Raw genomic sequence first — 212,701 nt, 5'->3', positions numbered from 1 at the left:
AAGGAAGGAAGGAAGGAAGGAAGGAAGGAAGGAAGGAAGGAAGGAAGAAAGGAAGGAAGGAAGGAAGGAAGGAAGGAAGGAAGGAAGGAAGGAAGGAAGGAAGAAGGGGAGAGAGGAAGGGAGAGAGGAAGGGAGGGAGGAAAGAAAGAAGAAAGAAGGTGAGAAGGAAGGAGGAAGAGAGAGGAGGGAAGAAAAAAAAGAAATAAAGAAAAAGAATCTATTCAGTACTTAAAAAGAAATACACAGAACATGAAAACAAGACAATGTAAAAGAGGATGAATAAAAGAGCATGTAAAAATAGTGGGAAGAATGCTAGCTCTCAGAATGATCCAAGGTTGGTGAAAGACAATAAAAGGTATATTTAGGTTTGGTATGGTTTAGTTATATGGGACATGGGGGCCATAGAAGGTATGGGATGATCATAATGGACAGAGAGAAAAAGCTGCTAATTTTTATTTTGCTTGGGTGTTCTCTACCACAAAGAATGACCCTTGCAATGAAATTGATAAGGCAAAAGGAGTTTCCATGTAGTTGGAAACCCAAGATGTGAAAAAGCAGACAGTAAATGAGTACCTAAATGTCACTGATTAACTCAACATCTGGTTCAAATTAACTCTATCCTCAGGTACTGAAAGAAGTGCCATATGTGATTTCTGAGTCATTGTCAAAATATATTTGAAAGACTGTGGAAAACAGGAGAGGTATGTAAAATTGGAGGAGAGCAAATATACCAATTTTCCAAAGAGGGAATATAATGGTCTGCAAATGATAGACCAGTGACCTTGTCTTCAATTGCTTAGTGAATTCTGCTACAGATCATTAAAGCGATGGTTGGTGAACAACTAGAAAGCAAAGGAGCAATCACAAAGCATCAGTTTGGCTTCCCCAAGAACAGGGAGTGTAAACTATTTTTATTTCCTCTTGTGGCAAGGTCCCAGAGTGATTAAGCAGGGGAATGTTATAGCTATAGTCTACCAAAATGTTAATAAAACATTTGGCAATGTTGCTCAGCCAATTCATGTGGAAGAGATGAGTGATGTGGCCTAGGTTATATTACAATTTAGTGTATTTAGAACTGATTGAAAGGTCAGACCTAAAGAGTAGTCATAGATGTTTTAGGAAGGGGAAATTTGATTTACCACCACCACCACCATCCCTCATCTCAGTTGATGCAGGTAATTACTACGGATAGAGTGGTATTAATATGTTAACATGATTACTCTCTGAGTCAGAAGGGGCAATGTCTGCTTGACTGGGCTGAAAATTAGCTATTTCCCCTAAAGGCTTTAAATATATAAGCCTAGGAGACAGCCAGAGTTTAAAGTTGATAGTAGTTGAGGAGACAGCAGTAGGAGAAGAACCTAGCTCTTTGCCTTCTGGGGGATTTTCTCTTCTCTCCTACCAGCTGTGGTATCAGGCAATAGTGCTATTTGCCCTGAAGGAAGCACCCCTCTCCAACAGCTGGAGAATCAGCTTAAAAAGTTCACGGAGTTATAGGATCATAGACTTAGAGCTAGAAGAAACCTTAGAGGCCATTGAGTCTGATCTCCTCATTCTACAGATGAGGAACCGGTGGTTCAGAGAGATTAAGGGACTTCCTCAGACTTGTATAACTAGTAAGTGTCCAAGGACTGATTTGAACCCATGTCTTTCAGACTCTAAGTTCAACATTCTTATCTACTACTCCATATAGCCTATGTTCAAGTCACAGTTGATGGAATGGAGGCATATGCTCCAGAAAGACATAGATACAGAGGAATGATCACTGAAGACCAGGAACTGCTTCTTGGAGGGAGACCCCTGGCAGCAGAGAAGAGAGCCAGCTACAGACTCAAGAAAGAGTAAGCTTTGGAAGCCCACAGTTGAATCAAAGAGAGAACTGCATAAGAGAAAGGAAAAAAAGACTTAAAGGCACCAGCAGTACTAGAGTTGTGAATTGCATTGGCCAAATGTGTTTCCTACATTTTTGCCTCAGTATAATTTAATTTTTTTTTTGAGGGGGCAAGGCAAGGCAATTGGGGTTAAGGGACCTGTCAAAGGTCACACAGCTAGTAAATGTGTCAAGTGTCTGAGGTCGCATTTGAACTCAGGTTTCCTGACTCTAGGGTGGTGCTCTATTCACTGCACCACCTGGTTGCCCCAGTATCATTTAACTTTATGAGCTTGAACCCACTTTTTTCATGGATTCTGTACAATTTTAGGAAAGTGCACCACAATTCTATGAGAGGAGACATTTTAGAGCTACTTCTTTTGCTATTCCATTTTAGTAAATGCTTTTGGTAAGAGATAACTATATTAATGGAAAGCACACTGTTAATGGCAACTTGTGATCTATTTGTTTACGAGTAGCCACTCACAGAGTACCCTTAGAATCCTGCAAATAACAGTCACCATCTGGGGACCCAGTGCTTGAGTCTGTGTATATGTTGGGGGAGGGATCACTCTAGGGGGTAAACTACAAATGATTAAATGTGACTTGAAGGGTTATCCCCAGTGGAGGGTCCCAGGGATCTGAATTTGGCCCTATACTGTATACCATTTTTACCAATGACTTGGATAAAGGCATAAATGGCACACTTATTAAACATGCAGATGTCACAAAGCCAAGAAGAATAGCTAACACATTGCATGACAGCATCGAGCCAAATTCTGGGAGCTTGGAGCATTGGCTAAATCTATTAATATGACATTCAAAAGGATAACTATAAACATCTTAAAACTTAGATTAAAAATCAACTTCACAAGTTTAAGGCAATGTAGGCATTGCTAAATGCCAGTCAGTCTAAGAAAAAAAAAATAAAAGATTGAGGGACTTGAGTGGATTGCAAACTCAGTATTGCAATCTCAGTATGAGCCAACTGTGTGATATGGCAGCCCAAAAAGCAAATATGATCTCTCCCTTCATGGAAATTCAGAGCACCCAGAGTGAGGGGGATAGTGGTCAAGTTGTATTCTACCTTGGTCAGACCACATTGGGAATATTATGTTCATTTCTTGGCATTATGTGTCAGGAAAAAACACTGGTAAACGACAATGACAGGAATTATTCCTCAAAATCATGACATGTAAGGATTGTTGGATGGAACAATTCAGTCAAAAGATGGGAAAATTACGTTGGGGGGGAGGGGGAAGGGGTGTGGAGGGCAGGAGGATGGACAATACATCTTTTAAGTATGTGAAAGGTTGATTTGGGCAAGAGGAAACAAATTATCTGCTTGAGCCTTGAGAAAAGAAGTAGGAACAAGCAATAGGTGGAAGTTGCAAAGGCAAATTTATGAAGTCAGGAAATCCTTTGTAACAATGAGAACTGTCAAAAATGGAGAGACCAGGCAGCAGGGTCTATGTCTCCAGAGGTCTTTAAACAAAGACTGGATGGATCCTTGTCAATTACAGGGGTGGGGTGGGGAGGGGGGATGGAAGGGTGGGGGAGGCTACTTAGATCCCTTTCAGCACTGAATAGCTACAAGTCTGTGACAGTTATTGAAAACTTCATTCCCCATTAAGATGGAGCAGGGAGAGCTGTTGTTTATGAACCCCTCTACCTTCTATTCTAGGAAGGAGCACGGTTTGCACTTTAAGCTTAAGTAACAATTACTTGGCTGTGGCATAAAGCCAAGCATATTGTACTCTATGCAGGCCACTACAAACTTCTCCCTACTCTGCAAATTTTCTGGAGGCAAGATGTCTCAGTCCTTGAGTGAATTCACTGGGCAATCCAATTGAATCTTAGGTTCAGAATGGTCCTAAGCAAAAGAGTTAGCATTACAAGCCCCATTCTCCAGCCAGTGAGTTCAAGAGTAGAGCTGCATAAACTAGGAAAGGAAGGCAGTCACATCCTCTCACACACCCTCTTGACACAACTTAGTGGAAAGTAACCCTGACCCTAGAGCATTCTCTCCTTCATTAGCTGCCCCTACTATGTGTCTCACTCCGGCACTTTTCCACCTCTTTTAAATGACTGACTGATGCCAAACAGATCTGGTGATGTCCATGAAGGCAGAGTGTTCTTTCCAAGGGACAGAGGAAACTGGGAAACACAATGAACAGTTTTGGACTTGGAGTCAAATTCTTCCCCAAACATTTAGAAATTTTGACTCTGGGCAAGTCACTTAACCCCTCTCAGCCTCAGTTTCCTCATATATGAAATGGGGGCAATAATAGCATCTACCTCACAAGGGTTATTGTGAAGAAGAAATGAATTAACATATTATTAACACTTTATAAACATTAAAATGCTATATAAATGCTAGTTATTATTATTATATTATCTCCAGGATCCATTCCAACTCTGGATACTTTAGTCTTAAGTTTCTCTGCCAAGTAATTAATGATTTACAAGCACAGACTTAAACACACTAGGGAGCTTCAAGATTTAATTAAAGAAATCATTTTCTAAAGCCAGACTCTTTTTTTATATAAAGATAATATAGATCCTAATTTACCTGTCTCCTAAGTTAAGATTTCCATATCTCAGATTTCTTACATTTATGCACATCTGTACTGCTGAAGAAAGAGGTAATGCTACAGGGCTCAAGGAAAAGTCATGCATTAAACAGTTCCCTGGAGCCCTGAGAGCTGCAGGTAAAACGTCTGCCCCTGGCTCTGTGTGGGAAAGATTTCAATAAAAGGGCAAATAAAGCTCTTTCTAGTAGTACCCATTTCTGGCTCCTCACCCAGCCCATGTTCACAAGAAAGGATTCCCCATAAGGACCTGCACACAGCACTGTGGAAGGGGCTGTTACCCATGAAAGGGCACAAGAGATCCAGGGAATAAACCTCTAAAGAGATTCAGTGACATGAGCCCCATGAGTGTTCTTAATCTTAAAAAGCAAACAATTGTGTCCTGCTCAACTGCAGGTGTTTGTCCAGATGCATGGAGATTGGAGGAGGGACAAAGAGGGAAACTCTAAGGAGAATGTAGCACTACCACATGCCCAGGGGCAAGAAGGTCAGTGGAGCCAGATGGCTGCCATGTATGTATCATGTTTTCATCACATCATTTGGAAATAGAACCTTGTTTTTGTCTTTGTTTTCCAATTTAGTATCATAGAGCTAGAAAGAAGCTCAGAGACCACCCAGTCCAATCTGCTTATTTTATGGATGAGGTAACTAAAGATCAGGAAGGGTAAGGGACTTGTTCAAAGTCACATACATAAGGTCAGAGGCAAAATATCACCCAAGTTCTCCAAATGCACAGTTTTCCCTATCACATGCTGCCCCCAGCTCTTAATTTGATAACAAACATAAGATTTTTGCTACATAGTCTTCAAGATGGTTATATCTAAAAAGAATTCAAAAGGAATATTTATTTATATTTAAAAGGAATAGCAACTTGTACATAACAGACTTGGAATTTCATATGCAATCATCTTTTTATTATACTTTGTTATAGATATGATTGTTTTTATTACAAAAATCAAAAATATTTTTAAATGACCATATCTTATCTCTGTATTAAAAAATTAGATTGAACCAGTGATGGAGTATATGTAAACTATTGTTCATTTAGAGCAGAGTCTAAATCTGGGGTCCATAAACATACATATACATATGTTTTTATGTATATGTATACACATATATATGTATTTGTGTTGCATATATTTGTGTATGTGTCTGCATTGTATATATGCATTATGCATATATGTATGTGCATTTGCATGTGTGTATATTTACGATATACATATGTATTGATAACTATTTCCGTTTAATAGCTTTCCTTTGTAATTCTGCTTATTTTATTCTTTTAAAACAGTATTGTAAGAAAGAGTCCATAGGCTTCACCAGATTGTCAAAAGAGCCCATGACACAGAAGAAGTTAAGATCTTCTGATAAGTATACTGATCTCTGTCTCCCTTCCTTCTCCAGGCCATACCTGGATGAGGTGAGGGATCTCCTGGCAAGGTTGTTGCAGTTTGGTTTCCATGGTGCTGACCTAAAACCTTCCCACTTTGGGGAATGGGTAAGAGAATTTATCCAGGACATTCCTGCACAAGTGCAAAAGGAGAATAGGACAGGGAAGAAGGAGAGAGAAAGCTTTAGTGGCAACAAACAGAGCTCAGTGACTAGAAATACCTCTGAACTAAAAGGGTCAGAAGAAGGTGCTATGTTTGGGGTGGATGTCAGAAGAAAGCTCCAGTCACAACCAGGCCCAGGAGAGCTAACCAGGAGGTCCCAGTCTAGGCAGTGGTAAAGAGGAAAAGTGTGCCAACCTAGCACATTCACATAACTAAAGGTGATAAGTTAATGGGTTTGGATTATTTCATTTGTACTTCACCCAACAAATTCCATGACCCATGGGAATGGTTAGAAGGGAAGGTTAGAAGCATGGATAAAAGATCTTACCTTTGATATTTCAAGTTGTGGGTTTTGGCCCTGTCCTTGAAGTATTTCTGGGGCCTTGAAGGGGGTGGCCTCTATAAAAGAAACATTGTCCTGGAAGGAAAGGCTTCCTGTAGTATGCAACAGAGTTGACCAAGGGCAAACTACATAATTAGAGGAACCTGAAACCCAAGCGTAAGAACATAGTATACTCAGTCTTCAGAACAGAACATTCTAGTCTTAAACCATATAACCAGGTGGCAATTCACAGCAAAGCAGATCAAATGCAGGCAGAACCCCTTTAAAGGCTATCTTCAATAGATATGATGGTCCCCAAAACTGACAGGTATCTGATCATCAAGTTCTCCCTAGGATTATCTGGATTAAACCTAAAAAACTTATATCTAATGGTATGAACTAGACAGGAGGTAGTTTATAAGGTTTTTGCATCTTTAGGATACTGGCTACAGTCACAGAAAATGGGCATATCTGCAATCCAGCACTATGGAACTATTTCCCCCTATTTGCCTAAAGTCTTGACAAGGCATAGAGACTCAGAAACAACTGGTTGAAAAATATATGACTGGAAAATATTGCCATGTATGTGAGGAGTCTGGATTTATGACTTCCTAAGTGTGATGGCCTCCCAATAAAGAAACTCCCTCCATAGATACAGATTAGCAACTGATTTATAACTTTTGCAGAAATGTATTGGCACATTTTATTTTTATATAATCTTCATTCTCCCCCTCCCAGAAAGGCATTCTTTTTTTTAGGTTATATATGTATCATGTTAAAAATATTTCCACATCAGTCATGTTATGAAAGAAGATTCAGAACAAAAGGAGAAAACTGCAAGAAAGAAAAAATTAGAAACTAAAAAAATATGAAAATATTATGCTTTGATCTGCATTCAGACTCCATAGTTTTTTCTCTGGATGTGGATAGCATTTTCCATCATGAGTCATTTGGAATTGTCTTGGATCATTGTATTGCTGAGAAGAGCAAAGCTTATCACAGTTAATCATCACACAATGTGGCTGGAACTATGTACAATATTCTGGTTCTGCTCACTTCACTCATCATCAGTTCATCTAAATCTTTCCAGGTTTTTCTGAAATCCACATGCTCATCATTTCTTATAGCACAATAGTATTCCATTACATTCATATACCACAACTTGTTCAGCCATTCCCCAATTGATGGGCATCCTCTCAATTTCCAATCCTATTCCAGCACAAAAAGAGCTGTTATAAATATATATTTTGTATATGTAGGTCCTTTTCCCTCTTTTATGAAAGCAATCCTTTTTAAAATACATATATATGTATATATTAAAAGAGTTCAACAAAACTAAGACGTTACTCAAGTTTGATGTTATATCTAATGTTCTACATTCATAATCTAATTCCTAGTTATGGAGGGAAGAGGGCAGGGTGTGAATTTTTCTTATATCTCTTCTTTGGGGGCCAAGATTGATCATTACAATTTCCCAACATCCTGTTTTAACTTTTGTTGCATAACTTGTAAAGAGTTGTCTAGGTCAATGACAGGCTTAAATGACTTGCCCAATGACTTGGTCACAGAGCTAGTATGTATCAGAGGTAGGATTTGAGGTCTTCTAACCATTAAGTAATGCTGGCTCTCACTGCATAAGAATATCTCACCTTCATAGCATTTTTATATTTACAAAGAGCTTTTTCATGCCCATAATTTCATTTGATCTTCACAACATCCCTGAGGAAAGTAGTGAAAATATTATTATCCCCATTTTAGAGATGTGTAAACTCAGGTTCAGAGAGATTGACTGACTTTCCCAAAGTCACATGGCTAGTAGATGGCAGAGCCAGGGCTTTTGACTCCAAGTTCAATGGACTTTCCACTCAAATACATTTTTTAATGCTTTAAATTGCTATTGATTTCATAATACAAAATCTAATCATCTTACCCTTGTTAAGGTCTTTAAGAATCTGTTCAGTGGCCAGAAACAAGAGAGACCACATTTCTTCCTCAGATAAAGCTTCTCCTTTTACCTGTAAGGTGCTGGCGAGAGTCACAGATGACTGGCTCATGTCTGTGAAGGGAAGAAAGAGAAAATTCTCATTTCCCTTACCACATGTACCTCAGATTCAAACCCACCATAATGTAGACCAGGATGAATTGGCATTTTGCTGGTGGTGAAAAGAATTCTAGGCTCCAGGAAAAGGCCATAAGAAATTTCACATTCTTTCAAAGTGAAGAGGTGGATAAAAGTGCCACCAGAACTATAATGTCTCAGCATCGGCAGAAATGTCATTGCACTCTCCAGGTACGATGGCCATATCTGTTATCTTCCCATCACTCAGATACATTACCTTCACTATGGTGCCAGAATGGTCTTAATTAAATTGTAGGAGTATTAGGGAAGATATTGAGGAAGCTATATTAGGAGGGTATTAGGGTAGGCTTCATAAGGAAGAGAACATTTTACGTGAGCCTTAAAGGATGGGTAGGAACTAGATATTTAGGGCATGAATGAAAGGCATTCTAGGGACTGGGAACATTGTGAGGGAGACCCAAAGGTTGGAAAACATAGATAATGTTCAGGAAAAGTAAGTATCTAGATTTAACTAGAGCATAGAGTGACTGAAACAAACCAGTGGAAAATATACTGGAAGCCATAAAAGGGCTTATATTCCACTGTTGGGTTAAAATTTATGTACATATAAATATAATGTAACATAATTTGAGGAAGGAAAAGGCATCAGCAACATCAAGGGAAGCATCATGTGACAGTCCGAAGTTTCCTGTGGTACATCTCCAGCAAGCCAGTCCTCTCCCAAAGAGGTCCATACTTCCAAATTATTCCCTCTTTCTCCTCCCACTTTATCAAAACTATAATTTCCAAAAATCTTAAGTAGATTTGAAGCATTCTGATTGCCCTATTCAGTTAATTCACCATGAGACATGAATGACTCTTAAGACTGACTATTTTTTGAATTAAACTTTATGTTTATTTTTAGTTTACATCATTCATTTCCACAAGATTTTGAGTTACAAATTTCTCCCTGTCTTCCCCCTACCCACCACCCCAAAACAGCGATCCCACTGTATACCCGTTCCCCCAATCTGCTCTCTCCTATATCCTCTCCCATCCCCCCTCTGACTTTCCAGTAGGGCAAGATGGATCTCTATACCCCATTGCCTGTATATCTTATTTCCCAGTTGCATGTAAAAAAAATTAATAATAATAACATTTTTAAAACATTTAATTTTAAAACTTTGAATTCCAAATTCTTTCCCTTCCTCCTTCATCACCCACCCTTACTGGAAAGATAGGCAATTCAGTATAGGTTGTACATGTATAGCTATGCAAAACATTTCCATAGTGGATATATTGTGAAAGACTGACCATACTTCCCTCCATCCTATGCCGACCCAACTTGTTCTATTCTCTACTCTGACCCTGTCCCTTTTCAAAAGTGTGTGCTATCAACTTCCCTCCCCCTCAACCTGCCCTCCACTCCATCATCTCTCCTCTCATCACCTTCCCCCCTACTCTCCTGTAGGGTGAGATACCCTATTTAGTGTGTATGTCATTCCCTCCTTAAGCCAAAATCAATGAGAGTAAGGTGGACCCATTCTCTTTTGCCTCCCTGTTCTTCCCCTCCATTGCAACAGTTTGCCCTTGCCTCTTCTATATGAGATAACTTACTCCACTGTCTCTCCCTATCTCCTCTAATTATATTCCTCTCTCACCTCTCAATTTCACCTTTTAAGTATTATCCCTTCCTATTAAATTGGTCCTGAGCCTTCTTTCTATGTATACCTGTACACATACATACACACATTCACATATGCATTCATATGCCCATATACCCTCATATATAGACATATATGTCGATATATACATATATATACACATTTATAATGTCTTCAACTATTCTCATACTGAGAAAAGTTTCATAAGTTACAATTATCATTTTTCCATGTAGGAATATAAATAGTTCAACTCTGATATGTTTCTTATGATTTCTTTTCCCTTTTTACCTTCTCATGCTTCCCTTGCTTCTTGTATCCGAATGTCAAATTTTCTATTCAACTCTAATTTTTTTATCAAGAATGCTTGAAAGTCCTCTATTTCATTGAATTACCATATTTTCCCCTGGAACATGATACTCAGTTTTGCTGGGTAGGTGATTCTTGCTTCCATTTGCTCCAATCTAATTCTGAAGGAATGATTCTCTTCAGTGAGCTTTTGAGATTCTTTTTCCATCTGGCAAATTTGGCTTTTTAAGGCATCTTCTCCTCATTACCTTTTTGAACCTCTTTTTCCATTTGAGTTAGTCTATTTTTTAAGGTGTTATTTTCTTCAGTCAGGTTGTTGACTCTCTTTTTATGATTTTCTTGAATCATTCTCATTTCTCTTCCCAATTTTTCCTCACTTTCTCTTAATTGGTTTTCAAAATCCTTCTTAAGGTCCTCTAAGGCCTGTAAGCCATTCATATTTTTCTCTGAAGCTTTTGTTACAAAAGTTCTGACTTCGTTGTCTTCCTCCTGTTCCATGCTTTGATCCTTTTTGTCCCCAAAATAAGAATCTAAAGTTGGATTGTTGTGCTTGCTTTGCTTCCTTTGCTTGCTCATGTTGCCACTAAATTACTTGACTTTTGAGCTTTTTGCCACAGTAGAACTCTGCTTCCAGAGAGGAGAGCTTTGTCCCAAATCACTGGGGTTTTTGCAGCTTCAGAGCTATTAGTGGGGTACCCTCTTTGAAGCCTCCGCTGGCTCTGGCACCTGGTCACACAGCCCAGGACCTCCACCCTAGACAGCAAACCAGATCCAAGAAGGTTAAAGTAAGAGCAATTACCCCTCAGAATGGTCACTTGGTGCCCCTACAATCTGAAGGCCAAGAGCTCTGAAGCAGCCATGGGAGGCAGCCACCACACCTCAGCTGCTTCTCCCTCCAGGAGCAGAGGCCAGACTGCACTCCCAGACCCTCTGTTCCCAAAGTCCACATTGACCTCTCACTTTGTCTTTGGCATTTATGGGTTGATAATTCCGGAAACCACCATGGCTGCTGATGATCCACTCTCCCAAAGTCCCTCCAGCCATGGCTGGTCAGGGGCCACCCTGAGGCTAAAACCGTGTGCTCATGCGGGGCTGGGCTCTGCTTCCAGTGAGCTATAATGGACCCTTCCTGTCTGCCTGCCAGGCTGCCTTCAGCATGAGATTTGTTTCTTTCTACCATTTTGTGGGTTCTGTAGACCTAAAATTTGTTTAGAGTCATTTTTATTGGTATTTGAGGTAGTTATGGGGGGAGCACACAGAGTTTTCCTGCTTCTACACTGCCATCTTGGCTCCATCCCAAGACCGACTATTCTTAAGGATCCATGTGTACAAAAATATTTATAGCAGCTCTTTTTGTAGTGGCTAAGACCTGGAAATTGAGGAGATGCCCATCAACTGGGGAATGGCTGAACAAGTTGTGGCATATGAATGTAATGGAATACTATTGTTCTGTAAGAAATGTTCAGCAGGCAAACTTTAGAAAAAAACTGTCAAAACATTTATGAACTGATGCTGAGTGAGGGGAGCAGAACCAGGAGAACATTGTACACAGTTACAGCCACATTGAGTAATGACTAACTTTGATATACTTGGCTCTTCTCAGCAATGCAAGGTTCTAAGATAACTCCAAAAGGCTCATGGTGGAAAATGCTATCCACATCCAGAGAAAGAATAAGGATGTCAATGCAGATTGAAGCATACTATTTATTCTCTTTTTTGTTTTGTTTCCTCTTTCTCATGGTTCATTCCATTGGTTATAACTCTTCTTAACAACATGACTAATGTGAATTATGTTTAATATGAATGTATATGTAGAGCCTATATCAGAATGTACACTGTCTTGGGGAGAGGGATGGGAAAGAAGGGGGAGAAATTTTAAAACTCAAAAGCTTGTGGAACTGAATGTTGTAAACTAAAAAATATATAAACCGATTTTAATTTTTAAAAAGATTGCCTATTCTTTCTTCTTATTATTTTTTCAGAAGGAAAATTGTTAACCTCAAAGGCTCTCTTTTGTGTATCTCTGTCCTCAACTCCTCTCCATAATGACCTGCTCCCCTATCCCACCAATGCCCTTCAAACCTCTCCCTTAAATTCTAGGTTCCTTAAGGTAAACCAATGGAACATCCTTCTAATTCAGGAAATTCTTCCTATCTGGAAGAAAGGAAGGGTGGGATAAGGTTTTTTATCTCAACTTAATAAGTTAGGAGTATTTTCTTTTCCAAAGAAGAAAGGGATTTTGGCGTCATTTTTTTAACCATTGGTAAGTGATTTCAATTTAGTATCATGCATTAGGACAGAAAGTGATCTTAGAGGTTACCAATCCAATCCCCTCGTTTTATAAATGAAGAAACTGGGTCTGAGTGGCTTGCCCAAGGACACACTGCTAAGTAATTTTCCACACCCTCTCATTCTAAGCCCAATTCTATTTCCATTATTCAATTTACCTAGCTAGTGTTTCAGTTCATCTGTAGCTGCTTCAAATATGGTTGCATTCAAAGTCGGTAACAGCTTTAAAAAAATACCATCTAGAAATCTGCCAGTAAAACTAGCAAAACATAATAATTAGTCTCTGTGGTTTGGGAAAATAAAGTATTACAATAGCAAGCATTAAGAATAATGAAACTGATGAGCTAAGGAGTTCTGTAGTCTTTTTATTCTTGTCCTCAAAGAATTTCCTGAAATAAATTTGGCATTTTATCTCCCTCCCCTCAAAATAAAAATAAAAACCAAAACTGCCTCATACTAATCTCCAAGCAGAAGAAATATTCAGTTGTTAAGTCATAGGACAGAATGCCAGACTTCCCTAGAGTCTATGCTAATCCAGTTCTGTCAGTGAGCTCTCTTCCACAGCCAGGAGCTTAAACCCGAGACATGGCTGAGTGTCCTGGAGTCCCTCTGAAATCCTTGAATTCTAATCCCAGGTCTGTCACCAGCAGCTGGACTGCCTTGATCCAAGTCTGTGGCCTCCTAATCCTGCACTGACCTCTTCCCTCCAGTCTAGAGGATGAAATCTGGCACTTATCAGAACCCCATGCACCATAAATCCAGAGAACCTGCATCTCAGTTTCCTTAATAAAATCTTCCTCCCTGGAGTGATATTATCTAGTTGTCAAATAATCCCAGTATCAGGTTTAAATATCCCCCAGGGCAAAGACCATGTTTCTTCTACAATTCCAACAATTCTTCCCCAGCCTGCTCAAAAATATTTACATAAATATTTATTGATGCTTACCAGTCTATAGCATTTGGAGAGTTCTCATCTCCAAGCAACTTAAAGGACTCCAAGGTTTTATTGTATTTTGCTTTTTTCCCCTGGTAATGCTTGGATATCCCTCAAAGTTATGATATGGAAACCAACGCATTAAGAGATGAATTTGCTTCGGGATCATGCTGAGAGTTATAGACATAGCCAAAATTAGAAGCCAACTCCATACCATTCCCAATTGATTGTTGATTTCTTTTCCTTTATTCCTAATATATTAGCGCAGTTGATTTTTTGCTATTAAGTATGTCCTGAGTGGGTCTAGGACAAGTCATTAATTACTCTAAACCTCAGTGTTTTCATCTGTAAAATGAGGTTTGATTAGATGGCCTCCTGCCTCCCATCTGGGGCAATTAGGTGGTACAATGGACTTGGAGCACTCATCTTCATGAGTTCAAATCCAGCTTCAGACACTTGCTAGCTGTGTGACCCTGGGCAAGTCACCTAACTCTGTTTGCCTCAGTTTCCTTATCTGTAAAATGAACTAGAGAAGGAATGGGAAACCACTCCAATATCTCTGCCAAGAAAACCTTCCAAAATGGGGTAAAGAGTCACACAAGATAGAAAGACTAAACAACAATGAGCTCCACCTATTTCTAGGTCTAGGAGCCTACAATCTCATTTAAATTAGAGCAATCATTCATAGACTCTTTAGAGTGAGAGGGACTTAAGGAGTCATCTGGTTCAATCTCCTCCCACAAGCCCCACCAATCAACAAAGAAGGAAGTCCTTCTAGAGTATCTAATAAGAGTGACTTTGCTCTGTGACTTTGGGCAAGTCACGACACCTCTCTGGGCCTCACTCTCTTCATGTAGGAAGAGGCACCCAAGACTTGCTTTGCAGTTCCTTTCCAGTTTTAGTAACAGATGATTCTAAGAAAGTGAAAAAGTCTTGACCAAGATAATTGAGGAGGTTTTTAGACATCCCTATTACTAGTCCCATTGTGTGAGTAGGAGGGGGAGATAGAGATAAGATTTCATTGAAATTTAAAGCTAGAAGGAACTTCTAGAAATCATCTCTTCCAACAGAGACCCTAGATGTAAAATAATTTGTCCAAAGTCATGTAATAGGTTAATGGAAGAACTGAGATTTTAACTAAAATACAAAGCCTGTTAGTATCCTATTAAGTTAATGGCTTACATGGTTACTCAACTAAAAGGTAATTAAATTATAATGATGATTGATTAGCAGGAGATCTTTGAGCAGATCATTCAGAGTTTTTGTTTTGTTTGGTTTTTTAATCTCATTTCCTCATAATCTATACTAGATATTGGACCAAAAAATGAAGTAAAATATTAGTGAACTGGTTCTTCTTGGGAAAACATTAACAGAATCTTTTATCAGTGAGTTCTGTGGTAATGGTAGAAGTAAAAGCAGCATGATGTAGGGAACGGGGCTGGACCAAGAGGTAGAAAGAGCTGAGTTCCAATCTTACCTCTGCCACTTACTAGCTGTATAAACCATAGCCTCTCTGAGCCTCACTTTTTTCATCTATAAATGGTAGATAGTACATGTAAGTACATGTTTCAGAAAGTTTTTGTGTCTCAAATTAAATATGTAAAGGAAGCATTATATAAATATAAACTATTACTATACTTATCCCAACAACAAGAAGATATTTGGGCAGGTTTGGCAAAGATACAGCTTGCTAGACTTGGATTCAGAAGATCTATCAGGGGTGGGGAGAACCTGCAACTTGGAGGCCACATGTAGTCCTCTAAGTCCTCAGGTGATCAAAGGGCAGCACTTGAGGTCCCAGAGGGCCACATGTGACCTGGAGGCCACAAGTTCCTCACCTCTGATCTAAATCCAACTATGCCTCTGACACTTATGATCTGTGTGTCTCTGGATAAGTCATTTCAACTTTTATGCCCTTAGCTCCCCAGGACTTAGCTGCTAAGACTACTTCCAGATTGGTAGAGGGAGTTTTCATATTGACTAAATTAAAGGTTGGTCCTCTCTTAGTGCAAGGAGTTTTATTCCTGGGAGTTTCTTCTGCTAATAAAATTCACACAGTGAAAATCAACATTTGCATTGATTATTGGGACAACAACATATAAATCTCATCCCAGTGACGATAAAAACCAAGTCCTCAATCTGTTCACACAGCTAATCCCCGAACCTGTAAGGCACTTATTAGATTGCTAATTGGAAGCTAGAGTCTCTTAAAAGAAACCATCTTAATGAAAGCTGGATATCCCCATCCCATAGATACCATGGCTATCTGGTAATGAAACCCTGATAAGGAGACCCAGATAACAGTGGATAGAGCACAAGACCTGGAATCAGGAGGACCCAACTTTCTGGTTCAAATATGGCCTCAAACACTTGCCAGCTGTGTGACCCTGGGCAACTCACTTAACCCTGTTTGCCTCAGTTTCTCATTTGTAAAATGAGCTGGAGGAGGAAATGGCAAACCACTCCAGTGTCTTTGCCAAGAAAATTCCAAATGCGGCCAACAAAGAATCAGACATGACTGAAAAATGACTCAACAACAACAGAAGCACAGAAATCTGCCTTCTAGTACCAGCTCTAGCACGACTCAGGCCAGATGACCTCAAAAGTCCTGCCCAACTCTAAATGTTTATTTCCACCTTGGCATTTTTTTTGTACATTAACTTCAAAACTCTAAAAGCCAGCTAAGAATGCTGGTTTGGAAAGTTAGAAAGAACCTACTACAGCTTCTTCCTCTTCTGTAATGGTAAGGGAATTTGAAGATCTTCCCTGCCCCTTAATGTTCCTCAAGTGGAACCCAACAGGAGGGGCTTGATTGGAGGGACTCCTACTTTTCAGGAAGGCCCACACCTTTTGTTACTTTGTAATTGGCAGTGGGTCACAAAGGTTGTGATGTCCTCTTACCCTGGGGAAGGCTATATATATACCTCTGCAGCAAGGTTTTACTTTGGGGCTTACTTTGAAAAGAGTTGTGTGATTTGGCCAGATGAGACTCTGGGTAACCATTGAGTCCCCCGGCTTTGAAAACCCAGATGTTGGTGCTTTTCTCTCTCTGGTAACTAACTATGTATGTATGTAATGTTCAGACAGCTAAAAGTCCTGTCTGTTGGTCTGTTGAACTGTGTTATTTTTTCTGTCTATATCTTTTGTCTGCTTGTAATTTCTGTCTGTATTTTCTGAAGTTCAAGGTGCTGAATTTTTCCCCTGAACTAAGTGAATTGTGTGTGCGTGTATTTAATTAAAGACTGTTGACCCCTTTAAAGTTGCTTTCCTTTAGTAGAGCAGATCAAAGAACCTGTGCTAGCAGCCATCTGGGTATGCTAGGGTGCTTGCTGGTACATCTTCCCAAACTGACTCTGCTTATGTGGGAAACTGTATAATGTCTGAATTAAAGGACTGCTAAAGAGAGTAACTGAAGTTGTTCTAAGTGTCTTTCCACCAGCCTAAAGTTTTAATTTTTACCATCTTTATCAGCAACAATACTTTGCATCATTTGCATGCACCCTCACCACTGTAATATCAGACAGCTGCATGAGCTGGCACTAGGAAGCAGGGCAGGAAAGAGGAGGCCGCCCTAAATAGAATTGGGATGGTGCTGATTTTTAGTGTCTAGAAATGAAAATAAAAAGCGCTGGTATTTTTTTCCAACTTTAGTACTAAGTGGCTGTTACCCTAAGAAAGGCATAGATAGTACTTCACTCCCTCCCTACCTCAGTTTTGTCGATTTAAAAAATGGGTGCAACATTGAGTATCATAAGCTCCTACCTTCCTGCTAGGGATAAGTTCAAAAGATCAGGGATTTACAGTCAGAGGGGACTTTGAAGGTTATTTAGTCCATGCCCTTCGTTTTACAGAAACTCAGACCAGGAGAACATGAAAGACTTGTACCAGGTCACCCAGCTAGTGTCTGTGTTGGGCTTTGAACTCTCATCTTCCATCACTCTATTCACTGTGCCATGCTGTCTCTCAAATGCCTGTAGAGTTCTTCATTCCAAAGGTGCTGTGAACAGCTTATTTTCAACCTCCGGCAAATGCTAAAATATCTCACTGTTCCCGAAATAGATGCTGAGTGAGAAATCACAAAAGGGGGTAGGCCTCCAAAAGAAGCAAAATTTCTTCAGCCTGACTAGAACTCTCAGTATCCCCAGAGAAAAACCACTTTTTAAATCTTTTTCTTCTTATTTCCTCTCTCTGTCTTTCCATGCCTATGTCTGTCTCTGTCTGTGGGTATGTGTCTCTCTCCTGTCTGTGTCCTCTTTCTTTCCCATCTATAGTCTCTCTCTTTTTTCTTTCTCTGTCTTCTCTGTACTTTTTTTTTCTCTTTTCTCTCTCCTTTATCTATTCTCCTTTCTTCTCTCTCTTCTTGTCTCTTCTCTTTTCTCTGTTATCTATTTTCCTTATTTCTATCTTCTGTCCTCTCTTCTTTCCTCTTCTCTTTTCTCTCTCCTTTATCAATTTTCCTTCTTTCTTTCTCTTCCTTTCCTTTTTCTTTTCTCTCTCCTTTGTCTATTCTTTCTTCTTGCTCTCTCTTCTTCCCTCTCTCTCTCCCTGATTTTCTCTCCACTGAAAACACCAAAAGAGAAGGGAATAAGCATTTTTAAGTGGCTACTATGTGGCAAGTACTATGCCAAGCCCTCTACAAATATTATTTCATTTGATCCTCAAAATAATCATGTGAGGTAATTTTCCCCATTTCAGAGATGCAGAAACTGAGACAGACAGAAATTGTGACTTCCCCAGGTCACACATAGCTAGTAAGTGTCCAAGGCCAAATTTGAACTCAGGTCTTCCTGACTCCAGACCCAACACTCTATCCTAACTGCCTCAAAAAGAAATCAACCCTCAAACCCCAGGAAAAGTGGACAGAGTATTATACTAATATTCAGGAAGATCTGTGTTCAAATCCTGCCCCAGAGACTTATAACAGTGTAACTGGACAAGTCACTTAAATGTTATTGACATTAGTTCCTTATCTTTGAAATAAAAAAAAAAATTGGTTAAGTGTTTCAAAGGTCCCTTCCAGATCAAAATCCATAATCCTATGAACTCCTTGTGATCCTACTTATGAGCATTGAATTTGGAATCAAATGATCTGGGTTCAAATCTCAGCTCTGTTATTTACTACCTAGGTGATCTTGATTATAGCTAATAAGTGTCTGAGATCAGATTTGAACTCAGATTACTCTGACTTCAGTCTCAGTGTTCTATCCACTGGGTCACCTACCTGCCTGATAAAATAAATCTCTGAGCTCCATTATAATCATATATAAAATGAAGGACTTGAAGTTTATAATCTATAAGGTCTTTCCACACCTAAATATCAATCCTGTTAAAGAAACATATATACTTATATACATGTATATATACACATATATTCATACATATATCCATACACATAGATACATGCATACACATACATATACATGTACATAATGCATATATACACACACACAGAGGAAAGGGTAGTTATTAGATTAAGGGAATGTAGCATATGTAATGTATCTGTATTTCAACAAAACATTGGATAAAGTCTTTTGTAAGAACCCTAGAGACAAGATGAAGAGATGAGAATTAGATTAAAAATGGAGTTAGGTGGCTTCATGACTGGTTGAATTACCAAAACCCAAAGACTATTGGTCTACGGATAGATATCCCTTTTAGTACCTGACATTCATATAGCCCTTTACTGTTTACACAGTCTTTTTGTCAGCTTTTAAAACATGAATGGAGGGGGCGGCCAGGTAGCACAGAGAGTAAGAGCACCAGCCCCAGTGTCAGGATGACCTGGGGGATGGAATCCCGGCTCAGACACTTAGCATCCACCCAGAAACACCTGGCTGTGTAACCTTGAGCAAGTTACTTAACCCCAATTGCTTAAAAAAAATGAATGGATTCTATTTCCATTAGCATCAATGGGTAACTTTGTTTTTCACCACAAGATCTAAATGGAAAAAAAAAAAAGAGGGAGAAAAAGTGGCTGGGGGAAGGGGAGGATAGGAGCCCAGACGAGGGAGGTCATTTTTATACCATGTCTTTTCCCTGATAATTACAAGCTGTAAAAACCTTTAAAGAGCTGTGAGCTTGATTCACAGACAGGAAAGCAGGGAGGAAGCTAGCTACATCACTGTATTCTATTCTACAACAAGTCAGAAAAGGAGAAAAACCCTGGACAGAATTCAGGAATGTCTTTGAATGGGAAAGAAGTGGGTCAATCCTTGGGATATGCAGAACAACCAAATAGTTGCTTTCCATGGCCTAGACAAAGAAATGACAATAGTCTGGGCCACCCCAACCAGCAGGACATTTACCAGAAACAGAAATGGTCACCAAAGGCAGGAATAACCTCAGAGAATGGAAGTCAGGAGTCAAAAGATTTGGTTTTAAGTTCTGCCTCCAACATTGACCTTAAGTAAGTTACTTCCACTCTCTGAGACATGATTCCTGGTCTCTAGTTAATCATTAACATCATCATCATCATCATCATTATCATCATAGTATTTTTATAATGCTTCAAGGATTGCAAAGCACCTTACAAAAAATTCATTTTATCCTCCTGACATACCTGGCAAGAAGATGTTATTATTATCCACATTTTACAGATGAGGAAACTGAGGCAGGCAGCAATTAAGTTTCTTGCCTGGGGTAACATGGCTCAAAAGTGTCTAAGGCAGCATTTGAACTCAAGTCTTCTTGACTTCAGATCAACAGGATAACAATGCTACAATGCTTACAGGAATGTTGTGAGAGAAGCACTTTGCAAAATTTAAAGTGCTATGCAAATGAGTTTTTAATGATGGTTATTATTCTCATATAAATGGGGGAAAGCATTATTAAGTGATTAATATGTGCCATGCACTGTACTAAGGGCTGAGAATACAAATACCAAAGTAGAAAAAGTCCTGTCTTCAAGGAGGTTACATTCTAATGGGAGAGACCCCACACAAAGAGAAGCAATGGCTAGGGAGGCTCACTCTGTTCTGGAAAGGTGATAGTCAGGGATGGTGAATGGGGAGGAGGGAATAAAGAGAAGAATGGTGGCCCAAGCGTTCCTAAAAATAGTGATCTCAGAGAGGCATCACCGATCCAGACAGAAGGGCACTAGGAAGGAAGGTTATCCAGGGCAGCAAGGTAGCAATAATTTCTGGTGTAAATGAAGCAAGTCATATGATGAAAAATGCTATCCACCTCCAGAAAAAGAACTGTTGGAGACTGAATGCAGATTGAAGCATATTTTTTTAACTTTCTTTATTTTTCTTGATTCACAGACAGGAAAGTAGGGAGGAAGCAAGCTACATCACTGTATTCTACTCTGCAACAAATCTTTGGGGGGGGACTATTTTTTTTCACAACATGACTAATATGAAAATATGTTTTACATGACTGCACATGTATAATCTATATCAAATTACTTGCCTTCTCAAGGAGGGGAGAGGGAAGAGGGAGGGATAGAATTAGGTACTCAAAAGTTTTTTTTAAAACAAGTGTTAAAAATTGTTTTACATGTAATTGGAAAAATAAAACAAAATTTTTCAGAAAAAAAATAAAAATAAAAAATAAATGGAGCAAATTACTCATCAGAGTTTCCATTAACCACAAAAATGAAAAAAAGCAACTAGTAATGGAAAATGTATCAGAACACTCAGCCATATTTCTTTTCTGAGTTCATAAATAAAGGAAATGCTTGATTCCTTTGTTCTAGGTTAGTATAGAAGTTAGATGCAGATGCATGCCATAGGAATCAATATTCAATAATCCACCATCAGGCAATCACCAAACAATTACTATTAGCTAGGTATTTTGCTATTGTTGGGGATACAAAGATTAAAAAAAAATTAGTTTCTGACCTCAAGCAGTTTACATTCTATTAGAGGAAACAGCAGGTACAGCTATAAATAAATATAAGACATACACAAAGGAAATACAATGTGTTTTGTAGAGGAGAAAACATGGGCAAGGGGAGAATCCTTTAAAGCCCTATGCAGGATATTGTACTTTACCTGTGCTTTGAAGGAAGATCAGGATTCTAAGTGGCACCTAAAGGGAGAGAAAGTGTACCAGGCTTAGGTGATGCTTGTACAAAGACATTGAGCTGGGAAATGGAATGTTGGGTACAAAGAATAGAAAGCAGTCCAGTTTTACTGAACTGCAGAGGGCATAAAGGTGAGGAATATGTCTGGACATGCAGGGTGGAAACAGATTATGAAGGGATTTAAATGTCAAACAGTAGAGCTTGCATTTATTCTGAAATTTGTAGAGAAGCACTGAAGTCTTGGAGGATAAAAATGGCATGCTTGGCTCTGTGCCAAGGGAACTTTGGCAACTGTGGAAAAAATGGATTAAATAGGAGAGATATTTGAAGCAGGAAAACCAGTTAGGAGGCTATTGTAATAGTCCAGGAAAGAGAGAATGAAGGTCTGAAACAGGGTTGGGGCCCTGTGAGTCCAGAAAGATGGACAGATGTGAAAAATATTGTAGAGATACAAATAAGATGACTACTGATTGAATGTGGGGAAAAGAGCAAAGAGGGTCAGAGCAATTGAGAGTACTTCCAAAAAACTTCTGGGATCTCATGGCCAAGAAGATGGAGAACTAGACATTTTCTCTGATCTTTGAAACCTTTCAAACCTCTCCAAGATAGTAATTATGTACTAGAGACAAAGCAATTTCATCTGTACAGAGAGGTTAAAACACCAAAAATCCTAACATTGTAATATTCTGATGAACTAATGACAGATAAAGCTAGTTCGTAACCACTAAAATGCTCACTCAGAATCCTTTGCCCATTGACCATTATCCTTTGGCAGGGCTATTTAAGCCAAATATGTGGATTTGCAACAGAACTCAAATTTACCACCACCCCTCCTTTCAGTGCCACAGAAAACCAAAAGGTAGAAGTTCTCTAAAGCTGTAAAGGCAGCAAGGCAGAACTCTGTGTCACATAGAGCTCAACCAGATAATTAAAGAACAGAAGAAACTAGAGAACACACATGTGTGTGTGGTTTTGTGACACTTCACTAAGCCTAAATAAAAGAACCCAGAATCAAGATGGGACCAGTTCTGTCCCCCATCCCCACCCTGACTCCTGCCACTGCACCTCAGGAAGATACTGAAGTCAGTGAATTGTTAATTGCTCAATAGTGAAAGAGGCAGAAATGACTTTGAGATCCAGAGCCTAATGAAACAACACTGAAAAGGTAAGGAGTCAGAAAATGAACAATAATGAAGCAAAAAAAGGTAGGAGAGGGAGTGTGAAATTACTAAAAAAATCATAGGAGGAAGAAAACTCAATTAATGGCCTTGAGTGTAAGCAGATAAACCAACAGGGAAAATAGTAATAACAGGGTAATATAATCTCAAAATCAGGTAAAAGGGTCCAGACATCTAAAACTAATTATTGCAAGACAAAGGAAAATGAATTAACACCTGATGAGACAGAGGATCTTGTTTATTCCCAAGAGAATAGGGAATCATAGTAGGATATTCCTGAATGGTTAAAAAGAGAAGTAGGAATTGTGAAACATAATTTTATTCTGTATAGCACCAAAAAAAAAATAGCAGAAGAGAAAAACTTGAACCCAAGGTGGCAAGTTTTACCAAAAGAAAAAAAAAGAGAACAAAAATAGAGAGCAGAAATGTATATGCACAGAAATAAAAGACAATTTGGAAGAAGAGAAACAAAAAGTAATAATGTTAAAAGACTAAAAGATTCATATAAACTAATGCAATAAAATCCATACAAGCAAATTGTACTTATCTGAAAGATAGGATGCATAAAAATAACTTAAGGATGATAGGTCTCCCAAAAGAACATGACAAGTCAAAAAACCTGGAATGTCCATCTGTTCCTGCAGCTCTTTTACTCTCAAACACTTTTCTACCACACCAGCTCCCTCCCTCCATTGGTGAGTTCCGGCCAAGATCTTCCTTTTGTGGAAGAGCCCAAGCAGCCCACCCATCATTCCCCTCCAGACTCTGTTTCTTACTTGTAGGACTTCAACACTATGCACTCATTGGTGCTTATCCCACTCACTACCTGATTTTCATGCCCCTTTTCTATGTGGGTTAAATGTAAGCTTTTATTTCTTCCTTTTGTTTGTATTTTTAGCACAGTGCTAGGCACATAGTAAGCACTTAGTAAATGCTTGCTGCATTTGCCTTGCTTTGTTACCTAGTGAGGAATGAAGCTTAGGAAATTACCATTTGTCAGGAAATTTGGGGTAGTAACTAACCAATGAGAGAGTGATTTTGGTCACCAAGACTGAATTCATTCCATTTAAGCCCAGAATTTAGGGTGCTAGTTTATTGGTTACATACACAGAGGGAAGGGGAAGAGAATAAGTATTTATATAGTACATACTATGTGCCAGTACATACTATGAGCTAAGTCCTTTTTATGATTAAATATCATTTCATCTGATTCTCACAAAAACTTTGCAAAGTAGGTATTATTATCATCCCCATCTTACAGTTGAGGAAACTGATGTTAAGTCACTTGCCCAGGGTCATATGGCTAGTAAGTATCTGAGGCTGGATTTGAATTCAGTTCTTCCTGATTCCAGGTTCAATACTCCAACCACTGTACCACCAGCTGCCTCATACAGAAGGAAACTACAATGATTTGATTAGGATTTAGTAAACCATAAGATAGAGGAAGTCAGTTAGGAAAATATTTAAATCTTTGATAAGAGTTTGGTATCCAAAATACATAGGGAACTGACATAAATACTTAAGATCAAGACTCAATCCACAAGGTACAAAGTTGTCAAAGGATATGAACAAATAGTTCTCAAAAGAAATGTTACAACCTGTAAAGAGCCATATTAAAAAGTGTTATAGGGCGGCCAGGTAGCACAGTGAGTAAGAGCACCGGCCCCAGAGTCGGGATGACCTGGGATCGAATCCGGGCTCAGACACTTAGCACCCACCCAGAAACTCCTGGCCATGCAACCTTGAGCAAGTTACTTAACCCCAATTGCTTATTTAAAAAAGAGTGTTACAAATCATTAACTAGAAAAATGCAAATAAAAACAATTCTAAGATTTAACTTGCCCAACAAACTGACAAAAATTATAAAATATAGGAGTAATCAATGTTGGAGGATAGGTGAAGCTATAAATTGATTTAACCATTTTGGAAATCTGTTAGAAATTATGCAAATTATGTGATTAAATTATCCATACCGTTTGACTCAGAGATTCCTCTGCTAGGTAAATATGAAAAAAAAAAAAAAGGAAGCCCTCATATACACCAAAATACTTATAATAGTATTTTTATACTTTAAAAAAAGAAGTAGCAATGAAGTAGATGACCATCAGTTTGGAAATGGATAAACAAACTATACATGAGTATATTGGAATATTATTGTGCCATAAGAAGCAATTAATGATATTACAGAGAAATAGAGTGAGATTCATATAAACTAATGCAAAAACAAGTAGAATCAAGAAAATTATATACATAATGAATACAAAATATAAATTAAAAGACAATAAAATAAAATGGAACATTTTTCAAATCTAATAATCAAGGTTGACCCCATTGAAAAAAAAAGAAAATGTACTTCCCTCTCTTCTTTTCCCAGGTGGGAGACTATGGTTATGGAACGTTGCACATATGGCCTATGGTCAGAGATGGCTAATGTGTTTATTCATTTGGCTGAAGTGATTTTCTTTTTCTCCTTTTTTTACTATTTGTTATAAGAAAAGAATCTCTGGAAATTAAGGTGATGTAAACACAAAAGAGTTAATAAAATATTTTAAAGAAAAAGACTTTAGGGAATAGAATTTTATATGACTGTATACAGCATAGATTTCTTTCTTTCAAAACTATGTTCATATCCTTAGATCATTTACTAACTTGGAAATGGCTCTTTTCCTTATTAATTTAATCAGTTCTTCATATATCTTGAATATTAAATCTTTATTAGAGAAAGTTGCTGCAAAAATTTCCCAGTTATTTCCCTCTTAATTTCAGTTTTATTACACTTACTTGTGAAGATCTTTTTTAAATTGCATGTTATCAAAAATCCATTTTATTTTCTGTGGTGCTCTCTATTCTCTGTTCCTGAATATTTCTCCTATTTGTATTATATAAAGTCATATGAAAAAGTGCTCCAAAGGACTACTAATTAGCGAAGTGAAAATTAGAGCTATTCTGATATTTTACCTCATACCCATTAGAATAACCAAAAAGATTTTAAAAAGGTAAATTATAAATGTTGGAGGGGTTGTGGGAAAGTAAGTACATCAAAGCACTGTTGGTGGACTTACGAAAAGATAAACACATTCTGGGAAGAAATTTGAGATTATACCCAATTTCTAAGCCCTTTAACCCAGTGATATCACTGCTGGACATACCTAAAAGAATTTTTTTGAGAGAGAGACAGAGAGACAGACTGAGACAGAGACAGACAGAGAATCCTTTGCATAAAAAATATTTATAGCAGCTCTTTTTGTGGTGCTAAAAAAAACTGGAAACTAAGGGGATGTGTATCTGTCATGGTAGATGAATGTATTGTACTATAAGAAACGAGGAGATCAATTAAAAAAAAGAAATTGAAAGACTAACATGAACTGTGTGCAGGGTGAAATAAGAAACAGAAAAGTAATTTATGCTATTATATATTATAAAAATGAATAATTTTGGAGATTTTTACAAATTGATGAAGATAGAAATGAGCTAAACCAGGAGAACAATTTATACAATGGTAAAAACATTGTAAAAACATATAATTTTGAAAGCTGTAAGAACTAGAATGGATACAAAGACCATTCACAATTCCAGAGGACTGCCAGTAAAACATGCAAACCATAAGACAGAAGTGGTGGATTTAGGGTGAGGGATTATATATATGCATGCACATATGCATACATGTATATATCTGCACATATATGTGAGCATACATGCGCACATATAGCCATTAAGGGAATTTGTTTTGCTTAACTACATGTTTGTTACAGGACATTAGTTGGGGGAGGGTGGGTTTTCCCTATTGGAACAGGGAAGAGAGGGGAAAAAATAGATTTCTCCAATTTGTTTAAAATCAAGGGAGGGGGTGCTACAGATGTGAAATTTTGCATTAACTTTCAGATGAAGTCACTATTAGTTTTATTTAACTGTTTTTACTTTGTTACAACACACCTCTCAAAAAGTGGGAGTCATCTGTAAATGTTTGTAATATAAAAACAAAAAACATTGATAGAACTTTTTTTTTTTGCCTTTTAGAGGGGGCAAGGCAGGGCAATTGGGGTTAAGCGACTTGCCCAAGGTCACACAACTATTAAGTGTTAAGTGTCTGAGGCCAGATTTGACCTCAAGTCCTCCTGACTCCAACACCTGTGCTCTATTCACTATGCCACCTAGCCACCCCCAATAGAACTTTTTTAAAAAGTGGGGAGGAGGGAATAGCCATTGATTTTGCCTAGGCAGACGGGTCAAGAGATGTGTTAGAGAGGTTCATGGGACACCAGGAATATGACTACAAAAAAAGCAACTCTACCCCCAAAATAGGAGACAATACTTAGAGTCTTGGAAGGAGGAAATGAGTATGTCTGATGCCAACATTAAGAAGCAGCTGGCTAATACATGTATGAAGTAGGTAGGAAAGGTTATGAACCCATCAATAAACACACACATGTAAAGTATCTGCACTAGAGATCCCAAGACAAAGAACCATTCATATTGGAACTGATCACGTATCACAAGTGAATTCCATTAAAACATACCTATGCCTTGAGTCCCTTCTCCAAACCATAAGCAAAGTTCTGCATCAATAAGACTAATAACTACTCCTGGCTTTCATTATGCATGGGGGGCACAATGGCTATCTAATCAAGCCAGCGAACTCCTAAGGGGGCACAGAAAACATTAATGGAAGAATAGGAAGATCCCAAATTACCTTTGAGAGGTACAATGGCCTTTTCTATACTTCAATAGAAAACTTTGTCTCTGCCATGCTCCATATTGCTTTTCTCCATGCTTTGCCGCTACAGAAGGATGAGGGTTGGGAGGCAACAAGGGAAACTTTATTGCCAGTCACCCTATGCAGCTGATTCCCATACCCACTCTGCAAGCAATCTCCAGTCCAGAGTGAAAAGTCACGCAGGTGCTTCCATGGCAATGGAACACATACCGTGTCTCTTCCCATAAGCAATTCTGGCTTCTGGCTGTTTCACAAACTATGTCCTATTGTGTGCTGTGTTCTTTTGCTTTTTGTCACAACCCAGTAAATTCCACCACAGGCAATCTTTTATCTTTTACTTGCACACACCCCTATCTCTCTTCTTCCTTCCTCATTCTTTTCATGTCTTATATAATTACCTGAGATACTAAATTCTCTCTCTCTCTCTCTCTCTCTCTCTCTCTCTCTCTCTTCTCTCTTTCTCTCTCTCCTTTTTCTCCCTTCTCCCTCTCTCTTTTTTTTTCTCTCTCTTTTTCCTTCTCTTTTTCTCTCTCTCTCTCTCTCTCTCTCTCCTCTCTCTCTCTCTCTCTCTCTCCCCCTCTTCTCTCTGTCTCTGTGTCTCTCTTTTCCCTCCCCTTTTTCTACCTATCCTGCTTCCAGAGTACTCTTAATATATAGAGTATGTTTTAACCTAGGAAAGACCTTAGCTTAAAAAACCCAAACTCTCTCACTGCATCTGGGACCATCTCCAGTCATCCTGATATATGTCTTGCCACTGGATCCAGCTAGCTCTGAAGGACAGAGTGAGGCTGGTGATTTTGCACAGCCCTGCTTCACTTAAATCCAATTCACTTGCAAGTGAAGATATCACCTTCCTATGTCATTGGTCCTCTTTGAGAACTAAAGACAAACAACAATGTTTCACTACAGAATAGCAAGATGTCAGCACTATCTTAGTGACATTATCTAGTCCCAACACCCTTGTTTTTCAGATAAGAAACTGAGACCTAGACAGATGAAGTCTTTTGCTCAGTTACACAATTACACAAGTGGCTTGAATTAGGGTCTCTGGTTTCAGGTCCTGTGCTTTTTTACTCTATGCATGACACTTTCTCCAAGAAAAGTTCTATGCTATTTTAGAAATAATAATTTATGAAAAATATATACCCTGTAGCCTTTAAACAAAAAGACATCTGTGAAAATGTTAAAGCTGTTGGTTAGCTTTTTTTTTTGTAATTGCTTGCCAGAGGTAATTCACTAAAAAAAAGAAAAAAAAAAGAAAATCTTAGAACCAGGCAACTGCAGCTATATATGTGTGTATAAGTATATGTAGGTGTATATGTATGTATGTACACATATATATGTATGGGGTGGAGGGAAACTTCAGCAAATTGCATTCAAATCCTCTATTTTCCTTTTATGCTCAGATCTTATTTGAAGGAATTCAAACTTCAGCTTCTGACATCCTCACTTTTCAATGTTCTTTGCCAAGTGTTTTGGTGACAGCTTCTTGCTTTCTAAGCAAGTCCATGTCACAGTAATATACTGTATCACAAAATTAAAGTCTTTATGCAATATGACCTAGTATAGAGTATAAGCCTAGAAGTCAAAAGACCTGGTTTCAAGTCCTGTCTATAACACAAGCTAGCTGTGACCATGAATTAACAAAGGCAGTTCTCTATGACTGTAAATAGAATGTAAACTCCCTGAAAGTTTCACATTTGTCTTGGCATCCCCAAAGCCTAGCACAATGCTTTTCCCATAATAGGTTTTTAAAGACTTGTTCATTTATTGATTGATTGATAAATCAGAAAAATGACTAATCTGTATCTTAAATAATAGTAGCCGTATTTATAGAGTGCTTTAAAGTTTGCAAAACACTTCACATATTTTATCTCCTTTGCTATTCCTAACAACCCATTGAGACAGGTGCCATTATTATCCCTATTTTACAGATGAGGAAACTGAATCTGAGAAAAGTTAAGTGACTTGCCCAGGGTCATTCAGCTAGTGTGTGTTTGTGGTGGGGTTCAAACTCAAAGCTTTCTGACTCCAAATCCAATGCTCTCTACAACAAACCAGACTCTCAGTAAAGGGAATTTCCACACCAAGATTTCCCCAAAAGTATGAAATTCCAGATCTAGAAAAAAAATTCTACGCAACTTTGATCATTTGACAATTTGATAGTTTCATGAGCAAGGTTATTATGTCCATGGACACAGATTGCAACAACATCTCCTCTTAAGTTCAATATAAAGTGGAGAGTTAAAGGACTTGTTTTCAGTTCCTGGCTACTCACTGTATACATGATGTTGAGCAAGTCATTTCTGCTTTGGGCCTTGTAATGGGAATGTAAATTTTGAAGATCTTCCCTGCCCCTAGGCTAAAGTGCACCTGGAGCCTGGGTTGGGAGGCTTGTTTTTCAGTAGATACTTCTTGATTGGCCAGTGAGTCAATAAGGTTGTTACATTCTCTGAGCCAGGAGAAGGGTATATAAACCCTGATTTGAGGCTTTGTTTTGGGGCTCACTTTGAGAAGTGTTCTGTGATTTGACGAAACTATGGGCTAGCCGTTGTCCAGAGCCCCCCAGCTTTGAAACCCAGATGTTGTTTGGTATGGATGTAATGGTTGCACAGTTTGGAAAGCTGTGTACTTGATCTGTTTCTGTCTTGATAATACTGTCTGTATATTCTGAAGTTCGGGGTGCTAACCTTTTTCCCCTGAACGAGGTAAACGATACATATCTGACTGATTAAAGTAAACTTGTTAACCCATTTTGAGTTGCTTTCCTTTATCAAAGCAGATCCAAGAACCTGTGGTGGCAGCAAACCCTGAGGATCCTTGGGGTGCTTGCTGCTACAGGCCTCAGTTTCCTCAACTGTAAAACGAAGTGCTTGGATACAAATCATAAATCTTTAGTTGTTTTCATTCATCTCCTTCCATAGGCTCCCTAGAAGATCCATATAACACCCTTAGCAAATTGGTTGGGGGTAGAAAAGATCAACTCCAGTTTTTCTCCACTATTGGATATACAAAACACCCAGCTAATTAGCTGAATCCATCCCATTTCATCTGGTTGAATTGACACCATACAGAAAACACCCTTCAGAATTATAATTTCCAGGCTTCTTAATTATTTTTTTTGATCTGCACTCATGATTCCAGTGTTATTGGAAATGTCCGTCACAGATGCAAATCCTTCAGACCTTTCAAACTTATAGTCTTAGAGAATTTGGGGGGTTTGGGGGAAGGAGGGAGACAGAAAGTTTAAGGAACTTGTCCAGAGTCACATAGCCAGCATATGGGAGGGGCAGGACTTGTAGCCTGAGTGTCAGGATCACAGATTTAGAGCTAAACAGGATTTAGCCCAACCCTCCCTCCAATTTTCAAATGAGACCACCATGACCCACAGATGTTAAATGACTTGCCCAGGATAATACAAGTGCCTAGAGTCAAAGACAGAACTCAAACCCAGGTCTCCTGACTTCATTTCCAGTACTCTTTCCCCTACACCACACTTTCCCTCAATCCCAGAAACTACTTCATGTTAATTCTTTTCTCTATATGGGAGACTACCCCTAAATCATAATATTTTTCTAAATAGCCATTTCAGAAGCCCCCTAGAAAACAAAGAAAGATGCTATTCCCTAGGGTGGGGAGTCAGGGAGAAAGCACAACATTCCTGCACCTTGGACCCACTGAAAAGCAAAGGAGTGAAAGGAGTTACCTCTGTTCATTTGCCAAACGCTGCCTCCAAATGTCCCAGGAATCTGTCCTAGGTCTTCATCATCGTCCCAGGCTTCCCAACAGTGAGCAAAGATTTGTTTCCTTTTGGATAGTTTTATTTTTTCCTTTTTCTCTGATGCTGTTGTTGCTGTTACTGTTGCTTTTGTTTATGACTTGTTACTAAGCGCTCTCAGGGGGCTGGCAAATGGCTAGAAGAGTCCACAATTACTTCCTCCACTCTTACTATGTTTGATGTTCCTGCTCTGCTTTCTAGAATTAACTTTTTAGCAGTCTGCTTCCAAGGCATCTAGGGTACAACCCACGGGTAAGAACTCAATTGGATTACTAGACACTGAAGACATCAGATTGAAAGCAAAGTCACAGGCTTTTGCACTGAGGTCACTTTCAAGCCTGAGCCCAATCAAGAGAGGCTGCCCAGCAAGGGACCAATGGACCATCCCAGGAGTAGTCTTAGTTTTCATTAACAAGAAAATCTCTCACACCTTTTAACAGAAATAAAGGTTTTGAACCTATGGCTTGATAAAGAAAGGTAGAAGTGTGAAACTGAAACATATTTCTTAAAATTTTGGACTAAAATAGGAAAGAAAAATAGGAAGTGCTTTGAGCTGAGCTGCTAAGGAAAAGGCAGCTGGTAGAGAATGGGGAGAGAGAAGGCTATTTCTGGGATCTTTGGGTCAAAGAGACTAGCATAGAATAAATTTGGATGTTGCCCTGAATCAATGAAGACCAAGAATAGACCCTATGAAACTATTAAGTCAACAACAGTTTCAAACCACACCAGTCTCTCTTTTTCCTATATCAATGTCTCTTTTGGGGGAAGTTTCTTCTTGGTTTGGCAGTATAATTGGAAACTGGCCAAAAAAAGACCACAAATCTGGGAGCATGGAAAAACAGACCCATGTGGATATTTGGTGACCCACTTCTGGAAGTTGACAAAGCAGTTTAATAAAACATCTACGTGGGCTCCACGTGCATCAAAAGACTACAATTCTCTCCTTAATTTTTTTTATGATTGTGGATTTTTGCTTTCAAATCAGTTATTTCCCACTGAATCCTCCACTATAACCAAAGAGAAAGATTAAAGGTAAAACCAGCACACAGTGACCATATCTGTTAGCAAAAACATTCCACATCCATTTATTCTCCTTTCTTATCCTTCACCCTTAATCACATACATACACCACTGTCACACTAATGAAAAAAGGGAGGCGTTTTACATGATCAGTTTTCTAGGATAGAGATGGTTCATTATAATTCATCACAGTCCAAATACCTTCGAGTGTTATCATTTACATTATTTGTTTAATTTGCTCCTGCTTTCTACACTTTGCCACACTTCATTCAAGTCTTCCCTTTTTCTCTAGATTTCTCCCATTGGTTGTGTCTTGCAGCACAATAACATATGCCACAATTTCTTCAGTCATACAATTGATGGGCGCTCATTTTATTTTCAGTTTTGTTTCATTGCTACCATAAAGACTGTTACCATAAGTATTTTGTAGTATATAAGTCTTTTGTTCCTGGAATCAATGGTTATGAACAAGTTAGTAATTTTCTAATATAATTCCAAATTGTATCACAATTGTTGGACTAATTAATAGTTCTACAAACAGTGCTCCACTCTTTCCATAATCCCTCCAGTGTTGATTATTTCTGTTTTTGAATCATCTTTGCCAATTTTCTGGGTATGAGGTGAAACCTCAGCATTTATTTCATTTAACTTATCTTTTTATTAGTTATTTGGAATCTTGTCATAAGGTTATCAATCATTTCTTTTTCCCTTTCCTCTAAATAAATGGCATGTACATCCTAAAATAGTCACAAATTTTAAAAGAATGAAATCTGGATTAATGAAGATTTCTATATTTAAATATACATAGTGGTAGCATGTTATAGTGTATAGAGGCTGATGTTGGAACATGGAAGATTTGGGTTCCTCTCCCACCTCTCAACTGGTTATGTGATCCTAGGTCAGTCAACTGCTCAGCACCCTGGGAAATTCTTTTAGAATACAAATTATAGAGCAGTTCCTAACCTATATAAGTGTAGTGAGTTTTTTCCCCTCATAGAAATATCCCTACATCAATTGAATAAGAAGTCTAGACCAAAAAATAAAACAAAAGTACTTAGAATGCTTCCTCACCTTAAAATTGCACTATATTTTAAATGGAGTGTGAACATAGCTACTATCTAGAACTATGCAGTTCACAGCTTATCCATCCTCTGACTTTTTTTTCCATGGCCTCCTGTAAATGTGCCACATTGGGGTCACCTTCCATATAAGGTCTTTTCCTGCCTTGTGGGTACCAATAAAGCACAGAGGCTATCCTTCAATCTGCATTTGCTCTTGCTACATCATTCCCCATCATTTTCTCCATCTGCCCATTTCTCTGATGGCATCCTTTATGCTGTTTTTCCTGTGGAAACATAGTATACTATCAATCAACCAATCAACAAACACTTATCAAACATCTCATGTGCCAGGAACCGTGCTAGGTGTTGGTGATGCTAAGTCAGAAAGAAATAGTCAATTCTATTCCTTTGAGAAGTTGACATTTCAGTCACTATGGATTTAGAACTGGAGGGGTCTGTCTAGCCCACTTTTCTCATTTTACATTCGAGGTAACTGAGACACCCAGAGGTTAAGTGGCTCACCCAAAGTCACATAGACAACTGCAAATTCAGGATTTGAACCCAAGCCTTCTGACTTTTAAATCCAGAGTTCTATAAATGTTTGGCTTTTTTTCTTTTTTTCTGTACCACGTGACATGCTGCTTCATCTGTACTGTGTTTCAGCATCCTTGTGCCCACTATTGACTTCTTCATTGCCCTTTGTGTGAATCTTGGAATTAGAGTTATTTTATTTTTCTTTTTTGGAGGCAATTGGGGTAGTGACTTGCCCAGGGTCACACAGCTAAAAAGTGTCTGAGGCCACATTTGAACTCAGGTCCTCTTGACTCCAGGACTGGTACTGAGTCATCTAGCTGCCCCTATTTTATAACTCTTAGAGAACATCACAAAAGCTAAACAATATACTACAGTCACACTGCTAAAAAATGTTAAAGGCATGATTAGAATCCAGATCCTCATAACCCCAAAGCCAGCACTCGATCTACTATGGCATACTGCTAATATAAATCATCATTATCATCACCACCATCATCACCACCACCATCATCATCACCATCATCATTGTCACCACCACCATCATCATCACGATCATCATTGTCACCATCACCATCATCATCATCATCGTCACTAGTCATCTCAGTTTACCATGACCATTGGATGCCATTTAGACCACAAGCCCATAACAGAAATACCCTTTTCACCCAGTAACAACATATCCTAATTGCAAACAATATATCTCGGAGAAAAGGAGAAACCTCCTGAGTGTTAGCTTTGCAAATTCTAACTTTTAAAGTAAGGGGAAATTATATGATGAAGCCCTCCTTCAGACCACATCTCTCTGCCTCTTCCAATACTTCTTTGCTCCTGAGACTAGCAACTTTTGGTTTTGCTATTCCCAAATAGAAGAAAATTTCATAGGAGTCATTTGCAGTGAAATGTTGAGAGTTAAGGGGTTAATTCAGTCAGGAGAACTGTTTAGATCTGAGATAATCTCAGAGTCCTGGTTGCACCAGAGCAGCAAAGATGTAGTTAATAATTATTGCCGCTAACTGCGGGACTATGAGATGGATGAATAGTGCTGGGTCCCACTATCATCCATCATTACCCAACATATCCAGTTATGCATGAGACATAGAAGAACCAAGGGGAAGAATGAAAGAGCACAGCCAGGAAAAACGATGCAAACCAATGAAATAAAGAATTGGGAGGGCCAATCCGAGACAACCTAGCAAATGAGAACTTGAAAGCAGAGTCCAGGATGCTGGGAAGCCTGGGTCAAAACTGCCATGAGGCTGGAACCCAGGAGGAATATCTTCAGAGTCATAGTTAAGAGGAGTTTTCTCTTGATTGGGTTCACGGTATTTGGTGACCCATTTTGACTGGGTATAACCAGGTGGCTGATTTTCACTCTTCCTCCAGAAATTCACAGTCGTCACATTACTAAATGCCTGGGTCTGGGAGGGAAAATCTCTAATCATAACGTTTCATACAAAATCTCAACAATTCCTCTTTAGAGCTCTCAACTTGATGAATGAATCTTCTTTAATCCATAAATTATTCATGCTGATTTTGGCCTAAACTTACTCTATATCCATTGTATTCTTTGAAATCAGTAATTAGATGTGACCATGGTATTTTTAACTACTACCTTGCCTCATCCTGTGTTCTTAGCAAAACTGATTTCTACTTGACCCTCTACTTTGATGCATCATACCTAATGGCATCCTGTGCTACTCTAATCACTCTGCTACGTCTGGCATGTTAGGAAGGAAATCTTCTTCATGTCCATATTTTCTCGTAGTAAGAGAAGACAACAGAGCTGAGCCCTAGGGGGAGGAAAGCAGGAGGCATAGCTGCTGAGCCAGGAGAGTCCTATAGCATTCCCATCAAAGCAGGAGCTGTGATTAGCCAGCATTTTCAAGCAGACAAGAATAATGCTACCATCGCTAATATTTGTTAAACCAATCCCCATAATTCTACCAATACAGAGCAATGGAGTGCAAGGAGAAAAAAAAAAGGGAAGTAGGCACATAAGACTATCTGTTGCAGATACCTTTTTTTGAGAGGTAGCATGATGCATTGCAGTGGTGTCCAGCTCAGATAGTATTGGGAGCCACTAAATAATACTTCAGGATCCCTGTGGGCTGTATACATGTAGCAGCAAGCACCCCAGAGTCCCCAGGGTGTCTGCCAACACAGGCTCTTAGATTTGCTTTGATAAAGGAAAGCAACTCAAAATGGGTTAACAAGCTTACTTTAATCAGTCAAACATATATCGTTTACCTAGTTCAGGAGAAAAAGGTCAGCACCCTGAACTTCAGAGTATACAGACAGAATTATCAAGACAGAGAAACAGATCAAGTATACAGATTTCCAAACTGTCCAACCATTACATCCATACCAAATCAACATCTGGGTTTTTCAAAGCTGGGGGACTCTCAACAATGGCTTCCCAGAGTTTCATCTGATCAAATCACAGAACACTTCTCAAAGTGAGCCCCAAAACAAAGCTACACATCAGGGCTTATATAGCCTTCTCCTGGCTCAGAGAATGTAACAACCTTATTGACCCACTGGCCAATCAAAAAGTATCTACTGAAAAACAAGCCTCCCACCTCAGGCTCCAGGTGCACTTTAGCCTAGGGGCAGGGAAAATTTTAAAAATTTACATTCCCATTACAATACAGACTTAGAAAACCACAGATTAATATTATTCATGTCTTAGTGTATTTTTTGTTTATTCCATTAAATATTTCCCAATTGCATTTCAATCTGATTTGAGCATCATTCTCAGGTGTTGTGGGTCACATGTAGCTGCCAAAGGTATGTTTGACACCTCTGATGTAGTGTATAGAGTGCTGATCTTGGAATCTGGAAGACCTAGGTTCAAATCCTGCCTCAGTCACTAACTGTGTGATTCTAGACAAGTCACTTACTTTTCTTCACTTCAGCTTCCTCATCTGTAAAAAAGAAGGGAAGGGGCTGTGCTATATGGCCTCTAATATCCCTTCTAGCTCTAAATATATTATTCTGTGCAAAATCACTGAGTCCCAGAAATCTTCCCTGTCATGTCTACATCAGGTTGGTGGTGGTGGTGGTGGCAGCTGTGGCTGTTACTGTCATTTTATGGGGAAAGGTTAGTTGTCTGTTGTTTCTTTTTTTTTTTTTTAATTTGTGTCTTTGGTTAGTTTTTTTGTTTTTTTTTGTTTTTGTTTTTGTTTTTCTCTGCTTTATATATCTCACATTCTGGGAAGGTAGAAATGAAAACATGTGCCACATGTTTTCCTAGAGCAGTAATTCTTAACTTTTTTTCTGCATGTTTGGCAATCAGGTGAAGCCTGTATACCTCTATTCAGAATAATATTTTTCAGTGCATGCATAAAATAAAATACACAAAATTATGAAAGAAACCAATTCTATTAAAATGTTATTACTGAAATATTTTTAAAAAACACAAATTCACAGGCCTCCCTGCCACCACACAAGGCCCATGGGCTGCATCCTAAAATATAAAAGTCACAGCCACACAATGGTAGTAGGGGGATTTATGTCCCATTAAACGCCATGATAAAAACCGGCAGACTGATAGACTCATGACCCATTCTTTCAATACAGGAGAAGTGGCCCCTCTTTGAGCTTTCTAGGAAGGTGATGTCTACCACTCACAAATCTCACTTTCACTGTTGGAAATTTTGTCAACAAATTTTGGAGTTAGAGATCTTAGAGGACTTTTGATCCCTTTGATTTTACATTTGAGAAATTTGAGCTCCAAAGAAGTTAAGGGATTTGCTTCACTAAGCAGTGACAGATCAAGAATTTGAACTCGAGTCTCTTAACTTCACACACAGGGCCTTCTCTACTATACACCATTAACGATCATTTGTGTCAGCAAGTTGTTGTTGATGTTCAGTCATTTTTCGGTCATTTCCAATTCTTCATGACCCCATTTGGAATTTTCTGGACAAAGGTACTGGAGTGGTTTCCCAGCTCCTTCTCCAGCTCATTTTATAGATGAGGAAACTGAGCCATATAGGGTTAAGTGACTTGCCCAGGGTCACACAGCTAGTAACTATCTGAGGCCAGATTTGAACTCAGGAAGATGAGTCTTCCTGACTACAGGTCCAGCACTTTATCCACTCTGCCATCTGGCTGTCCTGTATTAACAAGTATCTTCTCTCAAAATCAAAGTACACACCTAGAAGGGGTAATACATCAAGTATGAAATCAATCATTCACTCTTGAGTTTGAATTTCTTTAGTTAGAAACACTTTTCAACAGCTAGCAGGGATTACCCGACAATGAGACTAAAAATTGTAGTTGAGGCATAAATAAGCAGAGGATAGCACAGTTTTGGAGTTAGGGAAACTGTTTATGGTGGGAAAGCCTGGATGGTATTCCATAGTGATGAATATAATATTGAAATATAATACAATAGACATTTTTAAATTACCTAACATGTGCCAGACAATGAATTAAGTGCTGGGGATACAAATAACAAAAAAGACACTATTTGCCCTCAAGGAGCTTACAATCTGAGTGGGCCAAAAGGAAGCTGAAAATGGGGAGACAAGGGGCACGATGATGATGGAGTTAAAACCAAACAGAGCATCTGGTGAGAAATGTTGTCTGGGACTCTGACCCCATTATATAGGTAGACTTTGGGAGGTGTTTGGTTTTTTTGCACTATCCTCTAACCCTCCAGTCAGAGGGGCAGAGCAGCCAAGGATAGTGATAAGGTAAGAGCACCAGGGTTGAAATGATGATGAGTTTCTTGGTGATGAACTTATCCTGGCATGGGCAGAGGGGAAGGGTAGTGTGGGTAGGAAGATGAAGGCGAAAGATGATGGAATTGAGACCAAGCAAAGCAGGTAGTGGGAAAGCCAAAAAGGTACTGAGTATTTAGGAGTCAAGTATAAGGGAATGCTAAGGGGCAAGAGGGGACAAAGAAAATGGAGAAGGGGTGACAAAAACAAACTTTATCATTTCACAGTTTTACAAAGGGTTAGACCTGCTTATGGGAGTTCTCTCCATCTCCAGGAAAATTGGCACCAGATTATGGGGCCAGAGTATGATTCTTGGGATGGCTACTAACATAGGACTTACTCATTCCTGGTCTCGGGGCTTCATATACACACCATTTGCCTTAGGATCCCCAATCATTGTGGCATTGTTTGTGTTACTTTCCTCCCTTGCTAGAATGGCGCTCTCTCTCTCTCTCTCTCTCTCTCTCTCCCTCTCTCTTTCTCTCTTCCTTTCTCTCCTCTCTTCCTCCCTCTCTCTCTGTCTCTCTTTCTCTTTTTCTTTCCTCTCTCTCTTTGTCTCTCTCTCTTTCCTCTCTCTCTCTATCTCTGTCTCTCTCTCTCTCCTCTCTCTTTCTGTCTCTCTCTGTCTCTCTCTATCTCTCTCTCTGTCTCTCTCTCTCTGTCTCTGCCTCTCTCTCTCTCTCTCTCTCTTCCCTCCTCCCTTCGGCCCCCAATGCCCCCGCGCCCCCTCTCTCTCTCCCTCTCTCTCTCTCTCTCTCCACTCTCTCTCTCTCTCTCTCTCTCTCTCTCTGTCTCTCTGTCTCTCTCATTCTCTCTTGGATCTTTTTCCTCCTTTGTTTCTTGCCTAACACATTGCTTCTATTCCACTTCATTCTCCCTGATGACTTAGAGAGTAGAAAAATATTCCTTCCTTTATTATCTTTTCTAGGAAAGAGACCAAACTACATTTTGTTCATACATAGTTATTACATGATACTGACAGAAATATTAACATTGCCCACTCCTAGAACATCACTGAAATTTTCCTTTTGAATGCTATTTTTGAGGGAAGCAAGGGCCTCAATCTTTTGTTATTATCACTAATAGTTCTTATAGTGAACTTCCACGGTAAACTTCTTGTTTGCCGCACTTATTAACTGTGTTCACTTATTCACAGGAGTTCGGTCTTTGGGGACCCCCTCAGCAAAGCTTAATTAATTTATGGAAGATTAACTGTCCACCAGGAAAAGCTGACTCAGCTGCTTTTGACTGACACTTCAAAATTGAGCTGATTCCTGCCCAGCCTTAATCTAAACAAGCTTCCTTGAGCTAGCTCCTGTATGGAGGTCTCGAGCCAGAATCCCATTGCCAGATAGGATTTATCTAGTTACCCATCTCTTTTCTCCTTGTCTTCTGTTCCTACTAGTGCTTTAGATAGCTCCTAGTGTTTGCCTGGCCTCAACACTATGAAGGATTTCCAGATCTTTGCTGAGGTGAGCCAGAGCCTCTAGGTGCATAAAAGGGAGGTTATATAACATATATCCTCCTATAGAGGAGAATAAGAAATAGGGATCTTGAAGAGAGGGGTCAGGAATGATGTTAGCACTCTTATTCAAGAAGGCATCAGCACAATGGTAAGAGATAGCTCCTGGTTGGGTCAGTACCAAAGCTTGGGGAAAATAGGAGAATCATTGGAAATGGCAGACAGCATTACATTGGGAAATGTAAAAGAAGGTCTGCTACTAATTGCTGGTACATTTAATTGGGCTAGACAACTTTGGTGCCTTCGAATGCTTTAGATATCTGATAGAGCAAAAGTAAGGCCCAGCAGAGTCTTTGGAGCTTAAAAATGGTGGCCCTGAATCATCTGGGTACATTGGAGAGAATGTTCCCTGATGTGGCTATGTCTCCCCTGATATGCTAGGGAATCAACTGAAAGAGGATAGGTGCCTTTGTATCCCTTCCCTTAGTGTCTAATACACAGTGATAGTATTTGGCACTATTTCCAGGCAACAAAGGGTCATGGTTCTTATAAGAGTTAAGTCTTTGATGAGGCCCTTTTGACATAGCCCTAACTTCCCTGCTGAGATGGTGTTTGTTTGGAGACTCTGCCCAATTACCCTAAGTGTGTGTTTGAAAACCCAATCTACAAAGATAGATGGAAACGAAGGTATGGGTATGAAAAATATAACAATGGCCCTTGAAGCAATGTGTCAGATGCTAGAATCTTGCTCCTTTCTTCCTCTTCCCAAGTAGATGGTGTTTACCTGAAGGCATAAAAGCCTAAAGGAAGAGGAAAACACAATTTGCCACCCACCCTCCCCACCCTCTCCACTAGCATGCCAACCACATCATTTAAGTCAACTTTATATAGTGAGATCCTCCATTTTATATTATTATTCATAGTTATACACAAGTTTCATTAAATAATCTATGTAAACACTCATATTTTATTTAAATAAAAGATTTTTATAATTCTTATAACAGAAACAAATCATAGATAATAAAATAATGTAACACATTCTTAGTGACTAAAATACTTTAGAATTTTTGTGTTTATAGTTTATAAAATGATAATCATAATATTATTATTAAACATGGTGATATGGGTATCATTGCTGATGAGTCTTTTTCTTTTTTTTTTTTTTTGCCTTTTTGGAGGGCAATTGGGGTATGACAAGTCTTTTTCACCCATAAACTGAAATAAATATTATAGCAGCTACAGTAGAAAACCCAATTAAGATGTTACAAATGGAAGTGAAATGTATGCCACTTTGTTTGGTGAACTAGAGAAATTTGTATTCTCCCATAACCAAAACTAATAAGACATTTGGGTTTAAATGTTTGTTTCAGTATACTACCATAAAACAAGTCTATTAACTATTCTTATCCAGATGGTGTAAGAAAAGGATATATCATATGGGTTCTTTATCCATTCTTATTAAGAAATAGATCTTCAGGATAAAATGAGAATTATTTCTATAGATCAGTCAAGTGATTAATGATCTGTTCTTTACTTTCTTCTGTTTTATTTGTAGGACAGATTTTTTAAATTAAGAAATATATCAAAATATTATTTTGTATATCTATTATACATAGCTCTAACTTTTTATAAGTATAGTCATTTTATCTTTCTGAATCAGAATAGAAATTTGAGAACTTACATCAATCTTTTTTTTTTTACTATTTTGTCTTTAAAAAAATCCACCAAATATGCAGATTTTAGTGGAAATGTTTTGGCAATAAAAAGTACTTCATCTTTTTTAGTCCATCCCCCACTTAAAGTCAGTGATAAGATGCCATACACTGATATATTCATCAGGTGAGGAGGAGTCAAATTTTCTCTAGATATGAACATGGTCTGGATACCTCCCTGAATGAAAAAAGATTTTTCTGATTGATTGAAGGATTGACTTCAGTATGATTAATAATGCCTCTGGGGTCTATGTAAAATGAGAGAATTAGTTGGAACTGGGGATTCAAGCAAATTGTGAACCAGGAGAAAGAATTTTAGCTAAATGTCTTAGAATGTTCTAGCTATGTGACCCTGGGCAAGTCATTTAACCTCTCTTAGACTCAGTTTACTCATCTATAAAATGAGAATGATAATAACATCCATCTTCTAGGGTTGTTAATGAGATAATATTTGTAAAGTGCTTTGAAAACCTTAGAGTGTTATATAAATGCTAGAAATGTGATATCCATCACAGGGCCAAAATTGTAGCCATCCATTAACTAATGAACGGGGAGAGGAATGTGTATAGGCCTCCTCCTCCCATTTTGGACAAAGGAAGATCTTAAAACCTTCAGAAGATTTTGGACTTTTTATCTTTCCAATATCCTGGCTAGCCTCCTAGAAGCCTCCTCAGAAGAGCTGATAGATTAGGATCCAAGAAACCTTGAATAAGGGGTAGAAAACAGATTCAAAACTCTACAAAGAATCCAGCAGAAAAAAAACTAAACCGTACCTGATTTTAACTTCTTGAAGACTCCAGCAAAATTACTTTCAGGAACAATGTGTTACCCCTTTAGCAGATGTGCTTTCTGAGCTAAAGACCACTTTGCCTTAGATTCTGTATTTACTTGTGGGAGAATGTATCACAGACTTTTAGGGAAATATTTTTTACTAACTATTCTCATTAACATTACCTTTAGTTAAGTCCTCTTTCTAAATACTAATTGATGCCAACTAGTAATCATGATGGGAAGCACACCAGTGGGGACTTTTAAACTAGAGCATTAGGAAAGACATATTCAAACCCTCAGAAATGAGCATAGAACCCTAAGAGGAATGTAATAGCCATGGTGCAAACTCTCATCAGTGGGATCAGAAGTTAGGATATTTGCTCTAGGGCATGATCACAGACATCTTCAGGCTTGTTAGGTGTACCGTAGTGGATAGTGCTTTCACATAGGATTACACTAGATGGCTGCTGAGTGCCTATCTTAACTCTCTGATTCAGTGTTTCTGCTCCTGGGAAGGGTGTGATAATATGCTTAGGCCTCCATTCACCAACTCTCTGATTCTTCACACTAAAATTCTCTACACTGGCCACAGCTTCCCTATATGTATTATTTCTTACCATTAGAACATGTTTAAATCTGGTCTCAGATATTTACTAGCTGTGTGACCCTGGAAAAGTCATTTAACCCTATTTGCCTCAGTCTCCTCATCAGTAAAAAATGAGCTGGAGAAGGAATGCAAACCACTCCAGTATCTTTGCCAAAAAACAAAACAAAACAAAAAAATAAATAGGGTCAAGACTGGAGTGAAATGACTGGACAATAATGATTACAATGTAAGCCCCCTGAGGGTAGGGATTATCTCACTTTTGTATTTGTAGTCACAATGCCTAGACCAATACCTGGCACATAATGCTTAATAAAACTTTTTTTTCACTCACTCATTGAAAGTGTTCAATTTATTTTAATTCACTATGAAGGAATCCTAGCATATAACAGATAGGTCAGCTATAGGTAATTTCACATGATTCAGTTCAACTTGGTTTAGACTGGGCTTTGATTGTCTTTCACTTTTGCCTCTTAGTCCTTTCTTATCTCTATTACCTATCCAAGACTTGATTAATTTTCCTCTTTCCTTTCCATTGGTATCTAAAGGAACAAAGGCTCTTTCTCTCTTGGCCTCATATTTACCTATCACACTATTCTCTTTACTACCCCACCGCTCAAACTCTAATTCAGGTACTTCCTTTAATAGAAAACACTAATTTCACTCAACTAGCCTGTTCCTTTGCTAGACAATCAGCCCCACGGTCAGTTTCCCCTCAGCTGCTCTTGCTGACCATCATCTTTTATTCTTTCCAAGCTGTTTTTCAAAGTTCCAAATTTCTTTACAAGCCATATTAGCCCAACACTCCACCCTCTCTGTACCACAATATCAGCCCAAGTGAGTGGCAGGAAGCTCGTCATTGTCTAGATCCCACAGTCTCTTGAGGAAAACACTAGTGAAACATATTAATAAATCTACAACCAAATTATATTTGGATGTTTTGGACCCCATCTGAACTATAGTTTCTTCTAAATCACATACCACTTTGGGAAAGAAGCTTTATGTCATAAGGTAGTCTGTTAAAGTTTCTATGAATGAATGGATGAAAAGTTAAATCAACAAAATGGACGGAGGATTTGCAGAAGGAGTAATCATTTTTCACAGTGACATATGAGAGTTTAAACTTCAAGAAACATGCTTAGGGGGCGGCCAGTTGGCTCAGCGAGTAAGAGTACTGGCTCCAGTGTTGGGATGACCTGGATCAAATCCCGGCTCAGATACTCAGCACCACACCGTGTAAACTTGAGCAAGTTACTTAACCCCGATTGCTTTAAAAAAAAAAAAGAAAAGAAAAAAGAAACATGCTTAGGGGATCACAGGACTTCCCAGGCAGGGTAAGGGAGTTAGCCTGGACAAGCTTCCACTGTCCACTATTTCCCTGGGGGCCCTTAGAAAAATCCATCTAAGATAGCCCTTAAATGGCAAACCCCTTCCCACTGAAAGAACTCAGAAACAGTGTGCAAAGGAAGGTGTTTATTATGCTTCCTGAAAGGAAGCAGGTGTGGTGCTCACTAGGAACACACCCACACTGATACGGAAGCAGAGGTAAGGTTATACAGTTCTGTCCTTCCTGGTAGATTTAGGATTAGTCAAATTCCTCAGATTCCTCACTTTATTTCCCTATGTTCTGTCATTATATGCAAATTACATAAGTGTAGTAGTGAGGATATTTGACCAGGTGTGATCTCTAAGGTCTGAGGGGCTTGCCACACCCCCACCTTTCTAGTTCCCTCTGGCCCTTGTCATAGTTCCAGGAAGGTCATTGTCTTAGAAAAATGAGACAAGCAAACTTCCCCACAGCTACTGATTATCTTCCAATAACTTTGTGGGAACAAAACAAGATACCATAATATCCCTCTTACAAAACCATAAAAGCATTTCACAGGACCTAAAAGATGGAATCCCTTTTAGATCAGTGGCACTGTGCTCCACCATTTTTATTTCTTTTTTAAAACTGTCTTACTAAAAACTTAACATTGAACATCAATATAAACCATTACACTTGTTCAGTAACTATTTGCGTTTAAATAAATTCATTTCAATGCAGAGAGTATTGTAATTTTAACCACTCCCTCTAAATTGACATCAACATTTTCCCCTTCATTTAATTCAATTCGAATCAATTCAGCAGATATTGAATATCATTTTCATTCACTCTTTCTCTTTTGATCATAGTGCATACTCATTCTGAGTCCTTCCAAATTCTTCCTTAGGCCTCATACTTGAAGCAGTCAAGTCATACAAGGAAAGACTGAATCTGGAACTAGGAAGATGTGAGTTTAGATGCAGCCTGAGAAACTTACTAGCTGTGTGACCCTAGGCAAATCACTTGACCTCTTTCTGTCTCAGTTTCCTCATTGTAAAATTGTAAATAATAATAACAACTACCTCCCAGAGTTGTTGTGAGGATCAAAAGAGATATTTGTAAAGTGTTCAGCACAGTGCCTGATACAAGGTAGACATTAAATAAATCATGGTTCCCTTCTTTCCTTCCTTGCCAGTCTGAAACGAATTATAATGTGCCACAATTTAATCATTCCCATATAGTGGCACATTTAGTATTTCTTTATTCTAGCCATTATTAAAGCTGTAAGATTATACACACATATTATATCATATTACATAGTATATATGTGTATGCATGAGGGGTAGGTTGCACAAGGGCTACATACAGGTGAACATGGCGTCACACAGAATGAAATTTAATCATTGCTTTTCTCAAAGAATGGTTAAGTGCCTGCCCCAGCAACGCGTGTACTAAGAAAAGTGTGCCTGACACTTTTTACCACACAGATCGAATTTCATCTTATTCTTCCTCATTCTGGTGCTGGCATCTTCTCTTTAAGCTCTTCTTCTGCCACACAAAGATATTTAAAATGTGTGGCATAATCTTCCCCCTCTACATCACAGAGTCATTTTGAAGCTTAACAGGATCACAAAGTATTCTGTGTCTTGAAGGAAAGGAGTTACACAGCTACCTACTCCATCCCTAGAAGGCTTTAGAGAAAAGAGTAATGTTAGAAATAAACAGCTCTTCTGCAAATGGGTGGGGAGGATGAGCACATTTAACAGGATATATCCTAGGTGACATTATAAAGACTTGTGGAAAAGAAAAGCAGTGATTCATAATGCTCAATCTGCCCTGGCCAAAAGGTTGATTATTAGCTTAAATCTAATTGCTTTGTTTTGTTTTTGCTTATACAGGGGCACTGTAGTGCAGCAGCAGCTAGAAGCCTGGGTCTCTGGTTAGGAAGGCCAGGCTAAAATCTCACCTCTGACAATAACTCTCAATCATCACTACAGAAAAATCACTTAACCTCTGTCAGCCTCAATCTCCTGGTCTGCAAAAGCAATGTAGCAATATAAATTTCATTTCCATTTTACAATTAAGAAAACCAAGGCTGGGGCAGCTAGGCAGAGTAGTGAAGAATAGAGCACTGGCCCTGGAGTCAGGAAGACCCGAGTTCAAATTCGACCTCAGACACTTAACACTTACTAGTTGTGTGACCTTGGGCAAGTCACTTAACCCCAATTGCTTTGCCTTTTCCCCTCCAAAAAAAGACAAACCCCCCCCCCAAAACCAAGGCTCAGATGGGTACAGGGACTTCCCCCTAGCTAGTAAACTTAGCTAGTAAACTTCAGATCCAGGACTCAAAATCAGGTCTCCCATTTTAAGGTACAATGCTTTACCAAAAGCATGAATCTTACTCACTCTGGATTTGGAGTAAGGAGACCTGAATTCCAATTTTGGCTCTACTATTCTTTTAGACAAGTCACTTAATCTTTCCAGGCCCCTTTTGCCTCTGATGGTGCAGTGGATAGAGTGACAGACATGAAGTCAGGAAGACCTGAGTTCAAATCCTGCCTCAAACACTTACTAGCTATGCGATCCTGAACAAGCCACTCAACCCTGTTTGCCTCAGTTCCCTCACCTGTAAAATGAGGTGGAGCAGGAAATGGCAAACCATCCCAGTATCTTTGCCAAGAAAACCCAAAATGGGGTCATGAAGAGTCAGACACAACTGAAAAGACTGAACAACAACAAACATGACCAAAATCAATGCAACCAATGGAAGGGAGAGCATCAAGAGAGAAGGACTCTTTATACTAAGTCTCTGATAAAGGCCCAATGTCTGAGGCATGCAGGAAATGGACACAAATATATAAGACAAAGGCTCACAGAATCCAAGAGCTGGAAAGAACCTCGATGGCCATTCCATCCACACCACACAGGAAAAGAATCTCTACTTTAACGTACCTGACATGGCCATACACCCTCTGCCTGAAGACCTTCAAGGAGGATAAACATGCCACCTCTCCAGGCAACACATTCTACCTTTGAATAGCTCTAGTTGTTAAGAAACTTTTCCCAACATCAAGTCCAACTTGATCTTTTTACAGCCTCCAGTCATTGTTTCTGGTTCTGCCCTTTAGAACCAAAGAGTCTAATCCCTACACCATATGATAACCCTGCAAAAACTTGAAGAGAGTTGTCATGTCCCCAGGCCCACTGGGGCTTATCTTCTCCCGGCTAAACATACTCATTTCCTTCAGCCATCTGCTATAGTCTCAAGGCCCTTCACCATCTTGATTATCTTCCTCTTGACATTTTCCAGCTTTCCAATATCCTTTTTAAATCATGGGGCCAAGGACTGAACACAACAGGGCAAATGAGATCTAATGAAGGCAGAGTACAGTGAGGCTATTACCTCTCTATTCCTGGAAGCTATGTTTCTCTAAACATGGCTTGCAAGATCAAATTAGCTTTATTGGCTACAGCAGCTCAAAGCTGACTCATATTGAGCTTGCTATCCACTAAAACTCCCCAAGTCTTTTTCAGAACAACTGCTATCTAACCAGCCTTCTTCTATCTTACAGTGAAGCTGATTTTTTTTTTACCCACGTATAAGACATTTATTCTGCTGAATTTCATCTCATTGGATTCCTCTCAATGTTCTAGGCTGCCAAGATCTCTCTAGATCCTATCACTTGCTATGAGCTAACCTCCCAATTTTGCAAATTTGATAAGCATGCCATCTGTGCCTTTATTAAGATCATTGATAAAAATGTTAAACAGCTCAGGGCCAAGCAGAGACTCCTGGGCTACTGCCACCTTAAAGCTGAACCACCAACAACCACTCTTTGAGTCTAGTCATCCTATAGTGCTGAATACAGCTAATTCTAATCTCATCTATTCTATATCTCTCCTTTTTCACAAAAAATAGTATGGGACACTTTACTGAAAGTGTTGCTAAAATCCAGGTGAATTATGTCCACGTATTTCCCTCATGTATTAATTTAGTTTTTGTTGTTTTGTTCAGTCATGTCCAATTCTTCATGACTCCATTTGGAGTTTTCTTGGCAAAGATACTGGAATGGTTTGTCATTTCCTTCTCCAGCTGTAATGGGAATGCAAATTTGGAAGATCTTCCCTGCCCCTAGGCTAAAATGCACCTGAAGCCTGGGGAGGGAGGCTTGTTTTTCAGTAGATACTTCTTGATTGGCCAGTGAGTCAATAAGGTTGTTACATTCTCTGAGACAGGAGAAGGCTATATAAGCCCTGATGTGTAGCTTTGTTTTGGGACTCACTTTGAGAAGTGTTCTGTGATTTGATCTGAATTCTGGGAAGCCGTTGTTGAGAGTCCCCTGGCTTTGAAAAACCCAGATATGGAAACCCAGATGTTGACTGGGTATGGATGTAATGGTTGGACAGTTTGGAAAGCTGTCTACTTGATCTGTTAATGTCTTGATAATTCTGTCTGTATATTTTGAAGTTTGGGGTGCTGATCTTTTTCCCCTGAACAAGGTAAACGATATATGTCTGACTGATTAAAGTAAGCTTGTTAACCCATTTTGAGTTGCTTTCCTTTAACAAAGCAGATCCAAGAACCTGTGGTAGCAGCAAACCCTGAGGATGTGCTTGGGGTGCTTGCCGCTACACCAGCTCATTTAACAGGTGAGGAAACTGAGGTAAACAGGGTTAAGTGACTTACCCAGGGTCATACAGCTAGTAAGTGCCTGAGTCTGGATTTGATCTTGGGAAGATAAGTCTTCCTGGTTCCCAGAGCAGTGCTCTTTATCCACTGCCCCATACTAGTTTAGTGATTCTGGCCAAAAAACAAAAAGGCAAAGACTTTAGTCTGGCATGACATGTACTTGATGAAACCATTTTGATGTTCTGTAATCATCACCTTCCTTTATAAATATTTGCCAACCCTCTCTTTAATGATCCATTCTACAATTGTCCAGGGAATCAGATTCAAGCTCACTGGCCTATAGTTTGCAGACCCTCTTCTCTTTACTGTTTTTGAAAATAAGGATAACATTCACCCTTATCCAATCCTCTGGTACCTTCTCCTGTTTTTCATTAGCTTTCAAATATTTCAAATATCATCCTTCAAAGCATCACCAATCACATCTGCCAGTTCTTTGATTACTGGAGGATAAAATTAATCTTGGTCAGGTGACTTGAATTCATCAAGGGACTAAGTACCCTCTGACTCCTTCCTTATCTTGGGTTTCAACTTCCTATTTGTCATTTTCATTTAGTCCTATTCAATACAAAGGTCATTTCTGGAAGCAAAAAAAAGAAAAGCCAGGTCTACCCTACTCTCTGCTGTCAGTTATCACTATAAGATCCTCTCCCAAACAAAGATCCTAGCCCCTCTTTGATTCTCCTTTTACTCCCCATAGAACTTTTTTAAAAACCCATTTTACCACCATTACTTCCCCTTTCCTAATGCAATTGAGTTTGAATTTTAGCATTCCGGAAACCTTTTTTTTTTTTTTGGCAGAGAGTGGGGAGGGAACTGGGAAGGGGGTATGGATCATATGGATCATGCCACACTCTTAAATCATCTTGCTTCCATATTTTATATATTTCTTTTAAAAATAAGTTAGTTAGTGGGATTCCTGTGATCCAACTGTGATTCCTTTAGATAAATCTCATTTTTCCTTCTCACTGGAATTTTTTTCCCTTTGTGTCTTCAGAATTTCATCCATGAGCATAGCTTATCCCTCTTATGCTAACTTCTGTAGCATTCTATTCTGTGAGGTCCTACTTGTCTTTCATCTAAACCTTTTGACATCCACTTTCTCCAAATCCAGGGTGAATGTTAGACTTTACCAGGATTTCCATTTCTCCATCACAAACTCTAAAAGTAAGTGTTTAGTTCATCCCAGGCTTCCCATCACTTACACCACAGCAAACAGTACCTCCCTGTGAGAATCAGATGAATAGCTCTTAATTATTAATAACTACAGAAAAGATTGCTCCAAATCACTAATGATAAGAGGACCGCAAATCAAAACGATTCTGAGACTTCACCTCATACCTAGCAATCAACTGGGCAAAGGTGACAAAATATAAGAATCATCAATGTTAAGGGAGCTGTGACATGACAGGTTCATTAATGCATTATTGGTACATTAATACATATGTGAAGAGGCAGCTAGGTGGCACAGTGAATAGAATACCAGCCCTGGAGTCAGGAGAACCTGAGTTCAAATGCGGCCTCAGACAAAAACTAGCCATGTAACCTTGGGCAAGCCACTTAACCCCAATTACCCTCCCCTCCCAAAAAAAAAGCAAAAAAAAAATACATATGTTGATTGATCCATAGGAGAAAGAAATTTGGGATTATGCTTAAAAAAATGAACTAACATGTCTATCCCCTTTGACTCTTTGATCTCATTGCTAGGCATATACCCTAATGAGGTCAAAGAAAAAAAAGGTCCAATATACACCAAAATACTGATGGTAGCACTTTTTGCTGTACTGAAAATCTTGATGCTAAATGGATGCCCACTGACGAGGGGACGACTAAACAAATTGGAGTTTATAAATATAATGGATAATTATGTGCCTAAAATTAAAAAAAAAACAAATACAAAGAATTCATGGAAGTATAAGAAGACTTATATGAACTGATACAAAATGAAATAAGCACATTCAATGCCTGTGACAATGAAAATGGAAAGAACAATAAAAAAAGGATATTATGTATTTATAATAGCTTAACTTGATCTGAGAAGAAGTGAGAAAATGTACCTCCCTCCCTTCTTTGCAAAAGTGAGAGACTATAAATGTGAAATATTGCATATAGAGTCAGAGATGATTATTGTTTTAGTTAGTTTTGCTGAACTGCTTTTTTCTCTTTCTGTTTTAGTGTTACAAGGGATGGCTTACTTATGAGGGATGGGGGAGTGATCCATTTGGAAATGAAGGGAATGTAAAACTTTTTTTTAATAAGAAGTTTTAAATATATATATATAGTGAATATGTGCATGCTATAGCAGAAAGAGTGCTGGATTTGAAATCAGAGGGTTTGAATCCTAGTTCTGTTCCTTATGAACTATCCAATCTTAGGCAAATCATGCCTTGGAACTGTTTGCTCAGCTACAAAATAAGCAAATCGGACTACATAACCTCTAAGTTCCTTCTGGTCTTAAAGCTCTGATCCTATAATTTCTAAGGCTGCTTCTATCTTTAGCATCTTGTGATTCTATTTCAATGGAGCAGATACAGACTAAGCCTCAACACAGCTTCCTCCTGTTCCTTCTAATTTTTTTTAGGATTATCAGAGCAGTTTAAAGTGATTGTTCCTTTACTTCCACTTCTCTTCATCCTTAGCTGGAGGTCACAGCTCTTACATAAATGAAAGCGATACCTGTTGGGCATCAAGCATCAAATTAAATGTAATAAACATTCTAGCTAGGAACTGGCTAATTAGTCTGGTGACATTTTCTCGAGGATGAAACATCACCACCAACAAACCTGAGGGCACTAACTTCCCAGCCCTATTTCCCTGCTCTGAGCTCACAGGCTTTATCTCAGTGGCTCCAGTCAGGTAAAATCCATTGTCATTTAAATTTCTCCCTGTCCCTTTATTTTTGGAGCAGTTATCTCCACGTGGGGCTTTTGTAGCCCTTCTGAGCCCCTCAGCATTGTGGAGTGAATGTTGTCTGTGGTTTGATTGACAGGACATGACCAGATTGTAGCTCACCACCTGCCTCTCAGTGCTTCACTCGATAATGGCTGTTGAAAGAATTGACAAATCCAGTCCATTCTGAGCTCCTGGGTGAGGTGGGCAGGGAAGGAACAAAAGAAAGCAAATGTGCGCTGGAGCCAGATGAATAGCTCTAACCTGATCAGAAGGAGTTTCTCATTTGAATGTGTGAATAGCTTATTGTCATGCTACATGAGGAGAGGGAGAGCATGGCTTAAGTTGCCTTGTCTACGTTGTCCTGGATCTTTATCATCCATGCACAATGTGCCCCGTTGGTGTGCACGAAATGGAAACATCAGAAAATATGCTAAATGGTACAAGTATAATTGATCACATTCTTGCTTCAGGCTTCTGGTCCTGCTTAATTAAAACTTTTGTTAGGCACATATATTTAAATCAATAGCAATGCCATTTTGATCCTTTTTGAGAATGAAGGACAACAAGCAACCAATATTTAAATATAAATTAGGAATGATTTAAGCAGAGAGAAAGACAAGCTTGGGTTATAAGATCATAGATCATAGTTGGAAGGGACCTAGGAGGGTAGCTAGTTCAATACCCCCATCTTACAGAAAAGGAAACCGAGACGCAGGAAAGTTGCTCAAGGTACACAGGAAGTAATCATCAGAGGTGAGATTTGAACCCAATTCCTCTGACACCAGAACTAGTACTTCTTTCCACTATACCACAGTTCAATATTTAAAGAAGGTTAACAACAATAAAACCAGACCACTTGGTCCAATACATGTTCATAATATGATATAGGGGACGGAGTGCCAAAGTTGGAATCAGGAAAGACATGTTTTCAAGTCCTGCCTCTCCTATGAGCCCTGTGGCAAGGGTATGTCACTTAATCTCTCTGAGACTTAGATACCTCAACTTTACAGCAGGGATAATAATAGGTGAAGAATTGTAGCTCAAATGAGACCTTGCACCTAGATCTGGAGATCTTTGCTCTCCTGAGCCATATTGCAGAAAGACAAGAGGCCAAAATATTACAGAGGCAATTTTTGTAGTAATGAAGAAGTGTAAAGAGAGTAGATGCCCATGGATTGGGGAATGGTTACACCAATCAGGACACATACATTTAGTAGAATATTACTGTGCCATAAGAAATGACTAATAGGAGGAATTCAGAGGGAGCATGGGAAAATTTATAACTGATGGAGGATGAAGTAAATGGAACTAGAAAAGCAAAATGTACAATGACTATGACAACATAAATTGTAAGAACAAACAAAAATTTTGAATATAATATATAATTATAATGACCAAGCCTATATCAGAAGAAGAAATAGAAGCACCTCTCATCCTTCTTTGCAGAGGTGGAGAATTATGGAAGTATAATATTATATGTACTCTTAGATTTGGTTAGTTTGGTTGAATTGATCTTTTTCCCCTCCAGGGTTGGTTAAGTGAAGAGGAAAGGAATATTTGGAAATGTGGAGGTGTTTTAAAAAATAAAAAATGTCAATAAAATTAATTTTAAATAAAGCTATTATAATTATTAATAAATGAAACAGTGATTTATGGCTTCTTGGGAAAGAAAACCTTTCATTAGAATTTGTCCTTCAATAAAACAGAAGAGCCTTCTTTACTTGTCAAGGAACCAAGGACTCAGATCTTTCAGTTATAAAAGCAAATAATACATAACATACTTTAGTTCTCTGTACAGCCCAGCCATTTCCATTGGTTAGCCTATTAATGTTTCCACTTCTTTGAAGGTCATCAAATCAGTGCTTTGTAAGACTTTTTTTTTCTTAAAGACCGCTACCTCATTGGTCTCTGCTTATTTTTTCAAGGTCATAGAGTCACTTGGCCATGGCAGGTTTTCAAAGACACTCTGTGGTGTAAAAGAAAGCACCAATGGGGGCAGATAGTGTTCCATCCTGCTGATGGGAAAGGATGGTGGAATCCAAGAATGATGAAACAAGACAAAGAAAAGAGAGCACATCGCCCCTCCGAAATGGAAGATGAAGGGAGACTGCTCTGCAGAGTCAGGGATGTTTTCTTTGTCATTTGTAACAGCTCTCTGAGAAGCACAGCTTTGCAATAACAATGATTTAGCACATCACCCAGCTCACAGTGCAAGCTTGCAAACATGGCATGTGGTCTGCAATAGCGACATCTGGTGGTTGTGGGTTAAAAGAACAGATGAAGTAGAATAAGGGTTATCCTGACCACCGTGACCCCCTTTTCCAAATGCACCATTAGATTTGCAGTATGTATTAGATCCAATTGTTCCTAAAATGACACATTCCTGGCTCTCTCGAGGAACATGGTTACTGTGAGCAACTTTGGGCAGGGTACAGTATAATTCATGTGAGTATTTATCTGAAATGGAGAGAAAAAAAGATGTAAGCTGTTGGGGGGAGAAAAATAAAAAGTTATTGATAATTGGAAAAAGTATCTTAATATATTTTCTTCTGTGATTCATTATTTTCTCTTTTAATTTTGATACTCCATCCTCAAATAGCTTGTCACTTTCAAATTCATTTATTTGGTTCTTCCTTCTATCCCTAAAGATAATAATTCCAAAGAAAAGAATCTGGTTTTATGATTTCATACTCTTGTTTCATAAGGATGTTGCCAATTCTTTGACTTAAATGTCGCAACTCTTCTCCCTATTTTTTTCATTCTACAAATAACTTCTTCCTAATAAAGTCATTCACTCTAACACATTTTTCAGATTTTTTTGATAATCTGTTTATCAAGCATTAACAATGAATAAGGACACACAAAAACATGCCCCAGATCTTAATGACTACATCTTTCTTTTGGAGATGATGATGTGATTTTATTCTTATTTTTTAACAAAATCATACATATATGTACACAAAATATTAAATAAAATTCCCCTTGAGACAATAGAAATAATAGAATTATATGCATATACAATTTTACATTTATTGTATATATACTATATCTATTATATGATATATACAGTTATATATATATATACAACAATACAATTCAGCAAACATTTATTTATTATTTACTATGTACCAGATACTAGAGGTTTAAAAAGAAAAAGAAGCCATCTTTCACCTCAGAGAGCTTAAATATTACTGGGGAAAAACATGTATATAGATAAATAAATATCACATGACTTCAAGAGAGATGGCATTTTTTTACATTTATATTTTGTTTTATGTTTAGTAAGAGTTCCAATCACTATACTCCTTGTGACTGCCTTTTCTAACCCCTTTATGAAACATGTAGGGGACACGTAATTTGTGTTCTCTGGCAGTATGCTCTATTGGGAGGTAAACATAGCAATGGACTGGCAGAATATTCTAATGTAAGTTCCTTGGAAGCAGGGATTGTACCATTTATTGTATTTGTACCTTCACTGCTTAGCACACCAAGTACTTGGCACACAGTAAACAATTAATAAGTACTTCTCAGTTGATTGATTGAGTCATACTTGGATTCTAGGGCTATTTCTGATACTATCTAATTATGGGACATTGCACAAGTCATTGAATCTTTCTCAGCCTCAGTTTCCTCATCCATCAAAGGAAGGTTTGGACTAGATTATGGATTCTTAACCTGTGGATTCAAAATAAATTTTTGGGGGTCTATGAATTTGGATGGGGAAAAATATACCTCTAATACAATTGGTTTCCTTTTAAATCCTATGTATTTATTGTATGCATTTCCAAAATATTTTTTAGATGGACCATAGGCTTCATTATACTTTCAAAGAAGTCTGTGACACTCACAAAACAAAGGTTAAGAACTCCTGGGTTAAATGATCTCACTTTCAGCTTTCTGATTTAAACTCATATTACAATATAGTTAGTACTAATTGATTCTATATCTGGCACTGTACTGATGCTATAAGAAATATAATCCTTGCCCCCAAGGAACTTACAATATAGTTGAGAAGATGACTCTAATATAAAAGGAAACAATTAGGGATTGGGGTTTACAATTAACTCCTATATTGTGTGATAGAAATTACAAGAAGTACTGAAGCTAAGAGAAGGCTGAGCTCAATAAGGACAAGAATAATCAGGGAAGGCTTCTGAGAGGAGGAGAACCTTGAAGAATGGGAAAGATTTGTACAGACAGAGAAGCATGTAGAGGGCAGAGGAGTTTCTCTGACAATGGCATAGAAGAGGTGAAACTGTGCTGCTTTGTAGCTGATAGAATGTGTAGTAACTTCTCTTTGTGCACAGAGAAGGGCATGGTAATATCAACAAAGAGAAGATCAGATTAGTACAGTGGAAACTAGTCGTTCTGGGGTCAGAGGACTTGGATTCAAATCTTGCTTCTGATTCTTATTACCTATGTGACCTTGTGCACACCATTTGACTTCCCTGTAGCTCAGTTTCCCCCTTTGTCAAATGAGGGGCTTTAACTAGATGGTCTCTAAAGTCTCTTCAAGCTCTAGTTCTATGGGAACAAACACCCTTTCGAAAGACTCTAGGTTTCCAGATAAATTCTTTCTTTTTCATTTGAGGGTTATCATCTTTTCTTTCTCTGGAAAATAATCACCTACTGAGGCATATGTTCAATTGCAGTGGTGAGAGCATTGGCTATCTTGACCTTCTTCTTTTGTTTAAGTAATTGTAGACCTAATTAACCTGAAAGAATGCCCCTAGCACAACTCTATCAATCTGAACACAGTTAAAGGTAGTTGGCCTGACTATAGGCACATGAAGCATATAAAGTTTGTCTTGGGTGCCCTTCTTCCTCTGTCTATGACTCCCTCCTGGCCTACTCTCTAACTTCCTCTCCACTGTCTCCCACCCAATCAAAAAAGGTTCTAATATCACTTATTCTACATGATTCCTTCTTATGGAAAATATCTAGAAGGAACATAGTATAGTAGATCAGATTTTAGACTTAATGTTTGGAAGACCTGGGTTGGAATCCTACCTCTAATTTCTCCTAGTTATATGACCATGGAAACATTTGATAACCTTGAGCCTACTACCTAATTTATAAAGTATGTTTAATAGTTAGCAGCAGTACTTGTGGGGTTGTTGTGACCCTTAAATCAGATAATGTATGCAAAGCATTTTGCCAACTTTCGAGCCCTATATAAATCTCAGTTATTTGTGTTTTAAACCTCAGGTCTATGTGGAATAAAAGGATTTGTCTCTTACTAAAGGAATTTGTGACATCAAGGAGCAGATGGAGTAATCTGGGAATTTTCCATTGCCCCAACATGGCATTCTGTCTACTTATAAGGATAGCCCTGAAGGTAAACTTAACCTGCTTTTAGTTATTTCAACATATCTAGATGAGGTGGGTGGAGAGCAGAAAGGGAAAGGAATCAGTAGGGACTAAACTATCTATATTCTTTCTCCTTCAGAAGTCACCTTTCCCACTTCCCATTCTTTGATGGAAGTTATGTTGGGGCTGGGCTGGCTGCAGCTATGGAAAGACTGTTTTCAGAACTGCTAATATTTGAGGACCCTATGATTTGGGCATCATTAGCTTCTACCATATGCATCCACTGGGATCATGAGCCCATCTAGTTCAAGCAGAGTGTAGCAAATCCTGCTGTTTCTGTTTTCTAGATCCTTTCCCAACCTCCTGCCCATCCTTCCTGCCTCCTCTTCCTACCACCCAACTCTCTCTTGAGAGAGACAAGTGAATATCTGGTATCCAAAACCTATTTCCATTGACCTCTCTTTTCTCCATGAATAAAAATAATGGCTGATGTTTAATTTGAAGTTTGCTTAACTGAGTTTGTTAACTCAGTTGATACTTTCCATAACCCAGTCAGATAGTCAGATTGATATTACAGCTTCTATACTACTCTCTCTCTCTCATTCGCGCGCGCACGTGCACACACACACACACAGATATGAAGAACATGAGATTGCAGAAATGCTAAGTTTCCAATGTCTAATAGCTAGTGAATATCTCAGGCAGAATTTGAAGCCAGGACCTCCAACTCCAGAACTAGTGTGCTTTCTATTGTATCATATTACCTCTCCACTTCCATAAACATGGGCGGGGGGGGGGGGGGGGGGGGGGGGGGGGGGAGAGGTCTATAATATACAGACCACCTTTTAGGCATGCAGGGAGAGAAAAAACTAAATACAGTAAGACTCCTATCCACATGGGGTTTATAGCCTTGTAAATGAACCTAACATGTATGTGAATAACTATAAAACAAAATAGAACCGATTAGATTTATGTCAGTAACAACTAATAAATAGCTGAGGAGATGAGACTAGACACTTTCCTTAGATCACTGTAAGTAGGGAACAAGTTAAACAGTGTCACAAGGGGCCTGAACACTGAACAATCCAATTAGCATACAGAAGCTTCCTTTGTTAGTAGTAGCTACAAATACCCTAGGAAGTGACAACCAGCAGCCTAGGGCAGCTGCGCAGCATATTTAAAAACCCAGGTCATAAGTTCACTATTACTGATGACTGTCAACCCCTCTGCATTGTTTCTGTACATACCAAAGTAATTATAGTGTCATTGGCATGCATTTCATGGAGGATGGGTTGAGATGGGGCTAAAGCATCAGCTTATTTTCACAAGTGAGACCAGAAGCTGGTTGATGAGGGAAAAGACTAGGGAGGTCTGGAGGGACTAGAGGTCACAATAAGTAGTACTAAAGGTCAGATTCAGGGGAAATAAGAGAATAGGAGGAGTAGAAGGATAAAGGATTTTGGTTAAAGAGAAGAATTCCAGAATTCAAAACCTTGGAGGCAGAGGCAGCTCAACTAATGGTTAGGTCCAAATCATGGTAGCTAAAGTGAATTAAAGAATTAAGTCATTGGAACTAAGGCAGTGGAGGAATTGTAAAGTCAGATGGATGGGAGGATTATCAGTAGAGATGATGAAATCTTAAGGATAATAACAGGTAATGGAGTAGAAGAACACTGTGTAAGCCAAGTATGGAATATATTGAGGAAGTTGGCAGAGTCATAGCATCATAGGGTCCAGCACTGGAAGGGACCTTTGAGAATAGAGACTGTTTATCTTATTTTACAGGTGAGGAAATAGAATCCCAGAGAGAGTGAAGTGGCTTACCCTAGATTATATAAGTAAAATGTTAGAATCAAAATTTGAACCCAGGTTCTCTGACGCTGAATCTATTAATTGCTCTTACTTCTGAAGAGGGAGCTGCCCTATACATCAATCCACCATTCCCATGATTCCTTATATCAGAACTCCCTTCCCTCTTCACCACTACTCTATATGTGTTCTCTCCCATGGGAATTTAAACTCCTTGAGGACAGGGAGTGTTCCACCTTTATATTTGTATTCCTTATACTTAGCATAGAGCCTGGTACATATTAAACCTTTTGAAAGTGGTTTGAATAGCTGGGTACATGGAGTCACAGAAAGCAAAAACTCTCTCTCTCTCTCTCTCTGTCTGTGTGTCTCTCTCTCTGTCTCTCCCTCCCTCCCTCCCTCTCTCTCTCTGTCTCTCTCTCTCTCTTTCTGTCTCTCTGTCTCTCTCTGTCTCTCTCTTCCCCCTTTCTCTTCTCTCCCCTTTCTTCTGCACTATGTTATCTACTTGGATCACTTGGGTGGGGGGCAGAGTATGAATGGTTAAGAGTTGTATACCAGAACCACAAGTACCAAAACAATCTACCTTTTATCTAACATCTTTGCTTCTATTTCTCTGTGGTTTCTCAGCTTTGTCCTCCTTGAAACTAACCTTCATTTTTCATAATTCCTTTCCCTGTCTCGGTAAAAGTTAAAACTACACACAACCTCTCCCCTCAAAATGCACATTCACAATCAAAACACTTTGTAGGTTTTGTGTTAAAAAAAAAAAAGGAAAAATAAAAGGATGTCACTTGTCAGTGACAATGCTTATGGATGGAGGGAGATATAAGTGGTCATGTATATTTTTTAAGAAAGAATTGATTTTGACAAATGTACATAACAATGGTCTGGGCATAGGTGTGAGGAGCAGCCTATATATATACATATATATATACATATATGTATATATATATATAAAATTTATATCACTGTGTCTAACTTGGTAGCTATACATGTGTGATAAGACAGAACTGTCCATTTCCTTACTGACTCTTGGAGATAGCTTTGTACAAATCAGCAAGTTTATCCTAAAGTATAGCCAAGATAGCAATGTCTTGTAACCTCACCAGAAAAGGGAATCACAATAAGGTGGAGAATTAAAATATTCCTATATTCAAAACATCTTTATTTTTCTTCATGGGAAAGGAAAGGGAGAATCCCTGTTTTTAACAGAAAGTAATAGCAATAGGACAAACAGTGGAAAAGGAATTAGAAAATCCAGTGGATTTTAGGACAAGCTAAAATGATCTGGGTGCCTTTAGACAGATCATTTAACTACTTTGAGGAGACAGAGTGGTTCAATGTACACATAGAGTGTTGCAAATAGTACTAGGAAGAGTTTGTTCAACTCTTGCTAATAAGCAAACAATAAGTTATATGACTCTTGGTAAGTCACATAAATTTTCTGTGCCTCAGTATCCTTATCTATAAAGTGGAAATAGAGATAACTGTATTAGCTGCTTCTTAGCATTGTTGTAAGGCTTGAGTGAGATAGTGTATTAAAGCACTTTGCACATTGTAAGAACTCTACAAATGCCAATTATTATTTTAATGAGAAATTTGGACTAGTCAATCCTTTCTAACTCTAACTTGTATATTTAGATAAAAGTTTATTTAAAAGTGACCTAAATTGTTGCATAGCTCCTAGAGTGTTATACTTGGAATTGGGAAGAGTTGTATTCAAATCCTGATTCTGACACATACTAGCAGTGTGAATGATGGACAATTCATTTAATCTCTCTGACCTTCAAGTAATGTTCTAGGACTCGTCTACAAAGTCATACTAGCTAAGATGTGTTACTTAGTACATATCTTTCTGTCTATATGTTAATTCCTCCCAGTAGAGTGGACATTCCTTCATGGCAGGGACTGTTTTGCTTTTGTTCTTGTATTCCCAACACTTGGCAAATAGGAAGTGCTTGATCATAGAAGTATAGATTTACAGCTAGAAGGGACCTTATCTATTTTATAGATGAAGAAACAGAGAGATTAAATGACTTGTCCAGGGTTACATAGCCAGCTAGTGTTAGAAGAGAGATTTGAATTTGGTTCTTCTGTACGTGGCTGTTAACGTGAGCAGACATTTATATACCACTTAACAAAGCACTAAGGGGTGTTTTATAGACAGATGAGTAGATTTGTTGTTTTTGTTCAGTCATCTTCAGCTCTTTGGGGTTTTCTTGGCAAAGATACTGACTGGAGTGCTTTGCCATTTCCTCCTCTAGTTGATTTTACAGATGAGGAAATTGAGGCAAACAGGGTTGAGGGACTTGTTCAGATTCACATAGCTAATAGGGGTCTGAAGTCAAAATTGAACTCTGGTCTTCCTGACTACAGGCCCAGGGATCTATCCACTTTACCACCTAGCTGCACCAGTGAATGGATTACTGACATAAAGATTATACTTTACAAAATACCTTTTATACATCATTTCATTTGTGATTAAGTTAGGCAATACAAATATTCTTATTCCCATTTTGCAGGTGAGGTACTGGAACTTCAGTTGACTTGCTCAAGGTTGCCCAGGAATCCTAAAGCTGGTGTTCTTTCCATTGCATTCCACACAACAACAACAACAAACATGAGTAATGGGGGGGAGGGAGGTGACTGCTAGGTGAGTCTGGTCTTTAGTCGGAGGTTTTCTGGTGGGCACTGCTGAAGGATACAGGATACAGTACACACAGGCTCTTTCTCAACTTTGCAATTTTGCCCCAGGCTGGCTTCTTTGGCACGGAGAAGCAGCATGGTATTTTGAGTGGAAAGCATAGTTTTAGTTCTCCCACTTAGCAGTTTCCTCTCCTATAGACGTTCACTACCTAGCTGACCTAGAGGTCGTGAAGAAAAGGTGTATTTTGTTTTTTTCCTTAAAAACAAAATAGACTCGGATGCTAGAAGGATCCATAGCTTTGTCATCACGCAGGAACTCCCTCCTCTCTGCTCTCAGCCTGGGCGTGCTAGCAGTGAAGATAAAAACTTGGCAGGGACCTCGGAGTACGGATACACACCCCTGCATTTACGGACTAGGAAGCCGGGGCCAGGGAGGTCAAGTGACTTTCCCCAAATTCACTGCCGGAAGTGTTCGGAGAGAAATCCTAGAAATTTGCCGGAGGCACCTTGAGGCTTAGTGACGTGCCCAGGGTCAGAAACGGAATTTCTGACAGCAAATTCTTCATTACATTTCCCCTTCATTTTTTTTTAATTAAGAGCTACATAAATGCGAGTTGTCAATCTGAGCCACTCACTGGGGTAATTTACAAAAACGCAGTTCCCGCCCCCGACGGGCCCAGCTCTAGCCCCGCCCCTCATTCATACTTCCACTTTTGCTCCGCCCCCTCTTCAGACCCGCCTTTTCTTCCTCGGCCTCTCTGCTCCGGCCACCCAGGTCAACCCTCCCCGCACCTCGCGCTGCCTTCTGCTGGCCCCGCCACTTCGTGGGCGGGAGGGGGAGCGGGGGCAGGAGGCGGGGCCCTGCGGGATGACGTGGCGGCGTGCGCGGTGACGGCTGGCGCTCTTGTTCCTCAGCCGAGCGGCGGAGGCAGGAGGACGCGGCCCGGAGCCCGGACGAGCTCGGTGGACCGGCCAGCCAGTGGCTCGGGCTGGGGCTTGGACGCCTGTCCCGTCCTCCCCTGCTCCCCGGCCGCCCCCGCGGCGACTCCGGGGGCCTTCCTCCCTTCCGCGCGCGCTTCGCTTCCTTGGGTGAGTGCGGGGCCGGGGCGCGGAGCCGGGCCCGGAGCCCGGGGGCGGCTCCTCCGGCCGTAACCGCTGTGTTTATGTTTTTGTGCCGCCGCCGCCGCGATGACCCCCTCCGGAGGGGGAGGGGAAGGAGGAGGGGGCGGTGAGGGGGAGGGGCCGGCGTCCCGGCTCGGGGGCAGGGGGCCCGCCTGGGGACTGGGGAGGGGATGCCGGGGGATCTGGAGAACAATAGCGGGGTGAAGGGGGCCAGGAGGGGGAGGGGGCGGGGAGGAGGACCCAGAGCGGGAGGGGACGGGGCTGGGGGCGCGGGGATGGGGCAGATGACGTGCTGTTGCTGCCCCACCTCCCCGCACCCCCTTCCCCCTCCCTTCCCCCCGCCCCGCTGCCTCCAGCCCCGGGACCGCGGGAGCCCGAGAGCTAGATGGGCACCTACCCACCTACCGTCCACTCCCCCCCTCCTCCCGCGGCGGGCGGCCCCCGGAGCGGGGTCCGTTCCTGGTGTCTTTTCCCCACTTCCATATTGTCTTTTTTAAACGGCACGGGGTGGGGGAGAAGTTCTCAAAGACTTTGGGGGAGGGGGGAAGATCTGTAGTCCTTGAAGGCCGGGACAGGGACGGGAGGCGTGCAGCGAGCACCTGGGAGACACCGGGTAGATAAAAGAGAAGGGAGGGTTATCATTTCCCTTCCTCGACCATTTGTAGTGGCTGAGTTGATGCTCCAAGACAACCTGGGGTTTTGAGCGTGTGTGTTGTGTTTTTGTTTGCTTTTTGCTTTCTGTGGGGCTTTGTTTATGCCAGTAATGTAACGTACAGATGCATCAGTTATATACAGATATATCAGTGCAAAAAAAAAAAAAATGCAGGTACCGGTGACGATTCCTCAACCGGTGAATAGCAAATGTACATATCATTTGAACCGCTGTAGCTTGTGGTGTTAACGAGATTTTTAAAATCTTAAGGCAGGGACTGCCTTTTTTCCTTTCTTTATATCCCGAACGCTTATGCTTAGTCCCTGGTACATGATAGGCACTTGATAATTTTTCTTGACTGACTTGACTGTCCGAGCATTGTGTTGCAGCTTGGAATCTGTAGTTTGGGTAAATTAGTAAAAGCATATTTTCATTTGTTTTTTTTTCTTGTGTTCTATTATATATTTTCTGTGAATTCAATAACATTCATCACCATCGTATTAAACTGTGCCCAGTAAGCACAATTTACAGTTAGGGATGGGGACTGGACTATTGATTTTATTCCCATTGGGAACTCCCAGGTAAGGAAATTCCCTCTGATAATGCAGGTTGGTACCTTCTCAGCAGTTGACCATCTCAGATGCCCAGGCTGCTTAGAGGTTATGACTTACCCAGGGCTACAAGGGCAGTATTTGTCAGAGGAGGGACTTGAACCTATGTCTTGATGGTTCCAAGGCCAGTTTGGTCAACTGTGCCACATTAGCTACAGTCAAAACAAAACCAAAAAACCTTCTCAGTAAGTGCGATTAACTTATTTAATTCCGAGCTCAGACTAGTATTTTTTGGTCATGTGTCTCCTTGTCAGGTTCAGTAGCCATTCCACGCTAAGAGCTAGGGATAGAAGGTAAAATGAAGTGGTTTAATGTGGTGCGTGAATGATGCCTTCGCTATACATCATAGTCCTAATTTATCATTAAATAAAGCTATATGATTATGTTTAAAATCCTCATGCGTGAAATGAAGGGATTGGCTGCCTAAGACTCCTTTTGTCATTAATATTCTATGATTGCATGAGATACTTTTACTATTTTTTTTTAAGTTTGGAGGATTAAATGTTCCAGTGTAATAGAAACTAAAGAATTAAATATGAAATAAAATTGCCATTCAAAAAAATTTTTGCACTACATTTTGTATGTATGTTTTGGTAAGCCACATACAGTTGTCATCAGTTTGAAATGACTATAGTGGTCATACCCTCATGTGTACTTCCTATCACCGGAGTAGGTAGATGTTGAATAATTTTGTTGAAGTGTTGTTGCTTCAGTAAATTGACCTTCTTAAAATGAACCTTATAATACTGAAATCAAAAATGTTCAAATACAGCAAATAGTTGTCTGAATACTTGTATTGTAAAAGGTACAATTTTAAATTATTGAATCAGAAGTCCTCATGGCACCAACATATTTCCAATTTGCTTTGTGATAAAAAAATTAGAGGAAACATATGTTCCTTAAATTGCAAGTACTGAAATTTTATATTTTTATCTCTCTGCATCACAGTCATTTCTCATTTTATAACCCCTCTTCCTCCTCCTTAAACCCTTTCTTGTAACAAAGAAAAATAAACAAAAGTGATGGATAAAATCTGTGTATACAAAACTTGGGACTCACAGTTCCGTACTCTGCAATATACTTTTCCTTCTGAGAAGAGAATGAAGTTTTATTCTCTTCTCAGAACCAGGATTTTTCATTATAACAATTTAGTTCAGCTTCCTTTTAGTGTTTTTTTTCTTGATGTTGTGAAATTGTTCGCTTGGTCCTGTTTTTCCCACACCTGTATATAAATCTTCCTGTGTTTCTCTAAATTCTTCATTTCAATGTTTCTTACTGTACAATAATATTTTATTAATAGATTACAGTATATTTAGAAATTCCCTAGTTGATGGGCACCTACTTTTTTTTTTTTAACAGTTCTTTACTACCACAGTGCTACTATTACTTGTTATGTGTAATGCTTTCTATCATTGACCTCTTTGGAATATATGCCTCATTGCAACTTCCCTGGGTCAGAAGCCATGAACAGCTTGGTGGTTTTTCTTACATAATTCCAAATCATTTTATAGCATGTTTGAGTCAATTCAGAGCTCCAGCAGCAAGGTGTTCACTCAGCAGCATTTATTAAATCTCTCTTATGTGCCAAGCCCTGTGGATACAAAGACAAAAATAGAAAAATTCCTTCTCTCAAGGAACTTATATTCTATTGGGGGAAAGAACATGGACTAAAAAATTGAATGCACGACAGAGAAAGCAATTTCTGGAGTGAGGGCATTAGCAAAGGACAGGATTAGGAGAACTCATTCACAATATTCCACTTGAACTGACTTTCCAAGGTAGGTAGTTTCTCTGAGCTAGAGAAGAAGAGGGAGCTCATTCTGGGCAAGAGGATCAGCCTTTGCAAGGCACAGAGGTGTTGGGTAGCATATTGGGTGTGAGAAACAGCAAGTTTGGAGGAGTCATGTTTAGTAGGGCTTAGTAGGAATACTGGAATCTGGTTGTGAAGGGCTTTGAAAGCCAAATGGAAGAATTGGTATTTCATCCTAGAGGCAAGAGCTTACTGAGCAGTAGAGTGACATAGATGTGTGCCTTACGAATATTACTTTGGCAACTATATGGAAGCTAGTGAATGGGAGAGACTAGATTCAGGGAGACCAACTAGGCTATTGTAGTAGTCCAGGGTAAGAGGTGATGAGGCCCTGGACTAGAGTAGTGACTGTGAGTGGAGAGCAGATAGATTATGAGGGATATTGTGGAGGTAGAATCAGTGAGGCTTGGCAGCTGATTGGGGTTGAGGGAAAAAGAAGAGTGGAGGATGCCTGAGTTTGGGAACTTGGGTGATTAGAAGGATAGTGCAACTCTTAACAGAAGTATGGAAATTGTAGAGGATGGATATGTGGAAATATCCATTAGCAGTTGATAGTGTGGGACTGGCGTTCAGAAAAAAACTATGTATATGTATGTGTATACATACACACGCACACATGTCCAGAAGACTCTTAGATACACTTCACTTATGGGGGGTGGGGGGGCAGGAAGGGTATCTATCCAGGTGTCTTCTGCATAGAGGGGATAATTGAGCCCAGGAGAGCTGACCAGACTACCAGGAAAGAAGAGCGCCCCTTAGGAGGATGGGATATAGATGATGATCTAGCAAAAGACATAGAGAAGAAGCAATTGAACAGTTAATAGGATAGGATAGAACAGGGACATGAAAAGCCAGGGAGGAGGTCTACAGTGATCTATAGTACTAAACACTACAGAGAGAATAGAAGCCAAGAAAGGCATCTAGATCATTATTAGCCTTGGAAAGAACATTTTTAGGTGAGCAAGGTCAGAAGCCAGATTAAGAAGTGAGAGTAGAGGCGACGAAATAGTTTTTTCTGAGTATTTGCCTATGATAAGGGATAGTAGACTTCCAATAGCTTGAGGGAATGGTACAATCAATTGAAGGCTATTTTAAATAAGGAGTAGGTCTGGGGATGTTTGTAAGGAGTCAGTGGATGAGGGATTTAAAAATTCAGGAAAGGGGATGATGTGGGAAGAAAAGGGAGGAGATTATTAGTATACCTGTCTTTCTATAGGACCCTCTGACATTTTAGTTGGTTGGATAGGAGGTGAAATCTCAGTTATAATACTTGACATTTCTTGTTATTTGTGTCTTCAAAGTGATTTTCCCCTATGAATTTGACTCCCTAATTCTTAGGATCTTGTACTACATGAGGCAGTGTGATATAGTGGAAAGATCCTTGGAATAGGCATCAGGAGACAAATTGTAGTCCCTTTTTTCCTCTTCCTCCTTTTAGGATGTTGAGATAATCACTCTTTCAGAACCTGTTTCCTCATCAGTAAACCAAGGGGTTGGACTAGATTTGATCTCTCAAACCCTTGGCCCCACCCCCCACCCCCCAAGGAATATTCTGCAGCCCTCTGTTCAAACTTGAAAAAAGAAATAGCTTTAGAAAGCAGCAGGAATTATACAGAACAGCCTTAAAGTGTTTTGGTGTATCTGAGAATGTGTGTGCTGCTATGAAATTTTAATAAGATTTCAGTTGACATCATTTGACGTAGAAGGTTCTCTCCCTCTCCCATTTCCTTTTGCCCTCTCCTCTCCCATTCTTTTTTACCCATGTACGTTTGTCTCCCAGAAGTCTTTGCTTATTTGTACCAGAGTCTTCTCTGCCACACATGCCATATGGACCCAGACTTACTCTTTTGCCATCTGCACCTTCCGTTTCATTTCTTGTCTCGTCCATAAATATGCTGTGTATTTCTGAGTCTTACCCCTCATCATTATCTCTATTCTGTGAAGCATTTGAAATAAATCATTGCATTAGAATCAGCAGAGTGTATGAAGTGCTTTCTTGTTTTGAACTACTTTTCTAGGACAGTGGTTTCACCCAGTCTTCATACGCATTGATACATGCGTACATATATACATACATACATATACACCCATTTCCCTAAATATTTTTTTAAGTGTGCTGTCTTGTGGTTATCTTGATAGATAAAAAGTGCTAATGAATAAAAATTAGGACATGATAAGCAAAGGATGGAATATACATATTGAAACATCAAGTTCCCACTGCATTATTCAATTTTTACATCTGACGGTGGATCCTTCTGGGGTGGCAGGAAGGAGAGAAAGATAGGTCTCCCTGTTAAACCCAGGTTGGAAGTGCAGTGGCCACCCAGCCCTGATCTCAATACTGATCAGTAGGCAAGCTTTAAACTACTCTGTTTTTCTACCCTGGGCTGGTTTTCCCCTTCTTAGAGAACCTAGTGGCCTTCTACTTTCAGGGGCTCACCTTATTGGTACTGGACTTAAGTACAGACACCCAGTTGACTTTAAACTTACTGCAGCTCAGAACTGCCAAACTCAAGTGATCTACCATCCTCACAGCAGAGACTTCAGGCAGGTACCATGGCCTGACAGTGAATTTGAGGTATGATTCTAATGAGTTTTAATGATAAAGCTCATTTGTCATTAATAATCACAGGGTTCTTTGTACTTGGAATTTTTTTTTTTAGGTTAGAATTTGGATCAGTAGATGTTTATTACTATCTTCTCTATGTAAAGCATTGTACATGTTTATGTAGTGCTTTTAAATTTATTATTTTCTTCACAATAGGTCTGTGAAGGAGGTAGTATATAGATAGTTCTCCTTTTATAGATGAGAAAATTGATTCAGAGAGATTGTGATTTGTCTATGTTCACATAGCTAGTTAAATCTCCTGGCCAACACTTGAAACTCTTAACAAACCGAAGTATGTCTTCTGATTCCAAGTTGAATACATTTTCCTCTACAATTGTAAGACTTGAACCTGTGATTTCAGTTAGTGGGAATTCCCTAGTGAAGAAAACCTCTAGGATTCCAACATTTTGGCCCACAACAAATTACAGTGTACCTGGGAAATCTATAACAAATAAATGAAAATAAAATAGAACATAGAAAAAAATATATATGGTTTGTTGAGTCGATATGCAGACTCTAGAGACCTTTATGTAGGTTTAATGTCTCTCTTTGAGCTTGACACAACCCAAGAGCACCAAAAGGCAAGGGACTCATTCAGAAACATGAGATCAGACTTCTCAGAGGCAGCACTGGAACCCAGCTCTTCTTGGTTTAGAGTATAACTGTCTTCTCTACAATGCTCTCTTTCTTCCATTCTACCATATGATTATATATTTTATTGATAAGAGGGGCTGGGGAGAGAATTAAAAGAACATTCTGGCAAAGTAGGAAGCTTATTTTTAGATGTTGCTTTTTGAGATGCCCTTTGGCCTCTACATCCAGGGGTAAAAGACTATATGAAAAAAAGTTAAGAATGAATTATGCTAAAATTAATTAGATTGGAATCTTTAGTACTCCATCTAATGCTGTTGTATGGATGACCTGAGGATTCTAAATAGTTAAAAAAATAAATTAATCAGAAATTAACCAGTCACAGAATATTCAAATTGTAAATAAGAGTTGAATTTGGACTGTCAGATTTGACTTTAATTATATTATTTTGTTAGTGGGCTAAAGTTTACATGCTTGAATCATACAATACAGGTAATTTGAGATGCTTTAGTCATAATGTGACCATTGAGATGCTAGCTCCATAGTCTCTTTTCTACTGTGAAGCTATTGCTATGGGTTACTTTTATAAAGGAAATACTATAAAAAGGAAAAAAATCATGATGACAGTAGATGCTTGGATAATAGAGTTTTTGTTTTTTTACAGTGAGCTATATATATCGTTTTTTGTCTGAGTAATTTAGCTCTTTCAAAAAAAGGCAAATTCCTAAAAAGAAAAAAGCAAACTTAATATCCTCTGATGAAGAGGCTGAGCTATGATTTTTAAATTTTGTCATTCTAGTAACTGAGAATGAGTATTAAAGATTATTCTATTATTAAAAGAAAGGATAGCACAAAGGAAAGAGCCCTGGTATTAGAAGCCGGGAGAAGTGGGACTTAGTTTCCACAGTTCTGCCATACAGTTATGTGATCTTGAGTAAAGTACCTGGGGTTTTTGTTTCTTTGTCTGTAAAAAGAGGCATTTGGATTAGATAATTTTAAAGGTATCTTTAAACTTTGGTTTTAATTGTTGCCTTGTTTCTTCAAATCGCAGAACTAAGAAAGGAATCCTTTAACATTTCAACTGGAGTTAGCTCATAAAGTTTGATTCTCAGAAGAAACAGAAATATGTCCCCTTTCCTCTTTCAGTTCACGTTCTTTTTTTACCCGTCTCCCAATTCTGCCTCTATCATGAAATCATCTGGTTGATTTTTGAGAAATTTGACATGGTTTTATGTAATGGTGTGCTTTATTAAAACCCACAATTTTAAAATGAATTTTATTTAAAATGAAACAAGGCACACAAGTTTCTTTGAAAATGTTGGCTCCGTGAAATGTCATTCTAGTACAGAGGAAAAAGAAAAAAACACTTGTGAATGTATTTTAATAAGTAATACATTTCTTTATTTTATGAATATTATTTTTATTTTGAGGCATAATTGTAACCATTATACATATGGTAGATTTCTTTGAATTCCACCAATTGCGGAAGATAAGGCATACTTCATAACTGAGGTTCTAGTCTGGGTTTGGGGTATACAAGATGAAGATAGTCACTGCCATCAAGGCATAGAGTGACACAGGAGATAGAGAGGAACGAATATTAGATATTATGGAAGTAGAATGGATGAGACTTGGTAACTAATTGGATATAGGGATGGGATGAGGGCAATGCAAGAGTCAGGAGTGATTCTGAGATCGTGGATTTGGCTGGTTAGATGGTAGCGCTTTCTACCAGATATGAAAGATTACAGTACGCTTTGGGGCTGGGGAGAGGTAATGAGTTCCTTTTTGGATTTAGTTTGCAATGATGATTTCAGTAATAACAGCAGCTAACATTTATAGAGCACTTTATAAAGTTTGCATAACTCCTTATGCATACTGTCTCATTTGAGCCTCACAAATAACTGAGCTATGGACTGTTATTACCCCCAATTTTACAATGAAGAAACTGAGGCCGAGAGAAGTCAGTGACTTGCCTAGGATCACACAGCTAATAAATGTCTGAGGCAAGATCCAAATTAAAGTCTTAATGGCTCCAAACCCAGCATTACATCCACTGCTACTGCAGTATCTGAGAGGAGATGTCCAGAAGGCAGTTGACTGTTGAGGTGTAGGGTTTAGGCTGCTTATGAAAATTTGGCAGCTTTTTAGGTAAAGGTACTAGTTAAACCATTGGGAACAGATAAGATCACTAGGAGAGAGTGTAGAGAGAAAATAAAAGGCCCTAGAAAGAACCTTGGCTAACATCTAGGTTAAGGGTTTGAAATGTGTATGTGCATATAGTAATGGAGGCTGAAAAGGGAGTATTGAGGAAGGAGAAGAACTAGGTAAGAGCTGGTATCTTAGAAGCCAAGGGATTGGAAGAGTATATACAAGAGAAAGGTTTAGACTAAAGTATCAAAAGGTTCAAAAACATTCAGAATTGATGGGACCTGAAACAAGGCCTTGGATTTAGCAGATAAGAGGTCATTGGTAATCCTGGAGAAAGGAGTCCATATTGCAAGGGTTTGAGAAGTAAGTAGACAGGGGGCAGCTAGGTGGAGCAGTAGATAGAGCACTGGCCCTGGAGTCAAGAGAGCCTGAGTTCAAATGTGACCTTAGATACCTACTAGCTGGGTGACCCTTGGCAGTCACTTAACCCCAATTGCCTCCAAAAAAAGAAGTAGATAATAAAGAAGTGGAGTGAAGAAACTTATTTTCCTGAATTCAAATCTGGCCTCAAACACTTACTAGCTGTGTGACCCTAGGCAAGTCACTTAACAGTGTTTGCCTCAGTTTCTTTATCTATAAAATGAAATGAATAAGGAAATGGCAAACCACTCTACTATCTTTGCCAAGAAGACCCCAAGTGGCTCAGGAAGAATTGGATGAGACTGAAAAAAAACACAAACCCTCAACAACATTGTGTGTCGAGCACAGTTCTGAGAATGAAGGGAAATACAAAGTTTATATATGATTCTTGCCCTCAAGGACTGTATAGTCTGATTGGCAAATGAGACACTATTGATACAATATCATGTAAGTGCATCGGAGAGATAACAAAAGGGTTGGGAAGTTTTTATAAATCTTGAAAGCAACTATTAAGGAAGGATTCAGCCAAAGGGAGGATATTGTTAATGTAAAGTACAGCCTGAGCAAAGGCACTACTATGTGCCAGACATTCTGCTTAGATGCTGGAGATACAAACGTAAAGAATGATATAATCCCTAATAACAAGGAGCTTATGTTTTAATGGGAAGAACGAGTGCATGTAAAAACATACAACATATATACAAAGTTAATACATAGAAATTTATACAAAGTATTTACATACAGGAGGGCAGGGTACTAGTGATTGGGGAGGTGATAAGAAAGACTGGTAAGATGATGATCTGAGCTACATCTGAAAGGAGGTCTGTTTCCAACAAGTTGAGTTTAAAATGTCTGGTGGGATGTCTAGGATTGAATGAAGCATGGGAGAGAGACTTGGGCATGAATGAAGGCGGTCAGAATAGGATAGTACATAGAACATCATCTCATCCGAATTGATCAAAACGATTTAGAAGACAAAATACATACGATTATCTTTCTTTTCAAACTTAGTATTTTTTATAAAGCTAATATTTTTAAAAATGTAATGCCTTTGAGGCAGGATAGTATGGTAGAATGAGGACTTTGAGGAGATACATTCTAGGTGTAACTATAAATGAACTTCCTCATTTTTCCATTTATCAGCTTCCTGATTCCAAAGATATGACAAAGCAATCATACCATTTATAGTTAGCATATCCCTAACACAAATTATAGACATTTTCAGGCTGACTTAATATTAGATGCCACTATAATATTATATGCAACTAATATAATACTATATATACAGCTGCATATAGTACATACAATGTCTTATTATATGTACTATATGCAGCTGTATAGTAATATTATATGTAGACTCAATATTACAGGCAGCTATGTGGTGGAGTGTATAGAGTGCTGAACTTGGAATCAGGAAGACCTGAGTTAGAATCCTGTCACACACTAGCCATGTGACCCTGGACAAGTCACCTAATTTCTCTTAGCTTCAACTTCCTTATTTATAAAATGAGCATAATAATAGTACCTACAAAGTTTCAGTGATCAAATGAGTTTATATATATATATATATATGTGCGTATGTATATATATATATAATGATTTGTAACCATCAAGTGTTATATAAATGTTTCTTCCTCACCATCATTATCACATGAAAAAGTACAAATGCTGGATAATATATTATTCCTGTTTTCTGGGGCCCCTTGCTATGTCCCAGTTAGGCTTTTTAGAAGCAAATTGTCATACCATCCTGCGACAGAGGAGTTAAATTCTTCATTTTGAATTTTGCAGAATTACAAAATTTGGTCAGAAAGACTCTAGTCCACATTTTGCTACTTAAATTGTTTTTGCTTAATTCTGATTAGAACAGTCATCAACAAACATTTATTTGTTACCACCCTCCCATGTTCCAGGCACGTTTATAGGCTCCAAAGATATAAAGACAAAAACTTTCTATTCTCAGCTTTAAAGGATCTTGCATGTATCTGGGAAACAATATGTATCCATATAAACTTACACAAAATATAAGGTGATTTTTTGATGGAGGTACTAGCAACTGCGAGGATCAGGAAAGGCTTCATATAGCAGGTGACCTTTGAAGGATACTAAGGATCTGAAGAGACCAAAATGAGAAGGGAGGGAATTTGAGATATGGGAGAAAACTATAGGAGGTAAAATGTTATGGGTGAAGAAAAGTATAAAGGCTATTGAAAGAGTAGGTTACGACGGTATTTGGGAAAATGAGAAAGTGAGAGGCCAGGGTGTTTGAGGGAGCATAATCAGCAAATGTTTATTAAGTAGCTACTGTGTGCCAATCACTTTGCTAAGCACTGGGGTTACAGAAAGAGGTAAAAGACAATCTCTGCTCTCAAGAAGTTACAGTCAAATAAGAGATACAGCATGCAAACAGGCTATCTCCAGGGTAAATAGGAAATAGTGAAAAAAGAAAGCACTAGAATTGAGAGGAGTTAGGGAAGGCTATTGTGTAAGGTGGGGTTTTAGTTGGAGGGAAGTCTAGAAGTCAGTAGTTGGAGCAGAGGATGGAGAGTTTTCCAGGTATGGTGGGGTAGGGAGTAGCCAGAGAAAATGTCTGGAGGCAAGAGATGGAATGTCTTGTTTTTGGAACAACCAGGAAGCTGGTGTCACTTGATTGAAAGTTTGGGCGAAAGATGTAAGAGGACTAGAAAGATAGGTGGGGTTTAAGTTAAAGGCTTTAAATGCCAAACCGAATTTTTCATTTGCTTCTGGAGAAAAGAGGAAGTTACTGGAATTTATTGAGTAGGTGGGTGACATGATTGAACCTGTGTTTTAGGAAAACCAATTTAGTGACTGAATAAAGAATGTGTTGGAGTAGGGAGAGAATTGAGGTAGATAGACCTACCTACAGGCAGTTGCATTGATTGAGGTGATGAGGGCCTGCCCTAGAGTAGTGGCAGTGGTAGAGGAGATTTTCAAGGCATATCTAAGAGATGTTGCAAAGGTGAAATCATCAGGCCTTGACAACAGCTTAGATATGGTGGGGTGAGAGATAGTGAGGAATCCAGGATAACTCCTGGGTTGTGAATCTGAGAGACTGGAACAATGGTGTTTCCCTTTTCAGTAAAAGGGAAGCTGGTGAGGGAAGGGGGCAGCATTCAGAGGAAAAGATAATGAGGTGGGGGTTTTTTTTGTTTGTTTGTTTTTATTTATTTATTTTTTAAGCAATCGGGGTTAAGTAACTTGCTCAAGGTTACCGGCCAGTTATTTCTGTGTGTGGTGCTAAGTATCTGAGTCCAGATTTGATCCAGGTCATCCCGACACTGGAACTGGTGCTCTTACTCGCTGAGCCACCTGGCCGCCCCTAAGCAATTGGGGTTAAGTAACTTGCTCAAGGTTACACGGCCAGGTGTTTCTGGGTGGGTGCTAAGTGTCTGAGCCGGTGCTCTTACTTGCTGTGGTACCTGGCCGCCCTTGTTTGTTTGTTTTTATGTAGTTTAGAATGTCTACTGGACATGCAGTTTGAGGTGTCTCAAAGGCATTTGGAGATGTGAGAATGGAATGCAGAGAGATTGGGGTAGGAAAGGTAGATTTGAGAATCATCAACATAAAGATGGTAATTAAATCCATGGAAGCTGCTGATATCACCAAGTGGAGTAATATAGATGGAAAAGAGAAGAAGACCTCAAGAAGATCCCAGAGGAACACCTAAAGTTAGATGGCATAATCTGGAAGAAAATCCAGCACAGGAAACAAAGAAGAAGCTGTCAGATAGGTAAAAGGAAAACCAGGAGAGAGTGGTATCCCGAAAACTTAGAGAAAAGAGAATGCCAAGGAGGAGAAAGTGATCAGCAGTGTCAAAGGCCAAGGTCAAGGAGAATGAGGATTGTGAAAGACCATTGGATTTAGAGACTAAGAGATCATTAGCAACTTTAGAGAGAACAGTTTTGGTAGAATGATATGGTTGGAAGCAGGATTGTAAGGGGTTAAGAAGAGAGTAAAGGGAGAAAAAGTGAAGACACCTATTTTAGATGGCCTTTTTGAAGGGTTTAGCTACAAAAGGCAGAAGAGATATAGGACAATAGCAGGCATGGAAGGGGTGAAGAGAGGGTTGGTTTTTTTTTATTGTTTGTTTGTTTAGCAGAGAGATGAGCATGCTTGTAGGCAATAGGAAATGAGCCAGTAGAGAGGGGGAGATTTCTTTTTGCCATCACTTCATCACTCAATAATCAGGCTAATATAACTTCAAGGAGAAAGGGGGTAAACCCCACAAGTTTAGATGTTTCTTAAGCCTTAACCCTTGTCAGTATCAGCAGCATGAAGAAAGGAAATGGAAGACAGACCATCACTCCTCTCTCCCCACTATTGGTTTCTACGTATGTCTTTGACAGTGATTAGGGGAAAGGGAGGGTAAAATCCTAGTCGGGATTCCTCCATGAGACTTCTTTTTCTGCTCTAACACCATCTTTATTGTTATTTTCTTTCTGTATTCTGCTTTCCCCACTCCTTTTCTTCCTCCTTCACACCCCATCCCCCCAAAAAGGAAAAAAAAAAACCCTTGTCTCATTAGCATCTGCCTGGGGAAAGCTATGGAGGGCATAAGAAGAAGGTTAAGTCCTATCACTCCCTTCTGTCATGTCCTCAGCCAGCTGGAATTCTTGCTACAGGACTGGAAGCCATTACCAAAGGCTTGGAAATGGGAAACTCCCATATTTCTGCTGCCAGGGCTATAACAAAGAGAACTGCTATTGGTGTTTCAAGGTTCAACTGAATACGTTTCCCCTTAGAGACCATTGCTTTAATTTATGATTGGATTCTATGGTAGTAATTCATCTACACTGTGAATTAAAAAGGGTTTGGTGCGTTATGCAGAATATTATATAATTATACAATACATAATATTATTTCTCTGTATTTAGAGTTCCAAAAGAGTTAACTTTGAGAACTCTTCCTTTTCACACAAATCCAAATAATAATAGTGATGGTGATAATAGCATTTATATAGCATTTTAAGGTTTGCAAAGTGCTTTACAAATATCTCATTTTATCATAACAATGCTGAGAGTTAGGTGCTGTTATTATCTCCATTTTACAGTTGAAGAAATTGAGGCAGGCAAGGATTTTTTTTTTTTAAACTCTTGACCAGAGTAACATGGCTGGTTTAGGATTGAGTCTGAATTTGGACTCAGACCTTCTGATTCCAGGTCCAGGGCTCCAGCCACTGTATTACCTATTTCTTCTACAAATACAAGTAACAGATACATTATCAGAAATATGATTGAGAAATTGTTTTGTCATGAGGTAGCCAGGGGCTGGGGGGTGGGAGGGGAGGAAGAGAAAGGAAATATGTATTTATGTAGACTATGTACTGGGCATTGTGACACCTTTTTTTTTTTTTTTTAACAAATATTTCATTTGATCCTCACAACAACCCTTAGAGGTAGTTGCTATTATCATCCCCACTTTGCTGTTGAGGAAACTGAGGAAAAGAGATTAAGTGGCTTTCCCAGGGTCACACAGCCGAACTTAGGTCTTCCAGATTCTAGGACCTGCTTTCTATCTACTGAGCCACCAGTTGCCTCTGGGGATCAGAAATTGCTACTTACTGAACAAGTATTACTTCTTCTTAAAATACATAAAACTTTGTTCTTCCACTTTATCAGGATTTTATAAAGAAGGAAAAATAGCTATATGGGACCAGTAGTTACTGTCTTAGGCACCTTTTTTTTTTTCTGGAAGAAGGGTGGTTAAAAGTACAATTTGTGATTGTTGCAATTTCTTTGGAACCTTTCTCCTTGAGACATTCTAAACATCAATTCCTGAGTGCTTCTAAACTTTTAATAAATATCTTCATTTTTTGTTTTGAAAGTAAATTAATATTTTATTGACAGAATAAGTGAGCATAGGTATTTTAGATATATTTTAGATGAACAGAATCAGAGATGTAAATTAATCAAAGTCAAGCTGTTCAAAATCCAAGCAAAAAGACAAGCCTAAGATGTTATGAGGACAGTGTTGGAATAAGCAGTGATGAAGTCTCAAAGATTCCTAGATTCTGACTGAAAGCCTTCTAACAAGGCACCAAAGCAAAAAGTAATTATACTGAAATGCAAGGACAGTCTGGAATAAGCATTTGAATTTTAATTTTACAGTGGAGTGGTTTCTTAATTAAGCTGTTCTAGCATATAGTAAGAGGGTTGGGTTCCAGATTTAGTAGCTCTGACTGATAACACTTGGAGAAGCTTACACCATGCCAGTCCAGAGTGCCAGAAATGAAAACAGAATGTCTTTGTTTAGGTGAGAAGTTAAAAAATACTAAAAGTTGGGGGTGTTAAAGGTGTAACAATCCCTTGGTTCACCTAGAGATTGTAGTAGACTCTTAATTACATAATTGAGAAATGGTCAGTTTAAGGTAAAATTAAAGAAAAATTCATGACTTTTTGACATTATGCCATTAAAAAGAGACTTGACTAGAAAATGGCAAATTGTTTTGCTCTCATTTATGTATTAACCAGAAACTTGCTTTCAACCAAGTGCTATTAAGTTACATTTTAGAATCATAGGGTTTAAAGCTAGAAAAAACCTTATGTCATGTAGTCTAAATCCTTCATTCAGCAGAGGAGGAAATGGAGGTCTAGGCAGGATCATACAGGTAGTAAGGGGCAGATAGGAATACAAATCCATATCCAAAATCCACTGCTCTTTTGATTAAATCGTACATTTCAAATCTCTGAGCAGTAACATCAGACACTACAATTTGTGTGAGCAGCATATAAAAGTGAGATAAAATTGTCCATATATGTGTTGAGTTTAGAGGATGAATGGTAAGAGAAGGGCAGAGTTATGATAGATGATGCAAGTTCATCTTCTCTCCCTTCAAAGATTATGTGAAGAATTTGGGAAAAGTATTAGTTTCAAAAGAAATAGTTAATTGCCTCTAAGTTGTAATGAACATTTTCATTTTCTTAATTCAGGAAACTTACTTATTCAACACATTTTTATCTTCTTAAAGATATAAGCAAAGACATAGAGCCTGGAATATGTAGGTTGTAGGACAGGTGATAGATTAGTCTTGGCAGTACTAGAGGTTTCCTATAGGGCAATTGAGGGAGTAGTGAAAGAAGAGGTTGGAAAAATAAATTGGAGTCAGATTATCTATATGTTAAGTATAGATATTTGAAGGAGTTTGGACTTTAGCCTGAAGCCATCATGAAATGATGAGAGTTGATTGGGTTTTGAGTAATGAGATGAAAGTAGTATTTAAGGAAGATTAACTTGGAATGCAAAATGAATTGGAAAAGGGAGAGATATGTAGTCACAGATCAGTAAAGAGACAATTATAATAAATCAGAGGGCCTCCATAAGGGTGGTGATAGTCTTGTCTTTTATATTTTAAGTCTAAAGTCTTTAGTGCAGCATTCAGAGCCCATTTATCCAAAACTTACTTTCCCCAGCATTATTGCCAACTATTTGTCTTCCACATACCCAGTATTCCAACCAAACTAGCACTGTTGTGAAAACATTTTCTTTTCCACCTGGGTGCTCAAGCCTCCTTTGATCTTTGGAATATATTCTCCTCCTCCCCTTCTCCCCCAGTTCTCTGTCTGTTGGAATTTTACATATCCTTCAAGGTTTACTCAAGTGCTATTTTCCATTAAGCTTTATGGATTTTTCTTTCCACTTCAAAATTTTCTTCCTTTTTTAAAAAATAGAATTTTGAACCCATCATTCTTTTGCTTAATTTCATGGATCTGAAAATGGAAGGTACCTTAGAGATCTTCTAGTGCAACTCTCATTTTTCAGATGAAGAAACTGAGGCCTAGAGAGGTTAACTGGTTTTTATAGGTGTGATTATATAGTTATATGTGTACATGCTTTTTCTTCTCTAATAAATTATAAGCTTAATGTCAAGATCTTTGTCATATTTAACTTTTGTACTCTCTCCCTAGCAGCTAGCACAGAGACTTATTTAATGACTGAATATTGAGAAGGTACAGTCAGAGATTTCTTTTTAGTTTTTGAGCCATAATGAATAACAGAATTATTAAGATACTTAAAAATGAAGGAGGTAGGAAGAGAGAAGCTCAAGAGGGAGATTAGGATTCGAGAAAAAGATTTGTTTTTTTTTTCTTTTAAATATTCTCTTTTTCAAATAAAAAGTATCTTCTCTCTCCTCATTAGAAAAGAAAAATTAAAATTCCTTGTAAGAAATATGCATGATCAAGTAAAACAGATTCCTATACTGGCCATATAACATTGTGTGCTACATTCTGTATCTCAGGTCAGTCACTTGTGCCAGCTTGGGGGATGGGGAGAGCATTCTTTATCAGTCTTTTGGGATTGTAGCTCATCATTGTAGCATTATCATTGCACTGATCAGAATTCTTCAGTCTTTCAGAGTATCTTTTCTTACAGTGTTGTTACTATTTTATAAATGTTCTCCTGGTTCTCTACTCTTCACTTTGCATGAGTTTGTAGAAGTTTTGCCAGGTTTCTGTCAAGTAATTTCTTTAATTTATGGCATAATCTGATGTTCCTTTACATTCACATAACATTCATTTATTGATGGACACACTGTGACACTACAAACTCCAACCTACTACAAATGAGAGCTGCTGTAAAGAAAAGCTTAGTAACTTTTGGGGCAGAGTTCCAAATTTCTTAGATGGAGAATTAGGGTCAATTTATTTTTCTTCCAAAGAGCAGAGATGAGTGAATTTTTCTGCTTCTCTCTTCTCTGTCTCTGTCTCTGTCTGTCTGTCTGTCTGTCTGTCTCTCTCTCTCTCTCTCTGTCTGTCTCTGTCTCTGTCTCAAGTTCCAGGGATACTTGTCCATTCTTACTTTTCCAGACTTCTTACATTTCTCTCCTTGTACTCTTTTATTCAGTCATCCTGGCCTCCTTGCTATTCCTTGCCTAGGACACTCCCTCTCGAGTATAAGCTTTCTTATTTGCTCTTTCCTGCCCACTCCCCCAAAAAAGTCTCTCCCTCGTCATCTCTGCTTCCTAGCTTTCCTTCAAGGTTCCTTCAGGGTTCAGCTAAATTCTTACCTTCCACATGAAGCTTTTCCCAGTCCTCTTTAACCCTAGTGCCTGCTCTCTGAAATCACTACTTCCTTTATCTCGTATGTGTCTTATTTGTATGTAGTTTGCGTCCCTAGTGCTTAGCACAGTACCTGGCACATATTAGGCACTTAATGCTAGTTGACTGACTGACTGTGCTGGGGGCAGTAGAGAGATCTCAGGGACATTTTAAGTTGCTAACACCTAAGTTAAAGAGAAGAATAGGATATCAGTTAGTGGAGATGAGAAGGAATTGTATTGGGAGGGGGTACCATACCTACTCAGATACACGGAGGAAAGAAACAGTTTAGCAGTCTAGCTTGCCTGGAATGTAAAATTCAGTTCATGTAAGGGAGTATCGTGAAATAAATGTGGAAAGATGTGTTGGAACCAGGTTGTGGAGATTCATAAATTTGTATATTTAACCCTCCTCACTTCTAGCCCTCCTCAGATGACCTAGTATTTACTTGTAGAGTTTATCTGCTCATTCCTCCCACCATATGCTTCTTGTGGGAAAGGGCAGTTATTTTTTGTCAGTTTCCAGTGTCTAGCAGTACTTGTCACAGAGTAGCATAAATGTTTACTGAATTGAATCTCTGATAACCCTTTAAATTTTAAATCCTGTTATCAATTAGTTGAAAATGTTATGGGTAGAAAGGAAAAAAGTGAGCTTGGTGTTTAAGGAAGTTATATATACGTTTTTCAGAGTAATTTGTTCTTCCTCAAAGATCTCATGGAATAGTTTCTTAGTGTAGGGACATGGTAGTATGAGAAGTTAGTTTATAGCGTTAGAGTACAATAAAAGAAATCTTACGGGTAAGTCTCATTGTTTGCACTGTTTATTGTAATCTGTGTCCCAAAGTATGTAAATATTGAAATTGGAGTAATTTTCTTTCCTATATTTTGGGAATGCCTTAATAAACTCTATGCTGCAAAAATCCACACTACTAATACGCTAGTCATAAACACATTTTAAAATACTACATCTACGGGTGGCTAGGTGATGCAGTGAATAGAGCACCAGCCCTGGAGTCAGGAGGGCCTGGGTTCACATCCGGCCTCAGACACTTAACACAAAAACTAGCCGTGTGACCTTGGGCAAGTCACTAAACCCCAATTGCCCTCCAATAAAAAAAGCAAAAAAAAAATACTCCATCTACTTCTTCCTCCTCTTTTCATGGGTCATATTAATCATTTTGTCAAGAGACTTGGATCTTGTTAGAAATCTTTATCTTGTAATATTTTATTTCTCCTGTAGTGTTTTGTAGAGCAAATCTGTTTTCCAGGGTCCAGCCCTATTAAGTATGAAGAGGTCATCAATCTGGTGATGATTTTTGTTTTGGGCCACCATGACCATGGCAATCTGTGAAACAAAGGAAAGTACAAAATGGACTCCAGTCTTGTAGCGCTTTCCTTTTACACTCATAGTGAGAGAGTGGCAAAAAAAAAAAAGTTAGGAAGGTAGGTGATGTAGTGGATAGTGTCAGGAAGACTTGAGTTCAAATTCAGCCTCAGATGCTAGCCTCGTGGCCTCGGGCAAGTCACTTAACCTTGATTTTCCTGTTTCCTCAATTTAAAATGGAGATAGATACCTCACAGGGTTGTTGTAAGGATCAAATGAGATGATATTTGTAAAAAAAAGCACTTAGTACAATGCCTGGCACATAGGAGGTACTATATAAATACTTATGCCCTTCTTTTTTCCTCTCTTCTCTTCCATTCCCAGCAGGTATTAAGAATCACTTAGAGGGGCGGCCAGGTAGCACAGCGAGTAAGAGCACAGGCTCCAGTGTCAAGATGACCTGGAGATAGAATCCCGGGCTCAAACACTTAACACCTGGCCATGTAACCTTGAGCAAGTTACTTAACCCCAATTGCTTAGGGGCGGCCAGGTGGCTCAGCGAGTAAGAGCACAGGCTCCAGTGTTGGGATGACCTGGAGATCGAATCTCGGGCTCAGACACTCAGCACCACACCCAGAAATAACTGGCCATGTAACCTTGAGCAAGTTACTTAACCCCGATTGCTTTAAAAAAAAAAAAGAATCACTTAGAGAATCTAGACATTATTGATATTCTTTATTTGAAATCCTAGTCCAGTGACCAAGTAGACATACTACTGGGAGAGTTGAATCATATCAGCCTTGATAGTCTTGTTATAAATGAAAATGGAAAAAAAAGAAGGAAGGTGCAGCTAAATAAAAGGATGATTCAAGTAATCCTTGAGGAAGAGGAATAAATCATACTTGTATTTGATTTATAAAATGGAATCAAATGAAACCATCTTTGAAAGGTGTTTTTAAAAACTTTAAATATTATATAAGTGCAGCCCTTACTTTGACTTCATATTCATCCAACATAGTGCTTTGCATAATGTTGTCTTCAGTAATTGTTGAATGAAAATCTTCAAGACTTTTGCCTTGAGATTGAAGCAAATACAAACACAGTTATTTACTTCTCCAGTTCTCAGGACTTAGATCTGAGCTTAGTTAGAGTCCTGCATGGAAATAGTGTCAAAAGAAAATCTTGAGAACTCAAATATCAGCATCAGTTCCTTAGCACATCTCACTGAGATTCCTACAGTAACCTCTAACGTGTTTCTCTATCTCTAGTGTCACCACCTCCAGTTCATCCTTCATTCAGGTTTTGGCTGTCTGAACAGAGGGAAGGGGATAGATACAAGAGGTCATAGGAAGATATAGGGAAAAGGATTTGGAGGCATATTGAGGTGACCAAGGGTGAAGAATTGAGGATGACACAGAGGGTGTGAATATGGATGATTGAAAAGATAGTGCTGTCCCTTGACAGTAATAGGGAAATGAAGAAGGGGAGATTGGGGTGGGGGTGGGGGGCGGAATTTAAAGGGAAAGATAATGAGTTTGTTTTGGACATGTTGGTTTAAGATGCCTATAGGACATCCAATTCAAGATGTCCTAGAGACAGTTGGTATTGCAGGACTAGAATTCAGGAGAGAGATTAGAGCTAAATATAAAGATTTGGGAATCATCCAAATAGAGATGATAATTGAACCTGTGAGAGCTGATGAGATTATCAAGCAAAATAGTATAGGAGAAGAGAGGAGAAACCCAGACCAGAATCTGGGCACTCACAGTTGGTAGGCATGACCTGAAAGAAGATCTAGCCAAAAAGATGGAGAAACAATTATTAAGGCAGTTAGGGAGAGAGCCATGAGAGATCAGTGTCATGAAAACTTAGTAAGGACTTTCCAAGAAGAGAAAGTGATTAACCTTGTTAAATGTTACAAGTATTTTCACTAATTATCCCACATGCCTGGAATTCTCTCCCTCTTTATCTCCACCTTTTGTATTTCTTCAAATTCCAGCTAACCTAAGAGGAGCCTTTCCCTCCTTGCTTATCTCCAGTTAATCCTGTAGATATCTTGTTTGTACATAGTTTTTTTCAAATTGTCTTCCCTGTTAGACTTTGACTTCCTCAAGATCTAGAACTGTCTTTTTCATTTCTTTATGTCCCCAGGGCTTAGCATAGTGTTTGACGCATAGTAGACACTTAATAAATGTTTGTTGACTGCCTGACTACAGTAGTATTTATAAACTCAAGTATTCAAGTTAATCTATGATCTCATGAAAGTGGGTGTTAGGGCCAGCAATGTACTTTGAAATCCATTGGTGCCTTTTTTTTTCACTTTAATCAATATTTTACCATAAATTGATATGCCCATGGTTTCAAAACTAGTGCCAGAATTAGAATTGAATCACAGGCCTGACAACATAGTTCACTGCTCTTTCCATTACACTGACCCAAGTGAATGTGTTAGACAGTATTTTTAAATTGACTTTAAACATTTCTACACTGTTTTAAATTCACACCTTTTAAGAGTCTTGAATTTGCTTTAAGGACGTAGAGTCTTTTTTTTTTAATCTTTGTATATTCAATATTGGTTTCATAACAGTGGGATGTTTTTAATTATTAGTTATTAATCTTATCTTCATCCTGTGATTTCTGGAACAGATTATTATAGTACCTCAGTGAAATAAGTTGATTTTGCAGTAGGTCTCCAAAGTAGCCAAGTTCATAATTTCTAGTACAGGTTCTTAAAATTGAGTACAATTAGTTCTGGACTCCACTTGTCCTGAGAGAACTTACTTGCTGGAATTATCTTTATAGTTGGAGCCAGACCAGTGACTTGGCTGACTAACAGTCTCCATGAAGATTGATTATTACTTATTTGTTGCAATGCTGAGACTATCTTGAGTGAGAATATTTATATTTTTTTGGTAATATTTTATGAATACTTAGAGAACTCAGAGGATAAAGAATTTGTGCTCTCTAGAGAAACTGAGGCCTCCGGCATGTTGAGTGACACTACAAACTACAACCTACTAAAAACAAGAGCTGCTCTAAAGAAAAGCTTAGTAACTTTTGGGGCAAAGTTCTGAATTTCTTAGATTGAGAATTAGGGTGAATTTATTTTTCTTCCAAAGAGCAGAGATGAGTGAATTTTTCTTCTTAACATACGCACACACTCTCAGTAAGTTCCAGGGATTCCTTATTACCTTTAGGATCAAATATAAAATCCTCAGAGGCAAGAAAAAAATAGCATTACTAGTAAGTATTTACGGGGTGCTTTGCATATATTATCTCATCCTGTGATGTAGGTTCTATTATCATCCCCATTTTATAGAAGAGGAATACTTCTAGGGAACTGAGACAGGGGGCTTTGTGACTTCCCCAGGGTTACATGGCTTGTAAGGGCCGGCCGGAGTCAGTAGTTCTCAGCTTGTACAATACTACTTTTAAATTGCCAGAGGATCTTTTTGATGTGCATGATGCCAATTCGGTTTTGATTCATAATCCATAATTGGGTATTAACAGTTAATGTCTAAATACCCAGTGGCAGAAGAATTTAAAGCTTAGTAACTTGAGTAGCCACTAAGTAATCACAGTTTTTGAGTGACATCAGAATGCATCCTGTACTTCACTATGTCACGTGCACATGGGTGAGAAACAGTGCAGATCCCCAGTGCGCTCAGAAAACCGCTTGAGTCTACTCTTTGGAAATAGGTTTGTTGTTTTGTTTTGTTTTTCAAGAGAAAAGGAAAACAAATAAGCACTATTATTGTTCGTGACAGCACAATTTACAATAAAAAGAATAAATATTTTAGTGTGAATATGACTTGTTCCATCATAGGTAAGAGATGAAATTATGTCATTGAAATATGGACATTTACAGTTAGGAAATCATTTTCATTTCTGTTTGCATTTTTCCAAAGCCCTCTAGCTTTTTAAAGGATATAGTTCCTCCTGCTGGCACTTCACTAGAAATAGAGATTTGGTTTAGTTTGTTCTTAAATAGTGAAACTTGAGAAGACAATTCCAGTTTTCTGTCTTAGAAAATTGTCATTAGAAAATAAATACCATATGTTAATAAGCATTTTCTTTGACTGAAATAAAGTGGTTTCATTTAAAGTCTTAGCAAATATAGAACAAATGCACATGAGTGAACTGTTTTTTGTTTTTGTAATTCAAGATACTATAAACTTTGAATTGAGATTCTGTGCTTTGAATTTTCTTTCTCAGGCTTCAGTGAGCTTATATTTGTTAGGTTAAATGTCTGATAACCTTAAGCATCCAGAACAAAGCTAAACCTAGAAGGGGGGAAACAAACAACTTTTAAAAAAAAAGCTAAATAAGTGATGTACTGTGACTGTCCACAAAGGAAATAGTGCTTTCTCACAGCCAGCAGAAGCCTATAAAAATCAAGTTGCTCTGCACATACGAAGAGACTCAAGAGAAATGACAAGGAAAAGAATTGAAAATTAAAGGGAAGGAAAAAGGAAGAGTGGCAAATGACCAAACCGAGATAACAAGAGCAGAAGTGGGAATTTGAAGTCATAGCAGCAGAATCTCTAGCCCTTATTGATGAAAACAGAAAACTCTGCTGGTGGGTATTTAGGGTATAATTATAGCGGGGGCGCTTTGACCCGCAGCATTCCTCTTGGGGCATTGATGAACCGTAATTAAAGACTTGGCTATCCTCAAGGTTGAGGCTGGCTATTTGGTCAGATGGAACTAAAGCCTATCAGGCAAAGAAAGGCTTAGGCTAGATGTATTGTTCCAACAAGGAGAGCTCCCAGTGACCTTATTACTGTAATATTCACTAAACCTGTCTTAGGAAGCTAGGTAGATAGCACAGTGGATAAAGAGTGGGGCTTGGAGCCAGGAAGATCTGAGTTCAAATGTGACCTCAGACACTTACTAGCCATGTGCTTAAGCCATTTAACCCCGTTTTCCTCAGTTTCTTTGTCTATAAAATGAGCTGGAGGAGAAAATGCCAAACCACTCCAGTATCTTTGCCAGGAAAACCCCAGTGGGGTCTTGAAGAGTTGGATCCTACTAATCTGCTAAACAACAAACCTCTCTTAACACAGGAAGTTCCTGTGGTGCTTTTCTGAGGAAATGGCCCTATAGGTCTTACATTAAGGCAGCCTTAAGTAAGACTCCAATCAAAAGACTTCTATATCAGACCATAGTACCATATTTTCCATTTGAATTTGGGGCGTTTTAGTCTTCTATGTACTCATCTCAAACCTAAGGGGAGGAATTTCATTCCCTGTTCTGTGATCTATTCTTCAGAGGAGGGGTGAAGCACCAGAGATCTTACTATATGTACCTTTTGATTTGGCACTTTGACTGTCTACATAGTTTGACCTTTGACTTATAAAGAATACCCTCTATAATATTTTTGAGAAGTGAAGACCTCCCCATAAGGGGGAACCCACCACCTGCCGAGGGTGACCATTCTACTTTTGGATAACTCCAGTGATTAGGACTTTTTTCCTTATATGAGGCCCAAATTTAACTCTTTGTAACTTTAATCCACTGCTCCTAGGTCTGGCCTTTAGGACCAAATAGATCAATTTTTCCATATGAAAATTCTCAGATACTCAGAGGCAGCTAATATGTCCCCCTTGAATCTTTTCTTTTCCTAGCTAAGCATCCTTAGTTTCTTCAGTCCTAGTTAGGTCATGGACTTGAAGCCCTTTCACCATCCTAGTGGCCCTCCTTTGGATGTTCTCCAGTTTATCAGTGTCCTTGCTAAAATATGGGATCTAGAATGTGTAATAAGATAATTCTGTTGTGGTCTAGTCAGGGCAGAGTAGAGCCAGACTTTTCACTTCTTTATTCTTAGAATTTATACTTCTCTTAATGAAGCCCACCATCATATTAGCTTTTTTGGCTGCCATGTCACACAATTGACTCATCTCCAATTTGTTTTCTACAGCCCTCAGTTGTTTTAAACAAGTATCTATCTAAATAGGTATCCCTGGTCTTGTGTTTCTGAAGTCAATTTTTTGAAAAAAAAGTGTAAGACTTGACACATATCCTCTTTAATTTCACCTTACTAGATAAAAGTCTCAATGTTTTACCTTGTTTAGATATATGTGGCTCCTGTCTTTGCTTCCCAGTTGAATTATCTGCAGATTTGATCAGGATACTATCTCTGTTGATAAGAATGTTAAATAGCAGAATACTCCTCTGGAGACCTCCTTCCAAATTGATACTGAACTATTAATGACTATTCTTTGGTTCTGATTATTCAGCCATTTCCAAATCAGTCTTGTGCTATCATCTAGTCCCTATTTCTCTATTTCCCCCACAAGAATAGTACGAGATCCTTTATCAGAACATGTGAAAAATCCTAAGTAAATGATGTCTATAGTGTTCTTATGATCTACCATTTTAGTATGATTGGCAAAAAAAGAAAAAAGGAAATAAAGTTAGTCTGTGTAGCAGCAAGCACCCTGGAGTCCCTAGGGTGGCTACTCACACAGGTTCTTGGATCTGCTTTGATAAAGGAAGGCAACTCAAAATGGGTGAACAAGCTTACTTTAATCAGTCAGACCATATATCGTTTACCTTGTTCAGGGAAAAAGGTCAGCACCCCGAACTTCAAAGCATACAGGCAGAATTATCAAGACAGAAACAGATCAAGTAGACAGCTCTCCAAACTGTCCAGCCATTACATCCATACCCAGTCAACATCTGGGTTTCCACATCTGGGTTTTTCAAAGCCGGGGGACTCTCAACAACGGCTTCCCAGAATTCAGATCAAATCACAGAACACTTTTCAAAGTGAGTCCCAAAACAAAGAAAGCTACACATCAGGGCTTATATAGCCTTCTCCTGGCTCAGAGAATGTAACAACCTTTTGGACCCACTGGCCAATCAAAAAGTATCTACTGAAAAACAAGCCTCGAACCCTAGGCTTCAGGTGCACTTTAGCCTAGGGGCAGGGAAGATCTTCCAAATTTGCATTCCCATTACAGTCTGCCATGACTTTTTCTTGATAAGTCATACTAGCTCTTTGTGATAACTACTTTTCTAGATTTCAATAACCATATCTTTAATAAACTACTCTAGAATTTTGCCAACAAAAAAGTCACTAACCTATAGTTGTTAGATTCTATTCTTACTTGCCTTTTTTTATTTTTGAAAATTGGGACAGCTTTTTTCCTTTGGTCCTAATAACTGTCCTGTTTTTTTTCTGTGTTCTTTCAGTTACCATGGACAGTGGTGCAGCAGTCATATCCGCCAATTCTTTCCTTCAGTGTGGTTCATTTGGTCTAGGTGACTTGAGCTCCCAAGTGCAGCTATTTGCATTCTTACTATCTATCTTATCTTGGGTAACCAGCTCCCTGTTGACCATATTTCAACTGCTTTTTCCAGTCCAAAAATAATTCTTTATGGCAGAGAATATAGAAGCAAAGTATGAATTGAGCATTTCAATTTTCTATCTGTCATCCACTATCATCATCCTTTCCAGGTTGAGCAGCTATCTTTCCCATCCCTTTTGGATCTTTTTCCCAATATAGCTAACCCCCCTCTCTTTTTGTTGGCTCTAGCTTTCCTGCCAGCTTCAATTCAACCAACTTTAATATTCCTGACACTGTTCTTATTGTGTTATGCCACTGTTTTCTATTTATCTTCTGGTACCTTTCTTTCTTTCCTTCCTTTTTTTTTTTTTTTTACCAATCTCTTTGAAGTCTATATTGATTGCTATATCACATTGGTCTCTTTAGAAAATTTTCCTTTTCATTCTCATCTGAATTTTTTGTTTGTGCCTTCAGAATGTCATTTTTGAGGTCTTCCCACTCTTTCTAAGCTGACTTCCTCCTGAAGAATATTAGCCTTGGGCTCATTCCTAGCCTTTCACTGAAACTTTCTCCCAAAATATAGTTATGTTTCAGATAATGCTATAACTCTAAGACCCAAGTGGTAAGTTCTTTCCCAAGATTTCCCTTCATTTCTACCCCAGCAACCTTTTCCTTCCTATTGAGAATTAGATGCAGAATAGGATTTTCCTATCATTGTTTTTACATTTTTTGAAGGATGAAATTATAATTTTAGCAGATCAGGAAATTATTAGCTTCTCTGCTTTTTGCAAATATACAGATAATTACAATCTCCCATTATTACTGTTATCATGCCTATCTTCCAGGTTTCCAATTTTGTTTTCTAAACTCCTCATCTATTTCCTCTCTGTCTAAGTGGTTTGTAGTATATGCGGATGGAAAAAAATTCCTTCTTTTTCTGCCTTTGATCATTGCCTAAATGCTTCTTTGTTACTGTTCCTGAGTTGGAACTGAACCAAACAAGATTAAGTGACTTACCCAGGGTCACACAGCTAGTAAGTTTTCTGAGACCAGATTTGAACTTGGGAAGATGAGTTTGACTTCAGGCCCAGAACTCTATCCACTGTACCACCTAGCTGCCCTAAATTACAGTTCATTGTCTAGATGTATAGTGTCACTAGGACTTCTTACCCCTCAAGAAAAAATAAACATGCATACATGCACGTATCTTCTTCACATTCTCTCGATTTTAAAAATTAATTCCTTTATAGAGCTGTTTCTGTTCACAAATCTCATTCCTCCAAATCTCATTATACTTACAAAGTCTAATTGTGTTAAGCCACTTGTTTATCTTGCTTTGTGCCTATCCTTTGTGCATTTTTTCTACTTAGGTATACATGTTGTACTGCTATAACTCTTTTTATTGAGAGGTAATAGAAGGGATTAGTGTTCAGGTATGAGTTGTTTTGGATGACTTCTGAGATCCCCTCCAACATCAAGATTCTGACACAGTGGGGAATGATAGATGGATGAATGTATAGATGAATAAGTGGTTGTATGGATAAATGATGAATGGGACAGCAACCCTGCTCACAAGTAACTTAGTGTGGGCAAGTGGAGGGAATTCCATTAGGAAAGCTATAGAGATAGGATATTCAGGAGTGGGTTTAGAAATGAAGAGTAATACAGGTTAGTTCTTATAGGCCTGTGGAGAACCTAAATCATTTTTGTCAGGGAGTCACTGAAAGATTTTGAAGCACATGGTGTCATGACCAGAGCTGTGTTTTCAGAAGATGATTCTGGCAGTGGTTTTTAGAATGGAGTGAAAAGAAAGACTGGACCTGGGAGAAGTAGAATCATAAAGCTATTAATATAGGTGGAAAGTAATTAGGTACTGAACTAGCAGAGTAGTATTGGGAATGAAAGAACAGGAAATGAATGACAGGAGGTAGAATGGACAGGATAGCTGATTAGATGTTGGGGGTATTGCATGAGGGAGATGGTCAGTCCTTCCTTTACTAAGGTTTTGAGCCTGTGTGATTGGAGGGATGGTCATATCATTGGCTGGGATGAGAAATTCAGGAGGAAGAACCAATTTTTAGGGGAAGATAATAAGTTTTATGGTTAAGGTATTCAGTTTTAGACAGGTTGAGTTTGAGATGTCAGTGATTCTTCTAGGCAGAAATGTCAAATAAGCATCTGGAAATATAGGGCTAGAGTTTATATATAGTCACTTTTAAATAAGAAATTACAAAATGTTTAGAAAGGATATTTTTTTAAAAGTTAAATACTTTGTTATGTGTATGCCTAGAAGATTCCTTTTTTTTATGACATTGGATAACCAAGATGTAATTCTCCAGTATTTCTATTGTGACTTTTTGCAAATCTAAAATAAAATATCAGTGGACATGAAGTTTTAGCCTTTATTTTCCATTATATATTTATATTTTTGGTCACTGTGCATTTTTAAAATTGTCTATTTTCATGACTATAAAGTATCCTTTTTCGTATAATTTTTTTGTTCAAGTACAATTTAGAAATGTGTACTTACTCTTATCCACATAAAAGTTAATGCTGTTGGTACAAAATGCTACAAAATCATCTCTGTAAAGAGGTAGTTTATGAGGAGTTGAACTTTTATGATCCCCAAATGCTTATAAATGTAGAATAACAGCCACAGTGTAACAGACTCATGGCTTGTGAATGCCATTTTAATGCATCTTAAATTTATCTGATAGGTCATATTGAAACCATAGAATAAATTTGTTGTGTTACAGTTTAAAAATCAAGACAAATTTGCTGACACAGTGTCTAGAGTTGATAGAGGAAATACTTATGATGTTCCTTGTTACTTCCAAGACCAATAATAGGAAAGTAAAAATGACTTGTTTTTAACACCTTATATCTCATAAAATCTTTTTACATATTTTGTCAGTCCAATTAGCAATGAAATAGGTCAATACCTAATATATTGGAGCAGTTGTACATGAAAGTGCATAGGAATAGTTCAAAATACCTAGAAATGTAGATGCTTTTTTGATTAAGACCATAGCTTTTTTTTTTTTCCACATAGGGTAGGTGTTACCAACATATAATTACCACATACATCTCCCTTGCAGATTCCAAAATTCAAGTGACTTAGTGAAAGAAGATAATGGCTGCTCACAGAATACCATCTTTCACTAAATGACTCACAAGAGTGAATTGTTAGAATAAGAGTATGAACTCAGTTTAAGCTTTTCATGTAAGATACACAATAAAACTAATATTCAAAACACTAAGCTTAGGAGTGGGTAGAGTAGGAGGGAGAGGAAGAGTTGTTATACAAATAGTACTATACTTTTTGTAGTAAAGAATTGCAGACAAAGTAGATGCCCATTGAATAGGGAATGGCTAAACTGTCTGTGATATGTGATTATAATGAAATGCTATAAGAAATGAGGACTACAGAGAAGCATGGGAAGAAATCTTAGGTAAAATCCTACTTTGTGCAAGAAACCTTTTCAGGTCTTCCTTAATGCCAGTGCCTTCCTTCTGAGATTATTGCATCCAGGACCAGCTGCAGGCATCCTGGTCTGTATATTGCCACTGCACCCAGATGGCTCTGGAGGAGAAAGTGAGGCTGGTGACTGCAGGGCCCTGCCTCACTTAAATCCAATTCACTTTTGCATGTCTTGGCATTACCTCCCTGATGTCATGGTCCACTTTGAGAATGAAGGACAAACAACCACCACCTCCAGTTTAACCTAAATAGAGTTTCTTTGTACTTGATTGTTAATATGTTATCCTCCTCTCTTAGAAAGAGTGTGAGCTTCTCGAGGGCAGGAACTGGCTTTTGTTTTTGTTTTTTCTTTCTTTGTATCGCCAGTGCCTGACATACAGTGAATGCTTAGCCAGAGCTCATTGACTGTAGAACTGATTTGTAAGAAGTAAAGAAAACAGAACCAGCCTGTGGGACACCTAATACAACCTAGGGTTTTCAGTGTGCTGGTTTATATTTTTAATGAACCTCTTCCTTCTTTTTTATTCTCTAAAAGGGGTGATTCTCTGGGAGTGTAAGGGAAATGTCAGTAATATAATAACAAAAAAGTCAATAAATATTAAAAATAAAACATATGAATAATAGTATCTTAATAACTTTTAAAAGTTTGAGTATAACATTAAAAGAAACACCTATTTATATTTTCTTTTTGATTTTCCATTTTTGTTGGTTCTTTATCCTAATCTAGGTTTTCCCCAAAATTGAACAAAACTTTTAACTAAACAAGAATCTCGAGTGAAAACTTAGTTGAAGTATCTTCATGGTTCTGATATCTTTGGCCAGTTTTTATTTAAGCCATTTCCAGGTGACTTTCATTTGCTTGCAGTTTTCTTACTGTGTTTAATCTCTCTAGTAAGAAATGTGACTACTTTGAAACTAATCAGAAAGAAGGCATTAAGTTGCCTACCTTGGCTTAACAGGTGATTTCCTAAGGATTAAACATTTTTGGGCTTTTTCTTCTACAGGTTGAGGGGAAAGAAAAGCCTTTAAATATAGGTGAAGAGTAGGTAGCATGAAATTTTTTTTTAAATCTTTTTTTTCTTCTTTATTAATTTGTTTGTTTACTTTTAGTTTACAAGCTTCAGTTCCACAGTCCCCTGAGTTTCAAATTTTCTCTCCCTCCCCCATGGCAGCATGCAATCAAGTATAGGATCTGCAGATACTTTCACATTAGATATTTGTCAGGTTGTAAAGAAGGAATGTAACTGATGGGGTGAAGAATGGGAAAGAGGAAACAAAACCAAATAAGAAAAAGAGAGAGAGCAGGTAGTTTGCTTCAGTCTGTATTCAAACTCTGTTCTCTAGTTCTTTCTCTGAATGTAGACATCTTTTTCCATCATGACTCTTTTGGAGTTGTCTTACAACCTTGCATTGCTGAGAAGAGTCCAGTCGATCAAAGATGGTCGTTACACATACGTTGTGTGAGTAATTGTGTACAGATTTCTCCTGGTTCTGCTGTTCTCACTCAGCATCAGTTTGTATAAGTCTCTCCAGGTAAATATGAAGTCTGTCTGCTCCTCATTTCTTATAGCACAGTAGTATTCCATTACATGCATATACCACAACTTAGCCATTCCCCAATTGTTGGGCATCCCCTTAATTTCCAATTCTTTGCCACCACAAAAAAAGCTGCTATAAATATTTGTGTACATATTCCTCCCACTTCTGTGATCTCTGGGATTCAACCCTAGAAGTGGTATTACTGGGTCAAAAGGTATGCAGTTATTTATAGCCCTTTGGGCATAGTTCCAGATGGTAGCATGAAATATTGTGACTATTTTACTCAAAAAGGAGCATTTCCTTTCTTCTCATCAATAAGCCTACCTGTTGTAATGTGAAATAAATTTTAGGCTGAAATTTTTTTTTCTAGTTACCCTCATGGATTTTGAGACATTTCTTTCTTTTAAGAAGGGCTATATTGCCTTATCAGGTCCAAACTCAGACCTTTAAGAGCATTGATTTTTAAAAATTCACAGAAAAAGAACAATTCAGTTCACCAAATATTTATTAAGTACCTACTGTGTGCAGCCTACTCTGCTAGGTGCTGGTGACAAAAAGAAAAGAAAAAAATGGTCCTTGCACTGGGGGTGAAGCAGAGGCCATTATAGTTGTGCACAGATAATTTTAAGTGGCTTACGATTTGAAGGGTGAGACAGAATTAACAACTGGGAGGTGGGGGAGTGGGGTGCAGGCAGGACTTCATAAAGGAGAACACCTGAGATTTACAGAAACGATTTTAAGGGTTATGGGGCAGCCTGTGTAAAAGCACAAAAATAGGTGATGGAATAGTTAGTACAATTTGACTTCAGTTTAGCATGCATGATGGGGATTAATACAGAATACATCTGGAAAGGGAGGTTGGAACCAGTTTGTGGAAGGTTTTAAATGCTAGTCGCTAGAGGTAATATTTTATCTTAGAGGCAATATTGCTTTTGGAAAATTATTTTGACTCCGGTCTGGAACTTGGATTGGAGAAGGTCTAGGCCAGAAGCAGTGAGACTAATTAAGAAACTATTATAATCATTCAGACAAGAGGTGGTGAGACCCAAATTAAGTCACTGGCCATATAAGTGAAGAGAGGATAAAATATAGATTAAGAGCTGACTGTCAAAGCTAGCCCCTTAAATGTGAGCATAAAATTGATATAGGACATGTCCAGAAATTCATAAGAAAAAAATAGCTGGGAAGAGATTTTTGGGAATAATATGGCTACAAAAAAATTTCTAAAACTACAAATGTAAATGATATAATAGAAAAAATGTTCAAGTTAGAATCAGAGTTATTGTTGCTTAGTTGTGTCTGATGCTTTACGACCCCAATTGTAGTTCTCTTGGCAAAGTCACTGAAATGATTGCTGGGTCATTTCAATCATGTTCAGAGCCTTTGTGACCCCCTTTGGAGGAAAAATATTAGAGGGATTTGCCATTTCCTTCTCTAGCTCATTTTAAAAAAATGAGGAAACTGAGGCAAACAGAGTTGAGTAAGTTGCCCAAGGACACACAGCTAGGAAGTTTCTGAGGCCACATTTGAACTCAGATATTCCCGACTACAGGCCTAACGCACTCTCCACTGTGCCACCTAGAATGAGAGTACCTGTGTTCAAGTTCTGGCTCCTCTTCTTAACCATAACTGCAGGCAAGCCACTTAACCTCTTGGAAACTCAGTTATCTTGTCTGTAAAATGGGCTAATCAAACCTGTAGGAGGAGGTACTTCAGCTGATTCTTGAAGGAAGTTAGGAATTCTGCAAGGCAGAAGTGAGGAGGTAGTACATTTGCAGGGCTGGTGATAGTTGCTGTGGAGGTATAGAAATAGAAAATGAAATTCTTTGTGAGGGAACAGGAAATAGGTAAGTATGATGAATATAGTGTGTGTAAAGGAGAGTAGCAGGCCATAAATCTGGAAAGGCTGGCTTACTTCATTTTAAGTAACGTTTTAACAATATGTTTTGTTTTATACCCCTTATATTTCCCACTCTGTCTCCTAAAGTGCCATCCCTTATTAGTGAAGAGCAAAAAAAAAAGTTTTTTTTAAAGTTACACATAACCTTCCAACATATCTTAAAAAGTCTGAGACTATATGCACAGTTCCATACCTGTGGTCTCCCATTTCTGCAAAAAAGGTGGGTAGGTACCTTTTCATATCTCTTCTTTGGGGTCAAACTTAGTCATTATATGTTCAGATCCTCTAGTTTTGATTGTTTTGTTGTTGTTTGGTTGACTACTGTTTGTAGTCATTGTGTGTGTTGTTTTCCTGGTTCTGCTTGCTTGCTTTTGCATAAGTTCACGTAAATAGATTGACTTATTTTAAAAGGAATGCATCTGAGGTTTTAGGCAGCTTCCAGCCTGGCCTCCTTAGAATCCTGGTTCTGTTTGAAGTATTACATTCAATTATGAGCGCCAGTTTTATGGATGGAATGGTTCTGAGGCCTTTGGGAAGAATCCCTGCCTTCTAGATGTTCCCAGACGTTGCTTGAGATCCCTAATTCCTTTAGCATAAATCATACCTTTCACTCTCTTAATCAGAAAGATTATTTCTGACAGCTATTTTAAAATAATAATAAAGGCAGTTAGAGACACCTGTGGCAGAGTAGATAGAGGACCTCATAACCAGGAAACCCAGGTTCAGGTCCTGCCAATATGCCCTAAACTTTATGACCTCGGGCAAGTCACCTAACCTCTTTGCACTGGGAGCAGCTCTTTGAAACTATAAATAGCAGCACGTGTGCAGATTTGCTGTGGTAGAGAGAGTATCTTCATCTGGGATTTCTTTATACCAAGGGAATCCTAGATCCAGTTCCCTATTTCTAATAAAATGAGATCATTTAAAGAGGTGTGAAAAATTAATAGACAAAATTAGCACTTCTTTTGTTCTATAGTAAAACATTGGAAAAAAATCTCAGAGATCAAGGTTATGTTGACTAGATGAAACATAAAATAATTTACATTAAATAACTTAAAGTGAATGTAGCCACAGAGTTAATGCAAACTAAAGAATTGGAGAAGCCTCACTGAGTCTTTTTTGTTGAATGAAAACATATTTTAAAATATTAAAACTTTGAGTAACTTGTAACAAGTTTATTACTCAAGAGCTATGAAACAAAGAAAGTGTACCTTTTTATGAGTTCATGGGTCTGGAGAGAGATCTCAGGCATTCAAATATAAATTTTAAGTATATAGATATATCACAAATACTTTAGTAAGATGTCATGGAACTGTAGATAATTTAGGATTTGGAGAGGAAATATTTTCTAACACTCATTCATAGGTCAGAATCTCATGTTTTGTTTTTCTGTTTTTAAGGTTCTTTCTCTAGACTTACAGGCTCAGATTTTGATCTAGAAAGAACCTTATTATGGGCTGTCTATTCAAGTACTTCATTTTGCAAATGAGGAGACTGAGGCTCAGAGAGGTTAAGAACTTCTTCATTGTCATATTGGTGGTAAACAGGCAGAGGCAAGTTTAAAACCTATTTCTTCTTGACTCCTAAACTATGAAACACAATTGATGTGTTGCCGTTCTAATGTTTTATAGTGTGAGATCTGGATTTTCCCTGTATTCAGAATAAGTTGAGATTTCAGGAAGGAAACACTTAAGACTCTATTTTACACATCGTGTACCCATTTGGGGAATATTTCCCTCTGTGATTGAGAAAACTTGTTGGTTGTTAGAAGGGGCATTAATCTGAATATATTTCTTAAGATTATTTTGTTGTTGTTTAGAGTTACATAGTAAGGATCATCTCTTCCATCCCCTCACCTCTTCCTCCAGGTATTAGGGTTTATAATCAAGGTTATCTGGTTTTGGGACCCAATTCTTTATAAACTTAAGATTTCTAAGATGGTTTCATAATTCATTTTGTTTCAAGAGAATATTATCTTCCTAATAGTTTATTTTACTTTCTTGAAACAATTATCCATTGTTGTCGCTTTTATCTGTGGTCTGTGAAGTTTTTTGCGTATATTTATTGGATGGATGGATGGATAACTGAAGCTAAAAGTCAGGTGGTTACTTATAAGGAAGAGTAGGTTATCTTATTAGCAATGTGACTGTCTTATAATTAGGTTCCAAGAGCACACTTAAATATATGTTAAAGTATTTTGTAACCTTGTCCAGCAGAACAGCACTGTCTCCCAAAAGATACAGGTTCAGATTTTGCCTCACTTGTGTGAGCTTGGGCAAGTCAATTGCTGTCTGTTGCTGCAGTGTCCTCATTTCTAAAGTGAGGGAGTTCAGTTAGATGACCTCTGCAGCTCTGTATCTGTGATCCTTTGAACTTATATTCTTATCACCCTTTCCCATTGATTATGTCTGAAAAGAGGGGGCGAGAGGAGTATAGTGAGCTGAGAACTAACTTTGGTACCAAAAAGCCTGGAGTTTACATCCCACCTTTGACACACACTCTAGCTAAGTGACCCTGTACCAGACACATTTCTCAGTGCAGGGCTGCTGTCAAGGCTGTAAGAGGTAATGCAGACTCAACCTTCCTGAGTTCAAATCCAGCCTCAGACATTTATTAGCTGTGTGACCCTGGGCAAGTCGCTTTACCCTGTTTGCCTCAGTTTCACTATCTGTAAAAATAAGCTGGAGAAAGAATGGGAAACCACTCCAGTGTATTTGCCAGGAAAATCCCAAATGGGATCACAGTCTTACAGAACTGAAACAATTGAACAGCAAATATGAGATCACAGGATCAGTTCCTATCCCTTTTACATTGATAAGAGCTTCTGTTGTGGATTATATACTCTGTATTGTATCTGTCTCTTTGCAGTCATTCTTTTTTTTTTTCAGTTTAACATTTTAAGTTTTAAATACATGAAACTTCATCCTAGGTCTATCAGTATTGTTAAAAATGGCTGTTAAATCTACCTTTTATTTTTTGCATGCAAGAACAATAATAGCCTATATACACGAAAGGTCTAAGGAGACCTGAGTGGTCACCCTTGTTGTAGAGATGAATAGTGTGAAGCTCACAGAGGTTAGGGGACTTGCTCAAGATTGCATAGGTGGAAAGTGCTAGAAAGATTCAGACAGAGATAGTTTTATTCCAAATGAATTGTCTTTTCCAGTGTTCCAGTCTTTGTTGCCATCTCTTAAAATTGTAATTAATATCAATGACTGATTTTTAAAAATTGCTTTAGGGAATATTGGGTTTGTACAGAGTGAATTATTAAAATCGCATGCTATGTCTGATACTTAACTCGATAATTGTGTGAGGTCCTGTTGTTTTATTAAGAAACTTTGAGAACTCAACACTACTTAATTAAAATAGAGTTACTGTGATTGTACCAGAGCCATGACATAATGATGAAGAGCTCAAGTAATAAACTAGAATTGAGTGTGACGGAATTTTCAGAAAACAATTTAGAATTTATGATGCCAGATCTGCTAACTTGTATGTCCTAAATTATGCTGGAATGAAGAAATGATTAGGAGTTTTGTATACTTTTGCATTTAGAAACTTGTTTGATTAGCATAGTTTATATTCTGGTTTGCAAATCTATAGCTACCTACATAAAAAATGAAATTATAATATGTCTGTAGAGAGAGAACTTTAGAGCAAAGGTTCTTGACCGGGGACCAGTGAGCTGGCTAGGTGGATAACAATATCAATAACATTGGTTTCCTTTATAATGATATATATTTTGTGCTTTTAAAAACATTATTCTAAGAGGAGACCCATCCACTTCATCAGACTGTCAAAGTGGCCCATGAAACAAAAGAAGATTAAGAACCTCTGCTTTAGATCAATGGCAGAACCACAAATGGAGCTATGGAAATGAACTTTGGGGTTTTACAGAGTGCTTGGAGCAAACAGGTTGATGAGAAATGGGGAGTCCTGTGAATCTCAAACCTGATAGTGTGCTTGGATGCGTACGTCCTGTGTGCATCTGTGTCTGTGTCTGTGGCTATGTTTCTGTGTAAATTTGTTTGAGGCTTCAAATGCATGCCAATAAAGAAGTATTTCTGAAAGAGCATTCTATGCTTTCACATATTATTGGAATCAGAAGAATTCTTTTTTCTCTCTTTTTTATTTTTTAGTTTTATATCATTCATTTCCACAAGATTTTGAGTTACAAATTTTCTCCCCAATTTTCCCTACCTACCACCCCAAATCAGCATTCCCACTGAATGTCCCCTCCCCAAATCTGCTGTCTCCCATATCTTCCCCCATTCCCCCTTCAACTTTCAAGTAGGGCACAGTGGATCTCTATGCCCCAGTGCCTGTATATCTCATTTCTCAGTTACATGTAAAATATTAATAATACTATGTGTGTATATATATATATTTTTTTTTTTTTTAAACATTTGATTTTAAAACTTTGGATTCCAGATTCTTTCTCTTCCTTCCTTGTCACCCACCTTCACTGGGAAGATAAGCAATTCAATATAGGTTGTGCATGAGTAGCTACACAAAACATTTCCATAGTGGATCTATTGTGGAAGACTGACTATATTTCCCTCTATGCTATCTCACCCCCCACTTGTTCTCTTCTCTACTTTGATCCTTCCCCTTTTCAAAAGTAGGTGCTTCCAACTTCCCCCCCCCCCCCCAGCCTGTCCTCCTTTCCATTATCCCCTCTCTCTTCCCCTTCCCCTCTACTCTCCTGTAGGGTGAGATACCCTATTTAGTGTGTATGTCATTCCTTCCCTAAGCCAAATTCAATAAGAATAAGGTTGACTCATTCCCTTTTGCCTTCCTGTTCTTCCCCTCCATTGTAACCATTTTCCCTTGCCTCTTCTATATGAGATAGTTTACCCCATTCTGTCTCTCCCCATCTCCTCTCATTATATTCCTCTCTCACCTCTTAATTTCACCTTTTAAGTATCATCTCTTCCTATTAAATTGGTCCTGTGCCCTCTGTCTATGTATACCTGTAGACATATATATACATATGTATTCATACGCCCATATACCCTCCTATATAGACATATTTATGTATACGTATACATACATATATATACATACACACATATATACGTTTCTATTCCCTTCAACTATTCTCATACTGAGAAAAGTTTCTTAAGTTACAATTATTGTCTTTCCATGTAGGAATATAAGTAGTTCAACTTTGATAAGTTCCTTATGATTTCTTTTCCCTGTTTACCTTCTCAAGTTTCTCTTGCTTCTTGTATCTGAATGTCAAATTTTCTGTTCAACTATTTTTTTCATGAACAATGCTTGAAAGTCCTCTATTACACTGAATGACCATATTTTGCCCTGGAACATGATACTCGGTTTTGCTGGGTAGGTGATTCTTGCTTATAATCCCAGCTCCTTTGACCTCCGGAATATCACATTCCAAGCCCTTCGATCCCTCAGTGTAGAAGCTGCCAGGTCCTGAGTTAATCTTGTTTGTGTTTCTACAATATTGAAATTGCTTCTCCCTGGATGCTTGTAATATTTTCTCCTTGATCTGGAAACTCCAGAATCTGGCTATAGTATTCCTAGGAGTTTTCTTTTTGGGATCTTTTTCAGGAGGTGATTGGTGGACTCTTTCAACCTCTATTCTGCCCTCTGGTTCTAAAACATCAGGGCAATTTTCCTTGAGAATTTCTTGAAGGATGATTTCTACGTTCTTTTTTTCATCATGGCTTTCAGGTAGTCCAATAATTTTTAAATTATCTCTCCTAGATCTATTTCCCAGGTCAGTGGTTTTTCCAGGGAGATAGTTCACAATGCCTTCTATTTTTTCATTTGTTTGGATCTATTTAATAGTATCTTGATTTCTCATAAAGTCCCTAGCTTCCATTTGCTCCAATCTAATTTTGAAGGAATGATTCTCTTCAGGGAGCTTTTGAGATTCTTTTTCCATCTGGCAAATTTGGCTTTTTAAGGCATTCTTCCCCTCCTTGCCTTTTTGAGCCTCTTTTGCCATCTGAGTTAGTTTGTTTTTTAAGGAATTATTTTCTTCAGTCAGGTTATTGTCTCTCATTTCATAATTTTCTTGCATCATTCTCATTTCTCTTCCCAATTTTTCCTCTACTTCTTTGATTTTCAAAATCCTTTTTAAGCTCTTCTATGGCCTGTAACCAGCTCATATTTTCCTTTGAAGCTTTTGGTGTAGGAGTTCTGATTTCTCTGTCTTCCTCCTGTTCTATGCTTTGATCCTTTTTGTCCCCAAAATAGGAGTGTAAAGTTGGGTTGCTTTTTTTTTTGCTTTGCTTCCTTTGCCTGCTCATGTTGCCACTCAGTTACTTGACTTTTGGGCTTTATGCCACAGTAGAACTCTGCTACCAGAAACAGGAGCTTTATCCCAAACGCTGGGATTTTCTCAGTTGGGTGCCCTCTCTGAAGCTTCCACACGCTCTGGCAAGCTGGTCACGCATCCCAGGACCTTCACCCTAGACAGCAATCCAAATCCAGGCAGGTTAAAGCAAGAGTGATTACCCCTCAGAGTGATCTGGTTGCTTGGTCCCCCTACACTCTGCAGGCCAGGAGCTGAAGCTGTCACGTGGCAGCAACTGCACAGGCAGGGGCGCCTCAGCCGCTTCTTGCTCTGGGGGCAAAGGCCAGATCAAAGTCCACACTGCACTGACCTCTCACTTTGTCCTTGGCATCTATGGGTTGATAATTCTGGAAACCGCCACAGCTGCTGGTGATCTGAAGTCTTGCCAGCCAGCAGCTCCTCAGGCCGCCCTGGGGTAAGACCTCAGGCTGGAGCGGGGCTGGGGTCAGCTCCAGAGTGCTGTCCTCAGCAGGAGGTTAGATTCTCTGTGTAATTTTGTGGGTTCTGTAGCTCCAAAGTTTGTCTAGAGTCATTTTTACATGAATTGGGGGAGGTGGGAGCCAGAGTTGCGAGGAAATCCTGTTTCTACTCCGACATCCAGAAGAATTCTTAAAAGACCTAGAAAGATTGGCATAGTTAATCCCAAGAAATACTTAAAAGACCTAACCAGAGTAAAAACAAACAACAGCAACAACAAAAACTTCCACACCTGAGAATTGATGTTTCAGTCAATAAACATTTATCAAGCACCTAATTTGTGTCGGGAAATATGCTGCGTTTATATACTTTACTCATGGAAAAGTCCTAAAAACTTTATGTTCTTAATCAACTTCGTTAGAATTTCATGTAAAGGATCTGGTTTCCAAGTCTTCATAACATTAGAGATGCTGTTAAATCCAGGTCTGTTCATAAAAGAAGTGACCCCTGACAGGGAGGAACATAAGGATCATAGAAATAGAGTTGGGTAGAATCTTGGAAATCATCTGGGCCAGGGGTTCTTAACCTTTTTTGTATTATGGACTTTTCATCAGTCTGATGCCTGTGGACCAATCCCCAGAATGTTTTAAAATAATTGAAGAAAGTGCTAGATTTCATTTAGAGATTTGTGAAATTGAAGATGTAATTTTTTACCCTCTTCCAAATTCATGAACCCCTGGTGGTCCATGGATTCCAGGTTAAGAATTTTTTACCTTGTCCAGTCCACTCCATTTTCTAGATGAGACAAAAGCTAAAAGTGACTTGCCTAAGGTCACATGGGCAATGAATGGGGACCCAGGATATGAGACCAACTACTCTGATTCCACATGCAGTTATACAAAGCAGACACCTGGACACAGAGCATAGGAAACTGTGCCATTTTTAGTAGGGTCAAATAGATCAATACAGTTCATTAGTTTCTGAGGCACAGTAGTATTGTAATTAATATTCATTATAATGACACTTGAGAAGTGAAGAAATGACTGAATTATTTTCAGTATATTAAAACAAACATTTAAAAATATTTCATTTAAAATGGTTAAAATAAATAATTGAGCTTAAAGGGAAAACTGCCTATCCAGAACTACTTATTCCCTGGAAGTTATGATAACCAAAATTTTATACGGTGTTTATAAAAAGAGATTAAGTAGCTAAGATTTATTTTGTGTTGCTGCTGTCACCTGTCAGGGATAGTCAGTCAGGAACAGAAAAAAAAAAAAAAAGGTTGGAGACAAAGTTCAGTGGATGAAGAAAGGAGGTTAGGAAAAGGAGGATATAGCATCCAGGACTAGAGAGGTGAGAGTCCCTTTATATTCTACCTGGTCAAAACAGATATGGAATCCCTGTGTTCATTTTCAGGAGCTACCTTCTAGGAGGGAGGCTAAAAAGAAAGTGTCCAGAGGAAGGCAGTTAGGATTAGGAAAGGCCATGCCATATGAAGACAACACTTAAGTATTATTCCAATATATCAATTTGTGATCATTTGCTTTGTGAATTTGTGGTAGATTTTGAATCCCAGGCTTTTTTTTTTTCTACCACACAACAGATTCCTAGATCATTTTTATCTTAATTTAGCCACTATGTATAGTTAGGGTATGCAATTACTTATGCACAAAACAAAAAAACCTATTAGGCTGTATCTTAAGCACACTTGTTGCCATTAGTGCAGATAATTGAAATTCTTCATCTTTGAAGATGGTGGCCAGTAATTATTGTGGTTTCAGTGCCTTGTTCACTTATTATGTATTCATTATTTGTTTGCTAGGGAGTAGAATTACAGTCTCAAGCAGGACTGGGGAACCTGCATCCTTGAGGCCACATGTGACCCTGAGGCTGCAGATTCATTCCATACTGCATGCATGCATATGCATATGTGTATATGTATATATACATGTGTGTATACATACACACATATGACCATCTCTGTTTCTATGACTTCTATTGTTTTAGAACATGCACTTTTTGTAACTGCTCGTTTTACTTCTTATTCCCAGTGTCTTTGCCCAAGTAGAGTTTTATGGTTTTAAATTACTAAATTGTTGTATCTGTTGTTTCAGAATAGTCCATGGTATTTCATAACGTCCTTGTCAGTAGTATTTATTCACCCACCTGTTTGCACTTCACTCCTTTTGTGTTACCAGAAAGCTATTAGGGAGTAGTCTATTGCTATCATTTATTTACATGCAAACAGCAAAGTGGAATTATAGAATTTTAAATATTGCTTCACTACTGGAACTTAATATTAGTGATGCCCTTGTCACTTAAATATGTCATATGATGCTCATAAGAATACAGGCAGCCACAGATGACATCTGCTTTGGATCTCTATTTGTCAGGCTAAAAATGTCCTTGACTGTCTCAAGTGCCACTAGAAGGGCTAAAAATTTCCTATAGATATAGCTGAATCTAGAATGATAAGGAAAAAGTAAGAGTTAGGAAAACAGTGGAGGAGGATAAAGAAAAGAAAAAAGATGGTGGTATCACATAGAGAGCTGAAAGGTCAAATGATATGAGATGCTAGTGTATGTGTTCTTAGTCTCAGATAACTTATTTCAGTAGATATTATTGCCATTGCTTTGTAAACTTTCATTTGGCTTTGGAGTTGATGCAATACTGACATCATATAGTATCTGCAAATATCCCAAAGGAAATAGTGGCTGTATGTTTTTCCTTCCTTCTTGATCTCCTGGCAAATAGCCAAACGAATTAAGACTCCTGGAGGCAGCTAATCTGGGAGTTTCAATATGCTCATAATCCTCTTTTCAGATTATAGGAGAAAAACCATACTAAAAAGTAACCAATGAATCACTTACACCTTAGTGCTAAGGTTGACTATAATTCAGTGTCTAAAACCAGGATCTGAGTTTCTGCTTTGCTGAGAGAAGCTAGTAGTCAGTTCACAATACAACTTTACTCCCCACATAACAGCATATTCCCTTGGTTCAGTAAAGATAGTATTAGGAGTCCTAAAATTCAAAATAAGGAAAGACTAAATAGTAGGTATATTCATGATAGTTTAAAAGGGGTAGACTTAAAAAAAAAAAAAAGCTATATCGGGGAAAAGGAAGATTAAATAAAGGATAGGAATACACCTGAGTGGACTGGAGATTGATAACCGACAGAAGGCAGACCTACTCACAATTTTTTTCCATGTTTTCTCTATCAAAGAGAAAATCTTTAGATTATACATAAGAGAATAAAATTACTAATAAGGTGTTAAAGCCCAAGATGAGTAAAGAAATAAGAACACCTGTTAACTCATAATTGAAATGTTAGAAGGGACTTCAGAGACCATATACACACACCTATGCAAAAATCTTCTCTACAATATAACCCAGCCTTTACTAGAAAATTTTCAGTGAGGGAGAACTCTTAGCATCCCAATAATCCATTTTACTTTGGTATTGCTCTGATTGTTTGGAAACTTTTTATTATACCAAGTCTAAATTTTCCTTTTTATAACTTCCTTTCATTGCTTCTAGTTCTGACCTCTAGGGTAAAGCAAAACAAATCTAATTCTTCCATGCAGTAATCCCTTCAGTTACTTCAGATATTTAAAGACAATTAATATTCCCCAGACCCAACCCATTCTTCTCTTCCTTAAAATAAATATCTCAAAAAATAGAGCAGAGATGGCCCATTAAGAGTCAGCAACCCAGCTGAACTCTTTCCCTTTAAAAAACTTTAAAACAATGTTTCAAATCAAATTGTGAAAGGGCAGAGTCAACAAAAAAGTCAGGGTGAGGGTTTTGTTTTTCCCCAATTAAATACATTTAGATATACAGGAGAGGTCTGACACCAGGGTGGAGGCGTTTCCAGAGCTCACATGTGGCAGCAGCAACAGGAACAACAACAGAAGCTTCAGGTACTCTCAACATAGAGATAGTAAAAAGTATAGGTAAGAAAAAGATTATGGGACCCTTTGTTGGCATTGGGTACAGCTGGTGCTGATTTGATCAACTCTATTGCCCATACACAATTCTAGGTCATAGTTCCAGGGTAGAGGAGTGCTGGTCAGTCACAAGGGAGCAGAAAGGGGCCCTGGGCTCAGTTCCAAAGCAAAGAGGAGCAGTAGTGCTTGTGGCTGCAGGGGACCAGAGGCCCCTCCTGAGTAAAGACAGTAGTGTAGACAAGGAGAGCAGTGACCATACCTCTCCCAGGATCACACCACCTTGGAAGCACCAAAAACTTGTAGAACTAGCTCAAAAAACAGAAGCACAAAAAAACCTGAAGGCTGTAGGTGGGCAGAGCCCAACTTTAACATGCAGTTCAAAGCTGGAAAAATGAGGAAACAAAAAAAAAAGAACTTTGACCATAAAAAGCCACTATTGTGATATGGAAGACCAAGACACAAATTTAGAACAAAATAATGTGTAAACGGCTACAAGCAAAGTCTCAAATAAATATGGCAGTTGAGTACAAGCCCAGCAAGAATTCCTGAAAGCGTTAAAGAATGATAGAGGAAAAATTGGAAAAAGAAATGAGAGTGATGCAAGAAAATTATGAAAAGAATTAACAACTTGGCAAAAGAAACACAAAAAAAAAACCACTGAAAAAAATAACACCTTAAGCAGAACTGACTTAATGGTGAAAGAGGCACAAAAATTTAGTAAAGAAATGTTGTTCCCCAATTAATAAATGGTAAAAGGATAGGCAGTTTTCAGCTGAAATTAAAGCTTTCTATAGTCATATGAAAAAATGTTCTAAATCACTATTGATTAGAGAAATGCAAATCAGAATTACTCTGAGGTACCTACTTCATAACCTATCAGATCGGCTAACATGACAAAACAGGGAAATGATAAAAGTTGAAGAGGATGTGGGAAAATTGGAATACAAATGCATAATTGGTGGAGCTGTGAACTGATCCAACCATTCTGGAGAGCATTTTGGAACTGTGCCCAAAGGGCTATAAAAATGAAAAGGACCCACATGTACAAAAATATAGCAGCTCTTTTTGTGGTAGCAAAGAATTGGAAATTGAGGGGATGTCCATCAATTAGGGAATGACTAAACAAGTTTGTGGTATATGAATGTAATGGAATACTATTGTGGTATAAGAAATGATGATCAGGCAGATTTCAGAAAAACCTGGAAAGACACAAACTGATGCTGAGTGAAATGAGTAGAACCAGAAAAACATTGTACATACTAACAGCTACATTGTGCAATGACTGATTTTGATAGACTTAGCTCTTCTCAGCAGTGCAAGGATCTAAGACAACTCTAGATGACTCACAATGGGAAATAGTATCCACATGCAGAGAAAGAACTTTGTGGTCTGAATGCAGATGGGAGCATACTATTTGCTCTCTTTCTTTTGTTGTTTTTTTGTTTCTTCTTTCTTGTGGTTTCTCCCATTAATTCTAATTCTTCTTTATATCATGACTAATGTGAAAATATGTTTAATATGAATGTATAAATAGAGCCAGTATCATGCTGTATGCCTTCCTGGGGAGGGGGAGAAAATTTTAGAACTCAAAATCTTATGGAAGTGAATGTTGAAAACTAAAAATAAATAATTTTTTTAAAAGAAATGTTGTTTAGTCTTATCTCACTCCTCATGACCCCATGTGGGGTTTTCTTGGCAAAGATACTGGATTGGTTTGTCATTTCTTACTCCAGCTCATTTTATAGACAATGAAACTGAGCTAAATGGGGTTAATTGGCATTCCCAGGGTTACACAGCTAGTAAGTGTCTGAGGCCAGATTTGAACTCAAGAAGATGAGTCTTCCTGACTACATCCCAGGCACTATCCACTGCATTACCTAGCTGCCCTGTCACTGAATAAAAGAACTTCTTAAAAAAGAAAATTAGACTAAATGGAAAAGGAATTACAAAAATTCACTGAGGAAAAGAACTTAAAAAGTAGAATTGGCCAGATAGAAAGAGGAATACAAAAGCTCACTGAAGAAAATAAATCAGAATTGAGCAAGTAGCATTAAAAATTTTTACAGCGGAGAGAGGAGTCAAGATGGCGGAGTAGAAGCAGGTCCTCCGCGCGGCTTCTGGCTTCCACCTTCCCCAGGGGACTCTAAACAAACTTTGGAGCTACAGAACCCACAAAATGACACAGAGAAGCTAACCTCCCCTGAGGCTGGCAGGAATTATCTAGCCCAGTGCTCTGGGAGCTGAGCCCAGCTCCAATCCGAGGTTTTAGCCCCGGGGGGCCTGACCAGCCACCAGCCTGGAGGGACTCCAGATCAGCAGCTGTGGCCATTTCCAGATTTATCAACACATAGGTGCAAAGGACAAAGTGAGAGGTCAGTGCAGTGTGGCCTTTGGGACCCAGTAGTTGGGAGTATGTCGCCTTTTGCTCCTGGGGCGAGAAGCCGCTAAGGGCTGTAGTGCAGCCACCACCACAGGGCAGCTTCAGCTCCTGGCCTGCAGAGTGTAGGGGGACCAAGCAACCAGTCTGAGGGGTCATCACTTTTTTTTTCAAATGCTTTATTTAACTTCTGATTTACATCATTCATTTCCGCCAGATTTTGAGTTACAAATTTTCTCCCTGTTTTTCCCCTACCCACCGCCCGAAAATAGCAGTACCACAGGATATATCCCCTCCTCCAATCTGCTCTCTCCCATATTTTCTCCCATACCCCTTTCAACTTTTCCAGAAGGGCATGGTGGATCTCTATGCCCCAGTGCCTGTATATCTTATTTCCCAATTACATGTAAAATAGTCTTAATAATAGTATATATATATATATATATATATATATTTAAACATTTGATTTTAAAACTTTGAATTCCAGATTCATTTCCTTCCTCCCTTGTTACCCACCCTTACTGGGAAGATAAGCAGTTCAGTATAGGTTGTACATGTGTAGCTAATGTAAAACAATAACATAGTAGATATATTGTAACAAAATGACTATATTTCCCTCCCTCCTATTCCACCTCCCACTTGTTCTATTCTCTACTTTGATCCCGTCCCTTTTCAAAAGTGGGTGCTTCCAACTTCCCTCCCCTCCAACCTGCCCTCCCTTCCATCATCCCCTCTCTCATCCCTTTCCCCCCTACTCTCCTGTAGGGCGAGATACCCTATTTAGTGTGTATTTCATTCCCTTCCCAAGCCAAATTCAATGAGAATAAGGTTGACCCATTCCCTTTTGCCTTCCTATTCTTATCCCATTCTGTCTCTACCCATCTCCTCTCATTATATTCCTCTCACATCTTAATTTCACCTTTTAAGTATCATCCCTTCCTATTAAATTGGTTCTGTGCCCTCTATCTATGTATACCTGTAAACATATATACACACATTCACACATAAGTATTCATATGCCCATATACTCTCATATATAGACATATATATTCCTATTCCCTTCAAGGGGATGAGAGGGGCATAATGGAAGGGAGGGTAGGCTGGGGGGGAGGGAAGTTGGAAGCACCCACTTTTGAAAAGGGACAGGATCAAAGTAGAGAATAGAACTAGTGGGAGGTGGGATAGGAGAGAGGGAAATATAGTCAGTTTTTTCAATACGTCAACTATGTTAATGTTTTGCATAAGCTATTCATGTACAACCTATAGTGAACTGCTCACCTTTCCAGTAAGGGCGTGTGACAAGGGAAGAAGGGCATGAAACTGGAATTAAAAGTTTTAAAATCAAATGTTTAAGTATATGTATATACTATTTTACATGTAATTGGGAAAGAAAATATACAGGCACTGGGACATAGAGAGCCACCATGCCCTGCTGGAAAAGTCAAAGGGGGTATGAGAGAAGATATCCTGTGGGACTGCTATTTTGTGGCGGTGGGTAGGGGAAAAACGGGGAGAAAATGTGTAACTCAAAATCTGGTGGAAATGAATGATGTAAATCAGAAGTTAATAAAGTATTTAAAAAATTTTGCAGGGAATTTTTCAGATAAACCCTCATTTTCTCAAATATATATAGAGTTATAAGACTGAATCAAGTTTGTATAGTCATTCCCTAATTAATAAATGTTAAATGTTATGAAGACGTAGTTTTCAGAAGAAGAAATCAAAGCTATCTATAGTCATATAAAAATGCTCTAAATTGCTATTGATTAGAGAAATGCAAATTAAAATACGTCTGAGGCACCACCTCACACCTATCGGAAATGAAAAATGTTGGAGGGGATGAGGAAAAATAGGTACAATAGTGAATTATTAGTGGAGTAATAAACTAGTCCAGCTGTTCTGGAGAACAATTTGGACCCATGCCCTAAGGGCACATTCTTTGACCTAGCAGTACCACTACCAGGACTGTATCCTAAAGAAATCAAAGAAAAAGGAAAGGACCTCTATATACAAAAATATTTAAAGCAGCTCTTTTTGTGGTGGTAAAGAATTAGAAATTAAGGGAAGGCTTATCAGTTGAAGAATGGCTGAACAAGTTATGACTTTTGATTGTGATGGAATACTGTTGTGCTGTGAGAAATGCCTAGGGGTTGGTTTCAGAAAAACATGGCAAGACGTATAGGAACTGATGCACAGAGAAATGGGAGATCATTGTGTGTAGTAACTGACGGGGGGGGGGGGGGGTCAAGGAGTTCACGGAGTCCAGGAACCCCAGAGTTATTACCAGAGTCCTTGGGAAGCATTCTGGAATGAATTCACGGACTCAAGCATTCTGTAAGTCAAAGTGTCTAATATTGTTGGGCTATACAGCGGGCAAGAGTTCTTAGGGAACCTGCAATCTTAGAGGGGGTATATTATGGTTTACATAGGATAAATATAGTAAAACCTGTGCCAAATATACTAACTAGGTGAGTCAGGCAGGATTAGTTAAGGAGTGGTCATTTCTTAAAGGAACATGCACTTTTAATATCTACTACGCAGGTATTTTACCCAGAGTTTACTGGGAAATAGCCGGGGGGGGGGGGGGGGGAGGGGTACATGGAGGTGTGGTTTTAGGCTTGAAACATCACCAAGTCAGCTTGCGGTCAGGGGTGACCAAGCTGCCACCCATCAATGTCATGTTTGACAAGATGGATATTGGGAGTATATGTATATCCCAAGCTAAGGAGGGATTCAGGATGTATATAATGAGCTAGGGAGTAAACGTATGACCTAGTCTAGAATATATACAGTAGGTATAACCCAGTACACAGCTGCTTCAGCCAGTACACTGTTGGGTCAAACTACTAAATTCTATAGGTGCAGCTGGCCACTGTAACAGGAAGAGAGAGAAGTATTTTGTTAGGGCATACTGCCCTTAAGCTAGAGAGAAACTACCTGAGACAGTCTTTGAGGCTAGGGAAAAGTGTGATTTTGACCTGGATGTGATTTTACGAACTGTGGTTCAAGCACAGGCACCCAAGCACCCCATCAGTAACAGTAGTATTTAAATGATGATTAACTGTGAATGACTTGGCTACTCTGATCAGTACAATGATCCAAGACAATTCTAAATCATCTATGATGAAAAAAAATGCTGTCTACCTCCAGAGAGAGAACTGGGTGAACTCTGAATATGGATTGAAGTTTAATTTTCTTAGTAGCATGGTTTCATCATTATCAGGTCATTCCAGATTCACCTCATCTCCTTTTTTGAAAAAAGTTAGTAGACTCTTCAGTTATGACTGTGGTCAGCAAAAATTGTGATCATATAATGATATAAACATTTTTTGAGAATGTATCCCTAATATGCATATATTTACTTATTTATAAATATACAAACATTATTATGCTAACAGTTATGTGTATTCTAAAATTTATACAAATATATACATTTTTAAACGAGATAAAGTTGAAATTATATTTGATCCTAGAGTTAGTAGAGACCACTGGAGTTTGCAGAGACTTTATGGAAAAATTACTTAGATACTGTATGGAGGATGGATTGGAGAGACTAGAAACTTGAGGCAGGGGAACCAGTTAGGAGGCTTAGTGAGATGATGAGAGCTTGAACTAATGTGGTGGGTATGTGAGTAGAAAGAAGGGAGAAATGCTGTGGGGGTGGAAATGAGATATGGAAGGTGATTCTTCATTTCCTTACCTGCTGTACACAATTGGACTGGACTCAATCATGCCCACAACTCTATTTGTTGTGGTAAATAATTGAAAATTAAAAGCTAAACATCATTTGAGGAATGACTGATTCCATGTTTACATAGAATTTCTTTAAATTATTCCTAAAGTGTGGCATTTTCTTATCAGTTGAGATTGAGTATGTTTAAAAGACATGAGGACAACTTCCAAGTTCTCTTGATGAGGTAGATTACAGTAAATATTGGGGATCTTGATTTAATTTCTTACTGTTAAGTTGTATAGTAGATTACATTTACTTTAGATTATCAAATCGAGAAGTTTAGCCAATTCAGTCAATCCTTGCCTGATTTCACCTCTCCTCACCCCGTCTTCCTTAGTAGGATTTTAATGGGTAGTAGTAGTCCAGGGTACTTGAGGATGGGAGTAGAAGAATACCTTATGTAGTCAATTATGTATTTAAGTTGATTTTTATGCTTTTTCCCTCTTCCATATTTTCTTTTCCTGTTTGTTGACAATCACCTATTCTCTTTCAGTAGCTATTTTGTGGTCATTTCTGGTTTTTCTAATTTACTTTATATAATCCATAGCTAGAACCCTGCTTGAAAACTCGAAGCTTATTCAGAATGGGTCTAATCTTGTGAACTGCCTCCCAAATCAACAACTCCTTGGTGTATGCACCAACTCAGACCATATTCTAGGAAAATCTCATAATATAACTTGTGTTTCCCTCCCCAACTCCTTTATAAGCACCATAGTAATTTAATAATGCTTTTTTTAAAATTACAGGACAGCCTTTTTTTTATATCCTACAGAAACTAATCAAAGAAACAAAGGACTCACAATAGCCCTTAAAAAGCAGTATCATTTTTTTTCTCTCTTTAGTAAGTTCTGTTTTTCATAAGGACCCTAAAGTTGAAGGGTTGTTGCCACTCTTGTTTGAACCCACCCCCCTAAAAGGAAACACATTTTGGATACCTAGAGATACAACACCCCAACATTCTGGTGATTCTTTCATTCTCCCCACAGAGACCTACGTGGACATTCAGCCTTATTGTACTACTTTGATTTTTTGGACTCCTAAAATGAAAATGTACTTTCAAGCATTCAGACTCTTCTCCAGAGAGCACAGCTCTGATGGGAAGACCAAATGCCAAACATACGTTTGCCTAAAAGACATTATGGAGAATTTACACAAGGCAGGCACTTGCATAATGGTCAGAAGAAGTGATACAAGCATACTCTCTAGGTCTCTCAGAAGAACTTTGGCATCTATTGTGATCATCCAGCATGGTGTGCCCACATCAAAGAAGGCACTGTGCTCTATGAGCAAAAAAGAATTGTGCTAGCGGAAAAGAAACATGAGATGCGCAAATTTAAAGACATCTCCCTACCAAATGGTCATACTATTTATGCCCAACCTATGATAGAGCCTTCTAAACTTGTAATGGTATGATCAGCCACAGCCAGCCACTCTGTACCTTGACCCCAAAATAGTGGTATCATTTTGGTCTTTGATCACAAAGAACAGCGACAACTTGAATACTCCCTATTGAACCCACACTGAATAAAAGCTCATGATCACAGTAGAGGGCAAGGTCCAAGCTCTTTGTTCCTCTATATTATGATTTTAATCCTTTGTCACACTTCCCAGAATTGGGAGCCATATGTGATCTTTTCTCTCCAAGAGACTCACTGCTTAATAAATTTCACTTTTTGAATAGTCTAGATCCCTAATTCTTGAACTTGGGAGGCAGAACTCAAGATTGTATGGTGCTGCCCAAAGATCTCCTCTCCCTATGATGGAAAGGTTATGCCATTCCCCATAATATTGAGCAGGCAGATTTCTTCATCAGGAACAGGAAAAGGGAAAGGAGAGGAGGGATTTCCTAGGTGGGACTCAGATAGCATTTCAATGAATGGTGTCAGGGCCCCCCTTTTGCCTCTAGGATAATAAACAAGTTTCTCTATTTATGATTTTAAAAGCTCTTCACAGTTTGGTTCTATCCTGTCTTTAAAGACTTAATACATGTGGCTCTCTTTATAAATGGTCCAGAAAAACTATGCAAATTTTGCCATGCAAATAGTCTTTAAGAAGCATAATCCAGGATAAAGAGCAAGTTGGGTCTGTTTGCCTTGATTCATATACTAGTACCTTTCTTCCTTAAAACTCAAAATACAGATTCCTTGACCAGTTGAAATGGAAGATAATTACTTAAAGTTCTTTGTAAAATAACCTTTCATATTCTTGAAGGATCAAAGATGCCCCCTTAACTTTATGTTTTTTAGGCAAAACAATGTCAGTTTCATTAACCTTTCCACAAAAGTCTGTTTTCCAACCACTTAGTTTTGTATGAAAGTTGGGACTCAGAATTATTGAGAATCCTGCAGTGCTGATGACAGTGCTAGTTATATTACTACAGTCTTTCTAGAAATCAATCTGGTTGTATGCACAGGGCCATATAGTAGCTAGTTATACCTTTTGACTCAGTTATCCCATTATTGGAAATATATCCCAAAGAAATAATTTTTTTTTAAAAAGGCAAAGGTTTTTATAGTAAGAAAATGAAAACAGCCAAATGTGGACTATCTAGAAGACTCAGAATCTTTGAGTTGGAAAGGACTTTAAGGTGTGAGCCTAGATGACTCTAGCACTTTTCCCCACTACTGTCCTTGCCTTCTGGCCACCAAATGTATATATCTGTAATTCCTTCCTCTGTGTTGTGCCTTTCACTCTACAAACCTAGGAGCAGCTTGACGGTTTAAAGAGGAGTAACAAATATAACATGAAAAAGTTACAATGAAGCATTCTGAATTTGTCTGGATGCTGAAAATATATACATAATAAGCCTGTATTTTTATAAAAAAAAACCTCAATCCTTGAGGTTATATGGACTGCTACTATTTCGAGGTATCCTTAGTCCTTTCTAGCATCCGCTTTAGTCTTCCATATTCTGTCAACCCCAGGAATATGGACACTTCCACTCTTACCTCCAGTGAGGCCCGCCAGCCATTGTAAGGGGGATAACATTTTCCAAGTATCTGCCTGATTCTAAAGATACAGTTTTAACATTCCCCACTAGGTGGCCCAAATATACCACTTACACAAAAACTTAAAATACATTTAGTAACTTGTACTATCATTGTTTGCTTTCTTGATAGCAAACAGTACATATTTTAGAGATTCCAAATGTGATTTGGATTTGGTTTAAGGGAAGCAATAGAATGCTGCTAGACTTAGTCACCATCAGCCATCTGGGAAACTACCAGATTCAGAGTGACAGAATTGCAAGCTATCCTTTGGTCTTGACTGTTGCCTTGGTTTTTCCTCTTGGAGTTTCAGAGAGGTTCAGAAGCTGAAACTGAAACTCCTGCTCTGCTTCTGGGATCTGACCCCCAGTGGTGCTGCTTGCTTCTGAACTTGTTCCCCTCTGGGTAGATCCACCCAAGTTCCACAACTGTTCCTCTCCCTGGACTGCTAGCCCCAGGCTCAAGCCCTTTCCCGATTTGCCCTGAATATATGGTTTGTTCCTGGAGAATAGACAACAAAGCTGCCAGTTGGTACTTATTCCTGCTGTGGTGTACCCGTATGGGTCTGGGACCTCTTCCTTTCTTGGTGCATAGCTTCTCTGAGCTAGAATGTTCTGCATGACTTTTGCTTCTGACCCAAACCCATACTGACCCCATCCCCAGTTATCAACAGACCTTTTTATTTCATTGCTATCCTGGGCTGCAAAAATGACTCATTGTGACTTTTCTTGAATTTCACCATCAGGATTAATTCTGGTGCATTTTCTTTTTTCCCTCCAATTTTATTTTGTTTTCAGTTACGAATTCTCTTCCTTCTCCTTCCCATTCATTGTGGGGTAAGAAAAACAAAGTCCATTAGTAACCTATCCCCCCAAAAAATAATAAAGGAAAAGAAGGGTATTCAGCCTACATTTGGTGTCTATCATTTCTCCATCTGAGGTGGAGAACATGCTTCAAATCATTAGCGCTTTGAAATTGTGGTTGATTTTTGTGTTGTTCAGAGCTGCTAAGTCTTTCAGCGTTGATTGCTCTTATAGTATTGTTGTTATTGTACAAATTTTCCTCCTGATTTTGCTCACTTTATTCTTCTTAAGCTCATACAAATCTGCCCAAGTTTTAAAAAATACTAATACTAGCTAACATATAGCACTTACTATATGCTGAGTGCTTTGCAATTATTATCTCATTTGATCCTTACAGCAACCCTGGGAAGTAATTGTAATTATTTCCCCCATTTATCGGATGAGAAAACTGAGGCCATCAGGAGCTAAGGGACTTGCCCAGAGTCACACAGTAAATATCTGAGGCTGGATTTCAATGCATGCCCTCCTAACCATAGGTCTGGCACTGTATCCATTGTGTTACCTAGCTTTTAAACCATCCCTTTCGTCATTTATTATAGCTCAGTAATATTCTACCACATTCATATACCATAGCTTGCTCAGCCATACTCCAATTGATGTACATCACCTCAGTTAAAATTCTCTTTGCCACCAGCAAAAGAGGGGCTATAAATATTTTTGTACATATGAGTTCTTTTCTTCTTTCTTTGATCTCTTTGGGGTATAGGTATAGTATCACTGGATCAAAAAGGTATGTACATGGGTGCACATTGCTTTCCAGAATGGTCCAACCAGTTCACAGATCCACCAGCAGTGCAGTAAAGAACCTGTTTTCTCACAGTCTCTCCGTCATCAGTCATTTTCCTTTTTGTCAACTTGGTTGCAGTGAGGTGTACTTCAGAGTTGTTTCATTTGCATTTCTGTCATTAGTTATGTGGAATGTGCCTTTTCATTTGACTATAGATACTTTGGATTTCTTCCTCTGAAAACTGCCTGTTCATGTCCTTTGACAAAGGCTCTTATTCTTATAAATACAACTCCGTTCTTTATATATCTTAGAAATGAAACCTTTATCAGAGATAGTTGCTGCAACGATTTTTTTCCCCAATTTCCTGCTTCTCTTCTAATTGTAGACATTAGTTTTGTTTGTAGAAAATTTATATTTTATATAATTAAAATTGTCCACATTACTTCCTGTGAATCTCTATCTCTTGTTCATTCATGAACTCTTTTCTTCGGTTATCCATAGATCTGACAGGTAATTTCTTCCTTGTTCCTCTAATTTGCTTATGATGTCATCCTTAGGTCTAAATCATGTACCATTTGGAGTTTAATCTTCCAATATGGTATGAGATGTTAGACTACAACAGGTTTCTGCCAGACTTTCCCAGTTTTCCCAACAGTTTTTGTGGTACAGTGAGGTTTTTTGGGGTTTTTTTTTTTTGGAGGTGGGGAAGGCACCAGGGTAGTTAGGGTTAAGTGACTTGCCCAAGGTCACACGGCTTATTAAGTGTTAGGTGTCTGAGGCAGAATTTGAAGTCAGGTCCTCCTGACTCCAGGGCCAGTGCTCTATTCACTGCGCCACCTAGCTGCCCCTGTACAGTAAGTTCTTGAACCCAGTAGCTTAGATCTTTTAGTTTATCAAACACTAGGTTGCTATGCTCCTTTGTTACTGTATGTTGTGTAACTTAATCCATTCCACTGATGAGCTTCTCTTTCTCACCCAGTACCAAATTGTTTTTGACAGTTACAGCTTTATAAAGTATAATTTGGGGTCAGGTAATGCTAGATACCTGATCAGGTACTTCCTTCTTTATTTTTTTCCCCCAAAAATTCCATCGATATTCTTCATCTTTTGTTATTCCTAATGAATTTTAATAGTTCTATAAAGTAGGCCTTGGGTAGTTTCATATGGCACTGAATAAGTACATTAACTTGAATAGTATTGTCATTTTTATTATATTGGCTCAGCCTAACCATGAACAACTGATATGTCTCCAATTATTTAGTCTGCTTTTATTTGTGTAAAAGATGTTTTGTAATTGCGTTAATAAAGTTCTTATTTGTATCTTGGCAGGTAGACTCCCAAGTATTTTATACTATCTATAGTGATGTTAAACTGAATTTCTCGATCTCTTCTTGCTGGATTTAGTAGGTAATATACAGAAATGCTGATGATTTATGAAGGTTTACTTTATGTTCTACAACTTTGCTGAAGTTGTTAATCATTCCAGTAAGATTTTTTAGTTGATTTTTCTATGTAAACCATCATATCATCTTCAGAAAGTGATAGTTTTGTTTTCTGTTTGCCTGCCTTTATTTCTTTAATTCCTTTTCTTGTCCTATTACTATTACTAGTATTTCTAGTACAATATTGAATAGAAATGGTGATAATGGGCATCCTTGCTTCACTGTTGATCTTATTGGAAAGACTTCTAGCTTGATCTTAGAGATAATGTTGGCTCTTGATTTTTGATTGATTCTTTTTTAAGGAAAACTCCATTTATTCCGAAGCTTTCTAGTTTTTTAAACAGGAATGACTGTTATATTTTGTAAAAATCTATTTCTGTACCTGTTGAAGTAATCATATGATTTTTGTTGGTTTTTTCTTTTATGTATATATATAAAATTAATTTTTCTTATTTGCAAATTTTCTTTTCCAATATCAAACCAGCCCTGCCTTTCTGGTAAAAATCCAGCCTCTATGATCTTTGTGATTCATTACTATGATCTTCTTGCCAGTATTTTATTTATAATTTTTTTTGCTTCAGTATTCATTAACACATGCTTTCTCATTCGTTGCTTCTCTTGTTTTCTAGATTGAGAAACTGAATAAGCAATCTTGTAATGAGTCTAAAGTAATAGTCTCTAAAAGCCTAAGACTCTCCGTTGAGTAAATTATTAATTTTAGTAATACACTTTGTGACATCAATTTTACCTGCTAAGCAGTCTTTTTTGCTTTTTACTTCATCTTTGTCATGTCCCAAGTAGTTTAAAATTGATCAGTTGATTGCTTAGTCTCAGCTCAGTGGAATGAGAGATCCCTCCCAAGATATGCTGATCACTAGAAATCTTATCATCATCCTGTTTTAACTCAGCCTTGGGCATGCTCAGAACCTTCCCAACACCCTCAGCCTCTCCTTTTACTGGAGAACTGGATGGATGGTGGAATGCTAAACTCTCCCGCAAAGAATTTCTTTATGGTGGGCAGAACCTGTATTTTGTTACTCTACTTTCCATCAGCAATTCTTCTTGATCTCAACTCCATTGAACAAGATGCTCCTAAGATTAGTTCCCTTCCCTTTCAGCTTTCTTTTGTGTGTTGTCTTCCCCCATTAAATTGTAAACTTCTTGAGAGATAGGACTGTCTTTCTTTTTTTCTAATTGGTATGCTCAGTGTTTAGCACAGTGCTGGCACATAGCAGGAGCTTAATAAATGTTTATTGTAATGTATAAGAGCGAAAAAATACCTTCTAAATGGATCAATCTGGACCAATGAGTAAGTGAATGAAAAAGCATTTATTAAGTACTTATTGTGTGTGAAGCACTGTGCAAAGCTCTAGGCAATATTATTACAAAATTAATAGTACTTATCCTGGCCCTCTGGAGTTTATATTCTTTATATTCTAAAAGGAGAAAAAAATATATGATGATGGGCAGTGGTGTTTTGGTCTGGGAAGTCACAAGGATGGCAAGTGAAGAGTCAGAGGGCATTTGCAAAAAATGATAATATTGATTTGACTTCTCCTAGAGGAAGAGTTGGAAAGAAGGGAAAAATGGAAATGGCTTGGTAGGAAGATGGGTATAGTGAATGAAATGTATGGAGTATGAAATGAAACTAAATGTGGCAAACTCTTACTAATTAGCAGCGCACATATTTGTCATGAGCTTATGAAAAAAGTTGAGCTGAAGACCTTTAAGTTTGTCCAAATTATGTCATTTTACTTCCCTGTTAATATCTTGTTCAATTGAAACACTTAAATACTCAACAAAATGGCTGGGATGCATTAAATTGTATCTGTCACCAGCAACAGACTTCCAATGTGTCATTTGTGATAATGAATCAAGAGACAAAACTGAAATAATTTTTAAACAAAATTTATTTAGTTGACAACTTTTGTTTCCTGCTCAATGATTCCTAGAGAATTTTATCTGAATTTCTCTTCCGCTTCTATCATTCCCAGTGTCTGATTATAACAGTCTATACATAATGTTTCCCCATTCCAGTAAAATGTAAACTTTTGAGGAGCAGGGATTGTTTTGATTAATTTTATCTTTATATCAAGTCAAATTACACTTATTCAACAAGCACTTACTAATCTTCTACTATGTGCCAGTACTGTGCTAAAGTGGAGAGCAATAGATGGATAAAATAAATGAATAAATAAAATAATCCCAGCTCTTAGAGTTCAATATCTAATGGAGTCGATAACATGCAAATAATTATGTATAAACAAGATATATGAGATAGTCAATAGTCAGTATTTATTAAGTCTCTGCTATGTACCCGGTATTATGCCAAGCACTGAGGACATGAATAAGAAAAACAAAGATAGTCCCAGCCCTCTGGGAGTTTACTGTCTAATGAGAAAAGACAATATACAAGGAAACTGAAAGGGGTATGGTGTCAGAGGGTAGCCAACATTGGGCCTAATACTCCAAGTTGAGACCAGGCAGAGCAGTTTATGGAAAATTAGAGAAAATGTCAGAGCAAAGGCACTAGCATTAAGGATAATTGAAAAAAGCTTCTTGTGAAAGGTTAAACTTTACTGAGACCTGAAGCTGGGGAAGGCAGGAGGTAGAGATAAGTAGGAAGAACATTCCAGACATAGAGGACAGGCATTGAAAATTCACAGATTCCAGAGATGTATTGTCCTTTATGTGAAACAGCAAGGTGGCCAGTGTCATTGGATCATGGAATACTACGTAGAGGGGAGAAAGGTATAAGAAAACTGTAAAGGGGGCCGCCAGAAGGCACAGTGAATAGAGCACAGGGCCTTGGAGTCAGGAGGACCGGAATTCAAATCTGGCCTCTGACACTTAACATTTACTAGCCATGTGGCCTCGGGCAGGTCACTTAACCCCAATTGGAGCCTTCTCCCCTCCAAAAATCAAAAAAGAAAAAGAAAACTGGAAAGAAAGGGGCCAGATTAGGAAGGACTTAAAAGTCAAACAGTGGATTTTATACTTAATTCTGGAAGTGATAAAGACTGACTGAGGAGAAGCAAAATAGCCCACATTGGAAATGGAGCAGGTTAGATTTCTCATTCCAGCCTGAGTGATAGAGACACCTCATCTTAAAAATAAACAAACAAACAAACGAACCAAAAGACTGATAATTGTAAAATTAGAGCAAGGAGAGGTTTTGTAGGTTAAGGATCTCATCAACATATTTAGCATAGTAGACAACTAATAAAACAAATGCTTATGGAATTTACCTGAAATCTTTTGTGCCCATTATATGATATGTAGCAATTTATTCATTAGAAATAACTGTGATAATTATTGAAAGAGTTGTGGAAAGACAGGCTTACTAATACATTGTTAGTGGAACTGTATATTGACCTTTCTGGGGAAAAAATGGAATTATGCTGAAAAAGTGAATAAAATCATCCTTTAAGCACTTCTTATGTGCCAGGCATTTTGCTGAACACTGGAGAGATGAAGATAAAGCAAAAATAGCCCTCGTCCTGAAGGAGCTTACATTCTGATGGGGGAAACAACATCTATAAAATAAATCAAAACACATGATATACACATATATAGTAGTGGAGGGAAGATCATTAGTAACTGAGAGTACCAGGAAAGGCCTTTTGTTAGAAGCAGTGCATAATCCCCTTTCAGAGAAGGGGATTCTCATTCAGGTCCAGGTCATACAGGTAGAGACCATCATAGCCAATAAGTTGTCATCCAACCTTTCTTTGAAGGTCTCTAATCAGAGGGAATTCAGGACCTCCTAAGGGGGCCCATTCTACTTTTATATCAAGCTAATTAATTTTCCTCAGATTCTGGTTAGGATAAGGTACCTTTTAATTATTATAGTTCTTCATAAATTCCAAGTTATTTGTTTTGACCAATTTTTGTTTTAATTTGTTGGATTGAAAATAAGTTTTTAATGAGTTTTCAGTGATTACAAAATGAATACCAAAGGAGTTAAAGTGCTAATATGTTAATATTATTGTAGTTTCTTAATTACCTTACCTTGCTTACATGCAGTAGATGATATTTATTCTCTGAGTTAAATTGTGGCACACTAGGTCTATTCTAATATTGAATTAAAAAGATGTTTTCTCTCATAACTTAGCAGAATTTCAGTGGTTAGGAAAAAAAAATGGAAATTTGAGGCAGAGTGGTATTTCTTAAGTTTATTTAGTTTTTCTGTTGAGATCTGAAGTGACCATAAATCTGACTACTGAGGGAATGGTTTCAAAAATATCCTTATAAGTTAGAAATGAAACGTCAATGTATAATATTTAAACCCTTGTAATTCTTTGGTTTCTGGAATTAGAAATTGATTTAGGGTGGTTTTTTTCAGATGATTTTGCTAAAAGTGAGACTTTTATAGGCAGTTTTTAGTGGCTGACTTAAAACATTATTTTTCAAAACATGTTAATGTTTTATAACCACTTAGTCTTAATTTCATTTTTATTTACAGGAATTGAAAATAACTGAATGATTTGAAGGTGTGGGATCAATGACTATTTGAGATACCAAGCTCATAAAGGAAAACTACATGTGAAACGGTAATATGGGTACTTAGGCAATAGCAAAATAAAGGGAGAATTGATCATTTAAGTAGAAAACTTAAGTTTGAATAAGTTTTGTTGCAAACTTTTCATAACTAAAGACAAAACACAAATTGTTGTCATAAAATATGTTGTGTAATGAAATTCTCATAAATGAGACCAAGAGAGAAGAGATTCTTTTGTAAATTCATCAGAAGGTTACCTTTTTAATGTTGTTACTTGGTGATTATTATCATTATATCATCAAACATTAGTTGACTGATACGCATATATCCCTATCTCTTTTGCCCATTTTGTCAGTGACTGAAATGTTACACCTAAGTAGGGGTGGACTCATGCAGGAAGGAACCTTTAAGGAAGGGAATGACTTTAACTGACAGAAATTGGCCAGAGAGGACTCTTCTAAGTTTAGGGGGAAGGTCTCAGCAGATCTTTAGAGATTGGAGGAAAAGACAGTATAAAAAAAATGTAATACATTGAAGGGAAGTTGCATAAGGATGAGGTAGAGCTAGATTTGGGGGCTCTTTAATAACAAGTTCCAGATTTGGTTGACCTTGAAGAGCCACTAAAGTTTTTTTAAGTAGCAGAGTTGACGTTATCAAAACTATTCATGATAACTGAAATGGGCTGGAGACTAGAACATTAGATAGATGTTAGACTGGTGGTCTAAATGAGAAGAGATAAATGTTTCATCTTATGATGGTTATAGGGAGAGTATAAAGAAAAGATCAGCTATAAATTACTGTGGAGACTTAAGCAGTAAGACTTCACAACAGATTGATTATTTAATGGGTGAGGGGCCAAACCCCCCCCCCCCCCCCCCAAACAGTAGCAGCTACAAGGTTACAAATTTGGGTGACTTAATATCATAGATCTAGCCCTCAGAAATCGTATAGTAGTTCAGCTCCTTATTTTATAGATGAGGAAACCAGGGCCCAAAGAGGTTTAGTGATTTGCTTGAGGTTATACAGGGAAGAATCATTAAGATGGGGTTTGAACCCTATTCCTCTGACTAGAGCTCTAGGTTTATTTATGCTTTTATAGTTCTACTTCCTGCTGTCACTCATCAATTCTTGATGCTGTTAGTGTTTCCTACTACTTTGCTGTCTTATTTTGTCACATAATTCATATGTTTTGTCATCATTCATTTCCAACAAAATGAAGTATGCTGGTTTTATAATACTTTACCTCCAGGTTTCTGCTGTGTTCCATCTGTTTGATGTTACTATGGTCTTACCTGTGGAATTATTAGAAAGTTATTATCTATACTTTTAATATTTAAAATGTTTATTGCCATTGATTCATATAATACTTTATAATCCTCTTCTAATCAGGAGCAGGGAACTATACTACTATTCTCACCTAGACTGTCAAACGCCAAAGGACTGTTAAATTATTTGGAATTCTTATTTAATCTAAATCAATGACATTTTGCTATTAATTGACGTATAATAAACAAAAGATCAGCATTGATCTTTTACTACTTAACTTCTAAATGAACTTAAAGTTAAGAAAACAAAAACAGATTTTGCCCATTTTGTTCATTCAGTTAATATTTACAGTAGTGGTCTATGCCTTCATATGTAAACTTTTTGTTAGGATAGATGTTTTTTTCATGTCATTGTTTTTCTATGCCATGTATGTATTAGCTCTGTTACTCCAAAATTCTTACTATTGATAATTGAAGAAACAGGAAACATTCAGTCTAATCCCTCTGGTACATGCCACAGCAGACATGTAGGAATTTTTACTTTATTATTTCAGTTGTATTCTTGTATTATTCTATATTCTTACTTCAAAACTTCAATCTCAATTTCCTATCACTGACAGATGTGTCCTGTTCACGTTCCAATATTGCTGTTTCTAAGTATTGTGGCATTTATTCGTTAGGCAATTGAATTGTTCAGTTGTTTCAGTCACATCTGACTCTTCCTGACCCCATTTGGGGTTCTCTTGACAAGGATACAGGGTTTGCTGTTTCCTTCTCCAGCTTATTTTACAGATGAGGAAAGTGAGGTAAACAGAATTAAGTGACTTGCCCAGAGTCATACAGCTAGGGAGTGTCTAAGGCTGGATTTGAACTCAGGTGTTCTTGATTCCAGACCCAGTACTGTATCCACTGTGCCACCTAGCTGTCTGGCAGTTAAGTGCCTACTGTGTAACGTCAGTATTCTAGGCATTCTAGGATTCAAAAACAAGCCAAAAATAGTCCTCACCCTCAAGGAGTTTCTCTATGTTCAGATAAGTATATACAAGATAATTTAAAGAAGGAGAGACCCTTGACAACTAAAGCTAAAAAGACTTTGTATGAAGTATACCTGAGTTGAGCTTTAAAGAAAGCTAAGTAGAAAATTCAGTAGAGTCCTTTCCTCTTCCTCACTCTGCTGAGGTCCAGTCGGGTCTTGGAGCCTTCTGTGCCCTGGCCTTAGTCCACCCTGCACTTCTCTGCTTATACAATGGTGGGGGGCCTGGAACCTTGTTAATTCTCCACTTCATGTCCCTTCCATTGCCTTGGACTTGCAGATGGTTCCCTTCTCCCTCTTTCATCACCCCATGGAGGCCAAGTAGTCATTAGTTCATTCTCTTCATGGGATCTGCTTTGGAACTCCTTGCTCATTTATTATCAGCTGCTGAATGTTCCCTTTTGACATCTTTGTTATAGCTGCCCAACTTACATAGACACATTGTGGTATCGTGTCTGGGATTTCTACAGACAAGACACTTGAATCAGTCTTTCTTGGCTTGCAGAGAGCCAAATGTGCCTCCTGTTAATCACAATCAGTTGGACTTCAAGGCAAGATGTAGCTGACAAGTGGAATGCACCATTGGGCATCCAGTTATGACAGTGCCCTGAAGGATCCCACACTGATGACTCCTCCTTCATGTAACATGTGTGATAAGGTCCTGTGGGAAAATGCAACCATCTCAGATCAGAAGCACCAGCAGTTTTCCCAGGTAGAAAAAGGAGAAACTAGTACTCTAGAGTACAGAAACTGTTCTCCTACCATCACCCCCTCACCTTCCCGTGACCATAAGAGCAAGGTCCTGGTGGTGAAGGCATTTTGAGTAGCAGTCAGGACTGAGGGATGCCAGATACAGTTCTCACCACAACAGAGCTGTGTCAGAGGCAGTCAATAAATCAAAGTCTCAAAATTTTGAGATGACAAAACAAGATAGACTGACTACTTCAGCCCAGTCTGCTCCATGTAGCACACCCCATCCTTCTCCCAAGTGAAAGCCTTGGAGCTGGTTTACTTAAGGATTTTTTACTTCCTTGCTTGCCCTAGATGTGTCAGCACTGTGGTTCTGGAAGTGAGGATAAGGACAAAACCTCATCAAAAAAACGAAGGCTTTTTTGGACCAAGAACACTCCAGAAATCTGACTCAGGTTTCAGTGTGCAATCCTACAGAGGTACTTCAGATCATACCAGTGAGCCACATCACTAGAATTATAGAGGGTTCAGTAACCTTCAGGTATCCCAAGATAAAACTTGCAGTGTTGGAAGGAGGACCTCAAACTTCAAAACCAAGGCATATCAACGTATTAACTCTCATGGAGTTGTAAAGCTCCCTTCTCATATGGTCAGAGTTAGTCTCCCTAGGAACCTACTTTTATGTAGAGGGTTTTATAGAAACATTTATCTTGCTTCTTATCCACCTTTCGCTTGACATAAGAAAGATATCACCCATTCACAATTCTATTGAAGATGATATGCTGAAGTGGTATTTCCAGTATGGGAAGACCTATTCTGTAATGACTGTAATGACCCAGATTTGGTACAAATAACTTCTTAATTCAAAGGAAAGGGAAAAGGACATATAGGTACAAAAATATTTATAGCAACTCTTTTTGTGGTGGCAAAGAATTGGAAATTGGGAAATGGCTAACAAGTCATGGTATATGATTGCTATAAGAAATGACAAGCAAGATGGTCTCATTAAAATCTGGGGAGACTTAATGCAAAGTGAATTGAGCAGAATGAGAAGAATATTGTACGCAGTAACAGCAATATTGTGAAATACTTAGCTACTCTGATCAAGAAAGTAATCCAAGACAGTTTCAAAGGCCCTGTGATGAAAGCTGCTGTCCACCTCCAGAGAGAAAACTAATGAGCTCTTGAATACACATTGAGGATATTTTTCTTCACCTTGATTTTTCTTGGGTTTTTGTTTTTGTTTTTGCAACATGGTAATATGGAAACATGTACATGACTTCATACATGTAATTAAATATCACATTGCTTGCTTTCTCAGTGAGTGGGGGAGAGTCTATAGGGAGGGAATTTGAAGCTCAAAATAAACCAGTGTTTTAAAACCAGTGTTAAAAAGAACCAAATAAATACATAAAACTTTTCAAAGTTTAGTCAACCACAGCCAATCACTGATCTATAGAATTAAGGGGAATAAATAAGTCTAAGTAGACTCTGTTCTGCACATTTATCCAATATAAATATAAATAACATTCCATCTATTTTCCAATTTAGTGCTATAGCCGATATCTTAATCCCAGAGATCTCTGCTACTCTAGAATCAAGACACTACTAGCTTAGGAGACTATTTCCTGATCCCTTTGCCAAGAGTGAAGAGGCAAATAACCTAATAAGGGATGTCTGTTGGAAGAGGAGACAGCTGTTGTCTGTTCTGTGAGTGACATTAACTTATGTAAGAGATATTAGCCCTTTGGTAATGGCTTGAAGCAGTAGGCAGTATGATCTGTGCAACTCCCTTATCAAAATGGACTTTTCTCTTTGGAACCTACACACTGAAAAGATTGAATACTTAAGGATTGTGGGGATTTGACTTGGGAATGGGTAAAGTCATTTCTGCCTCTAATAGAATAAGAGGTCTTTGTCCATAGGTAATACACTAAGCCCACACACAGACTAATAGTAATTGATTTTGTTAAATTCCTAAGGGAGATTCTATGCAGTGTTTTGCGCTTCAGAACAGTGGAAATAACTTATAAATATAGTCTTCAGACTTATATGATATGTGAGGCAAAGCATTGCTTTTAACCTTACTTTTCCTCCACTAACATGCTGGCATTGACTTGAAACCTTTCTTACTAGAAAAGGATGAGCTGCTAGCAGAAATAGAAGCTTTTGTATTTGAAAACTTTATATAAAAAAAAAACACAAGAGAGAGAGGGAAAGTATCTCATAGTAATGGCATCATCCTTTTATTCAGGTTTTAGATTACAATAAATTCAAAATGCCAGTCCAATGAAGATAAATTATCAAAAGCTCTTTTGAGAATGTCAGTGGGCAGAAAAGTGGCAGATGATTTCATTATGGACAAGTCTCTGGTAATACATTTAGGGAAGAATTACCCAAGTTGAAAGGTAGCAAGGCCTAGAGGATGGAAAGCCAGCCTCCATGTCATCTGGCTCACTCTGTGTCACCCTGAGCAGGTGACACTTGGAATCTCAGGGAACTCTAATACTCCAAGGGTACAGGTTTGATGTCATCAGCATTTATAGAGATAGTCTCATTGGAAAGTTCCCGAAACCAGTGAAATAAAAGGTTCAATTTTTAAAAAATCTAAGCTATGATTATAGGATTAAGGACTCTGATTTATCATTTCTCACTAAGGAATGTTGGAATTTTATGTATGAATTTCTGAGTCATCCACATAGAGATAATGGTTAAGTCCATGAGAGGTGATAGGATTTCCAAAAGAAGAGAAAATATAGAGTGACAGGTATATATATACTTAAGGAAAATTACTTTGGCAACAGTTTGTAGGATGACCCCGAAATAGAAGCTTGGGAAACACCCACAGATAGGGATGGGAAATGTATGATGCCCTGCCAAAGAAGACTGAGGAGCAGTCATACAGGTAGGAGGCAAATCAGGAGAGTTCCGTGTCATGTAAACCCAGAATGGAGAGCATATCCAGGGAGAAGCCATGGTCATTTGTATCAAATGAAGTAGATGGGTGGAGAAGGATTAAAACTGAGAAAAGACCATCAGCTGTGACAATTAAGAAATCATTGGTAATTTTGGATAGAGCAATTATAGTTGAGTAATGGTGGAAACCAGAATGCAAAGTACTTATCTAGTCATCTTCCTAAACTTTGTTCTAACAACTCTGGCCACATATAGAAATATATTCTTTTGAGAATGTATATAGGGTCAGGAGGATCAGGAGCCCAGATAACAGCCTTATATTGTCTATCCTTTGTGGCTCCACTTTATGGGTTCCCAGCTGAGATTTTTGCCTCTTATTTCACTGAAAAAAAAATGGGACCATTTGCCTAAAACTCTCTTCTGTCTCTTCATCATCTCACATCCCTCAGGTTTCTCTCCCTTCTCCCACTATGTCCTCCATCCCTCTCTCATGTGAAGAGGTAATCCTTTCCAAGGCAAACATTTCTACATGCATATATGATCCTATTCCACCCTGTCTTCTTCACTGGATTGCTTCTTCTCTCAAGCCCAATCTCACTAAACTTCACTCTCTTCCTGCCTACTAGATGCTTCCTTGCTGCCTGCTCCCACATATCCCTCCCAACCTCAAAAAATCCTTACTTTATCTGCTAGTTATCATCCTATATCTTTCCTTTTCCTTTATGGCTAACCTCTTTCCTTTATGGCTGTCTACAATCCGGCCTCCTAACTCATCATTCAGCTGAAACTGCTTCCTGTAGTTATTAGTGATCTTTTAGTTGCCAAGTATAATGTCCGTTTCTCATTCTTCTTCCTTCTTTGACCCCTCTGTAGCTTTTGACACTATTGATCACCCTCTTCTCCTTGATACTGTCTTCTTTAAATTTTCATGACATTGCTGTCTTCTGGTTCTCTGACTCTCTCTCTGATCCCTCCTCCATCTGCCTTGCTGGGTCTTCATACAGGTCAAGCCTACTAACTGTGGGTATCCCTTAAGACTCTCTTTTGGGCTCACTTCTCTTCTCCATCTGTATCGTTTCACTTGGTGACTTCATCAGCTCCCAAGGATTCAATTATAATATGTAAACAGATGATTCTCAGATTTACTTAGTTCTTAGTTCTCTGCTAGCCTCAATTCTTACATATCTCTCTATTGGACATCTTGAATCAGATATCCCATAGACATCATCAATTCAATATATCCCAAACTAAACGAATTCTTCCTCCTTGCTCTGTTCCTGCAGTTCCTCCCCTCATGCTAACTTCCCTGTAACTGTAGGTCACCACCATAGTTCAGTCACTCAGGCTTGAAATCTACATACTGTCTTCTATTCCTTACCCTTTCTCACACCCCTTCCCTCATCCACTCTTGTTGCCAAATCCTCTTGATTCTACTTCTGTAACATCTTTTGTATGTTTCCTTCTCTCCTCTGATACTGCCATCACTCTGGTGAAGGCCTCTATCGAATCAGACCTGGACTCTTATAATAACCTATTAGTTAGGTCTCACCCTACTATGGCCCATCCTCCACTCAGGTGTCAAATTATTCTTCCTAAAATGCTGGCCTCACCATGTTTCCCCTCTATTAATAAACATGAATGGTTTCCCATTACTTTCAGGATCAAATAGAAAATCCTCTGATTAGCTTTTAAAGTTCTTTATAACCTAACTCCCATCTACCTTTCCAGTCTTCTGACACTCCCTTCCACATACTCTTTGATCTACTGTCCTCTTTGCTGTTCTCTATATACTCCATCTTCTGACTATATTTTCAATGGATGTCCTCTGTGCCAGAATTCCTCTCTCTCTTCTTCTGTCTCCTGGCTTCCTGTCCCAGCTAAAGTCCTTCATTCTTCAAGGTGTTCCAGTTACCATTTAATGCCTATGCTTTTCCCTTGAGATTATTTCCAATTTTTGTTGTCTGCATCTTGTTTGTACGTAGTCATTTGCATGTTTTCCCCATTAGACTGTGAACTCATTGAGAGTGGGGATTATCTTTTTCCTTTCTTTGTATCCCCAGTGTTTAATATAGTTCTTTGAAATGTGTCTTGACAACTAGAATATAGTTTAATTTTTTTTTTAAGTAGGTACTTGTAGATTAAGCCATTGGCATTATCTTACAAGATAAATTTGAAAGTGAGACAAGGATTCCTTGTTTCTGGCTGCTTTTTACTTTTAGATCCAGATTCCCAACTTTGAGGGGGGGGGTATTTGTTAATCATCTGTCATATTTAGAAAAGTTACATTCAATTAAATTGAAATGTTGGGTTTTTTTTTAATATTTTTGCTGGGTTTTCAAATTGTGAAATAGGGCAGCTTATCCCTAAATTTAAATCAGTTATTTTTTCCACTAGAGAACAAACACTTGATTACAGCAGAGTGTTTTTCACTGAATCATTTTCTTCCAACACTTCCCTAGCTCTTCTAAAATTTACTTTATAGTTAAGTTACTGGTAAAATGAGCTGGTCATAATTATATGTGGGATTAACTGATGTGAATAGAATCATTCTTTAAGGTTCATCTGGGACATCTCTGTTTTACTGAGTTTTGTTTTTGTTTCTTTGTTATATTAGGAAGTGTTCTGGTGGTAATGGAATACTATCCACAGCTTCTTCTTTTGGACATGGTGACCTAATACTCATTTAGCTACATCACCATTAAGAAATACAGTAAAACCCATGTTATTGGGAATTCTCCTGGAATGAGCTTGTTCTGCTTAGCTAAGTGTTAACCCTTTAAGTACATAATACTTAATAGATAGTACATAATACTTAAAAGAGCAAGTGTCTTTTCTCCCACACATAACCTTGAAAGCACACATGTGCAAAGTGGCGCTATCTTAAATCTTCCCAGATTATTTATTTTTATCCCTGGTGTTTTCCCCCTCTCCATCACTTGGCTGTCTTCACTCTTGTCACATGTCACATGCTGCTGATCTCTCCCACTTTCTCCCCATGTCTTCTCTCTACTTGTTGCCTCTCCTCTGCAGTCTCTCACCTAGAAGTCAGAATCTGCTGCCAATATTGGCCCTTCCCCAACCACTCTCACTGCTCTCATGCTGCTCTGCCAGCACTGATGGCACACATGATTGTGGCACAAGCGGGATATTTATAATAATAGGTGTTATAAACATGCTCGGTCTAGGAATAAACAATACTTGTTGGAAGGCCAGGGAGGTTTTCATTATCTTTATTTTACATTTATTCTTTTCCTGAATAAATGGGTAGACTCTTCAAAAGACTACAGATAATCAGACAAATACAAACCCATTTATGCTACTTCCATTCGAATTTCCTGCCTTGTTCCTCCCTTCAGAACTGGGATTGGTCCCAGCTCTTCTAGGTTACAATCTTTCTGACCTGCCCGTTATATATATGTTTCCTAGGGTGGGGAACCCAGTATGAACTGACATGCATCCCATGATTAGACAATGAGGCTCTTAATTCTGTGCGGGGTATGTCAGTTTACCGTGCATTAGGCTAGTTAAACATGTGTGTTAAAGAAAAGTTGGTGACCATCCTTTGACCCCCAGAAAGTTTGAGCCAGCTTAGCTCAGGCCTCTTCTAAGAGTAAACTTACAGATTTCTTCCAGCTATATTATTGGATAGGATACTCTACCCTTCCTCCCCTCTCCTGATTTATACCTTCCTGCACATTCTATGCAGCATCTGTTGTTCCTCAAAATTTGTAGAAATCAAACTACTAGCATTTCTCACATAGGTTTACTTAGCTTATTAGAATAAATTGTTAAATAGAAAGCAGGGATATATGTTGACAGTCTTGGTGCTGATTTTGTTTAATACTAATCTCTTCTTGTTTCTCTTCCTGCTCCCCTTCTCTGAAATCAGCATGGGAGAAACTTCTAAGGCAGTCCAGTGCCCCTACTTCAATGGATGGTTTTACATGGGTGGGAGTAGCATTTCCAGATACCTTATGGTCAGTGAAAAGCTTTCCTATATGCATAAAACAAAGAAACCTTTATGTTCTAGATACTTATCTATCAGAATCACCCAGTCCCTAATGACTTCTAATCCTTTCTGCTGAGGATCCCTCTTTTGAAATTGGATTCACATTGCAGCCTAGGAACTTCCCCTCTTTGAAATGCTAGCTCCTAGGCCTGGACTTAACCTCCCATAGCTGCCACTGTTATTCTTTGTTCTTATTGTTTTGGACTTCTTTGACACCTTGTTTCCTGTCCCATCTTCCACTTCTTCTTAGAATCTTATGTTCACAGAGGTGAACCTTTCATAGATATGAATATCCATGTGTTTCATTTTTTCCATGTAATATACCAATGATTCACAGTGTGCTTATCATAAATACTTATTAAGCACTTGTTTAGAGCATGTTATCAGTTACTGGAAAAGATATAATATTTAGGTACACATGGTCCCTACTTTCAAAGAACTTACAGTCTAATAAGATGGTATGGTATATACATATAGACAGTTACAAAACCAACTGTTGAGTATTGAGAGCGGAGAAACTGGGGAATCAAGGAAAGCTTTCAGAGAAAGTAGCATTTGAGTTGGCCTTTAATTCCAGGTAGGAATACAGTAGGTAAAATAATTCAAGAGAGGTCATTCCAAAAAATGGGAACTAGGTTAGCAAAGGCACAGAAATAGAATATTTCGGGAGGCGGAGTCAAGATGGCGGAGTAGAAGCAGGACCTCCCCGCTGCTCCTGCTTCCACCTTCCTCAATCCATGTAAAAAGGGGACTCTGAACAAACTTTGGAGCTGCAGAACCCACAAAATGACACAGAGAAGCTAATCTCCTGCTGAGGACAGCCCAGCAGGCCAGCAGGAATCAGCCGGTGCCGTGCTCTGGAAGCAGATCTCAGCCCCACACCGAGGCTTTAGGCCCAGGGCGGGCCTGACCAGCCACCAGCCAGATGGACTCCAGATCAGCAGCAGCTGTGGCCATTTCCAGATTTATCAACACATAGATTCGAAGGACAAAGTGAGAGGTCACAGCAGTCTGGACTTTGGTACCCAGTAAGTGGGAGTGCCTTGGCTTTCGTCCCCGGGGCAAGAAGCCCCTGAGATCCCAGCACAGCCAGCCAGCACCACATGGCAGCTTCAGCTCCTGACCTGCAGAGTGTAGGGGGACCAAGCACCAGTCTGAGGGGTAATCGCTCTTGCTTTAACCTTCTTGGATCTGGATTGCAGTCTAGGGTGGAGGTTCTGGGGTGTGTGTCCAGCTTGCCAGAGTGTGTGGAGACCTCAGAGAGGGCACCCATCTAATACCTCCAGCAGCTGAGAAAACCCCAGCATTTGGGACAAAAGCTCCCCTGTCTGGTGGCAGAGTTCTACTGTGGCAAAAAGCCCAGGGGTCAAGTGACTGAGGGGCAACATGAACAGGCAAAGGAAACAAAGCACACAGAAGATTCCAACATTAGACTCCTATTTTGGGGACAAAAAGGAGCAAAGCATGGAACAGGAGGAAGACAGTGAAGTCAGAACTCCTGCACCAAAAGCTTCAAGGAAAATATGAGCTGGTTACAGTCCAGAGAGGACCTTAAGAAGCAGGTAAGAGAAGTGGAGGAAAACTTGGGAAGAGAAACGAGAACGATGCAAGAAAATTACGAAATGAGAGTCAACAGCCTGACTGAGGAAAATAACACCTTAAGAAATAGACTAACTCTCAAATGGCAAAAGAGGCTCGAAAAGGCAATGAGGAGAAGAATGCCTTAAAAAGCCGAATTTGCCAGATGGAAAAAGAATCTGAAAAGCTCACTGAGGAGAATCATTCCTTCAGAATTAGATTGGAACAAATGGAAGCTAATGACTTTATGAGAAATCAAGATGCTATTAAACAGATCCAAACAAATGAAAGAATAGAAGGCAATGTGAAATATCTCATGGGAAAAACCACTGACCTGGAAAATAGATCCAGGAGATATAATTTAAAAATCATTGGACTACCTATTAACATTGAACTATTAACATTCCTACATGGAAAAACAATAATTGTAACTGATGAAACTTTTCTCAGTATGAAAATAGTTGAAGGGAATAGGAATATATATATATATATGAGAGTATATGGGTACATAGATAGAGGGCACAGGACCAATTTAACAGGAAGGGATTATACTTAAAAGGTGAAATTAAGAGGTGAGAGAGGAATATAATGAGAGGAGATGGGGAGAGACAGAATGGGGGTAAACTATCTCATATAGAAGAAGTAAGGGAAAATGGTTACAATGGAGGGGAAAAATAGGAAGGCAAAAGGGAATGGGTCAACCTTATTCCCATTGAATTTGGCTTGAGGAGGGAATGAAATATACACTAAATAGGGTATCTCGCCCTACAGGAGAGTAGGGGGGGAAGGGGATGAGATGGGGGATGATGGAAGGGAGGGCAGCCTGGGAGGGAGGGAAGTTGGAAGCACCCACCCACTTTTGAAAAGGGGAAGGATCAAAGTAGAGAATAGAACAAATGGAAGGTGGGATAGGAGGGAGGGAAATATAGTCAGTCTTTTACAATATATCTACTATGTTGTTATTGTGCATTAGCCACACATGTACAACCTATACTGAACTGCTTATCTTCCCAGTAAGGGTGGGTGACGAGTAAGGGAATGAATCTAGAATTCAAAGTTTTAAAATCAAATATTCATATATATACATACTATTATTAATACTATTTTACATGTAACTGGGAAATAAGATATACAGGCACTGGGGCATAGAGATCCACTGGAGAAGTCAAAAGGGGTATGGGAGAAAATATGGGAGAGAGCAGATTGGAGGAGGGGATATCCTGTGGGACTGCTATTTTGGGGTGGTGGGTAGGGTAAAAACGGGGAGAAAATTGGTAACTCAAAATCTGGCGGAAATGAATGATGTAAATCAGAAGTTAAAGCTTTTGAAAAATGAAAAAAAATAAAAATCATTCACACAGAAAGAAATAGAATATTTCAGGATTCATAATATTTTCACACTCCAGATTATCTTAATTCAAATAACTGTTCTTAATCTGAAAATAACATCTTTATAATTCTTACCTTGTTCCCCCACCACCACCAAAAAAAATAGCAAAGGTCTATGGCAATCAAGTGGCATTTAATCACATCGCTGCAGTGTGGTGTGTGATGGGGAGTATTACTGGGTATTTAGGGTGTTTCTTCATTGCTATGTTTTATTTCAGGTGTGAAGGTAAGGATTTGAGAGATGCTAATTCCAGGTTCAGAAATATTCTTTAGAATTTAAGTTCTCTTGAATAAATGAATGGGATGACTGATTGACAATATGTGGATGACGGAGGAGACATAAATGAAATAAAAGGTAATCTTGAGTTTCTGAGCCAAAGTCATGTGATAGAGTAATTGTACCATATGCAAAAATAAGAATATTGAAAAAATGGGTGGCTAGGTGGTGCAGTGAATAGAGTACCAGCCCTGGAGGTAGGAGGACCTGAGTTCAAATGTGACCTCAAGATACTTAACACTTACTAGCTGTGTGACCTTGAGCAAGTCACTTAACCCCAATTGCCCTGCCCTCCCCCCTTCCAAAAAAAAAAGCAATAAAAGAAAAAAGGGGCTAGTTTTCTGGGAAAAGATGAAGAGGTTCATTTTAAATGTATTTAGTTTAAGGAGACATTTAATCCAATAGGTATTTGGAGATAAGGGGCTAGAATTCTCTTTGGTATAAATATAGGTAATGGGTTTATTAGAAGTATAGAAGTCATCTGTATGTTTTACTTGAAATATTAAGTATCTGGCTCCTGTTACCAGCAAAATGAAGGACTAAATCCTTTCTCCAGTCCTGAGGACCTTTTTCAAATAGTAATTATTCACAAGAGATAAAACAAATTTAACTGTCTCCAGGGGCAAAAAACAGAGAAGGCTAATCCTTAACTCTAAAGGCTTGCTTAAAACCTTCTTCCCCACAGGCAACTACTTTCTGGCAAGGCTATTCAAGCCAGCTCCTCAGACTTGCAACAGAACTCAGCTCTTCTCTTCCCCATCTCTGGGCCAAGGAAAATTAAAAAACAAACAAACCAACCAACAAGAAGCTTGCTTTGACTGGCATGGTAGCACAGCACTGCTGTGCAGCAGAGCTCATCTAGAGGACTGAAGAACAAAGGAAATTGGACCAGGGCACCATTTCTTAGCACAGTGTCTGGAACATCTTCAACATTTAATAAATGCTATATGGCTGACTAGTATTACACTAAGCCCGAAGGAAGGTGAACTGTCATCCATTTGGGGCCATTTTTTTGTAACCTCAGAAGTCACCTGAATAGACAGGCCATTTTTACCTATCAAGCAGCACCCTAAACACCCAGAAAAATTCCCCATCACATACCGCATTGTAGCCAAGTAGATAAGTACTACCCGACTGCCAATAGGCCTTTACCTTTTTGGTTTTGTTTTTGGTGGGGAGGACAAAGTAAAAATTAGAAAGATGCTACTTGCTGCTTTCAGGTTAAGGATGTTAGTTGCCCAGGGTGGGAAGACCCTAAGACAGCTTTGAGATCCATCCCCTAGGGAAACCAAAAGAAGGAGGAATCAGGAAATGATCAATAATGGTTACCTTGGGTCTCAGATGGAAGAAAACTCAAAGATTTTGAACATGAGCAAATAAACCAAGAGGGAAGATCTTAATAACAGCATGGGATGTGGTCTCAGAATTGACTTTAACGATTCCAGATAGCTATGAATATTATTGGAAGATAAAGGAAAATTAAAATCTGAAGGCAGAGGACCCTGTGGATTCCCAGGACATCATGGAACCACAACAAGATGTTCTTAAATAATTTAAAAGAGAAATAAGAATTGTAATAGCAGAATTTATGGTCTGCACAGAAGAAATAACAAGCCAAAAAGAGAAATTTGTAATTATAGTGTCAAACTTCACCAAAGAAACAAACAAGAATAATTGAATGGGATTGCAAAATATAGAAGGGAAGGACAATCCGGATAAAGAGAAGCATAGAACAATAGCTTTAAAATAAAACATCTCCATTACAAATAAAAGTCTAATCTTAAAGATAAACTTTATGGAAACCACTTAAGGATTTTGTATCTCTCAGATGAACATTGTACGTTTCCCAGAAGAATATAGCAGGTCCTAAAACCTCAACACTGTAATGTCAGAAATAATACAAGAAAACTGCCCATTTTCTGAAAATAGGAAGTGATTATTCTAAAGAAGAAAGTTCAGGAATGATATATGCAAAAATATAATTTTTTTCTGTCAACTCTTACTAGTTGCATACTTGTGATTTAGGATAGAAGTGGTCATCTATACTATGTTGCCTAATGGTCTATTGGTAAAAATGGAAAAAATGCTCACCTGTGAACTTTCTTGTTTCAGAGAAAGGTGATAATCTTTCATATATGTAAATTATGGGAATAATAAAATAATTTCATACCACTGGAAAAGAAAACTGCCCAGACTATTTGAACACAATGCAAAGTGCCAGTCAAAAACATCCACAGTTTGCCTCCAGGGGAAAAATATCTTACAGTGTAAACTCCAAGACACATCATGATTGAGTTTAGCAATTGAATTGACAAACAAAATTTTTTAAGTGATAGGGATATAAAGGAAAGAAAATTTGAATAATACAAGATTATTCCACATCCTGCTTATTATTTCTATCAGCAAAATAGTATTCCATTATATTCATATGCCACAACTTGTTCAGCTGTTTCCCAATTGATGGACATCCCCTCAATTTCCAATTCTTTGCTGCCACAAAAACTACTCTGTGTATATGTTGTATAATTTGTACATGTGGACCTGTTTTTCCTTTTTTATGATCTCTTTGGGGTACAAACCTAGTCATGGTATTGCTAGGTCAAAGGGTATGCACAGTTTTATAGCCCTTTGGGCATAGTTCCAAATTGCTCTTCAGAATAATTGGATCAGTTCACAGCTCCACCAACACCAATAATGCATTAGTGTTCCAATTTTCCCCACATCTTCTCCAACATTTATCATTTTCCTTTTCTGTTGTATTAGTCAATTTGATAAGTATGAGTGGTACCACAGAACTGTTTTAATTTGCATTTCTCTAATCAAAAGTGATTTAGAGGGGCGGCCAGGTAGCACAGTGAGTAAGAGCACCAGCCCCAGTGTCGGGATGACCTGGGGATCAAATCCCAGGCTCAGATACTTAGCACCACACCCAGAAATAACTGTCTGTGTAACCTTGAGCAAGTTACTTAACCCCAAATGCTTTAAAAAAAAGTGATTTAGAGCATTTTTTTTTCATATGGCTATAGGTAGTTTTAATTTCTTCATCTGAAAACTACCTATTCGTGTCCTTTAACCATTTATCAGTTGGGGAAAGATAATTCTTTATAAAAGTACGTATGGAAAAAGAAGTAAAAGTAGAAGTCATTTAGAAGAGATGTTGGAGAAACAGAACTGAAGCATCATGCACTAAACTTTACAACACCCTGCCTACACAGGAATCAATGTTTTGGGTAGGACTAAATTACAGAATGAGAGAGCACACATAAAATGGGAGAGGGGAAGACAACAGGACTGGATGTAACTTTACGAAGTCAAAGGATAACTCCTCAAGTCTTAGGAAGGAGAGAGCCTACAGGAGAATAGGTGAGGAGATAAAAGAAGGGAGTGAAATGTGAGAAACCTTGTTTTAGTGATGGGAGGTAGTCCTGCTGAAGAACATTCACATTGGAGAAGAGATATAGTCTATAAGCAGAGATGATGATCTTGCCATAGATATGTTCTGCAGGGTTTTGGTGCTTAGATTTGATGCCTGTAATCTTGCTTCAAAAGAAGGGTACTTAGTGCCTGGGTACAACTAGCACCCCAAATATAAAAATATGCACTCAGAGAAGGAGAGGAATTTCATGCCAGGGGAGGGAGGGGAATTTATCATGGAGAAGGCAAAGGACAATGATGAACTGCACAATCAGGGACATGGAAAATTCCTGCCTTGGGACAATACTTCTATCCTCTTTGCTCTATTCTGCCTACTTCATTTTCCATCAGAAGTTCCTCTAGGCTTGGACTCTAGGGGGCAGCATGCAGCCCCTAAGGTATAAACTGATTACCTGAAATCTCCAGTCACCAGAAAGTCACCAGAAAGGTTTTGATATCCCACACCTTAACCTTCAGTTGCACTCTCCCCTCTGACTGAAGGTCTGGAGGGCAGACCACCAAACTCCTCTCAAAGTCTTCCTTTGTAGAGGGCTCACTACCTGCATTTTCTATCAGCAGCTCTGATTAGACTCCAAGACAACATTTTTTCTCCCCTTTTCAACTTGGAGGACTTGAGTTCAAATGTGGCCTCAAACACTAAACACTTAACTAACTGTATGACCTTGGGCAAGTCACTTAACCCCAGTTGCCTTGCCTTCCCAAGAAAAAAAAGAAATACAGACACTAAAGAAGAGCTAAATAACTGTAGTGGCTATAAATCAAAGGATAAAATCTAGAATAAATAGAAATATAACAAAGAATAAGAGCTAAAGAAATCCTCTTTAGAAAAAGGTGCAGAAAATGAAATTTAAAAACAAAAACACTTGAAGGTGAAGAAAGGAAAGGACTTAACCTTGAGGGAGGAAAAGGAGGGATGGATTAGATATCTAGATAAAAGGAAGAGAAAAAGGAACTGCTAAGTTAAAAAATACTCCAAAACTAGGGAAAGAGGTAAAAGATAGGAGGCAAGGGGGAAGAGATCTGGTAGGAACAGGGTTGCCTTAAAATAGATTAAGTTAAAATAACCTGAAGAGACCAAATACTATCTTACAGAGGAAGAAGGGTAATTTTCAAGAAAAGAGACAAATGATGGAAAATATAAATGTAACTCATAATTTTAAATATGCCTCGATTGAGTAATCCAATAAAATGAATAAGTGGAAAATTGAATAAGAACAAAAGAAATACACCTAAAAAGCAAAGGCATACACAGAATATAAGGGAGGGGGTCAAACAGCATTACTATGACTCAGTTGAAAAGCAGGAGATGCAGTCATGCTTTTTGATGAAGCAAAAACCAGAGATAAGCAAGGGAACTATATTATGCTTAAAGGAACCATACATACCAAATCAATATCCATATTGCTCCAAATGCCTTGGCAACAAAATTCATAAAAGAAAAGTTAATTGAATCACAAGAAGACAGATACTAATAAAATATTTGGAAAGAGCTTTTAGTGTCCCTCACTCAGTTTTGGATTAATCTAATAAATGATAAACAAAAGAGAAAGTATAGAATTGAACAAATTGCTGGAGAAACGAGAGTTAAAAGATTTGTGCAATCTTCTAAATGGGGCTGCTAAAGAATTATGTATTTTTCAGCACCAGATGGAGCTTTTACAAAAATTGACCATGTATTAAGGCACAGAAATATTGCAAATAAATGTTGAAAAATAGAAATCGTAAACACATCCTTTGAATCCAGGAAGCAGTAATAGAGAGGAAAGTCCTATTCCACATAACTTCAAAATGTATAAAACATATGGGGCGTATCTTACCAAAGCACACAAAATACTCAGATTCAGTTATAAAGTGCTCCTTAAAGAAATAAAGAACAGCTTAACTAGAGGTATGTTCTGTGCTCATGGCTGGGTTGTGCCAATATGATGAAAGTGACAGTTCTGCCAGAGTTTTGTGCATTTTGATGCTATACAAATCAAATTATTAAAAAGGATTTCTACAGAACTTGATGAAATAATGACATTAACTTAGAAATATTAAAGATCTAGAATATCAAAAGAAATAAAAGAGAAAGGGACAAATAGCACTTCTAGACTTTAAGCATGTCATAAAGTAGCAGTCATCATTCAAAACCATCTGATGTTGATTTTAAAAAGACAAATTGGTGGAACAGACTAGACAAGGGAGAATAAAAAACAATACAAGTCAACACACTGTCTGATAAATCAGAAAGCATTAATTACTTAAGAACAAATTTCGTATTTGATAAAATGTGCTCAGGAAAACTGGAAAGCAGTCTTATAGAACTAGGCTGAGACCAATACCTTATGCCATATTCTACAGTACATTATGATACTTTAAAAGATGACAAATACAGAGAAATGAAAAAATCAACATGAACTGATGGTGAGTAAAGTAAGCAGAGCCAAGAAAACAATATAGACAATGAAAATATTGTAACCTGAAAGAATAGCTTATACAGTGATAAAAGCAAATGCCACAGAATTATAAAGAACAAACAGGGATCCAAAGAAAAGATACGAGAAAACACTCTCCTCTCTACCCCCTGCAGAGTGGGAGGTCTACAAGTATGTTATATTGCATACATTTTCTCTTAACATATTGATAAGTTACACTGATTCTTTTTCCGTTTCCTTTTTTATCTTTCAAAGTACAGTATTTGTTATATCAGAGGGATACTAGGGTAAATTTTGGTGATATAAAAAAATGCATCAAGAAGACTGGAGCATGTTCACTGTTAGCAAGATAAAGGAGAACCAGTGGAGACACAGCAACACAATCCTATCTTCAGAAACCAAAAACATGAGGGTTTTGTTTTTTGTTTTGTTTTGTTTTTGGATAATAGGTAGTCAGCAATTTTAAATGCTGTCAAAGAATTAAGGAAAGTGAAGAATGAAAATACGTTATTGGCAAGGAACTTTTGACTTTAGATATATACGGTTTGGATTTTCAGTGACAGCTTTTGGGTACAAAAAGCAAAGAAGGCTAAGAGCAATGAGTGTGTGTGTTTGTGTGTGCACGTGCGTGTGCACGTGTATGTGCATGTATAGAGATAAGTAGCTATTATTGGCTCCAACCAGTGGGATAATCCATATTCAGGATTTCATCTTCAGTCTTATATACATCTACTTCTTGGATATTTCTTTCTACACTACTCATTTACTTGGTAAATAGAAAAGGTGCTGACGTAGAATCTGATTTGGAACTTATTAGAGTATATTTAGTTTAAACCATACCTGAGTAACCTCTCTGTATCATACCTGACAGGTCATGTTCTAACTTTTACTTGAAGACCTCCAAGCAGAAGGAATTCAGCCCATTCAACTGTTAGACATCCCTGATTATTATGAATATTTATCCTTGTCTCAAACCTTAATTTTCCTCTGTGCTATACTGCTCTTAGTTTTGCTCTTGGGACCAAATAGACAAGTTGAATGTCATTTCCACATGACATTCTCTTGATGTTATCCTCTCATCTCCCCCTCAGCCGCTGCACATACCTATATTCATATTCATATTCTCTCTCTCTTTCTCATGCTCTCACTCTTCTCCCTCCTCCCCTCCCCCAACTTTCTCCTATTAATCTATCAATGCCCTTCCTAAAATGCTGCTTCTGTATTAGGTCAGACTATATTACAGGGTCACATCCCTAGTACCAGACACTATAGCTCTTAAATAAAATATTGGGGTTTGGTATTTTGGGGGGAGTTGGTTGTTTTTGGGTCTGCAGTGTATATGTATTATTGGTTCATAATTGAGCTTGATATTAACTACAGCTGGAATAAGTTAGAATTCCAGTGCTGAATGTGACTTTAGGCACTATCTAGTTCACCCCATACCTGAAAAACAGTTTACATAACCAGTGGTCATACAGCCTTTATTTAAAGGCCCCCAGAGAAATGGGGCACCCACTACCTCCTGAGGCAGCCCTTTCCAATCTTATATTGCTCTAATTGAGAGCACTTTTTCTCCAACTTAAATAAAGGCTAAATTTGCCATCCATTATTCTTAGTGATGCCTTGTGGGGACAAGTAAAACAAGCCTGATTCTTTTACAAATGACAGTCATTTATGACTTCCCCCAAAATACTACTTTTTTATGGTTAGGCCATGTCAATGCAGTAAACATAACGCTACCTCAATTAATTTACAGATTTAGTGTCAAGCCAAACTACCAAAGGATTAGGTTATCTATCAGTGGAACATAATAGGTACAAAAGACCCAGAAGCAGTTGAACATAGTAGCTTAGATTCATTTAACCCAACGATACAGTTTTGTTTTGTTTTGCAATTTATTTATTTTTAACAATACCAGCACTGCCCTTGCTTACCTACTCTCTTCTGTCTTTAAATATTTCATTGATGCTCTTTTCTTTGTTGTCTCCTTTTGTTAGGCAGGGATGTACAACTATCATTATCTTCCTTTTCACTCTTTCTTTAATCTCTGGGATATAGGCCTAGTATTTATATCAGAGGTAGTAGATTGCAATGGATAGTGTTAGACTTGGAGTCAGGAAGATCCACATTCACATCTTACCTCAGACATTAGCTGTGTGATTTTAGGTGATTTCAGAGTAAGACATTCTTCCAGCCTAAGGTAATTTAGGAGGTCAGAAAGAGAGATCTTCGACATAGGGATAGAGCCTGGCTTCTGGCCCACATGGATAAAACACCAATGGTGGGACTAGAGATGGTGGCAACAAAAGTAGCAGCAGCTTCAGGAGTTAGTTCTCAAGCCAAAAGAGACAATATGGGGACCTGGCAACTGATCAGAAAGAGAAATGGGACTAATGTGCTAGTACTGAAAATCCTAAAAATAAAAGGCAAGATTAATAAAATCAGTAAGAAAACCATTGAGTTAATAAATAGGTGTTAGTTTTATGGGAAAAAAAAACAATAAAATGGATAAACCATTGGTTAATTTTATATAAAAAAAAGAAAAATCCAATTACCATTATTAAAAATGAAAAGGGTAAATGTATCACTTGTGAAGATGAAATTAAAAGTTGTCAGGAGTTTTTTTTTTCAGCTATATGCCAGTAAAATTGACAATCTCAGTGAAATGGATGAATATTTACAAAAATATAAGCCATCCAGATTGACAGAAGAGGGAATAGAAATACTTATATAACCCCATCTTAGAAAAATAAATTGAACAAGCCGTAAATATGCTCCCTAAGAAAAATCCCCAGGACCAGATAGATTCACAAATGAATTCTGCCTAACATTTAAGGGACACTTAATCCCAATACTGTATAAACTGAAAAAAAATCCATGAAGGAGTCCTACCAAATTCCTTTTATGACACAAATATGATTTTGATACCTAATCCAGGGGAAGGAAAAGCAGAAAAAAAAGTCTTACAGACACATTTCTTTAATGAATATTGATGCAGAAATTTTAAATAAAGTACTAGCAAGATTACAGCAATATGTCAATCAAGATCGTACACTATGAGCAGGTAGGGTTTATACCAGGAATGCAGGGCTGATTGAGTATTTAGCCTAATTGGCCATATCAATAACAAAGCTAACAAATCAAATGATTATATCAGTAAATTCAGAAAAAGCCTTTCAAAAATACGCAACACCCATTTCTATTAAAAATGCTAGAAAACATAGGAACCAATGGAGCCTTTCTTAAAATAAGTAGTATCTATATAATACCACAACCAATCATTATCTATAATAGGGATAGCTTGAAACCTGCCCTGTAAGATCAAGGGTAAAACAAGAATGTCCATTATCACCACTATTATATAATATTGTCCTACAAATGGGAACTATAGCAATAAGACAAAAAAGGAATAAAAATAGGCAATAAGAAAACAGAACTATTACTCTTTGGAGATGATACAATAATATACTTAAGAGAATGAACTAAAAAACTAGGTGAAATAATTAACAGCTTCAGCAAAGTTGCAGGTTATAAAATAAATCCATATAAATCATCATCTTTTCTATAAACTGCCAATAAAACCCAGCAGAAAGAGATAGAGAAATTCCATTTAAATTAACTTCAGGCTGTATAATATATTTGGGAATCCACCTACCAAGACAAACCCAGGAACTCTATGAACACAATTACTAAACATTTTCACACAAATTAAGTCATATCTAAACAATTAGAGAAATGTTAATTGCTCATGGGTAGGCCGAGCCAATATTATAAAAATGGCAATTCACCTCGGTTAATTTACTTATCCAGTTCCCTGCCAGTCGAACTACCAAGGCATTATTTTGTAGAGCTAGAATAATCATTAAAAAATTCATTTGGAAGAAAAGTCAGTAGCAAGAAAATCATTGGAAACAAAAACGTGAAGGCAGGTGGCCAGATTTCAAACAATATTACAAAGTAGTAATCATCAAAACAGTCTGGTACTGGCTGAAAAATAGAATGTAACAGATCAGTGGAATAGATTAAGTACACAGTACACAGTGGTGGATGACCACCACATTTTGTCTATTATTTTGATCTAGCATTTGATAAACCCAAAGATCCAGCCTTTGGGATAAGAACTCACCATTTGACAAAAATTGCTGAGAAAACTGGAAAGCAGTTCTGCAGAAATTAGGCATAGACCAACATCTTACACTGTATACCAAAATAAGATCAAAATGGATAAATTATTTAGATGTTTTATCTCATATATCATAAATTACATAGACACAAAGAGTGATGTCATAAGTAAATTAGGGGAGCACATGTGCCTGTGAAATCTATGGATGAGGGAAGAGTTTATAACCAAATAAGCGATAGAGGATCATAGGAATTAAAATGGGTAATGTTGATTACATGAAATTAAAAAGTTCTTGTATGCACAAAACTAATTTGACAAAAATAAGGAGGAAAACAGGAAATTGTGAAAAAAATTACAGTAAATGTCTCTGAAAAGGCCTAATTTATTTAAGTTTATATAAATAAGAACTATTTTCCAATTGAGAAATGATCAAATAATAGTCAGTTTTCAAAAAAAAAAAATCAAAGCTACCAGTAGTCACATAAAAAAATGCTCTAAATCACTATTGATCACAGAAATGAACATTAAAACAACTCTTGAGGTACTACCTGACACCTGTCAGATTGGCTAACATGACAGAAAAGGAAAATAATATACTAGAAGGGATATGGCAAAATTAAGACACTGATAACACTCTTGGTGGAATTGTGAACTAGTCCAACCATCCAGGAGAACAATTTTGAATTAAATATCATTAATTTCTTCAACTCATCCTAACATAGCATGAATTCAGATTTCTTCACCCATCTTGGTTGGCTTCACCTGTATGTTTTCCCACTTATACCTGGCCTTCCTGAAATGACTATAGTGTTCCAGTCGTGTTCTTACAAGGGAAGAGTGCCATAGGACAACCTCTTCCTTATTCTTGAATATGGTACCTCTCTTACTGCCCCCTAAGGTGGTAGAACATTTTGAATACCACATCACATTGTTGATTTTTTGCAGTTTAGCAAAACCCCTGGATAGTTTTCAAATGAGCTGCCATCTAGCAACATACCTGTGATCCTGTATTCATATCGTTGATTCTTTTTAAAAATCTTGTGCATGAAATTACAATTAAAATCTTGTGCAAAAAAATATTGGGGCAACTAGGTGGCGCAGTGAGTAGAGCACTGGCCCTGGAGTCAGGAGGACCTGAGTTCAAACGTGATGATCACACACTTGACACACTTATTAGCTGTGTGACCTTGGACGAGTCACTTAACCCCAATTACCTTACCAAAAAACAAGATAAAATTACATTTAGCCTATTAAATTTTGACTTCTTTGATTCATCTCAGTATTCCAGGCAGTCACAAATTTTGATAAAGCTTACATTTTCATCTAGTGTGCTGGGGATCCCTCCCAGCTCTTAATGACATGCAGATCTGATAAGCTCCTTTATGTCCTTTTAGTCATTGATAAAATGTTAGTACAGGTCAAGCACATCTTGGAGCCCTCCACAGTAAATGTTATTCAAAAGTTAACATTGACATTAATGACTAATCTTTCAATCTGTCTATTTAGCTACTTCCGAATCTTCCTCATCACATTACTATCTTTCCTGTCTCTCCATTTTTTTTAAACAAGAATAATGTGGTAGATTTCATCAAATACTTTGCTGAAATGTTTTTTAAAAATGATTATATTTTCCCTGTGATATATGTATGTACAGAACAAGGCAATTAATAAATAAGATGATGGTGATGTGATGGTGAAAAACGTTTACTTAGTTTGTAGTGCTTTCATGTTTGTAAAACATTTCACATATATCTCATGTTATCCTCACAACTCTGAGAAGTTAGGTGTTATTCAGTCACTAAGGCAATTCTAGTATCCAGTCAAGGAACACTGATATGAAAAAATGTTTCACATTACTAATAATTACAGAAATGCAAATTCAAGCCACTCTGAGGTACCACCTTACATCCATCACCCTGACAGAGAGTTCAAAAAGGGAAAATGATAATTGTTAAAGGGGCTATGGGAAGAATGCCACCTGGTTAAGTTGGAAAGGATTGGATTCTGGAAAGTAATTTGGAACTATACCCAGAAAAGTCATTACATTTTGCATCTCCTCAATGCATCCTCCACTATTCCTAGGCCTGTATCCCAGAGAGACAAAGTAAGAGGAAAAAAAACAAAATATTTAAATTACCTTTTTTTGATATAGCAAAAAACCCTGGAAACTTAGTTGCAGTCCATCAATTGGGGAATGGATGAACAAATTATTGCATGTGAAATTAATGGAATATTATTACTTTGTTTTCTCCTCCATTAGAATGTGAATTCCTTTAGGTCAGGAACTATTTTTGCCTGTCATTCCCCAAAACCTAGTGCATACTTAGCAAATAGTAAATGCTTAATAAATTATTGGTGACTAGATTAAATAACAAAATGGACAGTTGCAGGAAAATCTGGGAAGATTTTATGAATAAGTACGGGATGAAGTGATCACGGCCAGCATACTGAACCAGTAACAACATTGTAGAGAAAAACAATAGAAAGGTTTAGGGACTTAGATCATTGTAGTGACCAACCACTATTCCAGAAGACTATATAGAAGCAAGCTATATACAGGATAAAGGAAAAAAAAATAGAGGATGAGGGATGGTACTGAGATTAGGAAAGACTTTCTGTAAAAGTTGGGACTTAAAGGAAGCCAGGGAAGTCAGTAGGCAGAGTTGAAGAGAGAGAACATTCCAGGTATAGAGACTGGTCTGGAGCAGATTCAGTGCCTTGTTGATGGGACAGCCAGGATGTTAGTGTCACTGGCTCATGTATGTATCATGGAGTAAGGTAAGGCAGACTAGATTATGAAGGGTTTTGAATGCCAAAAAGAGCATTTCGTATTTGATCCTGGAGGTGATAGGGAGCCACTGGAGTTTGTTGAGTAGGGAAGTGACATGATGTAAAGCCATACACAAGCAGCTTTCCAGAGGACTGCTGCTGTGAACAGCTTTCAAGGTTCTGATTACATAGTAGCAAACTCTCTTATTTATTCAATAACAAATCAGAGCAAAACATTCACAGAAAATCAAGGTACAGCATTCACCATGTCACAGCTCAACAATTTATCACTAAAATGGCCACATAATTTTCAACAAAGTGGTCACATAGTTTTAAACAAAGTACATTTGTTTAGTCAATCACAAAATCCTTAATTCAATCACAAAGTACAAAAGTGAAAGTGCTCCACTGCTAGGTCACAGTAAATCTTCTCAGTCAGTACACAGTATCCAAGTAAAGTCTTCATTCAGCTTGACTTGAGTCTGGCTGTGTTTCCATGGTTTCTCTTCCATGGTCCCAGCTCCAACTGTCACCTGGGTTCAAAGGCAGGCAGCTCCCAGTTCCTTGTCCAGTTCTTCATCTGGTTCCTGTTCCATATTGAAGTTTACAGTGTCCAATCCACCTCAAGTCCTTCACAGTTCCTGTTTCTGGGAAGACAAAGCTTGACAGAACCACAATAATATCCATACACATTGTTGGCACCATTATCAGTTCACTATGTGCCTTTGATATCAACTCAGACCCACCAGCAAGGTCTAAGAACTCAACACAAATCTTCAAGACAGACCCACAAACAAGGTCCAAGAGGTCAGCATAAATCATCAGTAAAGTCCCAGACCTCCAAAACCCTCCTCCAGGATTTCTGTAAACATACAACCAGAAAATCCTCTTTCAAGGCTTCTGTACAAAGTATCACAAATTGACAGAATGAAGTAAACAGACCCAAGAAAACAATGTTCATAGAGACTACAACAGTGTCAGCAGAACAGCCAGAAAACAGTAAATAGTGAATGTTGCAAAATTATAAACAAGCACGGCTCCAAAGAATCATCAGAAGACATTCCCATTTCACCCCCTCCTTTGCAGAGGTTGGGAGGTCCACAGATGTAATCAGATTTCTTAAAATGTATGGATTTTACTGATTTTTTCTTTTATCTCTTTAAAAATTTTACTTGGCATGTGAGATGGTTTTCTAGGAGGGGTGAAGAGGGAAGATAAAGAAATTTTGGTAAGAAAAAATTCCATCAACAAAAAATTTAAAAATTTATTGCTTCTTCCTACTGTCTCTCCAGTAGGACAACCAACAGTTCTCAGAATATATACACGGACCAGCAAAAACAAGTTCCCAAACTGTCCATGTCCAAATACGCATGTTTCATTCTGTATTCATGTTTATCACTTCTGTGGAAGGATGTAGGCAGTGTGATTCTTTTTACATTAATCAGAATTATCAAGAATTTGAAAGTTTTTGGTTTTTTGTTATACTGTCCTCTGTGTAAATTGTTTTCCTGGTTCTCACTTTACTATATCAGATCATAGAGGTCTTCCCAGTTTCCTCTGAAAGTGTCCGTTTTATTATTTCTTATGGCACACTTATAGTTCATTAAATTCATATGCCACAGTTTGTTCAGCCTTTCTCCAAGTCACTTCGTGCACTTTCAGTTTCCAGGTTGAGTCTACTATAAAAAAACACAGCTGCTAAAAATATTTTTTGTACATATGGGTCCTCTTCATCTTTCCTTTATTTCATTGGAGTATACTCCCAGTAATGATATAGGTAGTCCAAAGGGTATGTACCCCTTCATAATTCTTTGGTCAGTCCAGAATGTCTGGACTTGCTTTCTCTCTCTCTCTCTCTCTCTCTCTCTCTCTCTCTCTCTTGAGATTTTCCTTCCTTCCGAAGGCAGGGCAAATTAGGGTTAAGTGACTTGCCCAAGGTCACAGAACTAGTAAGTGTTAAATATCTAAGGTCAAATTTGAACTCAGGTCCTCCTGACTCAAGGGCGAGTGCTCTATTCACTGTGTCACCTAGCTGCCCTGAAATTTCTTTCTTAATTTGCATATAATTCATATTTACTTTCTATGTACTGGTTATATTTTAACAGAAATGTCCATTTTTAAAGAAAGAGGCAATTTCATCTTTCTTTGTGTCTGAGGTACCTAACATACATTTTGCAAGCAGTAGGTACTTAATATTTTTCAATAAATTAAACTAGTTTTAATTGCTCTAGATAAACTATAAAGTCACTTCATTTCTTTCATCTTGAAAACCTCATGTGGTTTACCAAGCTAGAAAGGTTTTTAATACAAACCCAGCAATAGTCTGTATCTGTCACTTGAAGAACAGCCTCGCTAAATTCAGAGAGACTGATCATTAGGTTGGCTACCAGGTGATGAATTATTTTGGTTCTGTTGATGTAGAGAATCATCTCTCAAGTCAGAATTGTGATTTTTATCAATGAAGAAATTACCTCTGACCAACAAAATCACAGATACTTATTAGACTTTAGAATATGACTTAACTTAAATACATTTGTATTTTTTAATGTTGAGTTTAAATGTTAAATCTAGGGGAATACATCAGTAAGTTCCAGAGTAAAGAAATTACTTCCTTTGCTAAATATGTTTAACCAAGCAGAAAAAATCGTTGATCAACCAAATATTTAAGTGGTTGCAGGGAAAGGTGAAATAATGCTTAATATGTCTAATCCTTTGCTTTTTTTTCCTTTGTCTTATTAAAATTTTCTTTGAAAATCTCTTTACATTTTTCTTACTATGTAATTAGATGCTTCTTTGTCAATTTTAAGATTACACAATTAACAGACTAGTTACTGCTTTGTAAATGTCACATCTTATTCTGTTTTTACAGCTTCTGAGTGAATTTTGGATGAAGCCATCAAATTAATTATTTGCCATCATGAGCAGAAGCAAGCGTGACAGTAATTTCTATAGTGTTGAGATTGGAGACTCTACATTTACTGTACTGAAACGGTATCAGAATTTAAAACCTATAGGCTCAGGGGCCCAGGGAATAGTATGGTAAGTTTTGCTTTTAAAAATAACTAAAGATCAATAGCACCACATCTGTATTTCTTCATGTCTTGGTAGATTTTAAATTTCCTCAGGAGAGCACATCCAAAGCTGCAAAAGAGGGTAAGCTACTACTGTCTAGGAATTGGATCATATGCTACTATTTTTATTTTGTGAGTAAAAAAAGAATTAACAAGAGGTCATTGTAATTACCACTTTTTGCCAAAAGAATGCTTTTTGTCCAACGAACTCAAGGTGATCTATGGCTTCAGCAATTCCATCTTTAAATGTGAAATATTATTACATCCTGAGACCCCTTTAGTTTGTTACATTTAACCATATGTCTGTTGCCAGAAAGAACAATTAGCAAATTTATGCATTCTGTTTATACTTACATTAGCCAATCTGTTTAAATAAAAAAATTCTATGTAATCATCAGTTTAACACCATGAATTCAAGCTCAGCTATATATATAAAAAAGCACATATTTAGGAATTGGCCCTTTTGCTTATAGGTGCAATAATTAATGCCCATTCCAAGCCAAACAAAATATCACGATTCTTTGACTAGTCTATTAGTTATGCAGATGTGAAGTGACAGGCACCGAGTGACAAGAAGAGCTAGTGAATGACTATTTTGGGTGGGGGTGGGGTGGGCAGGTGTAGAACTCAGGAGAAATGAGAGCCCAAATTAGAATTCTTGCAGGGGAAGTGTAGAAGATAGGCAAGATATGAGACAGTATGGATTTAGAGCCAGTATGACATGGTAGTTGATTGAGTATATGGTATGAAGGAGAAGAAGATATCATGTATTATTTCAGAGTTATATGCTTGAGTGACTTTGTAGGATAGTGCCTGCCATTCATAGATATAGAGAAGCTTGGAAAGGAATATGTTTAGAAAGGAAAGTTATTTTTATTCTTAAACTTGCTTAATTTGATGTGATAGAACAGCCAAGTGAAAATATACCTCAAATAGCTGGAATATAGGTCTGGAACTCTGGGGAGAATTTGGTTGGAGTTTGGGGGAGTTATCTTCATAGAGGTAATACTTTAATAGATTATTACGGGAGAATATTAAAGAGAAATGAGGGCCTAGGACAGAAACTTAAGGAACACTTATGTTTAAAGAGTGAGAAAATGTGAAGACTTTAAGAGACCAAAGGAATAGTCCCAGAGAAGCAAGAGGAAAGCCATAGAAGCCAAAGGATGCTGGAGTATTAAGAAATTGATAGTCCATATCATTAAATACCTATATAGCAGAGTAAGTGAGGATAAGGACATTTAAAAAGACATTGGATGTGATAGTAATGATATTATTAGTGGTCAAGACAGAAGCCAGATTGCAAGGAGTTGAGAAGGTAGGTGGTAAAGATATTCATTCTAGAAATTTGGCACCAGAGAAAAGAGAAAGAAGATAATAGCTAGAAGAAATAGCAAAGTGAACTTTTCCTTTTTATTTATTCATTTAAAAGTCAATATAGATGTTGAAAATGCATAAGAAAGAAGGTATAATTGATAAAGTATAAAGACCTGGAAGAAACTGTAGGAAATGGGATTAGATACAAGTTGACAGGTTATCTTTAGCAAGAAGCTGTGCCTCTTCATCCTCTTTGACTGGAGAAATGAAGAAAAGAGAGGATAGGTAAAGCCATTGAGAAGAGTGGAGGAGGGTCATTCATGTAGCATAGCCCTAAACTCATTACACACATGTAAAAGAATAAAGAAGTTCATTATGGGCGGTGGCTAGGTGGCACAGTGAATAGAGCACCAGCCCTGGAGTCAGAGGACCTAAGTTCAAATCCGACCTTAGACACTTAACACAAAACTAGCTATGTGACCTTGGGCAAGTCACTTAACTCCAATTGCCCTACCTTCCCCTCTCCAAAAAAAAAAAAAAAGTTCATTATGTAGACAAACATACCTGTTATGGTAGTATGCAAAGATATATGATGGTTAAGGGGTCTTTTAAAGTCAGTAAATGAAAAATAATCTTCTAAATGTACTTTCAGTTTCATAATGGCTTTTTCTGTCTAAGCAACTTTTAGCTGGCAACCAGTTTTTAGTAGTAGACTGCCTTTACTCAGTCTGTGCTTGTAGTACCAACATTAATTTATTGAAATAATATTGATTAGCTGAAGCAAAACTTACTTTGGAAGATAAACCTGCTGTAATAAAATAGCATTCCACCTTCAAAGAGAACTCAATTTTACTTTATTTTTATCAGTCTTACATTGAGATCCAGTTTAGAGCTAGAAGAAACAAACCCTTACTGCTTCTACAGAATAGAGATTGAGGGACTTATCTGGGGCCACACAAGTTACAAGTAGAAGCAGAGCTCCACCTCCCGCAAGGGCTTCCAGTACCCAGGCCAAAGCTTTTTGTCTGCTCTAATTCATAATCAAGCAGCGCTTAAATAGTACATTTTTCTTTAATCTCAAAATAAATACATTTTGTAAATAGGGGAAAGGAAAGGGAATAAACATTTATTTCTATTATTACTGTATGCCAGGCACTTTGCTAAGAGCTTTATAAATATTTCATCTGATCCTCACAACAACCCTGTGAGATAGATGCCATTGTTATCCCCATTTTAGAGTTGAGGAAACTGAGGCAAATAGAGGATAAGTGACTTGGCTGGGGTCACACAGCTAATAAGTGTCTCAGACCCAGCACTCTATCCACATTGTACCCTCTAGTTGCCAGTATGGAAAATAGGTACCTAGCTCATATTTCTGTTGATCCTTAAAGTTTTCAGAGAGTTTTCTTTATAGCTAATTGGTAGGCAAGGTACTGTAATGATTATTATCCTCATTTTACAGATAAGGAAGCTTAAAGCCTAAAGTGGTCAAGGAATTTTACCCAAGGTTACAGAGCTAGTAAAAGACAAAGCAGTAACCCAAACTTAAGTCTTTTGCCTCCAAGTTCATGCCTATGCCTTATTGTCTCTGATCTTACAGTAAAAAAGAAATGTACTTCTAAAATGGCCATGTAGTACTTCATAATGAAAGATCTCAGATTTTGGCGTTTGAAAATTAACTTCCAAATCATACTGTTGGGTAAAATAATGATATAGCCAATATGTGCTGTAAGACTTCATAGGAGGCATAGACCTTAATACCTTTGTCTAAGATACTTTAGACAAGTCAGTTAATCTGTTTATACTTCAATTCGAGCATTTCCAAAACCGAAAGAATACTTTTTATGGTGTACACCCAAATAATACTAGTACTTCTTTGCACTTTGTAATTTAAGGGAAATTTCTCCATTTTAACTAGTAGGCAGAGTTTTAGTTAAAAATAACTGGTATAAGATGTTTAGCTTAATGCTTAGGTGTTTTCCAAGGATCTTATAAACTGTAAGTTTGGGGTGTTTTGTTTGGGTAGGGAGCAGAGTGGGGAGGGGGGATTGACGAGAAGAGGAACACATCTAGATAACACATACCAGGAAAGTTATAAGCTTGTGATTATTACTTTAGCCAAAAAAGATTGCTACATATTCATGTCTGTGGACCTGTAAGTTTTCTTTTTGTAAAATTTGTTTGTGTTTTATTTTTTAATTACAGTGCAGCTTATGATGCCATTCTTGAAAGAAATGTCGCAATCAAGAAGCTAAGCCGACCATTTCAGAACCAGACTCATGCCAAGCGTGCTTATAGAGAGCTTGTTCTTATGAAATGTGTTAATCACAAAAATGTAAGTAAAAGGTTTAGTTTTTAAATATAGGTCAAATCATAGTGAAGTTCATGTCAATATGTGATATTGTTTCTGTTTTTAAACTATAATTTACAGTGTTAACCCTTAGTTAAGTTTTGTAAAGTAACTTTTGAGAATTAGTTTGTATAGCTAGCTTTCTGATAAAATTTCATTTTAAATAAATATTTAATTGAATATCTATCTTGAAAAGTCATCACTTCTCCCATAACTTTTCTGGGCTCCCTACTATCGGGACCTGTTCAGTAAAGTCAATTCAAGTCAATAAGTATTTTTTTATAATACCTACAGTATTCTAGACACTATACTAAGTGCTGAAGATACAAAGAAAGTCATCAAACAAATAAAAAGTAGTCCCTGCTCTTTAGTTTCTGAAAGCCCCATAATGTTTTATTTCCTCCCCTGCTCCTAAGTAAAAACATCAAATTCTTGGCATTATGTTAAAATACTTATTATAAATATTGTAGGGTAGGAATTGGGTGGGTTTAATATACTGTCTCACCGTAATTACATCAGTTTGATTAAAGCAATGGGTTTATGTAAGGGAATAACAGGGAAGGTAAGTTTATGGGAGTCTGATTGTGAAGGCCTTGAATATAAGATTAAAAACTCAGGATCTCATCTTATAGAGAGTGAGAAGTCATTGAACAATTTTGAACAATCTAATAATGTGATGAAAGCAGTGTTGTAGGAAAATTAATCTGGTTTTGGTTGCAAAATAAATTGAACTAAGGAAGGATAGGTTTGATTTTTGAAATTAGGCAATAGTTGGAGCTAATAACTCTCAGAACTCAGATTTGACTCCAGGTCTTTTGACTATAAATCCTGCCTTCTTTTCTCTACATCATGCTGCAAAGTAGCATTGGAATCAGATTTTTATACCTGATTTTTTTTTTTTTGGTTCAATTCAGCAAACATTTCCTGAGCACTCTTGCTATGTGCCAAAACCCTATGCTGGATACTGAAGGAAATTCAAAGATAAAAGACAAAGCCCTGCCCTCAAGGGGCTCAAAAGTTTTAAGAAGAAAAGATGTGCACACACAATAAAAATAATAATATAAATGAGAAGAATTTACCTGAACTTTCTGGCACAGAGAACAAGCGTTAGGACACATTTATCCTAAAGTTGTTCTGGTTTCAGCTTCTTCTTATTTCTTCTGTTTATCCTCTCACTTAATAGTTGTGCAAGTTTCTTGATCTCTCTTTCATTCTTTGTAATATGTAATACTGATAAGTGATAATTATAACCAAATATTTGAGTTTGCGTCTTTGCAGATTAAATTAGTCGTTTAAAAAATTAAATCCAATTGGCAAAAGTATACTTTTTTATTTTGTGGCTATTATGTTCCTGATAGTTTTAAATTGGTCATCTTTTAGGAAGTGACTGATGAATTCTTTCTATTTCTATTTTGTCCTCTGGTTCTACAGGGCAGTTTTCTTTTAAGATTTCTTGAAATATGATGTTTGGATTTTTATTTCGGCCATGGCATTCAGGTAGTCCAAAAATTCTTAAGTTATCTCTTATTGATCTGTTTTCCAAATTAATTATTTTTGCTATAGGATATGTTACATTTTCTTTTATTGTTTCGTGAAGTTATTGTCTTCTGTTTTGTCCATTCTAATTTTCAGGTAATTCCCACACATACACACACATAAAAATTTATACCTCTTATTCCAAGCTGTTATATTCTCTTTCCAAATCTTTCATAGCTCTGATTTCTTTTCCCATATTTTCCTATAGCAGTCTCATTTTTTTGAATCTAGTGTTAAACTCTTGCTTTCTCTCTTCCAAGAATTCTAGTTGAACTTTTGCCCGAGCTGTGTTTTTCTTTGAGATATAATTTACTTGTACATATTTTGGAATCATTTTCTTCTGGATTCCTGTGTTGACTGCCCTGTCATCATAATGAATCTCTGTGGCGGGGTGCTTTTTTATTAGCCCATTCTTCCAGCCTACTTCCTGACTTGATACTTTGTTAAGACTTGGCTCTATAAACTTCTGGGGAAAATATCTGGGTTGAACTTTGTTTTCTTGGGTCTTTCTGCTACATTCTTGGGGGTATAAAGTATAGTGTTATTTTGTAATCTCAGGAATTGCTAGGCTGGAGATTTGCAAGCTTTCAGGATTCTCAAAGTTCCAGGGCAGAGTATGTTCTTTGCCCTTCTGGTCTGAGCTCTTCAAGTTTTCTTTCCTCAATTTGAGTCTGCATAAAACTGTTAGATTTCCCAATTTGGAAGTTACAGTAGACTGATGATCAGTCAGTCTAGAAAGCTTTGCTGGTTCAGTGTGATAGAACAGTAGAATTATCTTCAATCTAAGATTCCTGCCCTGGTTTTTCTCCTGAAAGTTTTTAACTGAATGTTTGAAAACTGGAACTGAGAACCCACTCTGCTCCTGGAGTCTGAACCACCTAGCTGCTGCTATCTTCTGAACTTGCTTCTAACTCGGGACAGTTGCAGCCCCTCCTTACCCTTAAGAGTTATCCCAAGGTATGGGTCTCCTTCTTAGTCCGCCATGGATCTAAGACCTAGAACTATATAGTGAATAATAGCTCACCTCTTGCTGCATCCTTCACAAGATTGGGGTCCCCATAAATAGTCTGGGACCTCTTCTTGCCCTAGTACATGGCCTTGGTCATTTTTATACACTAAAATGCTCTCATGAGGTATGCCTCTGGTCTCCCTTTATTGACATGGGCTGGAAATGTTTCTCATTGTGATTTTTCTCTTGGAATCCTGACCAGGACTCCATCTGGTGTATTTTCTAGATCTTAATGGAAGAACTGTTGCCTGGCAATACTTCTTTCTTTTGCAGTATTTCTTTTCCTTTTTTTTTTTTTTGAAAGCAGTTGGTGTTAAGTGACTTGCCCAAGGTCACATGGCTAGTTTTTGTGTTAAGTGTCTGAGGCTGAATTTGAACTCAGGTCCTCCTGACTCCAGGGCTAGTGTTCTGTCCAATGTGCCACCTAGTTACCCCAGCCTTAGTATTTCTTAAGTGCTTCCATAAAGCAAGATAAAATATGTAAAACACTTTGTAAACCTTAAAGCATTATATAAATAGTAGCTATGATTATTACCTCAAAATCAAAATATGTAAAACACTTTGTAAACCTTAAAGCATTATATAAATAGTAGCTATGATTATTACCTCAAAATCAAATCTTTGTTCATCAAAATGTCTTTTCCCTTCCCTCCTTTCTACTCACACAGCTACCATCTCTCACCTGGACTCTAGCAATAACTTCCCCCCCTTTTTTTTTCCAAGATTTTCCAAAGTTAAGACTGACCCTGACCTCCGTGTCCCAATAAACTCTTGTGGCTCCCTATCCCTTCTAGTATAAAATGGAAATTCCTGTTTGGAATTTGAAGATTTTTGCAACCTGACTCCTTTCTGCCTTTCAGGTCATTATTCCTTTTCATATACTCAGTAGTAGCCATAATGAATTACTCTTCTTCATAGATGTTGCTTCATTCGTAGGGCCATCTCTCACAAAACTACCTTGTATTTTGTATATAGTCTTATAAATATACAGATTGTCTGCCCTGTGATAATAATAAGTACTATTTCACATTTGTCTTTGTTGTCCCCAGCACTTAGTGTGGTCCCTGGCTTAATAATTGCTTGTTGATTGATTAATTTTAGGATGATGGGAATGATGAAAGCATTGGTGCAAGACAAGCATGGAGAACAAGTTAGAAGCACAAGAGAGGAAGAACTGGGTTAATTCATGCTCCAGCTAGTAAAATCAAAGAGGGAAAAACAGGTAGAAACAAATACTGAGCTAAACCTAGAGGCAGTCCAAATGAGATACCAGATTAAAAATAAAATGTTTCTTGGTAAGGGTACATCTATGTAAACCTTTGCCATATTGAATGTATACATAGACTACCTTTATTTACAGCTCTTAGTTTGAGGAACAGGGAGCAACCCCTGTCCTTATCAGTAAAGTGGTCATTTCTACAACTTCTGGTTTCTTAAAGTTAATTTTAAGAGACCTCATATTTGTAGTCATTGCTAAAAAGAAATGTGTGTATACATTGGATCAATGTTAGAATTTACTTAAACATGATATTGTCATCTGGACCCTGAAAATTTTTCTAAATATATGCCAGAAAATGTCATATCTACATTTTTTGGCAGAGAGCTGAAAATGTATAATTTAGTAAATCATCCTTATTGGTATTTCATTAATTTTCTTTCTAAATTAATGCTTTATTGATGCCTTTTGTTTTTACATTAAAGTTATTTCAAGATAGACCATCCTATCTACCATTCAGTGATTCAGTGAGTTTTCCCCTGTAATTAAAAAAAAAAGTTACTATTAAAACTAGCTGACACCATGGCCATGTCTGACAATGTATACAATATTTTGTACCCTCGGTCCCCCCACCTCTTAAAGAGAATTTGCTGTCTCTTTTCTCGTCTCTTTCCTGGGGCCAAGTGTGATGGTCATCAGAGGTCTTTGCCTCTTGTTTTCTGGTCCTGTTTATTACTTTACTCAGCATCCATTTCTCAAAGTCTTCCTATGTTTCTCTGAATTCTATACACTTCCTTCTTACAGTGCAGTAATTTGCTCTTGAAGTCACCCAATCATAAATGTGCATTTGTTCATCTGAAACCCTCTATGAACCTGTTGTGTTTGAAGTTGAGAGGGGCCTCCTCGTCTAGTCTAACCAAGTCATAATACATCTGAGAAAACAGAATCCAAGATGATCATAATTCTTCTAGTTACATGGTGCCAGAGCTAGGATTCAAACCCATCTTCTCTGCCTCTTTTCCCAGGAACTCTTGAATGAATACTTAACTATTCACATTCATAATGAATTAAACAGACCTCTGGTAGATCTCATAGTCATCATGGCATTGTGGATAGAGTATTGACCTTATTTCAGGAAGGTCAGACTTCAAGTGCTACCTTGAACACGGATACTTAGCAGCTGTCTTACCCAAGGGAAGTCACTGAACCTTTCAGTACAGGAGGCAACTCTCTAAGACTAACTTGGAGAGAGGTACCATCCTGTGTTGGCAGAATGAGTTTCCTCATCAATTAGGGTTCTGAGAAAAGTCATTGTTTGCCCTTCATTTTTGAAGAAAACCAATGACATCACAGAATTGTCAGGATGGCCAAGGGATGTAAGTCTCCAGACTAAAGCACAAGTTTCCTCCATGCCCAGGATTCTTCTAGTCTCCATATGGACACATGGTTTTGAATCCCACTCCTGACAGGTCTCTGAGATACTTACTAGGTAGGTAGGTGGTATGATGAATAGAGCTCTGGACCTGAAATCAGAAAGACCTGAATTCAAATCCAGACTCAGACACTTATTGTTAGCTTTGCTGCCCTGGGCAAGTCATTTTACTGTTGTCTGCCTCATTTTCTTCTATAAAATGGAGATAATAGTAACTCCTAACTCCCAGGGTTATTATAAGATTAAATAGAGATACTTGTAAAGAGCTTTGCAAACCTTAAAGTACTGTCAATGCTAGCTTCTGCTGCTGCTGCTGCTGCTGCTGCTACTGCTAATACAAATCATTTTCCCAAAATAATTATTAAGCCCTATCAGGGCTCAGTTTTATATTTTTAAGTAGAATTTTGAATAGAATTTTCTTTTTAGTTGATAAGCTTTCTAAAAAAAATAAAGTATGGGAGGCTAGGTGGCACAGTGAATAGAGTGAACAGGCCCTGGAGTCAGAAGGACCTGAGTTCAAATCTGGCCTCAGACACTTAACACTTAGTAGCCGTGTGACCTTGGGCAAGTCACTTAACCCCAATTGCTTTGCCTTCCCCCCTCCAAAAAGCAAAAAACAAAAAATTAATGAAAAATATTGCTTTTAATGAAACAAATACTATGCCTAGCATGGGGGGAATGAATGAGAAATTTCCTTTCTGTCATCTCAAGTCACCAGAAGATGAAGTGACCATATATGAAGTCAATAAAAGCAAACAAATTACCATTTACTAGGCAGTTGTGTGATGGACTCTTAGTTCTGTTTAACCCATGAATTTGCCATTCAGAATTATTCAGCTTCACAAAAATGTCTTATAACTTTTTCCAAATTCCCTATTTCTACCACAGATAATTGGCCTCTTGAATGTGTTCACACCACAGAAGTCTCTAGAAGAATTTCAGGATGTGTAAGTGTGATTATCACCTAAGTTTGTTTTATTATACTAATTATTTAGTGCACTTTTTGATTACTATTTTTTCCCTTCTCTGAAGTTACATAGTCATGGAGCTCATGGATGCAAATCTTTGCCAAGTGATTCAAATGGAGCTAGACCATGAACGAATGTCCTACCTTCTCTATCAGATGCTGTGTGGAATCAAGCACCTTCATTCTGCTGGAATTATACATCGAGTAAGTAGAAATATTCACTTGTGTTATTATTATCTCTGTCTTTACAGTTTCTAAAGAACTAGAAGGAAATACATTGATTTATTCTGTGAAGCAAAGTGATACAATTTAAAGATCGATACTATTAGCATATATTAAAGAAGAATATAGAAACTGATTTGTCGTAGTGCCTTATTTTCCGTATACACATAATTTAAATACTTGATGATTTTATGCTTCCATGTAGGTCATTATGCCAGCTCATTACATCTTGGAAAAAATTTTTTTAATTTAGACAAACCTTTTAAAATAGGTTTTTTTTCAGTGAGATCATAAGTTTTTTGGCTAGATGTCTAATTTTGAGTCACTTTGTGTCAGATAACCAAAATTATATAATAGCTGGACCATCTTCTCAACTTTGTTTTTGTTTTTTTGTTTTGTTTTGTATGTTTGTTAACTTGTCTGAGGCAAAAATGTATCTGACAAGCTTGGTCTGGCACTTTCTTGGGGTCCCTGCTGATGTTCCTTAGTATCCCACATTTACAAATGCTGTAATGTTATGCTTTTACGTTTTCTTAAACTATAACAAGAGAAACATACAATCTTTTGTAAGCTCAACAGAAGACCAGAATCCATTTTTGGCCTCATTACCTTCTTGTGTGACCTTGGGCAAAGTAGAACTATTATTGTTCCTTCCCAGTCAATAGATTGGAACAATAAAATACCACCAGAAAAATAAATTACATATATTAAAGTCCATAGTGAACTACCAAATTTAAGGAAGTGTCACTAAGGTAAATTTTCATTTTTCATAAGTATTATTTGCTCATAATATTTATGTGCCTTTTTTATTGTCTTTGAATGAATTACTTAATGTTTTTACAAATGAAATTGGCAAATTTTGTTTCTGAACTATAGTATTTTGACCATATGCAGAGATTAACTTCATTGATTGCTAACTTTTAATAAGGATAAAATTTAATTTTGAAACGTAAGAAACTGAAACCATGATAAAAATATATCTAATGTGAACTCTAGATCTCCCGGTGCATTGAACTTGGTTTCTTAATTTCACTGACTGACTTAGACCGGACTCTGGCCTTCCCATAGTAAAAATGCTCATGACTAAGTGCACCTTTATGTTTTTGTCATCAGTCTTTCTCAGCCTGATTATTCCAAGAGTTGTGATTTTTATAATCCCTTCCTTTCCTTAGGTTTGCAAGCTCAGCCTCTAAGTTATTTATTTCCTTGTATTATTTTGCCTGCACTTAGAATACAGTGACACCAAGTGAGCAGTTATCTGAAGCCTTTCAAATAAAAATCATTGTGTATAAAGCATAGTGTTAAAGGCAAAACAGAGCAGATTAACAGACCCTCGTCAGTTTCTACACTCATAAGATCCCTGACCTTAAGGAACTTAACTTGGTTGGGAATAAGAAGCCTAAAGGTAATTAACAATGCAGTAGTTAAGTAAAACCACAGGAAAATAATATAGATAATATCACATGATTTATTGCCAAATGATAAGTATAGCTGTTTTTGTTTTAAGTGCTATGAGAGGAAAGGAAGAAATCTCCATGAGCCGGAGGGAAGGTTTTGTGGAAGAGGGGCTTAAGCTGTTTGCGACTGCCCCTTACAGATATGTCAGTTGAGAGAATCACTCTTGACTTGTACTTTACCTTCGTTATATTTCCTCCATGCTCATAATTTTAACTATGCTTTCTTAGAAAGTTATTGCCTCTTCCCCCCCTAGAGAAATCATAGGCATATATCTCCCTATCAGTTTCTGATTCCTCTGTGAACTCTCCTTTTCCAAAGAAAGTTTCTCCTATTTTACTAATTCACTCCAAAAGAGAGTATAATTTGTAAAATATCACATAATTTATTTAAATATAGTGGTTAAATTTGCTAATTTAACCACTTTCAGCTGTAATGCATAGATTTCATTTATAAGCATATATCCTTTTTAAAGAACTTGTAACCATGAAGATTAAAGGTATGCCAAAGCATAATAATTAATTTAAAAGACTTTAAAAATCTAGTTATATTCTGTTGCATAATAAAAGTTCCTCTATGTTAAGTTGTATGAATTATGATATTCCATGACTTGGATACTTCAAGAAGAGCTCTGATTTCTTTGTCATGGATAATCCCTTCACCAATACAGAGCACAGCCCTTCCCCTCCTTAACGAGTGATTTTTATGAATTGCTTCAGTCAAAATAATCATTGCCTACCTGCCAAACTTCTAATGAGGAACACCTGCAAACTTAAGTAGACTAATCCTAGCAAAGGGCAGTCATGGGCCTATACTTGGGAGTCTAGGAGGCAACGTGGTATAGGGGGAAGAATACTGGCTCTGGAGTAAGAAGATCTCTGATCAAATCCCATGTCTGGCAGACTTATTTGACTTTGAATAAAATGAGGGGAGCTGTATTAGATAACCTCTTGAGGGTCCCTTCCAGCTCTGGATCTACAGTCTTGTAATACAGTGAATTGTCAAAATTTGTAATTTGTTGATACAGCCTTTCATACAAGGGTAATCTGCACGACATGTTGAGGAATCAGATAAGGACATGAGTGGAGCAAGTTTAACTCCTTATCAGAAAAACTGTAACTAATTGGTACCCTTGTCTCCATAAAATGTCAGGTAACAGAGCTTTTTTTGTACACGTTAAGCGTACAACTAAGAAACTCAATTGCCTACTGAAAGTAAATGAAGAAAAAATACTATGTGTTTCTTGATCTAAGAAATAGAAAAAATCCCTAAGATCTCTTTCTACCTGTGCCATTCTAGCTTCAGTATTATAAACTTTGCCCTTCATTGACTTTAATCCTGTTATCCTCTTTTATTCTGTATGCTGCCTAGCAGATGCTAGGAGGTGAAAGAATTTAAGAGGACCAGAAATATATTATTTCTCTAATTACAGCTCTCAGTAAAGTCTTTCTAGACCAAAAGAGTCATTTTTTTTTCCTGTCTTCACACCTAGATCAGTACTTAAGGAAAATGTCATTTAGTGGGTTAAATAAAAGTAGGAACTTGTTAAGTTTTTGGTGTCACTCATGTAGATTTTTGGTCATTCGTGAAGGGGAAAGAAGTTGATCAGGTTAGATCTTTGTGGTTTCAGTGTAATTGTTCTAGAATATTGAATTTTCAGCATGTGTGACATAATTGTTTCAAAAAGGATACAGATAGCTCTAGGATCTCTGATTTCATTATGTGAGGGAGGGAGACACCTTCTCTTCAATCTGTCATCTTAGTTGTCTAGAGTTCCTGAGGGTTTCAGGATTTAACCAGAGCCATGTAGTTATGTGGAAAGTCAACCCAGATCTTCTGTTATTCCACAGGCATTTATTAAGCACTTATTTATGTACCAGATGCTGTGCTAAGTACTGGGGATAGAAGGAAAGGCAAAAGGAATGCCTGCTCTCAAATTCACATTTTATTGGAAAAAGCAATATGTACAAACTTGGTACATGAAAAATATGTACGTAGTAGATAGAAGGTCTCCACAAGGGAAAAACATGAACATCTGTGGGAGCTGGAAGTGGTTTCTACAGAAGATATTATTTGGGTGAGTCTTAAAGAAATTCAGGGAAGCCAGAGGATGGAGGTGAGAGGGCAGAGCATCCCAGGCATGGGAGACCGTCTAAGGCATTTTGGTGGAAGGTGGAATGTCATGCTGGAAGAGCAGCAGATAGGCTTGCATGGCTGGTTTACAAAATGGGTGAAGGGAAACAGAGTATAAGAAGACTTTATAATTATAAGGAGGGGTCAAGTTAATTAAGGACTTTTTAAGTGGCTGTGAGGATTTTTCCAATTTGATATTGGAAGTAATAAGGAGCCTTTGGAATTTATTGAGCACGTAAGGTGACATAGTCAGACTGCTGCTTTAGGAAAATCATTTTGGCAGCTGACTGGAGAATGAATTCAAGTGGAGAGTGCCTTGAGGCAGGGGGCTCAATTAAAATCTATTGTAGTAATCCAGGCACAAGGTGATGAGGGTCAGAGCTAGAAACAGTGGCCAAAGGGAAAGTAGATAAGAGATGTTATGAAGTCAAAAATGCCAGGATTTGCCTCTGACACTAGGTCTTTATCCACAAAGCCACACTGACTCTCAGTCAAATATAAATAAATTTGGGGGTTGCCTATGGCATTGCAGTTACTCATATTATCATAAATGATAAGTGATAGATTGTATCTTGAGATATATGTTTATGCATCTTTTGGATGAAGGTGCTTTGGCCTTTTGATACTCTCTGGTTTATATTTTGTATTACAATATTCTATAGCGGAGACCAGATGGATCAGATAATAATAATAACAGCTAACATTTATACAGTGTTTTAAGGTTTTTAAAATGCTTTACATACATTATTTCATTTGCTATCATAATCCTATGCTATACTAGGTGCTATTATGACTCAAGTTTTGTATATGAGGCCTCAGAATTGAGACAGAGAGAGGTTGAGTGACTTGCCCAGGGTCACACAGCTGTTAAGTATCTGAGGCAGGATTCCAAATCAGGTCTTCTGACTCCAAGTTCCCAAGGTGTCATATAAATATATAAACTATAGAAAATGCTTTACCTGAAGTTTGCGTTTGTACATCTCTATTTTTTTAAATAAGAGTAATTCATGGCCATGTATATACCCATAAATAATAAAGAGTACATTCAGCATAACTTAAGAAATCAGTATCTATATATAGCATTTTGACAGGTGTAAAATGCTATCATACAATGTCAAAACAAATTAATTTTAAGAGACCACCTTTTTTCCAAGGTTGACTTCTGACATGTTTATAATATTGTTTTCTATTTTTTTATGTATAAAACTTTTTTATGATTGATATTGCTGAAAGAATTTTAGTTACTATTCTTTAAGAGAACCTCATATTTTATGGTTCTGTTGTTTTTTCATTAAAAAAGACAATCTGTCCCTGACAAATATATATGCTAGTTTTGTGATTTTCATCACAATTAAACAAAAATTGAGGGAAGGAGGGGGCAAAAAATATTGGATTGATTTGCTGAACCAAGAAACAAGATAGATTGTCTCCTGGAAGTGCATAGGACTGGCATATTACAATGCTAAACACAGATAGGTAGGTGTGTGGATGTGTATACATGTACATATATATGTATATGCATATGTATATATACATATACTCTTGTAGTACTTAATTATGTAACATCATAGCTTGCTTGCTTCAGCAGTCTGTAGTTCATATTGGTGTCAAAAATATAGATTTTTAAGGGTGGAAGGGACAATATCTCATTGAAGGAGACCTCCAGACTGTCTTGTCCATCCATATCTGAACTAGAATCCTTTTTACAGTGTCCCAGAGAAGTAATTATCTAACCATTACTTGAACCATTCCTTCAGTATAGGCAACCCCACTATCTCCAAAGGCATCTCATTTCAATTTAATGTCATTGTAATGGTTAGGAAGTTCTTCTTTAAATGATGTAGTTAAATAGAGTATTTGTGTCTTACCCAAGTTCATATAGCTAGTTAGTAGCAAAGGTCAGACTAGGACTTCAGTTTTCCAAATTTACTCTGTCACAGTATTTAGAAGAAATTTTTTATCATATTTTCTCTCACTTTTTTAAAAGAGCCTTTTCAAAAGTTCATTAAAAGAAAATATACAATGTTTTACATCATTTAGGTTGGGGAAGGTGGTGCCATGCCACTTCCCCTCTCCAAAAAAGCCCCGTGAACTATTGCCTCTGCAGATTCTTTTGTCATTGTATGATCATGTTTTATATCTTATTTCAGTCATTGTGCCAGTATTTCTACCTTTTTATAAGAAAGTCTACTTTTGAGTTGTTAGACTAAGTTTAATGATACTCTCCAGTGCCCTGGTACTATGGGTTCATTGTCATGAGCAATAGAGGGAGCTAATTGAATTGTTTGAATTCATTAAATTTATCTTGCTTTCCTTATTCCTATATGTAAATTTCCACGACATGTGGAAATTGACCCTTTTTTCTTAACTGTACAAAAAATACTGTTTTTGTTTCTGTCCTTTGACGTTGTCCTATTTATTTGCAGGTAAGATATTATTCATTTGTTCAAATTATATCATATGGATTTTTAATTTTCCATTCTTTGTTAATTTCTAGACTTTCAGCATTACTCAACTTGTAGTATTTATTATTGAGCATACACTCAGTCTTACCTGACAGATAAAATAATAGGTTTATGGTAGTGTTTTCATTTTGTCCTTCAGTAGTGAAATTTTATACATCTTTTATTCATTAAACCCAAAGGTTCCTTTATATTTGCAAAAAATATAAATCCTCTTCTCAGTCATTAGGTTACCTGTAAACCTAGCATCATAGAGCTTCACTATTATTACCTGTGATTAGATGTGTCTATTAAGTCTTTCTTTCACTGCATATTAGAATGAATTTAAAACATAATGTAACATACATTATGCACATATATACATACATCCTTTGTGATATATAGGAACATTAAAATTAGTCATTAGGACACTGCCCTTATATAAAATTTATTTTTATTTTAATCATCACTGACAATTTTTAACTAAAATCCAAACTGTAATTCCATAGAAGTAATAAAGTAGATCCATCAGAACTTTTTCCCCCCTTTTTTACCTCTTGGTTCCTCAGATCTTCATCTGATACATAACAGCTCTCAGAGTAGCACCACTTCAGTAATGAAAAAAGGACATTGAGGGCTAATGGGTTGTAAATTAGCTACAAGAATCATTTTTACCTCAGTGCCTCTTGTAACAGACACTGAACATTAAAGCAGTTTTGGAGAGTTTGTTACAGTTGATCCAGAGAGATGATTTTACAATGTTTTTCCTTCTAAGAGGAGGCCAGAGGTTTCCTAATTGCTAAGACTTTTTTAGGCAAGCTTAAAATTTTTGCCCTCAACAGATTTCAAGGTTTTAAGTGAGAAATCAGTGATGTAAAGATCTGCTTCTTCACATTAAAATGTTAGGCAGTCTTGAGATATGTACCTGCTCATGTGAAAAGAAAGTAACATTGGATTGGTTAGACTGACCCAGAGTGTGACCCATTCACTATTACGAATAAAGAGATTTTGCTGGAAGACTTGATATGGACACACCCTGAAGACTTTTCAATAGTAGGAATAATATATACATAGTGATTAAAAATGGAATCCTGGTATAGCACCCTCATGCTAATAGTCATAGGTGGGTAAAACTTTTTAAATTGACTGTCTTTGTCTTAAAGCATAATGATACTTGTTTGTGCTTTTAATTCCTCTTAATGACCTCTCCAAATCCCATATATTAGAACTAACCTTTCAGCCTAATTCTAATTTATAATGTATTTAAAACACTTCTAATTTCTTTAATATTCTAGGTGTTGAACAGTTTTATCAAATGAAAATTCCATGAAGAAATCTTATTTTGGGAACTTGGCACTTGCATTAAATTGATGAGGAAATACTTTTGTAGTGAGATAAAATGAACAAAAACATGAATTGACTACCTTTAAATTTTTTTCTCAAGTGGTGGTGGTAACTTAAATGTGAACTGCAAAATGTTTATGCCTGTCATAGCAGTCATTTATGATGTTTCTTTTTAAGGACTTAAAGCCCAGTAATATAGTAGTAAAATCAGACTGCACTTTGAAGATTCTTGACTTTGGACTGGCCAGAACTGCAGGAACTAGTTTTATGATGACACCTTATGTAGTGACTCGTTACTACAGAGCACCCGAGGTCATCCTAGGGATGGGCTACAAAGAAAACGGTCAGCAAACATAGTATTTCTTTGAAATGTAGTTATGATTTATTTTCCCTTTTGAACATCATATTTCTAATGTAAATGTTTAACCTGTATAATCTCTTTAGTGTTCAAAGCTATTTGTGTGCAGTTGTGCAGATTTTATGAAATTTACTAGTAATTTTTTCATCACTGTTTGAGAATCTGGGGATCCTGTTCATGTGAACATGAACACACACAAACAGTACTACCAAAGCAGTTTTCTTCACCTTTTATGTATGTTGTTAACCATAGCATAGCAATAAGCATTTCAAAAATTAACCTTAGCAAAGCATAAGTTATTGATCATTTAGTAGTAATTTTGATTGCCATATTTTCATGATCTTGACACTCTAAGATTAACTGGTAAGATTTTAAAGGGTAAAGTGCATATTTTACTGAGCTCTCCAGGTTCACCAACCTCTGAGCGTTGGTTGGGTTTTTTTGTGACAGTAAAAAATGCAGAACTCTAATTCAAGTGGAATACATTTTTTAAAATTCTTTCTGTGGATACACACACACACACACACACACACGTGCGCGCGTAAGTCCTGGCCCCCCTCATAGCCATGATTATAGTGATTAAACCTATACAAGGAACCAAGGTGATCCTAGAAGCTTTGTTGGCCCATTCTAAAAGGAAGGAATGTCTTTTGCTACTTTTTTATTTGCTTTTATGTTTATGTACATATATACACATCAGTATACATGGTACACATACATATATGCACAGAGATACAGATTTCACCTTGAAAACAAAGTTATAAAAATTTCTTTGTTAGATGTTTTAGTATGGAAGTGAAATCTAAATTCTTCCCTCCTCACAACTCCATCTATAGTAGGGATGTTCAAAACCTTATAGACATTTTGTAGATCAAGTGCCCCCAAGGTTTGACTTTTTTAACTTATTAGATTTAACAAATTAACTTTATCCAAAAGAATCCCTGGAATCTTTTTTTGTTCTCTAAGGTATAACATTAGTGAACTTTAAAAGCTATTCAAGTATAAGACTAGGTGAATTTTGTGGGAGAGGAGTGGATTCTAAGAAATTGACAGTGAATTAGGTTTTTAGCTGAGTAACCGTCTCTTGTCTCTGACGTGTTTTGAATAGGTGTAAGGGTTAAATTAAAATTGTACTTTTAAACCTTCTCCATTTTATACCATTAAAAACTGCTGAGACACTATAGCTTCAGAATTAATGTAGCATAAAATGCATCTATGAGTTTACAAAGCTGCTAACAGCTTTTCACCCTCTTATTTCACAAAGCATATATTCTGGCCTGTGACTTTGTTTTGCTGAAAGCTTTTTATTTTTAAGAATGATGAACCATTAAAGCATAGCAACAAGAACTATATGTCCAGAACATTTTAAAAAAGTCTATAATATACTATGTAAAACTATGAAATAATTAATAAAATAGGTTATACACATAGTGTCAGAATTCTTTAAAAGACACTTAATTGCACTCTAGTGATTGGTTTATGAACCATTCCTTTTAAGTCTCTTCTCTAAATTATTCAGCTTAACAAAATAAATTTTATTTTTTAATAAGTGGTCATAAGAAATTACCAACATTCATTAATCCCTAGATCCTCCATCAGCATAGATGAAGTTAGTATTTCTGCCTATGATCTCTCCCTTCTTTTTCTTTCTAAAAAATCATGGACTTTCAAACTCTAAACAGGGTGTTTGCAAATATTTCTAGGATTTTCTAGTTCATTTTGCTTGTTCTCCCTTTACCATTTATTTCCTGCTCCAGTCTTCCAAGCCCTTTTTTACTTACTATCTAGGTCCAGGAGTATGTCTGTGTGTGTTGTATGTTTTACTGAAAACAGGTGGAAACCCCCAAATTTCATATGTCTTTAATGTGTGGATTAGTTTTATTAAGCTTCAGTTAAATTCTCATTTAGAATTGGAATAGGGTCAGTGATTGTTAATTTAAATCTAAAAGTCAAATCCTTTGGCTAGAAGGGCCAAAATTAGATAATCCAAGCTCCTCATTTTACATAAGAGGAAATTGAACACCTGAGAACTGAAGTGACCACCCCGAGGTGATGTTACTGGTTAGCTAGTGGCAGAGCCAGGACTAAAATGTGAATGACCTGGCTCCCCGTCCAGTGCTGCTTCCTCTTCACTATGCTGCTACCTCTCTTAAAGAGAAACTCACTAACAGTTGTATATTACATGGCATTGTTTTAGGAATCCATACTACTACTTCCATCCAAAACTGGTTTCTTTAACCAAAGAATAATTTACATATATATAGATTTGGGTTTTGGAAGGCAAAAAAATTCTTTGAGCTCTTTTAAAGATACTTGTTTATTTTGTCCATAACTTAGCTATTACTCTTTCCCAAAAGTAGTCATTTTTAGAAATTAATTAGTAAAATTTCTTATATAATGTGGTCAAGAAAACTCTTAACATATACTATGTTTAATCCTATTATAGTAGAATACTTATGATCTATCAGTGAAATAGATAAAGCCATTGTAAAAGTCTTTGAAGAATTTTAGGTGAATGCTGATAATTTTTTTGATGTGTTAAGGAAATTTGTTCTAATGTTTGTTAGCACTGTTAGATCTTTAGTTCTTTTTAGTAAGAGATTGTTGCTTTATTGAAGAAATAGTTTGAGCTAATTTTAGTCTACTTATAGGAACATAACTAATTTTATTGTTAATGGATATTTTAATATGCTAAATTATTCCTGCTCATGCTTTTTTTGTTTATTTGACTTAAAGAGAGTGCAATGCACAGTTGAATTTCAAAATGAGAGAAAGATTTCTTTAATGGACTATAACTTTTACAGCAGTACATGTTATAATAGTTTGTTTCATTATTCCAAAATTCCAAAAATTGGTCTCTATATGCTCTGTGTTCCTTTTTACTGTATTATCACTGTGCAGAGCTCTCACTTTAAATTTAAAAGCTTAATTAAAAGGCTGTACACATTTTCCTTTGTGAATCAAACAAAATTCTTTGGAAAATACTTTTATTTAGAATCTTTCCATTAATTAATACTGAAATCATTTCCTTTTTTCTGTGATAAGTTTCAGCAGTTTTATATAATGCAATCATGTTATGCTTCTTTAATTTTAAATGACCTTTTGCTTTGCTTTTCCTTCTTTTGTGCTACAAACATAGTGGATTTATGGTCTGTGGGGTGCATTATGGGAGAAATGGTTTGCCACAAAATCCTCTTTCCAGGAAGGGACTGTATCCTTGTGCGGCTGCAGCAGTTTGATTGGTGATTCACTCTTTAATACTCTGTCATGAAAGTGCTTATGGTCCAATTTTTCTTTAAATAGACATGAAACTTTGTTGTTGTTGTTTATTTCAAAAAATTGTTCTGATGAGAAGTTGAATCATTTTTTTAGGCTGCACCTAGCAGTAGGACATAGTCTCTGCTGGGAGTCAGAGCACCATTCATTGTCACTCATTTTCATTTTACACTGCTTTTTATAATTTGAATATATCATATTATATGTATGATTTTATTTTAGTGTGTTGTTTTGTTTTGTTTTGTTTTTCTTTAGCCAATACCTTTCTGTTAATGTCATTGCATTTTGTTTTCAGTTGACATTTGGTCAGTTGGGTGCATCATGGGAGAAATGATCAAAGGTGGTGTTTTGTTCCCAGGTACAGATCGTATCCTTACTTTTTGCCTAGACTAGTTTTTGAAAGGTCAAAATGAACTTCAGCTTGGTCATTTTAACATAATCTTGTCTCTTATGCAGTTAATGAGGTAATGCTAAATTAGTTTCAGAATACCACCAGCTGATATAGACTACATATAGACCTTTCTTATATTTGTAGTTTTGTATCATTAAAAAATGCTAAAGTGCAATTAATTATCTAGTTATAGTTTATCATGGGCTTTGGATTTGTTTATTTAACCAAAACCAATAAGCATGGCTTTCATTCATAATTTCTAATATTCCTATCACTTGAATAGATTTAAAAGTGTTTAGGAAATAGGTTTAATGTCATGAATTTTAAAACTGTCCATTGCCTCTGGTCATACATTGTTTTTTTTCTTTTGTTTTATGTTTTCTGTCTGTGTGCTATTTTTGCTGTTGTCCCTTATTGAATTTAACTCATTGATCCTTTCATCCAAGTATTTGAGGAGTGCTGCTTTTTTGTGATGTTGATTAGATTAGAATTCATTAAGAGCACGTTTTGTCCATCTGTCTGCTTTTTACCTGTTATATTAACAGTAATCACCTCTGTATTTCTTTGTCAAATTGAATTGCTTAAAGCTGTTTAGAGGGAGGTATAGTAGAATCAGGTTTATTAACCATAGTCCTGTTGGACATCTGTGAGCCTCAGCTGTAATTGGCCTTTCCCAACCTCCCCCAATTATTCACGAGGTGGTAAGAGGCTTTCCCAACTGCTATAGTGCAGCGTAGTGTCCAGGTTGCTTTTGTCATTTGGAGAGCCTCTGAAGAATCCTATGTAGAACCTGCTTCTTTTGTAGTATTGATGAACAAGAAAGGGAAGGGATAGGTGTATTTAACATCCTGTGTATCGGGCTGACTGAGTTGTCTCCATCAGGAGACTAGATAGTATTAATATATAAAGTCCATTTAAAATTGCCACTTGCTAATCATCTAAATGTTAGTTCATAGAACAGCTAGCTAATGATAGTTTTAGGAAGAAGGAACACTTGTCTACCCCTACATTTGTATGTGTCCTAGAATGCTTTTGTTTTTTTCAGAGACTTTTAGCAAAATTTCTGAATAGAATCCTGAATAGAAACTAGTTTTACTAGGTTATGGGTTGGGGTTACAGGGCCTTATTAAGGACTGTCTGTGTTAGATCTCTTAAAAGTAGTTTCTAAGTTCCACAGGTGATAGAAATATTAAATCTCCCTAATGGAAGGATTTCAGTATTTTATAATCAATGAAATTATATATGTATGTGTGTATACATACATATCATATATATATATATATACACACACACATATATGTATCATTCTGCAAAGTACTGGATCAATGGGAACTTGTTATTATAAGAATGTTATATATAAAAATACAGGAAGAAAAATTTCCTTTTACAGTAACTGATTCCATAACATTTCTGGTCCAACAAATGTAGTTGCTGGATTTAATAGAAGAGCTTTATTACTAGCATTTATGGTCAGTCCCCTAAAATAACTAGAAGAAAGGAAATTTAGCATTCTCCTATGGTTTTGAGCCTTTTTCACTTAGACCCCATACTTGCTAGCCTTTAATAAATTATTATTGCTCTTCTTTGATTTAAGCTTAGTAAGAAAGTGTTCTATCTCTGTTTTTAGAGTAAAATCAATGTAAAAACCTCAACTGGTATTAAGTTAATTTATTGATTTTTCTTCACTTGTTATCACTACCTAAACAGTGTAGCAATAAAGCTTTCTTTCTATTCACATTTGTTCTTGTAAATTTTAGGGAGTGTCATTTTTATTATTTTGATATGTTATAGCCAATGTATATCTATCGAGTATTTTTCTTAGCTGCTTGATCTTAGATATTGATCAGTGGAATAAAGTTATTGAGCAACTTGGAACACCATGCCCAGAGTTCATGAAGAAATTACAACCGACAGTAAGGACTTATGTGGAGAACAGACCTAAATATGCTGGATATAGCTTTGAGAAGCTCTTCCCAGATGTGCTTTTCCCAGCTGACTCAGAGCACAACAAACTTAAAGGTATCATTTTTTAAGTAACTCAAAAATTCAGAATGACCTCCAGAATTACTCTCAGTTAAATCTTAGGACATTTAATGCAGCATGTTTTTTTATAATAAATTCTAAAAGTTCTTGGTCTTGGTAAAAGTTTTCTAAATATGGACATAACATAAGAAAATGCATATTGCTCTAATGCAAACTGTTACTTTTACAGCTAGTCAGGCAAGGGATTTGTTGTCAAAAATGCTGGTTATCGATGCATCTAAAAGAATCTCTGTGGATGAAGCTCTCCAGCACCCATATATCAATGTCTGGTATGATCCTTCAGAAGCAGAGGCGGTGAGTCCATTTCTTCATGTTTAGGATATAAATATAGATAGACATATAATACACTCTCCTCCTACAAGTTAATAGTCATTTTGTTTTTGTCTTTTGGGGAACAAAAAGTAGTTGAATATCATATTCATTAGGGATTCACAGATATAACTTAGTGTAATTTTTTGTATCTAATTAGTATATGATGTAAGCTTTTGTTCCAGAGGGGCGGGGCGGGGATTTCTGTTGCTAAAGATTTTTTGGTTTGTTTGTTTAGTAATGTATTATTATAATCTATAGAAGAGAAGTATAAGGATACTATCACTTACTGAGCTAATATTATTTTTAAGCCTACTTTACAGTTTCACTCCCACCCCCAAAAACGGAATTTGCAGCGTACCTCCAGTCTTCTAAGACTCCTAGCTCTAAACCTTAGAGGGATAAGGGTAACAGAATAGAACTGTAAGGCATACATACTATATCTTGATTTAAGGTTTTTGTTTTTTTAAATGGTCCTGATAAAATACAGTAAATTGCAGTTGGTTTAAGTAAAACTAGACATCTTAGAAATTCTAGTGGTACTAGCAAGAAAGGTAAACTGTTGACTTTCCTCAGAGAAATGGGGAATCCTCAGTCTGTACCATGAGAAAGGTACCAGTATTTGGTTCAGAACTTTTCATTTTCACCTATGGTTGTTTGAGTATTGACTGGTTATGATTTTAAAATAGCTTGACGACTTGTGTTAGTGGAAATTATCTTTATGATTTCTTCACCTATTTCCCAAGTGTCAGTGACCTGAGTTACTTACGGCTGCCTCGTCTCTTACAGCCTCCACCAAAGATACCTGACAAGCAGTTAGATGAAAGGGAACACACAATAGAAGAGTGGAAAGGTATGGAAAAAAGGAATCCAAAAAACTCAGAGTGGAGCGCCCACACTCAGAGACTGTTTTGCTTTCAAAATCTGTTCATTTGGGCAAGATGTATCTGCATAGACTTTAAATACCCATGCTATTTCTTTCATAACTGATATTTGTGTCTTATGTGTTTTAACAGCTGTGGAAGCAATAGCTCATCTGTTTACTAAAAACAATTCCAAATTTTCTGGTTTAAATGAATAGTGTATGATTTTTAGTTTGGCTTACCCCCCCCATCTTACCTCATTACCTATGACCACATGCTCTCTTGACTTCAACACTAGCTTTTAGTTTTATAACTTCTGGCAAGTCACCGGAGTACCTCTGGAACTACATAGACATGTGTAATTTGAGTTCTGATGTCTTAGTGTATTTCTTTGCATTACAGTCATCCACTTTTCTCCTAGTTCTGTGTTAGTTGGGATCACTTTATAACAGTGCTCCCTTTTTTCTTTGAATTCTTTATATTTATTACTTCTTACAGACAATGATATTCCATTATGTTACACACCACTAATTGTTCCTCTTTTCTGCAATTGATGGGTATTTAACTTTACTTCCCAGGTTTTTTTTTCTTATGAATATTTTAGAACATATGGAACCTTTTTGTTCATTTTATTTACACACACACACACCCAGGAATAAGATTTATGGGTCAAAGGTTGAGCAGCCTTTGTCATGGAATTTCAAATTGATTTCCAAAATAGATCAGTTCACAGCTGTGTTACCTTCCTGACCTTCCCACCATACCTCCAACTTTGATTATTTCCACCTTTTATCATCTTTGTATATTTACTGAGTTATTTTATTTTGCATTTCTTTTATATGTGATGTGCAGTCTCATATGATGATTATAATTTTCATATCTTTTGAAAATTTTATCTTTTGCCTGTTTATTAGAGAATGACTCGTCATCTTATAAATTTCTCATTTCCCTATGGCCTTACTATTGAACTTTTATTAGATATATTTGATAGAAGGTTTTTCCCCCTCAACAATTTCACCTTTCATTTTAGCTGTATTTATTTTTTATATTTTTACAAAAGTTTTTTTTTGTGTTATATAATTGAAAATTTCTGTTGTGTCATTTTTGACATTCTCTATCCCTTGACAATGTTTTTTAAACCATATCTTATGATTTTGACATCCAAATTTGTGACACCAGAAGCCACCCAAACTATATATTGACCTTTATCATCATTGTGAGTATTAAAAGTTAAATGGCTCATAGGTACAGAAGGACCTCATGCTTATGTAGACTTAGGTCTTAGTCCCATCAAATGTGATAGCTACCATACCTTGAATTCTGTGCCCTGGTTGTTGTCCTTTGTCTTTTCCATGATAGGTTTAAACTTCTTTCCCTAGCACTGCCCTAAACCAGTTCTAGAAGACCTAATTTAAAGATACCCAGTTCAGCCTAGAACTCTAGTTCCTTTAGTGAAAATCCTGGAAAATTCTAAAAATCTCATATTAGCTTATCATTGGCACTTATTGAACATCTGTTCAAAATGTCACTGTACTTGACTATTGTTATCTATAATAAAAATGAACCTATGGTATGAAATTGGCTTTTATAGTTTACTTGTTTCTTTTTGTTTTTTAGAATTGATATACAAGGAAGTTATGGACTTGGAGGAGAGAACTAAGAATGGAGTTATACGGGGTCAGCCGGCTCCTTTAGGTTGGTTACAATATAAGCTCAGTTCAAAACAGCTTATTAATCCTATTTCTACTCTTCAGTGAGTCCAAAACTGTAATTCCTTCATTATAGTTATTTCATTTGTACGTAACAGTTTCATGTACATATGGAATGTTTAGTGCCCTATACTAGAGTTGGTCAGGGCACTGAAATGTGATGCAACCATTCATATCAATGCTCAGGGCAATTTAACGAGCTTTTTAAAAACTGTTGTTTTATAGCACACATCTAATAAGTGATGCTTCATTAAGTGATAGAACCATGAAATCATAACATTTTCGGTTGACAGTGACTTACTTCAAAGCTATTTTGTGAAATGCAGTAGCCCTATATTTCTGTGATTTTGATTGTCTTTTTTTTTAATGGACTAAAACTTTAAAAATGCATTGAGCAAGACACTCCATTTCTGGCTCCCCTGTCTACCTAGCATGCTTTACCTTTTCAACTCTGCCTGCTGACTTCTCTGGCTTTATTAAGTCCCAACTAAAATCTCATCTTTTACAGGAAAGGGTATATGTGATGCTTTGAGGCCTTTTAATGAGGGCATCTGTCACATCAGCCTTGTGAGGGCAAATGACATAAATGTTGTTAGGTTCCACCAAGGCCAGATCCCATGCATGTATTAAAGGCTTCTTATGTGTCAGGCAAGTCCATGGAGTAACTTAAAACAAATCTAGATTTATTTCAGTACTTTATTGGAACTATGTACCTCTATCTGAAAGGTATAGAGAATAGACTTATGGAAAAATTTATTTTTGCATGCATTTGTAACAACCTATACCTCCTACTGCTCCCCATTGAACAAAACAAAACAAAAAACAACCTTCTTCCATAAATATGTGTAGTCCAACATTTCCACATTTTCTGTGACTAAAAATGGATGTTTCTCTATATTTTAAGTTCATCATTTCTCTGGCAAGGAGGTGAGTGGCATGTTTCATCTTGTATCATGATTTGTCCTTGCATTGATCATAGTTCTAAAGTCTTTCAAAGTTGTTTTTTTCATTGTTTGTTATATAAATTGTTCTCATTCTGCTCACTTAGTTCTCTAGCAGATTGTAGAGAACTTCTCATTTTATTCCAAAACTGCCATTTCATCATTTTTTATCATATTTATATACTGTAATATGTTTAGCCATTCCCCAATTGGAGGATAGCTCCTTAGTTTCCAATTTGGGGTTACTATGAAGAGAGCTATTAGAAATGTTTTGTAAATATTGGTCATATTTCTCTTTCATCTCTTTGGGAAATGAGCCTGTTCGTGGTATAGTATGCACTTGAAATGGGCCTGTTCGTGGTATAGTATGCACTATGTCCTCCAGTCCCTTGACCCTTCAGTTCTTTCCTTTTTCATCTTCCCTGCGCTAGCCGCTCTCTCTTTTACCCATCTTCACCCCTTCACCCCTTGGTGAACCAATTCAAATACATTGAACCCTCTTGAGTCCCTAGTCCCCTGATTTCTCCAATTGGGCCTAGCCTAGCCTCAACCTTGGAGCACTCCCATATTTCACCATCTTCACTCCTACACATGTGTTGCTGAACAAAAGTGGAGAAAAATCACACAGCTATTTTGACTGGGTCTACTTTAAATTTATGATATATAAGATCAACTGGGCCCTCACTGTTGCTAGGCAATCCTGCTATACCTCCCTCACCAACTCTCTGTCCCATCCCCACAGTAGTTTTTCCAAACCCTTTTATCCATTCCCAAAACTCCCATGGTTCCTCTTACCCTCCCCCCCCCCATTCTCTCAGATTAAAACTTTGACTCGTATTCTAGAGAAAAAAATTAAGGCCATTTGTCTTGACCTCTGTCTTCTCCCCTCTTCCTTATCTGCTATTACTTAGGTGCCTTCTCCTTCAACCTTGTCTCACATGGTGAGGTAGGCTTATTTCTTACCAAGGCTAAGCCCTTTACTTGCTCAAGTCATCCAGTTCCATCCCATCTACTCTAACAGACTGTTCCCTCTGTCATCCCCATTTTGTCACTTATTTTCATTCTCTCCCTCTCTGCTGTCTCATTTCCTGTTGCCTATAAATATGTTCATCTCTCCTCTATCTTGAAAAAACCCTTATTTGATCCTTCCATCATCCTATATCTCTTGTGTCCTTTGTAGCTAAACTCTTCAAAAACCATGTCTACAATATGTGCCCCCACTTTCTCTCCTCTCACTCTTAACTCTTTCAGTTCAGGTCCTCACCTTATCATTCCACTGAAACTGTTCTCTCTAAAGTTACCAGTGACCTCTTAGTTGCCAAATCCAGTGGTCTTTTCTTAATCTTTTTTCACCTTGACCTTTGAGTCGGCCATTGAGACTGTCAGTCACTCTTTCTTGAAATTTTCTTCTCCCAAGGCTTTTAGGGCACCACTCTCGTTCTATCTATCTTACCACTCTTTCTTTGTTTCCTCTGCTGGATCTTCATTTAGGTCATACTCTCTAACAAAAAGTGTCCCTCAGGCATCTGTCCTGCACCTTCTTCTCTTCTCTCTCTATACTACACTTCAGAATCTTACCAGCTTTCATAGAGTTAATTATCATCTCTATGCTAACGATTGTCAAATCTACCTTTCCTTCTCCAGTCTCACATCACCAGCTTACCTTAGAGATATCTCAAACTCAGCATGTCCAAAATGGAATTCATTGTCTTTCCCCCCAAACCTTACCCTGACCTCCCCCTTCTCTGTTACTGTGAAGGGCAACACCATTCTTGAACTTCCTCAGACTCACAAGCTAGATGTCAATCCTGAACTTCTCACCATCTCTTACCCTTCACATCCAGGCTTTTTCCAAGGCCTTTTAATTTACCTTTGCATCATTTCTTGCATACATCCCCTTCTCACCTCTGACACTGCAGGCTCTTCTCACCTCATGCTTAGATGACTGCAGTACCTGCTGGTAGATCTGCCTGTGTCACATCTCTCCCTGCTCCAATATGTTCTCCATTCAGCCACCAAAGTGATTTTCCTAAAGCATAGATATCCCAACCTACCTCCACTTAATAAACAGCAGTGGCTGTTTATTATTGCCTTTGGAGTCAAATACAAAATTCCCTGTTTGGTATTTAAAGCCCTTTATCACCTACTTCCCCCCCCCCCCCCGCTTTCTGGTCTTTTTATACCTTACTCCCCACCATATATTCTTTGGCCAATGACACTGGCTATTCCATTATTCCATGAACAAGACAATCCATCTCTCAGCTCCAGGCTTTTTCTCTGGCTGTCCTCTATACGCGCTCCTCTCCAGCTCCGTACTGACTTTGCTGGCTGCCTTTAAGTCCTGATTAAAATCACATGTTTTACAAGAAATCTTTCCCAAACCCTGTTAATCATAGTGCCATTCCTCCTTCAGTTATTTTTTCCTTTGTCCTGTGTATAACTTGTTTGTATGTATTTGTGTGCCCATTGTCTCCCACATTAGAGTCTGGTGAGCTCCTGTAGGTTAGGGACTTTTGAATCCTTAGCACTTAGCACAAAGCCTGACACTTAGTAGGCACTTACTAAATATTTATTGATCGATTGAAGGGCATAGTTCCAAGTTGGTTTTTGGAATAACTGAACCAATTCATAGCTCTACCATCAGTGTGCCTGTTTTCCTGGAAACTGCCCCTACCCCCACCCCCCTTCAACATTTGTCTATTGGGAATAGTCTGCTCTAGATGATTGCACTCCCCGGCCAGCTTTTAGCACTGGAACCCTTCCTTAGTGCCTGTAGACCTCTAACTCTTTGTGAGCATCTGAGCTGGGAAAATGACATTGTTTGAGAGGACAGGACTTACTGCTCCCATCTGTCTTTTTCAAAAAGAGCAGAAGTAGGTGTAATGAGTAGACATTGCTAAGAGAAAGACCTTTTAATATCTCTTAGTATAAAGAAAAACATCCCAACATTTAAGAGCTAGCTGAACATAAAATGGGCCGTTTTGTTCAATGTAGTGACTTTCACATCACTCCTGTTCTAGTAGAAGGTAATTAATTTTCTTTGAGATGTTATAAAGGAAATTCCTGCTTGGATGAGAGTTGGACTAGTTAAACTGTGATAATCTTGACAACCCTGAGGCCTGTTTATTCCTTATGCATAGATCCTCTTTACTCCAAGTCCAGACTATTAACTCCTATAAGGTCTTCCTGTCTCAACTTTCTGTTTCCAAAATCATCCTTCACACCCCTACCAGGTTAATCTTACTTAAGTATAAATATTTTCACAGTACTTTTCTACTCACAATTCTTTAATAGTTACTGAGTTGCTTACTAAGTAAACTTCTATTCCTTAGCCTGACATTCCAGAGCCCTCCAGTCTAAATGTAGAATGCTTCTATCGTTATGTTATTCTGTCTCCTTCCATGTATCTGATGTTCCAGTCAAGCTGAACTCCCTGCTTTTCTCCCTCTAGGCTTTTGCTGACACTGTCTCCCATGTCTAGAATGTCCTTCCCCTATCTTCAGCTGTTTAATTCAACCCATCAAAAATTCTCTAGGCACCTACTATGTGTAAAGCATCATACTCAACCTTAGTGCATGCAAAGACACAAAAAGATATGATCTGATGAGGAGAAAGGCCTGGTTACCAGTAATACTGTATGAGGGAAGGTCACCTTCCTACTGAGTGCAAGGGGTCAGTGGAGGCTCTCTTGAGTTCAGCCTTGGAGAGAGGGGTGTCAGAAGGGGGAAGCACAAGTCCATTCCTTGGGGAGAATACAAGCATGGTCATGAAGAAGACAGTGTGCTGGTCAGGAATGGAGAGGAGGCCCTTGGTACTAAAACAGGGAATTATGAAGAGAGTGCTACAAGCAAAGTCTGGAAAAGAGATCTTTTACTTCAGGCCTGAGGGGCTTTACTTTCTATCAACCCTGCCATGACTAGAGCAGTGCATTAGGAAGAGTTAGTCATTGTGTTATGAACAATAGATGAGGAGCTTTCATTTTATCCTTGCAACAGTAAGGAGCCCCTGAAAACTTAACTAACTAATGTAGCCACATCTGTGGTTTAGGAGGATTGTTTTGATACCTTAGTGGAGAATGCATTGGAAAGGAAAGAGACCAGAAACAAGGAAACCATTTAGACTGTTGTGATAAAGCCCTTCAACCTATGTTGTTTTGACTCCAAAGTCAGTCATTTTTTTCCCACTGTACCATGTTGCCTCACTGACTTTGGAGTCAAAACATTGTAGGTTTAAACTGTCCCTCTGCTTCCTGCTCCTTAGAGTGGCCCTGAGCATATCAGGTAGCTTCTCTGCACTTCACCTTGTCTCATCTGTAAAACCAGGTTGTACTAGGTAAGTTTTAGAGTTCCCTCAGCTCTAAGATAAGTGAAATGAAGGGGAGAATGTGCTAGATGTTTTAGCATTGAAATTAGCATGTCTTACTAGCTGATTGCATATCAAGGTGAGGGAGAGAGAAAAGTTGAGCATACTCAAAGGTTGTGGACCGTAGTGACTAGAAGGGTGAAAGTGCATGCAAGAAAAATAAGGAAATGTGGAGAAAAGATGGATTTAAGGAGATTGAAAAATCATAGATCAGAGGTAGAAGAAACATCATAGGCCCTTTAGTGCAATCAACTCATTTTATAGATGAGGAAACTGAAGCTCCAGAGATGTTTAAATATTTGGATAATAATCATTCAGGTGGTAAATGACAGCTAGGATTCAAGCAGGTCTTCAGATTCTGTCCACCGAACCGCACTGTCAAATCTTTAATTTCGTTTTCACTATGTTCAGTGTGAGAGGCCTTTGGGTTATCCAAGTAGAGATGTCCAGCAGGTAAGTTGATGAAATGGGATTTTAGACCTGGGAAAGAGGTAAAGGCTAGATAACATGTATGTGTGTATTGTATGCTTCGCGATGATATTCAGATCCCTGAAAGCTGATCAGGTTACCAAGCAAATTTATACAAAGAGAGAAGAGGCCCTAAGACAGACAGGGCTTTGGGAGATGCTCTCAGGTTGTGAAGAGGAGGGAGAGATGGGAGACTGGCAAGTAGGAGAACCAAAAGAGAGCAGTCATAAAAGTTGAAGGGGGAGAGAGCACCCACAAGGGAAGGGAGTGGTCCCCAGGATCAAAAATTGCAGAGAAGATTATTGAGGAAAGAACAGTGAACCATTGGTAAGTTTGGAGAGAACAGTTCAGAAAGAGTGAAATGTAAGAAAATAGAGCAGCAAGAACAGACTGACTCTCCAGAAGATTCAAACACAATAGTTCAGAGCATTTCGTTTTAGATTAAATGTTATTTTTTTCATCATATTTACCACTACAGCTATGTTTTGATTTGCCTAGTAACAAATACAGTTGCATGCCCACATATTTGCTGGCCCTAGGTATACATATTGCTAAAAATAAGGAACCAATACGAGACAATTTGTCATCTCGTTGTAGTAGAAATGGCACCTATTTCATCTAGCCAAGGGGTGGGGTGAGGTGCAAGCAGGAGCATTCCCTAGATTATTGGTTTGCCTTCTTACTGCCCAAAACATAAAAGCTCCGCCCCCCACTACGGGTAGTTTAATGTACAGAGTTTTAGCAAAATTCTCCATGCCAAAAATATCTTTCTGATGTAGCGCATGGTAAATGTTGAAGTGGAGGGAAGGAACATTCTTTAGGAATATCATTTTTAAGTATTCTAAGTAAAGTTGTTTTCTTATACTGCATAATGATCTGTATTTTCATTTGCAGAGCAAAAATGGGCATTTTTACTTATAAACATTGAAAATTACTAAATATTTTAGCAGCTTTAAGCATTTTTAAAATTGTGTATACTTTCCAGAAAGAAGACAAATTAAGATAAAACAGAATTGAAAGAAAGAGGCCTGCGATCAGAGACAGTGGAGATTAGATATTGTACAAACTTTTTATAATCTTTATGTATGACTACATGAAGAATACCTGATTTATCACAACCTTTTGTGGCAGGAGACTTTTGCTGCTTGGTTAGGATTTGTAACCATGATGAAAGCTTTGGGGTAACCAGATCAGTCTGTTGTACTATATTCTACTATATCTTTATGTACTTGAAGATTTTATTCTTTTCATTAAAGACTTAAGTAATCTAAATTCCCTAAGTAACTTGCCCAGGGTTACACAGCTAGTTTTTTTGTGTGAGTGTTAAGTGTCTGAGGCCGGAACCGAACTCAGGTCCTCCTGACTCCGGGGCTGGCACTTTATTCACTGCAGCACCTAGCTGCCCCTTTGTATTGACTTTTGACCAATGTAAATGCACCTGATTTGAGTAGACAGCTAAGTAATGCCATAGATAGAGTGTAGAGTCTGGTATCAGGAAGAATACTGAGTTCAAAATTACTGACTGTGTGACTTTGGGCAGGTCACTTAATTCTCTTTGCCTTAACTCCTCATCTGTAAAACTAGGTGAGCTGGAAGAGGAAATGGCAGACAACTCCAGAGTTGGACACTACTGAAAAACAACCAAACAAAAAATGTACCTGAAACAGCAAGTGTAATTTTCCACTTAAACTGAAAGATTCCCATCACTCTCAAGTGCTTGTTTTCCTGTAGACATTTTTAAATGTGACTTGGCCATGTAATTATTTCGTTAGCATAAAAATTGACTCACTGTTTAGTATTGGGTTTTATTTGGCTTAGGAGATGCTAGTAGCCATTGCTTGGGACAATGCAGTGCAAGCAACTCTATATGCAACTGTATCTGCAACTGATTTGCTGTTTTGTTTCTCATAGCACAGGTGCAGCAGTGATTAATGGCTCTCAACATCCATCTTCATCGTCGTCTGTCAATGATGTGTCTTCAATGTCAACAGATCCAACATTGGCCTCAGATACAGACAGCAGTCTAGAAACATCAGCGGGACCTCTGGGCTGCTGTAGATGACTATTTGGTCAGGGGTGGGAGGGTAGAGGGAGGGGGGTTGCAGGAGGGAAGGGGATTCATTTAGGTATTGATAGAACTACTTTGAAAACAATTCAGTGGTCTTATTTTTAAGTGTTTTGTTTTGTTCCCCAAAAATGTAGGATTCATTTTTTAAAAAATATCAAGTGCTGTAATTTAAAACTGTAAGTTGTTTATAAAATAGCCACAAAATGTATTGTGGGTTTTTTTGTTTTGTTTTGGTTTTTTTTGCTGTAATTATCTGTATAATGTAAACCTAATAATTTTATCATGGTTTAAAATTTTTGCCTATTTGCTTTACCTTATGCTGCTGATTCATTTTAACTGAATTTGTAAGCTTTGTTTTATCAAAGCAACTATTATGTGGTGACTTGCCTATATCATGAATTATTTAAGATTTTATAGTGGTTTTTTTTTTATTAGAATTTATTCCAGATGTTTTGTTCATGACAATATCCTTCAGGGTTATGTGCTTGTCATTAGTTTATTCCCTGGGAAAGAGGTAAGATATATCTCTGTAGCCAGTTATATTCAGGTATAACTACTGTAAATGATTGAGTTAATACTCCAATTCTTGCTATTTGCCCATCTTAATTTAATCAAAACAATTCGTAGGGAACCCCACGTAATTCCTTGTCAAAGTCACTTCATCTGAATGGCAGAATAATGCAAAGCATGTCTTTCTATGATGCCATATATTCAGCCTGTCCCCAGAAGAAAAACAAAAAGATACGGTGTATTCTGCAAAATTATGGCATGCTAAAAGCTTATGATCACATCAAGTCAAGAGGATACTTCATGAATAATACATTTCAATGCAAATAAACATATGGTTTACTTCTACTAGCTATTAGCCTGTTTTTGTACACACAAAAACTAATCTATCTTTCCAGGACACAGATCCCCAGAAATGTCTTGGAGTCCCTCTAAATATGTTTCATTTTCATGTATCCTTGACTCCTGACCATTTCTGATTTCCTATTGCTTGGTATCAGTCACCTAAACACTTGCTCTTGGTAGGGGAGGGAAGAGGGGAAACTCATTTCCTTTCCAATTGTTTCTCTTCAATTAAATGTAGCATATTCATATTAACTACTAGCTGTTGGGATGTCCCAAAACCTACTTAGAAATCTGTAGGTAATGTATCATATGAGCAATACTGTTAATCTTCAAATAGTACTGCATAGCCATATATAGGATATCTTTTTCTAAGTCCTGCTCCTTCAAATGGGCAGAGGAGGAATAAATGGTGAGTTCTTCTAGCCTGAATCTTTAATTTTTGATACTTAATTTTCAATAAAACACCTGATACAGTTGCTAAGTAGTGTAAAATGGTGCTGATCCTGACAAATGTATGTTAATTGTTTACATTTTATATTTGCAAAATGATTTCTCTAGAACTGAACTTTTTCTTAGGTAAAGCAATCATTGAAATCTCATTTCAAAGAAATGCACATTTTCACTAATAAACTTTGGCTCTTTTGATCACTTTCTGAAGGAAAAGGGATTTGTGTACTGAATTGAGATAGAAAGACAAACATGTAAGTTTTTATTCTTGTTTGTTAGGTTTTTTTTTTTTTTTAAAGCAGATTCCTAGACAGAAGCCCAGGAGGACAAATGACCAGAATTAGGGAAGGAGCATAATTTTCAATTTCTTGAAGTTCACTAGATGTTTGGTTATGTATTTATTTTGAGAAAATAACCTTTTGCAAAGGATCTTTTAGATCATTTTTAATACTCAGTATTTAAATATAACTTTAATTTAGCTTTTTAGTATATTTTTTAAAAGTAGAATTATTGTTGATACATTAAAGGCAGTGATTCCTACTACCATTCTTGGAATTGCAATATCCAACTGTCTTATTTTATTTCTTGGCACTCTCTTCAGAGGTGCACCATGACTGTTTTGTTAATCCTTTTTATTAAAATTAGTTGAAATTTAATTTTGAGAATTGTGGGACACCTCTTGAATCGCAAAAACAAGACTGAAAATTGCAGTCTTAGAGATTTTCATGTGATTGTGTTCTTTAGACTTTGACAAGTTAGTTTAACAGTCTCTTCATTTTCTTCACTTAATAGGTTAGGTCACTATTGCACTTTAAATGATGTACTTTTTAGATTTATCTGCCTGTAGAATTTCATAGTATTTGTTCTACTGATGATGGGCCATCAGAGTAGAAGAGTAAAAAAGTAAATCCTTACCTCCCACCAGCAAATTTTTGTTTTGTTTCATTGTGTTTTTGTTCTGTTTCCCATTTACCCAAATTTTGGCAAGGAAAACCAAATGTTCTTGCTATTAATAACTTGTTTAAAGTGCCAGCCACCATTTGAAAAAACCAGCATTTGTCAACTGAGTTCAGAAAATAAGAACTCTCCCTAAAGTGATCTAAAATATTCATCAACCTGTGTGCTGATCATAAGGATTAGGTTGGTGAAGTGTTGTGTATGCCCTGGATTCACAAGGCACAACTTCTAAGCATTACTTAACTAGATTTACATTTTATAATACTAAGTAAGGGTGTCTATGCACGAGTTCCTGTTTATTTTTTTTTTAAAGAAATTGTTTTGATCTTTAAGGCATCTTAACTAAATATATATACTTTTTTTAAATGGAAGTCACAAGATTGCCATTCACTGCTATTTATGTAAAGCAAGCTTGCATATTTTATAATTTTGATGTTTTTTCCCCAGGAGGAATTTAAAATATCCCTATCAACTTACACTATGAATTACTGATGTTAGTCAAGATTTAGTCATATTTGTAAGCTGAGAGATGGTATCTTCCAGTGTTCCTCTTCCATGTGCTGTTCTCTAACACTCTAATTTGTATTAAGCATTAATTTTAAAATTGTTGTATTGTTTGAACTCTTTTAATTTAAATCACATATCCATGCAATCACCTTTTTTTTTTTTCATTTTAGAAATCTTATTCTGTATTTCCATGTAATCTTAATCATTCTGGCTATTTTTGACATTTGCTATACCAAGTTAGGAAAGGCACAGTACGTCCTCCCCAGGCTTTCTAGAAGAAACTGAAAGCTCTTTAAGGAGAAATACTGCTACATCAAACCTCTCAAAATATCATGAAATTTCATGCTAGTGATGGAAGCCTTACTTACTTAAATCTATTTATTTTCTTTTGTCTGATTCTCCCAGTCCTGCAATATTGTCTAAAAAGATGAAGCTAGAAAAGACATGGACTTTTGTAGTTTAAATCATCAAACAAATGAAGCAATTTCCTGGGTTACCAAATAACTTGGTTCACTTTATAGGCCAATTTCTGCTACGCATACGAAGACAACTATTCAGTGTTGCCTACACACACACTTGTACTCCATTTTGAACTAAGTCATATATAGTCCATTTTCAAGAATGCTACTGTAGTTTGTTCATGTGTATTGTTCTTTATCGACATATTAGATAGTGGATGCATGAAGCCCCACAGACCCCTGTTAAGCTTCTACGAGTAGTGGAAGGATTAAAATACCATCGTTCTTTCATCATTGAGTAACTCTTTTGGGTGCTGTCTATAGAAATTACTTTCTGTTTTAGTATATGCTGTGTTTTATGTTTGATCTTTAGAAGCTTTTTTTTTCTACTGATATTTTCAGAATAAGCCTTTTTTGTTTGTTTTTGTCTTTGTTTTTTCACTTAACAACAGCAAGTTGAAGAATTGAAGGGCATTGAAGCAGAGATGTATAGTATGGGGTAAGATTAGAAACCTGTTGTGGTTCACTTAATTGCTCTTAGTGAAGTGCTCTTAAGGAGAGGCTAGTAAGAGTAACATTTTACTAATCATTTCTGGTATAATTTTCTCTCCATTCACTGAAACTTGTGATAAGTAGACCTGTGGATTAGCTTTGCACAATGTTTCCACTTTCACACTGGCTTACAAATTAAACTAGGTTTTTATTGAACTACCTCACACTAATTTTCTATGCTTTCCTGAGTAAACTGTTGCCCTTACTATTAGACCTTTGCTGAATGTGAACTGTGTGTTTTTCTAATTCCTTTATGGCCAATGTTGAGATGATACCAGTAAGTATGTAAAATGTATAATTTGCATAAGTAAGAAGCATTCACATGTAAATTCTTTCTTTGACTGTATATCCTGGAAAGTTGTGTTAGATGTGATTGGTGACTTGATTATTGTCTGTTTTTGTAAGTAAAGACCTAGTAGTATCAGTCCATTCTTTACATTTTACAAAAGGAATAAATCTTAGTAAATTTTACGAACAGATGAATTACTTTTGTAGGCCCAATATTTGGTATATTTTTGGGAAGCTTTTAATCTTTTAGCCTAACAGTAAAGTTGAGCAAATGAGCTGTGTACCTGGAATGTGACCTCTATTTTCTCAAAGCAGATTATTCTGTTACCAGGGGGTGGGTCAAAAAAAATCTCACAATTTCAGAATTTTAAATCACATTTGCTTTTCTACCCACATAACCCCATTCCATCTTTGCTCTCTGTGTTCTAGTCCTACGGTCCCTGTGGCACTTTGTGGGGAATGCTGAGATGACTATTGTGGTTTCAATCATCCATACCATAGGTCATTAAACACGTACCACTGGAATGTAAACAATGTTATCTAGTATGTCAATTGGTTATAATATTTTAAATAAAAAAGAAAAAAGCTGTATGACAAGTATGAAATTAAGAGTTGTTTCATTGAAAAACAAGTTCTGGTTTAAAATTGTAGTAAAGGGTAGGTTTGTAAGTGTAGACAGTAGTGTTAGGATATGGGGTCTTTCAGATCACACTAGAGGACTTTAGAAGCTGAAACTCAGCTTGGGAAAATCGTAGAGAACTCCTGGCCCCCAGGAAGCAGGTACCAGCAAGGCTTCTTGGGGGTGGGTGTTTTCAGCATAAGGTGAGTCTATAGTGAAGCATTGGTCCTCTCAACATGTACAGAAAGACACCTTGGTTTTTGTGCCCTTTACCTACCATTGGGTATCTGAGTGAAATGTGTGGATATACTAACCAAGGTTCTGGCAGTAATGTACCCATTATTTTATTGAAGTTAGAGATTTAATTTATAAAATAATCCTTTGGAGAATATTTTTATTGTTTTCAGAAAAAGAAAACTGGCATAAAACTTGAGATTTGTGTTTCATTTTTAGTACATGTGATTGTTCTAGACTTGCCTCTACAGATTATTCTCCCTTTCTAGGACTTGGATTTCAAATGACCTACATGCACTGCCTCCTAGGCCATCCCTGGTTGCCATGTAAATAAAATAAGATACATATTTTTTCTAACTATCTTTTTCCTTTGAGGGCCAGCCAGTTCTCAGTGTTATACAATGGGAGCATGGCATAGTGGACAGAGAAGCTGGCTTCTGCTGCGTACAACTGGGTGACTGTAGGCAAATCAAGTAATGAATGTCCAGCCTGCCCCCAGACAACTTAGATATGTGCTGCAGATGAGCTGTGGTGGTAGAGGAATTTTCCACACATCCGTCACTCAGAGACTCACAGATCAAGCACACCAAAGCAGTTACTGTATTCCCTTGGAATTGTTGAAATCAGATTAAACTTTTTACTTTGGGGGATATGACCTTTCAGTGGTATCTCCAAAATGCTCATACTTGCCTACAACTATTCAAGTTAGTCTTAAACTACTGTTACATTTTTGGAGGGCCTAGTTAGTAGCCTTCCTAGCCCCAGTACTCATTTCAGAAGTGTAAAATGTGGCTTACGCTGTATGGCGTTTTATGGTTAGCTTGGTCATAAGTTTGTTGGAGAGAAGGGAATAAGAAGTTAATTCATTTATCACATTGGCATTTATATTTCATTCCATATGATTTATGTAAGGATCTAGCATGAAAGGTTACATGCACTAATTGCAAAGTGGATTGGCTGCATGTATGTTTAGCAAGACACAGTAGGTATATTATCTTTTTGTACTCTTTTCAATGATTATAAGGTACAAACCAGTACTTCTTACAAACTGAGTCTGTAAGACACTGATATGAGAAAAATGGCATTTCTCTCTAACATGTATATAGAATTTGCTTCCTTAATTGAGCCGGTACGCATATTTTTCATTTTAGCATTCTCTTTCAAGGCTTCTTACATAAATTAAATGGGGGGGGGGGGAGAGATTGTGTTAATAGGATTTTCATTTGATTATAAAAATGTTTTCAAGGCATTACTGAGCTAGGTTGATAGTTTGAAAACAGCAGTTTCCCTCCATTATCATTTAGCTGATATACTTTGTTAGTAATTTTGCAAATAAATAAGCTGTTGTAGTCACACTAAACTAAAATTTCAGAGGAGAAAAAGAGTGACCATGTAGCCATTTGGTTTTAAGAAGCTAGCCCTGAGTCATTTTTTGAGTCACTAAGTCTAAGAAAGCAAGAATGAGTCAGTCTGTCACTCAAGTCAAATTTCCCTAAATCTCAATGTGTTTAGGAAAGCACTAGATCCAAAATCACAGTTGGAAATTGTAGTAATTTTTGTGTGGTATGAGCCTTGGGAAGCACATTTTTGTAAGCAGACAGACTTTTATTCATCTCTGTAACCCCCTCAGTGCCAGGCATACAATAGGTATGCACTAAATGGCTGCTGAATGAATGATCCTCCTTGATCTACTCTAGACTCTTACTCAAGCAGTTGCCTCGTCACTAAAACAAAACCTATTCAGAAGTTAAATTGAAAGCCATAAGGTGAAGGAGCAGGACCTCAGACATGGCTACTTACTCTCTATAGAGGCAGTGTCACAAAAGGAAAAGATGATCCGACTTATCAAATCATTGACTAAGCACCTGCTCTATGCAGGTTACTAGATACTACGTAGGGACAAAAAAACAAACGAGTGCCTGTCTTCAGGGAGCTTATGGAGAGAAATGTGCACCAGAAAGTACAAAATGTCAAAAGTTGTTGGGGTGAGCACTAGGAAATGGAGTTTGCAGGGTAGTCTTTCTGTAGATGGCACTTAAATTTAGTTCTGAAGGAAGCAAAACATTCGAAGGTAGGAAGGGAATTAATTCCAACCACATAGGCATCCTGTGCAAATGAAATGTGCTGTGTAGAGAACAGCAGTTGCTTCAGTTAGACTGAAATATAGTGTGAAGGAAGTCTGGAAAGGCAGAAGGGAGCCAGATGTGAGGGGTTTTCAAAAATAACTTGGGAAGTGGTTTTTATTCTCGAGTAGGATTGTGACATGGTCTGGTGTGTGCTTTAGGACTATCAAGAGGGGGAAGTAACTAGAAGCAGGTAACCCAATTAAGAAGCTATTGTATCGGGCCAGAGTTGATAAAGGCCTGAACTCAAGTGGTATGCAGGTGACTGGGGAAAGAGGTAAAGATATAAGAGCTATTATTGAGGTGAAATTTCTAAGACTTGAAAACTTTAGGGATAGCTATAAGGGTAAAGAGTTGAGGGTGACCACGTTATCTGGGTGATTGGATAAATGGTTGTGTCCTTGGCAGAATAGAGAGGGGAGGAAGAGGAGTCCATTGGGGAGAAAAGAGTTCCGTTTTGGACGTTTTTGGTCTCTTAACCAATGACCTACTTCATGTGTTAGAATCAAATGTTTCTAAAACATTTTTAAAACTTTTAAGCCTTATATAAATGTTACCCCTTATTAACCAGTGCATTGTGATAACGATGAGCAGTTAAGGAATTTAAGCATTCCCAAAATAAACACTTGGGCTTTATGGAAATTCATTCAAACCAAGCTCTCATAAGCCTCCATAGAGCTGGATTTCCTTGGGAGTCTCACTTCAACCAAACACAAACGAAATCGGTTACAGAGCAACAAGGGACATTAATTTTGTAACTGAAACAAAACAATACATTCTGGAATTTAAATATGTATGTCTAGAATTTGGCTTTTTTGCTGCTTAACTTTTTCAATTGAAAATCTAGTCACTGAGTTTCTTTTAATTTTCTCCGTATTTGTAGCTTCCGCTAAAGTCCTGCCCCAATGCTTCATCGTGACATGAAAGTGAACTTGAACTCTTAAAGGCTGTGTTGACAGAGCTCGGGCTCCTTAAATCCATAACCAGCTGGAAAGATACCTTATATACATTAAGGTCCAGCCTACCAGAAGACTGATCACTCAGCGCTGAATTTTTTCAGCCACATCTCATGAAGAACATCTACTCAGGTTATAAAGAAGTTGCAGTAAGCATTAGTGGAGGAAGTATTCATGTCAAAGGCATAGATATTTAAAAGCTTGTGTGATATTTACAGTAAATAATTTCCACTTCACAGAGGAGCTCTGTACAGAGTATTATTGAAAGGATTCCTTTATAAATTGTTTCCCAGATATTCCTGTTGCAGATAACATTTTGCTGATTAGATCAAGCCTCATAATCCTGCATAGCCTTCTTAAAGATTCATAAATGCCCCCCAAATGAGTGTAGCCTAAGACCCCATAAGGAAAAAAAATCATTTTTAATGGTTATGGTTCAGTACTACAATATGTAGTTAGATGGATAGCCCATTCAGTGAATGGACTACACACTGCAGATAAGACTGAGCTGATACCAGAATTGAGGAGAAAGAAGATGGGGGCTCTGGGAAAATTGTCCAGTGCTTTCAATCATTCTCAAACTAAATTCTGAAACAAATACCAATGTTTCTGACCCTAATACCTTCCCTGCTACTCCAGGAGATGATAGCAGCAAACCATGATAATTTCCTTCAAAGGTGTGTAGGTTGTGCTTTTTTTTTTTTAAGTAAACAAATTTTTAAAAGTCACGTCTGTTAGAAAAACTGGAGTGTGTCTAAGATCCCAGAAGACAACCATGTTCGGCCATTCTACATGGCCTCTATAATCCTTTAACTCTAGATTTTTTTTGCCTGTGTCCTTTGGACCTCAGCAACAGAATACCAAGCTAGATGGATCATGGTTCTAATACGATATGATAATTGCAGCCGCCTTGTGACAATGAAAAATATTACAGAAAGTTTAATGTTTCTACTTGCCCTAATATTCAAGTAGCATACAAAATAGCACAAATAGATATTGATAAGGGAACCCTAAATCATCTCCTTCCCCTCTCCCCCACCAAAATCAAGGTTTGATTATATTTACGGTCTTATGTTTAAGAATGCAAGGGAATATGTACAATTTTAGATTTCCGTTTTAACATTAGGTAATTGGAAAATTGTCACATACCTTATCCCCTCCCCCTCAAACTGCTAAATAGACATACAGCAATATTTACAGAATTATATTTAATATGTATAGAATTATAATTTTAAACAATTTCTTTTTAACAAAAAGATTATAATGGTTTGAAAATCGCGAGTGAATAGAGGAGTGAACCTGGAGTCAGAACTGGGCTCTAACTCCTCAGACATTTAGTAGTTGTGTGGCCCTGGGCACATCAGTTTCTTTCTCTTGCCTCAGTTTCCTCATCTGTGAGATGGAGATAATAACAGCATCTACCTGACAGGTCTGTGAAGGTAAACTCAAAAAGCAACAGCACTAAGTAAATGCTGGTAATCCAGCACAATTCTGCAATCACTCATGAGCCAGAAACTAAGGTGTACCCTTGATCACTGTTATATCAACAAAGTTGTATACCTGAATTTGAAGTCAGAGTTAGCCCTGAAACCAGCCGGTGGTTTAGGGGTAGGAATAATGACTAGTCTTAGAGTCAGGGTCCAGTTCCATTCTGACACTTATATAGCATTGTTATTCAATCATGGGAACTAGAAATGTTTAACCTGGAGAAGAAGAGATGAGAGGGTAAAGAGGAAAGTAGGTGACTTGGGTACTTGAAAGACTGTCACATCAAAGAGGGATTTGATTTATTCTGTTTGGCCTCTGGGCAGAATTAGGAGCAGGGGGTAGAAGTTGCAGAGGCAACTTTTTAGTCTTGATAACAAGAAAAAAAAAAAAAAAACCTACAAAGCAGAGTTGTCCAGAAGACAGACTGACTGCCTCAGGGGCTTCTAGCAAATGCTAGATGACCTACTTGTCCCTCAAATGTGTGTAATGGGAATTCTTTTTTTGGGGGAAAAAAGGTGTATATATCTGCATGCAATTAGATAAAGATCTAAGTCTGTCTAGATGTGTGTGTGTGATTAAGTGGCAACCAAGGCTCCTTCCAATTGAAATTCTATGATTTAGTGATATAATTTATTCTTTCTGAGCCTCAGTTTCTTCATCTGTAAAATGGGATTCATATTACTATATATCCCAGGATTATTGTGAGGAAGGTGCCTTCTAAGCCTTAAAATGTTATATAAATGTGAACTATTAATAAAGCAAATGGATTCCAATTCATGCATTTTCTTATTAGCCTTAATACAGTAGTGCTTGGTTGAATTATCCCTACCTTTCTTATATAATTTAAAATATTTTATTCTTACCAGATCCAGGAATGACAATTGTAATTTTTTAAATCACTTTTAAAGGATACAAGATTTTCTCCTCTACACTAAATGACTCTTTAGTCTGTGGTTTTGATTTCCCCTCTTTCTAGACCTAGCAAAGGAACCAGAAGGACCTCTAGCAGGTTTGAGGATATGAAACAAAGCAATGGCTGCAATGTTTATGAAGGAAAATAGGAAAAAATAGTTGTTCTTAAATGCTTATGTGCAAGTGTGACTACTCCCTAACATATAATGGAATGCATTCATATGTCCTCTATTTGATGTACTTTCCACCACCCCACTTGCCATCTTTGTAAATATTCCGCTTGTCATAGAAAGAGAGAACCAATCTATCATCTCTCTCCCTTACTATCTATGTGACCTTGGGCGTAGCAACTTCTCTGGGCTTCAGGTCCCCTTATCTCTGAAGCATTGAGGTCAGTCTTATGTGACCTTTAAGGCCTCTTCAATCTTATGGTTATATTCGCTTTTGTGAGGAACAACTGCCATACTCAGTTCAGAGACTTATGAGTTGCCTGGGGTACTCAGAGGTTGTGATTCACCTGATTTGTCCAGGATCTCACAGCTAGTATATGGGTCAGAGGTAGAATTACATAGAAATCTTCAAATCATGTTGCCTTGATAACAAGGGTTCACAACCTGGGGTCCAAGGACTGATTTCAAGGAGTCCACAAACTAGGATGAGGGAAAAACACACACACACATAATATATGTTAATATTCACTAACCTCTAAATGAAATTTATTATTTCCTTCCATTATGAATGTAACCAAAACACACTCGGTATCTTTATTGTACAGAATCCCGGAATTAGAGCCACAAGGGAGCTCAGAGATCATCTCGTGCAAGCCTCTCATTTGGCATAGAGGCAAACAGACTCAGGGTCGTTGAGTGACTTGCTCAAATGGATCTGATTTTGTAGTTGGAGATGCTTCCTTGGGTGATAGTGGTTGGAGCCCGTCCAGGCATGCTTATCCTCTGCTACCATTATGAATGTTTTCCCATTTGCCCCAGCAGCCCCATGCAGTATGCTAAGGGGGCATTCCTCGCTTTCTCCTGCCAGTGTCAGGATACCAACGTAACAAATAATCCAGCCATCAGTTATCCCTCCTACCCAACATTCAGCTAATTGTACATTGCCCCTCCAATGGCATCCTTTACTCCAATTCTTCAAAGTTCTGTAATTGTTATACATACATCCTGCATGTAACCCTCTCTCTCACCATAGAGCTGTTACCCTCTCCGAGACTCACTTTTAATTCTTAGAAGACCATGGTGTTCCATGATACACAGCCATACAACCACATTGATAAAATATTGGTATTAAAAACAAATTAAGCATTTACTCAGCATTTACTTTATGTCAGGTGCTGTGTTCAGCACTGGAGATGCAAAGATAAACGATACTTTGTTTTCTGGGTGAGGTTGAGAGTCTTTACAGGAAATTTGTGAATTACCAAAAGCAATATTTATCCACTTCCCTCCAGTTTTTCAACTATATCTTTATAGGCTGAGATGATATACTGGTCAACAAACTATTGGTTGTATATCTAAACATGACATAACTTTAAACAGAAGATGTTCTTCATCCACGTGATTTTTCCAGCACGGAAGTTTGTTTAAAACGAGTGTTTGGAGATCTTTCCTAGGAAGTTCTGCCATATGTAGAGGTTTGACTACCGTGATATCATTTGCAAATGAGTGTTTGGAGGACCTCATTATCTATAGGAAAAACCCTTTCAACTTGGACTTCCCTAAATCATCTCCTTCATGACAATACCGAACATCTTTGAAAAGCATACATCTCTCTGTTCTATGCCTCACCTGAGATAATTTGTCAAACAAGGTTATCTTTCAAGGAATCTTCAGTAACTGATATTTATATGGGAGACAACTCGAGGAGATTCTTGTAAGGAGATTTCTGCTGTACTAAATCAAATGCTTTTTAAAAGTCAGCAATGAGCCTATCAGGATCTTATATATTTCAGTCAATTTGTGATGGCAAAGATAGAATCTTCTGTGAAATATCACTTAAAAAGCCTGCCTGTTCCCTCCTAATTACCCTCAAAGAAGAATCCTCAGTATGAAAGATGATTTTCATAAAAAGAATATATACAGATGGGAAAATAGTCATATAGGTCAATAGTTGTTGATGGTCTTTGTCACTTTTTATATGAATGAATAAGCTCTGTAATTTTTCCATGCCTTTGGTACCTTGTAAATCAATCTCTCAATGCCTTTACCTCTTTTGGAGATGCTTCCATCTTCAAAATGGTTCTCTTTATACTTCATATAATCCAACTGCTTTTCATGTTTCTGTTCTCTTTGGCACCATGTTGCTGTATAAGCCTTTTTTCTGGATCCTAATGTTGAGTCCAAGTATGATGACTCTGCTGTATTTGATAGTGAAGAGTTTGTTATTAAAAAAAATCTTTTCAGATATTTTCCATTTGTGTTGACCTTCCATTTTTATCTTTATCATTGAGATTTTATTTAGGTCCCTCACTAAGACTTTTTTTTTTTTAACAAACTGGTTTTGCCCTCCACTGCTTTTCTCTGTCTTATGGGTCATAACTGCTCATAACTTTCCATCAACTTTTATTATAAATATTTAAAATGAGTTTATATTGTAAACCAGTATTGATTTTTGGCTGTCATATCTGTACTGGATATATCTCTATTTGCTTTTTCAAGCACTTTTTAGGCTCCTTTGGTCTCATTATTTTTATCAGTTGAAATTATTAGTATGTGTCCATCATTTCTTCCAGGCATAGTTTTCTTTTATAATCAACAACTTATTTAAATAGCTTATGTTTGAAAACATTGTTTCCATTGTATACCACTTTTTTCTCATTTTTATTCTTCTCACTTGCCCTTTGCTCTAACAAATTGATGGAATCATTATACAAAGATAGCTGATTAGAGTAAAACTCCACATTAATAATGAGTCATTTCTGTTGAAAGCAATTTAATTTTTGTGATTTTTTTGTTTGCCTTCTCCAGCACCTACTGATTCTTTTCTTGAAGAAAGTATTCATGATATATAGGTATGAGAATTTTGTGTACTCTATAAATCTAATATCCCTGCACTAAATTCTAATCCGTAATTTGCAATATATTCCCTGAGATCCTCACCTATTCCCACCTTTGCATTGCAATTACTAACTATCAAAAGTGTATGTTGATTTAATTTGAAGCATCTTAACAAGTTTTTGATAAAATACCTCTAATTTTTCATCCTTTGCAGGAGATATGAACAAGCCCCAATTGTTTTAATGGTATTTTTTTTACAATGACTTATCCTGTGCACTTACAATATTACCAAATGTCTTGTGAAATAATGTTTCTTGTTGCCTCTGGGTATATAATAAAACTAACTTGGCCAGTTCCTTTATTTTGTCTCTCCAAGGAAAATCTGTAAGTTATCCTATTTAGCTGCAATTTCATCTGGTTTACTTTATAGATAGAATTCCAAAATTGATATGATTCAGTCCCTCCAGTAACATGTCCACTCTTTAGTCACTGGATAAAAGTGTTATACTTGAATACCAACAGCTAAGCCAAAGTTTAGAGAAGGTCTAAGTAATGTGTGCTTCTTCCTCTATCCCCTTTTGACCACTTGGCCACATGGGCTACTGAAGTAGAAGGGAGAGCACAGAACTGAGGTAAATTTTTGTATTCTTTGTTTTGTGGGTCACCAAGTGGTAGGCCTGCTGGTGATGAGCCTCTTCATTTTCAGTGAAGCTAAGACTCAGAAAACAGACTCGATCTATAACCAAGATGGCACAAGAAGCCTTCCAGCATTGTGTACCATACAGATTCTCACTTGTCTGAGTTTGTGCTCTGCTGAAATGGACTCTTGAGAATGCAGGGTCACCTCTGCCACAATGAAAGTAGGACTTTATGGAAGATTAAGAGGCTGGCCATGGGATAAATGTAAAGTTTTACATGGCTTCAAAATGCACTAGTACAAAATGGAGGACGTGTGGCAGTGTGTCCTGTGTAAAGACAAAGGGGATTCCATTGGATTGTAAAGTCTTATTTGAGTCAACCCGATAACATGGCCCAAAGAGATGTTGCTTTTCTAGGCTACCTTATGAACAGCAGAGTGTCCTGAACAAGGATGGTCATAGTCCCTTTTTGTTGTGTTGGTCAGATTACAGTTAGAATATTGAATTCAATTTTGTAATTATTTTAGAAAGGAGATAGATAAGCTGGAGTTCATCTCTAGGAGAGGGTGGCTAGAATGATGAAATAATGAGACCACGTCATATAAGGATAAATTAAAGGAATTGGATAAGTTATAGCCTAAAGAAAGAAAAATGAGGGATAAATGATTTGTCTACAGAAATATCTGTAGCTCTGTGGTCCATTAGAGAACGTTGAACTAGTAGTCAGGAAGCCAGAGTTCTAATCTTTGTGCCTGTAGGCAATTAACTTCATTTCTCAGTCTTCATTTTCTTATCTGTAAACTTGGGATAATAAAACAAACCTTCCCTTTTTCAGAGTGGTTATGTAAATTAGATGAGAAAATAGGTAGTAGAGATATTTTGTGAGCTACCAAATACTAAACTAGTGTTGTTGGTTTTAAGCAAAACACTGACCTAAAAATAATGATGAAAGGCAAAAAAAAAAGTCCACTAAGATTGGATTTTTCCATGAAAAAAGTAGGTACATTAAAAATGCAACGATTTATTTGTCTCAGGAGACATGCTTATAGAACTGTAGGATTTGGAGCTAGAAGGGATGACCAGAGATCATATAATTCAACTTTCTCATTTTCTAGATGAAGAAACTGAAAGCCAGAAAGTTCAATGTCACATACAGAAATTAAGCATCAGAGTTGAGTTTCAAAGATACCTAACTATGAGTCTTACACTAGAGTATTTGGGCATTTGGGTGATCAAAACTTGTGACTTCTAATATCAGTCTTCCAGTCTGATAAAGTCTATGGCACAAAGGAGAAGCCAGAGGAGTTGCCAAGTCAAGACATTTCATTTCTAATCTTTAAAATAATTTTACTCTAAGGCTAGAAGCAATCCCTACAGTGCTATCCACAAAACAGGACCATCTGAAGGACTTCAACAGACATAGGGAATTTCTTTTCCAATTCAGCTCTTCAAAGAACATTCATTGTCCATAATGTTGGAAATGCTGATCTTGGCCATACTATTATGATTCATTTGTTTGAGTCTCTGATTGTCAATATCAGTGTTACCTCTGTGGTTGCATCTGTTAAGGGATTTTATACGAACTTCAGCTGTATTAAAAAATACCTTGTTAGAGGAAGGTCTTAAGATTGCTTTGCTCTAGTGAAGTCAATTATCATTTATTAAGCACCTACCATGTTATAGGCACTGTGTTAAGTGCTAAGCCCTGGAGATACAAAGGGAGAAAAGCATCAGAAACAAAAAGCCCCTGCTCTCATGGGGGTTACAGTCTAATGGGAAAGACAACATGAAAACAGCTATATACTAACAAGCACAAATAGGATAAATTAGAGATAAAAGAGGAAAGGGACTACCATTAAGGGGATCAGGAAAGGCTTCTCGCCTACAGGAGGTGAGATTTTTAAGGAGGGAGAGCATTTCAGACATGAAAGACTGATAGTAAAAATGCATGGTTAGGAGATGGAGTGTTGTGTGAACTCCTACCCTCAGGAATTTATATTCTACTGGGGAAAGACAATGTGCATGCAGAGAAGTAAATGAATATTATTTTGAAGAAGAGTAGAGCATTAGAGAAATGAAGGAAGACCATGGAAGAGGTGGCGTCTGATCTAAGACTAACAGTAATATAATGATTCTGAAAGGTAGAGGCGAGAAAAGACGTGGAAGATGGCTTGTATAAATGCATGGAGGCGAGAAGTGACGTGTCTAGATAAGAGTTGTACTGGTGATCCAGTCTGGCTAACGCTGCACGAAGAAGGATAATTTATGGATAGGAACATAGGTTAGAACCAATTATGGAGAGCCTGAAATGCAACACTGGGGACTTTGCATTTATCCTTTAGTAAATAGGGAGCCATTGAAGGTTTGGGAACAAAGGAGTGAACGTACTCCACCTTGTGCCTTAGGAAGATTATTGAAGCATTCATGGGGAGGTTAAGTTGCAGAGAGGAAAAAACTAGAAGCAAGAGACCAGCCACGACAGTATTACAATGAGAAGGACTGACTAAATGTAAAAAGAAGGAATATATGTGGGAGATATGGAAGTAAAATTGATAAAGCTCAACAATTGAGTGGACCCTGTGAGTTAGGAAGAGCAGAACTGTGAACAATTCATGTAGTAATAAACCTGAGTCCTTGAGAAGATGGTGGGCCCCTTAACAGAAATAAAAATGTTTGGGGGTATTAGGGCAGTGCTGATGACTTTGATCTTGTACAAGCTAAGTTTCAGATGTCAACAAAACATCCGACTATCGATATCCAGCAATTGGCTGACAATCAGATACTGGAATTCAAGAAAGAGATGTTATTGTTGTTGTTCAGTCATTTCAGTCGTCTGACTCTGTGACACCATTTGGGGTTTTCTTGACAAAGATACTGGACTGGTTTGCCATTCATTTCTCCAGCTCATTTAAGTTGCCATGTAAGTGTCTGAGGTCAGTTTTGAACTCAGGTCTTCTTGACTCTAGGCCTAGTGTTCTATCCACTGCTCCACTTACCTGATCAAGAAAGAAATTAGGGTTCAATATAGATTAAATATCGATTCAGGCATTACCTACATATAGATAACTGAAATGGTATAAATGAGATCACCAAGTGCCTAAGAAGAGAAGGCCTAGTACTGACGTTTGGCGAGCACCCACAGAAGAGGAAATGAGATGGGTGATGATCCCGAAAGGGAAACTGGAAAGGAGGACATAGAGGCAGAAGAGTGAGGAGAGTGTCAAGTTAAGGGAAGAGAAAATAACCAGAAAGGCCATATGATTTGACGTTTAAAGATCATTGGGGATGCAGAAGATTGGAAAAGTTAATTGAAAAAATCCTCAGTGACTCCATATTTAATTTTTTAAGAAGGAAGGACCTAGATATTCTCTCTCTCTCTTTTTTTTTTTAACTTTTGTATCTAAAGACCTTTTCCATTTGTAGGTAAAGTTAAAACTATAGCAAAAGGGGGAGGAGGTGAGACCAGAAAAAGCTCATTAGTGACCTTGCAAAGAAACAGCAATGTCATAGGATTGGAAGTTGGATTATGGGGGCTGAGAAGCAAGGGGGTGGTAAAGAAGTGAAGGTGATAATACACATGACTTGAAAGTAGTTTCACAGTGAAATAGAGAGGAGAGGAAGAATTTTATTTTTAATCTGAAAGTTTGGGGACAGCCTGAGCATGTTTGTAGGCAATGGGGAAGTAGCTAGTAGACAATGATTGAAGAACAGAGAGGGAATGAATAATCAATGTGGTGAGTTCTCAGAGGAGACAAGAAAGAATGTGATTGTAGACCCAAATGAAGAGATTGTCCTTGATAAGAAGAACCCCTCATCCTCAGACTGGAAGAAAGAGTAGATGAAGGTGGAGGGGGCTTTGAGGTATGGAACTGAGAAGATGAGGGAGCCCATCACCTAAACGGCTGTCCAGCTACCATTCCTCTACCCTATACTTGTGCAGCTGATCTTCGTTGTATCTAAGGGCAGGGCTTTATATTTCAGAATCCCAGAATCCCAGCTGAAGGAACTTCAGCGGCCACATGGTCCAATTCTTAACTGAACAAGAATCCCCTCTTGTTTCACTTATCCCCACAAACCTGAACACTGGTCATCCACAATACCTCCTGGGGCAGCCCAGTCTTTATTAGGACAGCTCTAAATGTTAGGAAATTTGTTCTTATATCAAGCTTAAATCTACTGCTCTGGATCAAATTTTTGGTCCAGTTTTTATCCAAGGGACCAGGAAGAACAATTCTAATGCCTCTTCCACATTGTTCTCTTAATTCCAAGTCACTAGTAAAAATAGTGAGTCAAGTCCCTTTCCCCATCCCATTTACCCTTTCTGGTTATTTTCTCTTCCCTTAACTTGACACTCTCCTATCTAGGTTCTTCTACCTCTATGTACTTCGTTCCAGTTTCCCTTTCAGGATCATCACCCATCTCATGTCCTCTTATGTGGGTGCTCCCCAAGGAATCCTCTAGAGTCCTTCCAAATTGTTATTGGTCCATTAATCCATGTGTTTTGGGTATTATTAGTGAACCTATTCCAAATCTACTTTTTTGTACCATAGTTCAAGTTACATCCATTCTTTTGTCCACCAAGGACATGATGAGGTGCTGTCAAATATCTTACTGCAATCCACTTATAGTATTTATAGCAGTTCACAGACTTGCCAATCTAATGACCTTATGGAAAAAAGAAATATTATGATAGTGGAGTAAAGTTCTTAGCTTATTCAAATTCTGTGACAATCTATTATTCCAAGGGATCCCCAAAACCATTCCTTTACACCATTCTGGATCACATGCCTCGTGAGGAACCTGTGTCAAGATTCAACCACCAAGATGTTCCCTCTGTTTCTCTCTCCTCTTATAACCCCAGTGTTTTCTGACATGCTTCCTCTCCTTCAAGTTAATGGATTTCTACACAGTTGTGCCACTTCTTGATATGAAATTTTTCTCTGCCTCCCCTTTATTCTATTACTTCTGGTCAAGGTATGTCTTTTTGCTGTGTTCTAGTTATGATTCAGATTCTACCAAATCCCAAGGTTATCCCAGGAGTCATGTTTACTTTCTTGAATCACATCTAATTCGTCTCATTGGGTATCTTTCTCAAGTTCCCTGTCTTGGTACCATTCTCTGTGGAAGATCTAGATTCTTTGCCATACTATCCCCTATTCTGATTACTTGGATCACTAGTCATTTTACATTGTGAGTTTACTCATTCATTGGTTGACCCTTGAGGACTTAGGCAGGAAGATCTTAGTTTAATGATTGTTACCATCACATTTTCAATTCTTACAGGCTTTAAAGAAGGTAGAGGCCTAAACTAGGGAGTTCACAAATCTCAAGGTTTCTATACAGTTACTATTAACTTTATATTTAGTTTTCTGTGCCTCATTAAACATGCTATTTTCTGTTGTATCTTTTTCTATATTATCCATCTTCAGATTGAGATAGAATAGAATATTAACATCTGTGACTTCATCAGCAATCTAGAATTATTGACTCTGAAGCTGCTTTACTAGAAAAGAGATTAAAACTAAATTTTTAGAAGTCTAGGCTAGGGAATATTTCTTTCTCCTCTTCCTTGGGGCATGTAGATTCAGTTCATTGCCAGGCTTGTGACTAGACTGGGACTCTGAAACCTGTCTGATGCCACAATGAAGTCACAGAACAAAAGCTTCCAATGACCGCACGGGCCATAAGATCTCCCAGAAGTCACCTAGGTTCTAGGTATGGTTGAATGGATTTGGATGCTAGGAGATTTAATTGGATATCTGGAGAAGTCAAGTTTGGAGAAACCAATGTCCTGTGACCTGCCAAGATTATAGAACTCCAGCTGTTTCTAAGACCATGGTCTTTGAGGCCCATAAAGTAAATTTTCTTATTAGCAGGATAGATCATCACAGCCCCTGTGAGTCTGGAGACACTAGACTGGGTAACCCCAAGACAAATGTCCAGGAAACTTTAGCTGGATGCTGTAGCCCTTCTCTGGAGACAGTAGAAGAATTAAGGATAGGAAAGGAGGCATTTTATTATTTTCTGTTGAATTGGACTTCTATTCATCTAAATCATTGTTTTCAGATTGAAGTTATACAAGTAGAAAGGCTTAGGGATATCTAAGGGCAAAATCATGGTATTATAGGTCAGATATGATCCCTCTACCTCCAGTAAGTGTTTGGAACATACATGAGGGATAGATCAGTAACAAGAGGCATGGATAGAATTCCCATTCAATTTCACAGGGCCCTTGCCTAATTGAGAAATCTTAGAAGGTAGGTCCTATCTACTAGAGACTCTGCTCCTGATGATCCAATTGAGTAAGGCTACTGAGGGAGAACTTTGTATCAATTCTTATTAGTACTGCTTAGGCATTACTCTATCATGACAAAAGTACAATAAGCAATGAGAACAAGCAATTCCCTCCCTCTCCTCAAGCCTTCAGCCTTTGGGAGAGAGTTTTCCATGGAGAAATGTGTGGAAGGAGTCCAGTATTGATCCCTGGATTCACTGCCAACATTTTCACAAGATCCCATGTGGATATGGACACTTGCTCAGGCACCTTGTCTGAAAGAAAAGGGGTCAGAAACTGTAGAATAGATCTCTAAGATCCCTAGAAGTTCAAAATCCATGCTTCTATAGCCATTTGACATCAAGGAAAACAGAAATTCCCAAATGACTCATGACTACCCATTTATTGACCCAAGTTTTGGGCAGGATTTAAGAATGGTTTTCAAGATGCCTGATCTGGAGAGCTTCAGTCAAGGAATCAAGTGATAGGAAGAAGAGAAATACCCAGAAAGGCCAAAAACCAGACACCTGAGCTCAAAATCACCAAAGCACCTGCTCCTGTCACATACCGGGATTTCTCCTACAGAAAAAAAAAATGGAGGTATCAATTATTTACCACACTAGGATGGAAAAATGGAGATCAGTAGCTGGTTAAGAAGAATGGAGAAGCCAGGGCCATCAAGAAAAATGAACTCCAAATTCAGCATTGCCATCTTTAAGAGCAAAGCACTAAGTATCACGAGGAAACCAAATGTCTCCTGCGGGAGGTAGAATCCTAATTACCAGGAAGGTAAGTGGCCTCAGCAATAAGATTAGAGACATCCATTACATCAGCCGGAATGCTGCTGAGTGTTGCTATAAGACAGCCTGCAGTTTGGGGCTTTATTTATAAGCCTCTCTTTATTTCCCTCTTGCCTATACCTAAACTGATTTTTCTTTTCTATTTCACATCATAGGTAGAGTACATTATAGGAGAGTACAGATTAAATGAGACTAAGATCAAGAATTTTCATTCCGTCATGCCGATTCAGTGAATATAGATCTGCCTAGGGCTCCAAGATTAAATCAGAAACATGAGTTCCAGTGATTTTTATACAGGGTACGTACCACGAAGGGATGGTGGTTGGCTGGTTGTTGTCCTTTCTTGAAGCGGACCAAAATAACATCACTATGTTAGAGTCCAATTACAGTGTGTATGACTGGCTGATCAGACCACTACGAGCTCAGAATGCTTTTCCACAGGTTGGGCACAAATAATCCATGTGAACATTTGGGGTGGATTCTCTAAATTTGTACATCTTGAGTTTCTTTTTGGCTACTTCAATTCTGCTTTGTTCACGGAGCATATCACCTTCCTTGATGAGGTCACACCATACTGTTTAGCACGATGTTTTCAGCAGTTTTTGTCAGGCACCTTCAACGAGTATGAAAATAGCATCAAGGTCAGATACCACACTGATGGTAAATTATTTAACTTGAAAAGGCTGCAAGCCAAGACTAAAGTGAAGGGAGAGTTGGTGCAATGAAGGGAATGGTGGTACACAGTTAGGAGGGCTCAGGCACATTTCCTCCAGTGATCGAGGTTATAATGCACCCTCTAATCCGCAGTGCCTTTTATGCAAATAGAAGGAAGTCAGTCTGGTGGAGTGGGAAGAGGGCTGGATTTGAAATCAGACGATCTGGCTTTGAATCCTAATTATACCATTTATGACTTGGGTTTGTCTGACGCAAGCCTATTTATACTATAGAGCTGAAGATTCTTCATAGAACAGAACTAACCATGGAAAGCTCAAAAATAGGATTTTTAGCTTGAAGGAACCTCAGAAGTCATCTAGTCAAACTTCATCATTTTATAGATGAAGAAACCAAGGCCCAGGGCCACTGAAAAATTTGCCCAAGATTCTCCTCTATAAAATGATGAAGTTGAATTAGATGGCCTTTAAGGTCCTTTCCAACTGTAAATTCTATTATTCTAGCTTTCCCTAGGCAGCTCTACTCTTTAGAATTCCGGGGTCAGAAAGTATTTGGTTATATCAGAATTCCCATTGATAAATAGTAGAGTCAGAGTTGCATAATGGATAGAGATCTGAACTTGAAGTCATAATTACCTGGTGTCAGATCCTGCCCCCAAGCTTTCCTAGTGGATGACCCTAAGCAAATCACTTAACTTTTCTCAGAAGGAATATATTTGCATATGGAAAACAGCAAGGGTGATCTAAGCTGTGGTAGACTTCACCTAGGGCTTGAGATAGAAAATAAAATGAACCCAGATGGAGAAAATAAAATGAACCCAGATGGTTCTGTTTAACTTTCATGATATACTTCTAACCATTTGACTTCATCAGGTTTACCGCTCTCCTTCTGTGCCCTCCTGGGAAATGGGGATGGGTGGAATACAAATACGGGAATAAGCATTTTTATAGTGCCTACTCTGTTCCAGATGCTTTCATTTCTTAAACAAATTTTATCTCACTGGATCCTCACAACAACCTTAGGAGGCAGGAGGTGCTTTTATTATCCAGTTTCACATTTGAGGAAACTGAGGCAAACAGAAGTTATGTGACTTGCCTAAGATCACAAAACTAGCAAGTGTCAGAGGCTAAATGTGAATTCAGATCTTCCTCATTCAAGGCCCCTCCTGCTTCAGTTCTAGCCACTAGTTTGTGTTCCATTGTTTCAGTTGTGTAATAACTTTTAGGTATGACATATGCCTACCTCATTTCTCTACCTTAAGTTGTTGTTCAGTCTTGTCCAAATCCTTGTGACCCCCATTTGGGGCTTTCTTGGCAAAGATATTGGAGTGGTTTGCCTTTCCTTTTCCGGCTCATTTTACAGATGAGTTAATAAGGACTGAACTTAGATCTCATAGGACAACTGAGAGTTTTGATGTACATGATAATCTTGAGAGGGGAAAGACAAGGAGGAAAGGGAGATAACTTTGAAGCCTGTACAATTACTAGGATAGAGTAGGCTTCTGAGGGTAGTGGGAATGGAGCAAAAGGCTCCACCAAGTAGAAAGACGTTAGACCTCTGTGTGGCCAACTGACCTTGACCAGTCACAGCTATTTTTTGCTTCTTTAAATTTCCCTCAATATCCATACGCTCTTTATTTTATAGAAGCAGAGTAATATGGTAGACAACAAGATAGACTTGGAATGAGGACAACCTGGGTTCAGGTCCCACCTCTGACACATAATGGGTGTATACCCTGGGGTGACCCATTTAATCTTTAACCTCTCAGGGCTACAACAACATTTATGACAATGCTTCAAAGGGCTTTGCAAAAGTCTTTACCTATTCTACCTCATCTGATCCCTACAACATCCCTATGAGGTAGGTGATATTATCATCCCCTATTTATAGATGAGGAAACCTAGGTATAGAAAAGCTAAGCGAGTTGCTCAGGATCACACTGCTAGGGAGTGTCTGCTTCTTGGCTTTTCCATGTCCTTCGTTTTATACACTAGCCCATCTACCTGTCCTCTAGGCAACTCTCTAAGACGATAAATTACATAAAGGATGCCAATCTGCATTGGTAGAGAGAGTTTCCTCACTGGGCATTCTCTATACAAATGAAATGACAGGTCTGGTAACTATTGCTTTTAATACCCCCCCCCCTTTATTTCCAATGGTAGAGGAAGCAAGTGGGTTCTTCCTTCCCCTCCATTGTGACTACTGTTCCCATAGAACAGCATCCCATATCCTCTCCTGATTTTCAAGAAGAGGGATAGAGTCTGAACTTGTGATATTGATATTGGGTCTCATTTGATAGCCACTAGGAGAATATCTGAGATATTCATGTTATAGAGTCTAAGGAGCTAGCTACAGACAATTGAAATAAAGCGTCATGCATTCATCCTACAGAATTAGATCCAGAAAGGCAATGGCTTTACCAATTCTTCAAACGTTTCCTTCATCAGAAAAGCCACAACTCCTCCATGTCTTAATATCCAGCCTCTTCATGAAATACTCTACCCTGCTCTCCTCTCTATAAGAAAAGAAGACATATACCTTATTTGCTACTGTAGTGGTAGTTCTATCTGAATCCAAGTAGGCTGGTTCCTAGAGGGTACAGATCCTGTCTTTGGCCTTTATACAGCTCTACCTGTTTGTTTGGACCTAATCACGTCCTTAAAGAAGGCAAAGTCCCCTCCACACCTGAAGGGGCATTGGAGGAGTTTAGTGGAAGACTAAGGGGACAAGTTTATTTAGTACTGGAATTCCCACTTGTAGAATCACATTTTAGAATCAGAATTAAAAGAGACTTGAGAAATGACCTAGAAACCTGTGCCAAAGCAAGAATTCTTTTCATCACAGCCCTCACAAGTGGCCGTCCAACCATTGATTAAAGGCCTTCTTTGAAGAGAAGGACTCACAATGTCCTCCTCACTCACAGAGTTCACTTCATTTTTGGACGTCTTTAAAGGTTTGGAAGTTTTTCATTTTAATTAATCAAAAAATATATCCTTCAAATGCTAGGAGACTAGTATAATTTAACTCCCTCAGTTTTCTCTTTTCCAAATTAAACATCTGTACTTCTTTTAACTAATCCTTGTTTAGCAAGGTTTTGAATCTTCATCATCATCATCTTCTTCTTCTTCTTCTCTCTCTCTCTCTGGCTCTGTATGTGGCCCTCTCTGTGTGTCTCTCTCTTTGTCTCTGTCTTCATATCTCTCTTTTCTTTTTTGTCCAGATCTGTGATTTCATTGTTATAGGGATCTTGCCTTGAGGGAGACTTGCCCAAGATCACATAGCTAGTAGGTGTCTGAGAATATGTGTGTGTAGGTATATGTATCACTTAAATTGTACTTGTACTAAAATCTCTAGGTCTTTTTAAATCTGAACTATCCTTGAGCTGAGTCTAACCTGTCTTGTGTTTATGCAGTAGGTTGCTTTTTTTTTAACCTGTGTAAAGGCAACTTGATAGGGTGGCAAGAGCCCAGCATTTGGTCAGAAGACCTAAGTTCACATCCCATTTCTGCTACTTACTACTTTGGGCAAGCCATCATTCGTGAGCCCAAGGCTCTCTTTGGGTTTCACTTTCCTCATCTGTAAAATGTGCTGATTAGACAAAATGGTGTCTAGGGTCCCTTCATATTCTAAATCCTTTGATCACTGAATTTGATACTTTTCCTATTAGATTTCATCGTATCACTTCAAGTCTTTCATGTCTAGACTTTATGGAACTCTGCTCTGTGGTCCAGCATGCTTGCTATCTCTTAGCTTCTCGTCATTTGAATCCTTTACAAGTGCACTCCCTTCGAGCTTCAAGTCATTAACAGGATGACTGTAGACAGAAGGGACAAAAAACAAGTGGAGGAGGAGTCAGACTTGGAGCCAAGTCCTGCCTCAGATACTTGCCATTTCTATGACTCCAGGCAAGTCACTTAACCTCTTTCAGCCTCAGTTTCCTCAGGTGTAAAATGAGGACAGTGAAGGCAACTAAAAATTGATATATATGATATATATGTATATATATATATGATATATATGTATATA

The 212,701-nt window shown here is 37.7% G+C and overlaps 2 protein-coding genes across 6 annotated transcripts in view; one reads left to right on the top strand and one right to left on the bottom strand.

Annotated features, from left to right (window-relative positions):
* Positions 1 to 8,390, bottom strand: part of FRMPD2 (FERM and PDZ domain containing 2) — a 279,466-nt gene extending 271,076 nt beyond the window's left edge. The window contains exons 1-2 of the mRNA XM_069067069.1: positions 8,267 to 8,390; positions 6,343 to 6,500 (exon numbers count right to left, since the gene is read on the bottom strand). Coding sequence (XP_068923170.1) covers positions 6,343 to 6,500; positions 8,267 to 8,390 — 282 coding nt within the window. The remainder of the gene's footprint in view (positions 1 to 6,342; positions 6,501 to 8,266) is intronic.
* Positions 8,391 to 62,711: 54,321 nt separating this feature from the next.
* Positions 62,712 to 191,556, top strand: MAPK8 (mitogen-activated protein kinase 8). Of its 5 annotated transcripts, XM_069067257.1 has the most exons (14): positions 62,713 to 62,914; positions 123,673 to 123,760; positions 136,807 to 136,943; positions 152,479 to 152,648; positions 156,203 to 156,332; positions 162,429 to 162,487; positions 162,573 to 162,711; positions 170,280 to 170,445; positions 174,032 to 174,103; positions 175,964 to 176,146; positions 176,340 to 176,464; positions 177,269 to 177,332; positions 178,960 to 179,037; positions 186,739 to 188,387. In XM_069067257.1, exons 4-14 carry the CDS (start codon positions 152,527 to 152,529, stop codon positions 186,882 to 186,884), a joined length of 1,284 nt encoding a protein of 427 aa, XP_068923358.1. In that variant the 5' UTR covers positions 62,713 to 62,914; positions 123,673 to 123,760; positions 136,807 to 136,943; positions 152,479 to 152,526; the 3' UTR covers positions 186,885 to 188,387. The 5 variants fall into 5 exon arrangements, with proteins under 5 accessions (XP_068923360.1, XP_068923358.1, XP_068923357.1 ...); XM_069067259.1 differs by lacking the exons at positions 136,807 to 136,943; positions 174,032 to 174,103 and adding an exon at positions 173,600 to 173,671 and having other exon boundaries at positions 62,712 to 62,914; positions 186,739 to 191,556; XM_069067256.1 differs by lacking the exon at positions 136,807 to 136,943.
* Positions 191,557 to 212,701: the final 21,145 nt, after the last annotated feature.

The sequence above is a fragment of the Petaurus breviceps genome, unplaced genomic scaffold (assembly GCF_028583685.1).
Source record: "Petaurus breviceps papuanus isolate PSGF00001 unplaced genomic scaffold, PetGlider_PUasm1.0 90740, whole genome shotgun sequence".
NCBI classification, from domain to species: domain Eukaryota; kingdom Metazoa; phylum Chordata; class Mammalia; order Diprotodontia; family Petauridae; genus Petaurus; species Petaurus breviceps.
This window is presented reverse-complemented; position numbering and strand designations above follow the sequence as displayed.

Coding starts and splice junctions, on each gene's coding strand:
- MAPK8 (XM_069067259.1), top strand. CDS start 152,527: ATGAGCAGAAGCAAGCGTGACAGTAATTTCTATAGTGTTGAGATTGGA. Junction 170,446..173,599: donor GATGGGCTACAAAGAAAACG/GTCAGCAAACAT, acceptor CTACAAACATAG/TGGATTTATGGTCTGTGGGG. Junction 176,147..176,339: donor AGAGCACAACAAACTTAAAG/GTATCATTTTTT, acceptor TTACTTTTACAG/CTAGTCAGGCAAGGGATTTG.